This window comes from Simochromis diagramma, unplaced genomic scaffold (genome assembly GCF_900408965.1).
Source record: "Simochromis diagramma unplaced genomic scaffold, fSimDia1.1 OVJJ01000603.1, whole genome shotgun sequence".
Taxonomy (NCBI): Eukaryota; Metazoa; Chordata; class Actinopteri; order Cichliformes; family Cichlidae; genus Simochromis; species Simochromis diagramma.
In genome coordinates, this window is record NW_024387414.1 from 7,847,485 (window position 1) to 8,135,842 (window position 288,358).

The following is a 288,358-nucleotide window of genomic DNA, read 5'->3' on the forward strand; positions in this document are numbered from 1 at the left end:
TGGAATAATCCTTTAAAGAAAACTAGAACAGAGCTGTTATCTCGCTCTGTGCCTGCATCAGGGAGACCAAACATCTATAATCTCATTACCTGGGTCAAATAGTACAATCAGATCTACATTTTTTAACCCTTAACTAAGAAAAAAACCCTAATCGTAGGAACAGTTTTTTGGACGGTTAAGAAAATGGAAATGGAAACCTGTCTGTCTTCTCACTTGCTGATGTGCTGGTCAGGAGGACAGATGTTTAGATTTGGGAAATCTCAAAGCTGCATGCAAATCCTCAAGATGACCTACTTCTTCCCTTCCACATAGACACCGATAAAATCCATAAATTAAGGAAATTAACTGATGGGGCCCGGGGCCACTTTGTAAGCTATTTAAATCTTTAAATTTACAACATCCCTGCATACTTCATGTAATTGAACTAACTCCGGGCTTGTTTCCTTTAATGAGAAAAAAAATCCCTCTTTCCCTCCAGTCTGTACCTCTGGAAGCAACAAATCTGTGCCAGAGGGGAAGAAGGGAGCGCTTGAGGCACGCTGAGGTCTCTCTAATTATAAAGACTTCACTTGCTTCAAGGAGAGGCGCATTCTCACACATCCATCAGCTTGCTGTCAAATATCACCAGCACTTTTTAATTTTATATTTAAATATCTGTTATTTTATGCCGATTTTCTATAAATCTGTCTCTCTCTCTCTCTCTCTCTCTCTCTCTCGCTTTGTTACACACACACACACACACACACACACACACACACACATATATATATATATATATTTATATTTATATATATATATGATAAGAAAATGTTAGAAGAGTATCATAGTGATATTGCTTTGGAAATCTATGTGCTTAAAAAGAATGTTAATACTATTCGGGATAAACGAGGCTCCAAAATACTGAGTGAATTGATGTATTTCCTATGGACCAATAATAAGTTCCTACACTGGTTGGCGCCAAATATCAAGAAACGAATATTACACCCCTCTCACGATTCTGGTACAGAGTAATTACTGGGCTCGATGTTGCATCAATTATTCACAGTTATTTACCCGCAAATAAACAAACATGCAAATAAATAAATAATCGTCTCCTTGGCGTGAGCACCTGCTTGACTCCTTCTTCCCCCTTTTACTTTGTGCTGAAGTGGCGCAACACTTTAGCGCTTCATCACTTGCATTGTGTCTTTCTCTGTTGAAAAATAACAATAATCAGGCACAATCTTATTTTCCAAAAGTCTGGAGGCTGCCTCCTTTCATTGTAGAGTAGAGAGGGGGGTGTTCTGGGCAGATATCTCCATCTAAGCCCTGCGCTATAATTGAAATGGCGCATTTGGCTGCAGGCAGGTTGTGAGGGCGCTTTCTGCAGCAGCATGCATGCATGTCCATAGACGTCATTTGATTTTAATGGCCTGCAGGAAATTTGGCGTTACAACTCCAGACATTAAGGCAAGAGAGAGAGGGAGAGGAATAGAGAGCGGGAACACGGGGGAAAAATCACAGCATGAAAGATATTGGTTCAAGGATATCGCTTCATTTTCAACATATTTTTTCCTGCTGAGACTTTATCAACAAGTTATTGCGTCTTTATTATATGTTGCCTGAGTAAAGGACTATGGCAGCCCGCCCGCTTTAAACTTTAAATTTAGCTTGGAGATGGAGATGGAAATGTAATCCTACTAGCTGGACAGCCTGGGGAACTATTACATCAGACGAAATGACAATGATTAAAATCTGCTTTTTGCTGCTCTAAATCTATTGAGCGACAGACAGTTGCCTGTTAGGTTTCCTACCCCCTCGAAATCACAACTACTTTTTGCCGGAAAAAATAAGATAAGTTATTATATCTATGTAGTCATAATTTCGGGAATAGAGGGTATCACGTTTTCTTCCTTGAGAAAATTGCCTGGGTGAGAGAGTGTAGTTGAGCTAATTGTAGCCTAATCCCTGGCCCAGAGGCGCTTGGGCAGCCCGGAGCAAGATTTTTCTTTTTTAGCTCCGCTCTGTTATTTAGAGAAGGATTATTGGCTTTCTTCTTCTCATAACAAACCACAGGGGCAGTTTCATTTAGGCAAAAAGGCAGACAAGAAGCCGAAATACGAAGCAGGATTCCAATAAGAGCGCACATTTTACGCGTATCCAAATAAGAGCAGAGAAGGGGAAGGAGATCATCTCATCTATGTTCAAGGTAAGGACGCTTCCTGTGCGCTTTGGTACAAAGAAGCTTGGTGAGGACAGGTCGAGCCAGCCTTGCAATTGAGCCTTTAAAGCCACAGAGACTCTTTGCAGTCGATCCCGGCCACAACCTAGCGTCTTTTAAAAGCAGTTTTGTGTCGGATACAGAAAAAATACTTGGCTTTTCCGTGCGGCAGCATAGGTACTGGAACTGGACGGCGGTGTAGTTCGGTGACAAACTCGGGGGCATTTTGAGAAAATATTTGAAAATTTTGGGGGGTTACGCGGACAGCAGCTGGGACTGACCGCCGGCACGGATTTCCTCCGGACTCCCTACAATGTTTGAAACGGTAGGGTGACAATTTAATATTACAGAATCCAATGTTTTTTACGCACAGTGTAGGCTTGGGAGGTACAGTTTTCGTGAAGGACAGTTGAACTGTGCTGGAGAGTCCTGCATTGGGCTACTGCTCGACCAAAGTGTATTTTCTGTCTTTTCTGCCAGACTGTACCCTATAGTTAACACGTGTGTGTTTTATCAATCGGGTAGTGAATTACACGTGTCGGGATTATGCTTTTAATTGTACAGCAGCAATAAGACGCCATGTTGAGCATTTGGTAGATTAAAGGCAGAGCAGGGGCTTGTGGTGTTCCTGCGGAGGGAGTGTTGTATCGCACCGTTTCTTTTTCAGAGATTTCTGTGTCCTTTTTCGTGGTTGTTTTAAAGATCGGTCGTCAGGGTTTATGTTGCTGTCATTAAGTGTGAGCTCGACAGCAGTATGTCTGAGCAGGGGTCAGCGAAGGGAAGCAGCAAGACGGCAATTCAAAGAAGGAAAGTTGAGTCTCTGTAGCTGCTGTGATTTTTGTGAAGGAATTTATGTGTTGTGTGTCTACGTGTGTCACTCACTGTTTGTGTGTATGTGATAGGGAACAAGAGAGTTGGGAACAAGCGAAATCAATGAGAATGTGATCGGGATAGTAAGAAGATTTCTATATTTATTTTCCACATTTGTTCTTCATTGTATGTCAGTGTAGGGAATTCATTGTTTAATTGGTGGATAAGTAGGAAAGAGGAAAATACCCGCGATGGGACAGACCGATGGGTGTTCGTGTGTGTCTTTGTGTATGTGCCCTAAACTTCTTAAGTCTCTCCAAGTTTTTTCTATGTTCCTGGGTTTTGAAATGTAATCCCGTCTTCTTGTAATCGCATTAAACGAATACGATACTGCTGTGAGGAGGTCTATATAAAAAAAAGTCTCCTGTCTCATAGTGTGCCCACTGGCATTTCTCTCAGACCCGCGGGGATGATCTGGACTTTGGCAAAAGGTCTCCCGTCTATCAGTAATGACAGTGCAACAGCCCATATGTGCAACAGAAAACTGATCAGTTCACATAATTTAGTGAAAGCTGGGATTTTATTATATCAGTCTGTTTAAACACACACACGTGTACTATGAAGCTCCTATTATTATTTTAGGTTTCCTCAAATGGAAGGTCTGTATTTCAACCAGAGCCTGTAGGCACGGACTAGTGGTGATAAAGTGGAGAAACGGTGACCTTTATTCTGTGATTATTAAAGAAAATTGACTAAGAACCGTATATCTTTGTTTACTTTTCCTTTAAAAACATAAACTCAGCCTCTGTGATGTACAATATGCTTCGTAACAGATAATAGTAACACTGAAATGTGGCCACACTGATGTTTTGTGGTTCACCTGCCGCTGTTGGCAAACAAATTACGCACCAGTAGGTTGGATATAAACGCCTCCTCCGCTCCTCCTGAAGCAGTGCGGAATCAAATGACGGCGCATCGAATTGAAAATATTTTGTCAATCATTTCATCAGATAATCTAATTCAGCTCTGCACTGACCTCGGAGTGCTCCGGCGTGCTCCCAGTAAGCCCCAGTCCCAAATATATGCACCCACAGTCTGTATAGAGTAGGCTCTAGTGCCATGTACTTTACTTTATTTTAGTGGTTAATCAACGACACTGAGCTACAGCAAGTAGATACACAATAGTTTGGCCTGCAAGCAACATGATACTTCTCCTGCTTTCGACTGAAATCGGATGCGTTTTTGTGCAATACATGAGGCCCGTGTGCCTCAAACTATCTGCGGACACATGACAATCTTAATCTTTTTGTGTACTGAATGGATGCGTGTGCGTGTTAGAAGAAAAGTTGAAAGCTCCCTCCCCGTCGAGCTTTCCTTACTCTTAGATTGGTGGTTGGTGTGTCTGGGCGCATCACGTCTAACACATAAGGCGACCTTTAATTAGAATATTGCAGCAGCAGTTTATTTTATTCCCCTGGAGGCTGACACCTAGCATTCCTCTCTCTCCCCCCCTCACCCTGTCTCCCTCTCTCCCTCTCTTTTTCTATCTGTCTATCTCCTTCTGTCTCTCTCTTTCTCTCTCTCTCTCTCTCTCTCTCTCTCACCCCGATTCTAATAAGCATCCTCCTATCCTCGCCTGCGGTGCTGCATGAAAAGATGCAAACATACTTAATTAGAGCGGTGGCAATAATTTCCAGGCTAAATATGCGACCAGACAGACATGGAAGTGATCTGATACCATTCAGAAAGGATACTATCTACTTCCCTGTTTAGGAGCACTCTGCTGATTTTTTTTATTTCTTCTTTACCTTTATTCCCATGGCTTTTCTCTATACTTGCTTTCAGGAGGGAAGAAGCATGTCAAGGCTGTCTCTGACCCGGTCCCCGGTCTCTCCTCTGGCCGCTCAGGGGATCCCTCTGCCGGCTCAGCTGACCAAGGCGAACGCCCCGGTGCACATCGATGTCGGGGGACACATGTACACTAGCAGCCTGGCAACCCTCACCAAGTACCCAGATTCAAGGTAAGATCAGTCCCTGCCTCTAGCATCGCTGCTGATCTTAATGTATTAATTCATAGCTTATCTATTTTTTTTTAAATCAACTTTAAGAAATATGAGCAAACTAAAGAGTAGTTTATTCTGTCTCTTGCTGCTTTTGTTTAAAATGTGACACAGTTATGCATTTATTCCAGTTTAACTAAATAATTGAAAATGTTTCCTAAATAAATATTCAGTTAGATTTCAGTCACTTTTTATCTTAGTAGCTTTATGTTGCATTTTTCACAGTGAATCGTTTAAAAAATAGATTTGACTGGCGGTTTTGTTAATGAAGTCTAACAGAATCTGAGATGTTAGCAAGTCATTTAGCTGACTGGCATTGGGACACCACCAGTGAAACTTTGGGGACAATTTCCCCATATATCTTTTCAAATCATGTGAGGGCATTTCTCTTCTCTTCATTCTTTCAACTTTGTACCTTAAAATGATACATGTGACTGCTTTTTTGTTTGTTTGTTTTAAAGGTGATTATTTCAATCTTCCAATAAATACCTCCAGGGCTTTTATTTTTTATCTCCTTTCACATGGTAGCTGTTATTGAAAATTCAGCTGCTGTGCAGAACCTTACACATGTTTTACTGCTGATGTGAGTAGTAGTGTTTGTGTGAATTCACACCACGCAGAACATTTTCACACTACGCCCCCTTTTCACAGTCCTTATTTATTTATTTTATTCTATTTTTCCCACAGATCAGGGTGCTGTTAGGAATACTAGAAAAAAAAATTAATGACGTAAGCGTCCAGAACCCCCTTAATCAAAGTTGATGTAAAACAGCTTCAAATGTGATTAAAATCATGGCATGTTACAAATTGTAGGGGTTTTTTTGCAACCGCCATTTATCATGTGTTGCAACATGACCTTATCAAAACATTTTAATAAAAAGTTGCATGACTTATCCTTTTATTTTGTGAGCTATTGTTTTCATTATCTGATTGCTATAGTCACACATGAAGCATTTCCACTTCTAAGAAAAAAAGCATGATGATTCAGGCTGTGTAAGAGCTGATGGTAATCCACCATCCCACACTTTTATACACATTTTTAGCTCCATCCACAAACAAGGTGCCACTACTAAAGGAAGCAAATTCAAATAATGATAAAACGACTCCGTTTTATGCTGATTTGAATGACCCCTCCCATATTTTCCTCTAATGCAGTTTGTCATTTATTGCATTATGATCCCTGCATTTCGGCATCAGCTGAATCCCATGTGGGCCAAGGTAAACATACACCAGGTTGTTAGAAAACCTGCCAAATTGGCTACAGGAAATAATCCACATAATCCCCTGGTAATAAAGTCTTGATATTCATAGAGTCTGCTGACAGGAAATCCCTGACAACTCTCTTTCTATTCCAGTGCAACATGTCATGAGAAAGATAAAGCTTAAACCAGAAAAAGGTTTATCGTTGTTTGTGTTATTAAGACAAATTTTTTTTGTCCACTATTTCAGTGTCATAGTCAGTTTATCCAGTGGACAGATGGTTTTTACATTTCTGTGTCATTTGTATTCGCAATTGTGCATTGCTATTGTGTTCCTGTATTTATTATGCTCTGATGCAGCTTTACGCTTTACAAAGAAGTTATTCACTCTGAGATGCACAGGGTCTTTACTCCAAATGCAGCACAGAGTCATGTCAGAGCATCCAAGCAGTGTTTTTACAGTAAAGACCGGATATCAGTGTGAGTGTTGGTTTGGTTTAAGTGCTCTTTCCTCTTTCTTTCTCCTTCTCTTTTCACACATGCTCCTTTGCTCCTTCTCTCTCTCCCTCCCTCTGTCTTGTGCTGTTTCTTTCTCACTCTGGATCACACACAAACACGCGTGCACACACGCACATATTCACATGCATACACTGACTGTTTCTCTCTTTCTCCCAGCCTCCTCAGCGTACAGTTGGCCTCAGGGCTCCACTTTCCACTGGAGCCAGTGGAAGGAGGGGCCCTTTTGTGTGAATTAGTATAATGGCTGACAGCAGAAAGCAAAACAATTACACTGGTATAACCGCATATGCTGTGTTCAGCTACATCCGGTCAAGAAAAGGCGCACGGGCAAAACTGAAAACGTGACGACTGAAAGAGCAGGGCTAAAGAGTTTGAAGTTGCTGATTACTTTTAATAGATTGGGTTCTAAATAATGCAGGGTGCCAAGAGAAAGTTAGTCTAGTAACTAATGTGTGGATATTCATCTTCTTCTGTGTGGGCCATATTAAGGGACAAGGGTCATGAAACATTGATGTGCACTCTGTGTAGCTCTCAAAGAGGACAGTCTCAGCAGTCACTTGAACAGAAGCTGAGGAAATTAGGGGAAATGTTCCACAGACAAGGAAACTATTTTGAAAGGACCACTGGACATTTTTCTCTATGAAGATGAGACTTCTATGTCCAGAGATGATAGATCTGTACTGGCTTTATGCTTTTTCAGTGGTCCTCTGTTTCTGGAAATGTACTTTTCTATAAGCTGAGCTCAAAATATGTAACAGAATTTTGGAGTTGTGTTATTTTATTGCTATTTTGTTTCATTATCACAAGCTTCTTTTTTAGTACCAAGCTTTTTTATTTGAAGCTTTCAAATAAATCTTTTACTCTGTTCACTTAATGTTAAATATTAACAGGAAGTAATTGTTGCTCCGGAGTAGAAATAGCCGTATTATACAACCATAAAGTAACAGATAAGAAAACAGAGCTGCAGGCAAATATTGGCAGTACCAAAGTGGAGATGTTTGCATTAATACATTCATGTTTATAGTATTTTTTATTTTTAAAAAATCACATAATCTTGCAATTAACCCCAATTTGGACAGATACTGAGCAACTGAGATATACACAGTGAAAGTTATTACCAGAGAACCAGCGAATTCTGTTGCTGCTGACTGCATTAACACGTCAAGATTTTCAAAGGCATTATAGTTAGGCTGGAACTTGAGTTAAATGTTCTCATTTATTTTCCATAAGTCACGATCTTCGGAAAAAGCGAAAGTGTGTTTCCTTATTTTGAAACCTGTATCACCCTTCCTTTGGGTTAGCTTGTTTGGAGAACCATGAGTTTATCTAGTATTTCACAGTTGCTTCAAGCATGACTTTGCGAATCAGAGCCAGGGACTGTAGCGATTTGGTTTTGAACTTTCTTATTTGACTTTCCCTACTCGGAAGCCATTGTGGGCAGCCTTTGATGTCAGGTTGGACAGCCTCACCGAGATCCCTGGGTGTGTTTGTTTCACTTTCCAAGAAGCACTGGGTGCTTTGTCTTCGTTAGGGGTCCACAAGTGATACAGTTTCCACACATTGTCTGTTCAAGCAGAATCAGTGTTACCTGGGTCCTATTCCCAACCTCGCGAGGATGCGTCTTTGGCAGCTCTCAGCCTCTGGCTGGCTTTAACTGGTGAAGCAAACATCCTGCCAGATATTGCCCACCTACTGCCCCACTGCCTGCCCTCGCTTGGCACCACAAGGGTAGGAGATCTGAGCCATCCGTGATAACCTCCAACACCCACCACCTCCCTCGTTCTCAGTGACTAGCACGCATTATCCAAGTTTTTTAGTTCCGTCAAACCTTTTTCTCTCCCACTTTATCTCTCTGCATTTCTCCTGCATTCTGTTTGTTTCTTTCTGTGCTTCTTTTTCTTTTCTCTGTACTTCTGTTTTTTTTTGTACTTTCGCCTATCGTTGCCTGTCTCTTTGTTTTTTGGCCCTTCTGTTTGTGTATCTTGTCTCTTAATTTCTCTATACAACCCCCACTCCCTATGGACACACCCTTTTCTCTCTACCTACCTGTTAAAAACAGCCCACTCTCCAATTCAGAGATTTAACAGAAAAGGGAAAAATGAGGAGACCAACAGAGAAGACAGCGAGACAGAGAGAGAGAGAAAGAGAGAGCGAGAGAGAAGGGAGTTGGAGAGAGGGAAAGAAAAAGAAAAACAGGCAGCATTTTAATTGCTTTTTAAAAAAGTGGAGATGAAAAACAGAGTTAGCCTGGAGGGGTATGGTGAAATTCTAGCTGGAAGAATTGCAAGACCATATGAGAAAGGAACACCTCGGGCAAAACAGGGAGATGAGTATTGGTTTTTTATAAAGCATTTTGCATCGATTTCCAGAGAGAAAGCAAGTAAGGGAGAAGGATAGAGACAGAGAGAGAGAGACAGAAAGAAGGAAAGTCGGAGAGAGTGAAAAAGAGAAAGGATGGCAGGAGGGGAGAGAGGGGGGAGAACCATCTTTGCTTTCCTTCTTCACACAGTCAAGTCAAAGAAAAGAGACAGAGCAAATTTAATTTGATAGCTTCTGTGTGTTGAGCCAAAACATCAGGGTCAGAAGATACCTGATACAGCCAATAACTACAAGCTCATACACTTTTACAAAGCAGCCGATTGTAATTGTAAATTCAAGCGAAATGAGTCTGTGAGTAAAGCCTTGGTGTTTGTTCATTGACATTCCCACTACAGCTCCCTTCTTCTGTCATGTAATAGAGTTTGACAATGCCAGTGTTCAGGCAGTGCTTTGTGTGTGTGTGTCTGTGTGTCTGTGTGTGTGTGCGTGCGTGCGTGCGTGCGTGCGTGTGCTGGTCGGCATATTTGCAAATAGGTTTTATGATTTTCTTTTGTCGCACAACTTTGTCAGCCAACCTAGAAGCTGTTGTTGTGATTAAAGTGCTGATTACTTCAAAATGATGATAATAACAGCAACATAGCTCCGTGCCAAGAGCTGTTTCTCTGCAAGACGATGTACTGTAAATGTGCACGGAAAACGTTAAGAAGGTTACGTGCAACAGATTTCTCATGTAAATCAGCGGTACAGCTTATTTACACTGCGTAGGCATTCCAGGTTTCTCTGCTGAGGGTGAGTTTTGTTTAAAAATGAGTCACCAAATTAAATTATTGCACTTCAGACTTCGGAAACTTTAGCGAAATGGGACACTTGCACATTCTCAATATTAGGGAGATGCTAAAAAACTGTTTTTTAATTATTAAAAAGGGGATATTTAGTACTTGGAAATGAACAAACAGATAAAGTGAAGGTGCCTGGATGAGATCATTAGACCAGCGAGAGAGGAACCTGCAGGTAAGCGGCAGGAAAAGCACACAAATATTAGGGGAAATGAATATCTGTCCAAGGGTATCTCGAGGCGCGGCACCAGCATGGTGTGATGAAAGTTTAAAGATAACAGCAATTTCCTCTCTTTGCTTTGATGAGCCCCTGTAGCTGGCTTCAGCCCAGCCCTTCATCTTGCAGTAAACTGAAGGGGTTAAACATGGGATACTAGGAGGCAACAAGTGTTTTATTATTATAGCAAAGTCTTGTCAATACTTAGTGAAAGCTTAAAAGTATATATGTATTTACTGTCTTTAGTTTATCATTATTCACATCATTTAGGCACTGATATTTACATTATCTTAGAAGTTATTGTGTCCTTGCTTCAACATGTGAAAGAGATACCTCTGTTGACTAATATAGTTATTTTAATTCATTTTAACCAGCCCATTTAATAGAGGGAGAAAATGAAAACTCAGCACACTTTGTTGGGTTCTGGTCATGTTTCTCATCTTAAAATGGATTTCTGAAAACAAATTCAAATATTTAATGGTCAATATGTTGAGTTCATTCTCAGTGGGGTGGTTCATATTCACAAATATACATGTATATGTTTTAGATCAGAATTATCAGCTGGTGCTTTGTCTTTTTATTCTTCTACAAGAAAAACTTGCACAGATTGCAAAGGAAGAAACACTAATATCCTATGATTCCAGCTGCAAGACAATAATCTTCTCGCCATTAAAGCGAACTGCAATTACATACATTAAGAAAATTACGTTCTGCAATTTTCCCTCATACTAAGACAATACAGCACAAGAAGAGTGTTATTACAAGCTGTAACACTGTATTAAATTAAAGCAGTATGGCCTACAGTAGGATTGAGTCTGTCCGAATTCCCCTTGAATTAATAACGAAATCAAACTGTAAAAGTAAAATATCTTTTTCCACATATTCTCACATTAATATGTGGCCCGTCACCATTTCCTACCTCTGTTTCATTTCCAGCCTTCTGACAGATGGAATAATAGAGCTGTAATGCTACATTCATGCCATTAATTTCTGTAAGTACAAGCAGCAAGCGTGTGTGTTGTTGTAATCTCTCTACAGAAGGGACACTTCAAACAAGTCTGGAATGGAGGAACGGTGCCTTAAGCCCCTTGTTTCAACCTGGGATGCTAATGCATTTCAAGCTTAGTGCTAATAAAATTGAAAAATAAATGGAGGGTAATTGTTTCATGCATTTGAAGGGAACTGGCTCATTCCATTATGTGGTTGTGTTTGTGTGTGCGGCTGTCTGCGTGCGTGTGTTTGTGTGTGTGTGTGTCTTTCAATTTCCAGAATCAGTCGTCTGTTCAATGGCACCGAGCCCATCGTGTTGGACAGCTTGAAGCAGCACTACTTCATAGATCGGGATGGCGAGATATTCCGCTACATTCTCAGTTTCCTCAGGACCAGCAAATTGCTCCTTCCAGATGACTTCAAGGTATGTGTCTGCACCACAGTATACTGTATTGTGTGTACCTGTCTGCACCATCAACTCACTGTTTGAACAACATAACATAAAAGGCATTTGCCCAGACATCAGCTCACACTCTGTGTGCTTCTTTATTTTTCGAAAGATTGCACATTTAGGTGTGAATACTTCTGTATTTATTACAGTTTCTCTGTTCTCTGATTGATAGCGTGTTTTCAAAATAAACCTGATACCACAACAGTGCAACTAGTTGTGCTTGATACGCACAGCCTTACCCCCCTTAAGTGTATCATATGAATTATGTGTAGTAGAAACATAAACAGTAGTTAAGAAACTTTGAAGAGGAAAAAATGGATGCAGCCTGATTATTAAATGGTGGAAAGGTAAACTGCTAACTGGTTAACTGGCGCATGGTCTGGTGGTGTGCATGCCAAAGCCTTGAGCTGTTGTTTTTCACCCAGTGTAATTTCTATAGAAGTGATCCCAGGTGAAATAACCCCTTATGAACTTCCACTCAGCTCCATGCAGACAGTAACTCTCACCCAGAGTCTAGAATTGGAAGGGAAAGGTCCAGTTTAATACCTGGTGCCCCATATATGCATACTTCTTTGCACTTGCTCTTTGCTCTTTGTGAGACAATGAACCTGCATGCATGTGTGTCCTGTTTTAGTGGCATGTCAGTATCTATTGCAGACAATGTAGGTGCTTTGTCATATTCCTGTATTAAACAATTTAAAGCACATGTTCGGGGCACAAAAGCAAATTGTGAAAAGTTTTACATTTAAATGTATTATCTGTACGAGCTTTTTTGCATTCGCTGTATTTTTGTGTTGTGAAGGTTTCAGTTTGACAGAGTAAACTGTGTGTGTGTGTGTGTGTGTTAGCTGTAAAAGTTGTGTAAGAAGCTGATGTGAGAGAGTGTTAGCAAACTTTAAACATTAGCATTTCACTGAAGTTGCGTTTCTGGACACCTGCCAATGTAAGTCCAATAAATCCAAAATATCTGTGTCTTTAGTTGTTAAATTCTTGCCTATGTTCATTAGTTGACTTTGTCTACATGCTATTTGCTTCTGGCCAGGTAACATTTAGTTGGTGTAACAGAGCTTTTTTTGCCTCCTGCTGCTTGAAATGAGGGTGATGAGAGTGAGGGATGAGAGTAAACCAAAATAGTAAAGCTACAGGCTGTGAAAACAAAACGATGATCTAAAAGATGCTAAAATGTTTAGTTGACCCTAAAAAAGCCTGAAGCGTTAGAGGGATGATCACTACCTATGACCCCGCTCACATTGCACGCATGCCATTTAATCTACTGTAATATAAAAGATAACGATTAAATTTATTTTTGGCACTAGTACAGATTTAGTCTCACCTAACAAGTATTCATACAATCATATGTGACGTTGTCAGAATGATTATCTTCCTACAGCTTCTTCCTTCTCGAGGTTTTCATTCCATGATACAGTTTCCTAGGTGTATTCTACACTTCGCTTCACGTCGACCCCACCTTAGTTTTCATGACCTTTTCACTGCACTGGCACTTGTTCATCATTCTGTACGAGGTAACAAGGCAAAGCCAAGCCACTGAGAGCCAGGGGCAAACTCTTTGGGCCCCACGGATAGTCTGAACAAGAGCCAAACCACAGACAACAGAACATGACATGAAAGCCCTGCATATTTTGGCAAATGACGGCCTGACTCAGTACCGATTAGATTTTCCCATCTTATTCATACACCCCTCCTCCCCTCTGTTAAATCTTGACAGTCCAATCAGGCACCACAGTGGAAGAGAATGCATTGGACTTCATTGTTTCAACTCATTACGATCCCCTCGCATAAGCCTGTGTTGATCTGCATACCTTTCAATTTGCGTGAAGCCGGGGAAAAAAAATGCAAATAGTGCGAGGCGGAATTGAGCATGTCCTTATCTGAACACAATCAGGCTTGCCGTCGCCCCAGGGCTGGGTCTGTTCTGCTGCTGGCAGCCACGGCGCTGTGTGTTTTGCTAAATCAATGTGAAAGTCTGAGCAGAATAGGAAAAGAAATTTTTCAGCCTGCATCACTGGAACAAAATATTCACTATTAATATCCTCCCTCATCACATTATTCAAACTACAATTAATCACGAGAGAGTAAGCAATGCTCAGTCATATTGAGGGCATGGTTATAAACCGGTAAGAGTTACTGTTTTCTGTTATTATTCAGATTTTGCATTACTCCTTAAATTGATTTTTTTTTTAATCTCAGATGCTGGAAATGACAGAAAGGCGCTTTTATTGTGATTTATTTTATTTTTGAGTGACATTGTTATTCAACAACCTTGAACTTCTGCTTTTTTGGGGGGTCATTTTTGACCAAAACCTACATTACGTCTTCACTAGTCCTCTAAACTCCCTTATAGTGACATTTTCCATCATTTTCTTCTTCTCTTTCTCTGTCTCTCCCTCCCTCCCTCTGTCCTTCCCTGAAATGTTGCCTTGCCAGTGGGCGATCAGGTCGGATCATTATTTTGAAGCTCAAACGGGCTGTCTGGACACAGGATTGGGGGATGAATTGTCTCGTAGAGCTGGCAGCAGTAGCAGCAGCTTCAGCAGCCAGGACGGAGCTGTTGGCCCTGTCTCCCTCTCATCCTCACCTCAGCGCTTAGGATTACTCTGTTGTTTTCTGCTCTACTCAGGATGACTAAAGTGCCTCGCAGACAGACCCCTGTTAAAAACATATCCATCCATGGCTTCAGACCTGTGAAGGATGAGGAGTAGCACTTTGATACAGAGAGCTGCCTGAAGGGGAGCGTCTCAGTATGAGTTTTGTCAGCTGCAGCAAGAAGGCCAGGAGAAAAAAGACAGGGAGTAAGGGAGAGAAAAAGGGAAAAAAGGACCTCCACCCCCTCTTTTCGCATTCTGAAATCTTAAACATTAGACCGTCAGCTTAAGATGTGTTGCGTCAACGCCGCGTCCAGATGGAGTTGTATTTGGGTGTCGTTCACATGCCTCGGATGAAGGCACAGTTTAGATGAAGGGGTAAAACAGTGAGGGAGGCTTTTCAAGGCTAAAGAGTCTGACAGAAGCAGCAGGGTTAATGAATATGCTGTTTGCTGCCATGCTCTGTTTCTGTGCCCAGCAGTGGTCTTGAGAAGGAAAAGGGGAAAAACTCTTTCTAGATCAGGGCTCTCTGCCAGCGCCGACACCCAGACACCCAGACACCCAGAGCCACCAATGATGCAGACTATATGAAACATATGTTGTTTTTGCAGCACAAACACACATTGTCTCACTTGGGTGTTTGGACTTTGTTCTACGAAAAAAAACAGCAACCTCTTTCTCGAAAAACGTCACCAAATGGACAATCACTTCTTTGCTTCAGTTTACTATGTCCATTCATTGAATTAAGCTGTCATTGTTTGCCACTGTGAAACATTAATCAGAACACAGATTTATTAATTACTAATTATTTAGCAAAAAGGTTTTGCAGCATTTAGGTGTAACCTAATTAAATCTTGTTCTAATAGGAGCTTAACATCGGGCCACAAGCCTTATTAACATAAAACTCCCTCCATGTGAGGAATACATTAAAAACCTCCTTGGCTGATGATTGTCCTCATGTTCACTTGCACATATCTTTTCCTCACCTCCCGTCTGCCTCCAATAGCGAACCTCCGCCTTCCCGTATTTTCTGTGGTAGTGGTGAATGATGGTGCCATCTGGTCTTGTGGGAAATTAGAGGCAAGAGCGCAGGGGCAAATGGCCCCCAGCAAACCCTGCCCAGGAGGGAGAGGCAGGCAATCTGCTGCAGACTGTCTGTGCACAGGAATGCACCATCCCACTTCACCAGAGCCCAACTGACGGCCTTTCTGGAGTCAGCTCACTAAAACATGCTAAAGGCTAACACCACTCTGCCAAGAGCTACTGTGGAGGAGAGCTGCAGCATGGCTATCCTTTGTTTATTGAGAGTGTTGTCCTGCTGGTCCGAGTCCATCACTGATCTTGGTTTATTGTTCTTCAATCTGGTCGACGTATTACATGAAACCAAATGCATTTTAAAAAAAATGAGCTTCATGGGGACAAACAAAGGTCACATTTTTGTATTATATTAAGATTAATTTGTCATTCGTGCAAGTTTATAAATTTAAAATCCTACACTGTTATTTTGCCATTTGTAAAAAAAATAAAATAATAATTTATCTATCTGTCAATGTGCAATTAGTTATTAGATCTTCTGTGAGTTACCTTTGCTACACAGGTAACACACACTTCACTACAGTGGAAGAGTCAGAGTTCATATACAGCAAGAACCCACTCTTGGAGTAATTAGAGGTTAAGTGTCTTGGTCAAGGACATCATTAGCTGCTGTGAGGAAGCCATAAGGAGTCCCGCAGATATACTTTTCTCTGTCATATTAATGTTGCACAATACTGTATATGTGTAGGGTTTCTCTGTGACCTTGGTGATGAGTTGCAATCCAGGGAAAGTCATAGTGTGTTAGTCACACATATTGCCAAGAGGAGTATAATACACATGCAAAGTCACTGCTCTCATCTGTATGTTTGTCTGCCTGTACAGGACTTCCACCTGCTGTACGAAGAGGCGCGTTATTACCAGCTGACACCCATGATCAAGGAGCTCGAGCGCTGGAAGCAGGAGCGCGAGCAACGACGGATGGCACAGCCCTGTGACTGCCTTGTGGTTCGTGTCACACCTGACCTGGGCGAGAGGATCGCCCTGAGCGGAGAGAAGGTCCTCATTGAGGAGATCTTTCCTGAGACTGGAGACGTTATGTGTAACTCGGTCAATGCTGGCTGGAACCAGGACCCAACACACGTCATCCGCTTTCCCCTCAATGGCTACTGCAGGCTCAACTCCGTCCAGGTAAGACGCTGAAATGCCTGTCCTTTGTTCGTCTCCTTCTCTGCCCATGATTTATTTATCACATTCTAGATTTGTGTGTAAAACACATTACAGTGTTTACAGTTTTACTTAAGTTAGATTGTCCTGTGTGTACACCTCTGAGTGTAGTGCCAATATAACAAATATGTGCTGATATCTAACAATGACTTTTATGCATAGTTATTTTTTCTGTTACATTTATTCACTAATAAGCGGGATATCATGGTACTTGCAGAGAATCAAGAGCAAAATGGCTTTGTGTAACAGAAAGTTTTGATGTGTGTCTAATATGTGACTGCAGCATAGTCACAGTCTTTCTAAAACTGGAGGCGGCATCATGATCAAGGCTGCATTCTGTAGCTACCAAATCAGCTAAGTTAGGTAACTGACAGCTGTCTTCAGCTGTGAGGAATTTGCTTGCTCATATAGAGCTGATTCAGCTCTTCCAACACCTCCTCACCTCAGCTGAAAAGGAATAAAGTGTAATCTTATAGATGCAACCTTTAAAACTTTAATTTTTAACTTGAATATGCAAAGATCCAACTTACTGGCTCGCTGCTAACAACAAAACTTACAACGTGATCATGAAACTAACAGTGGTAGTTAATATGAACATTGTGCAACATGGGGGGGGGAAAGCCACAAAGTAACTTTAGTGGCGCACTTGCAGAAGAGTCAGAAAGTGTCAAAATGCCTATGTGCATTATGTTTCATTATCTTTACCCAAACAGCTTAGTTTAGCTTACTTTCAACATGAAGATAAAATATTGAATATTTGTTTTATTTCTAACTGTCGCATAGTGAAACTGTACACAATGTTTTATGATACTGTGCTTGTATACCCCTCCATTCTCTTTTCTTACCAATTCTTTATTTAATGTTAGCCACAGGATGCAGACTCCAAAGAGGAACTTATGTATTTATCTACTCATTTATCCAGCAAAGTATTCTGCTTGGCAAGCAAACCATTTTTCACACCAACTTTCAACATTTTCATAAACATTTGAACACCTGGCTGGGATTTGCTCAACCTGGGCTTTTGTGACCACTCTGCAGATCCACTTAGCTGTTTTGCTGAATGGCACACGATGGCATCTGCTGAGGGAGAGGTGGCTTTCTGTTGGTCACCTTCTGTGTGAGTCCTGTGCCAGTCTGCAGAGTTTATTTTCAGGTTGCTTTCCCAGATAAATGCTGTTATATACACTGATTTTCTTCAGTAACAGTAAGCTGGAATTACACCTCAAAACTTTGCTGTAAGGCACTTAGCATGATTTGTGGCCCACTATATTGCATTTTGCCACAGTAGAGATAATAGCTTGTTGTCAATATCTGGCATAATAGCCACTCTGGAGCAACAGCTGGAGTGTGCAGGTGTACAAAAACCTTTGGAGTTTTTCATTTTGTCAAACGATGGTCTTCAGTTGGCTGTTGGGGATGAGAATGATGCAAAACCTCAGCACGGTATTACCATAAAGCAATTTACCGCTAATATCATATCAAATACATTTGCTTTATGATCTGTTTTTGAATAAGTTTGGCACCGGTTTGAAAAATGGTGTGAGATGAACATCCGTTTTTGGTCAAGCAGAGTTGACCATGTTGTGGAGTCAAGTAGTAAGAGATTAAAAGCAACTTCAGAAAAAAATAGTTTTACAGTAGTGTTACCCTGCGAGGTCTGACAGAGAAAGAGAGGACGGGGGGAAACATAACAGTCTCACACCACAGGCTCGATATAACACACTTGAGTGCCCACAGCCATGAACAAACCTACACATAGAGGAGCCTTCACCCCTTCAGCACCCAGAGAGAGCCTCTCCCAGGCAGGCTAGTGCACTCTGACACCTCCACCTCCTTCCTGCCAGCGTGAGAGACCACCTCCAGGGAGGAGAGCAGAGCGAGTGGGACAAAGCACGTGTGGACTGCGGCCATGTTTTCCTGCGAAAAAATGAAGAAGAGAAATGGAAAGGGGGGGAAAATGATATGCATAATTTACGCTTTACTCCTTTTTAAGACACAGCTCCTTTTTTAAAAAGACTCCAATATAACACCGCTCAAGGCAATTGAAATACACGTATTGCATTTTTTAATACCATACTTACAATTTCTCAAACAGCCTAAACCGGTTTATACTTCTTTTATAGATTTTTAAATGACTTACAATATAATTAATTGGCCGCATCAACTAACACAACATTTTCCCACTCTGTTTACCAGTGAGACTGGTTATGGGATGTGAGCACATCTGACTAACACAATCTGAACGGCATCTTTATTGTTTAGGCTTTTATTAGGCTGTTCTTTTGAAGGCGAGGTGAGCCGAAACCCTTTTCTCATACAAACTCGTACAAGGCGGATCTGCGAGGTTTATAGGCAGCGACCCCTTCTTGTCTCATATTCTGGCCTCTCCGTGGTGTCTCCTCGTGAGCCCTCTAAGATACAGCTCTACGGCATTCGTTAAAAAAAATAATGAAAAGCACAAACACACACACACGTACATACGCACACACAGTGAAGGGGCCCGGCTCATTGAGTCGATGCAGATGAGGACACAAGGAGCAGATGGAGGTGTTTTTTTGTTGTAAGGGGAGATTTTTCCAAACAACTTACTCATTCTGTTCTCTTTCATTGTTGCGTGAAGGAATGAAAAGGTTAGGAAAATAATCCTTGTCTTACCTGCCAGACAATGAGCCTCTGATCTGATTTCAAGCCTGGACCCTAACCCAGGGGAACACACACACAACCACACCCTGCCCACAGAGGAAGTTCAGGGAGAGCATGGGGAGGCTGCGGCAGCACCGTCTGAAACTTATTTACTGTGTGATTGGATCAGTTTCAGAAGAGGTCTTGACAGGAAAGAGATGGATATATGATGACATTTAAATGTGTGCTGTTTTCACTTTATTATGTCAGAGGTGTAGAGATTTTATTGAAGCTGAGGTACTGTTGCTTTCATGCCCCAGGCTGGACACTGCTAGACCTTGTTATAGTTGGTCACAAAATGATAACACACATTTCTCCATACCTTACTGTACACTAAGTATATCGACCTGTTTTCTAAACATTTAATATTCCATTTTAATAAGATAAAACATGAGGATAATTCATGAACATTGAAAAGATTTCCATGACTCAGTTTTCATGCTTTTAAAATTGGTGATATATCATTATACTGTATCATCTATTTATAGTTTGAAATGTGGCAGCAGTAATTCTTTGCATGTTGAGATATATATGTATTCTGTTGCCTTGCAAATTTAGCCACTTCTTTAATCTGTTGTCTTGTGTATTTAAATGCGAGAGAGGGAGAATAAACAAATCCACCTTGGCAAGTAACTCTCCATGAAGTCATGAATGGAATTTCGGGAGTAATGCAAACCACCTGCGCTGTGATGTAGATCCAGCGGGGGGAAACAAAAAGCAGCAAAGGCACTGAATGCAGGGAAAACATTTAGCCAAAGAGCCACAGAGGTGTACACACACGCGTCCCAGCGCTAGAGCTGGGCCTGCTGTTCCATACATCACCATGATGAAGCACTCAGATCAGACCAGAGCCAATCCGTCCTACATCAATGTGACAGCGGAGGCAGTCGTAGAGAAGGGTCCCCTGTCCCCCTGCTGCCCAGGCGGAGAACGCAACACGTCGCAACACTCTCTTACATGTCACGCTGCCACTCCATCAATCCAGCGCTGGGTGAAAAGAGAAAGCACAGCTCATCAGAGCAGACACGGCCACACAAACACCTCCGCTGCGCTCCTCAGTGGCCCGAGTGGCAGAGTAAGACATTAACACTACTATGGCTTTGGGTCCCTTGGCTTTCTGTGTGGCTCTGTGGGTAAAGCACAATGTCAAGATTAACAGTAAGCAAGCCAGTGTGTAGAGAGGATTAAAGCTGGGAAATTCTGGCTGCTGACAGCTTCAGCAGTTGATGCCAGAAAAATCTTTAAAAAATTGTTCTAATTCGTTTGTTGGACACGGGCTGATTAGGTAGTGGAACGTAAATCAGAATAATGACGGAGAAGGACAATTCAACTGAAGACAATTAGGTAATTAACAAGTCGTAGTTTAATCAAAAGAAATGAATCAAATATATGGCACTTTTTTTCTGTGTTACATTTTATTGATCAAGTGTCACAAAATCTTTATCTCTGTAGAAATGGCTCATACAATAAGTGTACTGTAAATGTGAACGCCAGTGATGGAAATTTTACGAAGTCAAATGCTCCAATGAGAATATGTTTCACTACAAATTAAACTTATTTATTCCAAGTCTAATTTTAAGGAAAAGATGTATTAACAACAAAATGAGCTTATAAAATATAAAAAAAAAGAGATTTATAGAATATTACACTATTGCTTATGGGCTAAGAGATAATTTAATAGTTATTATTAATAGCTGATCAAGATAATTGTAACAGTTATATCCACTCCAGGATTGTTTTAATCTATAGATTGGATGATGGTTTGCATTTTCTGTAAGTGGTGCGGGAGTATAAAGTGGTATAAAATGTAAAGGGTTTTAAAGATTGTGCTTTTAGTACATGAGTAAATTCGCAAAGTTTTCTTTGATGATGGCTCTTGGTGTCTTAAATACGAGAACAAGTAACTAAAATTAAAATAGAAAAGGTCAGCGGATGAGTCAGGTGGAGCCCTTGTGTATTTAAATCTCCTCAGTTTAGTAGTTGAACTACTTGCAGTCCCTTTGAGGACTGACCTAACCCAAAACACCTCTGTGCTCAGTATGTATTTACTGTGCCAGGGTTACGTGTTGCATTCCCACAAGGGTCACCTGAGCTAAAAATCCTCGGTGAATCATGATGCTTAAAGACACTTTAGAGTGCCTATTTGTAATGGAGCTCAGTCAGCTGCAAGTACTTTAAGAATAGACTGTTCTGTCAACGTGTTTTTGCTGTCTGTGACTCTTTAAAAAGCTGGCAGATGGCTTAGAGAATTAGAAAGAGTTGGAGCTTCACGGATGTTTTATGCCAGATGCTTGTGATAAGCAGAGGATACGACGCAGAGACTGCAGTTAGTGCTCCTTGTCACATATTGAAGACTGCATAGTTAAACAAAAGCAACCCCCTGAGTGTGGCGCCCATCTCATGCTACAGTGTGTGTGTGTCATAATGTGTCAATCATCTCTGTGTCTTGCGCCATGAGGAGCAAGTGTCTTACAACTCCTCCTGAGAAGTCTTGCAAGTGTGTCTGTGCACTCTGGTGGCCATCAATATTGTATTGTGCTCCGGTTTCCAGGCCTGAGACTCATCCACTTTGATACATGCCTCGCCATCTTGGCTAAGATGCTGGGAGGTTAGAGGAGCGAGGCTGATGTATACCCTCCTGATCCCCGTGGTGACTCCAGGTTGAGTGGCAGCTCAGATGGATGGTTAAATGCTGAATGGTGTGCGTGTGTTTGAGGGGAGATCCCTGTGCGGCCAAGTCGACCGTGCAACCGCGAGACTGACTTCAAATGCAGGATCACTGGGGATGAAGAGGCTGAAGAGACACTTGTATTCAGCTTCAATCACAAAGACAGGAGAAGACAAAAGGAAGTGCTTGATTTCATAGAACAACTAGCAAAGTTTGGTGCTGCAATATCCTCTTCACTGTTATTTTTGATTTCCTGTTTTGATTATTGTGGTGTCGTGCTGAAAAGAAGCCTGTCTTTAGGTTGAAAGTGGTGGACATGAAAAACGGAAAAAACAAAAAAAACAAAACAAAGACTGCTAATTAGCTGTAATCCAATTTCGTGGAAATCACAGTGTTAGGGATGAGGCATCGACCAATGAGGGTGCCCACATGCAACTCGCCGTTAGAATATTTTGTTATGGTTTCGCTCAAGTGAGGCAGTAAAGGAAGCAAAGAAATCTGCATAAGTACAACATAAGCTGGGATCTGAAAGCCTGCGGTCAGAAGTATGTTCTGCAGAACTGAGAAACCAGACATGTTTTAGCTTTTTAAGAGGGTGCATTACTTTTCCTTGTCAACGGGGACTGATTTTGGGACATTGTCCTGTGGACATTAAAACCTTTTGCTTGGATACGTCTTAATTATTCACTATATTGTTTATTCCCCCATGGCACTAACTCACTGTGTCAAACTGAATGCGAAGGTTTTTTTTTATGGCATCTTATAGTCATTACAGTATCCTTGAGTCAGTTACAACTATCTATAATAATATCCTTAAGTCTTTTGTGTTGCCATGCATTAATGATAAAAGTGTTTTCAGACTATCTTTATTGATCAGGCCATTCTCCTCTGTGACCAAATTCATTGCTGAACATGATGGAGTCCCACATGCGTTAAGAGATGATGGGGAAAAATGCAATGTGATGCAATGATCAAAGAAGGCTATGTAATATCATTTCCATAATCGTTAGGCTCCTCCGTCGTCTGTCATGGATTTGGGAGTGTTTGATGCTTGGGCAGGTCTCTTAATTAGCCGTCCTCACCATCAGCTGTCTGCTGCCCCTTCTGTCTCACAAATTACATAGTTTGTTGTTGTCATTTTGCTAGAGGACAAAAAGGGGGAGGGGGTTAACTTTTGCAAGTGGTCCTTTCTGCTTACAAGTAGCATGTCGGTGCACATTTAAGTTTTAATTTGAAAGCAGATGGGTGCTGGGGTTTTTCAGGTCTGTTCAACAAGTTTGTATGCATTTGTTATATTTTGGATTTGTACATTTTAATTCTTGCACGTTGTGTGAGTTTATCTGCTCTTCTTCACTGTATCCCCAACTGAGGAGGCTGCGGCCCTTTGATTTGCAGGCCTAAACATTCAACCATAGCACGCCAATGGGGCCTAAGCTGTAATTAGAGAGGTCATCCTTCGCCACGAGTGCACGTGTCAATGTGTGTGTGTGTGTGTGTGTGTGTGTGTGTGTGTGTATGAGCATCTGAAGAAATCATTCTGTTTTTCGTGAACTTCTCTGGCTCTCTATCTGGCAGAAAGAGTTAGCCCTCGGCGAGACCTTTCATTTCCATGCGCTGCACACTTCTTTAAAAGGAAGGGGGGATAAGTAAATACACGGCACTCCTCTCACTGGGATTTAGATCTATACCCCCTCCAAAAAAACAACATCCCACATGGATTACCCCAGATGAGGAGAGAAAAGTGATGCTGAAGTTCACGCGTTTGAGTCTGAGCGCATCTCTTGTTTGGACTACTGTGTGTATCACTGTCCAGACTAGAGGGGTAACATGAACCCCATCTCCTCTTCTCTCCCTGCAGCTCCAACACGTTGTCCACACTCAGATCACCCATAACTCCTCATCGTCATTCCCCACACGTCGCTCTCTCTTTCGCTCACGGACCTCACTTCTCCTCTCACCCAAGCCTCATTACTCAAATTAGGAGCTCCAGTAATCACCACGCTGAGCTACACTCAGCCTCTTAACACACCTCACTCACTCTCAGCTCTCCTCATCCCTTTGAGCTCATGCCCTCAGTTCGGTAGCCAATCTAGCACAAGCAGCATGAATATTGCAGAGATGGTGTGATGTCGGAGTGCCCTCTGGATTTATCTCATCACTGTGTGCGATTGGAGGTGGGGGAGGGTTAATGACACATGGTGCACGTTGTGACTGATGAACATCGGAGGTTGATGTCCGTTGACTGGATGTGTAGATATCAAAAACTTCATTAGTAAAAATGGATAGCAAACTTTATTTTTACAGTGGAAAGACTTGGCCGTGGCCAGACTCTGGAACAACAAAATTGTTACGCAAAAACAAACAAAAAAAGATTTATCACACAAAAAGTTAAAGTTAAAACAATGAAAAAGTCCAATTCTTGGGAAAATACACAAAGTTGTTTAACTGTTGAGGATGATGTTATACGTCTTATATATAAATACTAAACTATAATCAGCACAAAGACTAAAAACAAGGTTAGCCAAGGAAATTAACCTACCAGCACCTCTAAAGATGCTGTAATCTGTTACTCTGCACTAAAACTGAAGTATAAACGCAACAAATTTTTCTGATTGGTTACAGGCCAAAGCAGTTATGAGATCATTAACTTTCTGGTGTGTCTGGTGGTGGCTTTGGCAACTGTTCCTCACCAAGACATAAAGCAGAGCACAGTAAAACAGGGAATTGTTTTGTTTTTACTCTTTGGATTTTGTGCAGATTAAACAAACAAAATCTAAAGTGTTAGTGAGCTTTTGATGTGACAGGAGGACAAACTTGTTATTGGACAGAGCTGCACTATTAATCTTCCCATCTTGGCAAGAATAAGCATATTTCACAAAACGTCAAACTATTCCTTAGAGCTGTATAAAACCTGAAACCTGCATCCTATCTGTAAACTGTTTCATTTAGACTTTTCCTTACTGACATGGTACCTTTATTGTAAACGCCTTCTTCTCTGTCCTCTCTGCAGGTTCTGGAGCGTCTTTTCCAGAAAGGTTTCAGCGTGGCAGCATCATGCGGAGGCGGCGTGGACTCGTCCCAGTTTAGCGAGTATGTGTTGTGTCGTGAGGACCGGCGAAGTCTCTCCATGAACACACCCATCAGGATAAAACAAGAACCCCTGGACTAGAGCGTTCTGGGCGAGGGACTGCCAACACCCCCACCTCCCCCTAATACTTCTTCCATCTTCTCACACCACCCCACCCCTGCCTACTCCAACTCCCTTCCTGCCCTAATAGGACCACAACCACCCCCAACATACCTAAGTATTAGCAGAGGCTTGTTAACCTCACCAGTTCTCTGCAAAAACTCTAAGGGGAATGTAGTACCAAACAAAGGAAAAAAAAAAAGCATCAGCAACAAAAGTTTTTAATTATGTTAAACAACGCCCAAAGAATCTGGGACTGTGATGAAAACAACAATGACGAACGGACACCACAGCAGCTGACAGCTCAACATTTTAGCACAGTGACTGGTTGTTTTTTTTCCCTTACCTTGTCATAAAAAGGTGCCCCGAGACTCTTGGAGGGACACAGTTTTCCCCCCTCCCATGCCTTGAACTCCAATCCACTTCATCATCAGCATACCACATACACCCCAACCCTCTATCTTTTGTTTCGTCCGTGTCTGTGTGTGAGGCCTCAGTCTTCTCTGACTGGTGACAAGTCTGGTCTATTGTGGGGACAAGGAAGATTTGGCAGACAGGATGTTTTTAAGGATGACAACAGGAGGACATGATTTAATGTTGTGAACTCCCACCCCCTCTCCCACAACCCCCAAGATCCCATGACCCTCACCCCACAGGCCTGGCTTCGACTGTCAGGACCTTGCCAAACACGACATCGTTTGCCAACTGATTGTTTATTACAATTTTTCATTGTTGTTTCTAAAGTATGTTCTTCTTGCTCCTTTTGCTGTTCTTATCATGACATAGTGTAAACAATTATTATTAATAGGATTATTTTTAATGTCTCTTTTTTTCTTTCTCCAATATGAAGGATGTATGAAAATTGTATTCATTAGGCTCTGAGAGCTTGTGAGGGAGCTTTTCTTGGCAGTAGCTGCAGAAACTCAGATGTCTGCAGGCTATGTGGCTAAAGCAATCTGACTGGCAATGCATTCAGAGCCAGAAAAAGTCCCATTGTTCGAACCAGAATGGAAGAAAACCTGGATGTTTTGACATTGTTTTTAGTCAAATGTGTAGCGCACATGAAAAAAAAAAGAAGTGCTCCAGAATTTCTGCTTATTAGCTCTAAAACATATCTCGGGTCTCTGATTGGATTCTCTCACACGAGCACAAAGGATTTGTTCACACTTAGTTAAAGAACATTTGTAAATTTGAAATTCAGGTCAAATTTGCACACGCTCCAAGTGTATTGCAGTTTTGTTGAGTTAGAATGTTAAAGACTTGAGGACCAACGGAGAAAGCTGACGTTTACCAGTATATCTCATAATCAGCACGAGATGTACTTTAAATGCTAAATGTTTCTTTGCACTTCAACATTTCCAACAGAGCTGCTCTGACCTGCTCCCTCAACACACTTGCTGGAGTCCAGTGAACGGCACCAAGTCAAGCTGATTCTCTTCTCGTGTTTTAGGAGACTGTGACATTAAAATATTTAAAAAGAGAAAGAAAAAAAACTCCAACTGAACAAACACTCTGGTACCAAAGTAGACGAGGTGCCTGTTTTGTTGATTGTACAAATATAAAGATGTTCTTTGTTGCAGTTTATAGCGAAATAAGACTAAATGCATTATTCAGAGCTGTATGAAGGGTACCAATATTTGATCCTCCAGGCTGCCAGTCTTGACAGTTTTCTTGAGAGTAGCTCACAGAACCTCCAGAGCAAGTTTGAAAGACAAGGTCTCTGTTTCAGGATTGTCACTTCTAAGTGAAGATTATTTCATCGGTTCTTCACATGTATGTATGGCAGAACCCAAACTGAACTATACTCACAGCATCAGCATATTATTCACAAAGAGGCATGTGGGCGGCATTTACTCTCTCCTGCTCTCGTTCTTTTGGTCTTATTCTCAACATTTCTGGATCAAAGACAGAAACAAGAAAGGCCAAGTTTTCATGCTTTATATTTGTGTGTAACTTACAGATGCTGTTTCTTCCATTCCAAAAGACTGAGGAGAAAAAAGAAGCCCATTCTGATCTTTGTGGGTGCTGGCAGTTTTTTGAGTTAAACTGGGGTTGTTTTTAGCAGTCCATTAAAAATGGGCGGTGGTTGTTCAGACTATGTTGTTTGTAATAGAATATTTAGTTTTTCTGGATGCTGCTGATTAAAAGAGGCCAATTAGTGGGTGAAGATGGACTGAGTTTAAGTGTTGCTTCAAGTCAAATGCAGTCCTCCCTGCGGGTCTTTTTAAAAAAAATATACAATCAAGTCCTTTGTTCTGACCTGCCAGTGGCCTGCGCCTTTGTATCTAGTCGCCTCAAAGGGAATGGTCAACCAGCCCTTTCATGTGCCAAGGCATGTTGGGCGCTTCACAGTCATCTTCACCCCCCTCTGCTTCCCTGAAGGCTCCAAGCTCAGTGGTGCCAGTAGAAACACGGGTTGTACCCCCTGCTGCTGTGTCATCCCTCATGCCCCATTTTCAAAATGCCCTCCTACGCCATAGCTCGTTGGACCACACCACAGCAAACCAAACAAACTGATGAGTCAAAATACGAACATACTCCGAGCAGACTGTACTGTGCAGCCAGTCCACTTTACTGTGGTGTAGATGCGAAGATCTTTGATTCATGTGATATGAGGTGTGGAACTCCATCTGGGTAGCTTCTTGAGGAAGAGTGGTAAAAATCAGTGATCAGTGTTCTAAAACTACACGTACAAGAACAACTTTTTCAGGAAGGAGGAAAAGAAAGCAGTTTTAGTTTGCCTCCCTGAAGTGGCACGGTGAATTATATTATAATGGACTCTAAACAACTTCCGAGAGCTAAGGGGTTACGCATTTGAAATAAAAAATAAATAAAGATTTGTATTTGTGAGAAAAAAAAGAGTAGATATGGGTTTCTGCAATAAAACCTCAGTATAGAAATAGCAGGTTATCTACAGAGACAGGAACGTGTAATTGGACTGGAAAGTTCATAGACATGTTCACATGCCACCCATTAAGTAAAAATACTGGTCAGTGTTCAGCCTGTCCACACGACATTTGCTCCACTTCTGAGGCGGGTCAGTTGTACAGTTATTGTAAATTGAATTATCAGGACGCTGGGTTTTATGGGAGCCTCGTGTTTTTAAGAGACATCTCAGTCCTCTTCAGAAAAGAATGAAAAGAATTCAAAGCGTAACATTGTGTAAATATGGATTAAAACATTTCAAAGGGTATAATAAGGTGCAAATGTATATTATTTAAAGTGTTTAAAAACCATTAGACTGTGGTATTAAAGGGCATGTGTTCATTTACAGTGTCTCCATTTGACTTTTCTTGCATATTTGCGATAATAAAAGGATGTACTGTATATCTGACATGTGTCACATTGCTCTCATGTTTTTGAACAACCCCCATAGGATGAGAAATTTCAACTGTGTGTCCTCTCTCACTGAACTGATGCAATCTCACCAGCCTTTCTCTACCCAGGCATGTGTGTGCTCCCCGTTCATCATTTTTGCAAAGGGGGAAGGTCGTCTTCAGGGCTGAATGGGCCGAGATCCTGAAAAAACCAATATGCTCCTAAACCCCAATATTTTGCACTGAGTTAAACGGTTTGGTCTTTTCGAAAATGCTTCTGCTTAATTAGCAGCAGAAACCTAGAGGGACTTTTCATAGTTGAGCAGCAGCGCTTGACTCAGTTTGTACTTAGCATGTGCAATGTTAGAAATGGAAATGAAGCAGGCTGAATTAGTAGTAGACTTTGGTAAAAAAAAAAACAAAAAAAACCAGCATAGCTCATTCTCCCTTGAAAATCTAAGAGGTGAACACATTGCTTAGTTGTTTTATTATTTGCATTTAGAGACATTTTAGAGTAAAAAACTCCTACCTACAAAATATGCTTATGCATACGCTGCTAGAATGATACAAAGATGAAACTGGAAAAAGTCGTCTTTTCAGTTTAGTAAACAGCTTATTTATTCCTTTACAAAATAGGTACAAATACATAAGTATTGTTTTTCACACAAACAGGAAATTTTCAAGATATATACAAGAGTTTACCAAAAATAACGTGGTTCTAATAAACACATAGTTTTGTAAACAATATTTACAAATCATCCTTACACTGAAATGTATTTCCTCCATCTGTTTACACAGGAATATTGTCCTAATATTTTGGCTAAAAAGCTGTAGTAGTAGTTGTTGTTGTTCTAGGAGTAGTAGTAGCAGTAGCAGTAGAAATGCCCTCCTGTGAAACGACCGGAAACCATAGAAATAATTCATAAAATCATCTGAAATCACTACAATAAGTACTGTTGTGCTTGTTTTTAAAACATGGCATTTTAGAGATAAAGTTTATGAAAATGTGTTGAGCATAAAAGCCAATCTAAAAAAAAAGCAGAACAGAACAAATATATTAATTGTTAAAAAATAAGTGTCTTTTGACAGAAAGTGGCAAATACTGTTTCTTTGCTATTATACAATGACAGCTTTCAGTTGTCAGGTAAAATAGATATCAAAAAAGTGCCGTCAAAATTTACAATGCACGACTTTTGCAAATGTCATCCATATTTAAATAAATTTCAATATGACAAGAAAAGCTGCATAGAGGCCAAGATGTTTAGTTAAATAGAGAAAACAAACAACAACAAAAACCCATAATGAATGCCATTACATAACACATTAAGGAATGGGGGGATGAAAGTAATATGACGAAAATGCAAGACACGTAAAAAGGACTTTCTGGTCAAATAGTGTTCTTCAGTCAGTGATATTGCAGAAAAGACAACAACAGAAACAAATCAGAGCCGCTTGCTTCAGTTTACCATTAGTTTGTTGCTGTGACATTATATTTTGGATCAAATGTCACACAAATATAAATGTTGTGCACTAAAACATCTCATGGATTAATTTGGCCATTCAATTAATTGAGGGTGTGGGTTGCTTTGAAATAGTTAAAAAGTGTTTTTGCCAAACATCAGTAATGTGCAGAAAGAACTATGAACGTGGATGATAGAGGAATGTCTGTTTTCATTCTCCCATGCCACTGATGCACTCAGAATAACAGCAAAATTGACCTTCATAAACCGTTACTGTGGGCATGATACCATAAGACAAATTACAAACAGCTAGTCATAAAACAATGTTCACATTATGTGTTTAAAAAAATACTGACTCACTCAACAAGGGAAACCAGTCTGAAACTGGTGTCACATAGTGCCGTATGTGTTTTTTTGTTAAATGACCTTATAAGAAGGCTCAAGAGGCGTCTCCTTTGTAACAACACTCTACAGAATATACCATCTAAATTTGACTCTTTCAAAGCACATGGTTGTACAAAACATCAGGTTTCATAATATTGACACATGGATTATTCCTTTTCTTACAAAGCTTACATGTGATAAAAATATACATGCTGTAAAATAATTCAAAAAGAACTATTTACACATATAGTAAGGAAATTGAATTTACTGCTGTTATTTGGAATCTGGATGTTTCAGAATCATGAGTTGGTCTAGAAATCTGTAAAGTCCCACTTATTAGGTTCAGCTAGACTACATTCATTGAACTGTGTTCAACAAATAACTCATGGATAATATTGTAGGCTGTATCAATATGCTATTATATTTTCTTAGCCAAGGAAATTTCTACTTTAAGGTGGTTCACTGAAGCTTCTGCCAAGAATGTCAAACAAACATGGAAGAAGGTCTTGGTCAAGTCCTATGACGTAAACACATCGTTCCTCTGGCAAATCCAACTTCAGCAATAGGAAATGATGGGGCCCTTAAACTGAATGATCTAACTACACACTGTGAAGCTAAAGGAGAAGACACGGAACACCAGTTTTATTTTTTATTTTTTTTCTGTCTATATCTCTCTCACTTTCTTTCTTCTTATTAAAAGCTACATCAAACATCACACTACAATACATATGGAGACACAGAGCTGAAACATTAGACCTGATCTGAAGGCACGTGGCTGGGAAGGAGGAGGAGGTGGTTGAGGTGGGCGCTGAGCGGAGCAGAGGCTACTTGAGCAGGGCACGGTAAAGGAGGAGCGAGTGGGCGGTCTCTCTCTCCTGCTCCATGTAGAAAATTAAGTCCCTGAGGTTGACACGAGTGATGCGCTGCCGTGTATACTGGCGTGATGAGGTGGATGGGGCGGATGAGCTGGCTGGGGAGCCTGCCGTACTGCCGGAAACCTGGAGACAATGCAGAGGTCGAAAGGTGAAATGAAATAACTCATACGATATGTCGATGCTTTTCATCAAGTGCTATATTATCCATGTAAAAGCCAGGTTCTGCAGTTCTGCAGCAGTAAAACAGTAAAACCCTCATCCAATTTAAGTAAAAGCGCTTCAAGGTCATCTCCTTGTGCAGCCATACACTGTTCCCAGCACTCCTACTACATTTGGATTGCTGCCGTTTTGAACCCTTTTACTTTTGCATTTCAAACATGTATCGAGAGCTAACATCAACTTTTATACCATAATGGTTCAGCTTTCATATTGAGGTTGAGAGCTACATCTCGACGAGGCAAACTTGCTAGATTTTGTTTCTTGTGACTTCTTCCCCTAAAATAAAACTCAAATTGAAAGGTCTCTTTTATGACACAGTGGATCCATGCTTTTTAAACAAATGCAACTTGCATCTTAGAATGTGAGCATTGTAGCAGGCTGACATTATGGCTTAGTCACACTACAGTAGAAACATAACGGTCCCCTTGTAACTAAGAAAAGTTGGTGGTCAATATTGATTTTTTTTTTGTGTGCATTTCATCACCAAAGAGTTTGGATGATCAACTGATTGCCCAGACATTACACATGCAAATCCTTCAAGCTCTGGGCAGCCACTTTGAATTGTGAGGCGACTGCATGGGTCACCTGGGGGTAGGCAGCCTGTCTCTGAATTACTACAGTCCGACTCAGTCAGACTGCAATTACTTTCAGACAGATTGACAAAGATTTGCAAATAACTGACGTTTAATTTATAAATGCAAACAGATTGCAAATATTTTGCAGTAAATCTGGTTCCGTCTGCACTGATAAGCACATCTCATCTGCAATGTGTCTCTTTGCAAAAAGGGGACTCAACTCAACTGGTTGCCAGCTGGCTGTATTTTTGTTATATTTCTATATAACAAGAAGCTTGCCATGTGCCTATGCCATTCAGCAGATAAAGAGGTTTGCAATTTTGCATTAATTTATCACAGTTAATTGCCATATGGCCACACAGAGACCACGCAATTGCCCACTTGACCCCATTTAATCGCAAACTGATAGGTTGACGACAGATTTACTCAATCGTATTTTACTTTCTAGCAACTCATTTGTGATTTTGTAGGAATCATGCAGCTAAAAAGAGAAGAGAATACTTTTGTTTTTGAATGGCAAATTGTGATAAGTTAAATCGTGGTGTGTAATGATCGATTTTTGATCCCACATTGGTGTCTGTTTGTGTACTTTGGCTATGCAAAGAGAGGGATTGTGGGAATTCAACTAATGCGGCAGCTACATTGCATGTAATGTAGCTGTTGCCATTGGATGGTTGTTGTTGTTTTTTTCATTTAAAAGGCCAAAAGCTTAACAGATGGCCAACTGGTTGAAAGGTTGGCTTGAACAGAATGGGACAGACAGTAAAGTCCACCACAAAGAAGACAAATTGCAAAAAAGACATCAAAGATAGCATATAGCTCAAATATACACAGTTTTCATTATTTTTGGTTTCACCTCACTGCAAACAAGCTTTTTGTATGGCTTTTTTTTTTTTTTTACAGCTAAGCTAAACTCCCAACTTAACCTAGAGTAGCCCAGTTTACTGGTTGTTCTACGTATTTTTGACACTGTCCCTTGGTGACAGTGCAGCTACAGTTACAACATGTACATATGGGTCTGCAAAGCCCTGTATACCACCTCCTATCAGTGCACCACCATGCTGTGACCTCAACACAAACCCCAAACTCAGTATGACTTTTTTTATTGTTCCTTTTACTAAGAGTTTTTCCCTCACTTTCTTTTCTGTGAGTCTTTGGAACAGTTTCTATAGTGAAACACAAAACTGTTTAGAGTCAAGCAATATGTGGTTTCCATTCAGAAAATAAAGTAATCTTTGTTCAACGGCAAACACATTGACAGTATCAATAGTAAGGAATGTGGCCTCTAAGCAAGTATACACCTCCAATAAAGAAAAATAATCTGTCTTGAAGAGCTGGATGAGATCAAAAGACACACTAATAATGTCCAGATCTTCAGGTGCAGGCAAATGTTCGAAAAAAAAAATTCTTTAAACTTACAAAACAAAACATTGGCAACATGCACCAAAGGCCACATTTTTGCTCATGTATGTTTTATGGCTCTTTACATTGCCTGGACTATGAACAGATTTTTCCTCTAAATAAACAACTCTGCTGACATAGATCTTAGCTGACGTTCCAGTCTGAAATGGAGACCTTGTTGTTTGTATTTGATCCAGGAAAAAGGAGAACGATAAAAAAACAGGGAGTGTATACAGAGGCTGATACAAATCAAGAGATGCATTTACATTTGGAAATGAGAAACACTGGGAAACAAATCCAGTGAGTGCCCACTTTTCACCCAGGCACAGAGAAATAAGACAGACATTTCAGTCAGGAACACCCTCTCATAATTACATTGATTGCACCACTCTGTAAACACAGAGTACAGACAGGCCTTAACTGCAAACATATGATGGGTATGAATTTACAAGAACAAAACCAAAGTCCCTCCAGTACCCACCCCCTCATATGCTTGTGTTTGTGTACAATGTATGATGATGCCTTGTCTCAAATTACCCTTAGAACACATTTTGTCCCTTTTTGGAAGCTGTATGATGATTGAGGCTAGCCAGGCCACTTCTCCTGCCAACTTACCTCAACCACATCTAGGGGCAAGTGGGTACAGCATGCTCCTCAGCACCCTGGGGCACACCAGACCCTCACTTTGGGGAGCAACCCCACTTTAATCAGGTCAATCATAGCTGACCACACGTGAAAGATGGGCCTGCCTACTGCCATGCCAATTACTGCCACTCACAAGTAAGGTTGATGACAGGGCCACAGATTTTACCAATCAAAGCCATCCATCCATCTAGATGGATGGGCAGCACTGGCCACAGGCAGGCAGTCAGTGCTGGGGTGGTGCAGTGGCTAAAGTGGGTGATGGTGGGGTGGAGGGAGGCAGAAAGCACAGACAGATCATGGTCTACAGGTAGTGCACTGCAGATCCCAGAATGCCTTATTCCCTTTGGGGACAAGGGCAGTCGTAAGTGATTGAAATAATACAGGCAGAAAGTCCAGCGCTTATAGAGGAATTCACTCAAAACAGCCTCTCCTCTCCCCTCTGTCTTTATATGCTGTCGTCATAAGGAATGCCAACAACCCAAACAGTGGTATGTTGTTGTCAGTATCTATGGAGACCAATGCCTCTCACCAGTACACACAGGAAATAATGTTGCAGAGGAGGGAGGAGAGGGATGGGCATGGTAAACACCACCGCTAAACAAAGCAGATGGTGGAGTGTCAGTTAGAAAGGGAAGTGAGACATCAATGACTATTCGCTCCTTGTCTAGCAATTACACTGTAATTGTGTTTGAAATTCAATAAAAAAAACAAAATGGTAGACTTTTGTAAGGTCATGGTGGATAAAAAGAAAACGTGAGCAGAGGAAAGAGTACGAGAGCAGAGTCACAAAGACAGACAGAGGAGTACAGCAAAAAGGAAAATCTCAAAATCAGCTTGGCCAAGAAAGATCCATGAGGCAAAAAACAGCATCTGTCATTTTATCTGTGATGGGCGCTCGGAGGCATTATGTCATATGACATATCCATCGTACAGAATGCGCAGGGATACTTCGATACATCTCTTCAGACATTTGACTTGTTTGGAGCGGGGGACAGACAGAAAAAACACAGAGAGTGCGGTGGATAGAACCTGAGGAGGGGAGAGCAGAGGCTTTAAAGCTCGTCTGTAATAAGGCCTCTTTTGCTGGCTCTGGTCTTCAGCGACAGTGTGTTGACATACATGACAACGCGCCAATGGTCCAGACACATTATTTTACACTATTTAATTCCCTGTGGTTTCCAGCACATATGCGAATGCACGAAAAAGCAGAAAAAGCACGTCTAAATGTGCTTTATCTATCTTGCAATTAGCAAAACACACTAAGTGGAAAATAATGAGAGAGGCACTGAAGCACAGGACAAGTCCTGCACATTCTTGGGTTGTGACCCTATAATAAGGCAAAAAATAGTTTCAGCAATTTCTTGTGAAGCTAAACTTCAGATTAGATTTATAAATAGAACATGAATGCATACTTTAAATGAATGAAGTAAGATTTACAGAAGTTATTCACAATAAATATGGCCTGATACCAGACAGAATTTTCAACTTGTTACACTCCATTTCCTTCGTGAGTTTGACAGTTCATCCCCTCTAACTGATTTATATGGGAGAGGAGATTTGATTTTCCCTAAACAATGACTAGAGACCACCTGAATCTAACATCGTTTTAAACCAAGAATGGTGCATAGCCACGTCAACACGCTGGTATCACTGTGATTTTAAGAGTGAACTGGAACATATTAAAACTGTTCCACATGTTCCTTCATTTATCTTTTATTTGTTTGTTTAGTAGAGAAACCCACTGTTTCATCTGAGCAGACAGTTTGGCAGAACACACAGATTTCAAGATAATGACAAAGGTAACAACAAATACAAGGCTTGTATTATTTAGTGTTATTATCTTCTTAAGTCCCAATGCAATTATAAAATTATGAGTGAGGACAGATTTCATGAAAATGACAAGGCTGGTGTGTTTGGACATTAATTTTCTTTCTACTTTTATATGATAATCAGAGATTCGTGGAAAAAAAGAATATTTTACTAGGAAGGACAAAGACAGCAAATCACAATTTCAGATTATCAGATCATATATGGACTGCAAAACTCACTTTAACTTTGACAGAACTAAAATGAATTCATATTTTGCTAAACTTACTTTCAATTCATATTTCTATTTACACTCTCTGTCTTTCTTAATCTTGCCCTTATTTTTGACTTATTTTCTCCAGTTGAACAGTAACAGTAGTGGTGCTTGTATGTGTATGCAATTTACATTCAGTCCTTTACTGTTTAAGGGAAAGGGGGTAGGGTAGCGGTGGTGGTGGGTTTCTTGCTGATCTGTGTCTTTGAACCCTGAGTGGCACCTGTGCCTTGATGCCGAAGCCAATATTGGATTTGGCCCAGGTCACACCTTAGGGCGGTGGGTTAATGGCCCACTTTGCCAGGCACGCAGAGCTGCTCGGCCCTGCACAGTCCAACCTGCTGTCTCAGCACTCCACTCCTCACGGCAGAAGTTGCAGACAGAGGCTGGGTGGTGAGAGAGGGTGTACTGTATGTACCAGTGTGCGACGACAACACACTAACAATCACGCTGTATTAACTAAAACTGCAACATGGGGAGAAAACACTGCTTAGCTGTCATGCTAAAAGACAAATACTAGACTCTTGGTTAAGAAAAATAGAAGCTGTTCATAATACAACATTTATCTTTTACTTTGGTGGTGAGATAGCTCTTATGTCTAAGCCTCAGGCAATGAGGACATATATAGAACAACAATGATAGACTGCTGATAACATAGACAAATAAGCGAAGCAAAAGCTAAACCAAGTAGTGTTTTAAAGCTAAAAACTGGGTGGAAGTTAATGATAGCTGCTATTTAGTTATGAAAATTTTCTCTTTCATATTTCGGTCACTCTTAAGAGCACAAAGTCATGATTTAGTGCTCCAATTATATTTGCATTAGGTGTTTAGATCCTTTAAATTGGCTTGCAGGTCCTACTCCTGTTGGGCTTCCTCACATGATGAGTACCTGATGTGCTGACAAACTATCATGCATGCTGGTTGACTGAAGGCCTCGCAGATTTGCTGATTGACAAACTGAAGACCTGACTGTTGGGCTGACTGGCTCAGAGCTTGACTGACTCACTGACCGACCGACTCATTTACTGACTGAAGGGCTGCCTAACTGACTGCCTGGTTGACTGACTATGTGCCAGGATGCAAAGCTTTCCCACATGTTTTCCTCCATGCTGCATTTCAGTTGGGGAACGCTGCCTCGTCCCTTCAGTGTTTACAGTGTGTAGCCCAGCCGTGGGAGTGCAGCCCTGCTTCATCTCCACACTCGGCCTGAAACGCCTCTTCTCCGGGCGCCATTAATCAGCAACAGAGACTTTCTCTCTCGCCTCTCCCTTTTCTCGCTCTTCTACGCCCACAGACATGCTGGATGAGGCCATTTTGAAAGAGTTAACAGATGTCGGCTGATTTGCCCCAGGCTTTCTGACATTGCCCGAGTGATGTATTTGATGTGGAGTTTATTCAGCTCTAATAAACGTATAAAGAATTAGAATAATAATTCACAGATGTACATACCCAGATTATATGCCGGAGCTCCCCTTTGAAGCAGACAAGGCAGCCAAGATTAACAGAACCAGGGGAAAGGATGAAAAGGGTTTTGGTTCAGTCCACCAATAATCACAGAGGTCAGAATGGACTAATACCACAGCTTTATGTTCATGCACTGACGCAGATGGCCTTTGTTCCTATCAGAGGTTTCTAAATAAGAGGCAGCCAGTGTCGCCATGCTTTCAAAAATGGAGGCGAGTGAAGCCCATTTGCTATATATTTCTTTTCTTGTCACAAACATGTTATTTTTAATTTGTCATTTTGTGAACAGTAGAAAGAAAAACTAAAAGAATAAAGGGTAAAACACAATGGGACAGGAGTGAGGTCTAGCATTCTGATCATGGCAAAAAGGATGAGGGAATTACTTTCAAAACAAACAACTTCCATTTGCTTCACAACTAAACAACAACAAATCTCAAAAATGGCCAGTTGCAGAGCATCTTAATACCCACATAAACCATAAAAACAGCTACACAGCTCCATGGCAATGCATAGCAACCGTGCAGAATTTCAGTCAAGGAGAAAGAAGGCAAAAAAACACCTTATTACTTCTAACTCCTGCAAGCCATTTTGGTCTCCAAAGGTTTTAGAGCGCCGCAGGCCATGTGTCTGCAGTGTTTCGGGAAATGACTTGCCTTCGCACGAACACTGCTATGTTCTGCAGCACTGCTGCCCCCAGCATCCCCGCTCAATTTCTGTTTAACCCTTTCCTGCCTTCCCTCACACTGACTCACTGCAACAGAGAGCTCACACCCAGCACAATACTGTCACATTGTTCAGCCTCCCACAACCAAAGCGAATCAGACCAGCTTTTTCACGAGCTAACACATTAACTCCACGTCTAATTTGGCTACTTAAGCATGTGATGGCTCTTGAATAACACGGTGCAGGAAAGGCGTAAGGTTACACGAGGAAGAGAAAGACGAAGTAGAAAAAAAAGTGCTCCATTCCACTTGATCTACTACAATGTGCGACACAGTTTGCACACTTGAGTGTGTATCAACGGTGGATTAAATCTGCAAACTCGTTGACACAACACATAATTAAAACATCTTGCTCGAGGTCAGGAATTTTCTAATTAGTAGTGTACTGACAAAGCTGCAATTCCATCGCCCTGAGTCCACAGGTTACTGCTAAGATGAAAGCCGACCCCGGAGCACTATTCTGCAGGGCTGCTCATACAATTCCTCAGAAGACAGTCACAGGGTCACCAAGCTAAACAGTCTGCTGCACCCGGAACCTTACTTCCAAACAAAGAACTTCAAACTTTCCTGCCTGGAAACACAATCTTGCTTTTGTTTCCCCTCTCTCTTTCTTTTCAACCTGAGAGAAACAAAAGATTTTGTGAAGGCAACTAGAGGAAGAAACCATAACACCGTTTTTAATCTTTTTAATTAAAATGCTCTAAGCCTGGCTAGCTGAACAACTTGTTAAATAGTACAAAGGCTTTATTAGGTGGGGCTTTGTAGCTTAAGTTGGCAACCCCGCTTAGGATTTGGGGGTAATAACATTTGTTCACATATTGCCAATTATTATCTGCTAAATGACAGGAAAGCCATATTGTCCACAACCAGAGTAGTACACCAGCAGAACAGCTAACATAACAAGGATCCAGATGGTGAGTTTGTTGCTGTTGTGATTAATAAATCAGTTTTATTTGTCTGAAGATCATAATCCAACCAGTAACCCACCAAGCAATGTGTTCAATGTCTTGCTTCTCTGGCACTTTCTATAGTGAGGCACAAGTGGCTACGAAACTGCTAACAGCCTCCCTGATAACCTGGACAATTAACACAGGCCAAGTATCTTTGGCTACATAAAGTATCAGAAGTAGAACTTTTTCAGCATTAAATATTCAAGGCGTTTCATATATAAAATGAACCCAATTAGAGTTAAAATAGGAGAAGTGTAATGAGTCTCTAGTCAGAATGCTTGTCTTCAGAACTACTCGCTAATGAGCCCTTGTTGGTTTTACACACTTTACTTTCAATGGTGTGGCACTGTCATTTCTGCTGGTTTTTAATTTTTAATTCAAGTTGAATGAGAGGGTGGTGACTGAGTTAATAATCAAGGCACCGGGGTGTTTTGCAGCCGATGGATAGCTGGGAGAAGTTGCCAAATGAGGCTTGTGGTCCACCCTTTGATGTCTTTGCGAAACGTTCCAAATAGGAATAACCAGTTAACAAAAGCCTATCGGTTCAGAATGGTATCAAACATAAATGACCATACTAAGAAGAACGCATCCTGCAAATGGCCTAATTAGGGAAAATGGTACACTAGCAAAATAGCATGGCACTGAATAACACAGAACCCATGTGCAATAACAGACACTGACTCAAGCACAGGATGAGACACGAAAAGCAGCACAACAGTTCCCGCTGCTCGGCAGACATGTGCTGTATCCTGAGCTGTCAGTCTTCACATAAATCCTCATATGAGCAGTGACACATTTCACTTATAAGAAAAGGAACACACCAAGGAGCCACAGTAGATTTGCAGATGTAGGGTTTTAGAGATCACATCTATGGCAGAGGTTCGCGCTATGAATCGGCCCTTGATCTTAAATTGACATTAATGGGGCCATTTTTGACATCACTTAGCCATCACAGGCTCGTTCCCGTGCTGCTGACACTGGTCCCCGTGCACCTGATGCAGCGCCTGCTAAGATGAGCAGCAGGAAAATGGCTGTCTGAAGAGCAGGTCTGATTAAAATCCACGCTCTTCAGGGGAAAGAGTGGAGTTTCATGTTTTATATAGATGGCCCAGAAAGACGAACCAAAACTTAAATAGAGTGTCTCTGTGAACATTCGTGACCCCCAGTGTCATTGTTTTTTATCCAAAAAGCTGAAGGGGAGAAGCTGCCAAAGTTTTCTAAGCTATTCTGAAACAAATCTCTTTACCAGTCTGGGGATTTATGGTGTTAAATCAACTTACAGTAAAGTTACAGTAAAATGCCCGACTTATATTGTACTTCTACTAGTTTTTTTTGTTAAGCAAAAAAGTCTTTTGACTAACAATATGGTTGGTATGTGACACTTGTCGAAATTCAAATCGTATAGAGTAATATGCAATTAATTTAAAAAATCCAGATGTGTGGGAGGCGAACGGGGTAAAAATGGTTGGCAGCTTTGCAAAATTTCAACGCAGTTAAGGAGCTCCTCATTATGGTTCTGTTGGCACTTTTCTGGAGGCCTCATTCCTCCCATCAGATTGCTCTTCCACAGGCCCAGAAGGCTTACTTCCTACCTGCACAGCATTTTGGCAACCTGCTTTATTATACCACATACAACAGCATCCTTTCCCAAGCAGCTGTGTGTATATATGTGTGTATAGTGCTTATCTACATATTGACTTGGTATAAATCCACACTCTTGTCTGCCATAATAATTACACATCTTGTAAAAGAAAGTACTCAATTCTTCCTGCACCTGAGGCGGGCAGCTGCAGGAGCTACCCTTCGGCGCCCAGCAAACACACCTCCGGCGCTGCCTGGTATCCAAACAGCTTCAGCGTGCACCCAAAGCCATTGCCTTCCATGGTGTAATGGCGCCTTTCTATTAGATTCCAAGTGAAGAGAAAATGCCAACGCAAGCACTGGTAAATGTGTTTCTATGTACTGCAGGAACAAAGCAGTTAGGACCGGCTGAACAGGTAATAAAGACAGCAGGGGCCTGTTTTATAGTTGTCAATGAGTCAAGACCACACACGCATAACTGCACATACCTCGATACAAATGTATACGCAAACACACAACAAAGTCATCATGTGTAGTGACAGAGGCCAGCCCAGGAGGTATGTTTGCATTCTGTGGCTCTCTGGACCTTGTGGTATGTGTATATAAAAATTTCTCCAAAGGCCAGAAAAGCCTTTTAAAGCCAAACCACATCTCATTGCTCAGAAATGCCGTGACATGTAATCAAAATGCTGATGCGGACGATAGGGACCATAGCCAGCTATTCACAACTCCCCCAAAGTTCTATCAGTGGAGGCCGTTCATTAGTCCAACAAATACATAATTTATGCAATCTAAAATATACATGTGATCGTGAATCAAAATGGGAATGAGAAGCACAGAAACACTGAAGCTTTCTGATGATGCCAATTCCTTTTTTTTGGAAAAACGAGAAGTGGTCAAATGTTGCCAAACATGCCCAACCGCAGCATCTTTGTTCTTCTTAGAGGCTAAACCAAAGCCAGCCCTGGCAATATTAAAAGTAGCAGCAATCTATGGTCATTACAACTCTTTTCTTATTCAGACAAGATTGTTTTGTATTTATCTATCATCTGTGTCGTAGTCAAGTACATTGTTAAACTCAGAATACGCCATTGAGCAGCAAATGTGGAATTTACAAGACGTGCATGTAAAACATATTAAGCCCACCTGGGAGACAGTAGGTTAGAGTGAATGACACTTGACACAAAAAAGAAAATGCAAAATCAACAGGAGCAACACAAGCAGGCATCAAAAACAGTGAAAGAGCCATAAGCCTTTATCCTTTCTTCATTCAGGGCTCATAACATCTATGTGCATGGTGATGTCTGAACTCTGCTGAGATTATTTGTCAAAAATGCCTGAATTTCACAGTTAATTGGCCTCCCTAATTAGCACAGGATGTCTAATTCCCATTGCAGTCAGTGTGCTAAATGGTAAAGCTTTAGCAAGCGGATGCCATTCCTTTTCATTTGAGCAGAGAAACTCCCTGTGCAAACCGAGCTACACTGTACATTACACACTCAATGATCGATTCTAAATCTTAATTAGGGAAACGACAAACAAGCAATGGGACTTAATGGACTGTGTACCTTGTCAAACAGCTGGCTGATTATATTTATTGAGATATATGTTAAATTTAATGATTTGGGCAATTAACTGTTAGACCCCCTCTGTAATCTCTGAGGGACATAAAGAGGCCAGGGAGTTGAGCACAAGGGCCAGAGACCTAATGGAAAGCAGCTGACAAATATTTGTCGTCCCCAGAGCGCTGAAATAGGCATCGGCGACTCAGAAGACCTTGTGCTTCTAAATGAAGATGTCATATACAGGGAGTCAACTCCCTTGTCTGCTTCAATCACTAGTGCTCCTGGTTAACACAGCTCTGATGGTGTAATAAGACATGTTTCAGACACTCCTAGCTTTGCTGGGACCTCAATTCATTTAATGATGTGAGATGTTCTGCACAAACAATACAGAAACATAACAAAAGACATCTGAAAGTGTGCACAGCCTTTATTATCAGTGTCGTTTTTTTCACGGCCATCCATTTCTAACTTTTTTTTCTAAATTGGTCAAATGGAAAGCAGTGAAAAGCGAGGAAAAAAAAATTAAGCTGAGCCGAAAAGTGCGACTTGGATTTAATATTTTATAATTGCCAAGGGACATTCTAAGATCAATGAATTTTTGCCCGGGACACACATCAGAAAGAGATGTACTTCAGTCTTTTTAGGGAACATTGGTCTATTTAATTCCAGTGTCTGATGCATGTGAAATATGCCTTCCATGGCCTCCTTCTTCTTCCCCAGGCACTGCTGCAGGCAGACATTACCACTTTTAATGGGCCGCCATGAGAAGAGGCAAGTCAGCCAATAACCCATCCTCACTAATGGATCGCCTTGTTTGTTCTCTTTTACCATTTTCAGAAGCTAATTTTAGATGTTCTGTTTTCCTGTTAAAATACAAAATAAAGGACACTGTATCACAACAACATTTTAACAAAAACAATGAAACAGATGAAGAACAGCAAGGGAGCTGTAACAGATATATTTATGCACGGACATGCTCTGCATGTAAATCATGTGGTTGTTCATCCAGATTATGAAGGGTAGGTATTGTGTAACTGAAAGCCATAACAGGGCCTGTCTCAGAGAGGGGGGTTACAGAAAAAGGCTTCAATGGGTTGTAGTAACAAAGTCAGACTTGACTTATGGTGGGTAGAAAACGGCAGTAGCTTTTAGGAGTGGTAATGATCAGCTGTTTGATCGGTTTAAGCCTGGGACTAAAATATCTGCTTGTCTGGATTTCAATTTTGCCTCAACCTTTAACTTTTTAAATATATCTGATGCTTCAGTTTTAGTTACAGATGTACACATTTTTTGTAGACCAAGCGTGAATAATATGACTTTACACCTGCTGATACTGATTACTGATATACATACTAATAACAGTATGTATATCATTAAGTTAGTAGTTAGGGAATATAATTAACATCAATCCACCTCACAGTTAAGCTGATAAAAGGCACTGAGTCGACATGGCTGGTTAAAATATCCATCAAATATCTATGGTAAAGCTGAAGCCCAAGATGTGTTAGAACATGTTTTTGGTTTTGTTTTCAAAATTAGGACAAGTTCAGTTCTGCCTACCTGCTCAACTAGTGTGATGTTAATATAATGCTGACAATAACCATGATAGGTGAAAATTAAAGACACTGACATTGGCATCATGTTAATAATAGAAAGTAGATAAAATCACATAAATTATAATTTAATTGTTCTTTCTATACTGCTTTCTACAGAAACTTATAAATCCCCAAATAGCATTTTAAGTGTAAAACACACAATAAGGTTGGAAGAAATGGAAGAATTTCTGTTTAACTCCCTCATGAAGGTTTGTACAATGAAACTTGTTATGTTCATGTTATAAGAATAAAGACATTTTAAATTATATTTTTTAGAAATAGTGACTTGGAGTTCTTAAATATTACCTCAATTAAGAGCAATATATTTTTAATTTTTCTAAAAACATTAGAATAATGTGATATTTGTAGTAAAAATAATATCTATCATGATAGATTATATTAAACTTAACCATTTCTACCTTTTTAAACAGTTTATACTATTATTTAAATTTCAAGGGTTCGTTTCCACATACATTGCCACATATATTATTAAATATACAAACAACTGTAAATGTATGTATGTAGGTTACACAGAAACTATTTCTGGCAGAAAAATAGGAAAGTGCAAACTAGTATAGTTCAACTATTACACAGTGAAGATTGTTCTAAATTATTTAGCACTGACCTATGAGTGGAGAGGAATTGCTTACAGGATGCGTGATGTGCACCTCCATAAAGTCGTTGTTCTATGCTCTGATCAGGCTGATCATTTCTAGCATCCAATTGTAGTTTGCCATCTCCATACATACAGCTACTCTTCCTCCCGTCTTGGCATTCTTCTGCCCTCCTACCAGCATCTTTACTATATTTTTCTTCTTTCTTTCCACGGGATCAAACCTAAACCTAGACCACTGACAATGGAGTGCACATAAAATAACAGTGAAAGACAACAAACCTAAATACATAGCAACATTAAAATGCACTCCTCCTTTGTAATGCTAGTGCTGTGCTGCAAAAGGCAATCAGGGTTAAATCTAACAGCATCGCAGGAGGTCCTATAAATAACGACAGTAAGTCACACAAAGGCACAGGAGTTTCTTAAGTGAGCCATAACAAAAAGAACTCTCTATGTATGCCTCTCCAGGGCTCCACCATGTAAGTTTCAGAGGCTCTATGTTGACAACTTTATTAGCAGCTCTTGCGTTCTCGAGTCATTCGATGCCATTCTCACATGTTAAGAATAAGAAACTTGAGGCTCGGAGTTTCCATCTCCTCCAGGATGGAGGAAATATAAGCAGCACAGAATGGCAAAGAGTGATTGAGGCATTTTCACTGCCTATCCCTATGAGTGGTGAAAGCGTAGGATGAGGAGTGTGGGTTTGCACAGTGCGGTATAGCACAGCATGGGGCCCACGATGTTAGGCTGTCCCCACGTCCCTGGCCAGCAGGCTAGCTAGAGAGCCAGCCATTACTGGTCCGCCTCCATAGCAGCGAGGCGGAGGGGGAAAAAAATGCAGCAAATTTCATTCTTCAGAAATTTAATTATATCAAGATTAACAAGGGAGGTAATTAATTTCTTTAAGATGGGTATCTTTTAAGTGCCTGGGGCTCAACTTTGTTGTCAAAACTGTATATTTAACCATTATTTCAGGGCAAAGTTTTAAAGGCAGAAATGAGGGGGATATCTACTTTGGCATGAATATGAATATATAGAAGCTTCTTATCTAAATAAGGAGACTACTGTGTTAAAACTACCATGTACATGTATAGATGTATGCTCTATTTAGGAATCACTAACAAAAAGACATTGGAACTTTATAAATATATTTTCAATGTAAAGTATATTGAGCTAAACCTTTTATTTTTTTAATCAACTGGTTGTAGTTGTAGGGAAAAGAAAAGAAGGTGATACACCCATATGAGTAAGATCTTATATGACCCCTAAATACGTTCAATATGTTTAAATATGTAGAGGTGTAGAAACAAACAGGAAACAGGCTATTGAGAAATAAAAGTACACTAAAGTTTATTTTAATCCTGCCATCATGTTAAAACAGGATAAGCAACTGCACAAATATTCATAACTATTATCCTAAAGCAAGAGGCCATAAAGAAGATAACAATTTTTGAAGTTTATCAAAATCTTTATTAGAAATTTGTGCTTATTTATCATCTTAGCAGCACTGGTTTCATGTAAGGCAATGATGGTTGGGTAGTCATTTTGCTATTCCGACCCTTTAGTGCTGACTGAGATGTCTCAAAAACTGTTGGTCTGCCATTAAATGCTGGACATGCATATAAAATGCCCAGAGGATTAATCCTAAGACTTTGATGATCTTGACTTTTCTTGAATTTCTAGTTAAACATTTTCATATATAACCATGGTGGGAAAAAGTAGGAACCCGAATTACAACTTTGTGATCCTGTGACCTTTCCTGCAGCACCTCCAGCAGTAAAAGGTTTTACAAAATTTCTCAGTATCTCAATATCTGCTGGATATGTACATGTACAAAACTGAGTACAAACATTAGTGGCCCCCAAAGAAGCAGTCCAGAGACTTGGTAACAACAATTTTCTCGTGGTGTATATTAAACACGCATGCAAGGTGTATCAAAAAAAAAAAAAAAAATCATCCAATGTCAGAGTTTTTTTAATTCTACAGTTGTTCACCGGTAATGACTGGAACATGTACTATTAAAAAGACGGGATTCGTGACTTTCAGGTGTTGCCGGTAGGTTGCATAACAACAGCAGTGCCTGAAGTGACTCCAGACATGCTCGCAAACGTATGTGACAAGTGTGACTATTGTATGGAGGTATGCCATCCCTTGCAAATCGGTCTATTGTTACCTAGAACTAAAATGCTGGACCTCTGACTATGATTTTAAGCATTTCAGGTCAACTGCATATCTATTGATTACATGAATTTCATGTTTTAATGTTTCACGTTAGCTCACAATGGAACTGAATGGGAGTGGAAAGAAAGTGTTTGATATAATTAAAGCAAAAACCAACAGTTTTATCTTTCCATGATATAGCTGTATTTTAAATGCTTTAACCCACAGAACATAATGTTAAAATCCTAGTGGATACAACTGTGCTCCGCATTGTGTAGGGGAAAAGAAAGTTGGCTAAGTTCACCGTGTTAAAGCTCTCAAAACGGATGGCATCTGGCCAAGAAACCCCTGTAACCATTCGGAAGATTCAACTCTGTCTCCTTTGTGTCCTCACTAGTAGAAATACTGAATTGCCTTGAGACGTAAAGTCAAACTAACATTAAAATCTTCTTGACATTATGAAACCAATAGCAGCCTCTCCGTGCCCTCTTTAATCATATTTATGTAGTATGTAGAGAAGGGGAGCTCACACAGGAATCCTTATGCTTCACTGCATCCTCACAGAAGTCATGCTAAAGTCGTTGCATTCGTCTCAGATCCCACCCTTACTTGCATTAGAGGTGAAAAAAAAATCTTATAAATGCAAGAGCTAATCAGGGGTTAATGTCAAGGCTCCCAGTGGATTTAACAATAGGCTCTGTTTGGTTAAGGGCAAAAACAGAGCTCCACAAGAAGGTTAAGTTAGCTGTCTTTTCCATTAAAACCGTCCACTTGGTGTATGACTCGGAGAGGAGCAAAAGGAAGGTACAAAACAGGAGGCAGCTGCTGTGACTACATTATATTTGCTCATTACTGCCCCTGCTCCTTCAACATTAGCAAGTAGCCACGACTTTCCAACCATATACTAACCCCAACAGATTCTGGACAGAGAAGGGAAAAAGATGGAAAGGAAAAAGCGATGAGGAGGAGGAGCAAGTGTTTTCCTTTATGCTGTGCCTTCTACAATCATTCGGTTGGCCTGTCTCCTTCTTAACCAAACAGCCTGGTTGGTCGTAGTCCTCTGAGTCCTTACACACCCCCTCCAGCTCCGGAAGCCTTGTACTCTCAGAGTTTCCTGTTTGTCTGGTTGAAGACCTGGACATTTTACTCCCAGGCGGCACATTGGGAGGGACATTGGAGGAGGAGGAGTAAGCAAAGGAGAAAAGCACAAGAGAGAAGGACAGAGGGGAGGTTGGCGGGCGAAGGCAAAGGGAGAGACACTGAACACTCCCGAGTTGGGATTGATTTACTTCATTAACCGAGATTACAAGTTTAACTTACAAACCAGAGGTCAAAATTTCTCATTAACAAGGGGACCGTGGAGAACCTCGGGGCTTGGAGACCACTCTTATTACTGACTACACATTTCAATCTGTCTTTGATGTTCCATGTCTGCCTTTCTACCCCCTCTTTCCCCCTCCTATTTTTTGGCAGCGAGGTTGATTTTAATTGTAGCTATAGAACAGAGCATAGTTTGCCTGTAAGCCAGCCTCCACATCTGTAGTGAGTGCAGCTTTAGTGATATTGGGTGCAGTCCATAGCTTGGGGCTAATTTTAATGGTCCCCCCCCTCCCTCCTTCATTGGAGACTCAGATTGTTTTCCACGTGATTCCTGTTAATTTAGCTGGAGGAAAGGGCATCAGTTTTCCTTGTGCTTTTCCCCCTCTCTCCCCATGCCTCTCACTCTATTGCCTCACTCCTTCTTTCTGATCTACAGCCTCAAAGAAAGAAGGTGAAATGAATTCAAATGGAAAAATAGACTGTGCTCACTATTAAATCGCTCGCCTACCTTTGTCCCTCGCATTGCGCCTGGTTGAGACAGATAGGAGAAAGCCAGTGTGGCTGTACAAACTGGGGCAATTTAGCTGCTATTGTCGCTTTTACGTCAACAAACAAAGCTCTTCCTTTGATGTGATAAATGGCCTAAGTGCCTGGATGATAACTCAGAGCTCATAAATGTGTCAAGGATGTTTCAAAGCTCTGAGCATGTTTAACACTGCAGGACATTGTGCACTGAGGCACAGTTTACATCGCAGAACCTTTAATGCTAACCTTAGATGTACAGAGGAGCCTCTGCCTCTCATAAGCTAGCAAAACTGCAGCAACTCAGTTCAGACAGGATTCACCATATGAGATGAGAGGAGATCACAACATACAAAAATCAATGGGTGGAAATGAAACAGTAAAGTGTTCAAATCGTATTAAATGTGTTAAAGGACAGAGTACAGAGGGTGTCATGGAATAATCATTATAAACAGAGCTATTTTTGGCTTGTCTGTCTCTCATCCTTTATTCACTGAACTCAAGTCTAACTATACCATCTTACCAGCTTTTACATACAATATACAAATGTTGGTGGCTGGAGAAAAGAATTGAATATGGAATAGAGTTGACTTTTGTGTAGGATGCAGTAGTAATGTGTAGAAGTAATGATCCTAAAAGTTAATTCCCTTTCATTCTATACTTGTTAAAGCATTCATGAGGCCAAAGGTCATTTCGCCATACAACTTCAAACACCCTTTGCTAGCACACGTCATCACAAACTCCTAAAACTGGTAGCTCACCCTTGACTTTTGTGTTGAACCTGTGTGTGCAGATAGCCGGGTAAGGGTTGTAGGATCGGAACAATTAAGCTGGAGGCAGAGTTGGAGTATGTGCGCCTGAGCACCCTCTGACTGTGTGCTGACCCACCACTGGGGCCACAGCAGGCCCTCTTCCAGCAAGCCAGCCAGCAGCCGCAGCCATTGGTTCCTTGGAACTAATCCACCCCGAGGAGCCCTGTAAGACCCCCTTTGTTCCCTCCTGCAGACTAGATCAAGCTGGAGACAGACACTCCAGTCTTGACTGGCTATCAATTTCACAGCTTCTAGCGATCTACATCCAGGCACAGGCCCAACTGCGGCCAAGCCGCCATCACATTAAAGGTGATTGAAAGGGGGGATCGGGCTGCGGGGAAAGAAGCAAAATTGTGTCATGTGAATTCCGTCACAGTCCAAACAAGGTGGAAAGGTGGTCTGTTTAGTGAAAAAATAAGCAGGAGTAAAGGAATATAAAAAAAAGAGGATTTCAGCAGGAGTTCTGCCTCTCAGTGAACAGAACAGGATCTCAACAAGGCCATTATCTGGCTCCTAATTTGAGCTCTGGCACAGCACTGAAGGGCTGCCTTTGTCTAGGATTAATGCGGAAAGCTCAGGATGCGATGTCAGAGGGAAATAATCAGCGTGGGCCCTTCATAACGTTGGCTGCTTGTGCTCCTGGCCAGGGCCCCCGGCTCATTTTTGTGGAGATGAAATCTATGACAAGCCCCTCAGTGAAGCTAAGAGCAGGCAACAGTCCAGTAACACCCACAGGCCTCCAGGCATCCTGTGACCCCCTTAGAAAAGTCACATTCACTTTGCTCTGGAGAAGGGAAAGAGAACGCCGCAGGCGATTCCAGCCCATGTGAAATGAAGAAATGTGAGGAGGTGAAAACGAAGTGAAAATAAGTTAAGATTCCTCCTCCGCCCCCTCTGCAATCACTCCAGAGGAGGGGTACACTGTGGCTTCACTTTATTATGCCGTCTAATTAAACATATACAGGACATTAAAAAAGGGAGAAAAACATAAAAAAGCCAACAACTCTGCCATAATGTATATTCATGTTTATGTTGTGTAACTGCATTTAGGAAAACAGTTTGAAAAATCAGGGTTGGTTTTTTTTTTCTAATGCAGCATGAGGTCGGGGGCTAATACCCATCAGGGTAAAACATTCTGAAAGAGGTTGGCACTGTACTCAAGGACCAGAAATAATGCTTTTATTTTGTTATTTATGCTTTTTTACCGTTTGCATTACCATGCTCCTCTGCAGCATATTGCTGCTAAGCGAAGGATGTGAAGATGCAACTCGATAAGCAGGTTATTAAAATGACCAATTGACATTCAAAATTCAGGCTTATTTTAGATTCATCATATTTACAGATGAATATGTGGAATTTAAATATTTCCCAGCTGCCTAAAGGAAAAATATGATTTGGTACAGCAACTAGGCATGACTTCATGTATAACCCTGTGCTACAGAAATGTGATACTAAGGTTGTTGCTTTTGGAACCTGTAATGGAAGCGTTTTCTTTGTAATACCAGAGTTCAGGTTAATTAAAACCACAACAGGCAAGTCACATGGAAGTGTGTCGCTGTGCTCTCTGTACAGTGCAGATATTTCCTTACATCCATCATTTCATCCTTCCTAACTTTGAGTGAAGTCTTCAGATGTATCTCTAAACTTAAATCATTCTTACCAGTAGAAGAACACAACTAAGCTCAAAGATAAAGACAGGCATAAATAAGACCAACAAAACTAGTCTGCAAGACAAACCTGCTTCCTGGTATTTCAAGAAAAGTACTGCCTCATCACTCTAAAGATTAAGATGTTATCCTCTTTATTTACTCACTCCTTGGACATTTCTTTGTAGGCAATCATCGCTGATCATTTGATGCACGCCACAGGCCCGACTGTTTTTGAAACGCTCCGTTTCATTCATCTGGTAATGAAAATTTGGCCCTCTGCTAAACTGTTCCTCTGCTAAAAAAATGAACTACCTGGCTCATAATGTTCATAATATGTATTAATTAATTTAAATATGAAATTAAATGAATAACTTTAGTGCAAAATGACAATAACCCTTTTGGCACCCATATAAACCTCATGTGAATGTCGCACGGTCAATGTGGCTTGCCATCGCTACTTTCGACGCCTGTTGTGTCAGTAGTTCTAAAACCATGCCTGCTTCCAGTGTTGGGAAGGTTACTTTTAAAATGTATTCCACTACAGATTACAGAATACATGCCCCAAAATGTATTTTGTAACGCACTCTGTTACGTTACTCAATGAGAGTAACGTATTCTGAATATTTTGGATTACTTAATATTATTATCATGCTTTTACAACTACATGAATGTACTATTGCTGTGTGTTTTTTTACTATTACAGAAGGCTACTCACCATACCAAAACCAACTAGATTTTTAAATCTTAATATAAATGAGTAACAGTAGGATGGACATTAGGTAAGGCTGCACTTTTTGCAGCGATCTATAGAAAACTATTCCGCGCGTATATAAAAACATGTCTGCGGCTCCGAACCGTAGTAAAGGGACCTCTGGCTAATATGTCGGGTTCGTGTCGGGCTCGTAGCCGAAAACTAGCTTTACTTTGTTGTCTGGGTCAACTTTGCTAGCGAGAGACAGAGAGAGGCATTGAAAGGCTGCTCCAACGGAACTTATTGTTTAGGAGAAAAACACGAACACAGTGTACAGTCGAGTCTTAACAGCTTACTTACAGCTGGGCTACACTGCCCATGAGGCTACATTCTTTAGGGCTATGCCTGTAACACTCTGCCTATTGCCTTCATATTAAAGAATTTTTGAACAATAATTCTATACAATATTCTAAAAATATTTTCATTATGCGGGCCGCAAGTAGAGGTGACATGGGCCGCGAGATTGAGACACAGGCATTAGAGCCTCTTAATGTGTGTTTTGTTTGGCTTTCCAGTGGCGTGGAATTACCAAACATAGAGAGGGGCTAGCCTAATATGAAACAGGAAAAGACAGCTGTGTAGTCCCTTGATTTCAACAAAGTAACTGTATTCTGATTACCACCTTTTTAAACGGTAACTGTAACGGAATACAGTTATTCATATTTTGTATTTTAAATACATAACGGCGGTACATGTATTCCGTTACTCCCCAAACTGCCTGCTTCACATTCACATTTCATATCTTGATTTCTGACTTTTTGTTTACATGGTGTGTGGCACTTTGCTAGACTTCATTTACCTCCATTTTTTATTTCCAGTTTCATTGTTGTGTCTTCTTATTCCTTTTGACACTTCAAATACATAATTAAAAAAAAACCAGAACTTAAATAATGTTTTCCCCAATAAAATATTAATAAGTAAAGTAGGTGGTTTAATGAAAACAAAGGATAAGAGGATAAGACAACTACAGAAAAGAGGCCACTTTATTGTATCAGCACTGCCCGAGGATCAGATGTGTCGAAGGACAAGATGTTCACACCCACCGGCTCAAGTGCTCGTTGATGTAAATATCTAATCAACCAGCCACAAGGCAGCTACTCAATCCATATAGACATTTAAACATGGCCAAGAAAAACTGCTTAAGTTCAAACCAATGGGGCTAGAAAGGTGATTTAAGTGACTTTAAAAATGGCATGGCCGCTACTGCCATCTGTGCTGGTCTATGTATTTCAGAAACTACTGATTTACTAGGGTTTTTCCAAACAGCCATCTTTATTGTTATACAAAGAATGGTCCAAAAAAGATATCTATATATTGCATGGGCTCATTTGAATTGTACATAGAAGCAGGGCCATGTGAAGAAAATCTAATATCGCAACATTTTTTTGGCAATATCGCGATACATGATATATATCACGATATGTTAAAATAACCTCCAAAAACAAATGTTATTTTCAACCATATAGTGCCTAAAATTGCACTGGTATACTCATTCAAATCGACCACTGAATACTTTTTTTCTACACGGAATACAAAAAAATCAATTGAATAAATGAATGAATGAATGAATGATTGAGTCTTTAACCATCAGTTGCACACAGAGGTTTTTCACAAATGTCAATACTGTCACAGTAAGTCTCTTTCTGTGGTCAACACTAGACCTTTAACAAACAAAAGATCATAGCAACAAAAAAGTACATCAAGCAAGAATTAACCTCCTAGGACCTGCCGTCCACATACGTGGACATCACATTTTGGGTTATTTAGACCAAAATACTCAATTTTGCTCTACAAGGGCCTGATATCCACTTACGGGGACATTATACTGCTACTGTTCTATCAAAATTTTAAACAAATATCCTCATGTGGCTCTTATTTTTCTTAAAAACAAAAATAAGGTAAAAAAAAAAATCTGGTAATTCTTTGTTTTTATATTCATTGGGCCCCAATATGACCAAATATGAAAGAGAAATTAAAAATGCATGCCGTGGAAGAGTTCGGGTCTTAGGAGGTTAATGAGAGAAAATAAAATAACTGAATTTTAAAAAGTGCTCTTTGTGCTTATAACATATTAAAATAATGAAAACGATAATAAAAGTCTAAAAACGACTGATCAAGAATAGTCACAGGTATCACAGCTGGTTTATTTAACGTTTCCTTTGGTGTGTGAGGAGACGTTGACATTTTGCAGTGGGTGACTTTTCAGCTGGAGGAATAAATTCGTGGTACTGCTAACTTTTGCGGCAATCGTTTTACGGCATGTTTTGCAAGTTACCGCATTTTGTTCAACACCCTCCTTGTGAAATCCAAACAACAGCGAGTCTCATTCCCTCGCTTGTTTGAAATTTCCGCTGTCGCCATATTTTCCCTATCTGGTAATATATAAAACGCATGCTCAGCGTAGTCTGCCAGGTAGACAATTTTCTGGTTGGATTAATGATGCATTTGAAGTGTGTGGGAGAAAAAAGAACTCACAGTAAATTACATGCAGACAGCTTAATATTGCCATGGCTATTTATACTGGATGGTTACAATAAAGCTATTTTAACAAGCATACATTGAAAAACTCGCAATACATCGTGTATATTCAATGTATCATCCACCCCTAAACAGAAGGTTGGAAAAACATTGCTTTGATGAGTCTTGATTTTTGCTGTTACATTTGGATGACATGATCAAAATTTAGCTTAACTAAGATGAAAGCATGGATCCATCCTGTCTTGTATCAACAGTTCAGTTTGGTGGTACAATGATGTTGTGAACATTTTCAATGAACACAACTGGGCCCCTTACCACCAACGTAACAACAGTTAAATGCCTGCCTGAATAATCACCACAGTATACCCACCTTTGATGGCTGCTTCCAGCAGGATAACGCATCAAAATTTAGATCATGTCAAACTTTTTTCAGCACGACTGTAGGGTCATAATTTGTATTAGCAGATATGACCATCGCAATGACCGCAAGCTCATTGCACTCAAATGGTCTTCACTGTAGCCAAATTTCATCCAAGAAAGCACTTAGTGGTAAAGTTGAACAAGAGAATTGAGAGTCACATCATGAAATATAATCAGTTTTTTTCTGGTTATTTTTTTGTTTCTTTCATAACCTGGCCTCATGTCTTGCATTTGGGTGCCCTCTATAGCAGTTGCATCCCATAACGTTGAGCAGAGGCTTAAAATTTGCAGTAATTAATTTTTTTCCCATTACCAAGTGCCAAGTTTATGACTACCAAAAAAAAAAACTTGAACATTCTCTGAAATGTGAAAAGTATGATTTAACAACAAGATGGTAATTAGATTCAGGAGAATAGACGGCATTAAAAACTGAACACCTGAGATGTGTTCCAGCAATCTGACCAGCAGCCAGTATCAGAAACCACAACATTACCTGCAGTTATCCATTGTTATTCTTATTCACTGTCTTGCAGATAAGATATTCAGTGACTCATTTTTACTATCGAGTACTTACCGCAGTTGGGGATGACACAACTATGTAAAATTACCACTGAATACTGCCTACACAAGAAATTTAAACAAAAAAGCAATATTTTGGGGGAAAAACAATGTCTTTGGGTAAAACTCTAATACGTTGAAATGTTTATTGTTATTATATCATAAGCAGGAAAAAATGAATTTGAATTCAAACTTATATCATGTAATAATTTAGTTAGTTAAAAAAAAATTTATAGTTAAAAAAATATTTTTATCATAATGAATTGTGCTGTTTGTTTTATTTTTAGCTCATCAGTTCCTCATAAATAACAAGAAAGTGCACAGATTTCTGTCAAATAAGATAACAATGTCATTGCCTAGGCATGTCCACTAACTAGAAATAGTAGAACATGATTGATTAAATTAGATTAAATCCAAAATTCTCTACTGTTAATTTCCCAAAGATCGATAGCAAGTCAGCATTACAAACTGGTGATGACAAAAAAAACCACATTGACAATATAGTTCTCACCTCAGTCCCTGATGGCGTGGCCCCCGGTGAATCAACTTTACGTTTTTTTCGTGGTCCAATGGCGGCTAGTGCTGTAAGGTTGGCATCCCGCTGCCTCATCTGGGCCAGTTCCTGTTGTTGCATCTAGTGAAAACATAACAAGGAATAATCAGATCTTACTATGAACATAAGATTCACATCTAATATTTCCACATTTTCACATGTTGTTCAGTTCTTCTAAGTCTTATGCACATAATAAATTTGCATCATGGCAGTGCATCCAGACACCTTAGCTTAATGCTCCTCCCAAATGTACTTGCTGTTGTTGTACTTGTTGTTCTTTCATAATGCTGAGAGATCTGTTATTTTATACTTCTTATGATATTCAAGAAAAGGAATCTTGAATATCATCAATATCGCTGTATTGTTTTAAATGTCACTCTCAATGTTGACATATTCCTAATTTAACTGGGCTTCTTCATTGACAATAAATGTTGAACTCGATTTCGAACTCTGAAATTAAACTTTTTACTTGTGCATACTGATGGAGCAAAACTTCAAAATATTACCATCTCCCTGTGATGAACCCAAAACCAAATAAAGGGGAACCATAGCAGTTACATATAGCCAGTAATACTAACCCCCAAACTGCAATTTGCAATCAGAGGCTCAAAAAAACAACAACAACTGTCAGGCATATAAGATTAAGATCAAATGTAAGAATAAGAATTAAAGGAGACTGCAAAAAAAAAAAACAAGATTTCTTGAACTTCTACTGTATAAGTAGAATTTCCTGAGCAAAACAAAATGGTAGACTGTTCTCAGCCATTAACCGAGCTCCTCTCAAAGACTATGTGTGTGTAGTCACATGGTTCTGAGGAAGTGTGGGGGTTGCGGGGAGGCACTGCCCAAGGTAATGTCATGCCTACCCTCAGGGTTGAGGGGGAATCCAGCATTGCTGGGAGCTGCCCTTTATATTGGGTGGAGGTGTGAGGGCCTGGGGCCACGGTACAGAGGGTGTCAGCACTCCCTTCAACATTCAAACAAAGTGTACAGACACACAACACACACACACATGCCTATCAATCTTGGCCACAGCACAGGGAATGCCTACCCACCAGCTTGCCTGCGTGTCTGCCCGCTGGGGGAGTGAGGCCTGGGTTGAAGCGTACAGGGACAATCAATGTGCGCCTTGATGTCTTTCATGTTCTTTTATGTTATCTCTCAGCATGTGTTCGCTGGGCACTGGTGTTTGCGTGAGGCATGTATGTTGTCTGATCAGGGGAAAATTTCATGTTACTTTCAGATGGCGCTCTGTAAAAGGTTGCTTTGGTGTACAAAGTCTGATCTTAAATGTGCATGCAGTTGCTTCTGATTTTTTCCTAAAATCCCGCTGGCAAGGCATGCCCTTTAGGGTGTTGCCACTTCACATTTAGCACGGCGGAATGTTGAAAGATTCAAACACGCTGACAACACAAAGTAGGGGGAATAATAGCAGCAGTACCAACCAGCTCAATGAATAAACTACATTTATTTATTCCTTTTACATTGGATAGTGGTCAAAATAAAGATTTTGACTAATAGTAACAATTTGGACAAATGTTGAGTCAGGCTCTTAAAGTCATGCAAATGTATACAGGCATTAGAATAGAGTCACACACTAGGGATTGTGGCTGGATATGGCAAACAGAGTGGATATGATTTTTGCCCCTGTCTACATGGAAAAGGCTGCATTAATATTATCACTGTTATCCTTATTAGGCTTTGCCACAAACAACAGACAAACCTCTTCAGGCCTGACCTTAAAAAATTCCACTGAAAAGTGAGCCGTGACAGAGCATAGAGAGTGAGAGAGCGAGAGACAGAAAGAGAGTGAGTGAGGTCCGCTATCTCACTGATGGCACCAGGATGCCGGCAACTCTGGCTGGCAGTTGGCACCAGGCATGGGCTCCCAGCGCCCACAGCAACTGCCTGCATTTTCAGATTTATGACTGTATGATGAATGTAGACTTCATTTTACCATCTGCAACCCTCCAGTCTGCGTTTCCCGTCAGTAAAGTGGCCGCCGTGACAGTGGGAGACTTATTTCTGATTTCAATCTGGTGCCATTATGCAGAGTCTACCTTCCTTTGTTGACTGCCAGTGGATACAAGCCAGAGTTGAGTAGGGCTGGGGCAGACTTGCTTTGCCTTACAACTTTCTCTGGCTACCCTTAAATGTTTACATATGTATGCTCATATGGTCACACAGAGGTGTACAAATGCTATGAACTCCCCTTTTGTAAACCTTTCTTGATTGTCTGTTGTATGTTATATGTAGCACCATGGCCTGCGAGGAACGTTGTCCTGTTTCACTGTGTACTGTACCACTGCACGTTTGGAATGACAGTAAAGCCGCTTGACTTAAAATGGTAGCAGCAAAAATATTTACCTTTTCCAAGATCCAGTAATAAGGTTCTGACACCATACTGTTAAATACACCGTCAGTCTCTTCTAGTATGATTTTACAAACAGAGCTATTCATCTTTCCTAATGATGTTCCTGAAAAAGATTTTACAGACTGACAATGCTGATGATTTATTTTATTTTTTTTTGCAGGAGGACATCTTTTCACATTCTTTAATCTTGTAGAAATACAAAAAAAGCAGAACCGTGACTTCTAAGTGCAATAATCGCTCTGAACCTTCTGGAGTACGCTGTCAGCACTGTTAAGCGATAGGTACAATCATTGCCAAAAACTGCAAAGGTCACCATTGGAATTCTTCCCGGACTGGGAAAATAACCAGCTGACAAGATGCATACATTTGCCAAGTCCGATCAATGGTACCACATAAATATCTGCTGTTCTGAAGTCACTTAAATACCAGTGCTTCCAGTCTGCCGGTATGCCCTTTGTAGGCAAGGAAATGGGACTTGTAAAGTCAAATTATTAGCAAAGGTCAGGAGATGTAGAACATTTCTGAGATAACCCAGAAAATCAATCTACAGCTTTGCTATGAGATTTAAGTTTATATACGCGCAGGTGGCAATTATAAAGTAAGGTAAAACAGTTAATGAGAATATTACAATTGTTCTAATTAAACTGTTCCTTTGCTTTTGTAAATGTAAATTATGACTACTGGATTTAAATAGCTTTTTAAAAATTATTTATTATAACATTGTACTGCAGATTAAGTTCCCAGGATAAGAAGAAACCTGTTGTATAAGCATGTTTAAAATTTATGAAGTTCACGTATTTTATTACTCATATTTTTAATAGCAAAAAATAGGAAAATCCTCTTGATTTGATCTGTGATCAACTGTACTGTTTTTTGTTCTTTTCAGTCACCTGCTTCCCAACATCATGAATTATTTACAAGTTAACTCGAGCTCTGCGCCCTTAATAGATTCGTTAAAGTATCTGTCAAGACGTAAGTAAGAAATAACATGGGTTTTTCTTATCACAGAAGAAAGAGCAGTATGCCCCCTTATGATGCAAAAATGTCTAAAATACAGAAAGAACCTTAGAGCGGTCTGACACGCTTGGAGTGAAGAGGAGGATAAGCTGTAGGAGCCATGATGGCCAACCTGCCGTTTTCCATCTCTGCTGTTTTTAACAAAGTCTTTTCTCTCCTCTCCCCCTGCTCCTGGCCTGGGGGACTGCTTGCGGCCCTCCAGACGCTTACAGACAGATGTCCTTGCTAGAGCAGAACATGCTCTGCTTGACGTCACAAGCAGCTACGGGGCTATGAAGGAAGCTAAAGGGCTGTTCGCCCTGCAAAGCCCACAATATAGTGTATAAGGAAGATCATGGGTTTTTGGGTTTTCAGTTAGTGTCTGTCCTAACACCCCCTCCAAACACCCCTCAAAAGCTTTGATCCAATACAACAAAGCAGGCAGCTTTTTACTATATAGACAAAGCATATGTTGTATTTGGTGAATGTCTTTCTTGGACCCAAGGCCCCTGGTGCAAACATTTTTTAAACAGCGTTGGGTACAAACTTCGCTGTTTTGCAGTTTCTACATTCATTCTTTATCTTCTAATAGTGTAAAAAAGTTTGAGAGACAAAAATGTACCAAAATACTACAACCACAGCATATTGTCTTTTGCTCTTTTAAACTACCCAGTCTCAATAAATTTAAAGTGTATCACTTTTTTCTTAAAATACAGCCAAATTGCCAGCATTAAAAATAAGTCATCTGATGCTGACTACATAAAAAGTGTTAAATTAATGATAACAGTAGTCAATGCCAGCAGTTTAAGAGAAAGGCAGGAAGGCTTTAACTGGCAGTGTGTCAACTCACTAATTGTAAAAAGATAAAAAGTCTGCGCACGGATTTACAGAAACAGTCTATGGTCTGCCTCTAATACACTTGTGGATATATTATACAGCTTCAAGTATATTACGTCCACAGGACCAGGACATAATCAAATGCATGCAAAATGTAGTTATAAAAAACTATATTTATTCTTTTTTAATGGAACCATAAGTAAACACAATAAGGTTTTAGTTTTTAGCTTCACTGGCAGTGTGGTTCCAGGGATTGCAGTGTCAGTCTTACACGACAATGTTAGATGAATTTCTAAAATTTGTAACATTCTGTTAGACTGTCATGTGACCTTGTGTAGATGACACTATTTTGTATTATTTATTAATGAAGTAATAATAAAATTAATATAAGGTTTAAAAAAAGTAACAACTTTTGATTGTTCATAAGAATGGTTTAGTATTTTGTAATATTTGCATGAAAGAAAAAAATCTCTGCTAAATCAATGCAGACATTATCACTGGGAAACTATTGCATGTCTATATGTAACTGTGCATAGCAGTGTAGGTCTGACAGACTGATGTTTATTTAGTATTTAATTATTACTAATTAATACAAAACAGAAAAAAGGATATGTGCACATTAAATATTTTTGATTATATTATATTCATTTCATATGAATGAATTAATCTGATGCAAAGGCAATGTCTTTTCTTTAGCATGAATTCGAATAATAGATTTTTTGTTTGTTTGGTTTCTTAATAAAGACTGCTTTTGAAATTCAGGTATTTGTAACATTGCGTGTTCATTTGTCTAAGTTTCCCACTAACATAAGAGTGTGTGTGTGTGTGTTGACATTTTATGTATGTTTTTTATGTATGTCTGTAATCCATGCAACTCATTCACCTGACACCCACATGGCCGACATTACGTGAACATCTGTGAGCCGCATCTTGAGGCCTTTCTTCATGTGAAGTGCCTGGCAGTTAGTTTGCTGCAGGCAGAGGGGCCATTTGCAGTAACCAATCAGGTTTCCCTTCTCCATCTGCACTCATACACTACAAAGAGACGAGTTGAGCCACGACCTGCTAATGTAGGCAAGTGTGGATAGAGACATGTTTGGCTTCATTAGACAAACTGAACTGCAAATAGGAGAACACCATAAAATATTTTGTATTATTATTATAGTGAATTTATATTTAAAGATTTATAATATTTATAATGCTTAAAGTTAAACTATGCGATATTCAGTGTGCATTACTAATATGTTCTGACACATTATATACGGCACTTAAAACTTTGGATTTGCAAAGATACTAGTCTTTCTGAATAGATAGGCAATAGATAATATAGACAGATATAATAGATAATAAATCACCCAAAGTTAAAAATGTAATAACAAAGCGACATAAACTGTTTTGAAATTCAGTTTCATCATAAATTCTTTGCACATAAATTGTGATTGTGGTATTTTACCTATGGAGCAAAATGTGCAAGATCTAATAGTCTTAGTGCAGTGTGTTCCTTTTCCTCTGAAGTTGAGTATGTCTGAAGTCCTTCCAGGGCGAAGGACCAATTATTTAGAGCCCTCAGTTGTCCCTGGAGCTAAGGTCATTATGTGAGTGTCACTATCACAGCCCTGTGGTTCTTCTTCATATGCAACTTATTTGCAGGAATTAAAATGTATAAAGGGACACTGCATGAAATACATGAATAAATTGAATGTGTCTTACAGACTTCGTGCCTTTACTTTGGAGTAAGAAATGCTTCTATAAATAATAACATTTGCACGACACATTTTGCCAAGGAACGGTGTTTAATGAAGGAGCCAGAAATCAGTGTTAAGCAGATTCTGACAGTGTTATACCGGAGCGACAGGGGAAGAGGAGTGATCATTAAAAATACTGCTTATCTAAGGGAAAATTTCCTACTTTAAATGTTCTCTCGCTTTGTCTCGTTCTATGCTGCTGTGCTTCGTCTAGCAATCTTCTCTCTCCCTGTCTTGCTCTCTTTTTTTAACATTTAGATTTGCCGCTCGTCACCTTCTATTGATCACGCCTCATTTGCATCCAGGAAAAGATGAGAACTCAGATATTCACACTCCGAGAGAGGACGATCTCAATGATTTATTCATTTCCAAATCAAAAAAAAGGAGTGAAAGGAAGGTAGATGAGAAGGGGAATCTTCATAGGCAGCAGGCGACTAGGAGGCTCTGAGGCTGGGCTCTTCTTCCCCACACCGCCCCTAGGCACATGGTGTGCAAGTCCTCCTAATTAACAAGGTGAATCATGCTGCCGCTCTCTAATTAGCCAACATGACAATCTAATGGAAACATGCAGGCCGAGCTGGCACACTTAGCATCACCTCTCAAAGACCCCCGCTACTGTCCTTCCCATAAGATTTCCACAAAAATGACTCTTTAGATTTTAAATGAGAAAAAAGAGAAAGGTGGGGCACAGCAGTTCAGGGAAGTGTATTTTTGGGAAAGGTCAGGAGGGAGAAGGTAGCTGATGTGGGCAAGCTATTTTTTCCCCTCTCCTATCCTCTGTGTGCGGTGTTTGTTGCCTAATTGAAACATGTCCTGCCTCCTGCTTCCCTCTCACTTATATCCCAGGCAAAGGAGGCTGGCACCTCGCCACCAGCATAGCTCAGCATAGCTCAGCATGCCCAATTCCCTTGTCGCTTGAGTCCCAAGGAGTGCTCCGGCGCACAAAGAGAAAAGTGAACCTACAGGCTTGTACAGCAACTAGACGAGTCGCTATCTCCCTCTGAGGCAAAAAAAATCTCCTTTTTTTGTTGTTTTCCTTCTCATTACAGCACTTTGTAATATTCGAAAACACACAGGAACACCAAAGGTACTTTTAAAGCCTGTTTCTATTTTTTTTTTCATGTAATATGTCTTGAGGTGAAGAAAAAAAACTGAAGTTGGAACTACAGACAACAAAGCAACAAATAAAAAATAAGGTTACAGTGTACTATTAAGTAGCCTGCATATCTGGAGGACCTACAAAACAGACCTTTCTTATGTGATAATTAAATTATCCATCTTAACCTGTTTCGTGATCTTTCAGAAAAATAACTGAAATCAAGTTGAAAACATATTAGATTAAAAGCACTCTTGTTAAATTTTTTTTTTTTTAGAAAAATGATTTTTTTAAAAGAACCTAATATATAAAATATACTCAAGAAGCACACATGCATGTTCCTGTAACCATGATTGTGCAAGTTGACCACGATGGCTGCTGCTCAAGTGAAATGAATGTATTGTGTATCTGTAAGGCTAGAAGACAAGAATATAATAACTATGAATTGGGACACACATAACAGCAGGAATTCTCTTTGAAAGTCAGCATGGAGAGGGAGCAAATGTGGAGGAGGGTAGCAGGCTTTTGCCCTGGGGCCTACCTAATGGGGGACAGCGCTCCTTTGAGCAGAGCAGTTTGAGGAGGGCCAGAGGATGAGAGCCTATGAACTCGGAGATATAACTGGCCTAATAAAAAGCAAGGGGCTGTTACATCGTCTTCTGACAAAGTGTGAGGCTGCAGCTGATGGGGCTCATAGTGTGGGTGGATTCCAGTTTCGCCACGACCTGGTCACTTGTGGCGAAGGCAAGGCCAGTCAAACACATGTATATGTGTATTAAGGACTGGCTGAACAAACGGGTACGATCTAAATAACACAAAACATTAATGCAAACAGTTCTTGAGAATATAGGCAATATATGGGTAAAGTATATTCCTTTGAAAAAGGCTCTGCATATCTCACGTGAATAGTGGTCTAAGTGAATTCAGACTCTAACATATATGTTTGCACCTCAGGAAGGATATATACCTGCAGGCTTTTAATTGGACCCATGCAAGGTTCAAAGTTGAGCAAGAGCAGAATTAATTTGGTAGAGGTTCAAGACATTTCAAGCAATGCTGCTGCGTCAAATGGGCAAAAAAAAATCTCTCAATGCCTGAAGAAGAAAAAATATTTGAGGAAAATTATTCTAACAAAAACCTTTGAGATTCCCATTGGAGAGCTCTCGGTTTCACACAAGTCTTCTGGAATCACTCTAAGCTAGAAGTGGAGTGTTGCTGCAAGGGCATGGTAATGTGGAAGAATGGAAAAAGAATGAGAGGAGAGAAGAGGAGAGGAGAAGACCATGTACTCCCTTACGCTCCCTCCCACATCATCTAAAGGTCTGCCAGTGATTGGGCTGGCAGTGGGAGACAGACTGTGTTAACCATTTTTTAACCTTTATTTATCCAGGGAAGCTTGACTAAGCCCCCCGCTGCTTCTAAGAAACACCCTGTTACTAAATCTCACCACAGAGTTCTGCTGTGGAAACTAAAAGAATTTGAATCAAGTGCTGAAAATGTGCTGAATGTTCACTTTTAGTAGTTTCTTCTGTAGTTTTAGTGCTTTCTGCGGTGTTAATTTCCCTTTGTGCGTCTCTCGTCCTGCCTTATATTTGCTTAAAACAGCAAGGATGATCATCTCACAAGGATCTCAATCCTCCTGCGCTTTTCGTTTTTTCCAACAGCACACAAGCTTCACGTCTGCAGTTGTCCAAGCATCTTAGCAAAAACACCTAAAATTAAGACCTCAGTGGCTTAAGTGTTAAACCATGAGCTCCCTCAACCTCCCAGCCAAACAGCTTTGACTAATGCCCCACTTATTTGTTTTTGCATTATTAACAACATCAACTGTCTAATAAAGGCATAAAATGCTGGGAAATCATTTTTAAGATGTATGTATATCTCTTTTCAATTTAGAGAAGAATACAAGTCAATATCTAAGTCTTTTGTTTGTTTTTTTTCTTTTTAGGAATTTTGAAACACTTGTTCGACTAAGGGTAAATCCAGATTCACTCTCTATGGGATATCACAGAACCTTGACACCTGTCTGAAAACATCCTCTATTCAGACCCTAAAGGACATGACTTGTGATGACAAATGTGAAGCACTTCCTGGAAAACATAGTTAAATTTGTTTTTATGCTATTCTATTATTCCTCCACAGGGTTGGACTTGTAAGCTACAAGTAGTGAGCCTGGCTGCCCTCAGAGCACAATTTTTTATTTCGTTTTTTTTTTTTTAAGTTCGCCATCATCGTGTTTGAATAAGATCACAAAGCCGAAGCCGGAGAAGTCTTCCAATGCTGCTTATCTTTGCACACCAAGATTCAGGACAAGGTATGTCCAGTCTGGGGATAATGCACAATAGGAGAGCCAGCTGAGCATCAGACTGGTCCTCAGCTTCAGTATTTAATCCTGGAAAATGCATGTCATATTTCTCAAGATGTTGAGAAAAGTCTGAGTCCAACACTGAGGAGCTTTGGGATGAAGTCCTTGCTGGTAAGTGGGCTGACCACATGGAGTATATTGAGGGGTTATTTGACCCGGAGCCCTTTGAGAGTGCTAACCAGCCACAGTAGGAGATAGCCAGTTTATCAGAGGATGAAACCTGGTAGCAAAGCCCTGGCTCTCATCTCTTACTCTATATTGGGGAATGTGGATGACTTCACGCTTACCGGAAGGGAGCCTCTTTAATAGCTTTCAAGTGTGTTGTGAACAATCAACTACTTGCTCCTTATGTAGCCATAATTCTTCTTTCTAAATAACATTTATTTTATAAAAGGCACTCATTCAAGCAGTGGTGTAAATGACAGAATTTTTCAGACTTTTTTCATTGCTTTTTGAAGAAATTCTGTCAATTAAGTCTATTTCGCAAGTGGGTATTTCTGCCTATCATGTTGGGTCTGAAAGAATAAGGCTAGGTGGTTCTGCTCTTCTTAAATGGGTGTGCTGGCTGGTTAAGTTGGAAATAAAGCTTTTTTTAAAGCTCATTTTAAAAACAGAAACATCGGTTTTGTGTTTTGCACACAAACTCGTCATTACAAACATATGTTTTTAACTCCCTATAATTGTTTTTGTTCAAGATAAGATTTTTATGGATATTTTTTCATATAAAACTCCACTGCTTCTCACTTCCACAAAGGTTGTAGGGCAACCTCCATATTCTATTCTTGGATTGCCAAGATTACGTTATTTGCTGTAACAATCACTACTTGCTCCTTATGTAGCCATAATTCTTCTTTCTAAATAACATTTATTTTATAAAAGGTGATGTGTTGTTTGAATTCTTGATTGTCAACATTTATTTCTTCATATTATAACTTCTTTTTTCTTTCTTTATTTAAAAAATGTTAATAATGACTTGAATAAATATCAATTAACAAAAACTTAAGCATTCGTAAATATAATAGCATAGTAAAGACTTTCTCAAAGGCTTACAGTCACAAAGGTCTTCCTTTACCTCACTCTCAGATAGCGCTATTTCAATCAAGGCTAATGCAACGTCATAGATTCTGTTGAAAGGGATATAAACTTGCATCTTGCTGCAGTCTGTTGGTTATCATTGCAAACCTTGTCTTTGGTTCCACCATGAGTATGTGACAGCTCACTAGGCGATATATCCTACCTGCACTACTGTCCTTGTAGCTCAGGTGAAGCACGAGGCTTCTCTGTGAGTCTTGAATCCATATCCAATATGTATTGTACTAGATTAACTAACTTAAAGAGAGGCACAAGGTACAGCAAATAATGGACCTGCTGTGGAACTGGGCTTGGTGAAGACAAACAACTGCAATGAACCCTTAGAAGTGATGTACATATGTACAGGTGTGGCCTCACATACAGATGGCACAGGTCATCTGACTTGATGCATGCTGTATCCCATAAAATATGTGCCTACACTGTTCTCTGCTTCAAGGAAAACAAGTTGCAAACAACATTTTTTAACAACATGTACTAGAACACATGTGGATCTGTCCATTTAAAACAAAACAAAACAAAAAAAAAAGCTTTGTGACTCTATTAGAAACCTATGTAGGACATACACTAAAGAGTCACACTACACACCATTACAAGCCTACTTATGAAGCAATTGCCAAGTATGATCAGGTGGCACTTGAGTTATTAAATTTCTCCCCAATGCACCAGTTCAGGTAAAAATTACCTGTAGCTGCACAGCTGTAAAATCAATTTCATCCCAAGTCAGCTGGTATTATTATGATTATCATTTGTCCAATTTGAATCGTAGTGGAAGCTGAGTAGGTACTGCATAATGCTTTAGTGACAGTTTTTAATCAACTTATATGAACTGTGCCATATAGTGGAACTATTACTGTTCGTGGCTTTATTTGCTTTCGGGGTCGAACAAACTCAAACAGGAGCTTTTGGCCAGATTTTGGCCAGCTGTAGTAGCCAATTTGTCTTTTTTCTCTTCCCTCGTCTCTCTTGTCCTGTCCTCTCTCCACACCTCTTCTCCACTTCACTCGTTTCCTGCATCCAGTTGTGCCTGCAGACGCGGTTGTGATGATGAATCTGTGGCTGCAGTGTGTCTGTGTTTCTGACATTGTGATGTATCTCCACTGGCCTTAACTCCCTCTCTATCTCGCCACTGCCCCCACCCTCACCCCCAGTATTCTTTTCTCTCCATCTCTTTGTCTCTGTCTCTCTGTCTCCTCCTTTCTCTCTCTTTTCTCTCTCGCTTATTCTCTCACTTTCAATGATCAGGCATTGCTTGGCCCCCTGCCTCAGTGATGGAACAGACAGAACACACAGACCCACCAACAACAAAAACAAACAGGAACTGAGCTCCACGATTTGCCGATTGATTTTTACTGGGGGCATTTCTGAAATAGCCCATCTGACCTTTCGGCCAAATGGTAGTGAATAGAGGAAACAGAAGTGCTAAGCCTATCGCACACAAAACCTCTGCCAACAACTATCTGACCAGACTACACTGCTGGTGACAAGGTAGAGCTTCAGGTTGCTGGTTTATATACATAAGCACAATCACAGGATTAGCTACATCAATATACAAAACTAAAATCCTGCAGCTCAGCTGGAAACACCTAGAGCATAAGATGTTCATTACAACCCATACTGAATAGAACACTGTATTTCTTTTGTATTCTGGCATTCTTTTCTTTTCTTTTTTTTTTAGTGAAGCTAAGTCTGTCCTAAGGTTAGGGCTAGAGGTACAGATTGTTGCATAATTAATAAGAGAAGGTTTTATCCCCTTAGAAACACAGATCTAGTCTCTGTAAACTTAAGAACAAAGTGCCTAAATTATGAGACAGTCTGAACAAAGTTAGTGTTCTGGCCAGCAGAAAGCTCGTGGACTGTTCAAAACAGAAATGGTTCATCAATTAGAGAGCATTTAATAAATGTCCCAGCAATCTGCTTATTAATTTCTAACATTTCTTTGCTACAAGTGAAAACTCTGGTCTAATCATGGCACTAATCAGGGTGTGATGCCCACTCGTCGGGTTGAAGGTAAGTGGGGTCCTCAGGCAAAGATACTATGTGGGGCAAAAAAGACAGGTGCATGCTGGGAAGCTAAATATGGACAATCGGCAGAGACAATGCTGTGTAGTTAAAAACAATTAATTTCTTTGGCTTCAACAGGAGTCAAAAATGTTATCTCTGCTTTTTGTAAAACTTGGTCATAACACTGATAATGAATACATATTAAATATACATCCATCTATTTTCTCCTGCTTAACCAACCTATTAGCTGGGTGGGACACAAGGAGAACATGCAAAATCCAGAAAGGCCCCACGTGGGCCACAACACCAGTGGTCCCACCTATTACAATTCTTTAATAGTTTAAATGAGGGTAAGATGACGCAGTTGTTTTATATATGTAACAAACTCTATAAGGCAAATGTGTGATTTTAAAACTGACTTAACTACACATTCAGCCTGAGCATTTCAATTCATACAATTTATTTGCGAGTCATGGTTAACACCTGGCTGTCAGGCTCCAGCACTGATTCAGGTCTGCAAAAGTAGTTTCACAGCACAATGTACCTGCCTTTTTAAAAACAAATCATGCGCCAGCTCAATTTACATGCCAACACTTGGTTCGAGTATATAACACTCTGTAATTCCATCTCCCCAAAATGATGACTGTTTGGTGGTAGTGGTTGTGTGTGCGCGTGTGCATATGTGTTAGACTGTGTGTGTGTGTGTGTGTGTGTGTGTGTGTGTGTGTGTGTGTGTGTGTGTGTGTGTGTGTGTGTGTGTGTGATCAGGGAGAAGGGCTTAAAGAGAGTCGGCTCCTCTGCCCGTCGCCTGGAAGAGTAGCTCGGGCTCATTATCCTGATGAAATTTGCGCAGATGTGTGAGCTGCCGACAGACTCTGCAGTGACACAAACAGCCAGCTCTGTCCCCTTGAGCCAGTCAGGTGATGAAAACTGGAGAGGCACGGGGGCTGAGAAACGACGGCCATTAAGCAAAAAAGAAAGAGGTGAGGGAGGGTGGAAAAGGGGAGCTGAATGTGTGTGTATGTGTGTGTATGTGGGGGTGGGGGCAGTTGGAGGGGTTGGTGAGTTTTCCTCGTCTCTATCTAGCGGGAGAAAGCATTACATAAAGTAACAATTTCCAAACCACCTTCTTAAAATTCCAGATGAAAATGAAAATGTGCATACATGCACGCGGCATCTCCTCACGAGGCACTAATCTGGCCGTATCCAGATGACGAGCGGACTGCCACTTAACAGGGAGGAGATCCACTTTGATCACATGGCCCCTGGGGCAAACCTATCGCGCTGCCTATTACGCTGCTTCATTTGCATATGTGGGGCTTATGGGAAGGCTGAGATCTAGTGTGAATGTTCTAAACTGCAGCAGGGCTCACTGTTGCTAGAAAGAAATGTCCGGAAGAGAAGAAGACAAACGATAGAGTGCCGCAAGTAGCCTGAGGTAAGTGCACTTGTCACTTTAAGGTCACAAGTTCAATATCACACTCTGGCTAAGTACATCCTAAAATTAAATATTCTGGCCAAACAACAATACAAGAGTTTCAATGAACGAGATAGATGCAATTAATTCTTAATATAAGTGGCCAAAAGTGTAGAACTGTGTGAGTATAAATGATGGTGTAAGTCAAAAAAGTGCATGCATGCTCAGTAAACTTTACTTAAATAAACAAAAGGCTTGCTTTAAAAAAGTAAGCAAGTTAGACAAAACCCCGTGTGCTCCTTACATTCTACATCAACAACAACAACAGGTGAATGCTGCTCGTTTTATCCTCCTGCCTACTCAGACTTTTCAATGGAAGCTCCACACAGGCCTCTTGATCTTTGTTAGCAAGCCAAGGACTGAAAGCACCCAGTGAAGTTATTCGGGTGTAAACAAAAAAACAAGACAAAACAAAAAAACTAAAAATTAAAAAGGCAAACTTCCGCTGTGAAAGTGCTATTTCCTTTTCCTTTGCGTAAACAACATTAACCATCCACTAAAACACGGTGTGGTCTACTTTCTGAGCTCCACTGGGAATTCATTTTATACAAGACCTGCGCTTGAGATGAAGCGCCCCCGTTGTACAGAAAAGAAATGCACTATACCAGTTTAAACACTTCCCAGTTTGCAGAGCTAAGTGTTATGCCTCTGCCTGTTGGAAAAGGAAATAACTCTTTTTACTACTTTTTACTAGGAAAAGTTATTGCAGACCATGAACTGGTACATCTTAAAACCTCATTCATCATATACTTTTATGCTTTTGCTGAACTATGCATCGCTGCAACTGGACTAATTTACAAACAGATATAAAAAGTTAATCCATTTTGCTCTCTCACTATAAATTCTGTTGCACTGTGTAGGCTAAGATAATCGCACTTTCATGTGGCAACAAAATTTGCATAAAATTAATACAAATGTACTTTTAAGACGAGATACAGATGTGCCAAAAGTGAGTTGAGAAATTAACAGTAAATAAAGGACACCATCTACGGAAAGACACCGGGCCCAATGAAAAGCAATTAGTCAAAATTTACACTGCTGTGAGACGACACAGATGAGGAAAAGAAAAAAAGAAGTGGAGTGGAAGAAGTGGAGGGTGTCTTGGGTGCGCAGAAAATCATTTTTCCACACTTGGGCTTCAATCTGCGCGAATAATTCTTCAAACTTTTTTAAGTCGGACTTTAAATGGCATTACATATGTAGTGAGGCATGAAAAATTAATACGTTGGAGTCGGGGAAATGTCAAGGGTAATGATCTCCGCTGCAGCTTACCTCCTTAGCTTTCTGTTTCAGTCGAGCTTGCTCTGGGTCTTCTTGCCTGGAGCGACTCTGTGGAGCAAAGGAGGGGGGGGGGGACACAGGTTAACAGCTGGTTTAAGGAGCCCACAACCTCTCCGCTACTCATCTGTTGCTGCGGCAGCAAAAATAGTGCAAAATGGGAACAGGATACAGAGGTGTCAAGGACATCGTATCTGAATTCAGAGAACAGCAATGGAGCGCCCCCCGGGGGGCAGTGGCCTTTAAACCCGCTCCAAATCCAGCCCTAAATAAGCCGCTGGAGGGGGATTCTAATCAAAAGAGGTTATTAAAAATTCTGCTCGAGCCAGCACGCACACACGCGCACACACACAAGGGGGAAAGGATGTTGGTGACTATCAGTGGCAGTGGCTGTCTATGTGTCACTGAGAGCCAGTGTGGCTATCCGTTGCTTTGTGTTTGTGTGAGTGTGTGTGTCCCTGGCAATAACAACACAGCACTTCTATTTTAATCAGCTGCTAAGATCTGGGTGAATGTATTTGTCCCTGGGAATCCTTCACCACGCAGCCAAATGTACATGTACAGCTGACCACTGCAGGCAACAGAGGCAGATTATGGCACTACACAGTAATTGCGTGTTGTTTGTTAATCTGGAAATAATCTATCCATTTGATTTTTTTCCCTATTAAGATGAGCATAAGTTGATCGACCCTAACGTTTTTGTGCAAACAAAGCTCTCAGTTACTGTCTAACCTGATTTTGGTAGCTCTATAATGTCTTCATTTTATTCCCTGAAACATTGCAAAAGGTTAATCGTGTAGTTCTACATATGCAGAGAACCTGTCATATTTTATTTTTACAATACAGCCTCCATCTCAGTGAAGTGAAAAGCTATCTTACTTTCATCTAATTTCTTCAAACAACAAATCAGTGAGAACATACGCCAGGCCATCCCTATTCCCTCCTTAACATTACCTCCCTTCCTCTCCTTATGTACTCTCTCTGATGGACGGAGACCTGCTCTTCATAGCCTTACTGCTAATTGGCTTTAAATATATCAGGCAGTTCACGTAGTGGTCGGTATCTCAACTAAGACTAATGTGTTTGCCCTCCAGTCGGCCAGAGCATCCCTCAAGACTTGAGTCATATTTTAAATGGCTGGCATAGCAGAGGGTAAGGCTTGTTGTGAAGGAAGGAGGAGGGGGTGGAAAGGATTATTTCAGTGCGTTTCTTATTCAAGAGGTCAAATTAGCGGGCGCTCGAGCAGCAAAGAGGCAGGCAGGGAGGTGGGTGGAGGATAGGAGGGGTAGGTACAGATGGACTGTTTACAAAGGGCAGTGGTGCCACTGGCATGCTTTACATCTCCTCTGTCAGCTGCCCTGGTTTCCCCACTTACAGGAGAGAACAGAGTCGAGAAGGGAAAAGAGGACTGCGTACTAAATGCTGACAAGCTTTGTTGGTTTTGTGTAATTGAGTGTACTGTGCTTAAAAAATGCAGTGTAGTATAGTATACAAACAGTCTGGGAATGTATTCTGGAGCTGTTTTGTAATGTTGAAATTTCATTTTGTTGCCAAAAATGAATTATGAGGACAATCAGAGGGTTATTTTTCTTTGATTAAGCTCTGGGTTCTATGTGGAAACAGCAAAGTTAACATATTCTCCCAAATATTTAGAGTGAAACTTGTCATACTTCTTTAAGTTACCGCTGATAGTATTTATAAATCTGATCAATCTTATTTCCTTTACAAATTACAGGCAAAAAATAATAATATCCACCAACAAACCGCCGGCATCAAGCTTCACCGTAAATCTTTCTTTTTACGAAACTTTAAGTCAATAAATGGCTCACTTATGCAATATAAGAACATAACATTATGAATTATTGAGAGTTTTAACATATTCAGCTATCTATATCTCTCAAATGAAGGCTGAACATGAAATACTATGTATAAAGAAGCTCCTTTTTAGTTTAGTGAACTGAGCCAAAAACATAACATTTAAAGTGAAACAGTTATTAGAGGAAGTCAGAAAAATCGAACCAAAAATCAAGTTAAATCATCAGCCACTCCCTAACAGTATGTAAGTGTTTTAGGATGGATTTTTCCTGCTTTCCCTTAAATCAGTCTGTTATATTGGCTGCAGAGTATCAAAGCAAGTGTACCATAAAACAGATGTGATACCTATAAAGCTGTAAAGGGAAAAAAAGCAGGAAAAGTAAAACAAATACATGATTAAATAATAGAGAAAGTACTACAATATTATCAAGCACTGTTTGTGTAGTATATCGTTCAATTTTCTTTCCAAACTTCTCCTTGAACTGAAACGCCATGGCAACAAGAGCCAAAAAGCCACAGACATGGCTCTGAGGTGAAGTCAGACTTTCCTCAACGAAGCTCAGGCAATCCAAACAGCCCCGAGGTAAGCCCTTCTAACAGAACTTGGCTACATTTGCAAAAGTTCTTCAGTAATCCTGTTAATAAAGAGAGCTTTCCAAAGAAAAAAAAATGATTACAGTGCTCAACCATGTAGAACTGGGACCTGACAAAGAGGATCCTAAAGCTGCACTTTTTCTTTTTTAAACAACCAACTTTACAGTTTAGTTTCCTGCTGAGGCAATGTCTTTTTTTTTCCATCTTAAAAAAAACAGAAAACAAAAAAAAACCCAGATAGGTCATGGGGTTTGGTGGCCCTGTTCATCAACTAGAGGATTTTCTAATATCCTGCATGGCAGGACTGGAGCGTAATAATGCAATTAAGACAGTGAGGTGTGCTGCAATGAGAATCTTTACTGTGGGACATTGGCTCCATTCAAAATTAATTAAATTAACCTAGCTTCTGCTAATGTTACACTGCAGGGCATTTTCATTTGCAAAAGATTCTCTTTCTTTTTCTGGTCAGTGGTGATCTTCTTTTACTGAGAGACAAATGTCTTTACATGCACAAAGCTGAGATCAGAATACTGGCCATGTGTCAGTGCTACTAGCACCCCATTAGTTTTGATCATTTTTTTTTTAAGGCTAGGGCAAGTAGTCCTGTTCTAAATGTCCTGTGCTACAATGTTTAACTGGACGAAAGTAACCTTCAATCTGGAACAATTTTAAAGAACAGAGAATTAGGTGTCTAACTATTGTCCAGTTTCACATTTCACCACCTTTTAGGCTTATGCATCATTTTTGTTTGCTTGTTTATAAAGGAGATCATAATCAAAATAAAGCTCTGTTATTGTATTTCCACCTTTACCTCAAGGATCTTTAATTATTACAGCTTTAAAAAGGAAGGCAAGCTTTAAAAAGGGAGTAACCGCTCCAGATGACTAACTAGCATAAGCAGGATAAGCACATGGCTAATTGTCATATCATTACATAACGCACAGTAACAAGCGAATTCGCAAACTGCAGTTTATAAAATGCAGTCTTAATTAAAAAAGAAAATTTATAAACCAGCACGTATTTATTAGGTGTACTTTACCACAAAGACTGGCTAACATACCAGTTAGTTCCTTGGTACCAGCTGAGCATCATTTAAATGGGACAGCCTACCTGAGTATTGCTGACCATTGCTGAGATAAGATAATGTGCTATGTCACAGAGACAAAAAGGTTAAGTTCACTGTACTCAAATGGCTTCTACAATCACCAGATGCACCAATCCAACAGAGCCCCTTTGGGATATAGTAGAACAGGACATTCGCATCATATTCAATGACAAATCAACTGTGTAGTGCTGTCACGTCAATATGGACAAAATCTGAGCAATGTTTACAGCACCTTGGTGAATCTTCGCCACAGAGAATTAAGGTGGTTCTGAATGCAAAAAAGGATCCAACCCTGTCCTAGCAAAGTGTACCTCATCTGTCATCTGATGAAAAAACGTTTTGTTTTGTTTTTTCAATTGACTACACATGGAGCAAAAGGTTTTTGCTATTACACACTGAAAGTAAATCATTATTTTTAAGGTTTGTAGGTTAATATTAAATATGGACCACGCTTCGTTTTAGATGTTTGTGTAATAGCTAAGATAAAGTGTACTCTACTTGCAAAACCCAACAAACCTATCAGCTAATTCTTTGATGATCTCCACCAATATATTATAGCTGCTATTGTTTTGTGAGTCTGTCCATGTGTGTGCATCATCAAGGTAAAGGCCTGGAAAAAATACAGCAGCGGGAAGTAGCTCAAAGGCAGTTCTGAGTTTTTTTGGCAGATGTTTATGGAGACGGGCGACAAATTAAGGGAAAAAAACAAAACAACAATAACACTGAGTCTTAGAAAGCTTTTGGGAGAAGTGCTGCCAGAACAGCTTTAACTCACCTTGGCAATGATTGCACAAATCTCCTGAACTTCTACAAAAGGGATGGAACATCACTACTCAAACGGTTATTTAAGTTTTGATGATGGTGCTGATATTGTTCCAGAATCTCCTACAGGTATTCAGTCGGGTTACGCTGTGCTGACTGTTACAACCATACTATGTTATTCCCATTATTTTCACACTCAAGCCTTTAAGTAACTCCTTGAAAAGTATAGATAGGTTAGGTTTTTGCTCTTACTATGAACCATGTAAAGTTTGCTGCAATAGGTGTAAGGCTGCTGGGGGATTCCCATGATGCATTGAGTATTTCTTCTTCAGTTACTTTTCTCACTCACTATCTGTTAATAGACCTCTCTGCATTGAATCATATTTGTTATTAATCTCTGACTCTCTTCCACAGGATGCCTTTTATCCTGTCTTCCTCCTCTCACCCCAACTGGTCGTGGCAGATGGCCCCGCCCCTCACTGAGCCTGGTTCTGCCGGAGGCTTCTTCCTGTTAAAAGCGAATTTTTCTTTCCCACTGTCGCCAAAGCGGTTGCTCATAGGGGGTCATATGATTGTTGGGGTTTCTCTGTATTATTGCAGGGTCTACCTGACAATATAAAGCACCTTGAAGCGACTGTTGTTGTGATTTGACGCTGTATAAATAAAACTGAATTGAATTGAATTAAGACCACTCCCTGGATTAACAGAGCACTATCCACCCTTCCTAACATACACTGTGTGGTAAGATTGGAACAGCTGTATAGGTGCTTCTGGCTTCAGACACATTGTAGCTGCTGCAAGGAAACGGCGAGAGAAAGCGATGTGTGATCCAGCCTATTGTAAATAGGACAGTTGATGTATAGCTTAAGGTAAACCGAGGTAATTTTGCCTCGTTCAATTTTTTCTTCTTCCATTTTTTATAAATCTTTCAGGCTATTTTTTATATTTCAATTTCATTTTATTTAGTTGTCTCAAGGCGCTTCCTATAAAAAGGTAAATAAAAAATATTACATTATTGTTAGGGCAAAATGTGCCCACTATATTACAGTCCCTGAACCCTGAACCCCTCACTGTAGGGGTCAAATGTTTAGGTTTTCCCTTAATTTGTCACATACTTGTCTACAAACAGAATTTCTCAAAATCTTATATTATTTTTTACATGAGATCAAAATGAATTAAGTTTGAAGATATTTGAGGTCTGACCCATGACTACTGAGCACCAGTGGGTAAGACTAGATATTACTAAAGAACAGTCTTTAATTTCTAATGCTATCTTATTCCAAACAAACCCCAAAATGATTAACTTCTTGCACATCATTAGAAAAACATTTGCATGATCTGATCTGACTTGCTGTTTATTTTTTGAAAACAGCTCAGGTGATACAGATGCTCTGTTGCACCTGAGCTGTCAGGACTTGTGATAGAAGGATGTTTTACAGGTAATACATGCTGCGGATAAGTGTGTTTGTTAGCTTCATAGTGCATGCGGGTTGTGTAAGGTTTTTCCCCTCCTTGCTGTGTCCGGGGAGGAAGAGCCAGGACAGAGGAGCCCTTAGGCCAGGAGCCTGGGAGGACAAAGGGAGGTCACTTCATCCACTGGTGTCACACTCTAATTCATCTGTCAGGGCCTGCACACGAGCAACATGCTCACACATGCACACAACGGTACACAAGTTCACACTGTTGCACAGGGACATAACTTTCACACACAAACACACACACACACACACACAACAGGATGATAAGGCGACAGTAACTTACTTTAGCGGCTTTCAAAAGGATCTCTCTCTCCTGCTCATCCTTCCGCTGCTTCTCGATTCTCTCCAGCTGCTCAAAGAAGCGAAGCTGAGAGCGAACGTCTGCAGACTGCTCGTAGCACTCATCGTCCTGACAAGCAGATAGAGATAATTACTGTTTCAATGGTAATAGTTGAACAAGTCCCACTCAACAGCTACTTCTAAGGCTTTAGCCACGTACTTCAAAACTCTGGGTTGCCTTCAGTTCAGATATTTCAAACTGAAAATAAGGTCAAGATGGTTGTGATATTAATAAGAAAACAGAATATTTCAAATGTAAGACACTTAGAAGACTCTTCCTCGCCGTTAATGATTTGTTTACTTCATGATTTACATTTGAGGTTAGTCTTCTCACGTGTCTGCTAGTGTACATCTATATTCCCTGGGCAGCTCATTTAATACTACACAGTTAGGTATGTAGGTATTTGGACAGTTACACAGTTTTCCAGTTTTCTACCACCTCAGTGTACTTTAAATCAAACAATCAATATGTGATTGAATTACAGACCATCATCTTTAATTGGAGGGGTTTAACAAAACTATCACATTAACCATTTAGGACTTAAAGCAAGTTTTATACATTTTTAAGCACTCAAAAGTAACTGGACATGGTAACATAATTTTAAATATATGAACTGTTTTCAATACTTGGATGAAAATCCTCTGCAGTCACTGACTGCCTGCAGGCTAGAACTCATGGACATCACCAAATGCTGGGTCTCTTCCCTTGGCATGCTCTCCTTGGCCTTTCCTGTAACCACCTTCAGTTGCTGTTTGCTTGTTTCTCTCTCGGCATACAATTTTGTCTTCAGAAAATGAATTTCAACTCTCAATTGGGTTAAGATGAGGTAACTGAGTTGGCCATCGAAGAATATCCCATCTGCTTTTGCAGTATACTTTGGGCTATTATTCATTCGTATTGTAAAGAGCTGCCCGATCAGTTTTGCAGCATTTTGTAGAATCTCAGCAGACTAAAGCCTTGTGCACTTGAATCCTAATAGTAGCCATACATGCCCAAGCCATAACACCGACTCCACCCTTTTCGATAGAGAATATGGTATGCTTGGGATAATGCTTCTCCATACTTTTCTCTTCCCATCATTCTGGTACAAGTTAGTCTAGGTTCCATCTGGTTTCGACTTGGTTAGATGATTTGAAGTTACTGAGCTGGCCAGTGCATTCACGTTTTCTGAGAAAGTACCAGGTTGTTTATTTGGTCACTCCTAAGGTTTTTGACATCTCTCTTCACTTACGCTGACATCTATCTGGACCTCATATTAAGAGTTCCAGTGAAAATATACCTTCTGCAAGTTCAACACTTGGAATCAACTGCAGATGTTTTATCTGCTTAAGCTGTCATGCAATAATGAGGGAAGAGTCCTCAACAGGCTGTGGACTGTTGTTATGCAGTGTCACACCTTTTTCAATATGTCATATCATTACTAATTACCTTAAAAACACTGATTTTGATTTAATGGTGTAAAAAAAAAAGTGACTAACTGTAGTTCCGGATTAACTAAATCTTCATAAACTATTGTATTAAAAAAATGCAGTAGATTGCTATGACCATACAAATCTATATTTAAAATCAATTATTTGTTGAGAAGCAACCATAATTCCTTCAGCATTTTTTGGTTAAACAATGAAAAGAAACTTTAAAACACAAGTCAACTGGAACACCACCAGTCTGAACACATCAACAAACTTTTTCTATTTACAGACATTGCTTCTCTTTACCAATGTCACATCACTTCCCACTTGGGAGATAGAAAGGCAAGAGTAAAAACAACTTTTTTAGGCCATCAAAAGTTAATAGGATAATTGCTTATTTCTCACGTTTCTGTGTGACTGCATGTGTCTCATGCATCTCTGTTCTTGCTTGCACTTGATTTCTATATCACTCTCTTCTGTGTGTTTCCATGAGTGGATGAGAGACGCCGAGTGGCACAGAGCACAAAGACACATCAGAGGAGACTCATCACCAGCCCCCTTCCACTCTCCCGCCCCCCTTTTCCTTCTCTCTCTCTCATCCAGCTTCCCTCCTCTTTGTTGCAGCGCTGAGCCTGCACTCTTGCCGTACCTCCCGCCGCCGCTCCTGCCGAAGCCCGGCTGCACTTTAAGGCCGCTTTGTCTTTCGGTCTTTTCTCTCTCTCTCTCTCTCTTTTTTTCGCTGATGTCAACAGAGCTGGGCTCACAGTGCTTCATGCCTCCTTCACACACACCTCATTTACAAAACCACAAAAAAGGCAAAGAACGAATGGAAAGAAGAATCACAAAACAAGACGGGGACAGCAGTAGCAATGCTCTTCCTCGCTCCTCCTCATCCTCCCGTCTTGGCATCAAGAAAAACACATTTTCAAAAGTTTCTCCCCCCCGACACACCCCCATTTCTCATAACGATGCAAAGATATAGCCTTCCAGCAGAGATGAATTTGTGCTTTAATGTTTACCAATTAGATGTGGTTATATAGTTATATTTAAGGGCTACAAGAAGTAAAGTCACCAATAATAACAAAAGTATGCAGCTGTAGGTAGACGGGCACTTACAAGTTCTTTTATAAGTTTTGACTGGCTGAAAACTCTGAGCTCTGGCGCTTTGTATCAACTTAAAGGTAAATAAGAGTTCTGACATTAACTTTAACGTGTTTATAGTTCCATTTTTGTCTGTGAGTTAACAAGTAAAAGGAAAAAAATGCATATGTGCATATGCCAGTGTGTATTTACATGACTGTTGAAGCATACAAATGCCTTCATATCCATGGCAGTTTAGTTTTGCATGTTTGCTACAATATCCCCATGGATTTTATTCCCTATCTTGAGTGTTTTGTGTATTTCTAAGTACGGTGACAGTCTAGCTAGGATTCATTTAGTACCATTGGTGGCCCTTTGTAACACTGTATGCAGCCCCTGAACAGAAGAAGGAAAAAAATTGTTGACTGAACCTTTCATTCATCAACAGTTTATGTCATATCATGATAAAGTGGTGCCAAAAAAAACTACAGCAGCATTTCTCTTTAATTTCAGCTCTTGTGTTCTGCCCATAAAAGCAGCTTACGATTTATAAACAACGCAGGTTCAAGAAACCTGTCTGTCATTTCAGTGATGGCTGAAAAGACTACAAACCAGAACAAACGTGACAATTACCCTATATAAACCACCATACTCTGATTACACATTACAATCTCAAACTATACGTTTGATGTGTTTTTTCTCTGCTGCCCTTAATCATATGGTAGCTACTTAAACAGGCACTTAGTCAGATTGTCTTATAATAAACTGGATAGTACTCGCTGCATGCTGGGGCATGTGTGGTAAGGGTGTGAGACACACAGTCACTCATTATTCAGTATTATCACAATATCGCTATAAAAAGATCTATAAATACTGTAATTCTACGACACATAGCAGTACATTGGTATATCCATATGACAGGAAATAATTCCCATAAAAAGGAGAAAAAAATCCCCCCCAAATAATCCATTTTTCATTGTCAGTGTAAATCATTATTATTCAAATGGAATCAATCCCATGTACTCATTTATTGTTCTGTTCACTCTACCCTCCTTCACTGGATAACGGCCCCCACAAAAAAAACTCATACTTGTTATAAAGTATGAGGCTCATAAAATTAAATCTTGGCAGGTGGCTGATCTGATCATAGTTTTCTTTTATTGTGTTTTGCTGTGTTTCAGTTCGTGGTGCTTCATTTGCCTCACTCAAGTGACATGCAACAGTAAGACTACGGTTTCAGAAATGCAGCTGCATGATTATTACTTTTTTTTTTTCATGCTGAAACTGTACTGAGCTCAAAGTGACAGCCCTTGTCAAGCCCCTCAACATATCTTTTTTTGAGTGTGTGTGTGTGTGTGTGTGTAGGGGGCAGAACATATTTATTTGCAAACGTCCTACCTTACAGGAGTCCAGTCGGTGCTGTGCGATAGTAGAAACCTTTTCTACTACCGTCCGAAGCCGTGACTGCGTGGCGTGTGAGATGAATGTCACTGTCTCCATGGGGACTTCCGTAATTCCAAACTTTTTAGCTGCGAAAGATATATTAACACACACATTTAGGACGAGATGACATTTCTATGATCAGATAGGGTTTTGCAAATATTTCTTACTTTGCCCAGGTTTATCAACAACTGCTCAAATACATATGGAGACTATTTTAGGATTTTTATTTAGATATTTTTAATTTGTCTGAGAGAATAAGTCATTTTTTGCATTTGTTCATTTTTTTTGTCACTAGTAAGTTAATGAAACACATTTCCGGTGTGGTGTTTTTTCAATTTTCAACATTCCTTTCTCAAGTAGGGTCCCCCTCTACAGTTTGAGAAACTCTAACTCCACTATCTTGCTCTGCAATTGGCACCAAAAGCCCTTCTTCTTTGGAGACCCACTTTGAGGTGAAGGGCCACTTCAACCAGCACCTGCTGCAGCACTGAAGAACTGGTTCATATGCCTTTACACAAAGAGAACAAGGACAATCACTGCCAGCTGCAGGCCAAGAAGGTGAAGTTGTAGTTCATTTGAAGGATGAGAGACTCATTTGAGAGGCCACTGATTGCAAACATAAATGGCGAAGACTCGTGTACATGTGCTCACATATATGTCCTAAAAACAGAACCTAAAACTCTGGGAATCACTGGATTAGTACATCATTAGTGTCAAACAGATGCATTCTTTGGACACACCAGTACATAGTACTTTCGCTTCTTATAATTTCATCTATTTCATTAAATCCTAAAATATTGATCCTCCACTTTACCAACAAGGAGTTTTCTAATGTAACATCTGTTCCACATTTAATTTACTTAATGTTATAAAACAGGTCATAAGTCACTGTTATATCGTCACTTAAATTGCTGCTAAGACTTAAGAAAAGCAGCAGATAAGCAGGTAGAATTAAAACACATACAGTGCATCTGTAAAATATTCACAATGCTTCACTTATTCTACAGTTTGTCATATTACAGCCTTATTCTGAAATGGAATAATTAACTTTTCACCTCAAAATTATAAATACAATATCCCATAATGAGAAAGGGAAAAAAAGTTTGTTTGATGTACAGATTTATTAAAAATAAAAAACAAATATATAACATATACATACAGGTCCATCCTGTTTCCACTGATATTTTATCAGATGTTTCTAAAACTTGATTGAAGTTCACCTGAGATAAAATCAGTTGTCTGGAAATGATTTGGAAAGACACACATGTCTATATAAGGTCATATAGCTCACAGTGCATGTCAAAGCACAAAAGAGCATGAAGTCCTGTAGACCTCGGACACAGCATTATATCAAGGCAAAGATCTCAGAAAGGGTACAGAAAAACTTCTCCAGCATTTAAGGTCACAATGAGCGCAATGGCCTCAGACATGCGTAAATGGAAGAAGTTTGAAATGACCGGCTGGCCAATCTGAGCAATGGTGGTAGAAGGGCCTTAAAAGAGAGAGGGAGGTGACCTAGAATCCAATGGTCACTCTAACAGAGCTCCAGCGTTGCTCTGTGGAGAGTGGAGAACCGTTCAAAAGGACAATAATTTCTGCAGCCCTCCACCAATCAGGTCTGTACGGTAGAGTGGCCAGATGGAAGCCATTCCTCAGCAAAAGCCCAATGACAATCCGCTTGGAGTTTGCCAAAAGCTACCTGAAGGACTCTCAGACCACGAGAAACTCTTTGGACTGAATGCTAAGCGTCATGTCTAGTGGAATCCAGGTATCACTCATCACCCGGCCAACACCATCCTTACACAAAATAACTTGCTCCAGAGCCCTCTGGACCTCAGAGGTTCACCTTTTCACAGTTACCCTAAGCACACAGCCAAAAACAAAAGGGGGCTTTGGCACCAGCCTGTAAATGTCCTTGAGTGGGCTAGCCAGAGCCCTTGACTTGAACACGATTGAACATCTCTGCAGAGATCTGAAACTGGCTTTGCACCAACACTCCCCATCCAACCTGACTGAGCTTGTGAGATCCTGCAAAGGCGAATGGGAGAAGCAGCTTAAAAACAGGTTTGCTAAGCTTGTAGCGCCAAGCTTAAAACACTTGAAACTGTATTAGCTGCCGATGGTGCTTCAACAAAGTATTGTGCAAAGGATGTGAATATGTACGTACATGTTATATTTATGTTTAGTATTTTTAATAAATTTGCAAGAATTTCAAACCTCACTTTTTACTTGGTCATTATGGGATATTTGGTGAAAAGTGATTATCAATCAATCAATCAATCTTTATTTATAAAGCACTTTTCATACAGAAAAAATGTAGCACAAAGTGCTTTACATAGTTAAAAGCAGCCCACCCCACCCTCCAACGCACTCCCCACACTCTCAATACACATATATCCCCCCACCCCCACCCACACACACATACACACACGCGCACACTGCATTATAATCTATTTTGGATTAAGGCTGTAACATGACAACATTTGGAACAAATGAAATGCTGTGAATACTTTTCAGATCCAGTGCACAAGCTCACACACCCCTCCCAAAGAAGTCAAGAAGTAAAAGCACATCAACAGATGACCACAAACTCCATTGAGTACCTTCACTTATGCACACATATACACCCACTGTTCTTACACATTCATACAGAAAAACTGTCTGGATTAGTATGTGCAATTAACTCCCAGAAAGAAGACTCATTGCACAGAAAAGTTAATTTGTTTCACAGTCTTAGTGCAAATTCTCAAGTGGCTTTACCAGCTAAGCTCCTTCAAGTGTGTAAACGACATTGACCATCTCTTTTCATAGAAGGATAATTTAGTTTCCTTGGAGCAAAACTCATCTGAAGTCATAACAAAAGAGAGGAGGACAGACTTTGGTAGGGTTACTATCTGTTTCCAACTTCCTTTTAAATTATTCCATTAACATAATTTTCTCTCTGGCACCCTTTTAAGTAAACCACACCAATTATTTAAATCAGCTGAACAATACATACACTTCTCAGCAGCTAAAGCTTTGAAACGGATGGAAGGAGCCCTGTTAGCCTTATAATTACAGTGGCAATACATGTGGCAAAGTCACAAGGTCAAAGAAAAACGCTAATAGGCTCCTGCTCCCTAAAAAATGCAATCTATCGGGGACATTAATATTTCAGACAAAGTTTAAGAGACTTAGCCGCAGAGAGAACAAAAACATATTCTTCAACTTGATACAGATCATTATTCTTCACCTAGAAAAAGCATGTAAAACAGCTAGAAAACGACTAATGATCTGCTATAACATTTTGTTTAATTCTGACTAAAATAGCATTAAGAATAAAAAGACAAACACCAAAGACTGTAACACTTCCAGTTGCGTGGTTAATTCAACTCATTTAAGCTACCTTGTGTATGATCTTTTTGCCAAACTACTGACACTAATGATGGCAGTGTTGTTCAGTGAAATAAAGAACTGAACATTTATATCGAAAACTGATATATAGATTCTACAAGGTGACATTACCTCTGACATTACCTCCAATGCCTCTATCTGGAGAAAATTAACTTTATAAACAGATATTGTCAAAATAGAAGCTTTCTGTGAAACAGGATGTGTTAAAAACGCAAAACTCAAGTGCATCCAAGATTGTGTAATTGCCTAACTTAGCATAAATGCAGCCGGTTTCTCAGAGTGCTGTGGTTTTTTAGACCTTAGAAATTCTTCTTCAAAACTTTCTCTGAATTCACAATGTGTTCCACCAAAAATTTGTTTAGGAAAAGACATAAAACTGATTTTTTAATATTTATTTATTAAATTTGTTTTAACCACCAACCATGTTTCCTTGCAAGCAGTCTTTTTCTTTCTTGTCTGCATTGACACATTGCTAAAATTCCTATGTGTGCATATGAGTAACATATTAGTATACACAAGATAAGCAAAAAGGTAAACCACACATAAAAAAATAACAGGTCTACAATTCTGCTAAAAGTTTAAAAACCATCACAAGATGATGACACATCAATATTGTGTTCAAAACTTATGAGTTGCCTGAGTGGCTCCGTAACAAAAGTCCAGATGGCAAGAAATCCAACTGCAAACAAATGGTATACACCTAAACTCCCTGTTGGAGCTGGTTTAACTGAAAGAATATTTAGTTTAAAAAAATAAATAAAATAACATGCTACACTGACTTCAGACCCCACCAGGTGACCAACTGTCCTTGGCTTTTTCCCCCCCACTTTTATTTACATGACACAGTAAAAGTCAGTTTTTAGAGTTTACTAGTCAGTAAACCAAAGTTAATCCTACAGGCTACCATTTACATATTTGTGTTCTTCATCGCTAAATCTGCATGTATTACATGTCAACTCTGATAAATAAAAAATTGATAAATAAAAAAACCCAAATAATTTGGCTAATTGAAAGTTGTTTATTCAGCTGCCAAATACTTTTTAAAACAACAGACATAGTGAAATCTCATGATGAGACTCAATCTGCAATGATACTTGGATTTTTTAGTTCCTGTGAAACTTGCTGGTATTGATTGGAAAAAGAGTCTCCCTGAAAAGTACCTGGCAGTGAAAATGGACAAGTCCCATCTGTTGTAGTTTATATCTAAAATAATTGCAACTATGTCATTCCTTCTCAAAATACACAACAAGTTTCCATAACTGGTTTTGGTATTTATTTCAGCATCCATTGACGAGATGGCAAGACCATAACTGACCACTACAAAGTCATAAAAAAAACTTCTCTACTGCACGTCATGAGTCAGTATTTAAGTAAGACCACAACAAGGACCACTCCATTTTCAAATGACAGAGATGCCATCATGCAGAGTCACTTTCCTGTTACAGGCACACCCATTCTATATATGCTTGATGTTATGCCAAGAAAAGACCAAAGCAAATTCTTACAGCAAACGAGAAACAATTACTCACAAAAGCAAAGTCTGAACACTGTACTACAAAAGCCAAGGAGTTTAAGATAGTCTTCTCTCCTCCTCTTATGAAGCAGGTGCAGAGCCGAAAAAACAAATGGGACAAAGAATCGTTAATTCTTTTCAGCAAAGTATTTCACTAACTAGTAAGAAAATTACAGAGAAACCCTGTTATACTGGACAAGTTGGACAGTATTAGCATGTAGTATCCATCCAATAACACTGGTCAACCAATATCTTAGTTCAGCTCAACTATAAACTGATATAACAGATGGATGTAGCTACATCACCTGTCAAGGGCAGTGCTCACCTTCATTTGGCTAACAACATAACAAATAGATGATACAGCATGCTTTGTTTTATTGCAATTATTGAGGTCTATCATTTACAAAATTAACTTCATGTTATATTTAATAACACATAATTGCATTTTGGCACTCAGAAATCAGAAAAGTTCAGCGAAAGAGAGCAGATGGCTGTTTGCCAATAGACTTCTATAGAGCTGGTAATCTTTAAACGACCACAGGAGTTGTAGCAGTAGGGCTGTTTGATATAATGATATATATCGGATGATGACATAAAAACATCTATCGTTTCATTTTACACTATCGTTTGTTTCGTGGTGTCACAAAATAAACTGTTTACAGCAATATTTTTTCATGGTTTTGATGGTCACTGTAGTGTCTATATTAATTTCTTAAAGCCCTCTCTTTCTCTTATATTTTATATAACCACACTACAGACGGACAAGGGCTGTTTTATGCCTTGTGGTTAGCAACAACGACGGTAAATCCATCGCGTGTCCGCTTGTTTATTTTCCACATAAACCTTTCACAATAAAGCTCAAGATCCTGTTGAGACTTTTCAAAATAAACTGAATCACGTGAAAAAGTGTGCACAGTATTTACGGATGAGAAGCAAAAAGAGCCGCCAGGTGCTAAAAAATAAACCTTAGACTCAAACGTTAGAACAGGCTTTTCCCTGCAGCGCGCCGTGTAAAAATACTCACAAAGAAAACTGCGGCCGTTACAACTTATGTCTAAAAATTTATAGTTTCATACATCGTTAAAACACTCGACTCCAGGTACACGACGCCAAGCTGGAAACACTTCACGCAAGTCGAGCTGCCCGAGATTCACAGAATTTACAGAAAATGTTACATTTTTGTGATTTATATCGTCATTGGACGATAGAATTCTTATATCGAGGATATGAGATTTTGGTCATATCGCACAGCCCTATGTAGCGATAGTGATAATTCTTTCTCAGAGATCACAAACAAATACTATTAGTGCTAAAAAGCTTAGCGGATTTGCATAAGTACCTCATTCCTGTTATATTCTGTATAATAAATCAAACTAAAAAAAAAAGAGAGATTTGGTAATGTTGCTTAAAAAGGTTCTTGTATTATTAGCAAAATGTACTATTTTGTACAAATTTGAAACGAATTTAAGCAGGGATATGTTCAATGGTTAAATATACTCTAATGCCAACCATGTCTGTGTTAGCCACTTCAGGGTATGCAAGTTTCTTGATAAAAAGAAAAAAAATTTAAATGGGTTTGCAGCATTAGAGATCATTAGCAGCTAGCAGGAAATACTATTTATAGATATTCCAAATACAAATAAAAGGCAATAAGCCAGCAAAACATTATTTGTATTTCATCTTAAGATTTAGCTTTTTAAAAAAATGAAAAAACAAAAAACATTTTCAATAAATGTGGGCTCCTTGTGTGTGTGTGTGTGTGTGTGTACCTTTAAGGTACCAGTGGACTATCATTACTTTGAGGAGCTTTCCTAGAGAACTCCAGCTGTGCCTGTGTTCTGGTTCCTGAGATGGGGGTGGAGTGCTGCTTTTTAGCTTTGCAGCCCCCACCACCACCACCACAAGCTCAAGGACAAGCCTGGAGAGTTATGAGAGAAGGGAGACAGGTTTGGGAGGCGAGGGCAGCCCAAGTGTTTGTTTGCAGGGGATAAATGAGAGAGGAGAGGAAGCAAGACACGGAGAGACATGAAGATGAAAATAAAGAAGGGGATAGAAAGAGCCAGTCCCCTCTTGAATTCATAATTCAGAAAATACATCAAAAGGGGGTTAGAAAGGGGAAATTAAGACATCTAAGAAAAGAAAAGAAAGAAAGCTACTACAACCAGTGTTTTCATGGGGGCAACCAGGGCAGGAAAGGTCACAATTAAGTTTTTTGCAGGATGCTAAATATTAAATCGGAACAAAGTTGGTGCTTTTGCAGGAAAGAAGAGCAGCCGAGCCTTTCTGATTGAGTGGAGCTGGCAGGCTCGGGGAGCCTCCCTCGGACTGCTGTCAGCTGGGAGCGTGGAGGGGCCAATCACTGACACAACAAAGCTGCATAAGTGCCACTTCCCCAGCAGGGGGCGCCCTAGCCTCCTGCCCCGTATCATGCTGTGTGCCCCCCTGAGGAAAGATTTATATTTTTAAACAACTCTTCTACCCCAAGGTGACGGGATAACAACCATGCCAAGGGTCCACGTAATGAAACATGACCCGCAGGCCTTCATGCTACACTAAAGATACTTTAATTGAGATAAAAACAAGATGAGGGTGCTAGACTCCCCGTCACGTGGAATTATACTGTGTGTTTTTTGATCTGATGCACAGGAGCAAGATGCCAGGCACAGTTATTTTGAGCAATAATGCTCATTACACGTTTTCACAGGTTTTACCGTGCAGCTACAGCCTTAGGTATATATCAAGCAATGAAATGGATTGCCGCTAGCAAAAAGAGGTAATGAAGACACCATCACTCGTATGTGATACTGCATACAAGCAAGACTTCTCCGCCTATATTGATTAGCTCAGGCAATATTGTGCGCTTTTAATGGATCTTGACACTCTGTAAGCCGAGAAAGATTCAAAATTTCACTGGCAAGTTACATCCCTCTAAACTCTGTTCCTTTAGTCCAGAGGACAATCTGACAGCCAGCCTTCAAAAGACAAACCCATAAAGTATTTATGCATGTGCCTGGGGTCCAGTGAGTTCAGACAGCCACTGAAGAATTCATTAAAGGAGGTGAAAGAATTTTTAAGTGCATCAAATTTAAACCAAGGCCAAACAAGAAATGCTCAGTCTGAACCACAGAAGGAGAAAAAATCAAAACTGTCTGTAGTGATGACACAATAAATACAAAAACAACATGGTCCTTACACAAAAGGCAGCAGAGAATCTTTTTATCATGACATGACATGAGGAATTTTCCTACTGCATCGGTAACTATTTTTATCTGCCATTAAGAACACCTAAAAGCTACAGTTCTGTGAAACAGTATTTGCCCCCTTCCTGATTTCTTATTTATTTTCCCCCATTTTTGTCACACTTACGTGTTTCAGATCATCAAGCAAATTTTAATGTCAGACAAAGATAACTCGACTAAATAGGAAATAAGGTTTTTAAATGATGAGATTCATTTATTAAGGAAAAAAGGTTCATCAAACTTACCTGGCTGTATCGGATAAAAGTAATTGCCCCCTAAGCCTAATAACTAGTTGTGCCATCCTTGGCAGCAAGAACTGAAATGAAGTAATAACTGGCACTGAGTCTTTGACATCATTGTGGAGGAATTCTGGCCCACTTGTCTTTGCAGAGTTGTCTTAAATCAGCCACAATGGAGGGTTTTTGAGCATGAGCAACCTGTTTTAAGCTCATGCCAACCATTGCAATTGCACTAAAGTCCAGGCATTGTCCAGGCTCCTGGCAGTAATCGGGCCTAAGTGTAAATAATGAAATTGTACTCAGCTTTCCAAAAAGCATGGTTAATTACAGTTAATTCATGACATAGCTTCCCCCCTCCCAACAAATGAAATCATTATTTAAAAGCTGCAAACTGCATTTTGCATTTACTCAGATTAACTTTGTCTAATATTTAAATTTGTTTGAAATATTCAGGTGTGTGAAATATGCAAAAACAAGAAACCAGGAAGGGGGCAAATACATTTGGCACGTCTTTATATGTCACTTCTGCAATGAGTGGTCAGGATTCACCTGTTTCTTGAATTCGTCGGTGTAGCAGCCCCGGATGAAGAAAGGCCTCGTCTTTACATGAGCGGATCTGCGTTCCCACGAGGTCAGAGTTGGTGGCGAGTATTCTGGCACTTTCCTCATTCAGGTTCACCCCGGCCATAGAAGCCACATCATTGATATCATCATCGTCCCTGAAGGACGAGATGGTAGATGGTAAAAAAAAATATACGAAAATACAAAAAAAATACGGAAACACGCATTTTATTGTGGTACATTTTTACAACACATTTTTGTCGTGCAACAAGACGAATATGCATCTGTCCAAGTTTTACTTTAGGTAAAGCCTGTGAAATTTCTACAGCTCTCCAAGGGTCTCTCAGAAAACTTGAGAGGCCCTTGTCACAGTTCTACTGACTCCTACTGGAAGCTGTGTTCAAAATATTTCCTCTTCTTTTTAGCTCCAAAATCACCAGGAAAATTCATTTTGCACTATCCTTAATTGTGTATTCACGCCCTAACATTACATTGTCAACTAGGAGATTTTTCACAGGGATATTTGCCTGGACAAAATTATGCATTAGTTTTGTTACAAGGGGCTATACGTTGCTCATAATGGCACAGAAGTCCCATTCCAGGGTCTATTTGCGTCAACACTTTGAGAGTCAGGGAGATGAAGAGCGTTTGGAAGCTGTGTTTTGCTGGGTAAGGATGCTCCTGAGAATTGGCAAAGAGCTGCAATGAATCTGGCTATAGACTAATGTCAACAAACTCTATTTACACAATCATGTGCAACACACAGTGATGTATTTTCTCAGAGCACTGGTCATTTCTCATGGTCATAATGCAGACTTCACTATGTTTACACAGTATTACAGTTTAGCAAAGACAAAGGAGTATAAACATGCAGAATGTGTGCTATGGTCACTGTGTTTCTTTCTCAAAGAGGTTTACATATTCTGTAAAAGGCTGCAAGTTTCTTTGTGAGTTGTCACTGGGAAAAATTCCTTTACAATTATTATACTTGGCAAGTAATGATTATGATCCTGGCCTGAATTAGCAGAGCAGTGACATGTTGTGCTTACAGGACTGGCCTAGAGCGAGGAGCGGATTTTCTGAGTGGCTTTGACGGAGAGAACAAAGAACCACAGAACACACACAGAGTGGCCTCTTGCCACTCACTGGCTAACCTCCGTAGTCATTTACGTTCATGCCACTGTTGTGGTTTGCGACAGAGTTTATGTGTTGCTGTGCTTTTGCGTACACATGTGTGCAGCACGGGGCACCGAGTTCTTTCAGGCGTCTCGGGGTGTGGGCACACACCGTCAGCCAAGTCCACCCCACCGAGGCCCTCCTGCTCCTTACTGCGGCCGCGGAGAGCCGATATGAAACTTGACACCACGGCAGGAGGTTGACAAAGACGATTAGAGTAGCTCCCTGAACTCTACACACCTCAACCTTCTCTCGTCTTTTCCTCCTCTCCTCCAGCTCTCTAATTAAGCCTTCACAGAGAAAATCTACACACCAACGCAAGCGTGGATGCATAGGATTATGATCTGTGTTCCACCTCAGGCTGTGCACCTTTCTTTATCACGTCCTTATGGATAACTTGACCTGGCTTAAAATCACACACACACCTTAGGCCATACTCAACCAGCTAAGTAAAGAAAAACTAAAAACTACACATCAGGCCAATGTCCATGATGGAAAAGTGACTACACAAGATCACTCAAAGCCAAAGCAAAATCTCAGTATCAATGCATCCAAAGAGATCAAAAAAACCAATGCAAAAATCTCTACCTGATGACAATAATGTGATGATAATATGATAATGACAATAATCATAAGTCTTTTCTGTAAACTGAATGTCAGGACATAAAATTATAGGTTTTTCTTTATATAGCCATGTATCCATTGTCTCCTGCTTGTCTAATTAAGGGTCACAAGGGGGCTGGTGCCTGTGCCAGCTGCCCCAGCTGGAGTGAGAGGCAGGGTATACCCTGAACAGGTCACCAGTCTGTTGGGAAGCTAAAATGAGACAGACAGCTATTCACATCTAGAACTGCCAGTTAACCAAATATGTATGTCTTTGGACTGTGAGAAGAAGCTAGAGTACCCAGGGAGAACCCACAAAGCCACACGGAAAAACACACAAACTCCACACAGAAAGGCCCCAGATGACCTGTGGATTCAAACCCAAGAAGCTCTTGGTGTGAGGCAGTAGTAGTGCTAACTACCCACCACCATGCCAAATTTCCTTACAGTCGTGTAGTGCACTGAACTCGTGGTTCCAAAAATATTTTACTCATTTTTTTAATCTGGCTTCTTTTAGGTGAACTAAAAACATTGTGGGAAAAGGTACAGGTTATGAAAAGCTTTTCTTCTCAGGGTTGAGAATAGATGAATATATTTCTTGCATATGACAAAGATAGAAAGACAGAGAGAGAGACCGAAATCTCATGTTGGCAGAACACATCACATAGTCTTAGACTAGAAAATCTCTGCAAAACTGGCTAGGCTACTTTTACATGAACCGTTATATTACAGCAAACTGTGGGGTGGGCACTGAGCCACTCCAGGTGGGGCATGGAGCACTGGGGGAAAATATCGAATGAAACTAAGCTGAGTTAATGTGATTTACAAAGGGAACGACAGCATTCTAACCTGTATTCACTAAACGTCAACTTGGATCCATTTTTTATTGTTAATGATTGATTACAAATTAGAAGTGTAGGGTGTTGTTTCGGCTTCTGAAGTTGTGCATGTGAGATAAAGTTTCAGAACCACTGAATTAAATCAAGTACATACAATTTCAGTACATAAAAAAGTTTTCAGTGATTCTTTTGGTCAATATTACATGGATTAACAGTTGAGCATTTTATTATTAGTAGTATTATTTCAAATAATTTGACTAAAAATGACAAAGAAAGTTAACTTATTTGGAATAAAAGAAGAATAAAGGAAAAAGATGTATTCACTGTACTAATGGAGTCTCATTATCTGAGTAATAAAAAATAAAATAATACCATAGGGTCAAGATCTCCAATTTATACTGCAGAAAAAAAGTGCTATTTTTAAATCAAGATGGTACAGCTATAGCTGCACTATAGCCCGAGGATTTCTTTACAGGAAATGTATGTGTAGTTTGAATAATTATTTACAATGGATCTGCAGAGTTAACATTTTGTGTATCGGCGCACAAAATATCAACCAGTATCCAAAAATTCTGGTAATCCCTTTTTCTTTGATGATCTGTTTTCAGGGCCATTTGAGATCACCAAGGCTGAAATCAAACGAGAATGCTAAAGACAGGTCTGACATTAAAAGGAGAGAGTGAGATATGAAATGCAAAATATTCCCGACTATATCTCTGCACTAATAAAGCAGATATGCAATTAGCTTCCACGGAAGCTAAAGAGCAGGCTCTCAGTTATTGGTTTGGGTTGGCTCAGGGACTCGGAGCCAGAGGCCACATAAATACATATGCATGTCGTTTCCACATCAAGCTTGTGTTTCAGCGAGGGCATGCCATAGGAGGTTGGAGAATTGCACTTGCTGTTTAGAGGTTGTGTAGGTGTGGGGTGCATTCAGATCTCCTCCGCCCCCCTCCCCCTTCTCCAAGACTACCACACTGATCCACCCCCTTTATCCCTGTGGATAAAGGTCTCTGTGCCCAGGCAGGGGGCCCTGATTGATCCCTGTGACTAACACCCAGGCCATGCATGTTGTTGTGCCCACACTGAGAGACATGCGCCACTGGAGAAGTATTCTCCATAAAACAGCCTTAAGTTCAATGGGCAGCTGACAGGACATGTGTTAATGACCAAAATGAATGATAGCATAGGCTTAAGAGCCTTCCAAAGACCAACAACAGGTCAAGTATTGTTTCATGTTTAATGGGTAAGTGTTATTAATTCATTACAACACTCAGGCTGTTATTATTCCCAAGCACTTAAAATACCTGGCAAGGAAATGGTGTGATGTAGGTGACGATCTGATCAATGCTAAGAGTCATAAGTATATTTTGTAGCATTTTAAACGTTCCTGTATCTATGTGGAGTGCTGCCACTTTCTTTGGAGTTTTTGAACATCTTTGTCACCAGCTGGCCAGAGGTGCTAGCTACCTCTGCTCATTCTTCGTCAATTTTTCCCCCAAATCTCAACATAATCGAATCTTGTGGTTGCCGTGCTTACAAGTGGCAACATCAACATTTTTCAGAGATCACTTTTAAGTTCTAATTTATTTTTAAAGTTCTTCTTAGCAAAACGGGCACATCACATAGCAATTTATACAGCAACAAAGGATATAACCGCAAAGCATAATGAAGTCAGTTTGCTGGTACATGATGGAAAAGAGCTGGTGGACTTTTGCGTCCAGTGGATCTGAACAAAAACTTTTGATCCTAATTTTGCATGTGTATCTGTGTGTCTTTTCCTATGCAACCATGCCAGTATTCGTTAATGCGCAGGGATGTGTGTCCACCATGAAGCGCAGGGTTGGATTTGAGGGGCTGAGGCTGAGCTCGGAGGTTGGCAGAGGGCTGAGGGCCTCGGCTGGCTCGCCAGTGATTACAGCGGATGTCGAGTGTTTACAGAGAGATGAGGAGGGGTAGAGGGGGGGGACGCAGAGACAGCTGCTTTCACTCTGTACTGTAAACTACACACACATGCGCACACACTGACACAAGCACTTACACAGAAGGCTGTAGCTACATTGGAAACCCCACAAGCCCTGCAGTGTGTATGTGTGTGTTTGTGCTACAGCTGGCCTGCTGGGACCAGCGGTTCAGAGTGACAGCCATACACACATCAGTCCCAGACTGCAGCTGAACATGGTGCAGGCTGGGTGGGGGAGAGCACGGTGGATGCTGACTGACCATTGTTTGTTTTTTTGTTTCTTTATTACACTCAACAGATACCTTCTACACCCCTCTAATTCTGCTAAGGAAGCAGTTAAGTCAAAATGGCTTTATGTCCAAATTCCCCCTGACTTTAGTTCACTTAGACTTTTTTGTGTGCTGGCCACTTGTCTTAATCCTTTTTTGATTTCTAAGTAATTACTGAAATTATGTCAGTGGCACACATTTTTTAATTAAATCTGACCTACTTGACTTTTTTATGCAAATGACCTGCTGTTGCTGTTTAAATATTAGCGTCTTTAAAAGGCTGTAGGAACTCAAAATTAACTTTTTTTTTAACAACTTGTCTGCATTTTTCAGCATGGTAAACATGAAAAACAGCGTCTGTTCACAGACACAAGTCATCGCGTCTGACTGGACGTGGTGTGAAGACAGTGTGGCGTCAGATGGATCACCTTGTAACAATGAGCTCTGTCCCAGCATGTTTATATCCTCAGGTACGAAAAGTAACAGCATAGAAAAATAACAGCGATTTCTAACTGAGGTTTCAGTCAACAGCAACCAACCGAGGTCCAGCCGAAACATTAACAAGTTAAGAATTTACCGCACAGGCATTTTTCAGTAAAGTGGAAAATTAGGAGCGACAGTGAGAAATGAAGATAATTCGATAATACGGAGGTCAACTCATCAAACAGTTAAATCTATATCGGAGTCAGAAAAGTCATATGTGACTTCAAGTAACAGTGTGATGGCGAGAAAGGTCAGCATGTATGCGTCGTTGGAAGAAAACGAAAGAGACAAATAAAGGGATGAAAACAATGATGGTTGACTACACAATATAGACAATAAAGTGTCTAACGCATAACATGAAGAGCAGGCAAAATGTCACCTGACCCGGATAAAGAGAAAATAAACTACAAAATATCATTGACATGATTCTTCCGTGACAGTGGTACTGTGTGTTATTGGACTTGTGTTGAAACCAGTGCATTTGTGTGGTGGGCCCCTGTGATCACCGCAGGGGGGAAAAAGGTCGCCAGTAACAAGCGAGCCTGACAGCTTAATTACCAACGCAGCTAAAGATTTATTGGTTTATCAATCAGAGCCCAGGGCGCTGCCTTTCCCCTCAGGAGATGGGAGCCATTACCATGAACCCGTTGGCCCATGTGACCCAGACTCTTCTTGCCCTGTCCCAGTCACACAGGGGCAATCCTAAACCTCCGGCACCTGTCAATACATGTGTACAAGCACGCTGGATATGCACACACACATACACACACAAATTCTTAGATTTCTGGAATATACACATATGTTCATGTGCACCCAAGCAGAGACACAAACAAACACAGACAAATAGAGGAATGTATGCAAACATAAAACACATAAAGACTCACACAAAACATGGACCGCAAAGGCCAGCATGTGGGCGATGAACCTTTTATGTTTCGAGACAAAGGCACAGCTGAAGCAGAGACAAGACCAGAGAGAGAGAGAGAGAGAGAGGAAAGCTGCAGGCTAAATACTGTATGTTTGACTTAACCAAAAGGTATTTTCAGAACCGCATCCAGAAATTCCAACCATATGGGCACAATTATCTTATTTCTAAATTAAGCGGTAGCTCATTTGGAATCCTGTCGATGAGTTGTGACAGTGACACGGGGAAGGCGAACGTGAGGGTGATCTGTTAACTGACAGTGTGCTGCTATGTGGTGGGCATGGGAAGAAAGGACCACCGATCAACCAGTCGGGCAGGCAGGCAGCCAGGTGGCCAGGCAGGCGACTCAGATAAACACTCACAGCCTTAGCTGAGAGTGTAGCCTGTAGTCATGCAGAAGCTTTTTAGTGAAATGCTGCCCCCATGTGTTGGCAGCCACAAATAACATGCTCCACAGTCACTCTCCTGGCGAGAGGAGTTGTACCTGAATGTGCCTCCTCCGGGGTCATTGAGCTTGTTTTTCTGATTCCCGGTGATCTGAACAGGCAGGCCCATGGGACTTTTGCCTGCTTGGATTATGGCTCCCTTTCCCATTGTGCCTGTTAAAGAAAGGGGGGGGGAACAAAGAAGAAAACACTAAACAAAAAGGAAAGGTTTAATGTTATCATTGAAGTGTCCCCTTCTATCTGCATCAAATATTCATTCTGTCTAACGACTACCTTCAGCTGTCTCTGTCATCCTCACAGGGGTGAGGGTGAGGGGCTGTCGCTCTCCCCAGGTTGGTGCGGAGAGCGTCGCTCTGTCAATATCACTGCACTTCACCGCCTTTCCTTACACTCCTAAACCGCATCCTGCTCCGAGACACGTTTTCCAGAGAGGCACAAGGACTGCCAGAGTGAATTTAAACTTGATTTTAACAGGCATGTTCCTAGCCAAGAGGCACAGGAAAGTATTTTTAGAACTATCCCCGCATTCCAATTTATGGGCATAAAACAACCTACAGATCTTTCACTGCAGGCAATCTTGGGGAAGGGGGCAGATCAAATTTGTATGCACCTCCGATCGTACACACACGCACACACACACACACACACTAACACAAACGCACAAGCACAAACAGGTACAAACACATACACTCATTTCACACACCACTTGAGAGCACAGAGCTCTCTTAGGGGAGCGTTACACCCGGTTGGTGTTGGGGCGATATTTGTGGGCTTCTGTGGGAAGAGTGTTTGTGAATCAGTGTGAGTAAGCAGTAGCGCAAATGTTTGAGAAGGCTTTATAACCAGACAGGAAAAAAAAAAAAACACAAAAAAAACACCTGTTCTCTCTATGGCTCCTGCCTGTTTACACATCCTTCAGCCTACCGAGAGAACATTTGCGGTTTCACTAATGGCCATCTTAGGCTATATAACCTGTTTTATTGGTTCATCATTTAAAAAGAAATTTAAACTAAGGCTGAAAGTCTTTGAATATTTTTCCTGCAATGGTGTCTTAATCGAAGGATGTAAATATTGCATAACAGAATCAGAGGAAAACCGTGAGTCAAAGTCCCCAAAAATATAAAGAAATGTTTGTTCAATCTTTCATCTTTCTATACTTTAGTCCTCCAAATGCCTGGTATAAGAATGGGGATTGTACATGTAATTGAATTCAATCAAATGTGTCTGTAATAGGCCTGCAGATGTCTTACCTTGCGCTCTGATGGACTGCGTAATCACCACAGGCATCCGGACCTGGCCACCAACAGCGCCTCCTGTCTTGACACCCTGAGGAAGCAAAACTTTATTGTAGCATTTCTCAGAAGGAAACAATTGGAGAGAAGGAAGAGATAAAGAATGGAAATTAAAAAGGATGAAACTGAACACCTACTAAAGCATTGCTCAATTTTTGTGTGATCCCCAAAACCGAAAGTGAAAAATCAAACTTTTTGTCATAGTTGGATAGGAAAAAAACATAATCTGTAGACCTAGACCCACTTGAGTTTTGTATATTGATTTCTTTTCAATTGTAACACAGTGAAAATACCAGCAGTATATACAGAATAAATGCATAATACATACAAGAGTGGTGAATTCTACAGTGGCTATCTCCACACAGTACAGAGAAACTAGAGATCAAATTAAATGCACAAGAAGGATGGATTTCTCCCACTGTATATGACCTACATTTGCTTGCATTTGCAGATAAGACAAAAGCAATAAAAAGTCAAGGCCACGGTGAAAAAGTAGTTGAGAAGAAGAAAAAGTAGTAGAAGAAGAAGGTGCGGGGGGTGGGAGAGTATGCTGGGCTATTAGAGTCACTTCCTTCCTTGGTAGCAGCTACGGGCCGAGCCTCAGGCTCAGCCATCCATTCCTACCAGTTTGCTTCTTGCTGCATATTTTTTAGCCTTGTTTTCCATTCCCTGACACATGCTATATTACTGTTCAAGCTACTGAAAAAAGACAGAGGCCATTTTTCCCAGAGATCCACTGCAGGGGTCTGCGAGTAAGGGGGGGAACGGGAGAAAAATACATTCAGAATGAGCAAAGATAGCTAGCACCTCTGGCCAGCTGGCGACACAGTTAAGAGAGAGGGGAAACCCTCAGGTAAGAAGTTTTAGAATCAGGGGCAGAAGGAATAACACTAAACCTAAACTGCTCATCTTTCATATGATTCATATTTCCTACATTTAACATCTAGAGCGATCTTAAATGTTAGATGTTTTTTAGATTAAAGAACAACATGTTAGTTTTATGTAAAGAGAGAAACAGATTTCAAACAATAATACAGAAAAATTATTATTTATGTCTATTTATTATTCATTAATTATTCATTTTCCTTGCTGTTGATGCCCAATAACTTGACCAGCAAAGTTAGAATATATTATTTCAACCTCTTAGCTCAAACATCCATAGAACATCACATGTACTGACGCTGCACACTGTTGCAATGAAGAATGAGCTGTTATGGTATGTGGCGGTGCGGCCTACTTACACCTCTCGAGTTTTCATCAAGGCCATTCACCTCATATAAAATTTGCCCCAAGGAAGTTTATGGTCTAGTTCCCATATAGCTTTTGGCACAATACAAAAAAAAAGAAAATATATATATATATATATATATATATAAAATTTAAAAATATCTAACTTTGATTTTCTAAATAATGTCTTTATTAAGTGGTCTATCCTCCATGTGTTTAGAAACGTAGAATACTTCTTTTTTTATCTAATTAAACCCCTGACATTTGAAACACAGCATTGTTTCAAATGTTGTGGGTTCAAAACCAAAAATGATTGTGGCTTATTGGATATCCTGGAGCATTAATTGTAATTAAATAAGAAACCTTCAATAATGTAAGCCCACATTTATATACTCTACTTTACTACAACAAGAAATCTTTCCCATACCACTGTAGTATGAACAGATTTTTTTTAGGCTAATTCAACTAGCGTTCTGGTTTCAGACTGTTGACGTGCCAGCGGCGATCATTTACTAATGTTTTGTGTGATAGCTTATGTTGCCGTTGTGTGTGTGTGTGTGTGTGTGTGTGGAGGGAGAGAGAGAGAGAGAGAGAGAGAGAGAGAGAGAGAGAGAGAGAGAGAGAGAGAGAGAAGGGGAGAGCGAGAGACCAGAGGCATGTTCTGGACATAGACTGCGGCCGCCACATTGCTTTAAAATTGACCTGGGGCTGACCTAGTTACCTCGCTTCACCCTTCAACGGTTAACGGGTAGAGGGAGGGAAAGAGGGAGAGAAATGAGAGGGTGATGCGGGGGCAGATACAGTGAAAGGCATGGAGAGAAAGTGTGTGTATGCAAGTGACAGCCCAAGTAAACCAGGAAGGAGTGAGCGAAGAAAAAGGGAGGGAGAAGGAAAGAGAAACAGAGAAAGAGAAATACAAAAGAGAGACCCCTCTAGCTTGCCCACTACTCTGCCTGGACCAGACCAATCTGAGTCTGACCTCACTTGACCCATCTGTAGACATCTGGGCTCTGTGGGGTTGCATGATTCTCAATGTACAAGCACATCTGCACACACAGACACAAACACACGTTCAGTATCCACAACGCGGTTATTATAGTTAACTAAAACTATACCACGATCTGAAACTGGGGATAGAAAACTAACAGAAAATAACTAACAAAAATACCAAACCAATTAGAAATATAGAGGAAAGGTCCATATTATTAGTCTTTGCTAATATTGTCATATTATTCAATACATTAAGTAAAAGAAGGCATTGACTCTGAGCCAGGTTTTTGTTTCTGCAATACCTTGTCTGAACTACTTAAATCTGCTCCTGGCACTACCGACTACAGTATTATGATTATAAAGGCTAATATTAATAAAAAAAATTTAAACATTTCAAATATAACTGAAACAATCAAATCAAATCTGGAAACTAAATCAGACAAATGGTAAAAAAAAAACAAAGAAAAAGGTAAGGCTGTTGCTTCTTGGTACAGTCCCCCTCTGTCATGGTACTGCGTCTTTGACCCTGAAATATGAATTTTGTTGGGACTTTGAATTCTTTTCTACCTTTAGGTGCAAAGCTCGGCCTCTTTTTGTGACACTGACAAACAGACAGGAGGCCAAGCTGGAGGTGGCAGAGTAGAGGATGTTAAGATTTTCAGTAGGAGTCACCAGAACGGACAAGATTAGAAATGAGTATATCAGAGGGACAGCACAGGTTGAGCGTTTGGAGACAAAGTTAGAGGGGCAAGGTTGAGATGGTCTCAACCTTTTCTATAATCTCTTGTGTTTCTCCGAGCCTTCCCCCTTGTCTCCCCTGTGTCAAGTTCAAGTGTGTTAGAGTCTTGTCTCTTTGTCAGTCAGTGACTTCCAGGTTTATTTTGGTAGTCTTTTGTCTTCTTGGTCTTGTTCCTAACTGTCTTAATTGTCTTCAGCTGTTCCTCGTTCCCCACCTGTTCCCTATTCCCCTGATTAGCTCTTAGAGCGTGTCAGTTTGTATAAATAGGCAACAATTTCACATTGCCCTTTTGTTGTAGTGTCTGTGTTTCCTCAGTGTGTGCGCTCAGCCCAGGTTTCGTGGCGTTTCGATGTTTTTGTAGGTTTACTTCCTGTCGTTTTTTGAATCTCCTGCTTCTTTGACTCCTGTACACAAATAATCATGACACTTTTATAATCTGCAACATATGGGTGTGACTAACCATCACAGAGACTGTACTGCATACCAAGAATCATATCACAGATTTGTAGGACAGATGGTGGTGTTAAACTGTTTCCATTAAACTGGGGGAAGGATCTTTAAATAGTCCTTCAGAAAGCTCACAAAGACATATAATACAGTCCTCTGTGTTAGGCATATGTATTCCTAGCTTAATGTAATGCCTCCAAATGACTTCTTTGTGGAATAACTGAACCTTCATGTTTAAAACTACTTTAGTCTGACAACAAAATCCTCCAAATTCACTGACAAATTTTTCAAAATCCTACAAATAAAAAGACAAACCTTATGTCATAGCTTTAAAAGACCTACTATGTGGTGTTGTGTGGGTGTATTGTGCTGCTTTCAGGTGAATTCAGGTGTCACAGCTGACTTCACTCAGCATTCAGCATTCACGTATAAAAAGCCAGTGAGAGCAGCTGGTCAGCCTGGTGATCGAGCTTCATAAGTGTTGGGAGTTGATATCATGCTTGTGAAGAAGTGTGGTCTCAATGAATAATCTGTTGTTGCCTTATTTATTTTTTATTTTATTCTTAGACATAGCTTAGCTTTCCCATCTTTTAAAATTGAACCTTTCTGTTAAAAAGTTGTTTTATTTCTCCATATGCTTTCTCTGGCTCTTTCTCCAACCCAGACATTGTTATTAGTACTTCTTCTCACCTCCCACTTTGAGCAACTTAACAGTGTAACAGCAAAGTTTGTAAAGTGAGTACCTCTAATTGGATACTTGTGCTTTGCCATCTGCTATGGTCAGTGGAGCCACTTGCACATTATGCAAACAACCTCTATGGTGTGAATATGTAAGTTTCCAACAAGTGTGTTCTAGATGGATATAAGACAAAATAAATATTTTCTAAAGACAGAAAATGGGTAGGCCTGGGTCACCCTTTCCCTTTTTTTTTTTTAAATATATGAGTCCTCAGTGAATCTGTGAGTTGGGTGTCACACTGTGACTTGCTCCAGAATAACAAAACCCATCATCAACAAGCACACTACCCCCAGCAGGTTGGATTCATTGCATTTTACCATTTTTTAAATGCATGGTGGGCTGTTGTGGGAAAATGCGTCACATTTACTGTACAACTTCTGCTCTATCAGACACCTTACATACATACATACATACACATTTCCTGGACATGGCTAAAAAAACAAAAAACAAATGAAACACATATGAACATTTACACATTTTAGGATCGATCTTTATATTTGCTATGTTTTACTTCAAAGATCACATGTAGTTTCATTTGGACTGTGATGTTGGGGAACAAACTCTTGTGTGTGGACAAAAAAGTTTTAAAAAGCAACTCCCAATTTAAACATTGTGATGACTGTGTCTGCACTGGATACTCTTCCAACTGGGCCACGTTATACATACCATTGCAGCTGCATGTCCGAGCGTCCCAGCGGGCAATGCACTGGCACCCGTAGTGGTGCTGACACTATTAGGGTGGCGTATACGGACAGCTGGCCCAGCGACGATGGCAGGAGGGGTGCCACAGGGTGCTGGTTTTAGTCCCTGCTGCGGGGGCTGGATCAGAGACTGCTGACTATTCAGCAAAGACAGCCTCAGGGCTGGGAGGCTCTTCTGTTGATGGACAGAGGGCAGCCAGAGTTTACAGTCACATAGAGAAATAGACATGCATTACAAAGCACCATACACAGCTGCAACAACTACCGCTGTGGTCACTGGCTAATTTAGCATAATGCTATCAAAAAAATATGGCTATAGACAGCTAAAAAATATCTGCAGATGCATGTGACCACATGTTTGTAGAATGTTTGCACAATGATTCATGTGACTTTTATTTGTTATTTAAAAAATGCTTATTTGTGTGCTGAAATTGTTTAATTTGCATTCAGGATAATAAACCTACATTATGCTTAAAACTGTATACAGTGTTACCATAACTATTAGCATGATAACTCACTGTCAGTTGACCTAAGGAGCTGATGTCGTTCCCTAGAGAATATTTTAGGGCAGATTTTTGACATAAATGACCTAACATTGCCTGACACCATGTGTTTGTGGCCCTGTTGGGCGGGTGAGTGCCTTGATGTGATGCTCATCATGGCTGGCTGAAAAAAACCTGCTGGCTACTGGAATGGCTGCAGGGGCCACCGTCACCGCAGTCAGAAGTCAGGCCAGAGGGAGGGGGTGTGTGTGTGTGTGTGTGTGTGTGTGTGTGTGTGTGTGTGTGTGTGTGTGTGTGTGTGTGTGTGTCTCATCTCATTCAACTGTCAGGCCAGGCTAACATTGACTGTGGTCCCATGCAAAGAACTACTTTAGGGGGATCATTTCAGAAAAATCTATGAGGGGCAGCTTAAGGAGCCAAGTTAGGGAATGAGTAGAGGTGAACGATAAGGGGCAGTTCAGAAAACAATTTTAGGGGTCAATTTCAAGTAGACCCCATGACCCAGAATTGGTTAAGCACAAGAAAATGGATGGATGGATGGATGGATAAGAATTTCAAGTATCTACAGGTGCTATAAACTGAATAAACAGGCCCAAGGTTAAGAAGACTACTTGATGACAGAGGTGTAGGGTTCAATGTTAGATAGGCACTTTCAGAGACTTATAAAGAAGATGAGCTCAATGAGCCATTGCATTAGTCAGTGTAGGAATCAGTTTTATGGATGATATAGCATAGGAAGAAGGTTAAAAAAAAAAAAGAAGTTAACTAGCAAGAACCTCACCTTGAGAAAGGGTACCAGGTAAGGCTGCGGAGATGACTTGAGCTCTGTCTGTAGTCGGCTGGTGAACTCTTCCGGTTCGATTTTGGCATCCTGTCAGGTTAAGAGTAAAGAATATATTAAATTTCAAAAGAGAAGCCATGCAGTACACCAGAGGGTATAAGCACAGTTAGATGAAAGCCCATCACCAGAAGGAATCATCAACCATTCCATCCTGAAACTTCAGGGTACAACTTAAGGTGCACATTTTGTATGAGATGAAAATTCATGACACAGAAAAGAGACTTTCGGAAAGAGTTTCATGCTGCCATCTACAGGTAGGAAATATTTAATACAACGACACAAAAGTGTCAATTTTAATGTAAAATTTAAAATATGTTACACCGCAAAACAAAAAGGGAAAAAAACCCCAAAACAATGGACTCACACTTACCACGTTATGATTTCATTAAATTAGTTAGATGCATGAGAAACATGCTGTTAAAATTATTTGCCTACAAAAAAAAAGAGGTATACGGCAGGTCCTTAGCAGTTTTTGTAAATCTAATACTTGCCCCAAAATTGTCCCATCTAAACAAGTGAAATTATTTAGTTTTTCCTATATGATATGAACAGTGTTTTGTGAAGCTCACCAGCAGGTCCTGAACAAGAGCCTTGACGTTCTTAGATGTCTCGGGGGACGGAGAATTGTGAGATGCCAGCTTGATAAGTGTGGCCAGGAAATTCTTACACTTTTTAACATTCTCTTGCATTTCCTGTTGAAGACAACAAAATAATTCATTTTCTATAAAAAAAAAAAACACACACACACACACAAACAAAAAAAACCCAGTGACACCACTACCAAATCTCAACCTCAAAGTCGCTGTGTAGGAAGTGAGGAAGAGAGGAAGTGGCCCTATAACTGCGCTGCATGTCCTTAAATATTAGCTTAAAGAGTGGAATTAACTTGGCTGATAAAAGAGGCTGAAAAGCATCTGTCAAAACTCAGTGAATAGTGTACATTCAGGATGTATGTGTGTGTGTGTGTGTGTGTGTGTGTGTGTGTGTGTGTGTGTGTGTGTGTGTGTGTGTGTGTGTGTGTGTGAGAGAGAATATGCATACATGTGACTTCGTGGTAAATCTGTGCTTCTATGTCTTTCTATGTCCTTGGGTCAGTACGCAATAGTGTGAATGTATGAGCGCAAGCATGTGCAAGACTCTTTGTCCATGGCCAGCTGTGTGACGTGGTGTAGCTGTGGGTCCAGGTCTGAGCTTGTGACACAGCCAGCCTCCTGGCAGCTGTGACAGTGCCCTCACCCTTTAGGGTGGAGTGTGGGCGGTAGTGGAGGAGGATGAGAGGAGGGCAGTGTGGCAGAGGAAACAGACCTGGGATGCGACAGAAGCTCCAGAGGCCGTGGCGATTCCCGGCTGTGCAGGCTGCACTGGCTGGGAGGCAGGCTGGGCCGGGGCCTGGGGAGGCAAAACCACGGGGGTCTGCTGCGGAGCCGTCACAGCCACGACCGGTGCCACAGGGCCCTTCTGGAAGAGCAAGGAAGAGACAGAGAGATAAACAGGACGTGACGCCTCGCTCCCAGCAAGGCCACAGAGAACAGGAGGCAGGCGCCACAGCGCTCCTGTCACATCTGGTGTCCTTACTTTAGTGGACATCTCTTAACAGACAAGGAGGAAGAAGGGGAGGAGGTGACAAGCTAGAGGCAGGGAAGCACCGGAGCACATCAAAGCTTTTCTTAATCGTCACCCACCTGACTTGGAAGATCTGTAACAAATGTTGGCTACCCATAATGATGTGTGCGCAGTTGAATAAAATTCATATACACAACTTTGCTCATGAGAGGAGGTGCCAACAGCAGTCTCTCACTCTAAGGCCCTCATCACCTCTTTTAAATCTCTCAGGGCCTGTTCACACTTGGCAATAAAATACATCTTATGTGACGTGGTCATAAGTGGACAGCTCTAAATACAGGTGTGAATACACCCAGATGAAGGGGACACATTAAGGTCCTATCATTTGAGTGACATATAGATGGTAACAAGGCTACGTGTACAGTTATATTTGTGATGTGACTATGTAGTGTAGTTTTGGTTAAATCAAAACAATCCGAATTTGATCTGGATCAGACGATACTGTGCTCTAGTTCCTTGCTAATAAGTGCCAGTATTTAGTACAGGTTATGTATTATGTGTAGCTAGGGCATCAATTCAGGGGACTCATACTTTCCTTTTTTTGTCTGCACACTTTGAAAATAAATGGTTTGACCTTCTGAGACCCTTTTTGTTTTGGAATCACTTTTAAATTATTCTAGGTATTTGCAATTAACTGGACCTGACATCCATATAATCTAAGCATCCTCTTTCCTGTAACAACAGGAAGTTGTTACTTCGTTACATAATTGATATATACTTAAAAAAAAATGTCCCCATGATTTTTTGCTGTTACTAAATAAATTTTAATTATACTAGTGAGTAATAGTGCTTACATCAGGTATAATATATACAGAAAAGGGTTTTACTAAAATTTCCTCCGAAATACTAGAAGTCAATTATCAGCTTGTACACAACCTTCAAGTAAACTTTAGACTCAGTCAGCACTATTTCTAGGCAGTTATCTGGTATAGCAAAGGAAAAAAATGCCAGGCAGAGGACTGAATAACATGTCAGGAGGAGTTGTCTCACTGGGCGGAGTGCAGGGCAGGAGGAGGAAGAAGAAGAAGAAGAGGAAGAAGAAGTCTGTAGGGCAGGGCTGGAAGGAGTAGGAGAAGGAGACGGTGCCATCTTGGCTGGGGTCAAAGGACATTGCCTGCTGGTCTGAGAGGTCACAGGAGATTGCTGGAAAAAGGAGAACAGAAGAAAAAGGAAGAGGAAAAAAGAGACAGAACTCAGAATAAATATATCAGAGGAAGTAGGTGACGAAAGAGAAACAGGAGAGATAACTGAATACAAGCCACCTTAAAGGATACAAAGGAAGAAACACAGCGACAGTGATGCTGTGCCAGTTTCAGCTGTGAAAGAAAAGAGTGAGGAGGAAGGATGGCAGCCAGAGAAAAGACGGGGGAAAGTGTGAGAGAGGGAGAGAGAGACAGGGCAACAGAATAAGAAAAGAGCAGTATCGTGCCTTGCAGACAGATGAGAAAAGGTCATGACAGCAGGAAAGAAGAAGGAAGGTGGCAGCATGTTGTCGACATGAAGATTTAACTCAGGAAAGCACTTTGGTCAGGTGGCGCTGGCTCACAGTGACGTACTACTGGGGTCTGATTCCAGAGGAGACCTACATCAATCAGCGACGACACTGAAACTACTGACAGGTAAAGGGAATAACACTGATGATTTCATTACAGTGAAATGCTTTGCTGGGAAACCTTGAGTTATCCATTGACTAAATAAATGTGTCCTTTTACAGGAGAAATATTCAAACTTTGAATATAATAAAAAAATAAAAATAATTTTAAAAAGCAAATACATGTGAAAAATAGGTGGATGTGGTAGAGGCAAACAAGGTCATGCAGTAAGGAGGCTGTTTCGTAAGGACAACCATCACTTGCTGTCAGCTAACAGGTGCAACATGAGGCTCAGGGGACCTGCACGGACCTGTGGAGAGTAACTGAACAACCAACAGACAGGTAACTATTAATGATCCTTCAACAGGTTCACTTACAGAAGACCTTAAAAAGTTACTTTTTGTACAAAAAGACTTATGTAATCTTCTTAGCTCAAGAACTAAATTTGGAGTGAGTCTGAGATTTTAAGGAGGACTGAAAATGCCCTGCTACTGAAAACAAAAGAAACCCTGGAGGTGCTCTTGATCTGTAATACAACAAATAACACAAACCAAAAGCAAAATCGTATATGAAATTAAAATATAGATCATCACCTAGCCCTAAGCTGAGTCCAGAGACTCATGGTGACAGAGAGGTTATAAAAACCCAAATATTGGTGCACACCCAATTATTGCAATGGCACTCCCCAACAGCAGTGGCCTCCCAGGAAGAATAATGCCACACTACAAAAACTGCTCAGGATTCGAACATGGCAAAGAGAACCAAGGAGGTGATGTGGCCTTGAATCACAAAACAGGGCTGATGATGAGACCCCAGTATAGCATGTAAATTTCATGCATTTATTACTTCAAGCCCGGACTACTGTAATTTGTTATTATCAGGATGTCCTAAAAACTCCCCGAAAAGCCTTCAGTTAATCCAAAATTCTGCAGCAAGAGTACTGACTCTTGCTGCAGAATGTATGTTGCTGGAGGATTCCCATGATGCATTGAGTATTTCTTCAGTCACCTTTCTCACTCACTATGTGTTGACAAACCTCCCTGCACTGAATCACACTTGTTAATCTCTGTCTCTCTTCCACAGCATGTCTTTTATCCTGTCTTCCTTCTCTCACCCCAACCGGTCGCGGCAGTTTGCTGCCCCTCCCTGAGTCTGGTTCTGCCGGAGGTTTCTTCCTGTTAACAGGGAGTTTTTCCTTCCCACCGTCGCCAAAGTGCTTGCTCATAGGGGGTCATATGATTGTTGGGTTTTTCTCTGTATGTATTATTGTATGGTCTACCTTAAAACATAAAGTGCCTTGAGGTGATTGTTCTTGTGATTTGGTGCTGTATAAATAACACTAAATTGAATTAAATTGAAATATATATTGCCAAATTTCTTCTGCGAGGTGACAATTTTGGCTGAATGATGACCAACATTGCCACAATGCATGGTTTAAAAAAAAGAGAAATCCTTTCTTCCTTCACTTCAAGCCTTCAAGCTTGGGTCCTCTATCTGTTTAACCAATACAGATATTAGCATCTAAATACTCACCTAACCTTGATGTTGGCACCAAGGAAAACATGTAAAAAAAAAAGTGCATCAAGTACAGTATATTAACAGTATCAGATTTAAAGTTTGAACCTGCCTACATTTAAAAGACCACAGATATTTGTGTACAACACACCTGACCATCGCATTTTAATGTTTTATTAAACTTGATATGCACTACGAGTGAGTTAATGAGCAAATTAATGGATGAATAGAAGACCTAACAAACACACAAATGGGTTAGTCAACAAATAAATAAACAGAAAAATGAATATGACTTTTCTGAAACTCACCTTTCACTATTAAGTGTCAATGACTGTATAAAACATTCCTCTTATTATTATGCTTTTATACAGTCTAGAATTTCCACTGTAAGTTGTTGCAGAAAAGTAAGGCAATACTGCAAGCAATTTATTAAGGCACACTTTACTATAACAGAGACAAAACCAATGAGTGCAAAAGGATCACACAGAATACACAAGAGGGATTAATCACTCAACTCATACAGATAAATTATGTTTAGGGATATTTCAGCAGATTCTCTTTAGTACCGTATTATTCTAGCTCATTAGATTTCAAATGACACATTAACTGGGAGCTTAAATTGCTGACTCCGAGTTGCAATTTGAGGATGTTTACATGCATACTGTTTGTACTATAAACAACAATTCTCATCACATATTTACACAGGGCCAAAAGCACTCAGACAACTCAAATATTTCTTAGGTATGTTAGCTTGTTTTGTTGTTAACCCAGGCATAAAAATGCAAACTATGGGCACACAGATTATTATAAGGCTGAAAAACCTGAATAAATCAGATGCACAGTAGCATGAACATACTACATACTAGCATGAAGTATAAATTCAGGTTAGGCTGCAAAATCTGTGGAATAGGTTCAAAGCACAGTGACATATCGAAATACGGTATGCGCAATTGAATGAAGACTGGAAGAATGAATGGAACTTGACAAATGCAGCATTTATAAAAGGATTCATGCTAGTGCTGGAATGTGTCGTAACCTAAGATTGTTTGCTAACATATGAAAAGCAGAAGAACGAATGAGGAGGACAGTGCCAAGTGCCACAAAGCCAAAGAGGTTCATCTCTTACTCACACACACCACACAGACAAACACAAAAACACACACACACACAAACGTTCATAAACACTTCCTGGCTGCTTCCCTGCTACCCTGTCTATTAGTCAAAACAACCCAGGAGGGCCTCAACCCTGACCTCTGGCACTCAGCCTTCCATTCACAGACAGACCAAAGCACGCTAACAGACACAAATTCGTGCACACGATAAACTGCACTTGTCACAGACAGAAGAAAAGAAACAAAGACTACAGTGCAGAGGAGAAGAAGTGGGATAAGAAAGAAGGAGGAGGGGGTTTGCCTCCACTAAAAGTTTAGTAGGATCCAAATGAATGTTACACTGAAGAGTTGGAGGAAGTGAGTGTATGAGAGATGAGGCGATGGGGGTAAGGAGGGTGATGCTAAGAGCCACAGGGTGCATCCCACCGCTAGCTATGCCACTTTCTCGCTCACTCTCTCTCCCTCAGACAGACACACGCACACAAACGCACTTGAGAACCAAAGCCTTGTTAGCTTTTTAAAATAATCAGGCAGTTGGATGATGAATGATTTAACAGGTATGGAAGGAAGGAAGCTCAGGATGCCTTCCGTTTCTCCCCTTAGGGTCATGGGAAGAGTGACAGGCCGACAGAGGGGTTGAGCTCTGGGAATAAACACCATTCCCTTTCATTTCCCTGCTACTGCTTTTCCTGTCGAGATGGCAACGCCGCAGCCCACTAATTTGTCATCAACTGTGAGAGGCGATGACAATCTGCGACTTTCTTTTGAAAGGGGTTCATATCAGGGTGGATATAGGTTGGCTGACTATGAGCAGAGAGGATTGTTGTGCAGCTAATGCAGAATTCTGTTCATGACGTTTAAGGAGATGAATGTCTGACCATGCTCTGTGTGACACTGACTCTGATTCACAGTTTACAGTTTTTTACACTATGAAAGTAACAGAGCACCTGAGGTTAGACTTAGGTTTGAAATATATCACATTATGTCTCTCAGTTCAGTCCTACCTGAGAATGTAATACTACCCACTATAGAGCACAATAACACTAAACACCTGAACACTAAAGTTTACAATGATACTTCGCATTATATGTATATAACATTATAGGCTTAAATTCAACATCAGTTCTTCTTGCACCTTATGTAAGAGCAGTGAAACTCTCTTCAGTCTCTATTTTAATTTCATATAAAGTTGTAAAACTGAGAGAAATCATATAAGGTAGCATGAATGGATATCTTACCATAGCCCAACGTGATCAGCAAACACTACAAACAGTCATCAAAATTCAGAGTAAAAGACACGTCAAGTTAAAATAGGCAATGAAATGCTGCCCTCTAGTGCTAATCTTTTGTCTTTGCGGTTAAGGTTATAATGAAAAGTGCAACCTTGAAAGCCTGGGGGGGGGGGGAAGACAACAACTAGCTATATTAGATTTAAACCTTTGAGATTTAGCAAATTAACAGATATGAACCAATCATAACCAGCCAATCACATGGCAATAAACATTTAGGCATGCATAGAAAATAATCTCCTCAAGTTCAAACCGAGCATCAGAATGAGGATGAAAGGTGATTTAAGTGACTTTGAACGTGGCATGGTTGTTGGTGCCAGACAGGCTGGTCTGAATATTTGAGAAACTGCTGATCCTCTGGGAATTTCCCGCACTAACCATCTCTAGAGTATACACCGAATGGTGTGAAAAAGAAAATATTCAGTGAGAGGCAGTTCTCTTGGTGAAAATGCCCAGAGATCAGATGGGAATGGCCAAAATATTTTGAGTTATCACTTAACAGGCATAAATTTCAGATAATTAAGATGAAAAATATTAATTTAACTATATGTAAACCAGTTATGTTTACCAGTGTAGTTATCGCTTAAAGTTACGTTTTAACCAGGAAAAAAACTGATATACACTTAACAGCACAAATTCCAAGTACGGGGCTCAACACCCTTCTGCCTTCAGGATTTCTTTCAGCACACGTTGAGCCCCTTAATATCAGCTCCATAGCCTACCTGAGTATTGCTGCTCACAGGTCCATCCCTTTATGAATACAGCGTACCCTTCTTCTGAAAGTTGCTTCTAGCAAGATTATGTCAAGCTGGTTCCTTGAAGATGACAATGAGTTCACTGTATTCAATCACAATCACAGTCACTAGATCTCAATGCAGTACCGCTCCTTTGGGATGTAGTAGCACTGGAGATTCCAATCATGGATGTGCAGCTGACAAATGACCAAATGGACCAAACTCTCTAAAAAGCCCAGTACTAGCAATTTGTAAGTAGCACTGAGTGTGTACCAGGATTTTTTTCCTGGTTAAAAACAGGTCTCGAGGGAATAACTATGCAGGTAAGCATGACTAGTCTACATATAGAGTAATAAGCTGGTTTCACCCTACATAACTGGTCTATGCATATTCCTATTATTTGAAAAAAAAAAAAAAGATGAAGAGTGTATTTCCTTCTTAAAAAACTGGTAAAAATATCCCAGTCATGCTGACTTTTCTTTAGAGTAAGGCCAAATCCTCTGTGGTGTGCCAACATTTTTGTTTTGTTTTTTTACACGCAGACAAAACCTGTGTATTTAAACCAATACAAGTGCTGAAGCAACTACTAATTTAACCAGTTAGACAACTGATTGCAGGTTTTTCATAATAATCGAGATTTTACTGGTTCCAGCTCCGCATATCTGAATATTAACAGATTTGGGGTGTAGTTTGGGAATGGGAATAATAGTTATTAGTAATAATAGTAATAATAGTTTGGGAACAATATTCACCCAAAATGGCCTACGATAAAACACACCATCTCACATTGCAGAGGTAGTGTTTTGCATTCTGAGATCAATAACACGCTCAAATATTAAGCTGTGCACACATTTCAGCTCTATTAGTGCTCTGCTGTCACCAGCCCATTTCAGCTGTCCCACTTGATTTAAAGAGAACTGTGGGGGACCAACTATCAAGTAACCTCATTATTAAAAGCAATTAAGCTCCAAAGGTGTACAGCCACCAGCACAAGCTCAAGTTATCAAATGAATGATGGATCCACAGGTGATAATAAGCAAATTCCAATTAATGATTCAGGAGCTCGTTAAATTTTGATGAGAGGACCCCATGGAGTCATTAAAAAGCCTTGAGACATTAATTCACCTATTAATCTCAGTTTAATCTATAGATTAAAAAAATCAAGGATATTCTTTTGTTATAATTACACAGTTTAACGCATTAATCACACCCCAATTAGGGTCTACAACTAATAAAGTGTTCATTTAATGAGGAGGTGCCCACCCAACATCGACAGTGTGAACACACGTATAATTAGATCACAGTTTTTCAAATCTCATCAGTCAGATTATTCTTTTACAAAGGTCACCACCTGTGGCATTAACATTGACGGAAATTATGCAGAGCTGGAGAGAAAGAAACCTGAAATGTGCCCATGAGGATTGGAGTTCGATGTTTTTGTAATCTTAGTAAATCATATGCATGGCACTGGTGTAAGCTGAGTTTGCACAGAGTGGAATATCAGCAGGTTTTAGAGGTACAGTAAAGATACACATCTGTTGAATTCTATTATTATGGCTTTTTAAATATGCTTTAAAGTGAAACATCTCCTTTTCTTTCTATACGCTGCTAAAAAAAAAAAAAAATACAAACTCTCTATCACTCTTACCATCAGGCCTTTCTGTTTCATCTGATATTCATTTAGAGGTTTTTTTTAATTCTACTATATGTCTGCAATCAATTTGTTTTTCTGTTTGTCTCACTGAAAACATACGATTCCATTTCAATCATTTATCTGACATTCATTGATAGATGAACAACATCTGGACACCTTTTACTGCGCAGGTTATTTACTTGTTTATTAAAAAAATAAATCCCATCTAACGTTTTCTGAAGGTTGCAGAATTATTTACCCAAAAGCAAAATGCACATCTGCATTCAGATGCTTTCGCTGCTTTATGTGATGTGATATATCGCTGTGCTCCATCCTAACGTTTCAGGAGCAGCGAGCAGTCACAGCACAGTAGCTAGGAGTCGGCTGTTTTCGGGTCTTTTTTTTAAGATTATTAAGAGTCGTAACTCATACATTCATGTCTTTTTAGCGTAAAAGATACGAGGAGAAAATGCAAACCAACCATTGCTAGAAATAGAAAGACCTTTACAATTCCAGATAATGATACCTAAATGAATTTGGGTTTATTATTTATTTGCAAATATAGGCTGCTCACTTGACATGACTCTCCTTGCGTTGGAGACTCGCTGTTTGCATGGCAGTCCATTACAGACTGAAGGACAGCCTGAAAACATTAGACCTACAATTCTCCATCCAGAGAATTGTAGGCCCCTCTTCTTCCTCTACACAAAGACACTTAGTTCTGTTATACGCTTCTGGTTTCTATCATGTGGTTGACACTCAGACATCCTTGCTAGCCGCCAATCTGAAACTCCAACTGACATGTAAGAGTGGATGTGAAATCGCCTAAAGTTCAACCTCAAGAAGACTGACCTTCTGTTCCCACGGGGAATGAATCCCTCGCTGGCATGTTACCATTATGATGATGGTGTTCGCTCAGCTGGCGAGGAAGCTACGAGTGACCCTGAACAACAAAATAGCATTTGCAGCAAATACTGCAATAAAAGATGGCCATCTTGCATTCTATCCTCAACAGTGAGGCTTCTGAGGTATCTCCTCTTTTCACGCAGGGACTGAACTCTTCTAGGAAGAGTAGGCAACAGAGTTCCACGCGAGTAGGCAGGTATCAAATCTAGTCTTAAACCTGTCAGTTCCGAAATTAAATGGCCTGTATTTGTATAGCACTTTACTAGTTCCTAAGGACCCCAAAGCGCTTTACACATCCAGTCATCCACCCATATCCACACACTAGTGATGGCAAGCTACATTGTAGCCACAGCCGCCCTGGGGCGCACTGACAGAGGCGAGGCTGCTGGACACTGGCGCCACCGGGCCCTCTGACCACCACCAGTAGGCAACGGGTGAAGAGTCTTGCCCAAGGACACAACGACCGAGACTGTCTGAGCCAGGGCTCGAACCGGCAACCTTCTGATTACAAGACGAACTGCCAACTCTTGAGCCACGATCGCCCTTAAATTAAACAAACAAACAAACAAAAAGAAAACAATTACCTAATAGACCTATCAAGTGGACACTATATGTGCTGCCTCCTGTGCACTCCATCCAGATAGTTCCTACACCTAAACCACAGAGTATTTCAAGCAGTGCATGTGAAATGGCCATCAAGACAAAATAACTGATGAAAACACCCAGACACTTTCTAAATTGTCCAAAATTCTTATGCGAAAATTACCCCAGACTAGTAAAAATGCTGGAGACAACATTTGTGCCATAAGGCCACTACCATTAGTCCAAGTAGCTGATGTCTGCCTAGTACTTGTATTCCTGCACAGTTCTCCTTCCATGTACATCTGTCTGGCTTCCAGTCATTCAAAATTCTCCTGCTTATCTACATGCCAAGAACAGGGCAGCTCCTTCCTACCTCCAAGTCACGGTCAAATATCCCTTGGGTCATCCCATCACTCAAGAAAACCACAGGGTCATTTACGACTCTTCTCTGTTCTGGCTCCACAGAGATGGAATGAGCTCCCACTGAAGTCGGGATAGTAAAAGTGATTCCCCAAGGCTAAAACCTCACCTTTTCATTTTATCAGTGTGAGAGCGCAAATGTCTAGACATGTCAGATCAGACATTAAATGGACTTTAACCTGCCAGCTTCCTGGTAGAAAGTCAGAGTAATATCAGAATGAGCCCTTGTGTAACTAATATGCGTAGTTTTCTACAGGTTCCTACCTCCTGCGTGCTCTACCCATAATGTGTGTCAGCAAGTTTAGATTTCACCACTTGTGTATGTTTCTGAATGAGAATGACTCTAAACTGAGTGCTGCTAGCTGCAAGCCAAAAAGTGGATGAAGTTCAACAAATGGATACCAAAAAAGAAGAAACAGAGAAGAGTTTCCTTATGAGTGACAATGGAAATAAATAAATACATACATACATACATTATAAAGTCTCTGCACTATGGCTCAGGTATAAAAAAAAACAACAACAACCTGATGAGAAGAATCCTGATTAGAAATCGTCTGAAGAACACTCAATTGCTAAAGTTGGTGGCTGGTCCACCTCTGTCCTCCTTACCCAAGAGGACAGCTGTTCCACACACTGTAAGTGATTTATGGTGACTTAGTGACCAGAGACAAAGAAACTGAATAACATTTACGACTTCAGACTACAGAGAAAATAACTACAATTGCAAGTGCGAAGTGGGTGGACGCGCAATAAACTTTGATGCAAGGAACTGAAGAGATTACTAATGAGAGTGAAAAACACAGTTGATTAACATATGACCTACTAGTAACTCATCTCGAACGGTGGACTCATCTTGGACGGGGATGAGTCTGCCTACAGGAGGGAGGTTGAACGTTTGGTGTCCTGGTGCAGCCACAACAACCTGGTGCTGAATGTCCAGAAGACAGTGGAGATTATTGTGGACTTCAGGAAGCACACAGCTCCACTCCCCCCCATCATCCTGACTGACACCCTCATCATCACTGTGGACTCATTCCGCTTCCTGGGTACCACCATCACCCAGGACCTGAAGTGGGAGCCCACCATCACCTCCGTCATAAAGAAAGCCCAGCAGAGGATGTACTTCCTGAGGCAGCTGAAGAAATTCAACCTGCCAACACGGACGATGACGCAATTCTACACTGCAATCATCGAGTCCATCCTCACCTCCTCCATCACCGTGTGGTACGCTGGAGTCACTATCAGGGACAAACAGAGACTGCAGCGTGTTGTGCGCTCTGCTGAGAAAGTGATTGGCTGCAGACTCCCATCTCTGCAGGACCTGTACACCTCCAGGACACTGGGGCGTGCAGCTCGGATCACAGCTGACCCTTCTCACCCTGGACACAGTCTGTTTGACCTGCTCCCCTCAGGCACGAGGCTCCGGTCCATTCGCACCAGAACCTCTCGCCATAAGAACAGTTTCTTCCCCTCTGCTGTTGGACACATGAACAATAACCGTATGACTGTTCCCACCACTAACACATGACCCTACGCTGTGTTCACTGCATCATTCCACGTTAGCACTGATCACCACCTGCACTCATGTATATATCTATCTACTTAGCACTTTTAATTTTTATGTTTATGTTTATTTAAGCGTTGTCTGACAGTATGTTTTGCACTAAGTACCGCAGCAGTTTCCTAATGTTGTAAATCTGCTCAACATTTGGCAATAAAACCCTTTCTGATTCTGATTCTGATTCTAAATACATTAGAGGATCCACACTACAGCCTGGAATATCTGCGAGTGACCAGCAGGCAGTTTTAAAGCGATGCTTGACAAGCAACTCATTTCCAGTGCATACACAACTTAAGAGCAGATCAGCACCCAGAAAAGGAAACTTTAACTAGTTGTTTTTGCACTTATCCATGTAAATGGTAGGCAGTCACAGCAGGTGTGCTGTGGCAAATGTTATCATAGTAAAAATGTAGGTGCATGTATGTTTTACTTTCTCTTGGCTTACTATATCCTTCACATTGATAGGCATGCCATTTGTTCAGTGCTCTGGTGGGATACGTAGAGATGCTTTTTTCACATCAGCTCTCTGGACTGAGCCAGTAATGAAGCTGTAATGTTGAGTACTAGGAATACAATCTGACAGGAAAACTTAATTCTTAACCTTATTTTGGAGAAGATTTACTAAACTTTCGAAGAGCTTTTTATTGGATTTAATTAGTGCATGCATTTTTAATGTCCCACTAACTAGTGAATTTAAAGTTATGGGTGTCTGCTCATTCAAGATTCAAGATAGCTGCCAAATTCCCAGAATCACAAATTGCATCAAATGGGAATTTGGCCCCACCTATTCGCAGTTCAAACCAAACCATCTGTTTGCAAGAGGCAGCCAATCAGAAGGTTGGCTTGAAGAAGCAAAACTAATGGCTTGTTTCAAACAACTGAACAAGGGCCAGCGTAAAGGTCTAGTTTAACAACATGGATAATTTTAAACTGTTAAACCAATGCAAAATGAGTATAATAATCTTTCTGATTTTTCTGTCTTTCTCCTTCCTTTTGTCTCATTTGAACAGCAACACTGTGTGCCGTTGGTTGCAGCAGTGAGAGTCTACAGCTGCCAGCTATCATGTGGGTTCTGTGGTCTCACCTGTGGAGAGGTTACTCTGAAGGATGTCCCTGTGGTGGGGGTAGCAGGTCGTGGAGAAATGTTGTTCTGGGCCTGGGCTTGGGCTTGAGCTTGTGCTTGTGCTTGAGCTTGAGCCAAAGCCTGCTGGGGAACCATTACCAGCTGTCCTAACTCTGTGCGTACCAACACCATACCTAAGGAAGAGCAGGAAACATAAATTAGAGAACACCACAACATAAATACCGCAGAAGAACAGCTAAAGCAGCCACTAAAAAAAATACTGTATATTTCACATATTATACTGCAGGTATATCACTGCACTACAACCTTATAAAACACTGCAATTTTACAAAAGTAATATTTCATGACAGGATCTAGACTTTGTAAGATGTTACAGTAGTGCACATATTATAATCAAAGACTGAAGAATTTGCTTCAGGCTCTGATCATGAGCGAATTACACAAACTCTCCCTTCGTTTTAAAGGACCAGGACTGCAGTTATTATAAAATATATAAAATATTTTATTACACATTTGTTTATCTTTGCAGAATTTCCATAAAGAGAAAAGGACATGAGGTCAATAGTAAGGTTAACAGCATATTCTGATCATGCTCTTGAAAATGTAACTGAGCTATTATTTCTGAGGTCAGATGACTCATTCAAGCAGTGCAGCACAAAAACCATTATGACCACTTTCCTCTGTTATTACCTGCCCCTTTACAAGTACAGAATATGAGCTTCTATTGAAATTACACTGTTTAAAATATAACAGCTAAATTAGGGATATAAATATGGCTCATCTATTGGGTAAGCTATAATTTGAACTACTCGAATCCTGGACTACTGAATTGTTGTTGTAATAACAAAAGTTAGCTACATAAAAAAAAAACAATATCTACTCAAATATTTTTTGACAACATATTGCAGTCTCAAAGCATCAGTGGCTACTGTCTGCACACTAGAGCTGCCCAAAGCATTTCTCTGTGCCTCTCAAAGTTTCCTTAGAGGTCTTTTGTGATTCTACTCATCTTCAGTGTACTATTATTATCCTGCATAAATAAACATTTAAATTGATGTTTTTTGCTCTAGGTTTACCACACACACACACACACACACAAGGTGCTTGTGCTTATTGCATCTATCTGTATAAATACTTTGATTTCTGTCTTTTTCACCCCGGTTTTATCTTTTTTCCAATTACAAACAAACAAACCAAACAAGAAAATCAGGGTTTTTCCTGTTTCCAAAAAATTTTGACTTTGACCTTTGTGTAAATGAAAATCACCAGGACTGTAATGAAAATATTTTACTTAAACATTTAGTCAAACATAAAACACAGATTTATTTAGCAAATGATCAGAAATAACATGGAAATCCACAAACTTCTGTTATGTAAGGTACAACACTCCTTGCCATACATATATGTAGATTATTCATGCCCAAAGGCCTATTTTGAGCCAGGGAAAATCCGGAGGATGTCACACACAATCTTCTATTATGGGAGAGTCCAACACACACCGAGCCCTTTTAACAACCACAACCAGGATTCTCTGGCTTGGTTGTTAGCCCTCCTGCTAACCTTACCTTGTGGGATGGTAAACCCAGGGGGCAGCTGAATGGTGGTCTGCTGCTGAGGCGGTCTGACAATCAGTTGGGGGGTTACAATCCTTTGTGGGGCTGTAAGTCCGGGACGGGGTTGTGACTGTGCAGATGTGGCCACAGCAGGTGTTGGGGAGGGAGCTGTTGGCCTAACCATAGTAATAGTGGTGGTCACCGATGTGGTCTGACCAGCTCCACATACTGAACTAGTTGCCATCCCTGTAACACACGCAGCAGGTGTGATGGAGTTCAGAGGCTGAGTTATTGTTATTGTTGTTGTTGCTGCAGCTGTAGTAGTTGTTGGTGTGACAATAGATGAAGAAGTAGAAGGAGGAGGAGGAGGAGGAAGAGGAGGAGAGGAAGTGGAAACAGTATTTACTACAGAGTTGACAACGCTAGACTGGGTTAACATTACAATTTTGGACTGACAATCGTCTGTTTTGGAAGCCCCAGTGTCTGTGACCATTTTGGTTTGGTTCCCCGGGGAAGCTAAAGAGGTAACGGGTCCTATACGAGCACCCTGCTGGACCAAGGCCGAAACACTGGTCCCGTTGCCGTTCTGGGCTATACTGGCAACAATATGACTCGGGAGTCTATGCAAAGCAATAGTAGGAGTCCCCCTGTCGAGAGCAATAGCCGACTGACCCACAGGCAGGCTCGCGTTGGATAAGGTGAACGTCGAAGTGTTAATAGAGGTTGTGACGGGTCGTCCAGAGTTTGGTGTACTTGCACTCGTATCCACTTGGCTAACGCTGTCGACCACCGCTGTGTTGCTGTTCCTCCGCGTTGTTACAGCTGCGCCGTTCAAACTCTTTATCCGCGCCGAAGCGCTCCTCCGCGGCGTCGTTATGCGTTTTCTCGGCGGGGTTGCTCCCGTCGACGTCTCACCTGTGCCCACGGTAACCTTAGAGCCCTGGCTGGATGTGGTGGTGCTGATGCTGGCTGGCGGCAGAGATGCCAAAGTTGACACACCAGATGCAGTCAGTGTTGTGATGGATGCTCCATGTGATTGCGAGCCGCTGCTAGTGGCGCTCACACAGTCACCCGAAGTGGTGGAAGGCTCGCCAAAAGAAGGGCTGCAGCCCGGTGAAGGAGATGTGACAGTCTTATCCGGGCTAACGTCTTTAGAGTTGATCTCCTGGCGCATCTCAGTTTTATTACGGCGTCCTTGTTGTTGTTGTTGTTCTAGTGTTGTGGTGCTCACTGGAGCTGGTAGCGTTTTTCCTAAGTGATGGTTAGCGGGGGCCACAGAGCCAGCGCCTCCGTTTTCGTCTGCTTTACCAGCCGGGTTGCTTTGTCCAGCAAGCTGTGACTCCAATGAACCCACTAGGTCGCTCACAGCTTTTTCATCCACCTCCGAAAAGAGCATATCTTCCAGGGGGTCGGAGGCGCCCGCCATCTCTGATCACAGATAGCCGTCTTCTATTTTTTTTACAATGCGCCTGCGTGTTACTAGGCATTGTGGGAATGGATCTGACGTCATTAAACAAGGGGGGTATAAATGGAGGAAGGGGCGTCCTAGGTGTAGCCGTAAGTCTGTGGTTATTGTATCCTATTTATTATGTGTTACCTTCACGGAGTATTAATTAGTAATCATACTAAGTACCGTGCAGTTACACCGCCATCCCAAAGTAGAATATGAGGAGCTTTGACCATATTTAAAGAAAATGATATATAAATAAGAAAAAAGTTCAGGAAGAAAGCAAAGATTATTTTAAAACGATATAAGACAGTTATAATGTACATAAAGCTACTAAGTTAATGAATAAATAAAACAGATCTGAAACAAAGCAGTTACACAGAAGTTATATAATTATTAGGTCTGATTTTGGTATTGTTTTTCCCTTTTCTGTGCATCTTTTCTTTTACCTTTGCAAAAGGTAAGATGGGAAATATATCATTTATTATCCAAACAGTTAGTAAATTACTTTTTTACAGCCGTTAAAAATGAAGTTAACACAATCTGTAAAATAATAGCCTAAACCATTAGGATTGTATCTTAAATCAAATAAAAGGAAATTTGGCAATAACTAATATGAAATAAAAAAATAAATACAACTGGGTAAAATATGACTAAATAAAAATATGAAGTATTAAATTAAATTAAAATGTCTTTAATCCAACATACAATAATAAGATTAGAATTTCTTAAAATATGATAATAAATATTAATAATAAATATGATAATAAATAAATTATTAAATTATTCTTTAAAGTGGCTCAACATAGCAAGGCAGTGCAGGGTTGAAATGAAATGACATTATGAGAAATGAATCAGGAATAATTGGGAATATTTTTGTTATAGTAGTTAAAATAACAACAACAATAACCATAAAAATGTAAAAAAAAAAATATATATATATATATATATGGTAGCTGTATTTGATTGTTGTATATTGAAAGATTGTAATAAGTTGTATATTATATTAAGTACAGTACAGTAATTTTAGTAAAAAGTACAGTAATATTTAAAGTTAAATACTAAAATAATAATATTATTAGCAATAATTATGGAGTTTTTTTCTTATAATTTTTTGAAATGTTTGTACATTTTGTACAGTTATAGCTACAGTTTATGTTCTGCCAAAACAAGGCAAAACACCCAATAAGTAACGTTAAATAACTTCAATTTAACTGAAAGCATTATTTTTTTAATATAAATGACAACACTGCAACATTACATCACCACGACATTACTATGAATTTGTTTGGCCAGGGAATAACTAGTTTCAGTTATATTGGCATAATAGCAAACGCTAAAGCTAAAGACATTTCCTTTTTTTTTTGGGGGGGGGGGGGGGGGGGTTGTTTTTTTACTTTATTTTTGTTTTTTGTTTTTTTTATTTATTCTGATTATTTTAAGAAATCTAGATTTTTATTTATTTGTTTATTTGTGGTTAAGTAAAAATGTTTTCACAATTAGTATTTAGTTTGAGTTAGCCTAACTATAACTGCTCAGAAGCCTCTGCCTAAAAACATTGACATTAAAATAAAAATAACCGTTGTTATTATTTTTCATTTAAAATTAACTGCCTTGCAGGGACAGCGTCATCAGAGCTGTGGGAGACACGTAAAAAATGTAGACTGTTTAATGGCTGCGAAATTTTCTGCTCTAAACCTCCGGATGTAATCTCGTGTAATATCGTGAGATTATTGTGTGGTTAAATTTCAAACCTGTATTAAGTATCCTTATTTAGTGACTTATTTAATCCCTTTGAGGAAATGTTATTATAATAATTACAAAATAAAAGCCAAAACTGTATCGAAAATGTTAGTACCGCTAAAAATATATTTGTCACATCATTCGTTTCTATTTGTAAGCAAAGGAAACAGTGGAAGGGATGGAAGAGGAAAAGGAGGCGACTTTAGTTGACTAGGCCTCTACCTATCTCCCAAAATCCTTTGCGGCAGGGGAAGGAAAATGAAAACGGCCATGTCGTGGTAGAGATCATTTGCGAGCGGGATTCATAGTGTCGTTTGACGATATATGTTATGTAGTCTGAGAACTGCAGGTCTGAAAAGAACGCATCCGACGCTTCGTGTGACACAAAACGTTTTCTTCGGAAGTACGCGTGTAAATAAAGTTAAAGGACGAAGATGAGCGGAGGAGGGACACCGTACCTCGGCAGCAAAATTAGCCTCATCTCCAAGGCCGAGATCCGCTATGAAGGAATTTTGTACACGATTGACACAGAAAACTCGACTGTAGCTCTCGCTAAAGGTAAGTTAAGGCACACAGAGAGGGAATACAAGACTCAAAGAGCGTAAAAGTGTTAAGCGAAGGAGAACAGCATTTTTTTTAGGGTATTTGGCTTTGTTGGTTAGCTTTTTAGTTAGCCAACAGAGCTAACTGGCGCTATAGTTAAGCGCTGTAGTCCTTTGTTTACGTTGTAATTGTGGTAAAGTCAAATGATGTGCACCAAGTGACACATAATTACCTCCAGACATACCTTGTTAAAGCATTAATTGCGGCTTATTGGCTCTTTTTAGTGTTTATTTTTTAACATACGTTTTAGAAACTCTGATTATAATACTCTGTCTGACAGTATCGCTAAGACCTGGTGGACTGTGCGTATGGGAAGAGTACTAACTTTATCTCAAGAGCTCATATTATGTGGAATTTATTTTGAACAATGTGGTTAACAAAAAATGATATAACTTGAGGCGTCTGTTTTCTTTAGTCTTTATTCCAACGCTAATTCATAATATTCAGTTCTAACATTGAAAGTTAGTGTGAAGTCAACAGTGTTTGTTCTTAACGCAAGGAAATTCTCCTCCTTAATTAATAAAAGTAAAGTCGTGTAAGTTAACCTGTGAGTTTTCCCTACAGTTCGCTCCTTTGGCACTGAGGATCGGCCCACTGACAGGCCTATTCCTCCTCGGGATGAGGTCTTTGAGTACATAATCTTCCGAGGAAGTGATATTAAAGACCTAACAGTTTGTGAGCCACCAAAAGCCACCAGTGCCCTGCCGCAGGACCCTGCCATAGTCCAAGTAAGTCAATTGGTGCGTTCCATTACTATAAAACGGCTGTATAAAGGCTTTTCTTTAAGGCTTCTTGTATGCTAGCTCATGGTGGCACAGGCATGGCTTTATTGAGACATAAGGGAGAGACACTCACTAATTATTTTGTATGTAGAGTTTTTGTGTGTGTGATTTTATAATTAAATAATAGCAATTGAGGTAATCATTCAAAATAATTACTGAAATAATTGCCTAGTGGCATTTTGAGTTGCAAAGCTTGCTTTAAAGGAACTTTGATGTAGGGCCATCGTTAACATTATTTCAAACACCTGTGTATTACAAGGATCAACTATAAAGAAATTCAGGTAGAAAGTGACAACTATTGTATTACTGCTTTTTCTTTCTTTGTTACAGAAAATAAGTGATTATCAATGTTTTTAATTATTGCACATTTTAAGAAAATAAAGAAACCAATTAGAAAATACAATAAGCAACAAAAAAATAAAGTGACCACTTGTTGTAGAAGCCCTGAAAACCAGATTCACAAACAAAGGAGTCTGTTAAAATAAAGTGTATTCAAAGTAGAGTCAGGCCTTTTTCCTTCTAGATATGGTATCTTATCTATCTTCTAGATAACACTTTCTAAGATGTGCATTGGTTTATTAACAGCTTTGTGTCCAACCAACAGTTGCCCATTCATTTTGTGTTATTTGTTGTTTTGAAATGTAGGCATCAGACGTTTATAATCGTATCATAGTATTTTCAGTCATGGTTAACAGCTATGTTTAAAAGTCTTGTAATGTTTTTAACTGGATGTATATTTGTTTGTCTAGTCATCAATTGGATCCTCAAGTGCTGCAGCACCTCCATCATTCCAGGCTCCTGGGTCCTATGCACCTTTCAGCAGGGCTCCTGCCCCATCATACAGCCAGTTTGGTGTTGCACCCATTGGTTCTCAACAGTTTGGATCTACTGGAGCAGTTGGTAAGGAGCTGTGTGAAATAAGCAAGTCAACCACATTAAAAAGCATTAGGTTTTTCAAGTTCAAACCTGTCCAAACACTCTCTTGGATGGAAATGTGGAAGATGCAGTTAAATCTTTCATTGCTGATATCTGTCTAAATGCTACGTAGTGACCTCAGACAAGCTAAACATCTGTTTCTCAAGCAAATTTGGAGCACCACCTGATTCCTGCTCATTTGAATAGAGCACAGCTGCATGCTGCTTTGAGTTTCCTGCTACACACCTGATCCCTATTGTGTTTTGAACTGGAAACAGCAAAGACAGTTATGCATCATACTTCTAATAAACTGGTGAAGATTTTTTCTCTAAATGTACAGATTGGATTTTTACCTTTTTGTCAGTGAACATCTGTGTCATCCACTGCCAGTAAAATGGAAGTGTGTGAGTAGCTGAAGCTTATCATTCAGCTCTGACAGAATCATCTTCACTACTACCGTGTATTATATATTTTAAGTAGACTGGGGTGAAGGTTACTTTTACTCACAAATACTCCAAAAATGTTTTACACTGCACACAAATCTATTACAAATACAAGGGAAATGCTTACACTGTGGAGTCCTTCACAAGCAGGACTTTAATGGACAGTATGTTTTTCACTTAACACTTTTAATGTGAATTTTTTTCCCCCTCCATAAGAGCAGCTACTTTGGAACAGCTTCTAATTGCCGTTTGTTTGTTTGCAGGACGCACTAGTCCCCAGCTGGATTCTATAAGAAAGAGTCCCACCCTGGAACAGTCGGTGAAGGCCCCACCATCATCCGCCCCAGCTCCACCTGCAGGACAGCGGAGTCAGACAGGGGCAGCAGCTTCCAGAACTACCACCGGCATCCAGAAGCCTCCAGACCTCCTGGAGCAGAGAAAAGGTAAAAGTGTAGGTTGTGGCTGGTTTAAAAAGTTATTTGTAGTAAGTTCATAACAGAGCAAAAGAGACATTAATCAGTAATGTTGATTCATTTTATTTATTTTAAGAATGCAAAGCCACAGGATGTAAAGAATACAAATTGTCTGGTGTCCTTAATTATCAGCTTGTTGTATCTTGTTAGTGTGGAAAGAACTAAAATTTAGCACTGGCTATCAAATACTGCTGTTAATAGAGAATCAGCCTAATCAGGCAAGTCATAAACAAGGTGTAAGGCTTGTTTGATGACAAGAGTGATTAAAGTTTGAATTGGATCTTATGTTTGGTAATGGCTACTCTACAGAACCAAAATCTATAGAGTTTAACTTCTGAATTTATTCTTTTTAACAAATACAAATAAACCTGAACCCATGCTGCAGTTGAAGCTCATATTATTGTCTTCCTCAGTGCCAAGCCCTGCCAAGTTAAATTGATGACTATTTTCTTTTCCTCTTCAGCTCCTGAGGTTCCGAAGGTAGCGCAGCCAGATAATGAGCAGGGTGCAGTTGAAAACCGGGATCCCAACAAGCGCCAAGGTGGTGAGTAATTTGCACCTTCAGTCAGTAATGTCCACAACACTTACTGCTGTTTACTGATGTGTTCATCTTTTTTATTTTGTAGCTACTCAGCTTTGAAAATTTAAATATATAATGAAAAGCTTTATTGGATTCATGTTGGGATGGCAGTGCCTTTCCTGAAATGCTTTGGGCTAATTTCACGTCAGCCAATTCTCAAAAGTTCCCTCAGAATGTACTTTTGTAATTTATCAAGTGGGAAGCACTATTTTTCTTTTTTAAAGTTTAATACTTAAGTTTGTTTCTGTTGTTTCTCAGCTGGTGTTCAGTCTTCTAACCGCCGTGGCCGTGGAAGAGGAAACCGCAGCAGAGGCAAAGTAAATGTGCGCAGGGATGGCACAGTGAAGTTTGACGAAGACTTTGACTTTGAGACTGCCAACGCCCAGTTTCACAAAGACGAGATTGACAAAGAGCTCCAGAACAAGCTCAAACTCAAAGGTACCACTTAAACAAGTTCTAAACTGCAGCAACTAAAATTGGAGGTTATATGTACCATGATACATATGTGAACATTTCTGCCATTTTAAGTTGTTTGATTTTACAACATTTCTTCCTACAGATGACAAAACTGAAAAGGCACTCAATGGGGAGGAATCGGAGCATCCAGCCAATGAAGGTGCTGCTGAGGAAGAGGAGGCTGTGATAAATACCTGCTACTATGACAAGTCAAAGTCCTTCTTTGATAACCTGTCCTGTGATGATACCAGGTACCTCAATACATCCATTTATTTATTTTTCATCTATTCTGTGGTGGATTAGTTACACAAGGGCATGTTAAGATTTGATTGACTTAAGTTTTGTCGCCGCATCTGTAGAATTTATTTTCAGCGAATATAAGGGAAACCAACTTTTAAATATTCTGCAATGAAAAATTTCCCAGACCTGTAAACAGGGGCATCTAAAACCACTTTTGATAAGAGTGAACCTGCTGCAGTCTTCTAAACAACTGGTGTTGCAACTCTGACTGGTACATGAATAATAGGAACTAGGGCTGCTCGATTATGGCAAAAATGATAATCACGATTATTTTCACTGAAATTGAGATCTCGATTATTTGACGATATTTATTTAACAATAACAATGTGTTGAATAATGACTTTAAAGATTGTCAAAAAATAATATAAAATAGTGTGCAAATACTGATAACAGTGCAAATGTTTGCAATATGAAAAATGTAAACATCTATGTTTAGTGAACTTTGCAGTGTTGCTCTGTGGTGCAGCTACGACACTGTAGCAAAGTTTACACACTGTCTACTTGAGCCACGTCTGACTCCGCGAACCCATAATGTTTCCACACCACTAAAGGTTTTTTTTTGTTTTTTTTTAAACCTCTCTTTTCAACCAACGGCAGTCACTCTCCTCTCCAAATAACTTGTGCTTAGCTTTCCGAGCTTCTCTCGCGTCCTCTTAATCAGAGGTCCCGGGCCTCGGACCGGTACCGGTCCGTGAGTCGTTTGGTACCGGGTTGCGAGAGTTGAGTCTCAGGTGTGAAATGTATAGTTTTCAGGGCTTTTATCGGTTTTCAGCGTTATTTTGTTATAGTTTTTATCGTTTACTCGGTTTTCCTTGGTCTTTTCACGTGTGTTATGAATAAATTTTCTTTTTTTCGGTACCAGTACTAGTTTTATTTTGTTGTATTTATCCGCGACACCTTAAAGGCCGGTCCATGAAAATATTGTCGGGCATAAACCGGTCTGTGGCGCAAAAAAGGTTGGGGACCGCTGCTCTTAATTGTTGTGACACGTGTTCGAAATGCAGAGAGGTGCGCTCGATTTGCCACACGGAGCAGCGCGAGAGTAAAGCACGAGGGAGGGGCTAATAATCGGCTCAGTCATTTTTAATGATCGTTGAAAGCCCAGATCGTAATCGAGATTAAAATTCGATTAATTGAGCAGCCCTAATAGAAACTGAAAAAAGAAAGTCACAGAGCACTTCATTTTATCTGAGTGTTGCACCGTCTATATCTCTCATGTGAAGTCTCACATGTAGTCATAATAGATTTAAAAAGATACACTTGTGTTTTCAGCCTGGCCAGATTATATATTAAAAAAATAAATAAAATAAAAAATCGAGATTTACACAACAAGCAGATTTGGCATGTGAACTGTCAGCAAGGTTCTTCAAAGACGTGTAGAGCTGCACTTAAGGAAAAAAAAAAAAGGTCAGAATCTGTGTTTTTTTTGTGCCCCTCTTGAGATTCTGCAGTCTGCCTCTGCATAAACTATGCTTTGTATTTAATCAATACGCTGAAAGACTTTTGTTTCTATCTCTTTCAATAAAACAAGTGAAAGAGGTTTTTCCAAAGGGAGAATTTTTCTATGTTAGTCGAAGCTTCGCATGTGAATGGGACACCGAATTGCTACTAGTCCATCCATTGCCGCCCACTGAAGCACTAAAGATGTTTGGGTTTTTCGTGTGTGCAGGAAAATCCAAAAAAAATAAACTTTTTAATGTTCTGTCATCTGCTCAAAGTTGGAACTTCACTAATGTACAGCTGCTTTTTTTTTAAGTTCTTAATGCTTGGTTTGTTCACTCTCTAATGAATTTTTGATTTAAAAAAAAAATTCATGTTAGCCTGTGATGCCTCGCTTTATGTCGTGTAAATCTATTTTCATGTGACTTTAAAAAAAAAAAAAAAAAAAAAAATCTGTATCCTTATTGATGTCTGTGTCTCAGGGATCGTAGGCCAACCTGGGCTGAAGAGAGACGAATGAACGCTGAGACATTCGGCATCCCTCTGAGGCACAACCGAGGAAGAGGTGGTTTCCGCGGCCGAGGCTTCATGGGGCCTCGTGGAGGCAGAGGGCGACCGGTAAGCAGAGGCTCCTTCGGACCACCCCGAGGTGCTCCACCTGGATTCAGAGGTGGATTCAGAGGTGGCAGAGGAGGCCGGGATTTCTCTGATTTCGAATACAGGGTAAATCCTTTATGAACTCATTATAGATGGTATAAGATGGACTTAGCTTCCAGATGTGAAAAGTAAATTGCAATTTACTAGTGCATTGTGTTCTGTTCAGTGGCCACCCTTGTGGACTTGTAGGGGTCAGTGAGCAACAAAGACTCAGTATATCAGTAGGCACCTTCCCAATGAGCTTGAGAACTCACTAGTTTAAGGACATTGTCTGAAACATTAAGTTCATTGTGTAAACTATGACCATTCTAAGAGTGAAAGTCCAGTTTCATTTGACTTCGCTCTTCAGTTATCATGACAGCAAAAATGTTCATCTTAAGGCATCGTACCAGGATTTTTGCTCAACAGTGAGGTGTCATCGAGGCTGTGTCCATCACTTATGCTCTCTGAAGATCTCACATGTATTTTTTTTCCCTAGCAAATAAAGCAGATTGGAAGAAATGATTAACTTTTGTTTTGCATTTTTGCAGAAGGAGAACAAGGTGGCTGCGTAGTACTGCAGTGATGGATCCACGATGAATGGTAGCCAGTCATCATGAAATTATATTCATCCTACAAATTTTCTCAGCATTCAACAGACAAAAAATGAAGACATCTTGTTGGTCACCAGCACCACGGTGGACTGTTCAGGCAGTGAGAGTGCCGCTCCCTCTCTCAGCTTCACAATGAGGCTTTTTGTTTTTTGTTTAGTTTTTTGCCCCAGAAATATTAGTTTGATAAGCAGTCACCGGATGGACAGGAACACATGTAAATATACCATGTTTTGGAGTTTGTTCTCTTAATTTACAGTATTGTTTGATATTGAATGCTGTATCCAGAGTGCCCTCTGATACTGTGAGCGGATCACAGTCGGTGTGATCGATAGCTTTATTTTATCTTTTTTCAGTTCCCCTCGACTCCGTTTGATATATTTCTTTGACACCAAAATTCAATGCATCACCTGTTGCACTTTTTTTTTTTTTTTCTCCTCTCAGACGCATGTGTTCAGTATCCTTTCTCGACTTTAAGCATTTTATTTTTCATTAAATCATTGTCAAATGTAGTGAGATCAAAGCCAGCTGAAAAAGCAAAAATCTGAACTTTACTGAATGTATTCCGATCTCATTTTATTCTTCCTGCTCCACAGCAAATTTATTGCCCACCAAAAAAACCCCAGTCCCTCCTAGTTTTTAAGACGTATGTATTCAGTAAGTAGATCAGTCAGTCCTCATAAATCAGATGAATTCTTTCAGCTTTAGGTTGGCAGCCTAGTGCAGCCATTCATTTGATATATGCAGTTTACAGCATATTAGGTATAGATGTATATGTTGACTGCCGTATTTCTTAATTTTTTTTTAAACAGTTTCCTGTTATTTGTACCTTTTTTGAGGAAATATTCATTATTAGTAAAATCTGTAGAAGGTGTTTTGTTTTTCCTGTAGGGAAGGACACCTAAACAGGTTAAAACTGACAAAAAACCCAAAACAATGACGTGTTTGAGCTAAACTGATTGTCTGCCAGAAGTATGTGTTATCATTTAAGTACCTGTTAAATGTCCCAAACATGTGGAGTCCTCTGTTAATTTCAGCTTACTTTTGAATTGTCTTACAGTGTTGTCCTCTGAATTGTCGTCTCTCCCACCCTCCCTACTGTTACTACACTCAGCTGTGTCAGATTATTTACTGAAAATGGGAAATATTGTGGATTAAATGATGTCTCAAAGCATATGTTCAAACAAATGACAGCGATGCTGATAGGTGTCAGCCTTCCAGCTTGTTTGTAGCGCTCTTGTTGCATTGTGGTCAGTGTGATTGTTCTCTGAAGTGAATTTATTTTTATTGACTTTGAACAAAGGGACAAGAACTGGATGTGGTGGGATGCCTCTTTTTCTTTTTGGCTCTGATTTAGTGCTTTAGGGAGTGCCTTCAGAGTGGTGGGTTTTTGTACAGCTCTCCCTTTAACGAAAAGGTTACCTTTTCAGACAAGTATCAAAAGCACTACAAGGTGAAATAGATCCTTTCCTGTAGCTTTGGTTGTTTAGAACAGGACAGTTCAGGTGAAAGTGGGCCGTTTAACCGGATTAATCACAGACAGCCGATCACTGCATGGTAGTCGTAAAAAGCATCATTCTATAGGGGCTTTCTCAATAACCAGCAGGATTAAATTTGAGACAAAATATTACTGAACGATTCACAACTGACATGTTTTCATATGTTTGCTACTGCTTCCAGTCACTGGAATTGTAAAACAGGAATAGTTTTCTTGAGAAGCAAAATGGAGTTTTTACGTAAAATAAAGAGTTGTACGATTTATGTCTTGGTTTTTTGTTTTCCACGTGACCCTACATTTTTCCCGCAAATCCTGCAGTGAGTTGCATCTAGGTCATCCTTTGTTGCAGAAGTTCCTGTACACACTCACGGGCGCAGTCTGTAAGGTTATATTTTTAAAGAACTTGCCTATTAGAACATTAAAAAAAAAAAAAGGCCTTAACACAGTTTCTCATATTTGATACATGTTTGGAATCTTTACATTATTATTGCACAGCATTTGGCATTATTAAGCAATAAATAGCAAAAATGGTTGACATAGCAAATACACACAACTCACATGCAGATTTGTTTTTCTTTGATACGATGGTCAATAAAAGATCAAATTTAAAAAAAATAATTCATGATAAAAGTATATTCACCCACTGCACACCTGATTAGGTAGATATCAAATATATAGATCCTCTGGGCTGTTTCAGAAACCGCTGATCTAAAGTCAGATTCTGTCAGCTTGATAGGTTTGAGACATGACTTTCTTTGGTAATTAGGACATTTCAGTTAATCTTGCAATTAAAATTACTACTACAGCAGCATAAAGAATAAAACAAAGGATGATCTACAATTTAAACATTATTCCTGGGAAATCGAATGAGAGATGAAACATCTTTGCAAATTTACACAAGTCCAGTTTCCTTCTTTTTCAAGCTCTTGGGTCCAAAACAGCCTGAGACATCACACTTCCGCCTCCGTGTTTGATAGTTGACGCCACACACAGTGGAACCATCCTTTCACCTACCCGACAGCGTACAAAGATCCTGAGTGATGAACTGAAGATTTCAAATTTTGATTCATTAGTCCCTAATACCTTCTTCCAGTCTTCAGTAGTCCGATGGTGGTGTTTCATGGCCCAGGCAAGCCTCTCTGCCTTATTCTGACCTCTTAGCAATGGCTCTCTTACTCCAACTCTTCCTGTCAAACCTGCAGCCTGCACAGTAGTTCTTGAGGACTGGAGTTTGAGACCCCTGTCCTACAATATTGGCCACTCCAACAATCAGAGGATTCCCTATGAGCAAGCATTAAGCGACAGTGGGGAGAAAAAACTCCCTTGTAATAGGAAGAAATGTCCAGCAGAACCAGGCTCAGGAAGGGACAGCCATCTGCCGCGACTGGTTGGGGTGGAGGGAGTGAAAATTTAAAAAAAAAAAAGCCAAGGTGATAAATATTGGAGCAAGTTGATTATTTTTTTGTTAAAATATTAAGCTGTTGTTATCAGGTTTAAAGGAGTATTGGGTTTGCATTGTTTGCACTGTATTTCTGCTGTTGATTACTTTTTCCAACCCCTACTTGTGGTTTTGTCACTTTTGTCTGGGGCCAAAGAAGCAATGCTGGAGACTTTTGTCCCCCTCTGCTCCTCATTTTAATGCAGGGGGAACTCTCAGACCAGGGTCAAAAAAGGGATGCTTGAGAACCTCCAAGGGTTTGATGCGCTGGTTTGCAAGCAAGGCCAACATCTGTTTAATCAGGCTGACCAATAAATCTGTGCCACTTTCAGGTCCTGTTCTAACTGTGATTACTTGTTTGAGGTCATCAAGATGCTGCAGTGTTATATGTCGAGTGTCCTTGGATTGGTATCCTGTCTCATACTGAAATTGCTCTTCTGTCTTAAATGTCCAGCGCTGTTCGCTGTGGTCATTTTTTCTGAAATAATATTCTGTGGCCATGCTACAGTCTAGAATATAGTCTGGTGGCTGGCCCTCAGTGTCTGTGATGAATTTTAAAACATCATAATCCATTTTCCCAGGGTAGAGTGGCAACCCTGTAGCAAGCTCCACAGCTAGCCGGCTCAGAGGCCACATGTAAATTGCTTCATTATATGGAATATGAAGCATAACTTCGGGTGCTCTATACCAAATCGTCTGCACAATGGTACCAGGAATCGCTGCACATAGAGGACGTGCCTGCCATCTTGCCTGTTGCAAAATTTCAGGTTTGCTCTTGTTGATTTTAATAGCCACTGCTTGCTTGGTTTTTGTATTTTGACATTTGGTTACGAGACCAAAGGTGCCTTCTCCAAGGAAAGCTTCTACCTTGTAGTGGTTTCCCAAAATGCTCCCTTCAAATATTTCACATGACATGGTGAAATGTGTTTTTTTGCTCTTAAATTGGTGAGAAACGTTTGAAAATGGTTTTGGTTGTTGTTGTAAAACTCTATCAAAACTTTTCCAATGTTTTCTTGGTTGCTGTCAGTTCAAGGTCCTTTTAAGCACTGTAATATATCACATGTAGGTCCTATCAAGGAGCGTTCAAGCATTCTAAAGTGTGTCTTTGTTTTGTGTGTGTGTGTGTGTGTGTTACATATTTGGTAAACAAACAGTGGATCAGGCATACCTAATAGTGATGTGTCGGTCGCGAACGAAACGGCTCTTAGAGCCGATTCTTTGAAGTGAACGACGCGAGCCGGCTCCTTATTGGGAGTCTTGGTTTTTTTTCTTCTGTCTCTCAGCCTCTCTCTTGCACTTTTTTCCGCTTCACTCTGCACCGAGCCTTGTGCTTTGCGCTGGGAAGAGGGGGGGGAGGGGCGGTAGTTACACTCTCAGTAGCACAGGAACAGAGCGGGAGGGAGAGAGAGAGAAAGAGAGCCAGGGACAACAACGTCACATTAGAAAGGTATAGTAATCATCCACAACTATTTTCAGTTGCAGATGATAAAGGATTCAAAAAGTTTATTCATGCAGGCCCATATGAGAGAGAATATGCATCTTCTTTTTGTTTTCATAATTTAATTTATATTTAACTGTGTTGTGGTTTGCAGTGTTTTGTGTTGTTTCACTTAAAATTTGTTTAAAAGGAAAAAGCTGAAAATTTAAATAGTTAAAAATTGAAATGTGAATAGTTGTTTTTTGTATTATATGATTTATTTATTATATTTTATGTGGAGTGAATAAATAAAAGTATATTTATGGTGGCCCCCTAGAGACAAAGCACATACAAACTCCAAAACACGTAAAAACTCCATAGCACGTACAAACTCCGAAGCACGTACACACTCTAAAACACTTAAAAACTCAGAAGCACGTACAAACTCCAAAACATGTACAAAAGACAACAGAAGTGCTCCAGAAAGCTAGGCGCAGTGTTGAGCTTTTGTTACCTAGTGGCTACACAAGCCAGGAAGTACCAACGAACGGATTTGGTGTGTGGTAGTAACAGGTAAATGAACATTTTTTTTAAATTATTTGAATATATATGAGTGCTTGTGTATAAATACACAAACAATACACATATGCTTTCAATTGTGCAATTTAAGTGATCTAGGTAGCTCTGTTTTGGAAGGTCAGTTAATGCTAGAAATGTGTTTTGGAATTTGTACATGCTTTTTGGAGTTTTTACGTGTATGTGCTTTGTCTCTAGGGGCCACCGCATATATTTATATATAAATATATATAAATAAAACCACTTTTTTTACATTAGTAATTCCTTTTGTGCATAATTTTATATTATTGTTAATAATAAATTAATTAAAGCAACAAAACAACCTGAAGAGCCAGTTGGGAGCCGAAAAATCCGACTCTTTTTAGTGAGCCAAGCCGAAAGAGCCGGAAATCCCATCACTAGTACCTAATCAAATGAGTGTATATGCAAATACACATACATGCACGTGAAAGACATCTTTATCAAGCTGAACACCTGACAGTTCCTCCCCAGTTTATTGTTAATCTATCAAAACCTGCAACAAACTTGGGGATTCCTAAGTCAAAATTTCAATTAATTTATTTAAAGTTCGACTTAAAAACTACAATTTTTAGGTTATCTAATTTTTTTTTTTTTTCAAACAATGCGATAGTACGTCTTTTCAGTGGCGGAAACGAGCTTCTTTAATCTAGCGTTCAGCCTTCGATGCAATGGAGTGCTCCATCTTTCTGCACATATCATCTTTGGTCGGCTCCCGCCACTGACGTTTCCCTCGGCCGCTGGGCTGTGCCTGCCTCCCCGTGTGTGAGTCGAACATAATACGTCCCACGAAGAAGAAGCTCTCCGGTCAGCTGGCGTCGTAAAAGCGAAATCGTTGTAGTAGGATTAAATTAAACATGTCGATTGTGTTTGTACCAAAGAAACTCAGAGGAAAAGCTACAGTCAACCAAGAGACGATACAGAGGGTAAGACACCAAGAACGTATATTTTAGAAGCTTTTACGTTGTTTTTATGACTCGATTGTTCTTGGATTAGCAATTAGCTTGCTAACAGGTTTATACGTTCACCCTTATTTGGGGGGGAAATTGGTAACCTTATCGCATTTGGCTGTTGACTTTTTACACGGACTTGTCCCGGTGACGGGTTTAGATAAAAATGTTAACAGTGGTTGTGGTAGGGCCTTATCTTAACATGGTTCAATACTCCGTGAAAACCTTTGTTATTTTTTGCTGTAAGTGGCTTTACGATCTCTAAATTTCTCTCTGGTCCTGCCGGATTCTCTGCTTTGTTCCAGTTACTGGATGAAAACGATCAACTGATCAGATGCATTACAGAGTACATGCAGAAAGGACGCGCGGTGGAGTGTGTGCAGTAAGTTACACAAACCTCTCCTCCACTAATGCTGTTGATTGACTTTATAGTGTTGTTATTTATTTTTTCCATTTTCCAACAGATACCAACAGATTCTGCATCGCAACATTGTCTACCTGGCAACCATAGCTGATGCAAGTCCCGACAGTGCAGCTTCCACATCAAATGTAAACACAGCCCAGACAAAGAAGCAGCAGTAATAATGAGGATGGAGGTGGCTTGTTTCTAATGCTCTATTATTGTCTTCGTTTCTAGTGCACATCTAATGACACATCAGCTTCAGCAGCAGCTGTGAATGGGCACACAGAGGGCAGCTGATTGCAGTTTCTGTGACAGCTGCATTCTTCCTCAGAAGCATGTGATTGTGGTCATTTGACAGCATAATTGCACAGAAACTGCCAAGGTGGAGTTCACAAAACTTGGAGATATGGACAATGAAAGCAAAGGATCCACCTCCTGTTATTTGTCAGGAAAAAGGTCTCTAGCCTTGGCAGAAAATGCTCTCTCAAAGCACCCTGCCAGTCGAGAATGATCTCACAACAAAAAAACTGTTTTCAGTGACGTAAACCATTTCAGGGTCGAGCTGGATATCTGCGGACAAAATTGGAAACAAAATAAAATTTTATTCGCACTAGTCATGAGTGCTTTTTGTCTCTTCAGATTTTATATTGTATTGATGCACACTATTCCCCTGTTACGCCTGAATTATTCTGCAGAATCTGTACAACCTATAGTCAACCCAACACCTTCCTCAGCATTCATATCTGTGAAAGGTGTGTTAACAGCACTAGGTACTTAAATTTATAAGGAAGGGGCACATCAGGTGTAGGGTTTCACAAGGGCTTGCAGTTATAGTAAACCTGAGGTGTAGAGTTCACATCCACTTAAATGCTTTCAGCAGGAGCATCTTTTATCACTCTGGTTTAGAACACCCCAGCTGTTTTTCTTTCCTCTCTGAGGCCTTGAGCTACAACTTGAAAGCTACCACACCTACATATATCCAAGTTACATTATACAGAAACTAACAACACAGGCTACAGTATACCCCCACAAAGTTGCAGTTTTGTTTCAGAGGATATCTTTGTTTGAGATAGTGAGATACCATTCAGAGGCAGAAAGTAGCCAATCCGAGAGCATAATTCAGCTCTCCTTAATGCATCTCTGCGTGTAGCTATCTGCATGTTGTTCGTTTTGTTCTAAAAGCCCTAAGATGCCACACAAAAGCATATTTAGTGTTTAAACTAACCTTAAATTTAAAAAAAAAAAAAAAAAAAAAGGCTTTTTTTTGAACCACATCCAGAATTTGCAGTTTTTCAAAGGAATGTAACCCCCCGCAAATTTTGAGGGTCAACTGTATCTCGATTAAGAAAGCTTCCTTGTCTTGTTTTGTGTCTTGGACATGCTGGAGAGATCTTTTGCCTGGCTTAGGAATGGCTGTGTGTTCTCCCCATTTGGCGCTGGAGCACGCAGCTGTGAAGGAGGAGGTCTGTTTAGACTGCAGTCCCTGTAATCCAGGCCCAGATAAAAAGCAGACGATAGGTGAAGTAAGCGGGAGGAAAAAATGAAAACCAGCAAGAGACTTATGTTTAAAAAAAAAACAAAACAAAATTTAAAAAAAACAACAGCATTTTGAATTGCTAGTTATTTTTATTTATTTTTTGCATTGCTGGTACACTTGGAAAGATTCAGTTGCCAGCTCAAGAGAACAATAAGCAACATAAGCCAAGCAGCCCCCCTTCATATCTTCTATCAGGGCAACATGTTTTTATTATTATTTTTCTCTTTTTTTGTGTTTTTTTTTAGAAGCCACTAGTAAACCATTTGACACAGCTGAGAAGCTAACAGTTACAGTCCAAGGTCTGTACTGATGTCTTAAAAAAGGCTGCAACAGTTAGGGAGATAACACAGACAAAAAGCAACAAACCCTATATCTTGATTGTGCAAAGCACATTAACTATAAAAAGATATATATTTATATGTATATACAGCAAACAATTCTCTGTAAACATGTTAAGTATGTTAGTTTTCTGAAAACATGGTGTCATTTCATAAATACAGGCAACATTGGCATCCGCAAACATCACAAAAAGATAACATTCTGGGCTTTTAAATACAGCCCACTGCCATAGGAACGGAGGAAACAAGGGCTTGAAAAAACAAAACAACAACAACAAAAAACCCACCCTCGTTACACAATGTTTTAGTGTTTAGCATGGCGTATTTGGTAACCTTTATAGATCGATGCTGTAGTTAAACTCTGTAGGAAAAACATGTGCTTTTTTCACATATTGGGAGGTGGAAAATAATGTTTTATGTAATATGTCTGCAGGAATACTAACATACAGTATGGTATAACATGTAAGAAAATACAAAAATAAGATTAATACTGTCAATAATTGTACACAAAAAATATTGTGTTATTAAACAAAGAAGAAACGTTAGGTTTATGGGAGTTAGTGTCAATCTGGAGCCAACAACTGCCAATTAGAGAAGAGGAAATGAAGATGTTCCCTAATGCTCACATCCAGTAGGGTGTTTAACTTCATGTTGATCAATAATCTCAGACTGCCTCTCATCTCTTCAGCACCATTCGTCTTCCGAACAACGCTTTGGTTGGAAATAATATTCTGCAAGTGCTATCGATACCAACATGGCACATAGTTACTGCTATAACTCTTAACTCTGGTCAGTTGTTGAAAAAGTAGTGTATTTCTCTCAAATTACACCTCTGCAGTGACTTACTATATTTATGCTGAGCCTGCTCAAAGCCTCTTAATAAAAAGTACTAAATATTTATATTTCAACTTCACTATTTTACAAGCTATGAAACAGTAGATGGTAGCTGTATTCTGGGTCATCTTGCATGAGATTTGGCAGTTACAGCTATGTAGACACAGTATATTTATTACGGGCAAAATGAGAGCATTTTAAGCCCCTGCCCCCTTGTAATCCCCTCCTCCACACACACACACACACACACACACACACACACACACACACACTCACACTTTTAGCTGCAGAAGCAAGTGGGTGACGGCTTTGCACGTCTCCAGCTCTTGTCTGAGGAAATTTCTGCTCGACAGACAGAGAAACGACCACCTGACTAACTGCTGCCAGCACGACATGCGCACCTTTCATGGTTAAAACATGGCAGTTTGAAAAACTTCAAAATACATCTTTTTCTGATGGGGATGTTTGACATGGAAAAATATAGATACAAAAAAATGTCGAGCCAGTGTGTATACTTTACGTTGCCTGTGAGGCTTTTGAAAATTTCCAATTCGCTGGGTGTGGAGTTTAATGGCTGTAGCTCGGCCCACTCAGTGGCTCATGTAACAGAGCTACGGGTCCTCTGTGGCACTTCACCGTGGACTCGTTAGACATTAGATCGGGATCAGTACTGGTGAAGGTAGGAGGGTCTGTGCTCATGCTTGACGGGGAAGGATTTAAAGCCCTTGGTCATCGGTTTATGTTGCTGCTGTTGCTGCTGCTGCTGCTGCTGGGTGAACGGAAAACCAGAGGAGATGCCGGTGGAGGGGGAGCAGTCGCTGGCAGTAGACCACACGGGAGACTGGAGCATTGGCATGGAGTCGCCCCACTGGGAAGAAGGAGGGATGTTCATCTGGTACAAGGAAGAGCTGGGATTGGGCATGGTGTTGGTGTGGGTGGAGTGTTGCCACGGTGCTTTGGGAGGCCAAGTTTTAGTTTTGCTGTCCTGTGGAGGAGGCCGGAACATGACGAGTCAACATGCAATCAAAAATAGTAGAAATGGTTAAAGGCGCTTTTGTAATCATCTTCTGCAAACTGTTTCTAAACCTTCCCCACCAGGGGGCAGCATTTCACCAGTGCTCCTGCTCTTTTAATTTACAGCCCTACCCCAATCTCCTCAAGAGGTTTTGGCTTTTCCTAGACTGTAATTTTTCTCTCAACAGCCATCTTTTAATGTATGTGTGTAAAACACGGATGTAGCTTCTGGGTTTGAGAATGAAGAGGAAGTGAACGTGACTTAATCTGACATTTGTGACTTCAGTATTTTCCTGGTGACTTTATAATCTCAATCACTACTTTCAGATCATATTAAACAGAATATTAGGCTCATTTTGTAAATCCAGGTAATTCCAAGAGTCAGAAAGGAGGATTTCACGGGAATGTTCACAGCAGTCTATTATGCACTTCTGGAGCCAATTCCTACCCTTGCTTGAAAACGCTTCATAACGGGACTTCCCTAACCAATCCATGATGTCACGGTGGCTACATCCACTGTGTGCTACCATTAATGACCTGCCTGGTTATACGGATGTTACACCGACTCATTGCAGAATCCCGTGGTACAAACAGGTATTGCATAAAAGTATGATCTGGGTGTAGTTCAGCTGATACCTAGACATTTAGGACTCATAGCAGCTGTTTGTTCACATTCGTTTGACACATTTATTATTTTGGGGGAGTTCCTGAACCATTCTTAAACACAGGAATCTATAATTAGTCCAGCGTAAAATAAAATGAAGTGTGACATTTCACTGGCACAGAGGGGTTCAAACTTTACCTGGCTATCGTCGCCGATGTGATGGAGAGGTGGTGAAGGCAGAGTGCACACCTCAGGCTCACCACAACTGTGTTTCCTGAGGACAGAGAAATCTACACTGAACATACTCACAAAGAGTATCTGATGAATGTTAAACTGCAGCAGATATTTTTACTGAGATAAACACGATGACCTACGGAGCCACGCAAGGGACATGGGAGAAAAACTAATTAAGATGAGCTTTTGCAAACAAAAGTTTTGCGAGATCTCGCAAAATAGACTGCATACTTTGCAGGTCACATTTGAAGGCCGAGTCAGTGTATCCTTCGTAACCCAACCTATCCCAGAATTCATAGCGCGGCCCAGCCAATTCGTTTCCAACAATGGCGGCAGCTACTTAGTTTTAATATTACTCTTTGTGGGTCACAAAATAAACTTTTAAGATATTTTGAGGCGTGACTGTAGCTGTGTAAACGTCAAATATCTGCTCGGTTTATCATGACATCACATATTTGCAAAAGTGCTCCGACATTTTAGGAGACGTCTGTTACCCACCATCTCGAAGCTAACGGGAGGTCGAGGCTCACTACAGTCGGGGGGAACACCGCACTCTCGGCACATCGTGCCTTGACCTCCCGGTCAGCTTCGAGCTGGCGGCCTCTGAAGAATGCGGCCAAAACTTTTGCAAGATCTTGCAAAACTTCAGCTTTATTTTTTCTTCTCCCATGTCCCTTGCGGGGCTCCATAAGGACCAAACCAGGAAGACAGAACAAGATAAACACCACAAGTGGATGACTTTCAGACTTACCGCCTTTGTTTAACTGCAGCTACCAGGTCTGGCCCAGAAAACATGGAGAACAGACTGTCACCATTGGCTGAAGATGTCTCGTCACTAGAGCTGGCCGAGTCCCCCTGATTGGCTGACCAACCACTGTTTACAGCATCACTGTGGGCACAACCAGAGAAGGTGTTAGCAATTTCTCTATTAGTTACTAAAAACTGTGTATAACAAAACCAACAAAATTAGACAACTTAAACATATGAATTTAAAGCCCAGTATCTCTCGGCCTTTATTCAAAGCAAAAGCTGCATAAAAGTGATACATTTTTGCATAGTTTAAAAGTGAGATCGCATAACTGCAATGATGGCTTGTTTACTTCTATCTGCTTGCATCTGTGAGCAGGATGGTGTGTCACATGTGGGTGGAATTAAACAAGAGCACCCAGGATAAACATGCTAAATGCCTCACTTATTGCTAATGTTGGATAAATTAAAAACATAATCAAAACATCACATGACACAGTTTGACAGTTTAAAACTATGCCGGTGCCCACGACGATGAAAGCTTTCACATTTCAAAACAAATGTACCATATGTGAAACCCATCAGTATGCTGGTTCTCAAACTACCAAAAGTCAGACATCCATGCATTGCAAACATACAAACAGGAAAGCACTGATCTGTACTTGTCACATTTGAGAATCAGCACGATGCTGCATACTGCTGTCATTTACAGCTTTTGGCTTTAAAATGTGAAGTTGCTGATACATGCATGCTTTGCGATGGCCACAAGGGGGTGACCTTTGTTGGTTGCAAAAAGACTTCCAGTCTCAAAAATCTACGGGGCAGCCCCCTGCCCTGACCTCTGTACACACTTTACTGTTGACTTCATAGGCTCTTGGCTCTGGGAGCATTTATTTATCTGTGGTTAAGAGTATATGATTTTGTCAAAGCTACATCAACAGAAGATAGAACAATATTGTACTGCATTTTACTTTATTTTGTATAGTGTATTTCTCTTTTTTCCTAAATGACTTTCTGGATGCTGTTTACATGATTTAAATTAATTGGACAAAACAAACACTTTTAAAAGTCCTCAAAAACACCTTTGTGCTAGTTGCCTCACAGGAGCACTGCCATAATGACAGACACACACACACAGAGACAGACTCTCAAAGTGAAAACAATGTCAGGAATGCAACCATGGCTGGCCAATCAAAGGAATGATATCAGCAGAAACAAATGTTTGAGCTAAAAGATGATAACAGCTCCTCAGGCAGATTTATCCAGAGCTTAGGTGTTCCAACAGCAGAACCATGATCTGCTCATCTTAAATTCAGAGACATCAACAGCAAGAAGGTTCTTATCTGCCTCAGGCTGTGCACACAGTGACAGGGGAGAGCAGCTCTGAGATGCTATCTGAAACCTGGTCACAACAAACCTTAAAGCCAATCACTAAAATCTTATAAATCAACCCCTGTAAGTGCAGTGCTGCTAAAAGACTCCTCCTAAAAACAACTCACTACCAGTTTGTCTTATAAGAAAAATACTTTTTTTAATTGAATGTTTGATGTTAAGATCTTTACCTACAATAGACCGAGTGTAACTGAATTTTAAGACCAAAACTGACATTTGTTGATTGACTGATTTTCTTTTGCTTTCTGACATACAAAAAATAAAGAAATGATCTTAACATTTGCTGCAGTTCTTATTACTGGTTTACATGCATGAATGACCTTAACTATGACAAACTATGCAAAGTAAATATTCAGCCACCCTGGGGCGCCTCTGTCAGTGTGCCCCAGGGTGGCTGTGGCTACAATGTAGCTTGCCATCACCAGTGTGTGAATGTGTGTGTGAATGGGTGGATGACTGGATATGTAAAGCGCTTTGGGGTCCTTAGGGACTAGTAAAGCGCTATATAAATACAGGCCATTTACCATAACATGGTTTCTTTTCTTTAATTTTCCATTTATCAGCTTATGAATGCTGACAGAGATAGATTGGCAAACAGCTAATACTGACATATAATACTGATTGGTCAGATCCCAATAATAAACAAATGACATGCTTGTAATCAGAAAGCTCAATGGTATCAGTTTCTACAAACCTAAACAAACCTTTCTACAAAGGTTTGTTTAGGTTCAGTTTTAAATAGAAGCATGGAAGGAAAAGGATGAAAAACATGATGACTTTATTACAATTTGTTTATTGATATTTTTTGAGTTAAAATGATAACAGAATACTGTAGAATTCACTTAGACATACTCAAAGTTTTGGGTTTTAGTACTGTTGAACCAAAGACCAGCTGTTTTTGAAATAGTAATAGACACATATTATAAAATGTAATTTATTTGTAGAATTGGTGTTTTTTAACCAATAACATAAGAGCATTTTTAGAATCTCTGTCACATATAAATGAAACAGCATAGGTTGAATAACTAAAACCATGCATAATAAAAAGGCCCTTACTCTGATTCTAGTTGAAATAGCTTGGTTGATTGAGGGTCATTATATATTCTTAAACATCCCTATGTGGGACACGTGCTAAAATGTTAACTTGTCTGGCAATGAATGAGTGGTAAAAGCAGATGTATGGGTACCAACCCCTCGCTGAAGTATTCTGGGTGGGACCAGGTCCTGTGCTGCTCATCAGGCATTGGCCAGTTGCTGCGCGTGTTGCTGGGGCGGCGAATGTGCTGTACCTGCCGTTTCTGCTGCATGGCCTGACTGACGCCGGCGACGTAACGTGCAAACTCCGGGTCCGAGCCAACTGCGCGTGGAAAGGGAGGATAAACACAACTATGAGTTTCTGACACCCTCAGCTTTTCTCTTTCGCTCCCCGGAGTTCAATCTATTCAGCCAGACTGTCTACCACAGCAGAAAAATCACAATAGCCTTAAGTCAACTCTGCACAATGGGCCTCGACGCAATCAAAAGAGTGTGCTGCACTGTAAGAAATATAACTGACACAAGCTAAATTCAGCGCACATCACCAACTTACAGTTGTAGCCACAACTTCTCATCGTACCTGACCAATATTGATATCAGGTGTCTTATGTCACCCTTCAGGTTTTAAGAAAAATCTGCTCAATTTAATCAAATTACAGTGTCTTTTATGCACTGTAGTAATATTTGTCTGGTAGTCGCATCTTTATTTTTGATATCAGCTGATGTTTGAAAGCTAATTTTCTTTTATGACACGATTAAGATTTGAATTTAAATTAAAAACTTTTTACAGTCAGCTTGATACCCACTACCATCTTCTTAATGGTTTCATCTTGATTGTACTGTAGGGAGACTCAGGCCACCCACACCCCTTTCCTGAACATTTGTCTCCAGCTATACCTTTCAAATTGTTAGAGACACTACTAAGCTTCTCTGAGGTTTTAAAATAATGAAAGTCAGTGCCATCAATGCTGCAGGATTAGCTGAAACTTAACCTAACCCAGTGAAAGAAAACTAAATAAAAGGCTCTTTGGTTTGTTCCCTCATCTCATCACAATCAACATTATTTGTTTATTTAATAAGAACATAGTATGTTAATGGATATCACTACCAAAATGCATAATGCAAGTAACAAAAATGGTGAATTTAGTCATGCTGATTTTTGTGCTCTCAACTTCTTCATATTCTGGATGTGAGTGTCTGCCTTCTTAACTTAAAGAGTTGAGCTGTTCTTATATAAATAAATGTTCACTCTGTTTCATATGGATGTAAACTCAGACATGAAACTGTAAGGTAAACATCACCTGCTGGGTCGAAGGGCAATGTGTCCCCCAGGACTCCAAACACTCCCTCACTCTGGTCCCGGTTGGGCCATGTATTGTTACGAGGTCCTTGGGGTTTCTGACCCAGCATCTCTGACATGACACTGTCCATGTAGGTGCTGACCAAGCCCAGACTGTACAGGTCTGAGCTCAAGTCTGGCAGTCCAGAGGATGCCCACTGCCCAATGGGACCTAGGGGTGATAGCCCTGCTGGGGGTCCTTGCGGCGGAGGCTGTTGCCCAGAAGTGCCCAGCCACTTGCTTGCCACTCTTTGTTGTGGTAAGACCTGGGGTGGGGTTTGCTGGGGAGGAAGCTGCGGGGGAGGCGCTTGTTGTTGAGTGATGGGCTGCAGGAGGTGCTGGTAGTAGAGGTGCTGGGCCTGTGGGGAGGGCTGCTGAGGTGGTGGAGGAGGGGGTTGCTGCTGCTGCTGGGGCTGTTGTTGCTGTGGGGGAGGCGGCTGTGGATTAGGCTGAGGCTGTTGTTTCTGTACTGGCTGTGAAGGTTGAGGCTGAGGCTGGGGCTGAGGCAGGGTCTGAGCTGGAGGCTGCAGGGCACTGTGAGAGATTGATGAGGTGGCTTGTGAAGGACCACTTGGGGGCTTCAGCTCAGCAGGATTAGCAGAAGCCACAGAGTTCCTCCTCTTGACCAGGGGTGAGGCTTGCTGGGATTTGCCCATGTTGAATCCTGAGAGAAAGTCAATGACATCCTGCATCTCTTGGTCTGTGGGCAGGTTCATCCCCTGGTCTTCAGAAACTGAACCGTTGGCCAGCTGGTTTTGTTGAGTGGAGTCAGAGGTACAAGGCAGGCTGCCCATCTGCAGGATGCTCTGTAGCCTCCCATCACTGTGGCCCAGGCCTTTTGCCTTGTCCTCAGAGTTACTGGTTGTTAGCATGCTGCGAGATGGAGTACTAGGGATGGAAAAACTGCCTCCGCTATTTGAGCTGGATGAGACTTTCTTTGTGAACTTGGAAGTCAGCTTTGATATAGTTTTGGGCAGTCCACTAGAGGTCTTGGAGCTGGTACCTGGAGGCAAGTCTGTGTGGATGCCATAGTCTGGGCTCTCTCTCTGTAGCTGTATCTGAATAGTGGGCAAGGCTTGCTCTCTTTTGTGGACAGGAGAAAAGAAATGTGTGTTAGCTAGTCAAAACATGGAATGAAATAGTTAATCATTACTAACATCTACTCACTTTCTCTCCTTCCACCTGTTGATGTCAAACACCGCTGTGTAAAGCACGTCTACAAGACCAAGTGTCTTCTCTGGGTCCAAGCTTCGCTGGAGTAAGGACATAGTAGCTGGGTCCTCCTTCAAACACCTGAACCCAAAGACACAAACATTCACAACAGGACAGGACATGATCTGTGAGTCCAACAATATGTCTTACACATAAAGGCTCAGGTGAGATGACTATCTGGCATGTGATATTTATAAACAAGAAAAGATCCCACACTTCCTTTTATTAAAATAAAAAACTCAAACTCATCACAAAACTATGTACTGTGACACGACACAGAGGTTTTAAGAAGAAATACTTCCCCTATTCCCTAAAATAATACTTGCTTTGACTAGTTTGACTTGATTTACAACACACATAATATCAGCACTGCATTAGAGTACATAACTTTAAAAAAAAAAAAAAGCCAGTTAAATAAAAGCCTCTGAGAAATGCCTTCTTCCAGGACCATTATAAAAAGTGCTCTGAATCAAAAACCAGTTTGACTTTTCTAACACCACAAATACCAATGATATGGCTCAGTTTTTAAGTACACATCATTTACACAAAAATCTCTTATATACTACCTAAGTATGAAGGCACTAACCAGCATTTCACTGTTTATTAAATATTTTATATCAAACACATTCTCAATCCCTCTTGAGCCTTAAGCTTTAAAGTCTGTATAAAACCGTCCAAATCAACAGCATGTGTTGATTTGTTCCATAATACCAACTTCAATTTACTTGCCTTCAATTTTCAACTGTCTCCAACAGTCTATATTTTTATGTTACTTATCTGTTTACTAAGGGACTGTAAATTCTGCTGTCTGCTCACAAACCCACAATGAAAAGGTTCAGATACTAATGCATTGATTTATTACCCAAAGCTCAGTCAGCACATGTGTAGGTGTGCTTGAAAATTTACAGCTGATGCTATAAATAAGTAAAGTTGAAGTTCTGCAGTGTAAGAGCAGTTTTTCTTTGTTTGTTTTTTTGTCATGTATTTAAACATCAGCATTGGCCACAGAATTTGTAAAAGATGAATAAAGCTTCTGGCTCTGAAAAGTGAAGCCAACACATTAATACTTTAAACCTGTATTCTTGTTAATGGCCAGCAGGGGGCAACTCCTCTGGCTGCAAAAAGACTTCCTGTTGTAAAGAAGTTTATAAAAAACAAATAAAAAACAAAAGACAAACTTTCAGCTCTCTTGGTCTGTGATCTCAGTAAACACTTTTCTGATGACTGCAGACTATGCTCATGTCTGTCCCCTGTTTCACAATAAGATCCAGCCCGTCTTTCATCCTGTCTGGTTCCAGGCATCATAACTTGTCTTCAAAAACTAGTGGTTGGCCTCATCAATCTTATTTTATTTATTTAAAAAAAAAAATCAGTCTACGGCGGATATTTGCCATCATAAAACCAACTGCCAAATAAGAGAGCACTGGGATGCAGCTTTTTAAGGTTGACTAAATTTACACTTATTAAAAGCCAGTGTGACGATGAACTGATGGAGTCCCAATCAAAAGTTTAAGACCACTTCAAAAATGGGGGGGAAAAAAAATCATTTTCCATGGTTGGATCTTAACAAGGTTCCAAGTAAAGCTTCAACGACAAGAAGAAAGGGGAGTCAGACAAAACATTTTTTGAGCATGCAATTTATTGAAAACAATGCTCCACCATTGATCACTTCAAAAATTTGTTGCAGCATGCTTGATGCAAGCGTTTCCATGAGGTGCCTGGGAACATTTCTCCAAGTGTTGAAGATGGCTGCACGAAGGGCATCTACTTCCCTTGCCATCCATCCCCAAAGGTTCTCAATTGGATTTAGATCAGGGGAACATGCAGGATGACCCCCTGTTATTCTCCTGGAAGAAGTTCGTTGTCCTGCGAGCATTGTGTACTGTAGCATCGTCCTGTTGAAAAACCCAGTCATTACCACAGAGATGAGGGCCCTCAGTCATGAAGGATGCTCTCTGCAACATGGGGACATAGCCAGCGGCCATTTGACACCCCTGCACCTCCTGAAGCTCCATTGTTCCATTAAAGGAAAACACCCCAGACCGTTATGGCGCTCCCCCCACTGTGGCGCATAGAAAACATCTCACATGGGTTCTGCTTGTCATGCCAGCAACGTTGCATCAAGGTTACATTTTTTCTCATCAAAAAATAAAACTTTCTTCCACTTTTCAGTGTCCCATGTTTGGTGCTCTCTTGCAAAGTCCAAATGGTCAGGTCTGTGGCGCTCAAGGAGACGAGGCCTTTGAAGACGTTTTTTGTTTTTCAACCCCTTCAGCCTCAGATACAGTCTGATGTTATGGGGCTGCAGTTGGCACCACTAACCGCCTTAATTTGGGTCGAGGATCGTCCAGTGTCTTCACAGACAGCCAATTGGATCCTCTGCCTCATTGCTGGTGAAATTTCTTTGGGTCTTCACTTGACTTTTTTGCTCCATAACCCTCAAGTTCATTTAAGAAATTCCACATGACTTGTCTTACTGCGCCCCACCTCAGCAGCGATGGCACACTGCGAGAGACCCTACTTATGCAGTTCAACAACCCGACCACGTTCATAAAGGGAAAGGTTTTTCGCCTTTACCATCAGAACGTCATGACAGTGTGACTACCTGACAGAAAATGACAATGAATCCACATTTTTGCACAGATTTCACCTTTTAAAGGCATGTGGTCTGAAACTTTTGATCAGCTGTAAAACATTAACTATTTAAACTGTTTCAGTTTAAGTGTTGTCTTCAATAAAATGCATGCTCAAAAAATGTTTTGTCTCACTCCTGTTTCTTCTTGTTGCATGTTGACGCTCTACTTGGAAGCTTGTTAAGATCCAACAATGCAAAATATGATTTTCTGCCATTTTTCAAGTGGTCTTAAACTTTTGATTGCGACTGTAGTAAACAGCCCAGGTACCTGTTTTAATTATGATTTCCTGGCAAAAAGGCTGAATAACATGTATACAAACAAAAACAATGAAAAAATGTATACATATTACCTATATGCCACGCTAAAAAAAAAAAAAAAAAACTCATAAAAACAACTTGTGTGTTGCATTTCTCACGTTGTACTCACCATGTAGAAGGAACCTGGACCACCACCTTGGATCCCTCCAGAGTGATCTGGGGAGCATAGGCCTCCTTGTTCTCAATCTGCGCAGTATCGACAACCACCTGACAGGACACAGAAATACCCTTCTGTTAGCCATCTTAACCTTTCCTGCCATTTCTTTCAATTATTGTGATTTATCTTCTGAAAAAAAGGTTGTGCTGGAGTGCTGCTAAGTTTTTTTGCTATTTTTTTTATTTTCCACGAAGTTTTTTCTTTTCAAACTGTTGCACCATTTCCCTCTGTATATCTGTAGCTCTCTTAACTTCGGTACAGGAATATAATTAAAATCGCGGTTAAAAACTGACCCAACGTACACTCACATCTTCCACCCATCTGCAGTGCAGTGATCCAGTGCACTAGGTTACAAAAACTGAAATGCAAGACGGTCCAAAGTGCTACAAATACCGTGGTGGACGCCAGGTAATGTGACGTCAAACTTGGCGAGTATAAAGACACCAACTCTACAAAACCCTACAGAATACGGACAGATACAATTACAATTTTACCCAGCTGATTAAAACCCTCCTTTACCACCATCTAACGATATCAGAAATTTTCATTCAGTTTGTCCCCCCAGAAATATCAGTTTAGACCAATTCTCAGCGAATATTATCTTTGTGCTGATATATTCATATCTGCATTTATAATGGCTTCTAAATTAAATTTAAGGTTAAAATGAAGTTAAAGTAAAGAAGATCTGGGAGAAACACCCTTCAGTCAGTGTCAGTGTTGCATAGTTTGTCCACCAAAGGTCACTGCATAACTTCCCTGTTGGCGCCATTTGAAAAACCAGGATCAACTTCTTCATGCTCCTAAGCGTGCAAATAACTTCATAAGCACTTCCCTATTAGTGCCATGTTTGGAACGCCACGAACACAACAATCAGCTGATCTGGGCAGAATTGGGAGGAAAAAAGTAATCCGCAAGTTCCTGTGACAAGATTGTTTTTGGCGTAAAAAGATTTCTCAAGTGCACCGTCATATCATCTTAGCAAGGACTCAGAAATAACTACACATGACAAATGTTTAGTAAATCTATGTATAGTTTAAATGTCTGAGAAAAATAAATATAGTGGCTGATATATTGGAATATAGAACTTTTAAAATCCTGTACTGGTCAGGGTCTACATGTCACCAGCTGCTAGCATCTCCTCCTTTCATGCTGTCATAGCCCTCCTTTCATGCTCGACCCTTAACTGGTGAAACAAGTTTGCCATTTCCTCCTTTAGTGAGAACAGTTTTCTTGCCTATTTTGCACTTCTTGCATATTCTTGCTTTTTATTGGGCTTATTTGGAGGTTTGAAGTATTTGAAGTAGCTCCCTTTTTACCAAACCATCCTTGGAGGCTTGCATAGAGATTTTGGGGACACGTGACCGCTTACGACGTGACATTAACTTGTTGGCCATTTCTGTACGTGCAAGTGAAAAACCTACTAAACATTATGTAGAGGAGACAAACTCTGGCAACTATGAGTAAACAAACAAGTGTATATACTCTGTCAGATGAAGTAAAACACTTTCATGACAACCCAAAAAGTTGATTCTGTTCATCTGGACGTAGCATTTTTAGTGGGAGAAATGTTTCATCACACATCCAAGTGACGTCTTCAGCCTCAGCTGAATGCAGGTTTCTTTAACCTTATAAACATTTGCATAATGACTGAAACTAGCACCACTGACGAACAAATGGGCTGCGAGGTCATTTTCTTGATCATTAATATGCATTTGTCATGACCATTGTCAAAACCCTTAGTCATCCCTTATGTGTCAAGATTATCGGACAGCTGGGATGCATTTTCTCCAAACACCACATCTCTGTGGGTTTCAAACCCTAAAAAAGGCCCAACTTGAGGTACTTGGGCAAGATAAACTCAAATTGTATTCTTGTATCTTTGCGAGACCCTGGTTTCTCTACGATGCATTCATCAGCGTGTGAATATTAGATAGAAAGCACTTAAGCACAGAAAACAAGCACTTGGGTGAATGAGCTATAAAGTACACCGAGTGCTCAGGTAGAGTAGAAAGCGTTATATAAGAACCAGTCGATTCACCATTTACATGTGGCACTTGCTGTCAGACATGCCTGGGCTTGTCGTGTTCTGCCCACTCAGGAAATAAACACATAATGCTGCTACATGACACTTTTATATCAAGTAAAAAAATGTATACCTGTTCTGTCAGAGATAATATAAATGTGTCACAGTTTAGACATCAAAAAGTTACTCTATATTTTAAGTTTTCTTGCTTCACATATACAGCAACACACACTGACACAGTCTTAAAAAGCAACCGGACATGACTTATGCTCAAAGAAAATGTCAGTCTAATTTAAGACTTTTTTCCAGGCACGGTATGTTGTGGAAAAAATAGTTAGAAGTCAAACGCTAGTTACTGGTACCTCTCATTAATTTCCTACTTAGCAGCGAGAGTTCAAGGTGAGAAAGGTGAATGACTTTAATCAGCAAGTCACAACACACAGGTAAGCCTTCCTGTCTGCTGGGAGTCAAATATATTTGCAAGTTCTTTGAAAGTGGCCTTGGCTCCTTGAGACCTGAGTAGCTGGGTCATAAAGAGGGAGTGAAGGTGGGAGGAGTCTATTTCCTGTATTGCAGGAAATTACCCTATTGTTATTAAAAAGGCAGGTGCATCCTTAAAAAAAAAAAAGGGGGGGGGGGGGGGGGGGCAAACTATGTGAGAACCACACACAGATGCAGTCAGTCGGTCAGATATGTTGAAACACACACACAGACACACACAGAGAAGTAATGCAGCAGAACAGACAAGGTCGTGTTGTTTTAGTGCACTCTGACAGCCATAAAAAAAGTGAGCAACATTGCCAGGAACACAACAGAAACGGTGCTTCTCACTGTAACTGTCACATGAGTGTAAAGAAAACAGGGAGGAGAAACATTTCTGTGGGAGTCATATTTGGCGCATTGCATGACAATGAGCATGTGAGTAAATGTGTGGAGAAGATACAACGTGTGCGAGGGTGGGTGTCCATGCTTACTTGCTGCAAGATCTATTTTGGGTTTGGTGGTAATAGGCTCAGATAAGGAGCTAATGCAAAGCGCTCATTCATCATATAGGGATTGTTTTACAGTTAGCATGGGGCTGGACGGGAACAAGCTCTCCGTTTTGACACACAAAGCAGGGCAGACCACACAGAGGAAATAAACAGTGAAGCGTAAACACACTGGTGTTACTCTGAGGAAAGGCTTGCTGATTGCTCTGCCCACGACTCTCCTTTTCAACAGAAGGGTGGGGGAGTTTTGTTTGAATTTTGTCAGACCCGTCCAGACGAGCCCATCCTTCACCCAGATGCTGAAGGAATGCTTCTTCCCTTTTGTCTGTCACTGGTGTTAGTTTACACCTCCTGGCTGCCTCAAAGCAAGCAGACAGATCTGCTCATCTTCAGTACAAGTCGGACAAACAATGGGATGCAAGTAGCCAAACCACCAGATACTCAGATGGAGGATTCAGTGGCAGTGAAGAAGCCTGTTCACACAGGTATTCCACCTACTATCCACTGTTCTGAGGTACCAACTACACAGTGGATGTTAACAAGACCAGTCATCATTTGGCATAGACACATAAAATAACTTAAATAAATTACATTTCTGGTGACTTTCTTAAGCATTTAGGAAAACTGAGAAAAATCTAGAGGAATATTTATAATAATAAAATTCACTTTATTTTTTTTCCATTGATTTTGAAATTCTTACAAAACACTACTGAATGGTGCTCTGACCTAACATCTATACTCACCAGACCAGCCTGGGCAAACAGTAGCTGGACAGCTGTCTTGCAAGCTCCTCTCCAACTGGATGGGCAGACCTGGTTTAGGACCTCAGTGACAGGAGAGTCATCTCTGGGTGTCACTCCGTTCTGCCCAAGGGCCTCCTTAATGAGCTGCAGCATCGTGTGCTAAAGAAACAAAACATGGCGGTCCATTACCAAAGCAGCCTATCACAAATATTTGCTGATGTTACAATATAGACACCTGTATTAAAAAAAAAAAAAAAACCCAAAAAACAACAACAACAACAACTTGAGACTTCAGGAGCCTACATATCTGCTAAGGTTATCACTCAAAACACTGAAAAATGTTTTGATGATGAAACAAACAAAAAAAACAAAACAACAGAATGTAGACGAGAGGAGGATCATACCGTTTTCAATTTGAGGTTTTCAGCTGCTGACTCATTGAAGGACACTCCTTTGAGAAAATGTGAGCCAATTTGCACGGGGATGGTGGGCAGCTCGCACTGAATGGGCTGCGAGGTGGTCTGCATCCTGCCCGCCTGCTGAGCCTCAGCCTCACTGCAACAACCCTATACCACACACGCATGGATATAAACACACAACGGCTAAAACACTCATTACAGCAAAAAACATGAGATATGTTCGTAATATTCTTTAATCAACTCCTGTGTCAACACTAAAATGATACAAGTACCATAAAAACAAACTTTATGCTACTGGGAAATTAACAGGCATTAAATCATTGCAAGTATTAGGAACAGTGGACAGCCACCAACTCCAGTCCACAGTGACGGGAGAATTAAGCGAACACGCTACAATAGCAGAAGGGAAGGGAACACACACAAGCATGGGGAGAGCATGCCACCTTGACATGGAAAGGTTACAATTTGTGATAGTGAACACACCTGTAAGGCTGCCTCCACAGCTTTGGGGTTGAGATGAAAGCCTGCCTTCAGAGCATACTCACTATGACCGAGGCTCTCTAATGCTGCTTTATAAGCCTGGACAGGGAAGAAGAAAATGATCAGTTACTTTAATATGTTACAGTTTTTATTTCTCCTCTCTGCGTTTTTTTTTTAAAGTAATTATACTATAGTTTTATAATATAAGACTTCATCTAGTTCCATTGTATTATTCCATTAAAATGAAAAGAAAACCTCAAAGACCAAAGTCCATTTGATTCTTAAAACATACCTCAGTATATGTCTAACTCTGGAATAACAGCAACTCATTTCCTAGCCTGATCTATACACTCATACTGCACCTGTAAAGCACTGTCAATCTTCATGTTGAGCTCCTTCAGCTGGTGCTCAGGGATGGTTGTGTTGTTGGAGCAAAAGAGTTGCTGAACCTGGATGCCTGCCAGGCAGCCGTCCCGGCCCCTCTCTCTCAGCCTCGCCGTGGCCTGAGGGTACAGCAGCATACAAAAGAGCTCTGGGTCAATTTACAGCAGGAACATCAATGAAATGTTGCACTGCAACAAAATCTCACCACAAGCAAGAAGTACTTGAGAATAAATGTATAATGCTAATATAATACTGATAGGGTTTTTTCAGCATTGAAAGAAAACTATCTTGTGTAGCTTCTGAAATATGAGCCCTCTGGTGTCTCCCTCTATCCAGGCTGATTCCCTGCAGGGCTAACACTCTGCATGCCCGAGTTTAACAAATCAATCAACCCACTATTCTCCTCTCTGCTTCACTGTATACAACAAATCTTGAAAAGGTCCTTGGAGACTGATAAGCCTGGAGATCAGTTGGGTCCTCTTACAAAACAGCTTCTCCTACATAGAGATAGGCTTTAAAGAACATAGCAATGCAAGTTTACAGACAGGCTACAGCCTAGAAAAGAGGAAATAGGAAATTTGGACTGGAAATCACAAATTGTTGGCATTTTTTTCAGGAATGTGTAGCAAGCTGTTTTTTTTTTCACCTCACACAGACAAACCACACATTTCCAAAGCTTAGATCTGGAAAAGTCCTGGGGCTGTGGCTGCATACCTCAGCTGCACCTTTCCATGAGCGGGAAGCTTCTTCCAGCTCTGTAAGGGGCCCAAGGTCAGAGCTTTGGGAGCGGGCATTGGCACAGCGCTCTTGGGCCTGGGCAAGAGCCTCGGCCAGGCAAGACTGAGCCACGGGCTGGACTTTCTGAAGAGCCTGTGATAGAAACTGGAAATGGACCTGCATCACCGTGAGGAAGCACCGACCTAGTACCTGGAAAAAGAACACAGAGATTACAGTTACAACATACCTTAACTCTAAGAGCACTCATCATTATTTGAATGTAGCTCAGTCAAGATGTTTGAGAAACCAAACACTATGGATGCCGTCAGCATAGAGGTGGAATCCTGTATGTCCACATGCCTCTGGGCTTCGTTATTGTTGATTAAAACAAAACTGCTTGCTGCTTTGTTTGCGCCTTTCTAATGAAGCATTCGTCAAGTAATGACTGGTTGCTTTACCAACAAGTTATTTCTCCATCTAATATTTTTTTTTGCATTTGCCTGCCTGTTCAACCATAAAGTTCCAGGAATTAAGAAGTGTGTCAACTATTTTCTATACACAAAACATCATCATGCTTGACAGGTAAACCTCAAAAGCTCTGATATATGCTTGTTTCGGTAAATTTGGTGCAGGATGTTGAGCAGGCTTGATGTGTTTTGGCTCGAGTTGCAGCATATTAAGATAAATGCTTTGAAAAACATGCTAGCGACAACCATTAAACTGTTTATACACACATACAGCAAATGAATACCAGGCAGATTAAAGTCTGGCTACTGCTTTCAACGATTGTATGCCCTATTAATCTCAAACTTATCCAACAAATAAACTTAAGTTCTCTTTCAGAAACACTTTGCTACCTTATTTCCCATTTGGTTTTTTTTACACAAACTTAAAAATCGTAATGTGAAAGATGGCAAGACCAAATCTCTATAACCAATACATCAACTTCCAAAATACAACATTTTACCAGATTTTAGCAAACCTAAACTTTACGATAAAGTAAACTTTAGTGATAGATAAATAGATAATTATATAAGAACATTATAGCAAGGAGAGAAAAATCCACTATTCCACACATGTGGGAAAAGCATGTGCAAAGTTGACAATAATAACAACTGACATCATTCCACTACAAAGTGTGTCCAAGCAAGTGCTTGCTGAGTTCAGACAAGCTGTTTGTTGTTCAGTTTGCAAAATAAGAGAAATAGGACACCGTGGGTTCGCTACGGTCACAGGGTTTTCTTTTTCAGATACCTGCTGAAAATATCTCAAGGGATAGGGCTGAGTTCTGAAGTAAGAAATATGCAGTTGCTTTATGATGGCAGACAGGAACAACAACAACGAAGCCACCTTCATTCTTTAACACAATTCACGGACACCAAAACTAAGATGCACAAATGACTGGAGGCATAAAACTGCCATGACTTTGGAGTTTCATTGGTTTTGTAACAACTACAAAATAGGACACGTTCCCAAATAAATTATCATATTTGACATGCTCATGACTTTGGAATTTACTGCCTCATTCAGTGTTTTGCTTTATCATCTAGTGAATTTTAGTGGTTGATGGGCCATTATATCTTGTGATCCTGACAAAAAAATAAAATAAAAATAAAAAAATAAAAAAAGCATCAAACTAGCTTAGTCTTAAGACACTTGAGCAGATTCCATTTAAATATCAAATGACTCAAGAGTGAAACTTTAGAGTAACTAAATATAAAATTCAAATGAAATTGATTTTGTTTAAGTTTACGATAATTACAGCGGGAACTCAAATGTAGTTCTCGCTGTTATGTGTGGGTACACATTTCATTAACAAGCTTCTAGTCTATTTTTCCATTTTTTCATATGAAGTCTTTTTGAAGGCACACTCAATCCTCCATACGAAAGCAGTGCTGGAAAAATTCAAAGACTATGCACTGTGGTATTCCAAGCAGGGCTCATGTTTAACATGCTGGACCTCACAGAAACTGAACAAATTTATATGAGCTCTTCTGACCAGAAATATCCTCTGACTATTCAGGCTTCTTTTCATGTTCTTTTGCAAAGCTTAATTGTGGTTTGTGCAAAAGAGAAAACCTACGAAGAGGCTGTTAAGCAGCGTCTTTTGCAGAGTCTGAGCTGGCACAAACTCTGATTTCCACCGATGTACTGTTTGCTGAGGCGAAAACACACTGAAACATGTGCTTTTATATTTAGACTGAAGAATCATCACACCTTACACCATGAGGCTCTGATTAGTACCAGTTTGAATCTTTCTATACCTCCCAATTACTGATGCAACTCAGTTTCAACTTATTTTAATTGGTCTGTATCTTCCTGGCTCATTTTCTATATTAAAAATAAAAAATAAAAATCTGATTGCAAGACTTCAGTTCTTCGGGCACTGACTGGATTCTGGGAATCTCATTTAAAGTTATAGATGTCAACATGTTTTCTGAGTCAGTGTGCGCATTGGATAAATAAAGTTCTACCACAGCAAGCCTGAGGTAGAACTATAAAATGAGTTTTCTTATAACAAGCATAACAAGTTAGAGAACCTAACTTTCCCGACAATTTTTTAACTACATTTTTTTTTTTTTTTTTTTTTTTTTTTTTTTTAATTACAGTTCAGAGAAAGTAATGCAACTCACTGAACATTCTGAGCCAGGAAAACCCCTGTAAGTATGAAAGAAACTTTTTTTATATAGTGTGCAACAAGCAATATGAAAGCTCACCAAAAGAAAAAGAAAAGAAAACTACCAAACAAGAAGTTTCTCTGTGACTCAGAGTCAGTATCCTGTCTGAAAGTTGAAAATGTCAGTATATCATGTGGTTTGTTTAATCTGTTCCTCATAATGCAACTAAAATAACAACAAGCTGGTCCTGGACTGAAAAGAAACAAGACAAGTTCAGAGGAAAACTTGTGGCTCTGAGATATTATATGGCACAGCTCTGCTCTAGACTAAAAAACTAATGTCAGTATGCTAAGATGCTTATATTTACAATGACAATGCATCATCACAGTCTTTGCTTAGTTCTAAATGCTGCCACACTAAAGTAAGTTCTCAATTTTGCAAATACACATTTACATATATACATTCTGAACAACCCTCATCACAAAGATACATCAATGGGGACCATGAATATCAGGGAGATGGTGTTGTTATATAAATCAGTTGTGATATTTCAATCTGCTGGTGGTGCAAAGTGAGAAGTCAGAGGAAAAAATAGAATGAGATAAATTCGATTAAATTAGAATGTCTGGGGGACTTAAATATTTATAGAAAATTCCAAAGCAATCTACTGACAATCTGTTGGATATTTAACTGAGAAACCTTTATGGTAGTACTGGGAAAACCATTACTGGATCACTGAAATGAGCAACATTTATCCTTTGAGGCCAATAAAAAAAAACTGTACAAAAGTCGACAGTGAACTCCAACTTACCAGCAAAAGGTGGAGAAGCCAACACTTCCGTCGCTACAGTCCTCAAAAAGAAATCCATAACTGCAAGTTCATGCCAAAACTCTTAGATTCACTAAACTATGTAGGATAATATGATGCCTATCCCCCTGCCACCTTCAGTCGGAGATCTGATAAATACGGGCTCATTTCCAGGGTACACTACATGAGAAACACCTGTTGTTGCTGTTAAAGCAACTAATCAGAGGTCAATTATTCAATGGAGATATAGTATGTTTGCCAAACAGAAAAATAACATAACAAACACTGATAATGAGGGCCGAGGTAGATATCACCAGCATATCTTAATGAAGATAACAAAATGAGCACATGCTGACAAAAAAAATCAAAAACTACTCTGCTACAAAGGCTGCTATAATCAAGCAAAGAAAAAAAAAAAAAAAAAAAAAAAAAAAAAATGAGGACATGGCTAAAGCACAAGATAATGGATAACACATGTGATTGGCTGTGCAGTATCCCACACAGTCATGGAAAATATGAGAAATAGTGAGTGCAGCAGAGCCAAGCTCATGCTGGCCTCCCTCAGAACCAAACAAGGCGAATCATGAATCAATCATCAACATTTATACTTCTATTTTCTGAGAACACCTGCACAATCACCACACCAGATCTGGGAGAGTAGAGTTCCTGAAGTCCAGACCTTTTCTGGGTAAAAGGAGAGTGAAGCTATTACAACAACCAGATGCTTACATAGTGGGGTTGCACTGCTGTCTGATCTACAAAAGAAAACAAGCAGCCTACCTCTGTTCATTAATGTCACTGGTTATGCTTTATTTATTTTTTTGCTTTCTCCCTTGCTTTTCACTTCTTTTTTTTTTCCCTGTATCTTCCCCCTTACACAATCATTTCTAAGAAACAGGAAAGTCACAATTATCCTGACCCCTACATTTCTCAGAAGTGGCCTATTAGATATTCTAGTCTTCAAAAACGTAAAACAGCTGTTCTGCGGGACTCTAAAGTCATGTGGATGGAACTTCATCAGCCAAATAAGCAGAACAAAATAATCCAATATAATCTCATAGTTTGGTTAAAATGGGGTTCATCTTTAAATGGCACAACAATCAGGCTAAGAGAGATATATAAAGTATCGTGCCGAGCACATATAGAGACATTTTATTTTTTCTTGAGGTCTAATGCTGGGTTCAAAGTAAATATTAGCAGATCTGATGCAATCAGGATGATGCCAGCTGTGAAAATTTTAAAAATGGCCATTATGATCTGACAGAAAAAAAATACTTCATTTCCAATGCTTTCTCTTAGATTGTCAGATTTGAGCAGAGCGGTCTCCGTTGTGCAAAACGAAAATGATATTGCAGATTAAGCTTGGTCTAACTGTTACATGGAGCGCCAGCCTCTATCATACACACTTCTTTGGTTGTTATTGTTTGTTTACACTCTTTATAAATTACTATCGCGCATTTTCTGAAGAAACACGCATGTTGTCAAAAACCGCAAGTATAATTGAATAAAACATGAACGTTGCCATTTCTCTCAGTTGTGAAAAAGCCAAGATTTAATAACTTCATTAATTGCCCAATCTGACATACTGACCGTAATAACAATGGATTTTAACTTGGGTGGACTGCCCAAGAATATTTGATAAACATTCAGAAATGTTAAACTGACTCATCTTTTAAATTCATCTGAGAAAGACACCACCCACAACTGATGCCACTTTTATTTTGAAAAGTTTGAAGTGCTACCAAGCTGGCCATCTTGGTGTTGTCTTAAACTGCAGGTAGTGACAGTGGACCTTGCTCTGCTTTGGAGACCTGCTATGACCTAGAGGCCACTCTAACCAGAGCCTATTTTATTATTTATTACAATCTAATATTTGTAGAGACCTTATAAATCATATAGTTTGCTTCTTTTTTTTTTAAGTTAGCTCTTTGATGTTTTAAATCCTGTATTGTTTACATCTGTGTATGCCAGTTTATACTTTTCGTCACACCTTATCGGGGACATCAGATTGTCAGTCTGCTTGCTCTCATACAAACAGATAGAGGACCCACCCTTGGTCAAAAACTCCATGGGGTTATTTTAAACCTTTAATCTGTTTTGGTTTGAACTGGAAACAGAAGGACGCCCAGAAATGTTGTTACACCAACATGTGAGCAGCAGGATATGCCATATTTCATTACAAACTAACTGTTGTGCATCTGTTTAGGCTGACTGTAGACTTTTTTTTTTTTTTTTTAATTAAAATCTCGCTCATGAAAGACTGTATGGTGCATGTTGTCCACGTCCCTAGTTTTAACCGTGTTGAAAGGTTTATCCTCAGAGTGTTTTTAACAGTTGAAGACCAAGGTGGTGTTTTTCCAGTGTTTCCATTGTGCACCAAGTTGAGAGTGCTTATTCAGTCGTCTGACTTAAACAGCCATGAAGGTCTTTCTGATTGCGAGGACTTCACCATCTGCCTCTGGTCTTTGCTCTGCGGTTTAAACTTACAAGCTCAGCAAACAGCCTCCAAACAAACCGTGACAATTTCATGCATATTTGGCAGTAGACTCACTTTGAATGCTCAGAAAGCTCTGCTGTGGTTTGGAAAAAGAAGGTTTGTTTTGTAGACCAGGTCTACAAAACAAACCAGGGGGTGAAAAAAGGCCTGGGGGCAAAAAAAAGAAAGAAATAGGAGACGAAGATGTGAGCAAGGGAAAGAAGGGGGGGGGGGCTTCACATACCACAACTCTCCAAAACCAGAAATGCATTTGGTTCTTTTTGAAGACCTCATAATAAATCGAACTGCCAAAAAGCATTCCTCGAGTCATGCAGACAAAGGAAAATCCCCTCAACAGTCACAAACACAACACATTGTACGAGACAGACTGAATTAGCTGCAATTATCATGAGCTGGGTCTAAACAAGTCTAATCTGAGTATAGCGAATTCTTTTCTACGAAAGCACACCATGGCCGATAGTAGTAGAGATATTTTGTTAAAAACAATGCAAAACCGAAACACAAACATGAGCCGCAGATGACTCATCACAAACCCGTGCACGTATGCTGTACACTTCAATCTGATAACTCTGCACTTTTCTAAACACTGTCCTAAAATTAAAAAATATTTACTAAAAAAATATACTGGAGTCTTATTGGATTACTTACCTCAAATATTTTTGTTCACATGGGACATTATCCTTCATTTTACAACCATAACATTATTGTGGAGAGTGTTTTCTCTGAGATCAATGTATTTGACACACTGGAAAAAAGGCCATTGTAAAGTAAAATATTAGTACGTTTCTCTCAATATTTTAACAAATGTACCTTTTATGCCTGAGGCTAGACAGCACATGTGAGTGCCAAGCTTTGCGGTCTAAACTTTCACAGACTTGGGCTTCCTCTAATATTCATCTGTGCATATCCAAAACCACAGAGAGTCAGATTTACCGACTGTGGTGCAAAAGTGTTTCCTGTTTTGGGCTCAGCCACATCCACTGAGGTTCTGCAGGCCCTCCAGTGTCTTGGCCGCTGCAATGTAGCAGCTCTCCTACTACATGATAAAGTATTATCATGTAGCATAGATTGAGTAATATCCCCATAATTTTTGCTTTATAGTGTTGTATTTAACTATACAAAGTCATTTGTGGAACACTGCAATGGTATGGAAATTTGACTAGTCTTGGTCTAAGTTCTGCCAATATTTGTGTGTAGTCTATAAAAATATCTTTACACAAACCACAAAAACCCCGACTAGATGTTTAAACACTGCTACTCTTGCTATTCAGCAATAGAAATACTGAGTTACATTAATCATTGATATTTAATTAATACACAACACCTAAGATGCTAAAATGTTCCACAGCCACCATCAGGAAGCAGCTCCCCTCATTGTGTTAGGGGAAGTTGTAAAAAAATAAAATAAAGTAAGATGAATGACAGCCCCAGGAGCCGGTGCAAATCTGCAGTACTCTGATCTAGAAAATGAACAGTTGGATGAGGTGTGTCGAAACAAGCTGGTGAATAAGCATTGGCGCAATGTGTAACCACATTCTGAATGGGTAGGTGGATGTTAAGCTGCAAATAAAGAAGGTTGTTGGTGTTACCACTGCTAACATTATACACATACTGCAAATTAATCGGACAGTATGTGTGTGCAATGTTACGAATGATGCATGTAACGGAAATGGCACAAATTTCAGTTACATGCATTCAAACTACAATGTTACTGACAAATGTGATCAGCTGTTTCAAATGGCTCTCGTACAGATCCAACATTTTTATGGGAAATCTTAAATTTATCCATTCAACTTTTTGCTTTCTCTAACTTTTAGTCTACTACTAAGTATAAGTGTTTTCTCCCATGAAACAATTTTGTGTGTACTTGGGTCTGAATGTCCTTGCCACAATGATTTTTTACAGGTTGTTCCACGGGCTCACAAATGTGCATTCAATGCAGGTTAAAGAAGCAGGCATAGTAAACATTAGGAAATATGGGCTTTTTCTGCTTGGGTGTGGTGCAGAGATTAAGATTCAGTTACTCGATGCTCACAGCACCCTTGAAGACACTATTATGACAACACAATTACAGCAAAATTGAAAACTGGAATTGCGACGATAAATACCTTATTTTCCATAATCAACCGATGATTATTATCCATTACAAACACAAGCACCTGTTTAGTCTTGCCATTTTTTTAATCATTGTGTCCTGAAAGGTGTAATGCAAGTTATTTAACCTGTGTGCAAGAACCTGGCTTGAGTTGAGAGTTTGTCAAACAGAGCCTAGATTTCATACAAAAAGTTGAACAGGTTTTTATAAGAACTATAGGATTTGTATGCTGTTATTTTTTTGGATTGACAGTTTAATTAGTCTCCAATAGACTCCATGTATTTCCTCTTTTGTAGAGTCCTCAACTCTCTTGAGCAGAAACATTGTTTTTATTCAAGATATGACGGATGCAGATCAGGATGCTGTTTGATGAATCTTGCTATGACAAATCTGTCACACCACTGTGTGTGTATACATAGCACCAGACTGTTACAGCAAAAAAATAAAAGACAATGTGGGAGACATACAAAAAGAAGACAGAAAGATAATAATGACATTAGCAGTGAGCCTCTGGATAACAGTCTACAGACCCTTTACTAAACTTACATAAGGAACACCTCTGCTGCAGCCAGCATTAACCATTGTGCACTTCAACAAATTTAGTACTGGTGAAAGATGTCGTGGTGACAAAAACTGTTTTTCTTCTCACATCCGCAGTGTTTTTCACACCTCACCCTCAGATCTTGACACCAGCTTAACATTGGGAATTAGAATGTTATTTGAGCCCGGAAACTCTGATTCATGAAGCCAGCATTCTAACAGAGACCAGCTAAGCATCTTAACCCCCTCTCCAGAGTGCATGAATATGATAAAGTATGTCATGGCTGACTTTAGTACCCCAGCTTGTGAGCTTAGTTAACAAAATTTAGACATTGATGTTAAAATTTCTTTGTAGCAGTTTTTTACTGAAGTCAAAACAATCTGACGTTGTCTTTGTGAACCATGTGGACTTTAAAAGTTCACATAGTAAGACTGCGTGTGATTTGGAGACTTACCTCAACATCCTGCAGGCTGAAGTCATTCTGGTCTTTAAAGTTGGCGGCTCCAGCGCTCAGCTCCATCAGCATCTTGGCGATCTCAGGCTTTATTGCTGCTGTCAGTCTGCTGGCGGCCTCCATGACGTGTTCCTGCACGTCCTTCAGTTGCATAGCTGCTTTGGAATAGTGAGAGTTCCTGAACACACTGCTGAACAGGTCTGTTAGGAAGGCGCTGGCCCGGCAGAACACGTTGAGAGCATCCAAATATTTTGAGATGCCTTGCTGGATATCGGCAACAGCGGTAGAGGTGCCAGAAGGAGGTGGGTGGCAGCTGCCAGACATGCCTACCCCAGTGCCCATGGGTGAAGAGGCAGAGCAAGAGGAGGCCAGAGAGGCGCTCAGGGTCCGGCTTAGCTCAGGCATCTGGTACTGCTGGTGCTGTTGCACTTTCTGCTTGGACCCGCCGAGCAAAAAGCGACGCTTGTAGTCCATTTTACTTTCCTGCGCACTACAACAATACATAGGTGGTGCAACAGCACCGGAAGCTCCTGTTTGTAGTTTCTTTTTCCCTCACAAAGTGTTCTTGTCCTTTTTAGGAAAAAAAAAAAACCCCCACCAAATTCAACGGCCCTGAAACTGTTCAAGTTAGGTATAAAGACAGCTCAAGGATTCTACCTCACAGAGGTTCATCTCAGTATGCCTTGTAGAGAGGCAACTTAGAAGTGGGTGAGGCCGAAGGGTGATCAAAAACCGACAAGCTGAGTAAAATACTCACATGCAGCCCTGCTGCAAAATCATCATGCCTAGCTTAAAAAACAGCAAAGACACAGCTCCAGATACTCTGTTTTCAGCTTCAAACAAAATGATCATAATAGAGGAGGAAAGTATTACAGCTGAGTTTTAAAGTGCATTGACTTTCCTTCAGAATGGGGGGGAAAAATCCTTCATACAGTATGCAGAGTATATACACTTATGTATTTACATATATAAACCTATACCAGCTTCAGCCAGTAAAAGTAGAAAATTATTTTAAAAGCTGAAAGCAAAAATGAATCCGAGGAAAATGACACACTGGTCAACAGCACGGAAGGAAAATGGCAATTTAAAAAGAAAACAACACACAAGCAAGTAAATGCTGGAATCAGAGGATGTGGCTTCGTCTTTTCTTTTGCAGTGGCTGGCAGAGGAGCAGTGGGAGGCGAAGGGCAGACAGATCCAGTCCGTCTCAAATCCTCTTCACAAAGCAGGACACGGCAGGCAGTGAGCAAGCGGCCAGCTGATAGCTCTGTCTGCCTGTCAGAAGTCTCCAGCAGCTTCCCGGTTTCTCCCCGTCTGCTGGCTGAGGTAGATATTACTCACCGCGGAAACAAGTGTGCTTCCAGATCTCGCTGTTCTCTGCGGATGCAGATTAGAGCGACAAAAGCACAAATGTATCTGTAAGGCCTCTAGGTCATTTCCTAAGGGAGGAAAGGGCAGAGACACAGAAGAGTGTTAACATCATGTCAAGGAGGAAGGATGAGCTTAATTTCAACTGCTTTACTGTGACAACCTAAAATAAACTGGCTGCTCTACAAAAATCAAAACATGGCTAATTTCAGCTGACTTCTAAAGTTTTAGGATTAGTACATAGAATGGCGGAGGTATAAACTGTCAGGTAATGTGCCTTCAAACAACAACTAATATTCTAGTATGAAACCTTTACTGGATGGTGACAAGGAAAGCAGTAAGCGAAAGCATGTATACTTTACAATACAATATGCAAGCCACAAAATATCAACTTGCTTTAGTTTTGTTCAGTTGATGTGACATCCAATCAGTGATATCAAACCACAACCATAAAGTTGTACTACCCATTATGTGTTGTTAACCAGAAGTGACACTAAAAGGCTTTTATTTTAGAAAACTGATTGGGAAGGATGCGATTAGCCACAATTCCCTGAAATTGCTGCTAATATTGTATTACAGTTTGGTAAAGAGCTGTGCTTTAGTTGTACATTTCTAGACGATTACTAATACCATACCTCACTGAGCGTCTGTGCAAAGAATCTCTGGCAGTGTCTGGTTTAGCAGTACACAGCTGCAGACAGAAATTCCTGCATGAAGCCATTGTTGGAAGACACTGCGGGGTCTGTTGAGCTACACGTAGTAGGAGTCACAATACTCTCATTCTGTGTGACTTTTCCATCTCCCTTTGGCCTTTTCACTGAATTAGGAATATAATATTTTATATTGTTAACATTAAAGCGGATTTGGCCTCACTTCTCTTCTAGCTTGTGACTGTCAGAAGATTCGCAATTTAGAAGGTCTCAAGACAAACCACAGTTAATAAGATTCCTGACAATAAAACAATACTAAACATAATCTGGAATCATATAAGTTAAATAAATAAACATTTCATGTAAACTGATCCAAAAGAAACATGCCTTAAATCCGCAGGTGTAAAATAACCTTTTTCTCATCTTAGGTCGCAGTGTTTTAGGAAGGAACAAAGAATACATTCCCATTAAACCAGTTCCTTAGCTATGCACTTGCAGAGAGCTTCGTGGCACTAAAGACTAAAACAGACACTCTTTATGACAATAAAGTCAATAGGACACTGAACATGATCCTGACCGACCATTTTCTTCATGAAACAGCTTTCCATATACCAGGCAGAAATCTGACTGTTATCTTGTAACATCACACTGAAAACAATTATGTTTTGGAATGAAACAGGAACGGCAGATAAAAAAAAAAAAAAAAATATTCCCAGCTAGGTAACACATCCAGGATGCTGTCACTGTAGGTTTAGCAGCTGTGTGGTAGTCCCACATACAGGGTAGCTTCCATTACGCATCTCCGCCAACATTCGCCTGACCTTCAAAACCTCACTTCCTTTCACAAACAGAGGGGACGCCCAGCAAAAGTCAGCCCACCCTTATCTGTCCTGGGCCACTGAGTTGAGAGACAGAGCCAAGGGAAACTACTGACCTCCTCTTGAAGGGACAAGGGAAATGTGCTTTCAATTTTTTTTAACCCTTACATTACAGTAGTTAGTCTTTCAGTTATTATTTTGAAAATTTGCTACAAGGACACCTTACTTAAAAACAACCACACAAATGTACATCGTAGTCAGGAGGTTTCATCTCCAACACTTGTTCAGCAAGTATTGCATGTTTACAATTGACGAAGATTCAGTGAAATAGGTTAACGCCAACCTTTTCCTAAACAAAACTGGGTGATTACTACAAGACAAACCCTGCAGGGATAACTAGGATGACCAGTCTGGAGCTTGGCTGTACATTTAAATTAGTCAGTGCTTATTCAAAGATCTAATACCCCACATCTGTATCAAGAATGTAATGCAATTAACTTTATTATACTATATATTCAATTAACCAATTATTTGTTCAAGCTCTAAAACAGACCAGAAAATATTTGGGTTGCAGGGTTATATAACAAAGAAAAGCAGGAAATCCTTTCATTTTAGAGGCCTGAATTAATGATTATTTGTCATTACTTTATAATTTCTTTCCTGAAAAATAACCAAATTTTCAGATCTAGTTGTGGTACAAAAATATCAATTATACTACCACCTACCAAGTTATGCTGAGAAATTCTAGGCATTGTAGATACGCTCTCTTTCAGGAAAACAAACAAACAAAACTTTTCTCTAGGAAGTATTTGATGAAGGAATAGCAAATTTTAATTTTATGTGATTGTCTATAATGGTTAAGAGCAGCTAACTAGGGCAACAGTGCAGCAGGCCTCTAAATCCCAGGGATTACTGGCACAGTGAGAACCTGCCAGGTGCCCACAATGCCTGCTAGTTGACATAAGTAATAGGATATAAGCTTCTACAAAGTAAATGTGAAACCTAAGCTCGGCTAGCCCAGAGCTGGCTACTTTTGTTCTCACACATTCACACTATTTTTGGCTAAATGATGGGTGGAAGATTAGTCTTCTTTCAAAACAACTTGATGAATATACTAAACAGGTCAGTGAGGAAACCACAGCGAACAAAACTAGCTTGCTAGTCATACAGCATGACGTAAAGGACCAGGACACAGCTGGAAACAATTAAAACTAATTGTGGACAGCAGTTAGACAGCTTTAGGAACGTGGTTTGGAAAAACAAAGGTTGGATATATTTAATCTTCATGAAATTATTCTCTTTTTTCCCTCTTTAGATTTGCTGCCTCAAATAGAGGAAGTCAAGTATCTCAGGGTTCTTGTTTACAAATAGCAGAGAAGTAAAGTAAGAGGTTAACACGTGGATTGGTCTAGCATTTACAGTGCTATAGATGCACCAGTTTGCTTTATTGAAGGCCAATCTGAATGCAAAGCTATTCACTGACTTGTCAATCTGCATTACTTCCCTCACAAACTGTGGGTTATGACTAAAAGAATGAGACTGCAGATTCAAACAGCAGAAATAAATTGTGTCTGTTCCCGCCTCCTGAATCTCCTTAGTGATAGGATGAGGACCTCAGTCATTCGGGAGGGCCTCCTGGAGGCCTCTGAGGTGAGGCATTGCAAACATGTCCAACCCAGGTCAAAATAAAGAAACAGTCTCTTGGCTAGCTTGAGAATGTCTCAGTTATCAACCAGAAAAGTTGGACGCCAAGGCTGAGAGAAGTCTGGACATCGTTTCTTAAGCAGTGATTATACCCTATTGTGGATACGGACCCAGGTAGCTGGAGACAACATGGATGTATTTAAATGAATTAATTTCAGTTGCAGTTCTTTGAAATCCACCTGAAGGGAACACAAGCTGCCAGTGCATTACAACAAAGACATGGATGTAACGTTTTTATTAACAGTGGTAATTAAAAACAAATCTGTCAAACATTCAGAGCAGTACTGTTGGCAATGTTGCCTCACAATAATATTATTTTAGTATAAAGATTGACAGCTATTGTGATGTGACAAGTGAGTCCACATTCTGAAGTCTCCACACTTCTTGTGGCTGCAGCGATGCTAGGTTGTTGTTTTTTTTAGCTGTAATTTTCTTTATTTGGACAAGCACATGGAGTGGTTATTCATCAGCCAACACTACTTGGCTTGATTAGCTATCTAGTAATTGGTGAGCTAAGTACAAGACACCTATTGGTTTCATCTCCCTGTGTTAAGACACATGCCAATCAAAGCAACTGTTAAGTCAATAATCCAGGTGGAGTTGGATGAGTTTTAAAAAAAAAATTAAGATAATGAGAAAAATCACCCTCATCTAAGTAGTTAAAAACTGGGAACCTATACACCAATAGTAAAAGGATTCTTTGACTTTGATTTTTAATGCTGAGTCTATAGCCCCTTTTCCATTCGCCCCTACTCAGATCGTTGGGTTTTCAACTACAATCGAATACCACCTAATGTGTGTGGTCGTCATTATAGCAATACAGCTGAGTGTTCCGTGACATAATTAGCTACAACAAAGGTCGACGTCAAGGTGATGATAAACCTGCTACTGTGGCTTTTCGTCAGACTTATTTTCGTGAAAGAGATGCTCTCATGATTCATCGAGTGACACCACTAACCAGCCAATCAGTCCCACGGAGTCTGCCGTCACATTTCAGTACCTGCTCAGATCACTTTGGAATCATGGCCAAGCAGGTACTATTTTTGTACTATGTACCAGGTACAATAAAGTAATTGAAAACCCTGATAAATATGGCGAACTGCGGGAAGTCGATCCATGTCGGTACTAATGGAAAAGGGGGCTTATGTTGACTGACCCCCTTTTGGAGTAAGCCTAAAGTCCATATGCCACTTCACACTTCAGCTCTAGATGTTGCCCAGGACAGTGTCATAAGATATGCTTAAAGGAAGTGAAACTCTTAAGATTAACAAAAAAAAAAGAAAAAAAGAAAAAAAAAAAAAAGCAGTGATAGTGGAAAAAAAATGAAAAAACAAAATGCTGATTCAAATAAAAAAATTTGTCAATTAACTTCATACTATCGAGATTACCCTACAATCACAATGGTATTAATCTGAGCCTAGTATAAAGAATATGGTTCTATTATCTTTCACTTTTAAAAAAAACAAAAAAAAAAAAAAAGTGAATAGCTTCGTCACACAATCTAGCACAGTTAAAATCATTTAGCCAGCTTAAAATTGGTGACACACTACATTTTTCAGCCAATGTCAGTAAATGCCATCTTATTTGGCAGGCCCATCATTCTATACCAGTGTTCAGTAATTGTGTTTTTGTTATGTTTTTTTCTTGTTTTTTTTTTTTTAGGGCTGTGAACAACAAAAGTAACAACACATTAAATGAGTGCTGTAAGTCAGACTCAATTCAGCCCAAACAACAAAGTGACATTATTAGAGAGTGTTCATGGTCTACATTTCCTTCCTGGCAACAAAACTCTGCAGGCAGAGGATATCCCAAGAGAAGCAGACACGGCATCAATATTAATGAGGCCTGTTGGCTTCTTAGGGTAGCTCTGTTGGCTGACAGCCTCCTGTTGCAGGGCACAGTGTGTTAGAGATTGCACCCAAACAAACACGTGTGATAAGAGCGTCCCTCCGGATGCACTGGAGTTCTGCCAGCCCACTTTAGTGTCCTTCCTCCAGCAGGAGCCGCTTAGGGCTAATGTTAGCCCTACTTCCCCACTCGCCGTACATGTCAGCTGCTCAACTTCAACAGGAAGGGGGTTTAGGTTTCCTGGAGCAAGCTCCCTGTCGCCAGTAACAAAAACTTCAAGCCAAGTATGCCACTGGGCGTGTAGTAAAGTCATGGTACCTGTCTTTACAACCTGCTGGCCAAACAACTGCTTACAAAGGACTACCTTAAAAATGAGGTAGTATAATAGCAACAAATCCTTGAAATACTGATAATAATTCAGAAATGCCACAACTACTTAAATAATACTGTCTGGGCTACACTTGTATTGTAACAGATATTCATACTGATCAGCTCTACTTGACTATTGGCAGGGGTCTGCATTTTATTTTATTCAAATTTCTCTATAGGTTTTACAACATTAAAACACCCTTGTGTTAATTAATGCAACCTTCAGGATATACCGGTGTTCATAACAGCAGTTACTTTTGGATACTCTGCCATATTTGTGTCACTGTTACTTCAAAGCTAGGTGGCTTAATAGCTGTAGATGGGGCAGCTGTTACCCATGTTGACAGCTCCTTATCCATCTGCCACTGGGAGGCAAATACAAGCCCTCTGATGCTCTAGCCACAGGCCCGACATTAGCTCTCTCATGAAGTCTATTTCGGCCTTCATGGGCAAAACAGCTGCCCTGAAAGTCCACACTGCCCCGTTTTTAGACACTCCAAAAGGTTCAGCGCAAAGTAAAAAAATGTCCTCCTCTACATCTGTTGCCAATGAAGCAAAGGAATGCATTTCCCCAAGAACACTCTTAATGTGAGTTCATACGAGTATAGAAAAATGGGCCAGAAAAACTGATATGCTGCAAAACATCTCCACAAAATGTAATGTAAACATGAAAAGTGCATGTTTAAAAAATGATGCACTAATTGAAATGGAAGGCAAAGTTTACACTGTGTGTTTTACTGAAGACATTCCAAAGAGCAGATAAGTCACAGTGAAGTCTGAGAATCGGCAGACAGGTCGAGGAGGTCAGTCCGAATGACAGGACAAGTGCCGTGAGCAACTGTGTGATAGGAGCTGAGCCAGACTCCTCTTGCCCACAGAGCACAAGGAGAGTATTGTGGCAGCCCTGGTGTCCTCATACCAGCACACAGAAAAAACACACACATGCACACTTACAAAGTCATGCAGCTGCATGTGCAAGAGGAAGAGAAAAATAAAGGTCTTGGCTACAATTTAATATTAATATCAATAACAACTTTTTTTTCCCCATCAATATAGTCTGTTTCTTCTTCGTCTTCTTTCTTTCTTTTTAATCCTGGCCCTGTTTTTTTAGGCATTGCGGGTTTTGATTGTTGTGGTTTTGTTCCCATAACTAATCCTGTTTTGGTCCCGTTTTTGGCTTGAAACTAAAAATAAATTTGATTTTATAATCAGGTATTACAAAAGACTGTTTCTAAACACTTTTCCAGTTCTGCTAAATTGTATTTTTTGGCAGAATTTGCACTTTATAAAGCAGTAGTGAAACCTTTCCTACTGCTTAATAAGTACCACTGTCATGAGTTTGCTCAGACATATCAGTCAAGAGGCTGATACAGCTGGCTGGATAATATTAGACTAACCTGTAGTGTCCTAACACACACACTGTAAGTAGCTTATGGCTCCAATAAAAATAGTGAACAGGCCGCACTCACAAAGGACACACTCACAGGCCTCATAGGTCTGTGTTGCACAGACTTCAACATGTGCTTTTGACTTAATTAAATATTAATACATTCCATCACCCTAAGAACAAACAAAAAGCATATGTCCCAAATGTATTAAAGTCTAACGGGGAATCAAGATGTCAGCTGACATGCATGCATGAATCTCATTTGATTAAATAAAAGTCCCATCTCATCTGATCTAATCTAAGCTTTTGCACAAAGCCTAAATACCTTTCAACAGTCAACATTAAGCAATCGGAATAAGCTCAAATACCCTCTTCAAATAACTCTGTACAATAGACCATGTTTACTGTGCCTAACCAGTGGGTTTCAATAAGTGAGAGCTGTGATGAAAGGCTCTGACGTCAGTTCCATTCATAAAAGGTTGGTGGCAACCTGTGGGGATGAAAATGCTTTCCTCAGCCTAAACTGAGCAGACTGTATACTGAGATTGCAGGTTGTGTTACATGCCAAGCATGAGAGTTGTATTTATAGCCAAAAAGAAAGAGAATTTACTTTTCCCGTTTAGCCACAATGACAAAATATATAGCGGTGTCACAGAAGCCGTAAATCTAAATAGGGTAGTAAAAGAAAATCAAGCCAAGTATAGCACTATGCATGTTATCATTAATATAGCTGCACCAATCTAGCTTTTACCACTTCTTATTCGATCCCGAGACCATGGCTTAAGGCATCTTCTTATACCAAGTACTGATCTGACCCCACTGTTAAATAAATAAGCTATATAAATTTATTAAACTGGTACGCATCCCTTTTGTCAACAGCTAATTAATTATCTTGAGTTGATTCAACTGCTATTAGCTTAAAGGTGGGATACAGACTGACAAACAATAATTCACACACACGGTCAACTTTGAATCGCTAATTAAGCTAACCCATGCATTTCTTTGGACAGTGGGGGGAAGTGACTGAGTCAGCTGCTTTCACAGCTGTTTGTATTGTAATATCTGTTCTGAACTTAAAGTTTTTAGCTAAAAAAATAACATTGACATTATAATAAATAAAAAAAATTAAACTAATGAAAACTAAAGTAAACAAAACAACACAAATTAAATTTAAAATAACAAAAGTTCTGCAAACTATTTAAAACAAAAGTGAATTTAAAAAGCCAGAATGAAATGGGAATAAAAACTAATTTTAAAGCTCAAAATTATAAAATATGCATGTTGATCGCAATTTGCATTTAAGTTACAGACTTTTGAAGACATTCAAAGACAAGATCTTGGCATCAAGGATGTGAAAAACAACCAAAATGCTGACACTTTGCTGTCAGCAGCCGGTTCACAGTTCCTGAAGCGTTGCATAGCAAATACAAAACAAAGATTTGAAGTGAGCAAAGCAACCCCATAAATCACTACAGATTTTATCATTCCTAATTCTCACACAGTTACAAAACTCAGTAAATGACAATCCTTTGCACAGAGGATAAAGAAAGGCTGTTTACTGACTGAGTGCTTCAAAACAATACAATACATTGGCAGGTATGGCACAGGGTGCAGTCTATGAAACTTTTAAACACTGGACAAATGTTTGATTCACTACTGAAATACCTTACAACAATCTATAAAATCTTTACCATCTCCACTGCTTGATTTTTAGTAACTGATCCCAACGTCTAAGCTGCATATTTTCTGCAGGGATTAATAAAGAGAAGTTTCTCTATAGAGTTTCATGGTAGTCTTGTTTCATTTGATCATCTCTGGTGCATGAACAGTCATGCTTCTCACTGGGAACATTTGACTGAGGGGCAAATAGCTGACCACAAACTAAGGCTAAACTGGTTTCCCAGGAGACAAGGGTGAGATTTCAAGGAAGAAGCCCCCTCCCTCCCTCCCTCAATCAATCCTTTGATTTTCTGAAAAATCGACAGTGCCCCTTATAATCTGGTGCGCCTTAATGTATGAATTCTCGTTGTGCTTACTTACCTCAAACCGATTTTATGTGGTACATGGCGCTCAAAAATTTGTCAAAAAATGTTTTAGCAAGACTTTCGTAAGCTACGAAGCCGCACCGCTTGATGGACTGTCAGAGCATTACGGCTACTGTAATCAGGAGCCTTGCAGAGTAATACACACTGTATGCTTGTTAGCTGCTTGTTTAATTGAAAATACATTGATGGGGTTGGTTTTTTTTGCACTAATAAAGTTGTGGAGTTGTAAAAGTATTTTGTCTTGCATCAATTATATCGTCAGTTATATTGTTATCCCAAATTTTCAAATATATATCATGATAAATATTTATGACCATATTGCCCTGCCCTACATGACACACTAGCAGACAGAGTTGAAACAGCCCATGTAAGAGAAAGAGGTAGACCCAAGCCCTCTGACACACACAAATACTGTTAGTTTTATTCATCCAAAGGAAAATACTAACACAAACCACACAAAGGAAAAAGATTAACAGAATAAAATGGGTTGCAGCTGAAAATTATTTAATATGATCAGAGACATGTGAAATATAAATTGTCCAGTCTGTCCCAAATTTCACGTGTTTGATTAAAGTCAAAGTCTAGAAACATCTATATGTCAAAATCATGTCACACTCACAGCATCAGCTAATGGCAACAGGGAATCAATATTAGATATTAGGTACTAAACACTGTCTGATGTACATTAACTTTACATTTTGTATTTAAAATAATGTGACTGACTTGTTAATTACCAAATTAGCCATTAACTATTCCAAAAGGTGCTTTTTAGTGTCAGTGCTTTACTGCTGTGTCCCAACATTTTTTTTAATGTTTTGCTTGCTTGTCACACTTTTTTCTGGATATACGGGAAACAAAAAACAAAAAAAAACAAACATGCTAGCACCTACCAAGGAACTTTTTACATGTATTAAACAAAAATTACCAGAAAAAAAGTAACCTTTAATTTATAGTTAATTTACTCAAGCTTAATTACATTTGTTTCAAATGCAGCCAAAAATAACAACAAAATACAAACATTTACATTAAAAAAGGCTCTTTACTTGAGATGACTCTTCGCCTTAGCTATATGTGAGCCAGATGTGGTCCCATGAGTAATCGCCATTAAAAGCTTGTTTTTGAGCTTAGAAAAGCCATTTTTCAGTAAGCAATAACTTTTCTCAGTTCCAGTATTTGAACTATCCAACTGAATGCAGGATTTAAATCCTACGTACAAAACGCAAACTCTACACAATGCAAATCACTGCAATGTATTTACATTTAACACAGACTCCCAACTTTCTGGAAGTTGTAGTTAGTGGCTACATAACATCCTGCAAATCTTTCTGGTCTCAATGAAAATTTTTAAGTAAACCTCAATACACAAAATGAAGGAATTCCTGTTTATCACCTACTTCCCCCTCAGTGGAAATGTCTCTGTAAGACTCACCTACATAAATTTGACGTGGAACAATAATGACTATAAAACTCCTTTGTTTAAGGAAATATCATTCAGGCCCATGAAGTGCCTGCACTCCACCCGATGCAAGTGCAAACAGTAATCTTGTGACTGCTGACTTCCTCATACATGTATCCGGATTTAAAGTTAGACTGAGGAAAATGGCACTCCTGGTCATATATATCACATGTTGACAAACACTGGCAACAAATAATAGTATGAAAACAACTGGAGCCTCAGTGCTAGTCCACCAGCTATGGTGCCCATTCAGGCACATAGGCTATCCAAAGGAAGTGAGTTTAAAACAGACAGGAATTTTGCAGTGCAAAGCATGTATTTCCACAGAGACACAGCTGTGGCAGATGTCAACACAAAGGTTCAGGGTTGTTTTAATGACAGTTGTACATGCATGCAAAACTCCACAAAAGGAACGTGCTGGTTTTACCATACATGTTCACTTTAACAAAAAATAAAAAACAACAACAACAAAACCACCTATTGGACAATATTAGATGAAATTGTGTGTTAGGGTCAACAAAGCCACTGAAAAACAGTGGTTTTATTAAACTTCAAGAAAATACGTTAATGAAGTTGATCTTCATGAATATTAATTATAATTCAACTGACATGAGCTGAACTAAACCAAACAGAGCTTAACAGGGAATCAACTGAGGCTCCTCAAAGGTGAAAGAAGAGCCTTAAAGTGGATTTTATACCAATTATCTTAATTTAAAAGCCCTTGGAAGGCAAAAATTGTAATTGAAATCAAATTAACTGCACACCCCTATTACCTAACAAGCAAGAAAATATGAATCATGCAATGACAACAATTTTATCAGTCTTCATCAGAGTGGCTGCTCATGGCAAACCTTGCACGTATGAATAGCCAATCAGCGCACAGACATCTCAAATCATAGGCGATATCCTATGCCAAGACACGATCAGACAGTAGGACAGCTTCTACTTTCACCACAAGCACATCCACACGATCTCAAACGACAGACATCTGGCTAGACTGTAGATGGCTACACCCCTCCAAAGAAGTGGGGCAACGTTATTTATTAATGCAACTCCACTCATCTTCTCTGTACTGTAGAGACTATATAAAAACATCGACATCAATGTAGTTGTGCAAGTTTCTACTTTACTTATAGTACGATTATTTAAGGTCAATATATCGAAATTAATGTAAACCAAGAGGCGAGTATTAAAAGACCATAATAGCATGTCTGAGGATACGATTTCAACACCTCTACAGCATTACTGCTGCTCTGCTCTGTACGTGTTATTAAACACAGCAAGGCTACCGGTACTCTAGGGCTATTATTACAACAGCTTGCTACTTAATCCTGAAACCCCAGCGGGGAAGAAAACCAACTAACTAGCTAGTTTTGTAAGGGGGTTATTGTCAAACACGATCACTATTTAGCAGGAAGGTGTAACAGAATTCCCGCAAGCGCAGTTAGCCGGTTTCATCGAAACTCTGGGATGACATGGCCCAAGTCATGGGAACACTATGTCGCAGCTATTAATACGGCCTTTTAACGCCCTAAACGCGGTGTCGCCGGAAAGCCTTTCGCGGCATCAACACGCCAAACGCTGGATAAGCGAATGACGGGGAAATGCCACCCCCGGTGGGTACCCAGCACACTAGGTCCCTTGCTTTCCCCGGTCTTTGACACTCAGCCGCCTGCCACACAGAAACAGACGCTCGCTTTCGTGTTAGCTAGCAAGCCGGAGCACAGAAAGGCACAGAAACAAGTATGTAGCCACAGGAGCCGTAAATAACGTCCGTGTCGCCAGCTTGTCTCTAACGTTAGCCTGCATTCCATCTTTGTGCGGCGGATGATCACCGACTGCAGCGCGTAACTTCAAACCGAGAACGCCCAGGTCCGTTATCGGACACGCAGTCAATCCAGGTTATTACAAAAGCTTAAGGCTTGTTACATCAATCTCGCACGTAAGAGTGTCAAGACGATGATCAAATCTGAAGCATCGTGCACAGATATAAACAAGGGGCAGTGTTAACAGAAACAAACGACAGCGTCAACCCACCTCTCCTCCTTCGCTAGCCGAGGCGGATGCGCTTTATCAGCACACATGAAATTGGGCTTGTGTACATACGAGCGTTCAGTTGCACAAATATGTCAAGTCCTTCTGGAGCCTTCACTGAAAACACTTGTCTTAGCGATTATGGGGTTGCAATATTTTGCTTAACACGACTTAGAAAAATAAGCACGTCAAATAAAGGTGCGTCCGATAATAGACACACCAGTACTAATCAAGCTAGCTACACAGCTAAGCGAGCTAGCGTTAGCAAACCAGCTAGCTCTCTGCGACACGACTGTAAGCGCTGCTAGAAAGCACCAGCTAACGTAAGCGGCCCGGTGCTGCTCCACCACAGACTCAAAACAGCCGGGACTACCGCGGCCAAGACAAAACAAGCTTCCCGTGAAACACAAGAAAATTATTACAGTACGCGTTCAGTTAATCAAAGCATCGCTTACCAGCTCTAGGCATCCACCCTCTTGACAGCGAATTCCCTGTCTGTGTGACCACTATCAAAACCAAGTCAATAAACTCACACTTCCGCTGAGACTTTCACAATAAAACCGTCAATCAGCAATATTTTATCATTATATTTTGTCTTCCTACAACACCGCCTTAAATACCATTTAAAAATAATATAAGATTGCGTTACCATATTGTTTAATTTAGTTTCTAAACCTTACACTTCAATTTTGGTTCTTGTAATATAACTCTAACTAATATAAAAAATAACGATAACTATAAATAACATAAATATAACCAATATAGTAAAAGGCACGAAGTAAGAATAAACATGGAAAGCATCAAACATCATGATTGAAAAAGTAGGGAAACCTAGTTATTCAAATGAAAGGGAACCCAAATAGTGAGCTGAGAAAAAATCGAATTATATCTTTTGCTTGAAGTGTAGAACAGGTTTGTGACTACATGGAATGAAGATTAAGACGAAATAAAATCCAGCACAATTTAATGCTGCTTCTGGATAAGGTTTTCTCGCCCCCTAAAGTTTGTTAGAGAATGTTACATCTTGTACTTCATGCTTAAATAAGAACACTTGGGGGCGCTAAGGTTTCAAACTTGTCTTTAACAATGCAACCTCTCCAGGTAGCAGACACCTGCACAGCTTTAAAGGATACAGCCTGCACTTGATCTGGATCTGCAGTGTCTCAACAAGGGTTACAACTTTTAGATTTAGATAATTAAAGAGGAGCCACAATTTGCACTGTTAGGTCAACTGATTTCATCGCTATGTGTTACATAAAATATGCACGTACTGAAATCATGCATATTAAAACACATTATGTTACACACATTTACCATGAACTAGCTGAGCATAAATGGTAGCTTGTCTTTTTTTACTAGCTGTAGAACAGTAATGCTAAATAAGGCATAACTAGTAACAAGCCAATATGCTTGTTTTTGGACTTCAGTGCAGCGTACTACAATGCAGGTTTGGATGAGAAACCTGCGAGAAAAGCTTAGCCTATAGTTTGGATGTTTCCTTTTTCCCCACATATAGTTGGAGAAGAATATTACTAAATGTAAATTAGCAATTCATTACAAAATGAAAAATTGTTGCGTTCATATAATTCTTCTTTACCTTGGGCATAAATGCAACCCTTATACTCAGTTTTAAATGAGTATGAACTGAGTTTTAACTTAACTGAGTTTTAACATTTATGGCCACCTTCCATTTTTTGTGACTGGCTTCCCCTCACAAACAGAAGTTGGAAGGGGCTGCTGTGCTCACTGCTGTGCTCTTTGTCTCTGAGATGGCCATATTAGAGATGTCCACTCTCACCGAAATTTCACAGATACAGAACAAGTGAAAAGAAATTGGAGACTTACAGTGATTATGTCATCCACTGACCTTCTTATTTTAAACAGTGGCCATTTTTGGCTATTTGACTACTGTATAACCATTTAAGAGAAAAATAAGAAAAGGTACAACACATTGTCTGACCTGTGTGATGATCCGTGTGGCACAGTGAACTACATGCACTCTAACCCTGCAAGACAGTGGGCAAGTGTGACACGCTCAGGGCATGGATATTATATGTCTCTTGTAGGAGGGGCAAGTTTAGATCTAGACTGTGCCCTTCAAAAAGCTCTCTCTCTGACCTGCTCAGTCGCACTCAGCCAAGATAGTTGAGCACAGTGGAGCACAGCAAGCCCCCCTCTCTGGACAGCATGGGACTTACTCAGGACCCCAACTTTCAAAAGTTGCAGGAGTGGTACACAGCCCACGCCCTGGGCCTCAACATGAGGCACATGTTTGAGGCTGACAAGGAGAGATTCAACAAGCTCAGGTATAAAACAAGAACAGAATACATTTAGATATGTTTGATGTATTTAGTAAGTTAATGTTAATTCTGTTTTATCATCTGTTGACATGTTCACATAACAGTCCTCTGTGTGGCTTCATTACATACATGTCAAACCTCAACACAACAACAAAATGATAGTTTTTGTCTGGATACTGATACTCAGGAAATATCCTCATCTTGTCTCCAATAGCCTCACACTGAAAACTGAGGATGGAGACATTCTTCTGGATTACTCCAAGAACCTCATCACAGAGGACGTTATGAAAATGTTGGTTGACCTGGTAATTCAATTTACATTTAAATGATCTGTGGCCTTTAAACTGTTTATATTAATTACCGAATCATTAGCCAATCAATCCTTTCATCAAGCAGAAAGTGGGGGTCAGTTCATCAGATACAAGTTTCATCTTCACTTAAGTTGTGTTTCTTTGAAGGACTGCTCATAAGTTTAAAACTTCCCAAATTGTTACTGACATAGCATTCATATTTATTGTTTCATTAGGCCAAGTCAAGAGGCATTGAGGCTGCCAGAGAGAAGATGTTTACTGGAGAGAAGATAAACTTCACTGAGGTGCTCGTTGTTAAACAGTCATAACTTCGCTTAACACTCTTTCTTTTATTTCTCTTAAAAATGAACACTAAGTACGGTAAATGCAAGCTGAAAAACCCATTCACTTCTCATTCACAAGCAGTGTAAGCAGCCAGCAGAAAAATACCCAGTGCTTCAGTGCTGATAGTAAGAGTCTGTGTATATTAACATTTATCTCCTGGTGCTGTGGAAATGAAGGGCCGTGCTGTGCTCCATGTGGCTCTGAGGAACCGTTCCAACACTCCCATCATGGTGGATGGGAAGGATGTAATGCCAGACGTTAATAAGGTTCTGGAGAAAATGAAGGGTTTCTGTCATGTGAGTGAACCCAAAAATAAAGGCCCAAAATCACAACAAAAGCTCTTCCACAGAACTGTTTAAACAATTCACTATGTCAGTTTTGTAGCCCTGCTCATGATTTTTTTGATGCAGCTATCAGCAGTTTATAGACCCACAAAAATAATGTTTGCGATTGATGTGTCGCAGAAAGTTCGCAGTGGCGAGTGGAAGGGCTACACAGGGAAGGCCATCACTGATGTTGTTAATGTTGGAATTGGAGGATCTGATCTTGTGAGTGGATTTGCTTGAAAGATCTGTTTATCTTACATATATTAATAATTATACAAATAGGCCTGACTTTTTTTTTTTGGCTTACCATGACCTGTAGGGCCCCCTGATGGTAACTGAGGCCCTGAAACCGTACTCAAAAGATGGACCTCGTGTGTGGTTTGTGTCCAATATTGATGGCACCCACATCGCCAAAACCCTGGCACAGCTCAACCCTGAGACAACCCTCTTCATCATTGCATCCAAGGTAACATGTTCATGAAGAAATGAGGAATATTTATTTATTTATTGCTAAATCTTCAAGCACAGACAGAAAGTTCCTTATAAATTGCTACATGAATATCTGTGTATTCCTATATATACAGACATTCACCACACAAGAGACAATTACAAATGCTGAGTCGGCCAAAGCTTGGTTCCTCGAACATGCCAAAGATGTGAGTTTGCAGCAATCCTGCACAGCACAGTTTCAATACTACACTAAAAGGATGTCTTTCTTAATTATAAATTTGATATGTTTCAACAGAAAGCTGCTGTCGCCAAACACTTTGTGGCTCTTTCCACCAATGGTGTAAGTTGTACCAAATTTTTTTCAGGGTTAATAAGCCTCTCGCTGCATCTACACATTCTAATACTAACTTTTCTGTTTTTCTCTGTCTCCCCTTCAGCCCAAAGTGAAAGACTTTGGCATCGACACAGAGAACATGTTCGAGTTCTGGGACGTGAGTGCCCTTTGAGCTTTAAAACACACACTGTATGCAGGTTTTTCCACGTCCACACGGTGCCATGGAGCGAGAGTAGAAGCTATAAATAAAGCAGACTTTTGACCTGTGAAGTAGGTGAGACAGACTCTCTGAACAGCAGCTGCCGGGTAATCAGAAGCCTCTCTCTTCAGTCTCAGTTATTATTGGTAGTGACCTTCTCTCTTGCAGAGGTTACTGTAAAGGCTGAGTTGCATCAAAGGTCAGAGAGTTGCATTTAGTTACATTGTTGGTATTTTAAAGGTAACAGCTATAATGTGGCCTTTATGTCAGGAGAAAATGGCTGCATGCACAAAATCTACAGCAAAGGTGGGCAATCAATTTTCCCAAAGGGGCACATGGGAGACTGGGACTGTTATAGAGGGCTGCCACAATAAGCTTATAAAGAGCTAAAATTAAAATCAAATGAAACTGAGTTAAGCTTATTGATGTGGCCCTCGACATCAGTCCCAGTTTCTCATGTGGCCCCTTGGAAAAATGTATTGTCCTGCCTCTAGTCTACAGTATTTTCAGTCCAAAGGAGAGAAGAAGGGAGAAAAAATGCCTAAAAGAACTTTTGGAAAAGATTTAAGACTGAATCAATCAATCAATCAATCAATCAATCAATCAATCAATCAATCAATCAATCAATCAATCTTTATTTATAAAGCACTTTTCATACAAAAAAAAAAAATGTAGCACAAAGTGCTTTACATGGTTAAAAGCAGCCCACCCCACCCCACCCTCCAACTCACTCCCCACACTCTCATTAACATAAACAATGTGAATACACACATATCCCCCCCCCCCCCCCCACACACACACACACACGCACACTTAAAGAGTAAAATTGGGCTGGGTACGCATGTGCCAAGTGAGGAAACACTATAACAGGGAGCCGTCTGCACCGGGAGCCGGTCACAGACCGTAGCCTCCGGGCTGGGCACACAGCAGGAGGGAGGCAAAGAAGCCCCCCAGCCAGGCTGAGAGGCAAATCATACATTTCTTGCTACTATTTAACAAAGCTATAAAGATCAAGTGTGGTGTTTATTTTAATTGCATATGTGTATAACCTTGGCTTCCTTTTATTAAAATGGGACAAAAACATTGTATAATTTTTGTGTGTTTTCTTGTAGTGGGTTGGTGGTCGTTTCTCCCTGTGGTCTGCAATTGGAATGGCTATTGCCCTGCATATTGGTATGTACAGTAAACACACCCACACATTTCAGGGAGCTCGCTGGGGCTTAAACTATAGGAATACCAAGGTTACTTGGGTCCATCCTGAGGAGAAATATTTGCATTTTTATGTCAGTATCTAAAATCATTGCTAAAACATATATGAAAACTTATATGTGTGGACCAGCAATCATATTCATCCCAAGTACAGTGCTAAAAGTCTACACAATCACTTAACTTTTCTTGTGCATCTGATCTCCAGGCTTTGACAACTTTGAGAAGCTTCTGTCAGGAGCACACTGGATGGTGGGTACACCATAATGAGATGTTCAAAGTGTCACTTCTTCACCTGCCTGATATTGAAAATTATTGTTATGATTTTTTCCCTAAAGAATGATACAGAAAACATAAAGGTAAATTAGGTTTACCCTTTCATATATAGGACAAGCACTTCCGTACTGCTCCCCTGGATAAGAACGCTCCCATCCTGTTGGCTCTGTTGGGCATTTGGTACATCAACTTTTTCCACGCTGAGACCCAGGCTATGCTGCCCTATGACCAGTATATGCACCGTTTCACTGCCTACTTCCAACAGGTCTGTCCCCACAATGCAGAAGTGATCCAAAACATTATTTTAAATCAACTTATAGAGTTGATAGATTATTTTAATAATATAAGTGAGTCATTGTATATTGAGAGTGTTTGTTGTCTAGGGTGACATGGAGTCAAATGGAAAGTACATTACTAATCATGGGACACGTGTGAACTACCACACTGGGCCAATAGTCTGGGGAGAGCCTGGAACAAATGGACAGCATGCCTTCTACCAGCTCATCCACCAAGGTAACTCCACCTGGGAGCAGCAACAGTCATTTGATTCAGCCGGTCTTTTTCTGGTCCTGGGTTGTCAAATATGTAGACTGTGTACAAAAACCAGTACATTAAAGTATTTCTGGAGGTTGGTGAGTTGTTGAATCATAAAAACAGTATATACTATTGTAGTTTAGTTACATGTAATTAACAGACTCAGTGAATGTGGAAATCTGAGCCATATCACTGAAATTGCTGTCAGTTGTCTTAAGACACCTCAGGCTGGTGATTATTTCTGTTTGTATCACTCAGCATATAAGAAAAAAATAATAATTTACCAAGAAATATACATTTCTATTGTCTAGCAAAATTTGTGAGGGAAAGTGATAAGGTGTGTTTTCATTTAAAATATTATGGTTTCAGTGCAGGTGAAACTCTTCAGAGTAAACTTATATACAGTTAAAGAACTGGAATTATCTTAATGGTCCAGGATCAAATTGAGCTGCATGTAGCCCACAGACTAAAGGACTTTAATCCAGTTTGCTACCTGGTTAAGTTTGTCACTAATGCGACTCAACATGTTCATTTCAGGAACTCGAATGGTGCCTTGTGACTTCCTGATTCCAGCTCAATCACAGCATCCAATCAGAGACAACCTGCACCACAAGGTATCACTGATGTTAGAGAGGTATCTGTCTAAAGCAGCATTTATGCAGATATTGCGAAGTCTGTCTCTTGTTTAGGATATTAAATGAGTTTGACCACATCCTAGACTACTCTACTAGACTGTATAGACAAAAGTATTCAGCCATACCGCTTAATCTTAAAATTACAGTGCTTTTAGTTTCCCTGTAAGCACCTAGCCATGCAGTCTACTTATATAAATATTTGTGAAAGAATTCACTGACTTGAAATGTGGTACTGTAATAGGATTCCACTGTTGCTACAGGATAGTTTGTGGAATTTCTTTCCTCCTAGATATTTCACAGTCAACCGTAAGCACTACTTTTCTGAAAAAATCTCAAGCATGCCAATACACCACCTTTTCAGCAACACATACAAGCTAATAGGATGCATAATGTTAGTAGATTTAATAAAGCTAGATAAAGAGACCAATATTAGAGCTGTTTTTAATTGTTTTAAACGGTGGTTGGCGGAGGCTGCTTGTTGGATTTGTGAGATGAAAGTCCAAACCATAAACTTCAAATGATGGTTTTATGATAAGGTTTGTCCGAGAGGTAGAGCTTGGGGTGGAATTAGAAATGATTAAAATCAGTGTGCAACAAATAGCTACGAAAAGTCACAATAAACTATTCCCAAGAGAGCTGCATGTTCTGATATAACTTTTGTGGGCATTTTCTCAAAGCTCCAAGACAAGTTATTTGGCAACATATATGATATTGCACTGGCACCTTGAGGTGATTGTCAGACCTCCGAAATTACCATCAGAACAAGAGCTGCGCACTGGAGCTGAGGTGCAAGCCACTGACCTTCAATTTATTTTCTGCTTCCTTCTAAATTGTCATAGTGGTCAAACCAGTTTATGCCAACATCTATTTAAAGACGCAGCAACAAATTGAACTTTTGATCTTTGCGGGGGATTTGTTGGTTCTTTTATGCTGTGCATTTTTGTAAAATGGTTTGATTCCACTCATGTCCTTAGAAAAAAGGGTCAGCGCAAATCAATGAGAAGTTGCTCTGAGTGATCACCTTTATTCTATAGAATATTTATGGGAGAAATCAGTTTCAGGATCACTATTCCCCAATTCGAAGGGCACGAGGGGTCATTGAATCATTTTATAAGCAGAAAATATGGGTATAGTTAACAGATCTCACGCCAGCTAAAGAAGTACAGGAGATTTTGGACTGATGTGTCCCAGAAATGAGGGAGTATCTTTTAGAAAAATGGTGCTGAATTCTTTCAGTTCCAGATACTGAGACATTGTAAATATATTATTTTAATTTGTTACTTATCTGTTTGTTAATCATGTAGGAAATACACTATCTAAAACTGCCTGTTTCATTTGACTGTAGATCCTGTTGGCCAACTTCCTGGCTCAGACAGAGGCTCTGATGAAAGGTAAGACTACCGAAGAGGCCAAGAGGGAGCTGGAGGCAAGCGGCCTGAGTGGGGAGGCTCTGGAGAAAATCCTACCACACAAAGTACGTAGAATAAAGAGAAACTACCTTATCAAAGATAATGAACCTGCTGCGCTGCTGATAGCATGTAACAGCAACAAACTTAAACCTAAACTTAAGAGGAGAGCTCCCTGTCATGTTGCTTTTACAAACCCGATTGCAAATTGTTTTTGACAGCAGGTTAGAGAGACTCACCCAGTAAAAACTCTGTGAACAGATGTTGAAGACAACTGTGTCACTTTGAAAAGTGAAAAGACATCTAAAAAAAAAAAAAAATACATCTCTCTTTATGTCTAAAGTTGGCTGAAAAATGAAAATACACCTTTTCTTCTCGTTACATTTGCAAACTCTAAAACATCAAAGAAGTTCAAAGCACTCTCTTTTTCAAATAACCCTGGAGGCTTGCTGAAGGCTTTTTTGCTGAAATGCACTGGAGTTTGTTTTTGTTTTTTTTAAAGGTTAAATATGACCATGGTCTGACAATGGAGGCATTTATTGATTTTATTTGAAGAATAAATTGCCTTGGACTTCTTTGATGATTTAGCTTATATGTATCTCATCCAAAGAGGACCGCAAACAAACACAGTCTGAATCAAGGATGCAGACTTTTTCAGAAACCATTTAAATGCATCTTCAAACTCCTCAGACAACCAGGAGAATCAAACTCTGAACCTTCTTGCTATAATGTACTATAATGTTATTTTTTTTAAATGTCATCCTCTATCATCTGCCTGTCCAATCACACTGGTTTCAAATTAAATTTCGATCTAGCTTTGTACTAAAACCCCAAAGACATATGTATTTGCAATTTAAAAAATGAGGGGATTGTCACAGATTATTAGGCAGAGGACTCAATCACAGGACTTTGAAGTTTTAGAGAGAAGGTGAGGGTTTATTTACAATGTGGCACCAAGTGAGGATATATACATATATACAGTGAGACAGATAACACGGGGCTCCAGGGAGTAGAGGGGGGTCTGAAGGGGAGGGAAGGTCCAAGGCAGGTGCACGCACCCTCCTTTTCAACTCAATCCACAACTCACTCAGATAGTCCACTCCAAAATGCTCATGCTCACTCACACACATCCACAGGAATCCAGCCGGCAGGGAATCTAGAAGTCCTGTACACAGAGGAAAACAACGTTAGGAGGGAGCTCTAGGACAGCACAAGGAATACTCAAAAGGCTAGGCTACACTTAGCCACAGGTGTGTGTTCAGGGCGGGTTCAGAGGCGAGGAATCAAGGTCCAGTTCCGCCTTGGAAAGGCAAAGACAATAAAACACACATCACGACCTCTCCAGATCTTGAGAGATATTCACTTGTGTCATTTCAGTTCAGTTCACCAAAATAAAGAAAATAAATAAATAAAAGCTTCCAGTAACGAGATGTGTTTCAAATAGGAATAGGAATTGCCTAATAGAAATAAGCAAATCTGAGATGGTGACATGGTGGGTGGACATTTATACTTGAAACTTAAACTGAAATGACAATGACCCACTTTTGAACCCATCTTAAACATTTAATTTTAGCCCTGACAGCTAAGTACCATGTTTACATCTGTGTCTAAAGTAGACTTCTGATTTTTGTTCAAATTAAAGTCAAGTCATTGTAACAGCTAAAAAAGTTAACCCCCCCAAAAACTTTCCATGAATATCTTGTGTTAGGGGGACAGTGCCCTCCAGTGACATGTATGGACATGTCAATGTATACTTTGTTAAAAAAAATTATTTTTGCAAAATAGTGAATTGTATTCTAAAATGTTTCTATTTGATCACCGCAGGTATTCCAGGGAAACAGACCAACCAACTCAATCATCTTCAAGAAATTGACTCCATATACACTTGGAGTACTTATAGGTAAACCACTTTTGTCACTGTACTGGTTTTATCATTGGTAACATTACCAATAACAATTTCTTTTGAAGCTTTAATGTCCTTTTAAACATTGTTTTAATCAATTTAATTCTACATATACCATTATCTAATTTAACCCGGTTAGTTTTATCTGAAAATGAGACATTACGAAATAATTTCCACTGTTTTTAAATGCGCTGGACTGCACAATAATAAATGATATCTGAGACAGTGGTGGTAATGATCACACAGTGGGAATTTCCTGAAACAGCCAAAGAGCGGCAATTTCCAGCTGAGCTTCAGTCAGGACGTTGCACACTGTTGCATAGTAACAGTCAGTGTGTTTGCACCTGTGATGGGAAACTAACTGAGCAGGTTTTATTCTGAACAGCTCTATTGTGCTGCTTCAGAAATTCAATCTTTGTTTTCATTTCATTTGTTGAATTTGTGATTATTCTTCCCATTTTTGCAGCAATGTATGAGCACAAGATCTTTGTCCAGGGATTAATGTGGGAGATCAACAGCTTTGACCAGTGGGGGTGAGTCTGTTTCTTTCAGCATACACAACAAGTTTCCTAATAAAAGTCTCTCTTTTGTGCTAATTCACAGCTCCACATGTTTATTCCTGGACTCTGCTGAAATTTTGCATGATTCACAGTCAGAATTAACCTTATTTAACATTTACTATGCCTTGGTGTAGGCCCCTCCGTTCATCCCCTTTCCGAAACAAGCCTCTCCCTCACTTTAGGCCAACTTTCTTCTCATTGTCTGACCCAAAGGTTTGAACACCAGGGGCTGCTGTGCTCAAATAAGCAAGCTTTAAGAGAAGTCTGACGCCTAATGTTATACTGTGCAGCTTTCAGATTGAGGCACTGTGGATACATTTTTGCAGATTTTCCAAAATGTATTAACACATGACTGAACCCATCATATCTCTTATATTCATGTCTTCTCCCCTCACATACGCATTATTAGAGTGGAACTGGGCAAACAGCTCGCCAAGAAGATTGAGCCTGAGCTCAAGGACACTGCTGAGATTCACTCCCACGACTCCTCCACCAACGGACTAATCAACTTCCTCAAGAAGAATTTTGCCTGAGCTGAGTGACCTCAATAACTTCCCCTTGACTCCACAGCATTATCTATCTTATCAGCTCAGGAGCTGCATGGACAGGAGTCCCGCAGTGGCAGCTGGTCACTCCCACGCAGTCGAGCTGAAGCACTCTGTATGTTTGTTCTCGCATTATGAATATCGTGACTGTCTAGTATGCTGTCGTTTCCACGTTTGTTCGTTTACCACTGTGAGAGGAAAAGCTTTTTGTATTAGACTGTCGTGACAGGCAGAGCGAAGCATGCCCCCACTCTTTCTCTACTGTTACACGAAATTTTGTTCCTGAAATAAAAATCTTCACACAGAATATGTAGATATGTTCGGTTTTCTCGTACATATGTACATGTATGTAATGATGATGTGAGCGTGCAACTAACAAAAAGCAGTACACCACTAGATGGCATCAGAGTGCCAGATTTATTTGCCGGGAGCAAATGAGCCACCCAGTAATCAACCAGTTATTCAGTGGAACAAAGGGTCAAAGGTCAGTCCATCTGTACTGTTCCTCCCCACAAATCCCCAGACTCCACAGCATCCATTTAGCTTAGAGAGAAAAACAAACAACTGGACTAAACAGCATCTGGACTGGAAGTCAGTCAGCACTATGTTTAACTAGAATTTAATTTTATGATCGTTTTGGACACATGTAACAAAATCTCCTTGTATTCTCCTGATAAACAGAAGGATCACATATAATACTTGTATGAGAGGCAGCTTGCTTCTGAATAAATCATGATCGTGTTAAGTACTGTTTGATGCACAAAACAGCCTGAGCCTTAAATATATTTCACGGTGTTTCCTTCACTTTAAACCCACTGCCGGGTACAATTACAGAGTGTGTGTAAGGACAAACAGAAAGTTAAAAAAGAAACCGAGACCCCCAGACACTGCTGGGTTTTCAGTCCTGTTGCCAGGCAACAATACAGTACTTCAAATCTAACTTGTGCTTTTTATCTCTAGCTCTGAAACAAGATACAGAAGAAAGTGAGTTTGTCTGAGGAGAACATTCTGCCTTATTGTGAATTATCAGTGAAATCAGTCCAAAAAGAACACATTTTCGACTCATAGCTAGAAAAAAAAAAAAGAAGATAATTTTGGAGTATTCTTTGTAAATGGTGTTACCTTTCTCACTGAAACTCATCCCTCGATGACTCTCAGCTGAGTCCTAGATGAAGGGGCAAAGCCCTGGCTACATCATGGTGGTGAGGCTGAGCAAACTTGCAACTCTGCTTACTGAAACAAGAAAGTCCAGTGAACTAATAAAATACAAAAAGCAAACAGTAAAAATCCCAAAAATAGAAGAAAACATTATAGCACCTGAACAGGAGTGAAAATATTTCATCCCTCTGCAACCCTTACTTACCTCGCAGTGACAGTGCGAGTTTCATTTAAAATCTTGGGGAAAATACCACTTCTTGCCTTTACGCTCTCTAAGTTGTCATTTTTAACTGAGGTTAGTAAGTGGTTTAAATTAAAAGCAATGTTTCCGTAAACAACTGCTGCTGAGCCTGGTTGTAACAGGAGAAACTGGACAAGATTTAAAGAATAGACACAGACTAACCTGAAAGCGAGCGTACATTTAACCAAAAACAGTAACACAGTGGGAGCTATCTTCAAAAAATATAACAAACCGGGAAAAAACAAAGGAACTACTGACAAAAAAAAAAGAGTTTTTGATGAACCATTTTTGCTTTTGACAGCACAACCAGTTTATGGGCCTCATCAACAAATCAATCAATCAATCAAAGCAAAACAAAAATGCATCAACTGAGACTTACATAATGGAATTTATCATACATATGACTCTATCTGTTTTACTTGAGAATAGCAGCCCGTATCAGCAACTAATAAGTGAACAATTCACCAGAAAAATCTGCTATTTGGCCAAAAGCAAGTTTCAAAGGCTGAAATATTCGTCCTTGTGACATCTAAACAGTTGAACATGGCCACACCTATAAAGACTTCTTCTTCCTATATGCACCTGCATCCACAAATAGCGAGAGCCTCTAGTACTTCTGCGTTACTCTGCGCACTATTACTCAAAACAGGTTAATTTACGAGGCAGGAATAAACAAACTGTAGCAAATCAACATGAAGAAGTAACAGGGCCGGCTCGGTTCAGCGGAGAGTGGAATCAAATTGCAGCGTGAAAGCATTAAACAGGATCTGTGTGCGTTCCTGAGATTTTTGTTGAACAATGCCGCTGCACACCCTCACATTCCACTTCATACTCTATTGGTTTGGCCACTTGGTTATTTTTCTTTCCTCCTGGAGTGTTTAAGAGTTGCCCCCCTTCAACATTGCTTGCCATAATGTTACTGACAATGTCAGGTGTAGCTTTGGAGCACAAAACTGGAATTCTTCCAGATGGCATGAAGTGCTTGTTGTTGTATGGAAAGATCCTCTGAGATGCATGTTTTCTTCATCAGCATGTTCTCAACACATTTGTATTCATCGTGCGCCACAGTGGAAGCAGTTTGACGGTCAGCATCCGTGCATGTAAAAAAGCTCGGAAATCCAGGCCTCAGAGGAGGAGAGTGCCTGCAGGTCTTCAGCCAGCTGCCATTCTCACTTGAACTTAACTGGCATGCTTGTAATGTGCATGAGTTTAACTCTGCTGCCCTGCCAGAAACCTTCAGGGAACATATTCTCTTGGGCAAAACACTAGCCTTTCAAACACATGACCAAGTTCTGACTCTGTAGTCTGATGCTGCCACTGAAAGCAGCCACTGAAAAACTCTGGAGGATATAAAAAAAAAAAGAAAAGAAAAAAAAAAAGCCATCGTGTCAAGCCCAGCTTCATTTTTCCCATGACTACAGGAGTTATATAAAGATTAACTTAAGTACGTGGGCAGAGCTTGTCATATTGCAGCAAAGGAAGCCTGCTGGAGTCGCACGAGGCCTCAGAGTGCTTCAGCTAACCACTGCTCAGACTCCATGTTTCTCCTCAACTTTCTACAGCTCCCCATTTTGAGGACCACATCGAAAAAAACTGCTCTCTGCATTCTCACCATCACCGCAACAAGAACAAAATCCTGAGGACTATTACAGCTACATGCCAGTGCACATTGTGTGATTTTGTTCAGGTATTAAAGCAGAACGCTAAACATTGGTTGCCAACATTAGTACACAGATAGTGTACAGGCAGTTCTTGCATAAAGCATCACATGCAAACATATGCATCCTTCATAGCAGAATTACTTCTTTGAGATGCCCTTGACCTCACAGGTCAATCAGAGGCTGCTTTTTAGTGGTTTCTCCCTGCCAAGCTACCAGACAGCTGGGCTGGTTTTTCCCTCTGGGAAGGCCCTAGGTCAGTTATCTGGTTTTCTGTGTGGGTTTTTGCATACTAAGCACCCATTGTAAGAATCATATTTTTTGTTGCCTCTGCAGATAAACTGACCAACATCTGGCTCTAAGTCAGCATCACAAAGTGAGAGATACACAATACTCCCACGCTGATATCCACCTCTGTTAGTCTGCAGGAGACATAATATCACAGCGACAGACACAAGGATTGTGTTGAATGTTGATTTATTTTAAAAGATTTGTACATCAAAGCTTTTATTTCTGATTGTGGTGACATATTTCAAACCAAGCTGACATGACTGTGTAGCTTCGAGCTAGAGCAGTGTAGATACGATTATTTATTTTAACCTTCAAAATTTAATAGTTCAGCATAAGAGATTTTTTTCAGTAAGTCTTGTAAATGAGTGAATTGGTCACCTTTGTGCTCTTTCTTATTTATTTACTGGTTTCTGGTTAACGATTTAGTGTTAGTTTGCTAGCTAAACCTCAAAAAAGCAATTACTCATGTAATGTAAATTGAAGTAGTGTAGTAATTAACTACAACCACACATCAAACTCGTCTAAAGGCCCCATATGCTTGTTTGTTTCCATTCCTTCCCTCTTTGTCTGTTTGCCATCTTCTCTCAGAGGCATCACGCGGCTCTACTAGGTCGAGAAGATAAGGCCTTCCCTAAACTGCAGCATTTGGCCCGTTCATTAATCTTTCACTATTCCCATCTTCATCAGTAAACATGTGGAGTACATTTGGGGTTGTAGTTTTTGCTTGTGAATCTCTAACATGACAGAAATCTGGCTCTTTTCCCACTCAGTGTCAAAATAAACAAGACAGTAAATTACTGGTAATTGTCTGTCAGACTTCCTGTTTAAAGTAGGTTTCAAGCCCTGCCCAGCATAATGATGATGACATCGTGAGGGGTTATTTTCTCAAATCCCTTTAGAGCCACAAAAGACGCTACACAGAGGAGGGTGACTAGCAGATGTCGAAAAAACTGATCTTTGGAGTGAACGATTAGGAGGTTAACCGTTTATAGTTAACATCTTTATCTTTAAAGAATCATTAAAAAATAATAAACAAGCAAAAAGAAATCAAGCAATAAAAATAGGAAACAGACAAAAATCGGTTCCTGTTGTTCAAGGATGTCAAACTCATTTTACATCGCTAAATATGGCCGTCTTAGATCCATGTCTTTAACATTGTTAGGAAAAGATTACCGATTTCCGGAGAGGGTTTGTTTTTTGTTGTTGTTATTTTGTTATTCTGTCTAGTTTGGCTTAATTGTCTTATTTATTCCACAAAACGTAATCTCTGAGGGGATGTGTTTCCTAAAATTAACACTATCAGCTTTTTTATTTAAAAATACTTTAAATAAAATACTTAAAAAACGAACATTAATCAAACTAACATATCACTGATGTTTATTAATTTATAGTCTTATTATGTTTCTTCTGGATACAACCCCGGTGAAAAGAGATTTGAGTCTAGTGAAATTTCTTTAGAAATAAAATAATAAATATTATTTTTATAGCAATTTTCAAAATCCAAACTTCACAGGAGCAACAAAATAAATTGACATTAAAAAAAATGTGTGAAGACGTTGCAAAAATAACAGAAATTGTTTTGTAAATAAAGGTCTGTTCAATGGAAATTCAAACTCTTGTAAAATCGGGAAAGTGTGTTTTAAGTATTTAAAATAACTGACTCAGCCAATTTCTTCAGGGAGACCCTTCCAATGCGCCTGGATAAAAGTCCGCTTCCCAAGGATCCCAAAGTGTACACTGGTTCATATGGTACTAAGAAGTCAGAGATGTAGCTAGGAGCAAGGTAGTGAGGCCAATTAAAAGTTATCAATAAAATCTTCAAAGATATTTAAAACATACTGGAAGTGAACTCTGATTTTGGTCAAAGATCTTCATTCAAATTACTTTATTTAAATTAATAAATTACTGGCAAACTCTGGCACTTGGATTTTAATTATTTGCCTGCCAAATAAATTACACCTGCACTGAATGTGAATTCTGTGTAAAAATTTGTGTCACCTTTAATCAAACAGTTTGTCAGTATTATCTGTGTACAGAAAAAACAGCGTAGTTTCTGAAAAGTCGCACTGCTGCGGACTTCTTCAAGTGTATTATTTTATATGGCTGTTGTACTGAGTATGCACTTTAAAAAAATTAACACGTCGTTGTTTTGGCAGAGAAAAACAAAACTTTCCTTTTAGTGCTTACACTCAATAACTGAAATGATTTATGAAGTGACTCATAACCAGTGTAGCTCCTGCCAGTTTAATGTCTTTTCTCTTTAATTTTCAGTGCATGAAATTTGATTTTCTTCAGGTTCACAGTAGAAATAATTTCATTTCCCTACAGGTACGCGCTATATGACTGCACTACACACAGCTAATGATTGCACTTCGAGGAAACTCGGTGTACCTTTTCGAGGGTCAAAATGTATGTTTTTTGCAGATTAAAATATGAAGAAACACATTCTATGTTTGGCTGAAATCAAATAGGAAATAGGTAAAAAAAAAAGTTTTAATTTAGTCTTAGATTTTTAACAGTTTCCTTCCTCAAGGTTCTGCGTTGGAATCTTAAAAGTTTTTGTTCCCTTAAGCCTGGTGATTTCTCTCTGGAGGCTCTGGTTTCCTTCCAGAGTTCAAATGCATGCATGCTTGCATGTTAACAGAAGGTGCAGATGTGAGATAAACAAAGCTCTGAGTGTTCAGAAAGACTAGGAGGGCATTATGAACCAATTTTGTACTTTTTAGTCTGTTTATATGTATTCATATGTATGGTTACATTAAGGGGAAAAATTGTCAGCACATGTTCAAGACTGGTCTCCTTTAAGCTACAAACAATGACTGTTTTTTACAGTTACTGACTACAAACCACAATGGTGCCCTCTGTTGAGGGTACAATGGTGGTATCTTTGGCCCCAAGTTACAACAAAAATAAAATCAGTGCAGAGTGCCAGTAACTCAAGTTCCTAGAATTTGCTCCAACTGCTCAGCTATATGAAATCTATATAAAATCTAAGATGGCAGGAGGGGGATGTTGTTCTTGTACCTTTATAGATACAATAATACATTTTATTTTGTAGGAGTGAGGGGATGTACGGAATATTATCTGCTACTGATGCAGAAACTTAAATAAATTATATTGATGAGAAGATGATGAAGACTCACTATTTTGTGTGTTTTACATCTACAGAGGAGAACAGGAACACAGAATTTAATACAGTTGTGGTGAATCATCTCAAACTTGCCCCTGACTTTGAGTCCAAACCACTCAGCCTGAGCTGTCCCTCTGATGTACTTATTTCTCATCTTGTCAGTTCTAGTCCCTTATAATAAAAATCTTAACATCTGCAGGGCAGCATCCTGTCTTTTCATCAGTGCTACCGTTTCCCAGCCACACATCATAGCAGGTCATCTTCTATAAATCTTCCCTTTCACTCTTGCTGCTATCCTTCTATCACAAATCACCCCTGACATCGTCTCCACCCACTCCACCTTGCCTGTACTCTCTTCTTCATCACTCTTGTGCTCTTTCCATTGCTTTGGATAGTTAACGTCAGGTATTTAAACTCATCCATCTTTACTACGTCTACTCCTTGCTTGTTCACCTTTCCACCTGTCTCTCTCTCATCCACACACTCATTCTGTCTTTTCTTGTAGTGACTTTCATTCTTCTTCTCTCCACTGCATACCTCCACCTCTCCAGGTTCTTTTCTCTTCTCTCTGCTCTCTACTTTCATTGCTAATCTTAGTATTGTTTGCAAACATCATAGTTCATCCTAGCTGACTTCATCTGTCATTCTGTCCATCACCGTCACAAACAAGAAGGGGCTCAGAGCTGATACCTGATATAATCTGACTCCCACCTTGAACCCATCCATCACTTCATCCAGACATTTTACCGCTGTCTTGCTGTCCTCATACATATCTTCCACCAGCCTTTTCTGTCACTCTCGACTTCCTCTTGAAGTTCCTTTCTTGGCACTGTATAATATGATTTCTCTAGAGTCACAAAGACACAGTGCAACTCTGTTGCATCTTCTCGGTACTTCTCCATCAACACTCTCAAAGCAAACATTGCATCTGCAGTGGTCATTCTCAGCAGTGAAGACACACCTTTGCTCACTTATCATCACCACTGTGCTTAACCTATCTTCACTGTCTCTTTCCCAAATATTCATTGTAATACTCTTTAACATCATTCCTCTGTAGTTACTACAGCTCTGCACATCACTTTTTTTCTTGAGGCTGGAATTTTTGGTAGCAGGAAGGAGACAATGCATCAGTAACAAAGGATTCAGCATGTGTGAGGTAATCTTGTGGCAAGAATTTTTTCACTCATTTCCTGGCAGTGGAGGGAGCCGTGCGCTCCAGAGGAAAGGTGTTCTTCGGTTCTTTTGTGCGGTGTAACAGAGCTCACCTCATAGCCGATCCCCTGGGGCTCGGCTACCTCTGCAAGCTTACACACACACAACCACACACACACTCAGGGTGGAACCCTCACACACATAAAGGGCGCTTTGTGCCCTGACTCATGGAGCTGTCAACCAACACCAGAGAGCTCCTCACAGTGAACACCACTGTTCAGCACACCGGAGAGCTCAGTCAGTGGGCAGCTGCACTTTCATGTACACCCACACAAACTTTATCTACATCTCAAACAGACTGTGTATCACAGACTCATAAATACAGCTGCCCCTACTGTAATTACATTTTCAGACAAGTGGTTTGAAAGCCACAAAGAACGAGCAAGTTTTTTATTTTCTTTCAACTTCTGTTCAGGTGAAGTCTCCTTCCTTCATTTTCATTTTATATTAAAGTTATTCAGTCTTTTATAACTGGATTTTTTTTAGCCTTGCTCTCCAACAAGTATTTTCTGAAAATGAAAAAAGAGAATAATTTGATATTTTGTCCTCTTGGGGGAAGGAGCCAGACAGCAGTAATTTAGCCAGTGAGTAGTAAAAAAAAAAAAAAAGGGACTTCTGCATCTAATAAATCCCATCAACTCACCTGCAGGATCTTCAGAGAAATGACAGTACTGCTACTTGTGGCATGCTCCTTTACTTTTGCACAACCACTACACAGTGAGGCGTGACTTTTTATGTCAGTATTGTGGTATCGCAAGAAATTAGTTGGTTATATAAATATATGAGTATGCATAATAGTTATTATTCATAGATATCTACATCCTAAATTCCTGTTATTCATCTGAAAGAAACAGAATGAGTGTGTCGTTACAATGGTAACGCCAGGAGAGGCAGTATTGGTTCTGTGTTACATTTATGTTGTAAGAAAGTGGAAGAAGAGAGTGTCCTGTAGGAGGCAGTAAAAATGGACACTGATGTTCTGTACATGTACTGAAAAGAAGGTTCAGTAAACAAGTCGCAACGATACTCCATTGTAAGTCTCAGTTATTTTATTTTTGTTTTTGAAGATGCAACAAGTATAAGATGACACTTATACTGATGAGCACACAGAGGGTTATGGCCTAAAACTGCAGTTTCCTTTCAGTTCCAAATAATTTTTTAGTGCATTGTTGGTTCATTGTTATGGTTTTTGTTCACTTGCTTTGCTGTCATTAGCACCGTTTCTAGCCTCAGAAGGCAGGTGCTTACAGCAAAAACATCTGTTAAATCTCTACCTGCCTAAAACCTAAAGCTAAAGCCTTGCATGCTTTTTTTTTAAAGGAAAAGTTCAATGAAATAATGCAAAACTAAAGAACTAAAGTGAAAACAGAGCTAGATGAGAAAATGCATAGAAACATCAACATATATCATGAATTTAAAATAATTTCATACTTTTATAAGGTAATACCTTAGTGCCAAAAATATGGTTGCTCAGCTCCTGATCATATAGGAAGAATTTCTCCACAAACTTCATTGTAGTCACATTACATTTCCTCTTCTTTTTGTGCAGTTAAATATTAATTCTTCGATTGTTATTGTTAATTTCACTTCTTGTTTTGCTTTGTTTCCTTTTTCATGTGCCCCCTGTGTTCCCCTCTGGCTCTGTCAGTGTCATCCCAGTCCCACTTTCAGTTTACTTCCTGTTTTATGTTGAAGGTAAGATCCTTGTGCGGTTTTCCGTGTTTTCAGCTCCTTCCTTTGTTCTTTTCCAACCCTTGTTATTTTCTAATTAAGGTCAGCCTTAACTGCTTGCTTATTTAGTCTGTGGCTATGTCCTCAGATTTTGTCAAGTATGATTTATCCTGTTTAAAGGTTTTTTCCCCTTACCATCGTCTGCAGTGAAACCTGATTTTCTGTCTGTGTTTGGGTTTCTTTCTGTCTGAAATCAGATCTTTCTAGAAAACATTCAATCTTATCATCCAAGGATCTGAATTTGGTAAAGGAGAACATTTTACCTTGAGAAAAGATGCACTTGGTGTTCTTCAGTGGGGAATATTTTTAAGGAATATTTGATAAAAGCCAATGATAAGCCATTATTTGTGTAAAAGTATGTTCTTGGAAATGTTGGCAGAAATTTAAAAGAAGAAGCTTTTATTCAGTGCTCACTTCCCCTCGTTGTTATGCAGTTTGTCATCGTGACCCAGTGTACTGAGAAAAAACCTTCCTGACCTGCATTTATAAACTAGCCACTTTTACTCATACTTCCTGTGTTAGTTTCCTTGCTGTGATTTTTTTAGAACCCCAAAAGCTTTGTGACACATTCCTCATTTACCCATTTTTTTATTTCATGTCTCCAAAGCAACAATAAAAGTAAATACAATCAGATTCAGCTGAAAGCGTCTAAGGTGTTTTTTTCTGTCTCTTAGAATAGAATAGAATAGAATAGAATAGAATTCAACTTTATTGTCATTGCACATGTCACAGGTACAAGGCAACGAAATGCAGTTTGCATCCATCCAGAAGTGCTTTAGCCATGATATAGATATATTACAAATATATATTCGCAATAATATAGATATGTGAGTATATTACAGAAATGGGTCTATTATGGTATGTTATAATGTACACGGTATGAAGTATGTTATGAATATGCTATAACTATAAGTATGTACAGGCTGTAGTGAGTACAAGCTATGTACAGGCTATGAACAGGATATAAATATGAAAAAATATACAGAATATGAAATTAAAAAAACTATACAGAAATGTGAACTATGCAGGTTATAAACAGTTGTAGATTTAAAAGTTATCGTATTGTACAGAATGATTATTTACACAGTCCTCTTGTTTGGCCACTGCCCCATGCTCCTGCACTTCTATAACATTTTGCAGTCATTTTGATGATCTATTCCTCCTTCAGATGCCCACAAACATTCCTACCTGCGGCATCACACCGTAACCTGATCATCCCCACCCACTCTTACCCCCTGCTCCAACATCTTCTTTGTCAGATTTTCCACTTTGCTCAAGCCACTCTCCCTTTCAACTGCTCTGTTCAAGCATCTTTTTCTGACCCGCTGCTTGTCTTTAATCTCTGCACCTGCTTTAATTTAATTGACTTGTTTGCATGTAAAAACTGTATTACCTTCCCTTCCAATTAAAGACCATCTTACCAAATCTGCCCGTGTCTGCACTTTTATAAGTTTATTTATAGAAGCATTAAAGTCAGTGATTCAGTCACAGAGGTCATAATTATTTATAGTATGGCTGTTAAAATGTTAAATCTGAAACAAAGTTAAAGGGAAATTATAATTCTCATTTTCAGCGTCTATATTTTCATCATTGGACGCACCTAGCTTTGCATGATTCATCTTCATACTTTATCATCAATTCATCTTCTACCTCAGACAAGCTGTTTTACTTCCTCTCCAGATGTCCTCAGATTTCCTTCCATTCATAAACAGAGGGTTCAGACAGCAGGAGGCTAGGTTTTCTGCAATCAAAGCTAGTATTGTGTACCTGAAATCACAATATTAGGGACATCCATTCTGTTCGGCATCATACAGAGCCAAGGGTGAAAAAAAGTGAGCATCTCAAACTCTCTGAAACTCTCAATCTCATTTGAAGTGAGCATTCAGAGGAAATAAGAAAAACACAACAGATCTCTCTTGAAGAACATCTAATGGAGACTCTCTATCACCCGTTAGTAACCGATAATATTTTAACTGCTCTTGTACCGGATGGGTTTTATGTATTTAGCCTAAGGGTCCGGAGAATATTCAGAATTTAATATCTGACATTAGGCAGAGATAATGAACCTACTTTATGCTCCAATTAGCCCAAATGTTGTATAATGCTGCACCACAGGGGTGCAGTCTCTTCATTCATCCCAACAACCCAGCAGTTGCATGACAGTTGTAAGATCTAAAGGGAAGCACCATTGAGGGACAACTTTAACTCTATAACTTAGCTGCACAAATCGAAAAATAATCTTTACTGCTTTATTTCATGCCCAGAGGTTTTGTCAGCATAAAACCAATTTGTTCCAGTATGTAAAATATTTGTGCTTCTAAATGCATTAAATATTTTATGCTTGACTTCAGGCTGTTTTCATGTCTGTAATTAAAAAGCTTTGGAAATTCCACGTTTGTCCCTGCAGTATGGGTTTATCTTGCCAATGTGATGTTTACAGGAACGTTTGTGCACTAGATCAGTTTTCTGAAAGTGTCAGTACCAAGGGATCAGCCTCATCAGTGGATTTCAGCCAGCAGACATAGTTTATGCTTATCTCTATCATTTTATGCCATCATGTTTAAATTTGTGTTTGTTAGTTGTTTCTAGTTTGTCTTTTCCTTTTTTAGTTTTTAGATAAATGGTTTCTGATGGTCTTCTTTTTTTCAGACTTTTGACCGTAAGAGATCTCGGCTGTATCCCAGGAGGGAGAGTCCATGGCATGCTACAGGGTTGCGTGCAAGGACGTGATTATATCACAGTATTTTACTAACTGCGGGCAAAACTGCCCACTTGCACATATTTAATGCAACTAATGATGTTGTGTGGGACTTGCTGTTGTTCCCACTTGAGCGGGGGCGGGAAGGTGGTTGGGGGGGGGTAAGGTTGTAATTAAAGTTTTTAATTAAAGGATTTATTTATTATTTCATAATGTCAGTCTTATTTTTGGCTGTATCAGCACACTAGAATTTGTAAAACACTGACATTAAGAGCCGGTAAATCCTGCAGGGTCATATCAGGAACACAGAAGAAAAAAAGAGATTTCATGTAAAATCTAACTGAAAAAGTTCCCATCTGACCACATTCATATTAACTGATCTTTTTATGTACAATAATGTTTGTATATCTAACAATAATACTATGAAAACTGTCAGAGTTACAGGTCTTTGAGGTAAATATAGGGTGGGTCCAATTTTCACCTGTCACAGGAGATACACATGAACTGTATTGCGATTTATCACAGTTTCAATAGAAAACAACACCAATTATTTGTCTATAATGTTAACTGATCCGAGCATTGGTCGCCTGGATATTATATCGGTTTTCTTCAAGATGTGTGACTAGGTGGCTTTTTATAACAAGTCATAGCATCTGAAAGGTCTCTTTTTTATTTTTACCTATGTTTTGATACCAGAGTCATCTTCCAGCCAAGATTCCTTCTGTCCCAAAACAATTTCCCAGCGTTTTCATGTTTAAACACTTGCAAACATAGCTTGTGGCTTTGAAATAGAGAAATATTTCTGATGTTCATGTTCTGCATGATAGCTGGGAGATTGATCAAACAACTTTCAGTCCATTCTCAGGATCGATGGATTCACTCCCCAAAAGTTGATTATGTTCATCTGGACGTAACGTTTTCAGTGGGAGAAACGTTTCGTCACTCATCCAAGTGACTTCTTCGGTCTCAGCTCACTGCAGGTTTCCCCAATCTTATAAACAGTGCATTTGCATAATGACTGAAACTAGCACCACTGAAGGAACAATGGGCTGGGAGGTCAGTTCCTTCATCATAATTATGCAAATTCTCATGACCATTGATCAACAACCACTGATCAAAGACCACAGATCAATGGCCATGAGTACCATTCACAGAGAGTTGGGGAATGGCTGCAATCACAGCATAGTAATATGGTGAAAGATGTACCCTTAGGCCTCCTTTCCCTTTTCACGTAAATGGCTTCAAACCAGCGTCATATGATATGACCAGTTCCTTCAGTGGTGCTAATTTCAGTCATTATGCAAATGTACTGTTTATAAGATTGGGGAAACCTGCAGTCAGCTGAGACTGAAGAAGTCACTTGGATGAGTGATGTAGCGTTTCTCCTGCTGAAAATGCTACGTCCAAATGAACAGAATCAACGTTTGGGGATATACCTACCTGGATGATTGAGCATGCATCAAGAAGATGGATAAACTCCTTTTTTCAGCCTGTGAAGACTTTCTTTTGGAAGAAGTTTGCATCTCCGTTTTATTGTCCAACTGTGGTGAAACAGCTTGTAGTCAACTCCAAACAATTTTTCACTTAACAACATGCTGGTCCACCAAATTTTTTTTACGTTCGCTTCTGTGTACAAAACCATCATATATCTGTATTTTCACACATTTTATTACTTTAACTACAATTCCTCCCTCTTTGTCGATATTGAAGGAGAGATCTGAGACTACAGAGTATCTAGGTGAACATAAAGAAAACAAACAAACAAACAAAAAACTAATCAAGAATAACAGAAATCATAATAGTGGTTATCAGCTTTAGTCAGGCCTTCTGCTTCAGGTCCTGTTCTCATTTGACTCTTCTTTCTTTCACAGTGTAGCCTATGTGATAAGAGGGCAGTCCATACAACAGGTTCACTTAAATGAAGATGAATTAATAAAACAGAAACACCATTGAGGCTTGATGAGATATGGATAGAAGCATCAGTTGGTGGGCAGTAAATTGCCATAAAATGGATCCAAAAATTGCCAATTAGGAGGACGAGGTCATCGAGAGATATGAATGACACAAAAGCAAAACACAATGCATGCGGCAAGTCAGGAAAGTATAAAATACCGCAGTTTTTTAATTTTATTTTGTTCAAATAGTGGCAAGTCATTGTTTCAGTAATTACTTGGCTCATAGTGAATGTTACAGAAAATAAATAGTGTCAGTGTGGGACTCAGTGAAGCTGATTTTAAACTGATTTTAACCACACCCTTGTTCCTTTAACGTGGTAAAAAGAGAACCATCCAAAACTGAGGATACAATTCGGAAAGACTCATCAAAATCAGATAATTGAATGTTGGAAAAATTCTGCCTGGTCTTAATATGGATAGTACAAATCTAACCTTTGTATAGTAGAGACAGAGTTTGACACACACTGGGCGCTGCACTACCAGCTGACCACAGTCAACCGGAGTATTGTTGCTGAGCCTGTCCACACCTTTATGACCACAGTATACCCATCTTCTCATACTCCCACCAGAATATGGTGCTGTCTCACAAAGCTCAAATCATGTCCTTTGAGCACCTTTGGAGCTTGGTGAAACGGGAGATTTGAATCCTGGATGTGCAGCCAACAATTTTGCAGGAACTGTGTGATGCTATCGTGTCGTTATGGAGCAAAATCTCTGAGGAATGCTTCCAGCACCTTGTTTAATCTGAATCATTAAGAAGTAATTATGTCAAAATCCAGCCACCCTGGTACTGTCAAGGTGTAACTAACATATCGAGTTAGAGATGCTGAGTGTACATAATCCTTGAATTATGATTGAAATAACATTCAGAGAAAAAACAAAACGAACATCAGAAATCGTTTGCAGTTAGCTACAAAACCACTTTATTGAAAAAGCAGATTATGTCATCTACAGTTAAATGATACGTCCCGATTTTAATACATTAAATAACTTTAGACTTTTTCATGTTTAGATAAATAGATCTAGTTTCCTTTTTTAAAATGAACCATCTAGGTAATCAAAACACTTAGCGATATAAAAGATGTGTGACAGGTATCCAGATGTGCTTATTGGAACTACGAGTAGGAGAAGATATCTTTTCTTTCCAAGTGATTTTTGACAGAATTATAAAATAAAATAAACTAGCCTTTTTATGTACAGGGTAACTACCTGTGTGCTATGCAGCAGAAACTGAAGTAGTACTTTTAAACAAGCGAATTAAGACATCTTTGACGGGGATAAACTGGGCTTGTTAAGTCGTTGATAAAACACAAAAGTTCAGAAAATGCCTCATTCTTCAAGTATAGCACACATGACTTAACCCTTGTACAAAGTTGAGGTTAAACACATCAAATGCGGGGGGAATGTCTCACGTACAGTATGCAGTCCTTTTGTTCTTTTACACGTACTAGTCATTATTACATTCAAACGAATCTCATTACATCAGGTTACATTAAAAAGCCCTTTCGGCCTGTGGTGACCCCTGCCTTCAGTCTATGCTTCAGTCTCTGTTTTGGACACATTCAGTAGTATTTAATCAGACCTGCATGTATTACAGTATGAATAAAAGCACGGCCAGTGTTTGCAAGTAACAATTGGTGATTGTTTTACTCAAGTTTGCATACTTGACGGGTGGAGTTTAAGTGCTACGGTCAAAGTTTGACGTATGAGCTACTGGAGCATTAGCTGGAACATGTGTAAACTTCACATGTTTGAGATCCAGTATGGTACAAGAGAGAAGTTCAAACAAACACCAACAATTAGAGACGAACATCTGGAATATGGTAAGCAATGAACAGACAGCATCATCACAATCATTACACGCACGCACGCACGCACACACAATATTAGACATTATGACAAGTTGCTCTTATTTCAAATAAGCTCATATTGTTGGGGTTCATCTGCAGAAGTGCAGGATTTCTTTCAGAATTAAGAGCTTTCCTCACAAAAACAATGCTTTAAATATAATCAGGGAATGATCAATAGACTGCCAGTTCAATTAAACACACTGATAACAGTCCAATGAAGAAGGTTGGGAATTTTTCCACGCTACCACAGCTTGAAGTTTAAAATATTTAAGTCTCGTGTTGGTCTTCCTTTGCATATATGTATAGCTATATATGCACATCACTCACTAAAAGACATACATATAAGTGCCTGCCAATGCACACACACACAAACACACACACACACACAAACACAATCAAAGAAGGGGGTGTGGGTGGAACTCCCTAAAGAACACAGGTGGGACCAGCAGCTCCGTGTTCTCAGGTACATCCTCCCGAAATAAAACAGCAGGCTTCATGGCAGACCAGAGAAAGACACACAAACAAACCTGTTCTGTCTTAAGGCATGTGGACAAGTGGAGATTCCTCATAGTAATGCACGATGTGCTGATGTGATTAAAAAAAAAAAAAAAAAAAAGTTTGCAAGTTTGCAAAAACATCAGGAAACAGCGCCCTGAACAGATCTGGAGCAAAAGGTATTTGTAGATAAGCGTTCAGTCTGTTTTAACCCGCTTGGTTTACCCATGGTAGCAGAGAGAGTGTCAGTGGTGGCCAATTCACTTGAGGCCTTTTATGTCTCTCTTTTAAGGAAATTCAGCTACTTCCTTCAGCACAACCACTATATTATAAACCCTAAACAGATTAATTGTGTTTAGTGTCACCAGATGATGTGGGCTGATATTTCTCCATGCGCGCCAGCAAGCCAGCGGTCTAATACACCAAGCTAAATAGTAACAGGAACATTATAATGCACCCTGAGAGACGTAAGAGCTGGTGACAGACTGATATGATGTTTCCCAACCTAATGTGGGAGGGAAATAATGGATCCAATATGCTGCTTTTACTGGCGCAAATAGTTCCAGTCTATATCTGTGAATTTAAACAATGAAGTTCAGTTTTCTAACTTACAGGAATTTATTCTGAGGACCACTTAGCAATAGGTTGCGGACCCCTGGGGATCCTCAGACCCCACTTTGAGAACTGTAGATAAAAAAGAGCTAATGAATGCTTTATTTTTGGAAATTTCTCCAACAGTGAGTCACAGCTGGAATTTTTCCTGTGAGCTGTGGACATCTGTCTTGTGCGACTGCTGAGTGTCCTTTAGTGTTGCACCAAAAGCCCTAATCCTCTGTATTTAAAGACTTATCTCCGGCTAATCTCTTAAGACGTTAGGATTAAGCTAAGTCTTAATCTTAATGATATAACTTTGATGACTTGTGGTATGATGACAGAAGGCATGAAGATAAAGTTTAAAGGGTCTGAAATAAAGATTAATATTTGTTTTACATTTTGTAGGAATTAACTACAACGTATAGCTGCCTCTATACAATCTGTGCGATGGGACTGCTCATCTGTTGTCTGTTAAAGACAGAGAATGATAACATTGGTTCAGTCAGGGAGCACATGACCAAAAGAAGTATTTTCTATTTGGCCTGGTCTGGGACTCCCTTGTCCTTAGAGCACCAGCGTGAAACTCCATCTCCTGTGATGGAGATGGGTTGCAATGTGACTTGCATGTGTGGTACCTGTATGCAGGCTAAAGCTTATTAAATAGTGCACCCTGTATGTGATTTGCTAATTGGATCTGTAGAAGGCGGTGAGCTGAGAAGAAGAAGAAGACTGCACCCAAGCCTAGTTTCAAGGCCTGCCTGAACTAATGCAATGCTTGATTTGTAAGCTTTCTATGGTGAGTAAGGGCTTAAAGAAACTCATTTCACTGGGTGTACAAAGTGGGACAAAACAACTGAAGGCAAATACTATTTGATCCTGGTCTGCTCCTACAAAGCCTGTGAATCTCTGACAGGCATGAAGAGGCTCTGTGTCCTGGAGGAGAAATGATACAACAGACCAAAAGCTTCCGAGGCTTTAGACTGATTCTACCATGAGCGCAGCAACATTAAAAAGAAAACAACAAAACAAGAATCTACATCTAAGATCTGATGTGGAAAATGTCTGCAAAATATATATCCATATATAAAAGACAATCTATGTGCATCTAAAATTTTCTGTCATCATATAATCATTAATTAAGACACTGCTTGTGACTTCTAAGTGGAATGTCAGTCCGTCCTCTGGGCTTGTGGTGCTACTCTGCATCGGTGATGTCGAGGTGGTGCAAGGGTGATCGTTTTTCATCACAGCCCTGTGTCATGAATGCTGGGTGTCCATTGCATAGCCTTTAGCAGGACTCCATTTCAGTGTTAGAAGCTACACGGGGAGAGCCCACTCTGAAGGCACGGCATGCCCACCGTTGGGCCTGTCCGGTCCAGCCAGCACTGGAATGCAGTGGCTCGTTCCCCGGCCTTCCTGAAGCTAACATCAGCAGCGTTCTCAGATGTGACAGCACTGGTGAATTCACGTGGTAAATTGCTTCAGTCAAAGCATAAGAGTGAAAGATACAGAAAGGATGAGAGAGAAAGCAAGGAGAGAGTTGAATTTGCGCTTTCTCCTCCAATCCAGAAACCCTCTTTCTGATGAATGTGCTGGGGTCAGGAGGTGTGACGTCATCAGGGGCCTCTGGGTGAGCTGGCGTGTTGACTTTCAGGGTTAGGCGCCCAAGGGGGAGGGGGATGGAAAGGACCACAAATGGAGGGTAAGGGAGGGACCCTTTTTCCCCAACCCTAGCATGTAATAGCAGGGCTTGTGGTGGGAGCTGCACTGTGTGTGTTAGTCCACGGACTGGCTGTCCAGCTGAGGACGGGGGCAGTAACTCAGATGGCCACAGAGAGGCTTCTCTGGAACTGCTGAAGAGGGTGCAGGCCTTTTTTTGCCCACTGCTGGTGTCCCAGATCACCTGGGATGTGGAGCTTAGTTCTCCCAATCACAGTTCAGTGACATGGAGAGGGTAGCTGGGGGGCGCGTGGGCAGGAACCTGCGACTGGAGCCGAAGGATGTGGCAGTCGTGGCAGAGCAGGTGGCCTTCCAGTGGATAACAGCGGTGCCTTTCCTCATCATTTAACTGGAGACCGCAGTCCTGAAATAAATATAATTACATATATTTAATAATCACGCTCACACATATTAATAAAAATCCATTTAGACACTATAAAACATGTATCTTACATGCACTGGTAAATTTTGAGGTTTTATGCTATTTTGCTTCCAAAATGTCTCAGACTGGTGGAACAATCATACAGTCAGGCATTTACCTTTTGCTAATTTGAGATTTTACACATGAACTTCAGACATTTTCAGCAGAATTGTGTTGGGATGATTTCAAAAGGAGGAAACAGCAGGAAAGAGTGTGCTTCAAAGACCGAAGCTGGCAATGTGGTTTAGATGAGAGAGCTGCCTGGGCAGAGCACGCCGGAGGCAGCACACATGGTGCTACTTTGACTACTGGCTGTACATTTTGCAGATCAGAACAAAAACCCCAAATTACCCATCGACCTTTTCAGAAGTGAGCTTGCAGCTTAAAGACTGTCTAATTTCATCTGACGTTTCCACTGTCACATGGATCTCTTGGGTGCATGCACTACTTGGCACGAGTAAGCAACCACCTTTTGTCTTTTTAAGTAAAATAGTAGATGTTTATGATCCACAACCTTCTCTGTGATCTTCCTGTTTTCCACTTGCCTGATAACTTCATCTTCAATCCTTTGTCCGATATATCAACCATCCCTTCTCTGCACATGTCCAAACCATCTCGACCTGAGCTGTTCCTCTGATATACTCATTTCTAAGCCTGTCTGTTCCAGTGATTCACAACAAATATCCAGGTTTCTGCTGTGCATATTTAAATAGTGAACTGTAGACCTGCGATACAAAGCAACTGGAGAGGTTTTAAAGTAATAATTATAAGCTTTCAATATTTAACCAGTAAATATTGAATTTCAAACATATATCTTTAAAATCAGATTTCTTTCTTATATTTTAAGCCCAAAATCTCCACCTATAGCTACCAAACTTTCAATTTTTGGAGCAGTCTATATCCTGAAGGTTTTAATAGCATTCAGAGTCACATTTATGGAAGATTTTACTCTTAAAAACTTGGGGGGGAAAGTATTTTTTTCCTGTTGATAACAGCAAAAACAGATTTCAACAAATTAAGCCACCTGCAATATAAAAGTACTTTGCTCAGTGTAAAGTTATTAGTTAGTTTTTAATTATTTTTACTGTCTTTACCTGTAGTTTCTTTCCTTAAAGAAATAATTTGAGATTTTGGGAAACAGGCTTGTTCGCAGAAAATGAACAGATGAGAAAACTAATTAGTGACACCAAGTTGTGCCAGTGACTTCAGTGTGGGCGTCTTTCTGGACCCTCGTTGTAAACAGGGTGCTGACTCTGAGACAAATCATAGACAGTGAGTGGGTTTATCCTTGAAGAGTTCAGATGTCCAGAGGGAACTGTGGGTTTGAGAGAAGCTGCCTCCAAAGACGGGGATAGAGGCTGTGCAAATTGTATGCTTTGATGAATGAGCACACTGATCTCTGAGCCTGCAGAGGAATTCTGCGCATGGCTGACACGATGAGACCCCGATGTGGACCCTGACCATGTTGGAGGGATTACATAAACTGACTGCTAACCACTCGGGTGATTTAAAACCGGATAAACAGCTTAAAAATGTACATATTATAAATGAATTTTCACTGTGCATCTATGTGATTCTTGCTGTATTTTCAAAAATCCAACTGTCGTGTTACAGCATTACAGAAAAAACATGTTTTTTTCCCCTCAATATGTAATTATTTACCATCTTCAGAATGATTCAACTGCAGACTTTACCCTTCCTGTCCATAAGCCTCCCTCTCACCCCCCATTCAGAGCTCCACTGAATGATTACCCGCTGCTTAAATAACGATCTGATGCATTTCTATGAAGCGGAACCTCAGCCATTCAGACATATGCAAGTTGTATCCTGCTCGGGGGATAGTAAAAATGATCTCACGATTTAGAAAAAAAAACCCTGCTCAATCGCTGCAGGTAGGCGTGAAATGTTTATTTGTTTCACTAAACATTCATGGCACACTTGAACTAAAAAAAAAATCTAGCAGCCAAGTTGAGCGACAGGATGACTGAGATGTCAGAAGCTGGGTTTAAGCAGCAAGCCCCCAGCCGAGCTGCAATGCGCTTTGTCAATGAGTCACATATTGAGCTGTAACCTTTGGTTGATATCCATCAGTATGTTTTTTTTCCCCTGTCTGTGTCTCATTCATTCCACAAGAGCAGTGATTCACACTCGCTGGTAGAAAACAGTGAGTCTATTCTTATCCCACGATTTGGAGATCTTACCACAGTTCACTGTGTTTACGGGACTAAGCAGATGTGCACGTGTGTTAGTGTGTGTGTCTTTGTGTGCTAAAGCAGTGTGCAATTTCAACCGCCTCAAAAGTTGAATCACGCACAGTGATGCTTAATTCACTCTAATCAAATCCCAGGCATGGCAGATCACTCTTACTCATACCTTGTGAAGTGTGTGTGAGAAAGAGAGACTACAGTCAGTGTACGCAGTCGAAGTGACTCACCTCACAATGGTAGCACTCCACGTGGTAGTCCTTGTCCATAGAAACAACGCGAATAGTTTCCTCAGAGCCCTGTGGAGACAAACACACAGAAAGTGATGAGTTTGATGTTTGAGCCCTGCAGCTTTTATTATTAATTTTTGATTCATTCATTCTACTTTTATCTAAAACATATTGGCTTTTATTTTCACCTTCAAAGCAAAAGCTTTTGTTTGCTTTGGTTTTTGTACATTTTTTCTGTAAGCATCTCCCTGTTGGTGATTGTGTGCTAGTAAGAGATCATTAAAAAGAAAATCCATGAAAAATTCAATGAAAAAGAAAATCGGACGATTCTTCCCTCACAGGGCGCCGCTATGTGGAGCTGTTATTTTTCAATTGCTTTGTGAAGTTATATTCTGACTTTGTGCTCGTTTGAATCTGCAGTGGGTGTGGTGGATCTCCTTGAGTGTGTCAGAAGGGCGACTCTTCAAGTTGAATTTTTGAGAATGCAGATTTAAATGAAGGCAGTCAAATCTGGTGAGAAAGTGAGTGATGAGTGAGAATTAGGTTGTTCTATGTGAAGGTGCAGTTTGGGTCAGTTGTGGTGAATGTTCTCCCTCAGACACGTTGGGATGTTACCGAAAACCTCAACACTCTGACAAAGATCCCAGGGGGGAAAAATCACGCTGTAAATGTTTGTGAATCTGAGCTTGGACACCTGCTCTTTGCCTGATCGCTCCCGGTTGGTATCTGAGTTGTAGCAGCATCTCTTATTGCCATTCTTGATCCCAGATTAGATTTTGCCACCTCTTTTACATAGATTCGGAAAAAATTAGTTACGTGAATGAGCCTTTTTGCAAATACACCTGACGTTCACATGATTAATGTCAAATTCTGGTCTCTGAGTCCAACCAAAGTCAGCAGTAACACTCAAAAACGGCAAGATGTAATATTGTTTTGCTCGTTACCTGGGCTGGAAGGATGGGCTGGTTACATGAGGCACACTTGGGGGCAAAAACCCTGTAATGGAAAAAAAAAATCATCAACCTTGTGTTTAACTCAACTAAATCTAAAAGTTGTTTTTAGACATATAATACACATTCATACCCAATTTTTGGATGCTGTTTAAAATTTTAAACAAAAACAGAATGCAATACAAATCTCACAAACCTATATTTTACTCACAATAGAACAGAAAACATATCAATGGCTCAAGCTGAGAAAATCTACCACTTTAAGGGAAAAAAATTGGCTCATTTTTCATTTGCTGGCAGCAACACATCTCAAAAAACTTAGGACGAGGCCATGTTTATCACTGTGTACCAACAACAGATGGGATGGGCGCAACAAATGATTGCTCTTGCCATTAAATTCAAATTGATGTAATATTTATCACGAAATAATCAAATATTTCAATTTAAACATGTGACATGATAATTAAATATGAGTTTATGAGAATTGCAAATCGTGGCTTTCTGTTTTCATCCCAACTTTTTTGGAATTGTGGTTGTAAATACCAGGACAATAATTAAACAAACAGGAGGGTGTGGCGTACCCCCGTGACACCTGCCAGACTGAGACAGACTGCTTCTTTGTGCCAAACATTACTTTTACGCGCTGAGCTGTTTGTTTACAAAAGCGATCGTCTTCTTACGTGTGGTAGTCTTTGACACAGTAGATGTTGTTCTCAACGTCCACAGTGAAAGGCACTCCATCTAGACCCTCCTTACACACAACACAGCGGAAACAGCCGGGATGGTAGGACTTGCCTAGTGCCTGGAGGATCTAAACTCCCACACAGAAAAAAATAGAGAAGAAAATAGAAGATAATAATAGTTCTTATATAGGACTTAAATAACAGGTATGGACATGCAGTAGGACATAACAGGCAGAGAAAGGGTTACACTCTCTAAAGGGCTGTCCAATTTTTTATTGGAATAGCGTTTTTCAGACAGTATGTGAGATTGCTGGATTGAAGGTCTCAAATATAATTGACTTTGGACTCCTGCAGGACAAAAAGATGATAACTTTATCTTGGAGAAAAATTGATGTAGCTATAGATATATGTATGAGTGAAGGAAATTATATCTTGGAAAAATACTGGATTATACAACACTACATCTTTTTTATCTGTATCTTCTTTAAAATTCTTTGTTAAATATGTAAAGTAAAAATTCTCTGTTCTCCTCTAACGGTTGTGAAAACACAGCAGCATGCTTAACTGCTGAATCAGATTAATGATTTTTATTAAAAACGTGGTTGATAAGGAAAAAAAGGTCTTCGTTGCTCAAGGCTCTTACCATCTCCATGATGAGGTGACCACACACAAAGCACTTCTCAGCCGTCTGCTGGAAACCAGAGTACTGTGGGTGAAACCAGACACGCAGATTATCATGCTGAGTATTGCTTTTTTGGATACTGTTGCACTGACTGACCTTGCAATCACAAGCAATGCTTCACACTTTCTGCATGAAAACATGTTTCAATCTTGTATTTATCTACAGAGGGAATTGCTTGTTAAATGAGATCAGTTATGCCCTTTTCACCTCTATGTCTTTATTTTTGAACTCTGCGTGAATTACAATTAAAAACAATTCTTATTTGTCTCATACTGAATGTAAATGTAGCCTCAAAAAAGCTGTTACAGTTTCGCTCACTTTCGCTCACTTTGGCTGGCTGCATCTTCTAATGGTTCACTTACACCAGAGCAAAAATAGGATGTCAACCACCTAGCAACTAAGCAGAATTGTTTGTTTCCCAGTGACTGTATTATTATTATTTTTTTGTTTTGTTTTGCTTTGAGCGTGTGGCACATTCAATTTCTGTGGGACCTCTGTGCTCTCAGTCAGAGCTGTGCGTGTCAAATGACCATATAAGGATATCATCTCTCTGACATTGTACAGAACCAAGAGCTGAAAAAACTGCCAGTGTTCAGTGTTTTGAAGCGTGAGCTGTTGAGCTGTTCAACCTTAATGTGTTGACCTCATTATTTGTAACTTTGACCATGTTAAATGTAACAGTTTAATTATGAAAGGAAATAAGTAAAAGCATAATAGATACACTTTATAATGAGATGACCAGGCTTTATTTAGAATCATCTCATCATTCTCTTAGCCTCCATTACTTTTTTTTTTACAGCTATAACTAATTCGTCAAAGATTCCTTCATGTTGAGGAAGTTTAGTGCCCTCTGTCTTCTACAGGAAATAAAACACTCGCCAACACATCAGTAGCTCCTTCCCTTCAAACCTGAAGCCCAGGCGAATAATTAAAGCGACCATCTGCAGCACACAACCCCCTCTGGGTCGTGACCTGATTGATACAGAGGGGCCTGCTAATGGAGACACTGCTACCAGGTGGAGGTGGTAGGTCATGATGGGCAGGCTGCCCCCTGCCCTGACATCTCTGCTCTGAATCTACCATCTGCCAGCACCTCCCCCCACCTATGAAGCACCCCCAGGGTGACAGCCCAGACTAGCCGTGCATCAGCCGTAGGAGGGAGGCGGAAGGAGATTAGTCTCATCCCGACATCTCAAAGGTGCTGATTGTAAATTGCAAAACAGGAATCTGAGTGTTTCCTAACAGGCCAGCAGGTTACAGGAAAGCTGCCTATAAACAGGAAGTACTGTCAGCACATGAGGCTAACAGTTATGGTGTAATCTGGACAACAAAACCAATTTCAACATCTGCGTTAGAGGAAGTGTTTGCAGCCACCTTCCTTGTTTGAAATCAGTCACATTTTATTCAAATCACATACAGCTAGAGTAAACAAAATATGATGGTCACGATTCTCAGTGTTCAGTGGAGCATGAGATCAGGTCCAGTGTCTGGCCTGTTAACCTGCAGCAGATGGACCAGGAGTCTGAGAGCTGCAGCTGTCCAACCCTCCTCCTCCTTCTCCACCTCCTAATTGTAAGTGCCGGGGAGCAGCTCGCAGTGTAATTGAGCTCCTTGGGGAAATTATTAGTGTGAATTGAAGGGGTGGTGCTAAAGCCCTAATTGTAGCTGTTCAGTGTTTTTCCTCCAGAGGGTTCAAGAATGTAGCCTGAGGTCCTAATTCTTCGCTCTTTCTGCTCCACCTGCATCCCCGTCTGACTCCAGCATGAGGCAAACACACAGTGATGCACTCATCACAGAACAAAATCAATAACCACAAGAGCACTTACCAGAAAGTCCTCCTCACAGTAGACCTTTCCATTGACGTTGTAGAACGCTTTCCCTCGTAGCCTCCTCCCTGAAAAGATGAACGGCAAATTAAAAATGCAACATGCAAAGATGTATATAGACTATATAATCAAAAGTATGTGGATGCTCATAGTTTTGTACTTTGGGTCTAGAAATCTTAAGGCACAGACCCTTACAGTAAACAAGAGAACCGCTTATATACAGTGGGAATATTATTTCTCATCTCCTTGCATTCATTTGCTATTTTGTTGTCTACCAACAACCAAACAGTGTGACGAGGGATTTTCTGACAACCAAACATTATTATAGCACACTGTACTTTACAGTATACCACAAGTGGACATCAAGGTATGAATTATTTTTTTTTGTAACGGTACATTTTAAGCAGTTCTTTCCTTTAACAACAAAAACAACAACTAAAAAAAGTTGACGTGAGCCCCAGACTTTATGTGTAGTTGTTACATTTTGGGGAATTACGAATAAGTGATACAGCAAAGGCCTTGGTTAACCTACTGAAAGAAGAAGAAGAAAGACAACTATCACAAAAGCCATGTGTCTTTTGACTTCAGCTGGACTGAATGATCATCATCACTGTCATCTGTCAGTACAGTTTGGGTAATAATAAAAAAGCACTTTGCAAATGAAACATCTGAGAGAAATAGGCCAACATCAAAATAGTGGTAGACCGTTCAAAAGTGTCTGATTTAAAAGTGTCTTTTCCAGTGAAGGCAAGGTATCTGCCAGTGGACTGATGACATCCAGATGTTACAAACTGAATCAAAAGGAGAACTAATGATATGTCAGAGGACACAAAGGCTATTTTTCAAACATATAAATATAGTCATCTCTTTAAATTCTGGCTTACACAGAAATTGTGAAAACCATTGCACTGAACATCGTTGCACACCAACCTTAGCCCCCCCCCCCACATCAACATGTTACCTCAGCAGAACAATGCTAACTGCTACATACCATGAAACCCACAAAGTTTTAGGAAGTAAAAAGAAGAAACCATCACAAACACAAAATAAGTCCAACACACAAACACTCAAATGACCCAAAGGCTTGACTGCCAAAGTGCCATGACATTCCCAAAGGTGCCATATTCTTGCTTTGAAGGGTCAGAGATGGCATGAGGAGGATTTACACGATATTAGGCAGCTGGTTTGAATGCTGTGACTCATCAGTTTAAGTAATTGCAACTTTGTGGCAACAGTTTCCACTTTTCTTGCAAACTGACCGTCAGGTCAGAGGTTGACTTTCTTTTTGCATAAATTCCAAAACTTTTTAAGAGGACCTGCAGATTTTTTCTGTGTAAAATTTTTTTTTGGTGCAACCACACTTTAAAATCTCAGCTGAGTGGGAAAGGATTTGACAAAGTTTAGTGTAAAACCGTAAAAACCATCCCAGAATACTAGAGAAAGCAAAGAGATGAGCTTATCCAATTTTCCACTTTTTAAAATCTGATGATAAAATAGTCGATTTTCTTTATTGCTGGTTTGCAGATTTCTGTCACAGCTGCACCATCCACCCACTGTTTAAACCTACTGTTTGTAAAGGACATGAAAGGGAAGCTGAATTCGGAATAGAAGAAAGGTAGCTTAAATGAAAGAATGTCGGCCTTCTAGTGAAGAGCAGTTAAAATTGCATGTCGCAGGTAGAGAATGAACTGAGTAGCTGCACCGAGGTCCAGTATTAGAAAAATAAATTGTATCTTGAAATACGAATCCTCCCGCAGACATCAATAATAAAAATATGAAAGAGAAAATGTGCACTTTTAGACTTTATTTGTTAGGTTATCACTTCTTTGCCCCCCAAAAACTAAAAAAACTAAAAAATAAACAATGAACCAATTATTTCAGACAGAACATGCGATATAACACTTCTGTTAACTTTTACATGCAAAAACACATCCTACTGTATCCTTTTCTTTTATCTTCCACGGCCACAGCACACACAGAGTGCGGAGCAGATGGTTCGCCAAAAACAGGCAACTTTCTGCCTCCATTTAATTACCTCAACCATTGATCCCGACAAGAATCCATTCACAACCCATACACAATCAATACAGCAGGCTGCTTGCCAAACCTCCCCCAAAAATCTCCACTCTTCCCTGCTATTGTGCACTGCTCACAGACAGACCAACAATAGCAGACTGGAGGGAGGATGTCCCTTATTCTGACACATACAGAAAACGACAACCAGCTTTTCAACACCGCTTCATTATTCTAAATAACTTTAAAACCCTAAAAAAGTCACAGGCCCACAACACATAAACATGTCCACACTGTGAGCCCAGGTTCAGGACACCGAGCTTCTAGCGCAGAGTGAGAACACTGAATTCCTCTGGGTTAGCCTTCATTCATCAGAATCCAAGTTTGAATCCAAACTGAAAAGGAAATTCTGCTGCGGGCTGGCTTCTACAGCCCCCTGCCATGCATCTCACACTGCTCGCCCATTCAAATTCATTTAACAGCAGCGGTGTCTCTGTGGCAGCACGATGACTTCACCCAAGCCTGGCAGACGAAACCCATGGATCTCATAAATCTGCAGGATTAGTCAGATTTAATTGTCGTCCTGAGCCACCACTGATTTTATGGGTGTCCCAGCATGAAAAAGATGCTGCTTTTTTTTTTTAACTTAAATTTATGCAGTCGCTATATTTCACACACATGCACTCACACGCACTCACTCACACACACACACTGTCACAATGCTGGGAGATGGCAATACATTAACATCCACATAAATGGCTGGAGCAGCAGAGGAATGTTGTCCACACAATAGGTGAGACTTTTAAGACTTTGAGACTGAGGAGCAATTAGCATTTTGGTAGCGAGGAGCAAAAAAGAAAAGGAGGATTGAAGAAGAGCTCTTCATAGATGAGACTTTGAAGGGGCTAAACTGGCAGGAGCAGTGAGATTATAGTGAACAGTGCAGCAGCAGGGGCTGCGAGGTGTTGCTGTGTGCTGGTCTGTGGCCTCTGCTCTGGAGTTTGGGGTCTGGAAGGTGAATACAAAGGCCCCAGTGCTGATGACTGTGTGGAGCGCTGCTAGGGGAGCAGGCCGACTGAGCAAACGGGGACATTCTTTCTGCCTGAGGTCACTAGCTGGTCCCATTCATCCCCCCCGCACCTCTCCAGCACCCGCTCTCTGCCCACTTCCATCACCGAGAAAAAGAGGGGGAGGGCTCCATGCCTCCCTCTCGCTCCTTTGGCCTTTTGTGACCAGACATTGCTGCAGAGGGGCCGAATGTCCTCACAGTCCTGCAAGGCATTGAATCAGTAGCTCTATTTATATTTTGCAATCTACCTGCAGGTTTTACAGAGCCTGATCCATGATTATAGCTCAGTCAAATTGCTCCCATTAGGCCCCTGACTGCATGTAAACTTGAGCATATTTTACCCATCCTGGCATCATAGACTAGCTAGATGTGCAGTTTGGGATTTACTTTAAAATCCTTTTCTCATTTTCATGTCTCACTCTGCTTGCTTGTCTTAGTTATTACTTTTAGAAGTTCCAGCCAGAGGTTGTGTTAGACTTTGTCATCGCCTTTCATTTTGATGGACAGGGTTGTGAAGTTTCCTAACTTATTCTCTCATTACCTACCTACAAATAAAAAGAGTATCCATTGATGGGGACATCAATGCATAAGGGACAAATAATGGTACATCACAAAAAAGAATAGAAATGTAAAAAATCTGCTGTAAGGTCACTCCACATGTCAGCAGCAAAAGAAACAGATTCGACAGTTCAAGCGGAGGCACTAAAACAACCTCGTGTCTAAACTAGCAAATATAAGGTGACTTGAGCTGGGTGCTTGATTGAGTGTAATCAAATGCATCAAAGAGGGCTGCTGCAGAGGCGAAAGCTTTTTGTGTCCGATTTTATTTTATTCTGAAGGGCAAACTCTGTCCAACCTCGCTCTGCTGCTACACCCAAAACTGAAATTACCAGCATCATGTTTCCAGCAGGAAAGTGATCGCAAGTTACCAAAAGTTTTTAATGATTAAACTTTCCAATGCTGCAAGCGCTTACTTCCCCATGAGGTTCATTTTGCCTGCCTAATCTGCTCCTTCTGCATGAGGAACCAGCTGCACCCATGACTCAGTCGTAATCACGCTCTGACACCTCACTGGAGGATTCAACCGTGTATGCTTAATTTTAGGTTGTATATATAGAAGACAGCAACTGGTGTGTTTATTTAATATTTTTGATGAATCCACCATCTGATCCATCAAAAAGACTGACAGACTTCAGATTTTTCCATCACTGTTTAAAAAAAAGAAAAACATTTAGTTAACTGGAGTCAATTTTCAATTGATTCAATTTTAAGTCAAAAGTTGACTCAGGGCACTTTAATTTCAAACCATACTCGCATTATTTTGACATCACAGCATTTGAAACTAGAGGTTTACAACTGATTTTGTTAGGTTATTTACACAGTCATAGTATTTACTTAATTTCATAGTTTATATTTTATAGGGACAGGTATGCAACATGCCTAACAGCACAGAGCTAATTTTCAATAGCATTTAAAATCCATGAACGTCAGCACACCACATGCATATGAGTTTGGTATGGTTTATAATGACACATAATGATGAGTGATTTTCTCCTCTCCCTCTTTCTGCTCCTGACCTCTGCACGTATGACGGCCGCGTGCAATTTTTGGTCATTTACAAATCTCAGCTCATCTGTTAGTGCATGCATTTTGAATGCTGGTGTTGCCATGGAAATGAAGACTGATGTGTCACCATGGCGAAGGTATCATTCGGCTAAATTTTCCTCTGGTATGGCAGTTTCGGTTAAGCCTATTCAGTCAAAAAAAGAAAGAAAAAACCCAGCAGGAGTCACTCGTCTTCACTGAAAGGATAGAAATCATTTCATTGGGCATCCAGGTTGTTTAGACGCTTTCACCTAAAATGAGAGCTGTGTATTTTTTCTACACAATGTTAGTGTGTCTGAGATTCATCCTTGGATCATGTGGGAGATGTGGCCTTTTCTATGACTACCAAAATGAGAATGTAGGAATCTTATTTTTGCATAATACAAAAAGAAGATTTAACACGTTGCAGTGACTTTGTTAAGTTGCATGCTGTTTCTGGTCTGAATTATTTTTTCCTACCGATAAGATACAGAAGTAATTGTGATCTTTTGTACATTTTGGATGCAGGACATGTGTCGACTATTCTCTGAAACTCTAGAAAACTGACAAAAAATCCAACCCTTAAGGTTAAGTTCATGGCTGGAGTTCAAATAGAAGTGAAGATGACAGGATTTCTTTCAGTGTAACCTGAGCTCATGGTATGCACATGAAGCTCGACCCAAGATTTCCAAAGCCACAGAGAGTCCCCCCTTTGGATAGTACTTTCTGAACATTGAGTAATTATTATGATATGTTTACTTTGAAAATCTTTGTATTATCTCTTTTGATTTTTTTAAGGACAGGCATTTATTAAACAGAGTGAAAAAGTGTTACTTCTCTAGTCATGGTATATGTCTAGCACACACACACACACGCGCACACACTATCAAACATTAATTTTCTGTTGCAGCAATGGTAAATTACTGACTTTTTCAACTGTTGGGCTTGATAGCTTTACCTGGATTAATGCACTGAATATGAAGCTGAAGATTTAAAGGAAGGAAATAATAAAGTTTTCATAAATATGATGACTTAAACTATGGGTAGAGAAATGAAGCATGCTTTACGTTTCTTTAGTTTGACTGACATTTTCCAGTCCAGTCCATTAACAATGGAAGTCTGAATTAAGACCTCAATAGCAGACTTTTTAACTGCAGCCTAAAAGGTGTTGCTCTCTTTGCAGCAGCTCAGTTGCATCAGCTGAGCTTATAGCAGCCACATGCTGCGAAGAGAAAGGGGAACATTTCAGAGTTTGACACAAAATAATTTCTTTAGTAGAAAAAAATGAAAACCAAGCCTCTATTTTTTTTAATGGTTCATAGTAGGGCTTTCCAGCTTTGGCAGAAATCATGAATCATGACTACTGAGGTTACAAACACTTAAAATCACAAACTTTAAGCAAAGAAAGAAGAAAAAAAACTCCAGTGTGTCCTTTTAATTTGTCCATTTGAGTGTCCATAATCTTTAAATGACGAAATACATATGAACTAAAATGAACTTTAAAACTTTGCAGCGAGTGAACATGAATTCATAACGCTTTTTGGACTGTCAGTTGAAACTGATCCATTGATTTTGCAGCCTTACACTCTAAAAACTGATGAAATATTATTAAAACATTTTCCATGACGATCTCCCCAGACTTGATTGCTGGCCCTGTCTCTTTCTATCTAAAGATCTTTAGATATAAACCAATTGCAAAACGATATGAAGAAGACAAATCGTGTTCCTTAATGATCTGTCACATATCATATCACATAGAATCCCGTTTCCCATCATACACTTCGGTTTTGTACCTGGTGGAGTAACAGTGGCACCTGCATTCTCAAGCCGCTGCTGCCTTGAACTTTTGAAACTGTTGTTATCTGCGTTTGCATTGACGTCAGAAGTCAAACATAAGCCAGTAAGAACAATTAAGCAGATGTCAATCAGTCAAACCTTTTACATTCTTGCTGATTGGGTCTAATACGGTAAAATAAATTGTCAGCATAAAACAGACAACGCACAATATAATCTTTTACCATTAACCTTTGAATTGCTGATCTACTGAGCTGACCTTTTGACCAGATAGAAAAGCTGAAACATCTACATCCCTAAAGCAAATGCTGACACAGAAGTGGATCATATCAGGTCACATTCCAACAAGAAGTATTTGTCAACTTCCTACTGGTGACACGCCTGCTGGTGTGTTTCAACATGAGATAACTGTTCCCCTCTGAGAGGAAGTTTATCCCGTGGCAAAACGTGCTTACTAAAAGTGCACTTAGAAAATTCGCTCTTACACTGCTCTTGCTAGCAATTAATCAAATATAAATAGCATCTGAAAACCAATGACTTCCCAAGGTTAATAGTTGCATCATTACTTCCTCTACGATTTTATGAGTTAGTCAAATTTTATCAGTAGCCAAACAAATTTGAGCTTTACAAAAAAGGGTAAAGTGAACCCGTCACACATCCTCAGGTTGGTGATTTTTGGTGGTACTGATGAGCATCTGAAAACCAATCACACCGCCGAGTTTGGCTCCTCAATCAGGTCAATTAGCCAGAATAAACAGTTCACATGACAGCACGGACCTGCCTGCAGTTACAAGGAGAGAGCTTCAGTACATACAGAAGCTTATTGTTTTACATTCACATCAAAAGACAACAGAAAATTTTGTTAGCTGTATTTTAATTTAATTCCGCGCTTTGTCACTGACAATAAACCAGCCTAACAGAGAGGAATGTGCTGGCAGAAGGCATCACTCTGTTCTCTCTCTGGCAGAGAAATCACGAGAGCGTTTGCCTGGCTGCAGGAACAGATAAATGTGGTGATTGGCTCACAAAGAAACTTCAAACTGATTTTTTCATACAATGCAATTACAAGCCTCTGCAGGCCTTCGTGTTTTTGGTATTCTGAGAGAAACCCCAGTCACGGAGGCTACAGCAAAGTCTACTGTAAGCATATTATCCACCTCTGAACAGTGGAGATTAACATCATATAGACTGTGGATAAAAATGGACTCAAACTTTAGTGTTTTGCTCTGTTATGTATTTTCTGAAGCAAAACTTATCAGTAGAGGGGAGTAACGTTGGTCACTGCATTCCTTAACTACATCATAGGCACAGATACTTGCTAAACTTAGTGCTGAATAACAGATTAATTAAATATTAGGGTTTAATTTACAAAAACAAAACATGTAACAAAAAAATATGGGTTGCATCACATTGTTTTGACCAATTGCCACCACACCCTTTGAGCCACACAATACTAAAACCAGGACAGACACATGCACTGTCTTGATGTTATGCTCTGATTACTGTTCTCACAGATTTACTCCCAGTTTTGAGTCATCCAGAAGTCGGAAATGATGCAAGCTCCGACTTCTAGGGTATGCGCAAAAGTTCAGGTCAAAACATCTGGCAAAGAGACAGGTTTCACCTCTAAAAAGAATTCTGGAACATTGCAATAGTGTCAGATCTTTGCAAGACATTTCATTGCTTTCTGTGTGGACAAAAGTGGAAAACGAGAGAGAAAGATCTTCAAACTGCTGGTCTACCCTTTGAGTTGTAATGTATAACTGCAGACGAAAGGCAACAGAACTGCAGGATAACAGCTAAGGATTGCATGTCTTCAGCTGTGCAGAAAAAGATGATGTGTGGATGGGAGAGATATGAGTATGTGCAAAAAAAAAAAGAAGCTTTTTTTTGTAAAAAGAAACTCCTAATAATATCCTCCAGTTTAAAGCAAGAATGAATGAGATACAGCAAGCGAAGGCCACACAATGATAAACCAAATGTTGTTCGTTGTGTCTATAAAATAAGTTTGAGTCCTTGTTCCAAAAGCAAATGAGTTTCCATTGAAAAATGTTGACTTTTCCATGTCTCTGGCCTACAATCAATCTGAATGTTGCACATTCACTGGCCACTTAGTCAGGTATTTAACTGCTTCTTAATGCGCATATCTCAGCAGCTAATCACGTGGCAGCAAGTCAGCATCTTTAGGTATGTAGATAAGGTCAAGGCAAGACTACTGAAGTTCAAATGAGTTCTGAGCATCAGAATAGAAAAGGAAGATGATTTCAATGATTTTCAACTATTATTCAAAATCTATTTCACTATTTCAGAGAGTGTTGGTCTAAATGTTGATGTCAGGGGTCACAGAAGAATGGCTAGACTGCTTTTAGCTGATAGGAAGGTAGCAGTATTCAAATACCAAAGTATGCAGAAGAGCTTTGGTTGGTAGAGTCAGATAATATTTGTCTTTTTCTTTAGTACGATTGTGTCAAAGAATGAGCACATTTTTAGCCTCCAGCAAGCGGACAACTGAGTCTGTCCACAAAATAAGACAGTTGACGCGGACAAGAGAAATCTGTTCTGTTTACTGTCAAAAATAATAAGTTGTGTGATTTTGTTTTTAATGGCACCTATTTTCATTTGAGGTGGTGGAGGGTGGGGTGCTCTAGTCTGTGATGTATCATTATTTTTCATTTAGCATTTTCTGTGCTTTCATAACGTAAAAGCAGACAAAGTAATATGTATATCTTTATTTGATATATCTTAAAAAGAGATCCATACATATATTTTATTTGCTGTGTTAAGGTATAATACAGCAAATAAAATATAAAAAATACAAGGTCTACTGTGAGCAACAGGTGGCATCTGCTGTGCAACAAAATGTTTATAACGCTGTGTAAATGAAAACAATATTGAGGAAAAAAAGATCTAAAAATAAATAGTTACATTTTTCATGCATGACTGGCAATGAACAGAGAGTAAATACTTCACCTGTCTGAAGTATTTAAATAGAATTTTCCACATTTTTTCTGAATCAACCTCTAACTTGCCTAGAATAGAAATAACATCAAAGTGGCAGCTGCAGCCCAAATTGAGGGCAAAGTTATGATACACATCCTTGTTCCAACATGTCTCACAGCATCCAGCCTTCCTGTTATTCATTATAATAAAAGAAGGATCTTAAATGCAAGCCCAAACAAAGCAGAAAGGGTTCCACCGAGGGTGTCACAAACACAATACTGCTGCTACAGGCTCGTTAGCTGCCGGCTCGCTGACCACCTGCTAATGAGAACAGTTGTCCGCTGCTTGCATCTATGAAGAAATATTTACCCAGCATGATTACTAATGAATGAAGTTGCCTTATCCTCATTATCCATCCATCCAGTTTCTTCTAATAACACTACAAGTTTGCATATATATGACATGTACGACCTCGGGAGTAAAACAAAAAAGAAAATTGAATGATTTCCAGTGCCTTGCAGGTGCAACTTGTGGCGGTAAACGATTAAAGAAATTCAAGCCCCTGAGCTGCTGCCTTTTGGTTCAGTGTAGCACACAAATGAGTCATCAGGCGTTTTGCGGTTGACAGTCTGCTCATCCAGTCTGAAGTGCAGTGTTTACTTCTTTTCTTTTCATCGACACCCTGTCTCGCGCTCATCCTGAAATTTTACATTCGGCCCGATTAACCTGTGTTTACGTTGAGAAATATGTCCATTAGGGATGTTTTGACACCTGTTTTCCATGTCAAATATAAATGGGAAAATAAATATCATAAACTAAAATTAGAAAGAAAAATAAAGCTCTCAAAAAACAGAGTTTACTGTATAATAATTAGATTTGCATTTAGCAGTCATTAGAAACAAATCTTTCAATAAAATTAGAATTTTAAATGTTTGTGCCATTTTGCAAGGACACAATGTGACTTTTTTTTTTTTTTTTTGCAAACTGTGGCTAAGGTTAGCATTGCTAGGTCCAACAGCATAACAATTACTCATCCAGTCAGTTCGGGGTAATGTTTAATGCTCTGACCAACAATTACAGCTGCAGATATGAATAAATTCACTGCTCAGTGGCACTATTTATAACCATAGATACCTCGGCAGATGCTTATTATTGCTAAAATAACACTTGTTAATGCCTGTTTATATACAACTGGTAGCTAATAATATATAAAAATAGCAAGAGCGATGGTAATACAAAAGATTACAGGTTTTTCTGTTTTGCATTTTCTAATTTTAAATATTAGACTCAGTAAGTGAGAAATAGAACAAGACCTCATGTTTAAAGTTTACTTAAAGACAATGGTTAAACGCTTTTGTCAGTTTTACTGTGCTGATATTATGTAGACCATAACCTTAGGTTTTACAATTTTTCTGATTTTACTTGAGTTGATTTGACTTACAGACCAAGTGTGATAACAATATATGTGTGTTATATTTTAGCCATCAGAAACTTGTGAATTGGCATAGACTGACTGACTTTACTACTTAGCATGATGGACACTAGAGGAAGAAAAATAAGATATTTCATATTTAAAAGTCAAAGTTCAAACCGATTAGACCCAAGATTTGTAAAACTATGTCCTCCTGTGGACATGTATTTGCATCCACTTTGGCGTACGTGTGCCAATGCCAGGCCTGCCCCCTCTGATAAGCAGGTCTGGTACACTTTGTGACTGTCTGACTGAGGTCCTCCAGGGAAGGTTGGCTGAAGTGGTGGTGGCGGCGGTGGGGTTTGCATTCTTGGCCATTTCATGAAAAAAGGGTGCAACCATGGGAGTAAGCCAAGAGGAGGGCTCAATTATGCATGGTTAAACAAAGCCCAAGGCTACCAGTGAGCAATGTCTCAGTAAACTCAACCTCACTCTGGAGCTTCAGAGTCCAGAAAGAAGAAAAAAAACCCGAAAAACAAACAGGGGACATAAGCACGCAATTCCCGATAAATCACTGGATTGTGTTATGACAAGACCAGGCACTTTGAAACTAAACTTCTCAGAGGCCTTCAAAACACTGCTTAAAAGAAAACATTCCCATTCACATGAGGTCAAATGAAACATCAGAGTTTATGTTACCAATAAACCATCTTTAGAGGAGAGATGGTCCATGAAGCACAAAAGACAACTTGTTAACTAATCGTGGACATGATTTCTCCAATAAACGCAACAATAATTCTCCAGGGAGCTGTTTTTTGTCTAAAAGCAATTACACTCCACATAGCTGTTTTATTATGTAGCTACCCTGCTCCCCACAAGTACTCCAGGCATGTTTTCAGGGTATTTTTAGCCCTCAGAGGAAATTATCTGGTTGTCTTACAAATAAGTCTGTTTGAAAGACCAAATGTCGAGAACAACCAGTGTCTTCCTTTGTTTTGGCAATGAACACTGACTCCTAAATGAACCCACAAAAAAAGTTATCAAGGCTGTTAAAACAGCCCTTAACCAAGCCAGAAGCCACTTTTCCACATTAAACACCCAAACTTCTGCAACTGGACACTCAGCTTCTGGCCCCTCTTTCTTCCAGCACACAATAAATAGGAAAGTATGTGGCTTTGGTTACATCTAAATTGTAGGAAGCTCTTCCAGAGCCGGAGGGGGCGAGGTGGAGGATCGGTATCCATGTATAGTTACACATATGAATGGAACCTGCCTAAAAAGCTTTCTCCCAAGATCTTCCTCTTGTTTCCCCAGGAAACGGGAGAGGAGGGCTGGAGTCGAGTGTCAGGGGCGTCCAGAAGACACACACACAGACACACACACAATCTATACTGTCCTTGGAGCTCGAGAACAGATTTAATTACAGCCTTACAAACCAAATAATGTCAGCATTCTATTTCTTTGTTTCATTATTAGCCTGTTCCCGCTGCAGAGAGCTGCTGCCCTTTTATTCTACAGAGCGGACACCAGCCTAGGGGATTATTTTAAGAAGCAGATGTTTTGATCCAGACTGTAACACCAGATCTAACAGCAAGCTGGTGATACTAATGATGATTTTTTTAGGCAGAGACAGCGGCGGCAGAAGCTTACAGCACGGTTGGTGCTGCCTGTAAGAATTAGCACATTTGAGACATCACACTCCTGAAATGATCAGTTCTCCAGGGAGCACAAAAGCTGGGCAAACCAAAAAACAAGCACAGACCCAGGTGTCTCAAGTAATTAATATAACACAGTGCTCAATGGCCCTTTATAGATACAATGTTTTTGCCACTTTTATGTTAATGTTTTTACCTGATTTTTGCTCAGCTTTTCAATCTTTACTCACTCTAAATGACTGTGTTTATGTTGGGGAGAGTGGGTGGGTGAGAGCTGTGAACCAATTTGAATTCTTAAATTATATATATCTCTCAAAATGAGCAAGGATGCGCTTATTTTAAAAGATATTTTTGTGAATGTGTATTTCTGCGGGGGTAAAAATAATTATGAATCGACATTTACAATACCGAATATCATGTACCTTCTGCCCTTTTTGCAACAATTTCGGGAGGAGGGGAGTTGCTTCTTCTAATAGAAAAAAACATGCTTATGGTTTTGGACAGATTCTATATGAAATAAGTTATGCAATTGAAGTTTTTTCCATTGCTTCATGCAGTTTACTCTTTAGAGCTAGTATGCACATAAATGACTGTGTCATCTGCTTACATTTGGACACTGAGTTCAGTACAGATGGATTTCAGGTAGTGTAAAATTAAATAGAAAGGCGTGCATTAAAAGGGGTTAATGACAGCTATTTACCTCAACTGGAAAACGCATGCATCATAGATTTGTGAGACTAAGTAATAGGTCACCATTTTCCTAAGCAGAAAGGAAAAAAAATCACTCTGCAATCAGGTTAATGCAGAATCGCTTTGTGATTCACTTCTCATAATATCATCATCCACGCAGACCAAATACTTTAAAACTGTCTCCACTGAAGGCTGTGGGCAAGTTTACACGAGCTGATTTAGGGAGTTAAAACAGTGTGCGATATGAGACTGACAGCTGCATCCAGCTGCATCTGAAAGCAACAAGCTATTTGTTGTAACTCAGTCTGCATGGCTAATTAGCATAGTGTAAAATTACAGAAATAAATGAATTATTTTGGTGAGGAATGAATGGCCATGGGGGGAGATTTTTATGTCAGGAAAAACTGTAAAACATGAAAATACAGTTAAAAGTCCAAAATTTCTGTTCTTCTTCACATTTTCCAAATCCATCCTGCGGGCCAGATTTGAGTCAGTTGGGCCCGATTCTGGCCCCAGGGCCTTATGTTTGACAGCCCTATTCTAGAAACAGCCTCACAGTCTTCATATTTAGAGTAAAGACACATCAAACTAACATACAGGCACATCAGACTAGCTACTTTTATTGTTTTCTTGATTAGCAATAAGACAGACAAAATTAATATTAACCTTTTTCATCTTGCTACAATATTTGCAGATGCTCAGAGTGATCAATAAAACTTGGAGATTGTTTTTTAACAGAGATATTTATGCATATGAATTCTTTGGAATCAAAGTCAAATATTAGCATTACCAGGATGTAACCTTGACTTATGACTGGGCTCTTTCACTTAGATAACAGGATAAAAGGTAAGAAAACAGGTAACATTCTACATTACAGAAATAATGTAATGTAAACAGGTAACATTCTACATATTTAGGTGAAGATGCTGATTAGATTTGCTCACTGAATTTTACCTTTTACACTAGTTTTATAGTGTCTAGGGATGGGAAATCCAACGTATAGCTCACGAAACATCTGAAAATCTACGTTGCTGATCTGGAAATGTTTTTTTTTCCACATAGGTGTTACACAAACCATTTTTTCACACATACCCCGCATATCAAGACTTTGTAGAAAAATGCTTCAGACAGAAGCCCTAGTGCATGACTGAAATTCAACAAGCTGAAATAAGATGTCTTGGGTGTCACCTCTGCAGAGAATTCTCATGAAGATGGCAACATGTTTTTGACACTGACACATAATACGGATATTTCTAGGACTTTTTTTTAGGAAAGGTCATGTAAAATATCACCATCTGCTCTTTAGAGTTTTTCACATTTCTCTAGGTGCCTCGATAACCACATTCACACTGCAAAAAGTAGCGCTGTCTGAAACAGAGTGCTTATACCCAGCACTTTTGGCTTCTAGGGGCTTCTAGGGTAATAAACTAAACTCATTATTTGAAACTGTTGCTATGTTGAATATGAGAATCCACCATTGTAACAGTTTATGTATGACAGAAAATAAGAAAAAAGCATAATAGACACCCATAAAATAACTGCCTTACTTACCACAAGAGCAGCAGGTGAAGCAGTTTGTGTGATAGAGGTTCCCCATGGCCTGGCACGCTTGGCTGGCTCCATACACACCCTTCCCACATTTGACACAAATACCTGTTGGAGACAGTGAGTCAGTTACATGATGATGAGGACAACAGTTTAATGGAAAAGTAGAACAAATCTGCGATTCTGTGAGGACAGAGACTGCACTGATGCTGAAAAGGTCTGTATGGTCCAGTGAAGACACAGTCTGTGTTGTTCTGTGTGTGTGACTCTGACATAAGGAACAATTACTGGACTTGATCCTGTCACATTTCTTGTTACACAGCAGGAAACCTGTCAATCTGTTTGCACATTTATTTAATTATGCAAATGAATAACACTGCAAAATTATAAATCTGCTAAGAATATCACACAGTTCCCTCGGCAGCTTTTGATCGCCTTTGAAGACCAATATCACAATGAAATTCGGAGCATTAAAACATTAAAGAGATTATTACAGATGTTCAGGTTTTAGAGACAGAGAGCAAATTTTAGTGTTTGAATATTAATTCTAAAGTCATATTTCATGAAGCGACTTCTACTTTAGTTGTGCACATTTGACTCCTGTCATTTCCATGCATTACATCATACTGTTTGAAGCCGACTAGTTCAGGAAAGCTGATGATTACATTAAAATGCACTGACAGGAAATGCAGTAAAAGTGAGGGGATTGTTAGAAAGGACAGGGCGGAGAGAAAAATCCTCTTCTACTGTCCTGCTGTGAAAAGCTGTATTCAAACGGGCCAATGTTGTTTTTACTTAATTGGTTATCATAAATATTTTGTAACCAAACTGACACATGCAAAGACTTTACAACTCATAGTGGTGCTGTTTCCTCCTTCATTATAGTATATTAGCTATTACCATAACCAGCATTTTATTACTGCTCGGATCATGAAGCCAAACTCGCAGTGGTCACCTATAAAGTTTAACCCAGTAAACAAAGATGACATGATAAGCAGCTATAAACCTGCATTCATGCACATGGATATTAAATAATTCAAAGAATGGTAAAATATACTCGAAATTAAAAGACATTTTTGACTACTTTAATGTTATTGACATTACTTGCGTGAATATATCCGCTGGAGTGGAGTCCTTGTTATAGTAACATTTGATGTTCTATGATTTTACTCATTTTTTATGAGCAGCTCCCATCTTTTCCTTTCTACATACACTTCCTGCCCACTTTATTAGGTACGCATTGCTAGTACCGGGCTGGACTCCTTTTTACTTAAAAAAGTGCCTGAATTTTGCATGGGATAGTGGAGGCCAGGTGAGTACAGTGAACTCACTATCATGTGCAAAGAAACATGTCAGTTTGAGCTTTGTGACAGGGCACGTTATCCTGCTGTATGCAATCATCACAAGACTGGTACATTGTGGTCAGAGAGAGATGGACATGGTCAGCTTCAATACTCAGGTAAGCTGTGGTATTTAAATGATGTTTGGTTGACATTAAGTGTGGCAACAAAATATTGCAGACACCATTACACCACCACATGAGACCATGGACCCATCATGATATAAGGCAGGATGGATCCATACTTTCATGTTATTTCATACCATCTGAATGTTGCAGCAGAAACTGAGGCTCATCAGACCAGGCAACAACTTTTCCAGTAGTCTAATGTCTAATTTTGGTAAGCCAGTGTAAATTGTGAGTAGCATCTGATGTGGTCTTATGCTGCTGTCTTCCACATGCTTCAAAGGTAACAAGTGGTTATTTGAGTTATTGTTAACCTTCCTATCAGCTCAGAGCAGTGGGGCAATAAGCTTCAGATCTCTATCATCACAAGGCATTTCTCACTTAGAGAACAATTGCTTACTGGATATTTTCTCTTTTTCAGATCTGTAAATCCTAGAGATGGTTATGCTGAAAAATCCCAGTAAGACCACCAGTTTTTGAACCACTCGCACCAACAACCATCCCATGTTCAAAGCCGCTTAAATCACCTTTTTTCTGATGCTTGGTTTGAACTTCAGCAGGTCATCTTGACCATGCCTAAATGCATCAAATTCTTACCATGTGATCAGATATTTGCATCAACAAGCAATTCAACAGTTATACTAACAGAGAGGTCAGTGAGTGTAAAAGCACAGTTGAATCCTGCAATAACCATGTGACGGTTTGTGGAAATAACTCATTTCGATCCGTCCCTAAAGTCCAAGAACAATCCGTCAGATTACAATGCTGCTTTTGCCCTTGAGGGGAAGTGATGGACTCAAATGCCACTTCACTTAAGCCTGAACTAACCATCAACACAAAGTGCTGTGACCTTTAGCGAAGAAACACAATTGGAGGGGGGAAAAAACAGTGGCTTAAAATTATTAGTAGACATCAGCAGCAGACTAACAACCTCCAAATTCTCACACAGGACAACCTCCACTTAGGCCACATTCCTGAGCGAGTGCAGGGTCAAAGTCTGGGTGGGGTGAGTCCAGGGTCACTGTGGCTAGAGGACACAATCTCTCAAGAGATTCCAACAGGGGAGCTGCACCACAACAACACCCCTAATTTAATTTGGTTCATTATCTCTGAAATCAGACCATGTATACACTTTCAGTGATGCACTTGTGGAATTTCCTGGCTTTCTGAGAGGGTTATTTCACTTTCATAACAGCTCTGGAGCACTTGGTGACACTGAAAACTGGTAAAGGACGAGCACACAGAACAAAAACACCCACAGCTTAAATGTCTTTACTTGTTATCTGAGGTGTTTCTGCATATTAATTATTTGGAATCAAAAGCTGATGTAACCTGGACTGACTGCACTCGTTGCTAAGAAAACAGGAAGAATAGCGGGATAAGAATGAATGAGTGAACTTTAAAATATCCAAGCTGATCAGACAATTTTGCCAATGCGAAAGTCTGTAATGTAATTGCTTTGCTGCTTTCTACCTGTTAGAATCTAAAATCGTCCCTCTTATATTCACATACTGCATTAAATCCTACACTTCTACACAACTCTTTGTGGAGTTAACTGAGTCAGTTATGCCAGGTTCTGACTTGATTATACTATTTCTTTGGTAACAAACCGATGATTAAAAAAAGATCCTGTCATGACTTGAACAGGCCACACGTCAGACGTTCCTCAAGCAATTACAGCTGGGAATAAATAGTTGTTAGGGAAACTAAACTCTCAGGGACAGAGAAGAAGTACATTTTTGTCCCTGCGGGTTCATTCTATACTAATGTACCTCCAATGGTTAATTACAGGGTCCTCAAATTAACTTTGTACTTTGTACTTTAAAGATTTAAAGGTGTAACATTAAGAGGCAGTGTGTGTTTGCTCAAGTACAAACATAAATCAGGTTTTGGTGATATTATGTGGTCTTTATCGCTGAAAAAGCCGATACAAATGACAGTCCATATCCAGGCATATATAATGAATTTAGTGTCCAAGTTTGAACCTTTTTTTAAAAGTTAATTTTTGTATGATTACATCCATGTACAAACCTGTCACAAGAGACAAGCGTACAAATAAATTCGCCCTTCTCAAGGGTTAAGGGCAGTACGTTAAATGGTGACACACACAAGCCAACAGATACAATAAGGCATTTTTCTTTGAGTGTACCAGAACAAGAATGTGAACAGGCAGTGACGTCTGAAACTGTGTATGTGATATTAGCGGTTTTGTGTTCAGTAAAGGCTAAAAAACAAAGAAAGAAAAATAAGACTGACATGATTCATTGGTTGCACAAAAACTGGGTATGTGACGTTATGGTCTGTCAATCCTATAGTGTGTATCTGACCCTTGTGCAAAAAAAAAGAAAGAACTCCATGCTTCTGTTGCTCAACACCATTTACCCAATCTATGTTGTATTTTACCCAATACAGAGTTGTATTTTGCACAACTCTGTTGCTTGTGAAGCTCGCACACAAGAATTTCACTCACATGTGCTGTACCAATGTACCTGCACATGTGATGTGACAATAAAAGTGATTTGATTTGATTTGATTTGATTTGTTGTAACATGAGAGAGAAGGTAAAAAAAATATACTGTATGTATAACATGCTCCGCTTTTCAGGTGTTATAAAGGACCCGTGAAGCTGTGTTTGACTCCAGTGATTGGAGTCCGTATTACGCTGTCTGAGCCCACATTAGCCTTAGCAATCATCCTACTTCGATAAATATCCCCAGTTCATTCAGTAACTGCTCCACATCAAGGCTCTAAAATCAAGAAACACTTCTTGGAAAAAATCTCACTTACAACCATCACCAGGCCAGAGTGAGATCTGAAAACTCCAGTAAAGTTTTACATCCATCGAATGAAAACTGTAATTACAAGAGGAAGCCTTTAACCAATGAGTCAGTAACTACTGCTGTTACTAAAAAAATCTCACCTCCATCTCCAACAACTGTGATTCAAAAGAAATGAAGCATAGTAATGCTGCATTCTTTTAATTCGACCTGCTAAAAAGGCACCAGGTTACTGTTTAATAACTGATAAGGTCTGGGTGGGTCCAGGGTGTTTAAAAGAGATAAACCACAGTCTGTTAGCATCATGCTCCAATGTTCATACCAAGTTCTGTTTCCTTTCTGCTCTGCATCAGAACAGCGAACTTCCTTTTCCAATTATTTGGAATGACAACTATGAATAACTTGGACAAGCGTCTTTTGATGCAGTAATACTTCACAGATAGGAATGTTACTGTATGAGTGAAGCCAACTTCCTGTTATACTAAGACTACATGCATCAGCATGAAATGTGTAGGTGAGTGTAAGAAAGTCTCAACATTCTCCTTTCTACTGACTTTTTTGTGACTCAGCTCATATTACAGCGTGATGTACATGGTGCCTGTGCATTGATTTCTGCACTGCGTGACTTACTGTGAATCTGCCTGAACATCGATAACCCAAATCGCTGGTTCTCTGCATTGTACTCCTCAAAATGTGGTGGTGGTTGTGTGTAAGTTTAGTGAAACAACACAATTTTTTGACGGATTAAAAGACTCGTGTATACCCTCCACTTCCAATTCTCACATCACCACGTGTGCCTATTTTTACACACATTATCCAGCTTCTTGATAACAAGAAAATGTGATTCATAAGTGGTTTTAGGCTGTTTGTTTGTTTTTTAAATAACCCTCCAGCTCCTTCCTTCGTTGTTATTTTTATTGGTTTCCCACAGAAGTGATCTATAGCTGAGAAATTACTAACATGACTTTTTGGCTTCAACTCTCTACCCAACGGCTAAACTGAAAACCTATGATTTATTCATGCAGCTACGTTGATTTACCTCTATTGCTTTAATCCCGCTAGCTGCAACTATACTGCAGTTACTGTGTGTGAGTAGCACGGTCAAGATTTCATACACTGACATGTAAATGTCAACCATAAATGTGTTTTGGTGAACACACGTGAAAAATGCGAAAGGGTCTCATGAGTGAGGATGTGGTTATTCCTTTACAGAGCAGCTGGGAAAATCTCTGAAGTGCTCTTTATTAGTCATTTAAAACAGGGAGCTGAACATCTCATGTGCCCATTTCACAACATATTCATTTGGCACTCGCAGGATGCAGTAAAACTAAGCAGTAATGTTTGATTTTAGAATAAACTGTAAATAAAGATGGCCGTAGGTACCATTATGTCACCCACTGGTTCATGAAGGTCAAACGTGAAGCCTCAAACTGAACATTTGTCATCACCATCTTGATGTTTTGAAACCAGGCGTGATAAGTAAGGGGCAGGGGACACATAGGCCCATATCTCATCGGCTGGTGATTTGTCAAAAATAGTGTAAACTATGCTATGTTTCATCTTCCTTTTTGCCTATAAAAAAGACCACATTTTGCAAAATGAATATGTTTTGTATCCAATAAGAAGTGAAACTACAAACTGAGGCCATAAACTAGTGAGGAAGTAAGCGAAAGAGCAATTTTCATAAAGACTTCCCATAGATCACAGGAGTCGCCCCCTGCTGGTGGATTTAAGGCGTTTCTGTGCTGGCTTCAATTTCAGCTACATCCATCTTTTATATACGCTACAAGAACTGTGGATGGCAGTGGTGTAGTAAGCACACAGTGCAATGATTAGACTGACAGTGAAATAAGTGAGTGCATTTGAATTACAACTTATTCTGAAAAAGAAAAAACACTAAACTCTAGTGTGGAAGATCACATAGAAGAAAATCTCTCCAACCATTCTGATCTAATATAATTAAAAGACATTAAAATGTTAAATTAGAGAGTATTTTATAAACACTCTGGTCCTTCACCTCTCTACCATCACTAAAGACAACAGCGGACGTGCTGTGAGTTGTAAGAAGGCCTGCACAGCCTGATTCATGAAACTTTAACCACTGCTCAGTGTGAAGTCAGTTGGACTTCTTAAGGCACAATATCAAACCAATCTCTGTAGATATGAGTCGGTTACATGAAAATTTTCAGTCAAACAAATGGAGGCTCAAACCTGTAGCACAAGCAGAGGGATTTTTTAGTTTGTGTCGCCCGTTGCATCACTTCCCATGCTTTAAAATCTCTGCACGTCTGCAATGGAGAGATTCCATTACTGCACATAGAGTAGGTTTACAGTCCTGGGCATTATAGCAAATCCTGATTTACACCTACTCCAAAAAAAAAAGACAATATAACAAAAGACAGATGCAGGAGAGGGGATCAAGAGAAAGCTGTGATTCACAGCACTGTAAACAAGCACATGTAGTCTGGTGCACACTGGGAATGAATAACACAGTTAACTTCCCACCATGTGTGGAGGGGGATATGTTAAACTCCTCAAGAGCGACTGCCCTGGTGAACTGTGAATGCTCCTGTAGCTTTTCACACTTCAGCGGACAATCTAGGCTTAAAACTTAAAGTGAGACTTTTAAAAAAATCTATACCTCTAATCTCGTCAGCTGCAGTGTGCATTCCCAGTACAGGCGTAGGGTCCAGTACAGCATACACACAGTGTGCTGTTGTCCGCAAGTCAGCATGTGTGTGTCAGGCATGGGCATGACTACTGCCATTATAATTCTAGGCAGGTGATCAGACTTGACCCCCACCAACTATGTCTGGCCCGCCAGCCAAGATCGTGTGCCAAGTGTCTGGTGTTGCCCAACTCCCCACTGGCTGGTTAATGAAGGGCTTCGCGGGGGAGGCAGTGGTTTAAGGTGGTGGTGGTAGAGAGGGAGGGACAGCAAAGCAAAAGGGTGGGGTGGGCCTCACTCACTTTGCTGCTTCAATTGCAAGCTTGTATCGGGCCAGCTGTTGATTCACAGCTCCTCTGCCACTATAACAAACAGAGGCCACACAAGAGCCAGCCGGCAGTGCAGAGTGGGCAGAGTGGGACACTGGCAAGCAGTGCTGGGCCCCCCGAAAAGAAGGCCCAGCGATCAATTTCTCCACTGTCGCTACGGAAACAGAGCTGTCTCTATTGGACCCGATGTGAGGAGCGTCTGACTGCATTCTTCTCTCTCCCTCCCTTTCCTTTCTTTCCCCATCTCTATCTATTTCCACCCTCTTGTTTCTTTATCTCTCTTGCTCCCCTCCCTGCTGTCTTCCTCGTTTCACCCTCCTGTCTTCCATCCTCCTTCTTTAACCTGTTTCTCTGGAACAAATCAACAGCTGTCTCAGACTCACTCTGAGCAAGTGCACCGGCTATAAAACAAACTACTGCTCTTCGTCTGCAGCCATTTGTCTGGCTATTAATTCAAAAGGTAGACAGAAACTTCCTCAGCTGGCTTTCTGTGGCTGTGTTGCTGCTGGTCAACCAAACTGTTTTAGTGTCAAGATTTTGCAGCATAAAGTAACCACGTGTTCAATTTTCAACATAGGGCATCTTAAGGAGTCTAAACGGGCAAGGGGAGGGCCTTTCTTTAAATCGCAACGCTCACAGTGACTGCAATCTCTAACAAACTCGGACCACACTGCTCCGAATGACCTGGCAGAACAGAAGGTTCCATTCAGCAACGTGCCGCGCTCTGCAAATGTTAGCTCTGCCAAGACAGAAATTAGTATTGCCCTGCAAAACCCACTCTTATCTGCCAGAGAGGGAGCTGTTAGTGGTGATATAGCTTTAGCAGGTTGCAAACAGACCTTGAAGAGATGGCAAACCTATAAATAAACCTGCCCGCACAGAAAAATACTCTTTTAATAGTTGCCTTGAATTGTAGATTCAGTGGGCAGATGTCTGCCCTTTTAACACAGATAGTGAGATTTCGTGGTAGTAATACCACAACATATTTGGCATTGCTATCATGCCTTGCCCTTGGTCAAAATTGGGCTGTTTGTATGAGCTGCTGTGACCACATTTTACAACCATTAGACAGGAAAAGTTCATGAAACAAGGCAGAATCTCAATCAAATGTTAAATGAAAAAATTATCTTGATTGCCTATAAGTTAATGCAAGACCTTTATTGCTTAATATGTGCAAAAAACTAGAAAAAGGTTTTGTGAAAGCCACAGAGTCAAACCCTTATGCCCATTCACCACCAAAATATAATAGTGATACAGGAAGGATTGAAAACTAGGAAAATATATAGTATTAGGCCACATTGTAGTTATGCTATGCCATGCAAGTTTAGTGCCTTGGTGTTCAGTGCCTTATAAGATTAATACTCTATATTTAAGAGTAAGTGAAATATTTAAATGGCATTAATTTTGCAATCATAAAATGTTTTAGGAAATATCATCGCAAACCTATGTGCAGGCATCATCACTGTGCCCTTAACAAGCACAAATTTTTAGTGCAACTTGCAACAAATCCCAGCTGTGGAGACACTGACACGGGTGTTTTATGCAGGAAAATGATGTATAGTCTGTGTTTCGTATTTGTTTAAAATTTGTACTTCTGTGTGTAATAAACAATGGCAATAAACTGATTCTGCAACACAGATTTATGTTTCCAGTGATTTTGTGATTGCGGCCATCGCTAATAGTATTTTTGTGTGTTTCAAAAACAAACCTACCAAAGTATTCCTTTTTCATGTGCATCTCTAACTCCTTCTCCAGCTCCAAGGTGAGCGCCTCCAGCCTTTTCTCCGCCTGGCTTGGTCCACTCTCTCGACTGGGGGTCACCTGGTAAGGTAGTTTAAACCTCTGGCCCGAGGAAGCCGTTTTTGAAGGCATCACATAACTATAAGAAGAAGGCGACCCTGAGGGTATATCCGCGGTCCCTCCCGTCTGCCCCGACTGCTGCTGGGGTTCAGGCACTGCCGAAAGCCCCTGGAGATGGATGCGATTCTGAACTCCGTTGGAGTCTCCAAACTCCTGCAGCAGCGTATCTTCGTGTAAACTGGTTCCCAGCATGGATGACCTAGGGGAAGGAAGCTGCAGATCCGGATAGGTGCTCATAGACCCCCTGGAGCTGCGAGAACTTCTGGAGCTGTGACTGGAGATGCTCGACCGCGGGCTGACCACGCAGTTTGCGCTTGTCCCCGGTCTTGCGCTCCCGTCCTGGCTGCAGATGCTGGAGCGAGGACTCGCCAGCGGCGCTGAGTGCAAGACTCCCTCCAGATCTTGGTTGACCACGGGCCCGTACCGAGAGTCAGAGTAACTGGATCTCGGGCTGGTAGTGAAGGAATACTGGCTCGCAGTGCTCGACCTGGGGCTGGTGTGCCTCTGGTCGTAGCCCATGCTGATGCCGCTGGTGCGGTTGCTGTTGGGCTTGCTGCAGCAGTCACAGCTGTTGAGGCTGGCCCGGGGACTTGAGTGTTTACTCGTGTCGCTGGCGGTGCTTGCATAGCTGGATCGGGGACTGAGGACACTGTTTCCTTCGCAGTGAACCAAACTAGATCTAGGGCTCGTGTACCTCTCCTGACCCGGTACCACCAGACTGGTACGCGGGCTGCTGATGCTCGACCTCGGGCTGGCATGCTTGCTTTGCTCTTGAGAAGACAGAGAAGATGCCAGGCTGGAGCGAGGACTGGTGGCGTTATATCTCCCGTCGTGGCTGCTGGCGATGCAGACACTGTTGCACCTGTTGCCGGGCACAGCCACCGGTTTGTTGAGCGGCACGCCGTCAAAGGTGGAGCCGGTGCTGTACCTGTGGCCCTGCACCTCCAGAGAGTACCTCCTGTGTCTCTCGGAAGTGCCTGTATAACAAGGCAAAGCTACTTCGGATTTGGTGCAACAACCATCCTCGTTATAAACCGCGTCCCTCTGAGGGGCGCAAAAATCCACAGGAACCGTCCGGTTGCAATTCACCGGGCGCACTGGAGCCGCGTTGTACACTTTATTCCCGGACGAGAAATTCTCCACTGTGTGATGCTGCTGGTGAAGCACAGAGGTCCCATTCATCGGCTTGGCTTTATGCTCAACCAGTGCCGGAGCCGAAAAGTCTAAATCGGGGTTAATCACCAAGTCTCTCCTCGCATCGTACATCCCGTCCTGGTACGCATCATACAAAGAAAGGTCCTCCATCAGTTTGGTGGCCCGGAGTCCCAAATCTTCCTGGTAATGCTCCATGTTGTGCTCCCGAGGAGAGAAACAAGTTCAGAGTGCGCTCCGCTGCGCGAGCCAAACTATAGAGCACCGCGGAGCACTAATTGCGTTTCACATGGAAATCAAAACAAAACGCCGCCGTACAGCCGTCCCTCACTCACAGAAAACCACTTACATGCCCGCAAACCCCGCCGAGAGCCGCATCGTCTTCTTCTGCTTCCCCCGCTTCGCCGAAAACACAAACTCTTTCTCACAGTTTCAGCCGACAGCGATACGTTTGTCAACTTCAGTTTTTGTTAAGTTGAAAGGTCTTTACAGTCAACGGCGCGCTGCGCGGAGGAATTTCCCCTTGTTGGTTTTTCCTCTAGATTTCCTTTACGGCCACTGTGCAAGAAATCAAAGTAGGTCGGATAATCGTATATGCTGCAAACACCCTTTGTGTGCAAGCCTGAGCGCACAAAGAGCGCAAAAATCTCAACAAAACGCTGTTTAATGCAGGGGACTCGTTCGCGTGAAAGGAATGCGGGGAAGGAGACTGGATGCGCTGCGCCTCTCTGGAATGTGGTTAATGCTGCAGAGAAACAATGATTGCGACCAACTCAGCAAGGGGCTGCCGGCTCTGAAGAGAATAGTTTAAGAGAGAAGGGGACGTCTGCATTCATCCCGGGCAGACTGAAATACCACACAAAGCACGCCTCACCTGGTCCGACTCCTTTTACACCAGGAATGAGCTGCAGTGATTCAGTATTAATGGAGGGCAGATGCGTTTAAAACTCAATTTTCAAAGATGTAAAGATGTTCTCAGATATCGTTTTCTACATATAAATAAAGGGTAGGCCTAGATCATGCTTTAAATGATTTATTTTACAATAAGCTGCATAAAAACACGATATGAGGATTTCAAATATAGCAAAACAGTTTAAGAATTACGAAAATATGCAATCTCGATTAACCTTGGAAAAAACATGTTATTACTCTCTACAATAGAAAATAGTCGCTAAGATCTTTAACATTTATTTAAATATACAGATATATTTTCTAAATGCACCAATTAAAATATGTCTTCCTGGTGATAAAGGGAGGAGTTTAAAAATCAAAACCCACAATTCAAATTTCACGGGTCAGGTTTTATTAATTTTTGCACAAAAATATATTTAAAAATGTATTTCTCCAGTAATCATAGATGTTTGCCCTTACAAGTTAAAAAAGAGGTAGCATGTAAAAATTAAACTAACTTATGTTACTGCTTTAAACTGCGGTCATAGACTTGGTCCTTAGATGGCTGGACTTGTTTTAATGACTTTAAAAGGAAAGGTGCACATGGATGATAACATATTAAAATATGTAAACTGTCTTTTGATGAGTCAGTCTTCACACAGTATGGATGATGTTTTGGGCAAATTCAAAAGGCAAGACTACTTTACATTAACTGCCGACGACTGGCAGAAAAGACAGAGACACAGCCACCAAGGCAGAAACAAACAGGACGTTGAGCAGCAGTCGACTGAGGAAGGAGCGGTGACATTTCTTCCCGTGGCCTCTGCTTCTGAACCACTGCACGACCTCATCCAGGTTGTACTCCCTGGGCTCGTAACCGAGCTCCGCCTTTGCCTTTGCCATGCTGAAGTAATGCGTCACGCCAGTTTTATACACCTCTGTACGTGTCAGCAGCGGCTGGAAGTTATAGAAGGGGCCGATGAGGCAGTGAATCATTTCTGTGAGGAAGGCAAAAAAGTAAATGAGAGAGATAGGAAGGCGCAGTGTGGGGAAACGATACCCTAGGCCTTCTACCAGAGGTCTGAAGAATTCAAAATTGTTGACAGGCCTTCCATCTGAGATGAAGTAGGCCTGGCCAGCGGCGCGGTGCTGCTTCTCTGGGGTCAGAGCCTCAGCAGCTAGCACATGTGCTGACACCAGGTTGTCAACATGGACAAACTCCACCAGGCTGCTGGGTTTACCGTAAACAAACCTGAAGATCCCCTTCTCTATATAGTCAACTATCCTGGGCAGATGCCTCTGCTCTCCTGGCCCATAGATACCTGCCGGACGCAGTGCGCAGGTGCTCAGCAGGCCCGAGCGGCCCTTCAGCACTGTGCCATTAGCTTTCAGAACTGCCATGTCAGCCAGGGACTTGGTTCTGGAGTAGTGGTCCGGGTGAAGATGGAGAGGTAGATAAGGCAGGCTTTCATCTCCGTTCTCTATTACCTGACCCCCGAACACCACATTGAAGGTGCTGGTGTAAATCAGCCTGGACACTCCGTGTTCTACACAGGCCTTCAAGATGTTCTGTGTGCCTTGTACGTTCACTGCCTCAATCAGCTGGCGATTTAGCTGCTCCCTGCCAGACATGCCATAGGAGGCAATGTGGAATACACAATCCACCCCTGTGACAGCCTTCTCCACGTCTGGATATTCACGTATATCACCCTGCACAAACACAACATCCTCTGCCAGTTCTTGACTTGGGGGGATGATGTCAAACAGGATGACTTTGGCTCCTTTTTTATGCAGAGACAGAGCGAGCCTTCAGGGGGAAAAAAAGCAGTCCTCCATTTTAACAAAATAACAGGCACAGTAAACCAAGGACAAAAGTACAATAGATGCACATATTTCTACCTTCAATCCTACCACACTTCATGTCAAGAAAGTTGATCTTAAAAAGATAACTGGTGTGATAACGCCACCTTGTGGTGCTACCCTCACGCTGCAGCGTTTGCCTGCATTTAAATATTTTATGTGTAGTAATAACACAAAAAAGGCAAAATTGTTCTTACCGATTACCGAAGTAGCCAGATCCACCAGTTATTAAAAACGTCTCTTTGCTAGCATTTCCCATTCCAAGTGGATGAATCTGTGAGGAAAATTAAGAAAACAATATTATTAATGTTTGTTTTTTTTAATACACATAAATCAGCCTGATGCATTTAAAGAATAAAAGTATTAATAACTGAAATAAAATCGTAATTAAACAGCTTGCGGTTACCTAACGTCAATCACAGCTTGCAGATTCAATGACGCGTTCCACCTGAGCTATTAAATCTTTCATGCTGCTACGTCAGTGTATATTTTTGTTTCCCGAGGTGACTGCAAGTTTAATTCAGTGAATAAAATCTAACTAATCCATACTTGTAGTTGCTTGCATGAGTAGAGTAAAGGTATGTGCGAGGCATGCTTGAAACTATGCACATGCCCTGTGCGCCAAACTGTTAAAAGCTCACATATTCAACGGACACACCAACCTGAGCACGAGGCAGACAAAAACGAGACAAATAAGTGTCCAATATGACTCATTCAAAACTCCACTGTAATCCTGGAAACCTCCAAAACAGCGACAGATAGCACCACCAGTGTACCTCCTCACCAGTGACGCTGATTCGTTAAGCACGGGGACACAGGAAATCCGGCGAAATTATCTTCATGTAGCAAAGCATTGACAAATTGTAAAATAGTTTTAATGGTAGCTAAACGCAAAATTATACAACAGATCCGTAGATATTGTCGAATTTCATGGTTTAGATTTACAGACTGTCATAGCATTCACTTTAATCTGGACTAACGATACACGTCTCATGCTTTTGTTTTGAAAGCTGTATTTTAGACTACGAAGACTTCCGATATGACTTTTTTTCACCGATTTTAACCAGAATATTTTTATTAACACGATACAAATTTTGCTGTGTGTATAAGCTGTGTCAATGGTGTCTGAAGGTGGCTATGGCTGCTTTCAGGATGTTGCTGTTAGAAACTTTCCGCTGTGGCTCCTGGCTTCATGCCTGAAATCAAAATGATAGTTGCCGTAAAGTGACTCATACTGCTGTGAGGGCCCTAATATTTACAGGAAGGCTTCACAGCAGTCAAATCCCTTAAAAACATAAAAAATATTTGTCTGAGCCACAATTAAAAACAATATAATCATTTCAAGAATAAAAAAGTTTAACCCACCAATTTACAGAGAGTGGAGTTTTCAGTGAGAACTAATAAAGGAGTGAAATATTGCTCTATATACACTGTACAGACTTTTCCCCCTCGGATTAGTAGAATTTTAATTTAATCTGTAGTTGTGTGAGGGGAAAACGTGAATAATCATTTTAAAAGGTAAAATAAAAAGAGGATTTACGTAAGTCTTTGATTAGTAGTCCCTCTAGTGGTGATACAAACTGAAAATTGACGACGACGTCATATTTTACTCTCAGTTGCCACCCAGAACAACAACGCAGAGCTGCAGGTTACTTCAAAGTCCAAAGGTAAGCGGCTGTGTTATGTAAGAGAGATCAGTGAAGTAAAGAGTGCACTAAACTCTTAAAGGAAACAGTCCGGTGGGAGGCACGGCCAACGGGCTTTATGTTTCCTAAAGTATGCGTATTTGTCGACCTGATCGTGGTGACAAAAAAGTAGGGTATACTTTTACAGGCACACGGATGAACGTTTGTCGAAATTGCCTTTCTCGTTTTCCATAATTTACTCACTTGAAAAACTTGCCCAAAGTTAAGCAGGCCTGCACGTTCCGTATCTGTACAAAACGCACCACCCAAAATGTGCAAAATGTGATAAAACAGAAAGATACGCGTCATGAGCATGTTTAGGTTGAGTTACACCGAATTGTTGAAAACAAACAAAAACAAGTCCGTGATAAACTACTTTACAACATGTTTAGGAGTCGATTTTGCATATATAAGTGCAACTTTTAACTTGATATACGACTGATCACTAAATTCAGTATAATATGATCCGGTGTAAAGTATCCTGTGTCTTATCTGAGGAATATTACAAAAGGTGTCATAACCTGCATTTTACAAACAGGATGGATTTGCGTGAGTACTTCAAAAGAATTGGTTTCCATGTCTCCTGTGATAAACTGGATCTTGCAACACTGAAGCTGATCCACAGACAGCACGTTATGTCCATCCCATTTGAGAACCTAAGCATCCACTGTGGCGAGAGGATCACCATGGACCTTGAGGTCATCTTCAATAAGGTTGTGAGGAGCAGCCGTGGAGGCTGGTGCCTTGAGAACAACTCCCTGTTTGGCTGGGTGTTGAGACAAATGGGTTTCAACACGACAACACTGAGCTCCAGAGTTTTCAATAGTTTCCTCAATGACTTTGGCCCGCTTGATTCTCATCTCATTAACAAGGTCATCATTGATGGGAAGGCTTATATAACAGATGTAAGCTTTGGGGTGTCATCACAAGTGCGAGAGCCTCTGGAGCTTATTTCTGGAAAGGAGCAGCCCCAGGCAGCGGGTGTTTTTCGCCTCATAGACAAAGGGGACATGTGGGTGCTGGAGAAGACTGGCAGAAAACCAAAGGTTCCTAATCCAGAATTTGCTACATCAAGTCTGGTGAGCAGGAAGGAAACAAAGCAGATCTACTGCTTCACCTTGGAGCCTCGCGGGGTAGATCATTTTGTAGATAAATGTCACAGGCTGCAGACCGACCCTGCCTCACTGTTCACCAATAAGTCCATCTGCTCTTTGCAGACTCCCACGGGATTCAGAGCCCTGATTGGAAAGACCTACAGTGAGGTCACCTTCAAACCAGAGGAAGGTGTTGATGTCTTAGACATGAGGGACATATCAGATGATGAGATAGAAGAAATTCTGATGGAAAAGTTCAGCATAAAGCTGCAGAACAAACTAAAGCTCATGAGCAACAAATCCTGGTACACACTTTGAAAACAATCCTGACATATCAACATTTTATGTTGAAGCTCGTCAGCAAAATAAAATATTTGACAACTCCATGAATTAAATTATTTAGATCTTCAGAATTGTAGTTGCATAAAAACAGAAATAAATGAGCTCTAAATAATGTGCACTGAATGATGGAACGATAAAAAAATAACTATTTGAATTCCAATTATTCAATTTGATTTTATTGTATTCATATAGCGTCAAATCACAAAAGCAGTCACTTCAAAGCACTTTATATTGCAAGGTAAAGACCCTACAATAATACAGAAAACACCACAACAATCAATTATCCACATAATCATTACATAATTATGAACATTGTTACAGCAGCAAAGTACACTAAACAGGAAAATATAAATAGATGCAGCATACCTAACAACAGTAAAGCTATGCAAGTATATATGCAAGTATAAATATTTTAATTTCTAGTGTTATTATAGTGTAGTAGTTTACACATTTGCTTTTCCCTTTGGGTTTCCACCAGGAATGACAAATCGAAGGTAGAGCCACCTGCTGTGGCAGCTCCTTGTAAATAAGGGAGCAGCTGAAAGTAGCTTTATTTGGAATTGTATTATAGTGGGAAGTGAGAAGAAGGGAGTAGAGGAGAAATGCTCAGTGCATTATGGGAAGTCTGTCAGAATATGTAAATTAGGCTTAAAACGTATCTGAGTTTTATCCCTAATTTTAAAAGTACATAGGGTATCTGTGCATTAAATAAAATGATTTACAGTATGAGGGAAAACATACCTGGGGGCAGCACGGTGGCAAGGTGGTTAGCACCGTTGCCGCACAGCAAGAAGGTCCTGAGTTCAATTCCACCATCAGGCTGGGGTCTTTCTGTGTAGAGTTTGCATGTTCTCCCCGTGTTTGCGTGGGTTCTCTCCGGGTACTCCGGCTTCCTCCCACCGTCCAAAGACATGCAGCTTGTGGGGATAGGTTAATTGGATAATCCAAATTGCCACTACGTGTGAATGTGCGAGTGAATGTGAGTGTGAATGGTTGTCTGTCTCTGTGTGTTAGCCCTGCGACAGACTGGCGACCTGTCCAGGGTGTACCCCGCCTCTCGCACCATGACAGCTGGGATAGGCTCCAGTGCCCCCCGCGACCCTGAAAAGGATAAGCGGAAGTGAATGGATGGATGGATGGGAAAACATACCATGTTTGTACTTTTCTGGATATAATAGTGAGTGTAGTGATCTTAATATTTATAGCTACCTTGAATGTTTTTGTGTCACATTTTTTTTTGTTTTGTTTGTATATTTATTAATCCCATATATCATAATGCTTAAACTAAGATAACTTATTTCATAGTATTTATCCTCAACCTTGTAAAACAGCAAAAGATGAAAACTGAGCAAATCTGAAGACATCCTGACAAAAAAAAATCATATATTGCTAGAAAGAGTAAGAAAATATGCACACTGCTTCTCTCCAGTTTAATAAATTCAATCTTAAAACATTCTTGCAAAGGCAACATTTTGATCTTGAAATGAAGAAAGAAGATTCCATGAATATTTCTATTTTTCAAACTATATTACCTGTTTATCTGTTCACCATTGTAAAATTATCATAATGCTTATATATGGTAACTGAGTAATTCACAGTATTAAAATGTCCTGTTTTGTGAAGTTGTTATAGTGTCATAGGTTTATACAAGGACGTTTGTATATCAAATGATTTGTCCTCAACGCCTCTACCTCTACACGACTGAGACTCAGATCCTCATCTTGGCCATCCACAGGCAGTTCTTAGATCAACATGTGTTAGATAGAATAACCTAAATTGTATTTTAACAGACTTGAATGGACAGTGGCTCTTTGGGTGTCATGACATTAAACATACTTTGCTGTTTTATTCTATGTTCTGTGTCAAGGTTTCTTGCTTTTACAAAAATGATGTTGTCATTACCGATTATTCTCTTCAAAAGGGAGCAGGGATCATAACACATTATGATCCCTGCAGTGGGTGGGTCCTTTGACAGACAATACATAAATAAATCAGCCTCTTTTAACAACAGAAAATATGCTTTTGACAGTCTTCCTCTCAGTAAGAACTTTTTTTTTTCTTTGATAAACTTACCAGTTATCCTTCCACAGTTTGCTGGTTTTAGTAGTGTACAATGAAACTGACCATGTTCTTTAATAGACAATTATGCTTCTAATATTACAGTTTAAGTGAGTTCTAATCAGGCTGTACTGCTCGTACACATCCAGTTGTTAGATAAAATCAACCTCACATTTCATCCATTTCAAACTTTCTGCATGAATGGTCTGTCCACCAAGCGCCTGTTAATAACAAACCTCTTGTAAAACCAACAACAGGACTTACTGTAAAAGAACCAGAGTATATATTCTTTCATATGATCACATTCAAGAGAAACTATTTTGTTTTGTAATATCATAGAAATTGCCATGATATGAATAATATCGGTCATTATCTGAAAAATCATTGACATTATTGTATTAATGTGGGTGTGTTTTATTGCCTGTGTACTGGACTTTTCTCTTTTGAGGTGAGGGATGCGTTATTTCTTCTTTCCAAATGTGTATATATTAGAATTTAAATGTGCTGCTGAAAGAACTTTAATAACTGCATGGATAAAATTCTATAAATACTTATTTCCATGTATGCATTGACTTCTCACTATTTCTCTCAGTGAAGCAGCTGAGTTGCACCAACTCTATCACTGATTAACTTATGATCAAGTAAATCAGTAATATACTGTCAGGTTCTTTTGGCTGTTTAAGCTCACCCACTTTATTGCATGAAGTTCACCAGGTAGAAGAGATCAGTTACTGCCCTCTTTTTTTTGCCTTCACGGATATATTCCTCAGAAAATAACTTTGATCACATTATCAAACAAAGTAAGGTTAAACATTTTTGCTCCGCATTTCTTGTTGCAGGTTATTTTCTGTTACTTTAAGGAAAGGAAAAGTGTTGAATATACTGATTTGCAATGACTGCAAGTGACATCTTTATCAGACTTGATTCAAAGAAGCTGCAGGATTTGCTTTTGAAGCTTTAAGGCAAATGAGATGGATTTGCAGCATAGTAAGAAAAACCATAAGTAGCTCACTTACCTTTTTCTGTTTTTGCTTCCAGACCCTCAAAACACATCCTCGATCAAACACCAATTACATAAGGTAAGGATAAAAAATTTCAGATTAATTTAGTTGTATTCAACATTTGTCATTAGAATGATATTTATAGTATTAACCAAAAGAAAGGTGTTAAAATGTATTAATTTGTGCAGTAAATGCCAAGTTAAAGTCAACAATTGCTGTACCCATAAAAACCACATTATTTCATGAAAAAATAAGAATTTATCATTTACTACCATTTACAACTTAAAGAATTGTATTGGTAAGCAGCTGAAACGATGAAGCTAGGATCACTTGGTTAAAACACTAATGCTTCCACCATCTTGCATTTCCATTGTCTTTACGTGAACAGAAAACAGGAATTAAATGTAATTGTTATAAATTTAATGAGATACTCTTACATCCATCCATTTTTTTCTCCATTCGCTTCCGCTTATCCTTTTCAGGGTCACGGGGGTGCTGGAGCCTATCCCAGCTGTCATAGGGTGAGAGGCAGGGTACACCCTGGACAGGTCGCCAGTCTGTCGCAGGGCTAACACACAGGGACAGACAACCATTCACACTCACACCTATGGGCAATTTAGATTTTTCAATTAACCTATCCCCACAAAGTGCATGTTTTTGGACTGTGGGAGGAAGCCGGAGTACCTGGGGAGAACCCAAGCAAACACGGGGAGAACATGCAAACTCCACACAGAAAGACCGTGGCCTGATGGTGGAATTGAACTCAGGACCTTCTTACTGTGAGGATACAGTGCTAATCACCGTGCCACCGAGATACTCTTACATGAAATGTTAATTAAGATTAGGTGTCTTGAATTGAATGATTGATCTAAGATTGTAAGGAAGCGAAGAGCATACCAGGCTAGACCTAGAGTTGGACATCTGGCTGCATCCTGTAGATTGACAGGATGTAGCACAAAATGAAAGGTGTTGGGTTTTTTTTTAATGTATTTTTTTTTTTAAAGCTTTGTCAATGAGATGGCTGCAGAACTAAAATGATTATCAATGTGTTGTCCTGCATTTTACAGGCAAGATGAATTTGGAAGAGTACTTCAAAAGAATTGGTTTCCATGGTTCCTATGATAAACTGGATCTTGCAACACTGAAGCTGATCCACAGGCAGCATGTTATGTCCATTCCATTTGAGAACCTCAGCATCCACTGTGGAGAGAAGATTACCATGGACCTTGAGGTCATCTTTAACAAGATGGTGAGGAGCAGCCGTGGGGGTTGGTGCCTTGAGAACAACTCCCTGTTTGGCTGGGTACTGAGACAAATGGGCTATGACACTACAACCTTGGGCTCCAGAGTTTTTAGCCCTACTGGTGGTGAATATCACTCTGAGGAAACACACCTCATTAACAAGGTCATCATTGATGGGAAGGCTTATATAGCAGATGTAAGTTTTGGGGTGTCACTCCAACTCTGGGAGCCTCTGGAGCTCATCTCTGGAAAGGAGCAGTCTCAGGTGGCGGGTGTCTTTCGCCTCATAGACAAGGGGGACATGTGGATGCTGGAGAAAACTGGCAGGAAACCAGAGGTTCCTAATCCAGAATTTGCTAAATCAAGTCTGTTAGACAAGAAGCAAACACAGGTGATTTACTCCTTCACCTTGGAGCCTCGTGAGCCATATCATTTCTCTCAGGTAAACCATGACCTCCAGACAGACCCCACCTCACTGTTCATCAATAAGTCCATCTGCTCTTTGCAGACACCCACAGGATTCAGAGCACTGGTTGGCTGGACCTACAGTGAGGTCACCTTCAAACCAGAGGAAGGTGTTGATGTGTATGACATGAGAAATGTAACAGATGATGAGCTAGAAGAAATTCTGAGGGAAAAGTTCAATGTGAAGCTGCAGAACAAACTGAAGGCTGTAAACAAAAAAGCATGCTACACACTTTAGAGAATTAACCAGCAGATGTCCTGCTTTGAAAAAGCTTTAAAACAGTAATCAGAATTAAAATCAGAATACTTTATTAATCCCTAAGGAAAATTCTGTAAATCAAGCTTTGCAAAATTTCTGTTTTTGAAAAGTTATAAGTCACATTGAATGTCACGTTTCATATGATGCATTTCTATGACTGAAAGAAGTAAAGTCACTTTTTCAATGTGTTGTTTCATTTTATTCACACACACTTTTGCAGGTCCAGAGTTGTAAATATTTTAGTGGCCACATAAGGAGATCAGTACCAAAATTAACTTTTCCTTTGCATTTCTCAAATACAACTATGAAATTGTATATATTTAATTAAACAAATACAACAAATCATGTTCTGTCACTTGAAAGAAACATTTCTACCTCAGTTGTTCGACTTGGAAAGAGGTAAGTGGTACGATAACGACACCTTGTGGTATAATAGACATGGTGCAGTGTTTAACTGCGTGGAAATTTGTCTAATAACACTAATTTATTCATATCAGTGACCAAAACCGCAAGTCTCGTCCTTGGATAAGCAGATGCAACTCTAATTACCTCTGCTTGTCGACACAAAAACCTATATTTTATTTTGTTTTCATAAATGTGGTCGAATTGAATCTCACGTGTTTATAAGAAGTAGCTGGTTGTGGTACTTAAACGTGAATGAAGTTAGGAGACTCATGGCTTCACGCCTGAAATAACTATTAAATATGCCAAAGTGACGTCATTATTTTGCGACAATAAATGACCTGTCAGAGACCCGAAAACAGAACAACGTAACAAGGAATATCGTTGAAATTACAAATTTTAATTCCCAACTCTTACACTTTAAAATCGAGACCTTTAGTGGAGCCTGGGAGAAAACAGCTGTTCATAGCAGTTACATGATCTCAAAAGGATTCACACACTCCAAACCAGGATAAGCCAAAAACACTGCACACAGTGAAATCATTCATAAAACCCACACATAGAGGTGTTTGCTTTTACGATTAAGATTCTCCCAACGAGACCCACCTAATTTCTCTCCTGCCCCCAAATAATAAAATTCAAAATACTACAAACCATATTATGATGATTAATTATCATAAAAGCCTATGTATCCTTGTATTTTCTCTGTCTCCCCTGCCTGGCGCGTGGTTTGGCTTGTACAATTAAAAGGCTTAAACCAAGAAACCTTCAGCTCATTCTCATACACAGAATAAATCAATAACAGCACCTAATATCAATTAATGTTGAGTCAATGATAATGAGTTCCGAATCATTTTATAGTATTTACAAAAATATGTTACTGCAGTCAAAACCAATTTAAAAAATAATAATAAATCTATATGCAAAGAAACGAAAGTCCAGTTTTAGATTTGAAATACAAATTTGAATAACATGTCGAATTTTGCCATAACCAATAATGCATGAGGTGGATTGTAGTGTTGCAGTCTTTGCACCTGATTTGGTACAACTCTTATTTAATCTGGAGCCGTGTGAGAGGAAAAGTGTTTATATAAATATAATTGAATTTCGTAAAGAGTTGGTTAGTAGCGCCTCTAGTGGTGATACCTGGGGTTTTATAAGTGCAGCTGAGCGTTGACAGTCACGCACCGTTTGACCATTAGCTACAGACAGCACGCAGCTGCAGGGCACAACCCAGCCCACAGGTAAGTTGGACTAATTAAAGCAGTTACACAACACATGAAGCTATTGTGCTTAAAATAAAAACTAATAGTGACCACTGATAATACACTTTCCACACTGTTTCTGTACTTTGGCAGTAGATGTAAATAGTCGAGCTAGGAGATATTTTTCAGATTGTTCTTGAGCAAAAACTTTACCGTGAACAAGACCTTTTGCTCCTTTTAGTCAGGGGCCAGCGCCATTTTGACGGCGGGAAAAACAAGGCCAAGTAATTACTCCTAATGGTCTTACCTTGAAACGGAGTTATTGCAAGTAACCTTGCCTCCAAATACTCCTGCGCAAAATGTCACAGCTAAGGTTTAGGATTTGCGCTAATGTGACTGCATTTATGAAACATTGGTGAAAACACACCAGTGTTGGCAGTGTTCTACCGGAGGTCCACCACACAGCCAAGTGTTCAAATTCAACTGCCATCAAAAAAAGAAGAAACTGTCATCCCTGTGTCAAACTCGGAGACATGGCGCCATGATGCTGTCTGCAGTTACTCAAAAGACTTGACAGAAACTAAGAGGATGGCTTTCAGGGTCCTTTTATTTTATCTTTATTTATTTATTTTTTCCACCAAAGACAAAACAGTGTAGGAGAACCTACAGACCCGTTAAGGACTTTTATGTCTTATAGGAAGCTTTTACCAGTTGTCCTCTTATTTATTCAAACAGGTATTTGCTGGGAGTGTTATCTTCGTTTTAGCTTATAGGTGCTATGTAAAAAAAAAGCTTTAAATATGTTGAAAGCAACATTTGACGTGGCCACCTTCATTCTTTAACACAGCTTGAGCTCTTAGGCAAGCTTTCTTGTAATTGAGCCTTAAGGAATAGTTTTCCCAGGCTTTTTGAAGAAGATTCAAACCTTCAGGGCTCCAATCCATGACTGGTGGTGCCCAATTGTGAAGTGGTGTGTGGGGTTTTTTGTCTTGTTTTGTCTCCCCCACATCCAGGTATGCCTTGACTACAATGCTAGGGTGTTTGTGATCATTATCATGCTGGAAAAAAAGAAACCTTTTCCAATCAGGCTTCCAGATGATATTGTGTTGTGGATCAAACTCTGATGGTACCAGTTTTGGCAAGGTCCCAACACTGATTTAAATGCAGCCCAAAATCACGTGTGTCCACTGGGTTTTACAGATGGCTGCAGATGCTCACTATACCTCTCCCTTGAGCTGGATAAGCCTAGCTCATTAGAAGGAATAAAGAGGATATGATTTGTTTTGTGGGAAAAGGCTTTCATCACTCATTGGAGCAGAAACTCTGAGCCACATTCATGAAAGCTTATTTGTTTTGTGTATTGCTTCTGTCAGCTAAGCAATTGGGATGCGCCACCCCTATCACCATCATGATCGATGCATATTATTGGATGAGACTGGCTATATACATTCCTTTTGTAGTATAAAGTAGCTCACTTACCTTTATCCTGTTTTTGCTTCCAGACTCATCAAAACACATCCTTGATCAAACACAATCAAATAAGGTAAGATTAAACATGTTTGCGCAAAATTTTCAGATCATTTTAATTGTATTCAACATTTCTGGGGGAGCACAGCCCAAAGACTAGTATTGGTAAGCAGCTGTTGAAAGGGTTAAATTAGGGGTAGGATAACCTGCCCTATTAAAACACTAATGCTTCCACCATCTTGCGTTTCCATTGTCTTTACATGAACAGAAAATGGGAATGAAATTTAATTGTTATAAATTTAATGAGATACTCTTACATGAAATGTTAATTAAGATTAGGCGTCTTGAATTGAATCATTGATTCTTAGATTGTAAGGAAGCAAAGAGCCTGCCAGGCTAGACCTAGAGTTGGACATCTGGCTGCATCCTATAAATTGACAGGATGTGACACAAAATGAAAGGTGTTGGGGTTTTGTTTTGTTTTTTTAAAAAAAAAAGCTTTGTAAGTGACATGCTGCTGACCTGAAATGATTATCAATGTGTTGTCCTGCATTTTACAGGCAAGATGAATTTGGAAGAGTACTTCAAAAGAATTGGTTTCCATGGCTCCTATGATAAACTGGATCTTGCAACACTGAAGCTGATCCACAGGCAGCACGTTATGTCCATTCCATTTGAGAACCTCAGCATCCACTGTGGAGAGAAAATAATCATGGACCTTGAGGTTATCTTCAATAAGGTTGTGAGGGGTACCCGTGGAGGTTGGTGCTTTGAGAACAACTACCTGTTTAGCTGGGTGCTGAGACAAATGGGCTATGACACTACAACCTTGGGCTCCAGAGTTTTCGACACGAGCATTAATGACTTTGAATCCCAGGAAGTACATCTCATTAACAAGGTCATCATTGATGGGAAGGCTTATATAGCAGATGTAAGTTTTGGATTATCTGGCCAAATACGGGAGCCCCTCGAGCTCATCTCTGGAAAGGAACAGCCTCAGGATGGAGGAGTCTTTCGCTTCATATGCAAGGACAATTTGTGGATGCTGGAGAAGACTGGCAGAAGAACGGAGGTTCCTAACCCAGAATTTGCTAAATCAAGTCTGGTCAACCGGAAGGAGACGCGACTGATCCACTGCTTCACCTTGGAGCCTCGTGAGCCAGATCATTTCTTTCAAGTGAACAATGACCTCCAGACAGACCCCACCTCACTGTTCACCAACAAGTCCATCTGCTCTTTGCAGACGCCCACAGGATTCACAGCGCTGGTTGGCTTGATCTACAGTGAGGTCATATTTAAGCCAGATGAAGGTGTTGATCTCTATAACATGAAAAACATAACAGAAGATGAACTAGAGGCTGTGCTGATGGAGAAGTTCAAAGTGAAGCTGCAGAACAAAATGCAGGCTGTAAACAGAAGAGTAGTCCTTGAATTTTAGAAAATTACTCCTCATACATCCTGCTTGGGAACACTGGCATGAATGAAGCTCCCTGGCTTTCTGTTTATTTGAAAGATTATCAGTGGTGTTGAATGTGTTTTGTATGACTATAAATGATACACTTGCATGGAAATAAAAAATAAAAAAATAAAAAAATAAAAAGTCAAGGCATCATTTCAGTCTGGTTTTGTTTTTGTTTTTTTCCTTCTATCTTCCCCTCCATACACTTCTGCAAGTTCAGAGATGGAAGAAAACATATCAGTAAATTGTCTAGTATTTGATAATTATTTTATTTTTGTTTTTAAGACTTTTAGAACGGTAAAACGTATAAACAGATCAAGGTCAAGATGAACATATTTTCATTTTCCAAATATCACTCAAATGATTTCTAGTCTTAACTAAATGAAATCAGTTGAAGTCTGCATTGTCCCTCTGACAGGAATGTGACTAGTCCAAGGTGTACCCCTGCTTCTCCCATTGTGATGGCTAGAATAGGATTCCAGAACAATGCCATCTCTGTGATCCTGAACTATGTGCGGGTGGATGGATTCAAACAATCATTGGGCTATCTCAAATCTGTCTGCTCAAAGATTTCAAACTATTAGATGCTTGCATTTTCTCCCATGTAGTTTTTATGTAATCATATCAAACTACTTTCCATTCGTAAGAGCGCTTTCTGGAACATAGAAATTAGGTTTTCTTGACTGTTACATAAGCGAAACCTGCCGTCCATGCAGTTTGCCTGCAGCAGGCGGGACTTTAACGTTGGCACCGCCCCTTATTTGGGTCACACCCAATCATATTAGCTGCGCACACACTCGATCAGGATTGGTCAGCAGGCCTGTCCTACAGCTGAGGGGAAGGGTGTTGTAGCTGCTTCTCAGACCATAGACAGTGGTTCAGACATGAACTCCTTGGAACAGGCCGAAGGTAATCAACAGTAAAAGCGACTCAAATTAATCAAATGTAAAGTTTCAGCGGGTATAGTCGTTGCAGCCAAAGCCACGGAATGTTTACTGAGCAAACGTCTTAAGATGGGTTGTGAAATTTTGGCGTAATGATGCGTTAGCCGGCTAGTTTTCTTAGCATGCTCGTTAGCCTAACTGACAAAACATTCAGCCACTGATACCCTTCATTATTTACACGCAAACACATGTTTAATTGTTAAATCCCCCCGCTTTTGTAACTGGGATCGTAGAGTCATAGCCAGCAACTTTTTATTTTTATTTTTACATATGTAGGGAATATGATCAGCTTGGAAGTGAAAGTGTAGCAAACCTACAGGGCATTTAAGAGCTTCATTTTAAGTAATGGTGGGTTTCTGTCTTCAGTTTACAACTTTGAGTGATGACACCAACTGAGCTATAGGGCTAAGGCTGGCTTTATTTTAAGATTAAATTTCATGACATTCTTTTGGGGGAAGAGACTAAAAAAAAGCTTTTCTGGGGATACCTGCGTAATCCTTGGTCCAAACACAGCGTCTGCTCATGGTCCTGTTGTTTTGTTGCAGACCTGAAGGCCTTTGAGAGAAGACTGACAGAGTATGTCTCCTGTTTGCAACCTGCCACAGGCAGGTGGAGAAGTAAGTAACAACAGCAGAGAAGTTACAATGGTTGACATCTTTTTGATATTGCAATTAACCTGAAAGAAGTTCATGTTGATCTCAAACTGCAACTATTAGCTAAAGCTCTACGGTGAGTTGATTTAATATCTTGTTCTTATGTTTTCTTTCAGTGATACTGATAGTGGTGTCTGTCTGTACAGCTACTGGAGCTTGGAACTGGTTAATAGACCCAGACACACAGAAAGTAAGTATTTGTCGAGAAAGTCTGACTCGAAGAGAAATCAGAGGTATATATATATATCCCTTGTATTGAACAGTATGGCCAACAGGGATAAGTGGTATCATTAGGTAACTTTTGATCCAATAAAAGCAGCCTCATGCATTAATAGATAATTGTTCATGTATTAGTACAGTTTAGGTGAGTTCTAATCAAGGTATAGTGTCTGCACATGTGTTTTAACTATAACTGACCACATTGTCAAATTTTAGGCTAGTCTTATAAGAAGTTTTTCTGTCCCTTAAGCCTCTTTTCTATCTCTGCCTGTCTGAATATCTCCATCAGCTGTAGCATATCTCGAACGTTTAGCTTGTCTCCCTGGATGTGTTCATGGTTTGAGGTCTCCATCTTTCTGAAAAAATTTCATTCCTCATTCTATAGAAGACCAGCCAAATTTGAAGATGGTTTCCAGATTTTTGTATTTATTTATATCTTACAGTGTCTTTGACAGGATTAATGAAGTCATTCAAAATTTTACCTTCATTCTTTTCTAAATCTCCAAGTTAAAGGTCCTTGAAGTGCATATGGGCGTGCTGAAATCTTGTCTTTCTTCATTTGTCTTTCATGCATTTCTGAGCCTCCATAACTTCATAAGTAAAGCCAGTGGCAACATAAAAATTTCAAAATTGAAAGTTACATTTAAAAAGAAATACATTTTTCATCCACCCAGAAGTGTCACTTTTAATTAATAATAATTTGGTATTAATTAATTAATTAATTTCTATGTCATAAAATAGCAGACACAAGCACTGGTGCTAGATGTTGTCATCACATCCTAAAAAAAACATCTGTAAAAGTAAATATTTTCTCACCCAGATTGATGTTGCTTTGTTTCCTTTTGTTATGCAGGTATCTTTCTTTTCATCCCTATGGAATCATCCCTTCTTCACCATCAGCTGCATCACTCTAATAGCTCTCTTCTTCGCTGGAATACACAAACGAGTTGTGGCGCCATCAATGTATCCTTGTTTTTTTCTACTTCGGTAAACACAAATTAGCGACTCATATACTTGGATCAGGTATCTGTGACAGTTGCCCATCAATTTAATTCAGTTAAGTTCCTATGTTTACTGTACCACACACATCTGCAGTAGTGTACTGGTGGCTACTGTGGAGAAAATTAAACTGACTTCTTACAGTTTACATCTAGCCTGATGTTGCCTTGCAGATAAAATAATTCCCAGGCTGTGGTTTTTCCTAATCTCTTCATCTTGACCTTTGTGATAAGATCATGGGTCCTCAGACAATCCGATTATACTCATATCAGACAGCTGAACAGTGTCATGGTGGATGCTGTCGACATGGGTCTGCCATGGTGAAACTAAGATGGACAACAGAAGCTTGTCTTAGATACTTTTGTATCTTATGTTTTGTGCAGGACATATAAAAAGAGAACGTCTGGAGGGAAAAATCTTACTTTTAGTTTTAAATAAGTATTTTATTAAATGAAATAACTTGAAATGTTTGCCACATTGGCCATCCTGTCAACTCCTATTTTCTCTTCACACTGGAGAGATGATTCAGTCTAGTTCCTGCCTTAGTTCTGCCCATAGTCTATATTTATAAAGCTTTCTTTCCTATTATAAGTAAACAGGCCTCAAACAAGACAACAGCTTGATAAGAAGCAGTGTAGTGGTCAGAGTCCACATGTGGGTTTAACAGCCTGTTGTTGAAGGCTCAAAACCATATCAGGAGATTATGTCATGGAATAGAAAATGCACTGTTAATCAGGATTTGCACTGCACTTGTCAGCTATGTTAATTACTTTATTTGATGTGAATGGACTTTGGTTTCATAAAGGGTGGTTTGGTGTACATTTTGTTGTAGGAGGTTATTAAAGCACTGAAGCATCTTTCTTTAGTATTTAGAGAATTTGACCAGCTCTTTTGGGTTCCATGCAGATACCTCTAGCTCACTTCATTCACCTTCCTAAACAGCCTGTTTGACTGGAATCCCATCGTCTTTGTCTCAGTAAAGAATTTAGTTTATTGATTTCTCAACAGTTTCCGTTTTTGTACATGGTATCAGCAGATGTCCAAAGCTGATTTTTGTCAGGTTGAGGAACATCACATAGTGGATTTATTCCTATTTCCATTCCTGGTTATTGTCTTTAACCGTTACCCCTGCAGTATTGCTGCTCGCTGCCGCACAGTTTTAGCAGAATACAACATGTCCTGTGATGATGTGAGTCAACATGGTGATTTTTATTTTTTTTACCATTTTACTAAAATTTAAGGTTTTATTTTATTTTTAATTTTTTCTTGTCTTTTCGCAGACGGGGAAACTTATTCTGAAACCACGACCAAACATCCAGTGACCACACGCTCCTGGGTTCTGTCAGGCCTCATCTTTGTTGATTCCCTTCTTATCTTTAATTCCTTTGGATGCTCTTAGATGAAGTATGATGGGAAATGCATTTTCAGCAAAGAAATGAACTGAGAGGCCCTTCTTTTTTTCCTTTTTTTTTTCTTTTTTAACAGTGTTGCTGTGTTGTCATCATTGAAGCTGCTGATTTACTCATGTAACCTTTGACATATTTTACACATTCAGAGTGAGGGTATATTTCTGTTTCTGTTCAGCATGTATTTTATCTAAAATGTTTCTATTTTAAAGGTTATTTGCCTAATAAATAAATTCATAAGACGTGGGAATATCAGGGCTGTCTCTTTATTTCTTGTTGCCTTCTATTCTTCCTATGGAGCTTGTCACATGCGTAGCTCGTGCGCTTTTGCGACAGCGTCGTGCTTTCTCTTAGCAACCAACACTTTACGGCAGGGAACAGTCTTCCACATGGCCTCCAACAAGGCAGAAGCCGGAGAGTGTGTTTGATCCGCAACAAACTCAGTGTCAGAGAAAAGAAGAGGGGAGTAAACGCCGCGTTATACGCGCAACTCGCACTTTAATAATCACGTGAAATGGGTAAAAGTAAAACCACTAAGTTTAAACGTCCGCAGTTCAACTCGGTCGGGCTGCCGGTGACTGTGGTGAAGGAAGGAGACGGTGAGGAGGAAGAGCATGGTGATGATAGCTGTCCAGCTGCGGAGTTGCTTGAGAAAGTAGGAATATACACTGCTTCTTCTTACACGAATGTCTCTAACTTTGAGTTTAAGAGCACCTATTTTTGCAGTTTCTAACATTTTGAATAGCTGGTGTCACGTGCTTTTAAACACGTTTCCTATAGTTGCAGAGTCCCAGCGCTGATGTGCGAGAGTTTGCATGTGCCAGTATTTCTCGGGTGGTGCAGCAGAGTCAGACCATTCCGGGTTTCCTCCAGAGGGATGCTGTTAGGCGCCTGGGTCCCATGTTGCTGGACCGGAGCCTGGCTGTCAGAGAGACTGCCACTGGAGCTCTCAGGTGAGTCTGGGTGTAACAAATAATCTGGTTTCCTGTCACTTGACGAAGACCTGGATCACTCGGGTCATCTAACAAGTAATCAACACGTGTGACCTATTTTTTTTTTTTTTGCTAGAATAGGCCATTTTAGTGCTGGGGTCATCATAAAACATATTTGAACTTTTCTGTGTTGTCAGTTTGCAGTGATTTGTATGAGCAAGGGCACAAGAGAAGTGGCAGTCTCTGGTGGAGGTATAAGGATAGGGATGGTCGACCAAAACAGAACATCATTGGTGTAGTTAAAGTAGGAGGTGATGAGGCATGAGTGAGGGTGCCAGCTGCAGAGTTTGAGAATAAAGGTTTTCGTATGGACATGTGTTCTTGAAGTGCTGGAAGGCAGACTTCGAGGCAGATTTGATGTTGTTGACCTCCAGAGACCTCCCTCTTTGGGAGCTTTGAATTGGGAACCACAACAAAGAGTTCGTTTTTATTGTTGTTCAATTTGAACTGTCTTTTAGGCAGTTTACAAGGCACAGAGGAGGGAAGTGACTGTTATGCTGATGATAACTGTGTATCATCAGCATAGCAGTGGAAGCTCAGCCCATGGTTATGGATGATGTGACAAATTAAAGGGCCCACAACTGGCAAACAGATGATGAGTTGTGGGTGCCCAAGGCCCCATGGGCAGCAAATTGTTGCTAACAGAAGAGAAACTTGCTGAAAACCTCAAAGAGCCAGTTCCTGGCATGGGTTGTTGCCAGAGTTGTTTCAGTGGCAGGTGTGGGAGCCTCACATTATCATTCTGGCTGTTTAAACCTCCTTTGGTTAACAGTGTAGTTGTATGTAGATACTTTGCGATGGAGTGAGAATCATCAAGAAGAGGCTGTTTATGCTAGCAAGACAATGCTTTTAATATTTTCTTCTCTCGATTACACCAAGTGAGGACGTTTATTGCTTGACCACATGCCTTAATTTCTCTCCCATTTGTGTGCCCCAGATTACTACTTGACATTAGTAATGTTAGTGCTTTTCCTGCTGTGAAGAAAGTCGGGTGCAGGTAGAGGGAAGTCAGTTGTCAGTCACATGCTTCTGCAGTTTTTAAAAGTGTGTTATTGGATAATAAAAAAAAATAAATAAAATGAGTCACATTGTGCCATTTCATTTGGCTCCCTTATATATATTTTAGTTTACACATACTGCTACACATGCTTTTTGCTTATATGCATAATACATGTATTGTGTGCTAGTTTTTAGTGAGCACTGTTGATACTGCAACAGAAAATGCAGAAAGCTAAGAAATGTGTCTACAACAGCCCTGGAAAACATTAGAAAATGTAATCGTGGCTCTTTTCTTCCAATCACTTCAGTCAGTGTGGTGTTACAGAACTGAACTTTTCTCGGGCTTCACAGAGAGAGGTGCATATAAGAATACAAATAGCACAGCTCATAGTCCAGTGCGTTTACCTCTGAGTGGGTGGCATTTGTTGACTTCTACACACTATCCAGGGAGCTGCTTTGCCTAAACCCATCCACGCATCCCTTTTCTTAACTGCTTATCCACCTCAGAGTCATGAGTGGACTGGAGCCTATCCCAGGTGTTATGGGGTGAAAGCTGAGGTGTAGCCTGAACATGTCAGCAGTCTAATAGGGCTAACACAGACAGACAGACAACCAGTTTAGAAATCACAAGTTAACCTACTGTGGATGTCTTTGGACTGTGGAAAGAAACTGGATTATCCAGAGAGAAGCCACACAGACACAAGGAGAACATCCAAACTTCACACAGAAATGTTCACAGTTGGGCAGAAGAACCAAGGACCTTTCTGCTGTGAGACGACTGCGTTAAACCTCACAGAATGTTTCTAGTACTTTTCCAGTGCAAAAGTCTTGAGCCACCCCTTATTTCTTTATATTTTTCTTACAAGGTGACAGCCTTGCTTGCCATTTTGTTTAAAGTGGGCTTGATCAATAGTTTTCCAGGCTTTTTTAAAAATAGTGTTTTTGCACCAACAAGTTAATTCCCAAATAGCTATTTAAAAAGAAGTGTGAGGATGACAGAAGAAGTGTAAGGCTTACAGCAAATGAAACGGTATCAGAAAGTCATGTCCTTAAGAAATAAAACAAATCCAGCACAGATGTGAGAACTACATCTGGCCTTTTAGTTAATCAATTTCCTGTTCACTAAAGTCTCATAAGAAATGGTCTCAGTTTAGGTTTGGCTGGCAAGAAGACATTCTTAAGGGAGAAAAGGCTAAGACATGCCAAATCACACAAGAACTGGAATGAAAATAAGTGGCAACAGGTCTAATAGATATAGATGGATATATAAATTTGAATGTTTTTGTTTCAAATTGTCAATATGTACAGGGAGGGAGGTACAGCAGTGAGTGTCTACAGCCATCTGTAAAATATGGTCCTGGCTGTGAAATTACAAATGCAGAAAAGTATTGTCAGATCTTTTTAATCCCTTTGCAACACCATCTGATAAGGCTTCCTGGTTTGTCACAACCGTTGCAGCCATTGAAACGGTTACCATCATCATAACTGTAACATTTATTTCTTCTTCTTGTAATATTAACCTCTAGTCTGATTTGAGGCCTTTCAGTAAACCCTAAATAGCATTTTGTCTCCTCGAAATCAAAACAAAACCATTGCTCACAGTGGATCTCCCGGCTCCCCCCCCCACCCCTCTGCTTTCCTCTCCCACACAGACACACAATTACAAACAGCATCTCTGACCGCGAGTCTCCTCTGAGTGACTGATGACTATGCGTCTGTGTGTGTGTTCCCTTGACAGGAATCTGAGTGCATGTGGAGGTCAGGAGGTGTGTGAGGACATGGTGAAGCACGACGTCATGACTCCTTTGACAGCACTGCTTAGAGAGGTGAGACTCCATCGCTGCTTTTCGCTCACCGCATCACTTCAGTTGCTCCTCATCAGCAGCTGTTACAGCAACATCAAGCTATAATATCCTCAGCAATTAGTTTGTATCTCAGAGCAAATATGGTTGTGGTTATATATAAGTGGACACTGGCATCAAATCCAAGCTCAGTGTTGGCCTTTGTGTAACTTAAATTAGCCATAAAAAGTTTCTCAAATTTTTGAGGGTCAGAAATGATCTAAATATGTTCAGATGAATGATTGGAAAATTGAGACCTGTTTTACTTGTTCTGTTCACATTTGCAACACATTTGCTTTCCAGTGCTGTGCTGGCTTTGAAAGTGCCGTTGTGTCGATGAAAGACCAAAGTAATGCAGTGGAGGATGTAGCCAATGAAGCTGTACACTTGCTGTGGAATCTGTGGTAAGTTGACCTTATTTGTTTTCATAGAAGGCTTTTTTAAAAATTATTATTGGCTCAGAAAGGTCAGTTTGGCCACATACATAATCAGCCAGGTCTTGCTATGGGTCTGACTGTAAAATCTTTGGGGACATGCCAAAACATCATCCATTCACCTGTCCTTTGCTGTTGGTTAATGATCAGCTCATGAGGGTATTCTATGTCTAGTAACTACATAAAAGTAAAAGAAATCCAGAAAACCCCATATATTTGTGAGTTTATTCCTTGAATTTAGTTTTCTGACATCGTCTCTGATAAATCACCCTTATTGACCTAGGCATGCTTTGTATTATTTGTTTGTCTTTCAGTGAAAGCAGCAGCCAGGCGTTGTCTGTGTTTAACAAATCCGGTCTCTTGGATGTGGTTGTTCAGTGCCTGGAGAAACACCCACACAACCTGGAACTAGCCATATCTGCTGGTATGTCTAAAGCATTTATTCTTATTTGCTATTTAACATTGAGATTTTATTAAATAAAGGTGTACATTTTGTAGGTGTTCTCTAACCATCTTCATTTATTAGGCGACACACCTCTAACAAGTACTGACAGGATGCTTAACACATCTGTGCTATTAATATGGTTCTAACACCAGCAAGGAACTCCAAGAACAAAGCTAGCTTGTAGCTTTTGTGCCCAGTTTCAGCTTTTAAACACACTCTCCTCTGTGTGTTCCCCAGCTCACTGTTTGCACACTGTGACTGAGGATAACCCAGAGCTGCTTTGTAGCATGAACACTGCTGTGCTCGGAGCCCTGGAGAATGTGCTGCTGTCATCTCAACCAGGCGTGACACAAACTCTCCTCAGGACACTGGCTGCAGGTACAATTTGTCCCTTTTCATGTCTTTTTTTGTTGTTGTTCTAAACTTAACCACAATTAGACAAATTGACCAGCACAGGAGTCTGTAAATTGTAATGTGTCATACCCCTTCCTGAGCCTGAACTCTGTCTGATGTGTTGCTCAGGTACGCTGTGGAACATGAAGAGTAGTCTGCCTGCTGCTCGTCAGGCCGAGACCGTCAACGCTGTGGTAGCTACCTTATCACAATGCCTGGATTTGGATGCAGGTATGCTAATACCTGAACTTAGACAAGCAGAGGAGCTTCGCCACAGAAACGCCCCAGCTGTGTCAGACATAGAGGGCCAAGCTCCAGAAGAGCTCGCTGAGGAGGAGATGATTGAAGAGGAGGAAGCACCTAAACAGAAGAGGAATGGAAAAGCTGCAAAAGTTGATAATGACTTCTCTGACCTCTTGCCTGTACGTATTAACTCTTGCAATCTCTTAGGCCCATTTAGAGTTAAGAAAACCAAAGCAAGGACAGTTACAGTTGAGGAATTGGCTGTTTCATACCTCTAAACTGTCTGATCCATTATATAGGCATTGAATTAATTATGCTCTGCTTAGTATTAAAATTCTGTACTTTCAGCCTGTGGGCCTCTGGGCATAGAGGTTGAAATCAGTAAACCCTTATGTATTTCCATTTGCATTCTTCCACTCGTATGTGAAATAGTCTGAGATATTGACCAGTATTATTTTATTATATGCACATTGTCTTCTAATTTATTCATCAGCACAGAGCATACGCTCTGTTTTGCACGAGAGCGTGGACAAGTGTTTTCAACTGTAAAAATGCAAATGTTTCCAATTATGCTGAACAAAAAGTATATTCTACCTGAAGCAAAGCTTTTTAAAACTCAAAATTCCAATGTAAGCATCCACTGCAAAAATAAAGTATCATTTTGATTAAGGTTTAATTATAACATGGTGTACTTGATGCTGTAATGATCCCTTAAAGTAAAACCATTGGTGGCTGCCTATTGGCTAATTCAGTACTTGACAGAGGGCATTTGGGGTAGAAGAGTTTATGGCTCTTATTATGCATTTTTCACTGGAAGAAAACTGACTTACTTTCATTTGGCTTTTTTTAGACCAGTTTTAAGTGATTAGGGTTGGGGTTCTAATGACTCATAAGTCAAAGTTTAGGGCCATTTCTCAGGTGTTTTAAAGGGTTAATCTCAATTTGGTTTCAAGTTTTTTGTTGTTAGGGTTTCTTTGTTTTGTTTTTGAGGTGCACATTAATGCCTGGTGAAAAGGTGGTGTGTGAGTCATGCTGAAATGTGAGCCAGAGCGACAGGGCAGACAAACTGTCGGGTTTAGGGGGGAGCAGATTAGGGACACCCAACAAGGTTCAGCTGAGGACCAACTTGTGGCTTCCACCAAGTTGACAGTCCCCAGACCTGACTCCGGCGAGACAGAGCTGTCCCTCTAAGCTCAGTCAGAGCCGAGGCCCTAGGATTGTGGGTGACATTCATGGTGACGTACCAGAATACCCTCTAATATTGCGGGTTGTTTGGGTTGTTCTGGTGTACTAGTATAAAGATTAATCTGTGGTAAACCATTTATTTATCATGCAAACACAGTTTTACACTTATTCCTTCAGGAGCAACACCCTTGAACTGGGTTTTAATGCTCACTGCACCGCAAGAAGGACATAGTGGAATGCATCTGTAGAATTATTTTTCTTTGTGGCAGTCAGCTGAACCCAGACTGGGTGATAAGAGTGCTAAAAGGCATTGTTTTAGTAGAGTGTTGACTCACATGGCTGATTGTTTTTGTCCAGAGGGGGAAGGAGGAGCTGAGGGAGGCAACGGCCTTGCTGACAGCCCAGCAAACGTCCTTGGAGATCATCGTCAACATGTGCTGCTCTGACGGTGAGTGGTGTGGCCACGGACAGCCATGCTGACCCCAGGCACTTTTCATCAAATATATTTCCTATGACACAGTCACCAACTATGTGTTTGTCTATCGGAGAAACTGTTATAGCAAGAAATGCACACAAAGGTCTCATTTGAGAACATAAAAAAAAAAATCTTCATTGTTAATTTCTCTAATTAACTCTCTGTGTGTGCACATGTTCAGACCCTTCTGATGACGAGTGGGAGGAGGAATCAAGCAGTGATGAAAGTGACATGGGTCCCGATGGTCTTTGTGATGGAGTGTCCAATCTGATGTCTCCATTGTGCTTGTCAGCTGAAGTTCAAGGGGCTTTGATCAACCACAGCATCCCACAAAAGGCAAATGACAGTCTGCTTCTTCAGTCACATCTCAGCCAGTTCATCACCAAAGCTTTGATGCGCTTGTGAATGTTGTTAAGCTGTCATTTTAGCTTGCATTGCTGTAAATACAAATTTCAGATTAGATTGATTATGTGGTGAACCTCACCCATCTTCTCCCCCAGGCTGAATGGATTGCGTTGTTTGTGCAGTTTCATAGAGAACTCACTTTCACATACAGTTTATATGCACCTACGCAGCCACTCCCAAATGTAAAAGGGCTGCCATAATATTCCATATTTTCCTGTTTTTAAGGTTCTGAAGAAAACAGAGTTCCCTAAAAAGGAAACTGTGGATTTGTGCCATCAAAATCCCTCCTGGAGAGGCCTGATAAAAAAGTAATCCTCCTCTCTTCTTCCATTGAACTTCACTGTCTGAGTTTAACTATCTTTATTCTTTCTCATTTATAAATAAATGATTTTTTTTTTAAGTCTCTAAATTTTTAAATAAAAAGTCTCACCTTCCTTTTAGGATGGAGCGCGTTCAATCCCGGGCACTGACTTGCCTCCACAGTATCCTCTCCACCATGGATGCAGAGTCTTTGGGTGGTGCAACAGCCCTGCAGGAAGCAGCACAGCATCTCTCCTCTCTGGTCTTTGGTGCTCCAGGTCTCACATTAATAAAACTTCTTCTGCAGTATTATAGTACCATTTGTTATTTTTCTATTTAAAGAATGCAAAAAAAAAAAGTGAGTATGCATTTGTGAGAAAGGAAACTACAAATCGAAACTACATTTGTTTCTTTCAGAGATTCCCAAAGACGAGGAGTTTCTAGAGGCTGTCATCAGCGCCATGCGATCTCTTTTACAGATGATTGCCTCCAAAAATATCCCACAGGTAGATAAGACGCCACTATTTAAATAAACAGCTAAATCAGTTTTGGTGATTACAAAAAGAGGTCAAAGTCTGTGCAGCCGAGGTCGAGGTATCCCGACTTTTAGCTGCTAGCTGAGGGTAAATGATAAAAATGCTTGATTCTACATTTCCCTGTGCCTAATTATATAGTCTTTGTTATCATGGCTGCAGAACACATGACAGGAGTGTACAGGTTGAATAATACTCCATATGTTAGTTCCGTCTTTGGTAACTGCATAAAAACAGACCTGAATGTAAAATTTCTGCCTTGAACTGAACTTTAAAATCCACTGCCACTTCACACTTGCTTCTGTTGACCGTTTTTGTTCCTGACAGCTCAGTATCTATGTGTTTGGCTTTTGTTTTTGCTAGTGTATGACCCCCCAGCAGCTGATGAGCTTGAGCGAAACGGCCACCCGCTGTGATGTTGTCAGCGTGAGGGTCAACGCCGTCGCCATTCTTGGCATTACTGGCAGCACATTAGCCAAAGAGAAGGGCACTGCAGAAACCCTGCAGGTATCTCTTTCTCTCGTTTATTCTTTTGGAAAAGTTGTTCTTCCTCTAAGAACCTCTTCTTCCACAGATGATCGGAAACGCGTTGCTTCAAGTTGCCACAAGGGATCCTGAACTCGTTGTAAATGGAGAAGCCCTTGATGCTTTGTTTGATGTGTTTGCGGATGGAGAGGAGGCAGAGACAGCTGCAAAAAACATCAGTCTGCTGCCTGCACTGAAGGCACTACAGCCTGTCTTCAAGACCAAGGTACCAAAGATAAATTCATCTTTACTGATCTGTGTGCTTGATAATTTCTCAATATTTTTTCAGCTATGCTTTTTTTCCCCCTGGAAATATACGAAGCACATTTATTTTTTTCTTATTTCGCCACTACATTGTGTGAATTCTCCTTTGAATAACAATTCTTTTTTTTTTTCCCACTACCAGATTCGTAAAGAAGGAAAAGGCAAATACAGCCCTCAGCAGCTGTGTGTGCTGGATAACATCAGAGTGAACCTGAGAAGATTTATTGGTTATCTGGAGAAGGTGTTGAAAAAATGAGGACTATAAAAGCCTGTTTGGTTTGGACAAATATGCTAGCAAGAGCATAGAACGAGACAGAATATGGTTGTGAAACCAACAAGTATTTATGTTTATATTCTTTAAATGATGGTTTACTGTTTGTTGTGCAGAGCGAAGGGAATGTAATAACCGTTATTGTATGCTGGAGTTGGCAGGTTTTTTCCCCACCTAAATTAAACTCAAAACAATTTTGAGACTGAGTTTGTATTTTCATGTCTGATTGAAACATTTTTGAAAGATCAGGTGTGGGATCTGACACCAACTTTTCTTATGGGCATCCTTCTTTGAATCCAGCGGGCTTGACGTTGGTGTTTGCAGTACTTCTACAAGAATGCTGATCTATTCAAAGTAATGTATAATTATGAGGGGGATTATATTGATGACATTTACTATCTGGATATGCATTGTACTTTGGAATTCTAAGTTGTTGTTTTTTTTTTTCCAATGAAGGCACTGGTCTGCATACACATTTTTTCAGTAATTGAAGGAGATTGATGGTAAATTTTGTAGATTTTGTTTAATCTGTCAGTAAAATTATACACAGATCTGAACTGTCTAAATCCCAGAATTCCCTGTTTTGGTCATAATGTGGATATCATCATACGTGACTGACAAAAATTCACGTTTTTTTCAATGTTCTTCTTTTGCATTATGTGAACCATTTCAGGAATCTTTCCATGACTTTCCAAATACAAACTGGTGGAAACACTGAGATAATTTATCTCAAGCTCAATTAATTTATCTTCATAAGGTGTTGGACTGCTTCGATATATACTGGCATGCTGCCTGCAAATCTCTGAAAATCTACTGAAGGGACTAAACGTGCCTCCAAAATATTTTCCCTCATGTTGTGTTTTGATGATGGTGGTTGAGAGCATAGCCTTGTTGGTCCTAAATCACTCATAGGTGATTTAGGACAAGTCACAGAGGACTTGAGATCTAATGACTACAAAACCCCCACAGCATGTGACTCGCATCATTTTCCTACTCAACAAACCATTCAGCTACCCCCTTGTTCCACATGGAGCGTACGTGGGTGGGAGGTATGGTGGATGCTGACTGAGCAATTTACTGACCTTAAACAATATTCATAGTATGTTGCAACAGCTACCGTGACTCCCTCCATAACAAATATTCAAAGACCAGCATATCATATATTTTTAAGTACTGGAATTGATCAATAAAATGCTGAAAAAGTGTGTTGCTTTTGAGAATTTGAAAACTGAGTATGGGAACTTTTTATAAGATTTGAGATTTTGTAGAATCATTTATTAGATTAGCCGGAAAAGACATTAATAGTGACCCCTTTTTTTAAAATTGCCTGGATAGAAGTTTATATTGCATCTTCATCTGTAAGCAGTTAAATCATGGTTTGCATTGTTGTGAACTAGATTTACTCTGCATGAGTACTTAAACACACTGGGTGATTATTGCTGCCCTGCATCAAAATATAAAATATTTGCTGATTTCCAGAAAAAACATTATTACCTTGTTCAATTCAGTTAAAAATGCCTATAAAAATATTCAGTCTCATAGTTTTGTCACAAAAAAGCAAATCAATTTTTCTTCACTTATGACCTGTTTGTGCTCATTGTATTTCAGCTTCTCCAACACAATTTGTATATTTGCATAGCCTTCCTTTAATTGCACAGAACGACCAATTGACCATAATGGCTATTATACAGTAGGATACACTTTAAGATGGCTTTTGACCTCTCAGTTGATGCTAGACCAAAGTAACCCAGCTGCTTCCTTCAGCAGATTAAAATCTTGTACATATATGTACAAAATGACCAGGCAACAAATAAGCTACTAGAATCTTCAAAATCATTAGAATGTTGTGGCTCTGGAGAAAAGAAAAACCCCATCAGACTCTTCCCTCTCATTACCTGAGCCAGTAAAAATGTGAGGTGGTATTTAATCTGGAGGATGTACAGGTCTCATTACTGATGCCTGGTTAAGGTAAACGATAAATTATTTTGTTTTGGAACTGTATCTAGAAATATATTGATTAAACTGAAGTGGCAGTTGTAAAAGTGTTTTTGTGGCTCCCTTGATTAGACTGGAATACCAAAACACAAGTCTTTTCTCTTTCCCTTAATCCATGCTCTTGACACACACCCTGCAAACTGAATGAGATGCCTATGGCTTGTCTTGGTCACCCAGTGTCATCCAAAAAACGAACAAAGTATGCCCTTTTCATTAAATCTTTGATGTTTCGTCAATGTTTGGATGTAGTGGAGCATATAAATAGGAAAAAAACCATCTTTTCATATCGTATTTACAATCGCCACTTGTGAAATAACATGACTGTAGAGCAAATTAAGTATGAATTTTGACATCAGCAACCCCAAATTAGTAAAGTGTTTGATTTCATACAGGAGACAGTGTATTGGTATGAGTACAAGTCTACTTTGCTCAAAGTGTCTGTTTTTACTACAGAATGGATGAATGAATTAGAAGGTATTTTCTTTAGCATTATTTTAAAAAGGTGCAATTAATGGTAAGAAAAGGCAATATCAAAGAAAATCCAGGGTGTCTGTAACATTCAGCATAATTTTATTTTTTAAAAAGCAAGGCTCTCAATAAGGTTTTGTTTCGTATGTATGCTAAGATGTAAGTTAATAATAAGGAGTAGGAAGGCTGTTTTTTTTCTTGAAAATTTTCCCCCTGTCAGTTTAACATTTTACAAGATAAATAATTCTATATTAAACATTAGTTTTTTTTCAATTTTTTTTTCAAATATGTCCCGAGTTTCTGTTCCCAAAGTTGGTTTAATTATTAGTTTTATCTTTAAATTAACTAAATTGAGCGTGTTATTTATGCACTATATGTCACGCGTTTCCCACGTTTTCTCCCATTATAATAATCAAATAAGGAGAATCAGACGTTATTATGTAACAAAAAAAATAGCCGTCCGTTGCGTAACAACACTGCCCGCCCCCTTTTCACTCGCTCCGCGCATGCGAAGTACAGATATACACGCCGCCATTGAGGGACCCACGATCTGGAGGAAAGGGTCAGAGAGGTACTTCTACTAGCGGTGCCTGCACGTTTTTCCAGTCTTCTGCTACAACTTTGGCTTGAGCTACCGTTTTTAATACTTGACTCAGGCTCTTGACTTATTTGCTGTGGATGTTTTTGGGTCGAAAACGGTCTTCATCGTTACTACAAGGGAGCCTGTCGTTTTTCTTTTTTTTTTCTTTTAAAAAAAAGTAGATTCTAGAAGTAACGGGCAGCAGCTATAACGAGGCTACAGCAGGCTAGCTAACGTTAGCCAGCGACCTGGCTAGCTGCACACGAGCTGAGCATTGCTCGGTGGTGGCGGGGGGGCGGTTTGCCTACAGTGTCATTTGATGGATCCGAGGATCGCCTGGTTCCAACCAGAACAACGTGGACCCGCTAACAACCTGTGGATGCAGATTTGGGAGATGACACAGAGAATTGGCTACTTGTACGTGAATAACAGCTACACTACTGTATCGAGCCCAAAAGCTAACGTTAACGGGGTGTCGGGAGCCGTCGTCGCGGAAGGAAACGAGGCACCCGATACAAAAAGCAGCGGCATCGGAGAAGCCAAGACTCAGGGGATGTCGGCCCCGATGGGGGATGGAGAATTGACAGTACAGGGGGACTTTATACCACTCGAAACTAACAGCAACCACAACAGCCGAGTCGTTGGTACGGGCGGTGTCGGTGGAGGAGGGCAGCAACAGCACGGCAGCGGGGTCGCTGTTAGCGGAGTCACGGACGGACAGCCCCCCAAAAGAAAAAGGGACAACAAAGCTAGCACTTTCGGATTCAGTGTCATCTTAAACGGTGACAATAAAGAATATGTTGGTTACACGGGCACGCCATGGAAAGAAAGGAACTACTCAGAGGGAATTATAGGGTAAGAAAGAGTTTAACGAAGTTGGAAAAGAGAGAACCTTTATAAATTATTTTACTGTATTGGACCCCTTAATGAGGGTGTGAATGTGTAAGCCAACCCCAAGTAGGTGTTCACCTGCAGTATTTTATTTATTTGTTTATTTAAAGCCCAACTTGAACACCTGCATGCTGAGATAATTGAGGTTGTCAGATCCCATCCCCACCCACTTTGTCAGCTCCACCTATCGTGTTGGGCAACCATGTGCAATGTTTGTAATTGCATTAAGGCTCATTTGAGCATAAAATTTAATACTTTTGGTTGAAAGGCACCTTATTTAAGACTATTATATAAGGTTATGAAAAGGTGCTGTGGTGGGAGTGGCGTGAGTTCACATGGCTCTTTGGCCAAAATCATATGGTATCTCCTTTGCAGTCCAGAGTTAAAAGAAAAAAAAAAAAGTTTGATAGTGCTCTCTGCCACTATCATGAAACACCAAAATAAGGAAGTATATTGTGGAAGAATGGCCTTTTTATCCCTCCAAAGTTGCAGAGACTTAGAGAGTCGGTGTTAAGCTCTATGGTTTGCATATCGATGACCAGCTCCTTGTTACAGTCTCATTATTATTTCGATTCTACGTGGTTCTGGATAAATATTCAACACCATATGAGTCTCTGTAGTATTTAGAACATTAGTGATCATTTAGGTTAAGTGATAAGTGTACCCAGTCTTGTTCTTATACGTACTCATTACTGTTGCTGGGTAAAGTTCATGTTTGCGTTCACCAACAACTTTAGGCGAAAGTGGGGAGGGGAAAACTCCTTTAATAGAAACGAACCTTTGGAAGAAACAGACCACTTCAACTGGTTATGAGAGGGAAGCAAAGAGAAGGAAAATGGAGAAATGACAAACGGTACAATTAAAAAGTCAGTAAGTTGGTGGGGGTCAGTAACTGCAGATCAAAAGCCTTCTGCTCTTGAGCCAAACACACCTGCAGTACAAGGAGAAAGAGAGGACAAACAGTTAATGGCATTCAATGCTGGTGTACAAATGCTCAGAGGGTGAAAGATATGACAGAGGACAAATTGCAAAGGTAAAGAATAACATCATGACACTGACAAATACAAGGTGAAGGAATGCAAATCAACTCGAAACAGGTTGGCTAACCTGGGCTGATGGTAGATCAGATCTGCTGTATCGATGCTATACTATGATTGTGGTTGTGAAGTGGCCTTTTAGTTAGTGTCACTGTGGATTTCTATTAGCCTGCGGAGTGTGATCATAAGTGCTGTTAGTCTGTGGACAGCTAAGGAGTGTTTGTAGCCCCTTTTTAAGGAATTAAATTATTTTCCTGTTATTTCTAGCCACTAACAACGGTGTATTTTAACACTGAGTGCACTGTGAAAGCAAAAGAAAATGCAAGTTAAAAGAATTTTTGGCATTGGTGGTGATTTTTGACCAGCACTCATGGATGGTCAACATGGTTATAGCATTGTTATGGCAATCAGTCTGTTTCCCTGCTTACAAACAAACCCTGCTTAAAATCTGGTTGTATTTGAAATATTTATTATAGTCCTAATGCTTTTCCTTTGGAGAGGGGTCAAAGACTCTTTGGGTACCAACATTATTCATATGCAAGGGAAAAAATACTGGAGTTTAATGCTAACTTCAGCAGTTATTTGATTCATAATTTCCACAAAGCAGATTCTGGCAGCTACTAAACTATACTATCACTTCATTTGAGAGACTCTCACTTCATTTACTGAGAATGAGATTTGATTCCATAGAGAGCATGCATGTTTAAATTGCCGGGCTTATATTGTTGTTCCTACCTACTACATTTAGTCTTCTAGCATTAGTCTACAGTATTGAACTACATGACTCAATGAGAGAAGAGTGCCTATATTAACTTTTTGCCTTTTTCTTTTCATTCTTGTCATTTGTTTCTTTTAGATGTGATCACTATGGGGAACTATTTTGGTGGGTGGGGCTCTGTTTTAATTTTCTTTTTTTTAAAGAGCAGAAGTTTGTCTCTTTTCCCACCCCTTTCTGTTAGGCAAGTGCAGACAAGCAGAACACCCTAGTGTGGAGTTTAGTCTTTGGCTGATTCTCATTTATAGTAATATTGTAGCTCTGTGTTTGCTTAAGGACATTCCTTAGTGATTAGCTTGGCTAATACTAAAACCTGAACCTCAGAGTCAGAATCGGACTTCAACCACCACGGAAGGCTTTCTGTTTAACCATACTGTAGTTAATCACAGGGCCAATGTGATGTATGGCAGTACAGTAAATGTATTTTGAAAATGAACATGTGCAGAGCTACTGTATATGTGAATGGTTCACTGTAAAATATCCCTTGTTATACATGTTTTGTTGCTAGGGAGTTGTAGCCTGGGAGCACACTAATGCAACACCTTGAGTCAGACAGATGGAATATACTTTAAATCAGTGGCTTTAAAAAGCACTGCTGTCATGGGTGCTAGCATTAATAGTCATGTTGTTCATGAGAAGAGTATCTTGTGGCTGATTGGTTCTTGCTTAAAAAGACTACACTTTTCTACTGTTTTTGACTGTGAGATGTAGTTACCTGGGATTTCAAAGACCGCTTGTCCTATTTTATTTATGTCATGTGCACATTTCTTGATTTGGCCGGCATATTGGATGTGATACAACCACTGGTTGGTAGGGGAAAAATGTTTCCCAACTGGTTGGCAAGTTCCTGTGTGTCGCTAGGTGAAATTGGTTTCACCAATTTCTTCCTTTTTTTTTTTTTTTTTTTTTTTTTTTTTTTGTAGATTCATTTTTTTGCTCGGAGATTGGCACACTTGCCTATAGAGTTTCATGTTTATCTTGGCGTACTTGCTAACTCTAAGCCCAGAAGTAGTAAAACTTGAGAGGCTACGATGGTAAACTGGAAAAGGAGAATGCTTGCCTTCAAAGCAAAAGCTCTGTATTTTGCAAAATGTTGGCTACACTACTAAGGCACAGCTTTTACTTTGAAGGTGAACCCTCTTCATGTTCAGTTTGCGTCACAGTTTCACTACATCTTGGAGAGTAGCTGGACAGTGTTTCTTAGACAATCCGTCATTGCCATTCAAAGTACAACTGTAGCAATATGTCACCAAAGCAATCACAAGGCTGTTATTTAACCAACTGGTTGGGAAATACACTTTTCCCTAGCAACAAGTGGTTGCCAGGGGGCTGGCTGGCTAGTCTTTAGGCGTGCATGGGTGGGGATTTTAGTAATAATTTTCCCAGCAACTGCAGTCAACCTCTAGCAACCACATGCAACCGAAAGCCTTATTCACGTGATCCTACATTGTCACCATGACAAAATGGTGTGGAAGTTAATACCATGTGATCTGTGGACATGAGTGTGCAAAACATCAATTGAAGTTGATGAGGTAATGACCCTCTGTCGTGAACTTTTTCAACAATTTGAATTTATAGGCTCAGTCACCAGTTTTCGTTCACACTAAGACTTTAAGTCTACTCTCATAAAAATTGGGTGATTCTAAAGATCAGACCAAAGCCATGCTCATTGGTTAACCCCATCTCCACCTGCACTTTTAGTGGAATGATGTTAAGGTTTGCTGAATTGAATTATGGATTTGTTGCTTTGCTTGCTGAGCTTGCAGTGAAAAGTCCAGTAGAATTCATCTTGTCAAGTGCTGTTACAGGTGTTAGCCAACCAGATGAGCTTTATTCAAATCATTTGGTGTGGCTTTGGTCAGTCAAATCAGGTTATTAAAATATACTGAGAATAAAGTGGTTGCACTTCTAGTTTGATGAACTGTAGACAAAATGAATCCTTGTGGAGAGTCATCACCCTGTCTATTAACAAATGTATTAGCATGCAAGCTAGCTTGTCTCAGTCAAAGATTTATTGTTGTACTTTTATAAGTTGCTGTTGCTATGACAATCATGCCAACATGACCAGAGAAATCTTGCATTACTCATGTTAAATCTTCCAAGTTTCTTCTCTGTGATTCATCTGTGATTAGTAAGAGCTATCTAAGTGAGCCATATAATAATAATATTGAGCAAGTGTTGGTTACATGTGTGAAAAACTGTTCTAAAGCCTTTCATCTGCGCTCTTAGGAGAACAGGGTAGTGTGGGTTCAACCCAGAAATTTGCAGACATGGTCTATATTGTACCTGAGCTTTTTGTTGTTTTGTTTTAATAAACAAAACAAAAAACAACAAACAACATAAACTGCCCACTGTGGCTATTGTTGGTGTCATTTTGGTTCTTCCTTTTCTCCTTCAAGCCCTCTTCTCCAGTCAGGATTCTACTAAGATCTAGTGTCTTAGTTATTTCGTTATGGGCTGTTGGTTGTGTACCCAGAATGTAGTGTAGGAATAGGCACACAAATTTTCCTTTACAGAGTGGCATAAAGCAAAAGTGGAAAATGAGCATTTCAGTTCTTCACCTTTTGATTTTTAAGAAGAAGGTAAAGAAGTAAAAAACAAACAAACAAAAAAACACTTTAAAATAAAAAATTTCACTTAAGCTTTTACTGGGATTCCTGTCTGGTTTTAGTCTGTGACCAGCCAAATTTTTGCCATTTTTGCCCCCCTGTGCAGTGACATGCTTTAGATTCTTTTTCCCAAATCTGTCTTGTCAATGTTTTGGGCAGCAGGCGTATGCAAACCAGAGAATCACTGTTGCATTTTTGGTATTTGAAAATGGCAAAACAGAGCAATATGGTAGTGCATTTTTCCATGGGACAATCTGTACACTATATTTGGGCATGTGGGTTGGCTAGAGAGGCAGAGGCATGTGCTTATTTGTGTTTGACGCTCCTCCAGGTTTTCTGGAACTTAAATGGTCCAAGCAAGCAGCCTGCCTCTTGATGGCAATGGATCAGTGTTTACATGCTCCACACGGCCTTGCTTCCATTAAACAAAGCCAACCCACTTGAGAGTGAAACCTGAGCCCTTTCTGTCCGTCCAATCAGATTAGGAGCTTGAAGGGAGTGTTTCCACCTAATTTTCTAGTCATGTAGAACAGCTATTTAGATTCTTGATATGGTCACAGGAAGTAAGTGTAGCCTGGTAGAACTGTGGCCTTTTTCTGTCCTGCAGAACACATGTTGTGCTTTTTATTGTGTAGATAATGTCTCAAGGTTCAAGTCATTTACAGCAGGGACATGATGTTAGAATTCAAAGTGATAGGTAGTTTTATTAGATTACAAGGCTGCGTGACTCTAGTAAATTCATAATTGTTTTGGTCAGTAGTGTTGTACTGTGGTGATTGTGTTGACTAAAATGGCTTTGCCCTTGACTGTTAAATTAAAACAAAACTAAAAAAAAACAAAAGGGGGGGGGAAAAGAAGCAATTGAATCAGTGAGGAGGGTGGAGGACACATTGTGATCTGGTAGGACGTTTTATGCCCAGACTAATAGGTGTTTTGATTATATAGCTGTTCTCAAAAGGCCAAGTGCTCGTCTGCCCCAACTGTGAAAAGTTTGCTTGTGCAGACGGCCCCAGTTGGCAGTAAACTTGCATGCCTTGGGAGACCTACACAGTAGTAACCAGAAAGCAATAGAGAGCCATAGCTAATCGCAAACCGTAGCATGCTACAGACAGTAAACTGGGTGAGAGATTCTGAGGGCTCTCAAGACCAAAAATTCACTGCTGTAAAGTAAAAAGATGAAACCTGCTTTAAAAAATGCAAAAAGGAGTCTTTAAATGCAGATTATTTTGTTTTGATGATCTTAAAATTAAGCTTGTTATACTACATGTGTCCATTTTTGTTAACTTAAATGGCATTTCCAAACATGGGAGACAAAACATCTGAAATAGCAAGTCATAGTAACAAAGATTTATAGCTAATGCAAGTAGTCCAGAGGCATTTAAGTAGACGTTAAGGTACCAAGTTCATTGCATTTGAAGTTAACTGAATTTGTGTTTAATATTTTGGATATGTTTGTGAATGCCCACGGCCACGACACAGAAATCAAAGAGTAAAACAAAAATAAACAACCCTCATGTCAAACCTGACCATAGTTTTCACCTTAGCTGAGGGCTCCAGTTATAGAGTACATCTCTTACAAGCTAATTAAATGTGTGGTTAATAGTTCACTAATGAGTTGCCTCACCATATTGTTTTATTACCATTTACTGCATCTATTTTTTTAGATATTTATATGACCCCAGGACACTCATAGACAGTGCCTCTGTGACTAAAACTCTGTTAGTGGAGCTGTGGTTCATCTAGTTTCTGCTGGCTTTGACATCCATGTCACCCTCTCCTTTTTCTTTCTCTGCTTACTGGCTGGCTGTCAGCCAAAGTGTGTAAGCTTGTAGCAAGAAAGAAGCCTTCATGAGTGTCCTGTGAATACCATGTAAAACGGGCCCACTCTGAACAGCACGTGTGGGCAGCTGGTCATACTGTCTTCCCATGTGTAGTGAGGAATGTAGTTGTGTTTTTGTGTTTTTTCTTTTTTTTTTTTCTTCTCTCTTCCAGTCCTGTGGAAACTTCCTGTGTTCCAGAGCGATGCAGTGAACTTGTAAAACAGTATTTTCCAAAGGAAAGATCGTAACTGACTCTTGTCTATTAGCAGTTTAAAAAAACAAAACAAGGAAAAACAGCCACACAAACTTTTTATTACCATTTTCTGATTATTGCACTGTTGTAGGTGAGCTTTGCATGACTGACAGTTAAAAATGGAGCCCTATTTATTTAAAGCGAGGCGTTTTAGCTCCTCTTCTTTTAAGCTGATTTTCTTATAATTGGTTGCTCATTGCGAATAGAAGGTTTGATCAGCGAATGGGTGGAGTTTCTGTGCTAACAGCCTGGTACGGAGTTGACTGTCTGAAACTGAGTGCTTAGAGGACCCTGAATTTTGGTGGTAAATACACAGAACTCATTATTTAAACCTATCACAGTGATTGATATAGAGATTTTCCTGGTGACTGTTTCAACTAACAGAGGACTGAAGACCTAGTCTAAAAGCTAGAAAACGCATGGTTAACAATCATGTGGTTGAGTTTACACTGAGACTGCTGCATACTGTTCTTTTACATCAAAGTACTGCAAAACTGTGCTGGTTTGTCCACATGTTTACAAGTAGCAGAAAGTACTCCTGGATTGTATTTGATGACTAGCCAGGGCAGCAGCATTTTAAACATTAGTTGCACACATCCTTAATATGAGCATCAACCATTGTAACTTTATTTATTTTTAAACATGATGATTAGCATGATTTTTCAAGCTCAAACTACTATCCTGGACTATATCGGGTTTCTGGTGTAGCTATTCCTATTTAGACCATAGCACCCTGGTACATCATTCAGGTGTACCCAGGCCTGTCACACTCAGTCAGCAGTGTGTGGGCTTTTGTGTAACTGGAGCTGTGTTGTCCCAGTGGCCAACATTTACCACCCGGATCAGTTCATTGATGAAACATTAATGAATATGCCATCTGTGTGACACTGATGCGTCTACTTCTGTTTGTGCTCGTCCTCATTTAGCAACGCTGTGTGTAATGCGACTGGTTTGCCTCCAGGCATCCCCGTCAGTTCAAAGCTACTGTTGTTGAAGATGTCGTGTCATAGACACAGCAGTGTCATGTAACGCTGCTGTAGATGTGCATGGAACCCTTTGTTGCAAAGGTTGGCACAGCACAAATTTCAAGCCTTGATTTGACTAAAAGGATAATGTTTGAACTTGTTTTGGCTAAATATACCAACAAAAATGGTGAGAACTGTAGCATGATTAATCTGGTGCATAACTAGACTGCATTGGGCAGGTGTTTTTCGGCACAGGAATGTCTTAAAGTGGCCATTAAATATTAAATTCTAAAGGTTTGCTTCAGTAAATACATTTATTGGAGCATCCAGTAAATGTTGCTCAGTGTGATGTGACAGTAACCTCTTTTTCCTTCATTCTCACCAACTTAACAGATGGCTCTCATTCACATGAACGCTTTTCAGCACCACACCCAATCCTGCATCTCTACCCTAATTTTTCTGTCTTACCTCTGGTCCATGTCTGGCCTTTATAATTTTTATATAGATAGAGAGAGAGAGAGAGAGAGAGAGATAGAGAGATATAGATATATCTAGAGATATATTATTATTTATTTATTTTTTACCATTTGCTTTGCTTGTTATACCTTTTGCTCTCCATGTTTGACTTGGAATTATTTTTCCAACCACCAGAAGGCCCAATTATGCCTCCTGGACAGGGTGTGTCCTCATGAAGTATAGCCCCTTTTACAGGAATTTATTTACAAAAACATTCAAGTATGCATAAAAAAAAAAGTGCATTTGGTTGGAGTGTACCGTCTCGTTTTCGAGTATAAATTTTAATGCATAACCTGAGTCCTTGTGATTTGTGCCAAGTTTAGTGGGGAATGAAGCCAACCAAGTTCAGGCACTCAACTCAAGCTGTGTTGTGTCAAGTCTCACCCTCACTGTCAGCAATTTGAAACTTAAGCTGCCAAGTTTTTCATCCTTACCTCTGACCTGTCAGTCCTGCTCCTGCACTGAATCACTGCCTGATCACTGATGTTTTAATCTCTGTAGGCTTTGAGGGAAATGGTTACTCATTGCTTCTCATTTTCTATCTATCATTATTATTATTATTATTATTATTATTATTATTATTATTATTATTATTATTATTATTATTATTATTATTATTATTAATATATATCCTTTATTATCCAGGTAAAAAAATCTCATTGAGATTAAAAATCTCATTTCCAAGAGAGACCTGGCATCATGGCAACAAAAGTCACATACCACATAGGTATATAACATTTAAAACCTCATATTTGTTATGCGGTTAAGAGCTCAGAGCTCTGACTCTTCCGCTGTGATAAATCATTTCAAATGAGATTTAACTGACTGGGAAGATATTTTGATTATTGTGGAGCAATATTGAGAATTTCACTGATTAGGGCACACATGTTGCCATACCCCCCCATACATACATGACATTGCCTAATGGTGCTGGACACCTGGGGACCTACACGTTGAATTGCAGTCACCAACCAATCATTTGATAGAAAGTAAAACATTTTTAAATGTTTTCTAAGATTTGTTTGAACTTTTATAGTAATATTTAGCTTTTTAAGTGCGATTGGTGAAAACTAGACCTTTGACTATGCTTTCAGCTATCACAGAATGTTTTCATAGTTTTTTTTCTATTTTTATAAATGAAATGATTGGTAAAAGCACTGCTTTAATTCCTCAGACCGACACAAAGTCAATTCCAGTACTCTGGGGAGTAGGGTTGTGCGATATGACCAAAATCTCATATCCTGATATAAGACATCTATCGTGCCGATAAAGATATAAATCACAAAAATTTAACATTTTCTGTGAATCTCGGGCAGCTCGACTTTGCACATATTCAACTCTGTATATTTTATATATTTTATATATTTTATTATTATTATTTTTTTTTTTACTATTTAATTTGTAAAAATGTGTATACACACACATACACACGTAGGAAAATATTTAGTATACACATCCAGAAATGCATACACTATTATATATTGTACATATATTTATTAGTTTCAGGTCGGCCATTCTTGTATTTTGCTCGTTTGTGTTGTTGTGTTTGCACATCTCTGTTTCTTATGGGGCTCGCACACAAGAATTTCACTCGCATGTGCTGTGCCAGTGTGCCTGCACATGTGATGTGACAATAAAAAGTGATTTGATTTGTGATTTGACTTGCGTGAAGTGTTGGGTCCAGCTGGGTGTCGTGTATCTGGAGTCGAGTGTTTTAACCGATGCATGAAACTATACATTTTTAGACATAAATTTAATGGCCGCCGTTTTCTTTGTGAGTATTTATTACACAGCCTGCTGCGGGGAAAAGCCTGTTGTAACGTTTGAGTCTAAGGTTTATTTTTTAGCACCTGACGACTCTTTTTTTGCTTTTCATCCGTAAATACTCTGCATACTCTTTCACGTGATTCAGTTTATTTTGAAAAGTCTCAACAGGATCTTGAGCTTTATTGTGAAAGGTTTATATGTAAAATAAACAAGCGGACACGCGTTGGTTTTACCGTCGTTGTTGCTAACGACAATGCATTAAAAACAGGCGCTTGTCCGTCTGTAGTATATTAAATATAAGAGAAAGAGAGAACTTTAAGAAATTAATATAGCCACTACAGTGACCATCAAAACGATGAAAAAATATTGCCGTAAACAGTTTATTTTGCGACACCATGAAACAAACGATAGCGTAAAATGAAACGATAGACGTTTTGATATCGTCATCCGATATATGTTATATCGAACAGCCCTACTGGGGAGTCAAAAAGTGGTGTCAGAAGAAAATTCAACATTGCTCCTAAGCATCTCTGCTCCATTCATATTTTATTCATACATATTGACCAAATTACACTAGAGTACAAAACACAACTGGTTTAAAATGAAGCAGCACTAATGTTAGAGGCAGCAATTGGGAATAAACATGACTGGCAATATTTCAAACACTAGAATAAGCTTGTTGGAGGAAAGTGTTAGACTTCTCTCCAAGTCTCAGCTCTCTGGAAAGCTGCTCTTCTAGATTATGTAACACCACAGTGATATAGGCAAGTGGGATTATGTGATAAATGGTACCAAGGGTCCTGATGCTTTCAAGTCAGGCAGGCCAGAGCACTGGGATGTAATTTGATCCTAGAAGGTGAGGCCAGAGGAGGAATTCATTATTTGTTTTTAAATGTGTGCTCTCATCACGTGAAAACAAGGAAGCAGTAGTACTGTTTGCTGTAAAATGAAACCTAGTGGTGCTGTTGGTAAGTGAAACTGCTTGACATCAATGTTCTGTTGAGAATGCATTGGACAGAGGTTAATTTAACTTGACCTATTTTTAGGTATCCTGAATGAAGCCATGGTGACGTGTGTTCTCTAAACCATGAAATTAAAAGTAGTTCTTCTGTAATGCAGATTGGAGCTTTTCAGTTTCTGTTTACCCTTAAATGAAACTTGGTGTGTGATTGAGGCTGAAATTTCTCCAGCGTCATTGGAGGGGTGGGGCAAAAAAACCCAAACAACTATTTGCATTCTTGGATGTCCAAAAGAAATGAATTGTATGTGGTACCAGCTTGTGTTCTGTATAAAAACCTGCACTTAAGGTTATCAAACTTTTCAGAAGGAAGATGCAAACAGCAGTAACATGTTTGATGTGAAAGAAGTAAGTGAATGAAACTAAATGAAACCATTCTGTTCACTTTATTTCTGTATTTGAGGTCCGCAGTCTGAAGATTTCTTTAAGATGAAACCGTCCTTCCAGCTAATGGAAGCATCTATGTGACAGATGTAATATCAGCATGCTTTTCTGGGGAGAAAAAATTGCTTTGGGGATCTTGTCTTGTCTTTATCTGCCCATAGTGGTAATCAGTTTTCAGTTAGTATTACTTAGAAGTATCATCTCCCCACAATTTTTCTTTGCATTTTCAGTAACTCGTTCACTTACGAATAGCCAGTTGAGCAGCATTGAGACCCAAGTATAGCAGTTAAATATTAAAGTTTTCATTTATCACAGTTAGAACAGTAGTGTAATATTTTTAGAAATCATCCTACTTGACCCTCTGCTAATGGAACTAGAATTCCTGATTTTAAAAGTGTACTTAATTTCCTAGTCTAATTATTGCTCAAGTTAAATGCCCCATGCTACTTTGATCTAGCATAGGGCATGATGTGCCCCTTTCAGAGTTTTGGGTGTTTCATAAAATTGTCTTAATTAATAAAATAGGAGTGCCTACTTTATAATTAATTATGATTATTGTTATTATTATTTTAAGTAGCCATCTTTTTGTGTTTAGATTAACTGTTAATTTGTAAACACAATGTTTTTGTCCAGCAAATCAGGGGTTAGTTTAAGGACATCAAGATGGTATTTGACTAAAGGGGGAGAGAGTTCTGCATTGTAGGTACAGTTCAGTTTCTGAAAACAAGAAATGATGAAGGTGAGGCTCAGTTTCCTTAACTATCAGGTAGAGCAGGGCGATATGGCCAAAAATATTTATCACGATATATATTTGAAAATTTGCGATAACGATATAACTGACGATATAATTGATGCGAGACAAAATACAACTCCACAACATTACTAGCGCAAAAAGACAACCTTCCATTTATTTTCACTTAAACAAGAAGCTGGTTTTTATGTACATTAAAGCTTTATAAGAATGTAACAGTGCAAATGCAAATTCCTTGCTGAAAGTTTAACCAAAAGGCATTTCCAGTAGAAATGGGCTGACATATCCTGAGCATAACCATGTATAATATCCACTGAAGTTAAAAAGAGGTGCTTTGCAACATTAAACTGCAGTGTGCAGTACGTATTTTTCGGACCATAAGGTGCACAGGATTATAAGGCACATTAAGCGAAACAAAGCAGTCAGATAAATCAAACTTTATTAAACTCATTCTTCTTGCTTCCTCCACTTCTGTACCATTGATTCATTAATGTTGAATTCTCTGGCAGCTGCTCTATTCCCATTTTGTTGCAGTATGTTAATGACTAACCTCGTATTGTGGATGGATTATCTCAGTTGTTCTCCTGACTGAAGTTTGGTCCGTTTACAGCATCCTGCCATGCGATTGCATTTGTCTCTAACTATCAGAAACCTTAACGTTAACTTTTATAAGTGGAAAAGTGTTAGTGTTCGTCCTCCAGCTTCACTGTTTATGTTATGCTAACATAGCTGTGTCGCTAGCGATCACGTAGCACATCATTATATACCAGCTAGCCCAACTTCAGTAACCCTACAAACGTCACTGCTGTTTAGTTTCCTGTCTTCATTTATGTTGGAAGTGATAGCAGAGCTGTACGTTTGATTTTTTTTTTTTTTTTTTTTTTTTTTTTTTTTTCCTCCCCAGAAATCTCTCAGTCAGAACATACTATATCATGCTTAGGTAACTAGCGAGCTAACTTCCGCTAGCTTCCTGCTAACTTCTAACTCCGTTAAATGTAATACATTTTGTTTTCATGGATGCCTGGAAGTTAAACTTCATAGTTACACCTGGTAAAGCAGCAATGCTGATCGTTTTATTAAAGATGAAAGAATTTAGACAGTTTTTAACTCTCAGTGATGCTGCAGTGTTCGTTTGACCTGAAGCATATGGAGTTTAGGACCCAGATTACTCCCAGATTTAAGAGCATCTTAGTCCGACGACGGCCGCTTGCATGTTCTGCAAAAAAAATGTGCTTTGTCATGTATCTGACGGACAAACGCCAAACCAGTTCCACATCACTGAAGTTGCACCATTTTTACAAACCAATTCTGGTTCATTTGTTTCACTCAACAATCGGCCATGTGCGTATGAAAACAAAGCCACTGCGCATGCGCGTTTTACTCATATTCTATCGCGATATTTCATTTTCCTATCGTTGCCTAACATTATACCGGTATTACCGTGAACGGTATAATATGGCCCAGCCCTACTATCAGGTGAGGAGAGCTTGATGTATAAAGCCCCAGTAAGATGACACACACAAGCTCTTTGGAGTGGAATCTAAACAACAGTCAGCAATACCAGCTGTCATATGCTTTCTTTTCTTTACTGGTGTCACTGTCTAATAGAATAGAATACTTTTATTTGTCAATTTCTTCAAATGTACTTGCCATACAAAGGAATTGAAATTACGTTTCACACTGTCCCAAAAAAAATGCGTAGGCATTGACAACAATAAGGTGCAGATGCACAACAAAAACAAAAACAGCCCTAACAATAAGATAATAAATAGTAATATAATAATATAAATAGTGCTAAAAGAATACTAAAAATATATATATATAGCAGCAGGTGTGTGCAATTGCAATGCAAGTCAGGAATGTTTTCAGTTCTTGGTTCAGAGAGTGAATTGGTTAATCTTGGCCTAACATGTGTGTCAATTGTCTGCACACAAACTTGTCTCTCCTTATGTGTATGTAGACATGACTGGTCAGTGAAAATGTCAACACAAGTGGACAAAGTGACCCATTCCAAGGACAAAAGCTTAGCCCTTACTACTTTCCCCCTTTTTCTTTTAAACGGACATATGCACTGTAGAGGTTCCTGTTGTTTTTACGCTGCCTGACAGTTTACCAAATATAAATGGTTGGCTTTAAACTTAAAACACCACTAGTTATGTTATTTTTGGAAGACTAAAACTCTCATGCTATTTGGAGGAATAACACCCAGATATTACGTGTCTCAGAACACCATTAGGCAACTCGTATGCTCTGTCATAATATGAAATTCAGTCAAAACATATATATTTTTATTTATTTATTTATTTATTTATTTATTTATTTTTGATTGTACTGATAAGCATGAATTTATTTGCCAAGGGAAGGTCAAGTCTTTGGATCCAGCCTGCTGAGTTGTCTTTAATTTTTGGCCTGCTCACTGTAAAATGTGCATGAATACAGTGCTTGCATCTTCTAAACAATTGTCCTTGCAAAAACTGTTCAAATATTATAATAATTTGCCTGGAGATCATACTCTCATTTGGATTTTCAGCAACTAAAGCTTATATGCAGAAACACTGCTGCTAGTTACATCCTTTTCTTGGCATTACATATTTGCAATGCTACTGTCAGAGGATCCCAGAATGGTTCAACCCAATGAGAGAAATTTTACCTTTTGTTTTTGGCATTAGACTTTTACTAATTACTTTTAGTAATGTATTTTTAACTGTTGTTGCTGTGTTGTTGTTGTTGGGTGTTTTTTTTTTTTTTTTTTGTTTTTATAAACACAAATTTACATTGTGGTGGTTTCTGCATTTTTATCTTCATTCTTTGCCTCTACTTAACTGCTATATGGATTTGGATGCATATGTCCTGTATGATATATTATTGTACTGCTGTACTGTCACAAACAACCAGATGGAGTAAGATTTCATGCAGTAATGACTAAACTTTAGATTAAATTATTTATTTATTTATTTATTTATTTATTTTTTTAATAATTATACCTTATATTTTAAGTTTTATTTCAGTCTGGTATTCTTCCACTATTTTGACAGCACTGTTTTGTTCTCTACAGGCTACATGAGGAGATTATAGACTTCTATAACTACATCTCCCCACGGCCAGAGGAAGAGAAAATGAGACTAGAGGTGGTGGACAGAATCAAGGAAGTCATCCATGACTTGTGGCCAAGTGCTGAGGTATATTTTATTCTTAAACCCTAACAACTGCAGAAGTTTTCTTTAGGCAGAATGTTGGTTTGGATATTGAGAGATAATAGATTTATTTTTTGGGGAAAAAATCCACTTGTGGGGTTTGTCAGTGAAAGCACCACTTCAGATT

General features: G+C 39.9%; 14 protein-coding genes across 25 annotated transcripts in view; 10 read left to right on the plus strand and 4 right to left on the minus strand.

The window, feature by feature from the left end:
- Positions 1-1,318: 1,318 nt before the first annotated feature.
- On the plus strand, positions 1,319-28,334 carry LOC120721610 (BTB/POZ domain-containing protein kctd15). 2 transcript variants are annotated; one of them, XM_040012059.1, is made up of 5 exons: positions 1,319-2,188; positions 4,856-5,031; positions 11,430-11,574; positions 16,122-16,427; positions 24,824-28,334. In XM_040012059.1, exons 1-5 carry the CDS (start codon positions 2,180-2,182, stop codon positions 24,980-24,982), a joined length of 795 nt encoding a protein of 264 aa, XP_039867993.1. In that variant the 5' UTR covers positions 1,319-2,179; the 3' UTR covers positions 24,983-28,334. The 2 variants fall into 2 exon arrangements, with proteins under 2 accessions (XP_039867993.1, XP_039867992.1); XM_040012058.1 differs by lacking the exon at positions 1,319-2,188 and adding an exon at positions 2,195-2,525.
- A 571-nt stretch (positions 28,335-28,905) lies between these two features.
- On the minus strand, positions 28,906-121,184 carry LOC120721608 (transcription initiation factor TFIID subunit 4-like). 2 transcript variants are annotated; one of them, XM_040012053.1, is made up of 15 exons: positions 119,704-121,184; positions 118,139-118,311; positions 106,701-106,853; positions 105,393-105,545; positions 104,657-104,779; positions 104,028-104,117; positions 102,709-102,918; positions 97,859-97,934; positions 96,647-96,761; positions 89,893-90,062; positions 80,915-81,045; positions 76,971-77,096; positions 70,928-70,984; positions 55,631-55,753; positions 28,906-31,159 (listed from the first exon to the last, which is right to left on the minus strand). In XM_040012053.1, the coding sequence occupies exons 1-15, from the start codon at positions 121,115-121,117 to the stop codon at positions 30,986-30,988; spliced, it is 3,288 nt and encodes a 1,095-aa protein (XP_039867987.1). In that variant the 5' UTR covers positions 121,118-121,184; the 3' UTR covers positions 28,906-30,985. The 2 variants fall into 2 exon arrangements, with proteins under 2 accessions (XP_039867987.1, XP_039867988.1); XM_040012054.1 differs by lacking the exon at positions 106,701-106,853 and having other exon boundaries at positions 119,704-121,183.
- Positions 121,185-123,103: 1,919 nt separating this feature from the next.
- On the plus strand, positions 123,104-131,881 carry lsm14ab (LSM14A mRNA processing body assembly factor b). 2 transcript variants are annotated; one of them, XM_040012055.1, is made up of 9 exons: positions 123,104-123,439; positions 124,049-124,224; positions 125,016-125,166; positions 125,888-126,067; positions 126,561-126,641; positions 126,936-127,115; positions 127,237-127,384; positions 129,356-129,596; positions 130,061-131,881. In XM_040012055.1, exons 1-9 carry the CDS (start codon positions 123,316-123,318, stop codon positions 130,082-130,084), a joined length of 1,305 nt encoding a protein of 434 aa, XP_039867989.1. In that variant the 5' UTR covers positions 123,104-123,315; the 3' UTR covers positions 130,085-131,881. The 2 variants fall into 2 exon arrangements, with proteins under 2 accessions (XP_039867989.1, XP_039867990.1); XM_040012056.1 differs by having other exon boundaries at positions 123,107-123,439; positions 124,049-124,212.
- Positions 131,882-135,599: 3,718 nt separating this feature from the next.
- ss18l2 (ss18, like 2) lies at positions 135,600-137,718 on the plus strand. The gene is made up of 4 exons (XM_040010954.1): positions 135,600-135,993; positions 136,323-136,399; positions 136,482-136,566; positions 136,655-137,718. Exons 1-4 carry the CDS (start codon positions 135,925-135,927, stop codon positions 136,715-136,717), a joined length of 294 nt encoding a protein of 97 aa, XP_039866888.1. The 5' UTR covers positions 135,600-135,924; the 3' UTR covers positions 136,718-137,718.
- A 473-nt stretch (positions 137,719-138,191) lies between these two features.
- Positions 138,192-178,842, minus strand: LOC120720993 (granule associated Rac and RHOG effector protein 1-like). The gene is made up of 14 exons (XM_040010953.1): positions 178,719-178,842; positions 164,585-166,023; positions 155,569-155,781; positions 154,833-154,973; positions 154,474-154,569; positions 153,976-154,137; positions 153,572-153,730; positions 149,769-149,866; positions 146,662-146,787; positions 145,457-146,577; positions 144,312-144,477; positions 141,733-141,870; positions 140,946-141,021; positions 138,192-140,114 (listed from the first exon to the last, which is right to left on the minus strand). The coding sequence occupies exons 2-14, from the start codon at positions 165,086-165,088 to the stop codon at positions 139,794-139,796; spliced, it is 3,321 nt and encodes a 1,106-aa protein (XP_039866887.1). The 5' UTR covers positions 165,089-166,023; positions 178,719-178,842; the 3' UTR covers positions 138,192-139,793.
- A 1,538-nt stretch (positions 178,843-180,380) lies between these two features.
- gpib (glucose-6-phosphate isomerase b) lies at positions 180,381-189,879 on the plus strand. The gene is made up of 18 exons (XM_040011889.1): positions 180,381-180,569; positions 180,778-180,868; positions 181,090-181,158; positions 181,375-181,494; positions 181,663-181,746; positions 181,844-181,990; positions 182,109-182,180; positions 182,270-182,314; positions 182,412-182,465; positions 183,620-183,680; positions 183,922-183,965; positions 184,102-184,254; positions 184,373-184,502; positions 185,061-185,137; positions 186,504-186,632; positions 188,389-188,464; positions 188,934-189,000; positions 189,437-189,879. Exons 1-18 carry the CDS (start codon positions 180,451-180,453, stop codon positions 189,558-189,560), a joined length of 1,662 nt encoding a protein of 553 aa, XP_039867823.1. The 5' UTR covers positions 180,381-180,450; the 3' UTR covers positions 189,561-189,879.
- Positions 189,880-204,542: 14,663 nt separating this feature from the next.
- On the minus strand, positions 204,543-241,692 carry LOC120721054 (WT1 interacting protein). The gene is made up of 8 exons (XM_040011068.1): positions 238,953-241,692; positions 230,008-230,109; positions 215,301-215,368; positions 213,436-213,498; positions 212,790-212,920; positions 212,104-212,155; positions 211,160-211,228; positions 204,543-208,668 (listed from the first exon to the last, which is right to left on the minus strand). Exons 1-8 carry the CDS (start codon positions 240,448-240,450, stop codon positions 208,516-208,518), a joined length of 2,136 nt encoding a protein of 711 aa, XP_039867002.1. The 5' UTR covers positions 240,451-241,692; the 3' UTR covers positions 204,543-208,515.
- A 131-nt stretch (positions 241,693-241,823) lies between these two features.
- On the minus strand, positions 241,824-243,935 carry sdr42e1 (short chain dehydrogenase/reductase family 42E, member 1). 2 transcript variants are annotated; one of them, XM_040011071.1, is made up of 3 exons: positions 243,666-243,935; positions 243,201-243,277; positions 241,824-242,950 (listed from the first exon to the last, which is right to left on the minus strand). In XM_040011071.1, the coding sequence occupies exons 2-3, from the start codon at positions 243,260-243,262 to the stop codon at positions 241,852-241,854; spliced, it is 1,161 nt and encodes a 386-aa protein (XP_039867005.1). In that variant the 5' UTR covers positions 243,263-243,277; positions 243,666-243,935; the 3' UTR covers positions 241,824-241,851. The 2 variants fall into 2 exon arrangements, with proteins under 2 accessions (XP_039867005.1, XP_039867006.1); XM_040011072.1 differs by lacking the exon at positions 243,666-243,935 and adding an exon at positions 243,410-243,642.
- Positions 243,936-244,575: 640 nt separating this feature from the next.
- On the plus strand, positions 244,576-251,494 carry LOC120721058 (arylamine N-acetyltransferase, pineal gland isozyme NAT-10-like). 7 transcript variants are annotated; one of them, XM_040011079.1, is made up of 4 exons: positions 244,579-244,670; positions 249,221-249,261; positions 249,666-249,704; positions 250,251-251,494. In XM_040011079.1, exon 4 carries the CDS (start codon positions 250,256-250,258, stop codon positions 251,126-251,128), a length of 873 nt encoding a protein of 290 aa, XP_039867013.1. In that variant the 5' UTR covers positions 244,579-244,670; positions 249,221-249,261; positions 249,666-249,704; positions 250,251-250,255; the 3' UTR covers positions 251,129-251,494. The 7 variants fall into 7 exon arrangements, with proteins under 7 accessions (XP_039867009.1, XP_039867013.1, XP_039867014.1 ...); XM_040011077.1 differs by lacking the exon at positions 249,666-249,704 and adding an exon at positions 248,940-248,982 and having other exon boundaries at positions 244,648-244,670; XM_040011078.1 differs by lacking the exon at positions 244,579-244,670 and adding an exon at positions 247,180-248,982.
- Positions 244,680-246,967, plus strand: LOC120721057 (arylamine N-acetyltransferase, pineal gland isozyme NAT-10-like). Its single transcript, XM_040011073.1, has one exon. It carries the CDS (start codon positions 245,150-245,152, stop codon positions 246,098-246,100), a length of 951 nt encoding a protein of 316 aa, XP_039867007.1. The 5' UTR covers positions 244,680-245,149; the 3' UTR covers positions 246,101-246,967.
- Positions 251,495-252,703: 1,209 nt separating the features above from the next.
- On the plus strand, positions 252,704-255,807 carry LOC120721060 (arylamine N-acetyltransferase, pineal gland isozyme NAT-10-like). Of its 2 annotated transcripts, none has more exons than XM_040011081.1 (3): positions 252,704-252,795; positions 254,259-254,299; positions 254,784-255,807. In XM_040011081.1, the coding sequence occupies exon 3, from the start codon at positions 254,789-254,791 to the stop codon at positions 255,659-255,661; it is 873 nt and encodes a 290-aa protein (XP_039867015.1). In that variant the 5' UTR covers positions 252,704-252,795; positions 254,259-254,299; positions 254,784-254,788; the 3' UTR covers positions 255,662-255,807. The 2 variants fall into 2 exon arrangements, with proteins under 2 accessions (XP_039867015.1, XP_039867016.1); XM_040011082.1 differs by lacking the exon at positions 252,704-252,795 and adding an exon at positions 253,472-253,491.
- Positions 255,808-256,465: 658 nt separating this feature from the next.
- cnep1r1 (CTD nuclear envelope phosphatase 1 regulatory subunit 1) lies at positions 256,466-260,155 on the plus strand. The gene is made up of 6 exons (XM_040011083.1): positions 256,466-256,591; positions 257,172-257,243; positions 257,396-257,469; positions 258,352-258,461; positions 259,632-259,686; positions 259,778-260,155. Exons 1-6 carry the CDS (start codon positions 256,567-256,569, stop codon positions 259,817-259,819), a joined length of 378 nt encoding a protein of 125 aa, XP_039867017.1. The 5' UTR covers positions 256,466-256,566; the 3' UTR covers positions 259,820-260,155.
- A 125-nt stretch (positions 260,156-260,280) lies between these two features.
- On the plus strand, positions 260,281-270,413 carry heatr3 (HEAT repeat containing 3). Its single transcript, XM_040011069.1, has 15 exons — positions 260,281-260,558; positions 260,684-260,856; positions 263,633-263,720; positions 264,039-264,139; positions 264,484-264,593; positions 264,852-264,992; positions 265,137-265,429; positions 266,793-266,883; positions 267,092-267,246; positions 267,541-267,623; positions 267,757-267,893; positions 268,033-268,121; positions 268,512-268,655; positions 268,723-268,899; positions 269,080-270,413. The coding sequence occupies exons 1-15, from the start codon at positions 260,418-260,420 to the stop codon at positions 269,191-269,193; spliced, it is 2,037 nt and encodes a 678-aa protein (XP_039867003.1). The 5' UTR covers positions 260,281-260,417; the 3' UTR covers positions 269,194-270,413.
- A 1,786-nt stretch (positions 270,414-272,199) lies between these two features.
- tent4b (terminal nucleotidyltransferase 4B) overlaps positions 272,200-288,358 on the plus strand; it is a 27,735-nt gene continuing 11,576 nt past the window's right edge. Inside the window, exons 1-2 of the mRNA XM_040011830.1 lie at positions 272,200-273,106; positions 288,093-288,216. Of these exons, the coding sequence (XP_039867764.1) occupies positions 272,571-273,106; positions 288,093-288,216 (660 nt within the window). The 5' untranslated portion in view covers positions 272,200-272,570. The remainder of the gene's footprint in view (positions 273,107-288,092; positions 288,217-288,358) is intronic.

What these genes read in the sequence shown, in the direction of transcription:
- heatr3 (XM_040011069.1), top strand. Translation starts at nt 260,418, where the DNA reads ATGGGTAAAAGTAAAACCACTAAGTTTAAACGTCCGCAGTTCAACTCG. An exon ending in ACTTCTCTGACCTCTTGCCT is followed by an intron (nt 265,430 to 266,792) that starts GTACGTATTAAC and finishes GTTTTTGTCCAG; the next exon opens with AGGGGGAAGGAGGAGCTGAG. An exon ending in ACCACAGCATCCCACAAAAG is followed by an intron (nt 267,247 to 267,540) that starts GCAAATGACAGT and finishes CCTGTTTTTAAG; the next exon opens with GTTCTGAAGAAAACAGAGTT.
- ss18l2 (XM_040010954.1), top strand. Translation starts at nt 135,925, where the DNA reads ATGTCGATTGTGTTTGTACCAAAGAAACTCAGAGGAAAAGCTACAGTC. An exon ending in ACCAAGAGACGATACAGAGG is followed by an intron (nt 135,994 to 136,322) that starts GTAAGACACCAA and finishes GCTTTGTTCCAG; the next exon opens with TTACTGGATGAAAACGATCA. An exon ending in CGCGCGGTGGAGTGTGTGCA is followed by an intron (nt 136,400 to 136,481) that starts GTAAGTTACACA and finishes ATTTTCCAACAG; the next exon opens with ATACCAACAGATTCTGCATC.
- LOC120721610 (XM_040012058.1), top strand. An exon ending in ACCAAGTACCCAGATTCAAG is followed by an intron (nt 5,032 to 11,429) that starts GTAAGATCAGTC and finishes TTCAATTTCCAG; the next exon opens with AATCAGTCGTCTGTTCAATG. An exon ending in GCAGGCTCAACTCCGTCCAG is followed by an intron (nt 16,428 to 24,823) that starts GTAAGACGCTGA and finishes TCCTCTCTGCAG; the next exon opens with GTTCTGGAGCGTCTTTTCCA.
- cnep1r1 (XM_040011083.1), top strand. Translation starts at nt 256,567, where the DNA reads ATGAACTCCTTGGAACAGGCCGAAG. An exon ending in TGCCACAGGCAGGTGGAGAA is followed by an intron (nt 257,244 to 257,395) that starts GTAAGTAACAAC and finishes GTTTTCTTTCAG; the next exon opens with TGATACTGATAGTGGTGTCT. An exon ending in TAGACCCAGACACACAGAAA is followed by an intron (nt 257,470 to 258,351) that starts GTAAGTATTTGT and finishes TTTGTTATGCAG; the next exon opens with GTATCTTTCTTTTCATCCCT.
- LOC120721608 (XM_040012053.1), bottom strand. Translation starts at nt 121,117, where the DNA reads ATGGCGGGCGCCTCCGACCCCCTGGAAGATATGCTCTTTTCGGAGGTG. An exon ending in GAGCTTCTGTCGCATCCCAG is followed by an intron (nt 104,780 to 105,392) that starts GTCTGTTTCCTC and finishes TGTCTTCAACAG; the next exon opens with GAAATGCAAGAGAATGTTAA. An exon ending in ACCGACTGGACTCCTGTAAG is followed by an intron (nt 77,097 to 80,914) that starts GTAGGACGTTTG and finishes TCTGCTTGTCAG; the next exon opens with GACGATGAGTGCTACGAGCA.
- gpib (XM_040011889.1), top strand. Translation starts at nt 180,451, where the DNA reads ATGGGACTTACTCAGGACCCCAACTTTCAAAAGTTGCAGGAGTGGTAC. An exon ending in TCTTCATCATTGCATCCAAG is followed by an intron (nt 181,991 to 182,108) that starts GTAACATGTTCA and finishes CTATATATACAG; the next exon opens with ACATTCACCACACAAGAGAC. An exon ending in CTACCAGCTCATCCACCAAG is followed by an intron (nt 184,503 to 185,060) that starts GTAACTCCACCT and finishes TGTTCATTTCAG; the next exon opens with GAACTCGAATGGTGCCTTGT.
- LOC120720993 (XM_040010953.1), bottom strand. Translation starts at nt 165,088, where the DNA reads ATGTATTGTTGTAGTGCGCAGGAAAGTAAAATGGACTACAAGCGTCGC. An exon ending in AAAACCTCAAATTGAAAACG is followed by an intron (nt 153,731 to 153,975) that starts GTATGATCCTCC and finishes TTGTTTCTTTAG; the next exon opens with CACACGATGCTGCAGCTCAT. An exon ending in CCAGAATACTTCAGCGAGGG is followed by an intron (nt 141,871 to 144,311) that starts GTTGGTACCCAT and finishes TTGTGCCCACAG; the next exon opens with TGATGCTGTAAACAGTGGTT.
- sdr42e1 (XM_040011071.1), bottom strand. Translation starts at nt 243,262, where the DNA reads ATGGGAAATGCTAGCAAAGAGACGTTTTTAATAACTGGTGGATCTGGC. An exon ending in TCTGGCTACTTCGGTAATCG is followed by an intron (nt 242,951 to 243,200) that starts GTAAGAACAATT and finishes TTCCCCCTGAAG; the next exon opens with GCTCGCTCTGTCTCTGCATA.
- LOC120721054 (XM_040011068.1), bottom strand. Translation starts at nt 240,450, where the DNA reads ATGGAGCATTACCAGGAAGATTTGGGACTCCGGGCCACCAAACTGATG. An exon ending in AGCCCATCCTTCCAGCCCAG is followed by an intron (nt 211,229 to 212,103) that starts GTAACGAGCAAA and finishes TTGTCTCCACAG; the next exon opens with GGCTCTGAGGAAACTATTCG. An exon ending in TGGAGTGCTACCATTGTGAG is followed by an intron (nt 208,669 to 211,159) that starts GTGAGTCACTTC and finishes TATTTATTTCAG; the next exon opens with GACTGCGGTCTCCAGTTAAA.
- LOC120721057 (XM_040011073.1), top strand. Translation starts at nt 245,150, where the DNA reads ATGATCCGGTGTAAAGTATCCTGTGTCTTATCTGAGGAATATTACAAA.
- LOC120721060 (XM_040011081.1), top strand. Translation starts at nt 254,789, where the DNA reads ATGAATTTGGAAGAGTACTTCAAAAGAATTGGTTTCCATGGCTCCTAT.
- lsm14ab (XM_040012055.1), top strand. Translation starts at nt 123,316, where the DNA reads ATGAGCGGAGGAGGGACACCGTACCTCGGCAGCAAAATTAGCCTCATC. An exon ending in GACTGTAGCTCTCGCTAAAG is followed by an intron (nt 123,440 to 124,048) that starts GTAAGTTAAGGC and finishes TTTTCCCTACAG; the next exon opens with TTCGCTCCTTTGGCACTGAG. An exon ending in TCCCAACAAGCGCCAAGGTG is followed by an intron (nt 126,642 to 126,935) that starts GTGAGTAATTTG and finishes GTTGTTTCTCAG; the next exon opens with CTGGTGTTCAGTCTTCTAAC.